We start from the raw sequence: 277,082 nt of genomic DNA, 5'->3' as shown, positions 1-277,082 counted from the left end.
TTGGGGCTACATTTGGACATTAGTTGTTAATGTTAGGGGCATGTGGGGATGTGTTGTGTCCTCACAAAGACACAATTGTAAACGTGTGTGTGGGTGTGTCCCAATGTATACCTGAACAGGTGAGACCTGATCGGCAGGTCCTGAATTCCTGTGAGTGGCACTACAGGCTTGTAGTCACGACTGACAATGCTTTTAATCTCAGATTCCAAGACTCCGGAGAAGGCACAGGATGGCTCAGCTTAAAGTAAACACAATCTACTCCTGAGTCTTGGGATCTAATGTAGTGCTGTCACTTGTCTTTAAAGCTGGAGCCTGTTTTCAGCTGTAACACTCGTCTCTGTACCTGCAGCCAGGATTTTATAAACCATATGTGTATAAAACAAGTCTAAACGTCAGTCTAATTAGAGCAGAACTCTGTCCATTTATCAATTAATCAATCCACATACGATCGATTCAGTTATCTGTAGTTTGAGCTTCTTAACTGTGAATAATTTGGGGCTTTTTAAAGATGTCAACTTGAACTATGCATTAGATGGAGTCCTCTAATCCGTCCAAATTAAAAAGGAGACTTTGCAGACTATTGACGAATCATCAATCTGATGATCTAGTTTGTGATTACATGGTAAAGTCATTGATCATGGTTCATTACTCGCCCACAAACCAATCAACTGCTGCAGTGGCTCCACCTTGTGTCAGAATTGTGTTACTGCGCTCACGCTCTGTAGAAACAGTTTGGTCAGAGACAGTAACAGTTTTTATCTTGTTGCTTAAAATAGTTTCAGTTTCAGTCTGTAAAGGATTTGAACTTTTCTGGCCTGTTGCAGAGAGAAAGACAAGGTCACCTTTGCGTGTTGTGTTTTGTCATCTTACCAGAGTCGGACTCGGCACCGGCCGAGCGGTGCTGAGTCCAGCCTAGCGTGGAGCCGTCGACTCCTGCAGGTGGTCTGGACTCCCTGTGGCTCCTCTGACTCTTCAGCAGCTCCAGCTCTGAGCTCAGCTCGTCATTTCGGTCCCGCAGCTCCTGGTGGTGTCCAGGGACAGAGAGAGGGGTCATAGAAAGATGTGGGTCTGTTAACCAGAGCCGAGTCTGAGTGTGCACATCCCTGCTCCCTTAAGTGAATGTTCCTCAGTGAGGACACAGTAAAGGGAGCTGAGATGTGCCTTAGTCAGCTCTAGGGCTTGTTTACATCAAATCACTGGTTTTTATTATTTCACAGTATTTGTTTGTTTGTTTGTCAGTCGTGTGTAAAGCACTTTAGATTTCATGAATCTGTAGAAACGTTACAGAACAAATACAGTTTGATGAGAAAAGTCCTCACACAGTGTTAATGTTGTGAAAATGTCAGCTGGTGGTTACAGTGACCTACATTTAAACCTTTAATTGTCCCTTGTATATTTGAAGTACTCTGTGCTATAAGAATACCTGTGTGTGTTCTCACCTTGATTTTCTGTTGAACCACCATGAGGCGTTCAGGCACACAAACATAAACAGACATTAGAACTCCTGTGCTGTCTTTGACACCACTGAGCATGTTTGTGCTGCTTCACGTGGTGCAGCTACAGACTGAGGGAGTGGAAATGTATTTTCCACATTTACGGCTTTAAAAGGCCAAAAACCACAATTAAACAAATTATGATATTTAGACAAATAATAATAACAATACGACAAATGTAGAAATAAAACAACGTACACCTGCAGACCCCCCCCCCCCCCCCCCCTCACCCTGCACTGCACTTCATAGTCTTTGATGATTTCGGAGAATCGCTCCTCACGACTCAGACCAGTGCCGGCCGGGTCCAAGCTGCCAAACTGTCAAGACAACACAGTGTAGTCATTCAAGTGACCCGTCAATCGACCTGTTATTAACTAAATCGATCAATGGAAACTTCTCTAAATGAAAAATAAAAAGTCACCTACAGCAGCCGGAGCATGGGGGACGAGACCAAGAATGAAATGAAGTCACAGAGGAAACCTTCATTAAAAATGTATCAGTTATCTTACACCACACTGTGTGTGTTTTGGGAACTGACACACACACATACACATACACACACACATACACACATACACACACACACACACACACACCTTAGAAAACTAATAGTGAATTCTAGCTGTGTTCACATGCACTCAGGTACCAAACACTGGTTCTATCTGGTTCACACCAACTTAAAAGGAACGTTCTGGTTAGTAAGGAACAAAACACAAAGTCCGACTTCTGTCACCTTCACACGCCACATTAAATGAAACACTGCACACACTGTACGTCGTACATTCACAGGGTAACAAACCACATCAAATGCAAATCAAGCAAATGCAAAGTCAGTGTTGCTGAGGTGAAAGGTTAGAATCAGCACAAGCCAATAAACAGTTTGTTCCACAGCCTCCAAACCTGGGTCTGACACAGGGGTTCCTAATAAACTGACTGCGTGTGACACAGGGGTTCCTAATAAGCTATAAGTATAATTTATGTCTGTCCAAAACCCAGTCGGGCTGTTGCAGAGCAGCTTGTCAGACACCACCTCAGCCTGTGGAGGCGGCTCTGATCATTCACTACATTCAATGTGGATGACAAAGAGACACTGTGTGTGTGTGTGTGTGTGTGTTACCTTGTCATGCAGCAGCTGGTCCAGGTCTCTCTGCAGCCGCTTCACTGAGCCCTCTGCTTCAGTCAGCTTCAGCTTCACAGCGCTCAGCTCCTCCTCCAGACGCCCGTTCTCCTGAACATCACACACTCGTTTTAATACTTCCAGAACCGAATGGTCACATTTTCCATCAAAACAAAAGTGAATGCTCTGTCTCTAAATCCGCAGACTGACACTCTCTTTAATAATTCCTGACATCTGAAATCTTGACCTAGTAATCAGAGTACACACCCGTGTGGTGCTGCAGAGCTCCTCCTGCACCTCGGCCTCCTGCGCTCGGAGCAGCTGCAGCTCCTCCTGCAGCGTGCCGCGCTCCCTCTCCACCTGCTGCAGCAGATCCTCGCTCTCCTGCTCCGCCTCACTGCGCAGAGCCAACAGCCTCTCACGGAAGTCCTGCTCCAGGTCCCTGCCAATCAGAGAGCAGCTCGTCATCCCCAACGTTCCACCGACTCACCTTCAGTTCTCATCTGGGGATTTCAGCACCATCATAAGGAGTCCAGGACCAGTATCTGAGCAACATGCCAGGAGTTTACTGTCAGTCAGTGGAGCTGTGGTTAGTTGTGGCAGCTAAAGTGTAAAATCCTCAGCAGTGTATGGTTTGGTGTTGTCCTGGCCTGGACTATGTGGATTAAGGTGAAGAATAATATTTAGAAAGTGGTGAGTTTAACCTGTAGGTGACTGTATTTACTCATTGTCCCTTACAGGAAACAAATCCATCAAATGCCATCAGGTAGATATCAAAACCTTCTCAGGTCTGACTCGTCTTCCACCGTCTTCACACATCAAACAGACTGAGTCTGGACTAAAATGTTAGGTCCCTTAACAAATGAACTGCCTGCAGTCTGACTTGGACTGATGATGAATTACCTGCTGCCCTGACAACACTTCAGCTGTCCTAGATAAGTGGCCTAATCTAACTGGACCGCTACAACCTGTATTTCAGTCACCCAGCGGTCCAACAGAAACCCGTAGTTCTGACCTGATCCTGCTCTGGTTGAGCGTCTCCATGCTGGAGTGGCGGTCGTCCACCTCTCTGACCAGCTGCAGGTTCCTCTGATCGGCCACATCCAGATCTGCCTTCACCTTGTCCCGCTCCCTGCAGGCCTGCTCCAGCACCCCCCTGGACACACACAGAGGGTTAGCGGACAGCTTCACACATTGTTCATGTCTCAGTAACAGCAGGAAGCTTTGGACTTTAAAGGCAACTTACAGAAAGAAAGCTCTCAGGTCGAGTAAACTCCGAAAACACCATTTAGAAACCATGAACAACAACATGGGCAGTTACTAAAGCTGGTTCAGCTGAGCTCCACCTCTTTGGGTGATTATCTTGTCTGGTTTAGTTCTTACTATACCAGCCTGGGCCTACGTGCTGTGTAGTCTGGTTTAGTTCTTACTATACCAGCCTGGGCCTACGTGCTGTGTAGTCTGGTTTAGTTCTTACTATACCAGCCTGGGCCTACGTGCTGTGTAGTCTGGTTTAGTTCTTATTATACCAGCCTGGGCCTATGTGCTGTGTAACATTCACTAATGTTCTGCAGAGAATTGAGCCGCTGCGCTGTGAAAACCTACTGCAGGTGCTGGATCTCGTTCTTGTAGGAGATGAGCGCCGCCTGGTGGATGCCGTTCCCGCTGACCAGCAGCTCATTGTCCAGTGCCAGGGTCAGGTCTGCCAGACTCAGACGCTCCTCCAGAGGGAAGTCCAGAGTCTGCAGAGAACACACCAGAAAACTGAAAATGAGCTTGAGCCATGGTTTATATTAGTGACAGGCCTAATGTCTAATCCCTCTGTTTTAGAAACTCTATATATCTGACCATAACTTAGTCAGATTCACTGTGAGCAGAGCTGATGGGGTTCAGCTCAAAGGCTCCTTTAAGGGCAGGAATGTTGCTGCAACAGAGACAAATTCCTCCTCAGTGATTACTATAATGGTTCAAATACCAGGTCCAATTTTGTCTTGGTTAATTATGGCCCATCACACACCACAGTCTCACATCTATCAATGTCCTCTCTATGTCACAGAAGAGCCTGAGTGAGACGCTCAACAGACGCTAACCGTCTTTCCTCGGCTCAGGCCTGACACCACGATACTGTGCTGTGGCGAAGCAAATCAGGGAGGCGATTCTCAGAAATCTGAGGTTCTGCTTTGAGTGTCCGGAATCAGAGGAATGAGGAGGAGCTTTCGACCTCGCAGCACGAAGCCACAGAGCTGACGAGGTGGTTTTATGGAAATCACACAGGACGTAATCAGACAGCAAGAGAACGGCTTTACAGTGATTAGAAGACAAAGCTGAAGTTACAGCGGGCGCAGCTTGAAATATAATCTTTAAGCAGCTTTATTGTTCACAGATGTCTGAGATGCTGTTCAGTTACACTGATCCCACACTGGTGAATCCTCACGTGTCTGGATTTGAACAGTTTATAAGTTTTACTGAGAAAACCTGATGCTCATTTTGAATTAATTGCAACGAGTTTCTGAAACGACTGAATCTAATTAACTTTATTTGTTATCAGCTCCAGGTCCTGCTCTGCACTGACCTGCAGGATGCCCTGGCCGTTCCTGATGCCCTCCTCGGTCCACAGGGCGATGACCTGCTCGGGGCTGGTGCATCCTGAGCCGTCGTCCAGCCGGCTGAGGACTCTCTGACCCACGGTGGCCGTCAGCAGGGAGGGTGATGTGGAGCGAGCCGGGGGCTCCTCTAACGCTGCCTGAGACTGTGTGGATCACCAGAAACCAGAGTCAGAACTTAGTCCACATTCAGACTTAACAACTGAAGGTGTGATTATGTGTGTGTGAGGAATAACTGGGTTCTGTTTAACACTCTGGGTTCACATGTTCCTAATAAACACCAGTCACTGGGGTGTTAGCCCACTTTCACTCAGACCCTCACAGGCACGAGGACAATGTGGATGTTGTTGTATCTTATTAGCACTTTGGTTTTTAATTCTTATACAAAAAACAAAAATGGAAATTGAATCTGTGTGGACTCAGAGTCAGAAAGCAGGTCTTCAGTTTACACACTTCACTTCATCAGATCCACCTGATATGGTTCTGTGGGAATCACCTGCGTGTAGCAGTAGGTGCTGGTGTAGGTCGCCGTCCTGTCTGTCCTCACCCACGTCAACAAACCACAGCCTGAGATCAGACCTGAGCTGCAGTACATGGTGATGCGGCCTGTCTGTGTGACGACTACCTGCTACCTGCAGCACCTGTCTGACCCTGATTGGACTGATGGGTGCCAGCTGTAGCTGAGCCTCCTGATTGGACAGCTCTTTGTAGGTGATCTGTTGGTGCTGCATTCAGGAGCTGCTCAGAAGCTCAGAAACTCTGACAATCTGAGTCAGTAGGAAATTCTGTAGCTGTCGGAAAACCACACTTTCAGTATTCACAAGTAGTGACTGGGTCAGATTCATCTGTTAAAAGGCTGAAGCTGATCCAGTTTTTTCACTTTGAATTGTTCTTACAGAAAAAACTTTCCCCATTTAATTAGATTTGACAATTGTTGCTTGTTGTGTGAAGGCAGGCGATCTGGATTTGGTGACCTTGTTTCTGGGTTTGGGGTGTGGGACTTATTCATTCCATGTGTGTGATGACCTATGACACAGTGCATGTAGTGTTTTGAATATGGCAGCACATGACGTGTGTGTCTGACCCTGTGTGGCGCCCTCTGCAGGTCAGCAGGTCGTATAGGGGTGGAGCATGAGACGGGGGCAGACCCACACAGAACCCTCTGGAACTCCTTGATACTGACTCTGCCATCCAGGTTGGCCTCCAAAGTTCTGAGTAACAAGTCCAGCTCCTGCAAGCCAGGATTCAGAGGTCAGAGGTCAGACATACATACAAACATACATTGGGTGCACAGAGTCAGACCTAAATCTGCCTGGTGAACTGTACTCATGTGCTGTAAGGCCTTACTACCCATGAACCTGTGTTAGTGCACGTGATGTCTATATGGATCGTACCTCTGTATTGAGCCGCTGCAGGCCCAGGTGATCACACACTGCCGTCAGGACTCCTCCCCCTCCACCTACCCCCAGCTCCTCCTCCTGCTGCTGCTGAGCCCCTACTGCACACACACACACACACACACACACACACACGCGCACGCACGCACGCACGTCATCAATTAAAAACAAAAAGAATATGTTTCAACACTACGAGGAATCCACAGAAAGGCCGTCACCTTTTTAATAAGTACAGAATCAGCATAGATTGGATCCACATTAACATTTCTCTGTGTACAGTTCAACATCCCTGTTCGTGTAACACAAGAAGAGACTTGAACCAAAGACTCACGCGGTTCTGAAAGTTCTCCTTATAAGATGAAGCTGGTACAGTGCTGATGATTAAAGCTTACAGACTCATATTATGCATATCTAAAGGGGAGCGTACCTTTACTTTGAAAGTCTGGCTGCAGGCTCCCCTTCTGACTTCCTGCCTCCTCATCAGACTTCAGGCTCTGCAGAGAAAACATGGAGTTCAGTGTGTTTTTCTGTGTTAACTGGCCCGTTACACTAGTCTGAACCAACACGGTGTCACAAGAGGATGATGGGAGAAAAGTACAGACACTTGTGTATATGTGTGTGAGTGTGTGTGCACGTGTGTGTGTGTAGCAATGCCAACAGACCAAACTGATCAGAAGGAATTCCTGAGCGGTTATTACTTCTGCTGGTCTGAGCATAAATCTGTGTGTGTTTGTGTGTGTGTGTGTGTGTGTGTGTGTGTGTGTGTGTGTTCAGTGTATGCATGCTGGTTGTCACGCTACAGAGCTTAGCATGTAAACCCCTCCTAGAGGACATCTGTGGGAAACCTTTTCATTCACACAGTACATGCAGTTTCCTTCAACACTGTTAAAGTCGGTTCACTGGAAAATAAAGAGCATAAAAGAGGAGACACTGATTTTTCCTCTTGTCGTGTGTTTTATTTGTTTTATGCTGAGGTTAAATCACAGGAGGAAAAGTTTTCTCCCCAGCTTACGGTGTAAAACCTTGAGAAGACTTGTGACTTGGTGCTAAATGATAAATAAATACCAAAATAATTCAAGGGAACTGAATAAACTATTAAACTCTTCGGTGTCTGGAGCCGGTGTGGCTTCGTAGACAAGACGCCGTGCAACAACCTGAGTCTCTGCAGACACACGTCCACCCTGCACATCTGTGTTCACTGCAAAGTGCTATCAGCTATCAACGTCACAACAGGACCAGAGAGAAGTGGTTGGAGACAAACCAAGTACAGTGTGAACAAGCAGAGTAAAATACTGAACAGTGTTGTATAACTGCTCTGCACTGATGTAGAGACTGGAGCTACATGTTCATACTCCGCTCTTTAAACTTCTCCGGCTTTGTCAGTGAGGAACTCGAATCTTCATAACTCTATCTGCACAGAAATGGTTTCAACTGGATCAGTTCTGCCTGATAAACAGTGACAAGACTGGAATAATCATCTTTGGGCCACAGAAACAAAGAGAAAGTGTCAGCAGTCACCTCGAGTCTCAAAGTCGTGACAGGCTCAGTAACCCTGCGATCTCTCCTTCAGTGTCCCATTTAACTCACGTTTTTGACCACTGGTTTTTATTTGGATGATAACGCTGAGCGAGCAGTGGGACTCCACTCTGTTACAGTTTACGCAGCATCAGTTCACGCTCCACAACACGTCCTGAACCCTGTGACTCGCAGCGTTATGTAAAGGGGAGCGGTGGCCTGTAAAAGTTCTGCCTGACACGGCTGTGGCTGTGGAGTCGCTGTGTGTTCGGAGACAAAGAAAAAGAAAAGGAGGTTAAAGCTGCCGTGGAAAATCCACCAACTTTAACTGATGAATTATTAACATGTCAGTGTTGGCGCGTGAGCTGCAGCAGCGTTTAGCACAGTTAGCCTGGATCTGTCACACTGTGTTCACCACGACAACACACACACACACACACACACACACACACACACACACAAGCACACACACGCCCTAAAGAAGTTGAGTATGCTGGGTGGTGCCGTGGTGCTTTCGAAAACTCTGGGAGGAAAACTGGATGTCCCCTCTGAAATCATTACATTTGGCAGTCAGGCTGCATTTCAGCAAACTACTGTCTATCATAAAATCCCTTTTAATATGATTTCATAAGCCAAACTCCTCATGCGAATGAATAACATGGTGTTTCATAAGCAGCAACAGCATCATTCAGAGTCAGAAATAGATTTAATTAGACAGAGAGATTGAGAGCACTGCTGGCATGAACAAATGTTACCTACAACTGACAGCACCAATCAGCAGCACCATGAAGATAAGAACCATCTGACACAGAAAAGGTTCTGCTGTTGGATGACTGGTCCGGTTCTGTGGTGGAAAATGTTGGTTTGCAATATCTTCTCCGACACACGGACGTGCAGGTTTGCTCAGCTGATGTGAGTTCGACCGTCTGGGTCGGACCAGTTACTCTAACTGGACCTAGCACTGGGAACCTGTGTTGTTTTGGTGAATTAAGCATCAGCAGATTCACTATGTGTGGAAAACTTTAGATCTTCCTGAGCTAACGGTGTCAAGGTGAAGCGACAGTCCATGTTCGAGAGCCTTACTGTCATATGCATTGAAGTGCCATCACTGCACGTACAGCTGCTATGACACACACACACACGTCTGTGTTGTGCCTCTGCCAGGGACTGGTCCTGTTCTCCACTCAGAGAAAGTGGTTCCCATTATATCTAAATGTTGGTGCTGTAGCCCAGTTCTACTTTAATCTGTGCCTCAGTTCTCCATTTAAAGCTTTAAGTGGATGTTTAGTGCTGATGCAGATGGATTTTAAAGCAAAGGATAAAACAGCCAGTGAGGACGGTGAAGAGGGAGGAAGGCCAGACTGTTCTGATCATAAAAAATCAAAACCAGGCAGAGGGTGTCATGTTGTGTACAGACTAGAAACATGTTTGAAATTACAGTCAAAATAAAAACCCAAGCTGATCTCTGCAGTGGGGTTCTTTAACATTTCTGACATTTGCTGAGGAGGAAATTTTCTAAACTGGATTTGTGTTTGAGAAAACCCACCCACCCATCAGCAGGAACAGGATCAGGAAATTAAAAGTAAGACTCTATAAACAGTGTAGGCATCAGAAAACCTTGACTGTCGCTCTCTCTACGTCCTTTATATAACTGATATGCTGCAAATGTCAAAGATTTAAAGGATTTCAGCTGCTGGAACCCACAGTGATAACTGGGCGAGAGGCTCTCACATGCACAGAGAGAGAGACAGAAAGAAAGAGAGCTGCTGTTGCAGTATTTAATCTTCACGCGTCGCTGAGCTGAGTTACATAAAAACCCTTCAATATTTCAGACCGACAGACCGGAGCGTGGTCAGTCTGATGTAACACTCTGTATACACACAGCTTCAGTTTCGTCACCGAAGAACCACGTAGAACTGACTGTCAGACACTACCAAGAATCTGCACAATAAAAATCACAAATATTCTATGCAAATTTAAATGAGCCCAAACTTTACAGAGCACACAGCTGTTCAGCACAGAAAAGCATGAACACACAGGACAGACGCCCTCGGTCGGTCACTACCTGCTGCCTGCAGACTGACGATGTTAATGTTTGCCAGTTGTTTAAAACAAAGCCTCAGCCCTTCCTGTATAGTTTTGGAGCAGAGGACTTAGGTTCTCAGGCAGCGTTTGCTCCTAGTAATCACCAAATTAACCACGAACACCCAGCGCTCTTTGATTTACTGTCTAAGGCTGAAGAATTCATGTAATTCCACATATCACACATACAGTTTATTCTTCATCACACTCTTCTTTGAAACTCTATGTTGCTTCCATCAGTCAAAACACGGACTCCATGTTGTTACGGCAGAATAATTTCATTAGACAAAAATATTCTGCTTCAGCACTTCAGACCCGTTCCCCGAAATTCAGCCGACTGACTGGGACTTTGGGAAACTTGGGAAAGAATGTAAAATCCTAATGTGTGTGGGCGTGAACAAAGTTTGGCTGCATCAACATCACAGGGAGTGTAAACTTTATATAGTCTACTGATGTCAATCATTTTAATATGCCTGCATCTTATTAGTGATGATAGGCCCATCAGGTATAAATAGACAGATCTACCCTGGGAAACAGAAGCCACATGTGACCAAGTGATAAAAGGACACAAGCTTCTTTTTTTTGACCTCCAGTCGTCATGAAGAGGCGGAGCAGCAAATAGTGGGGTGAAACAACAGAGAGGCTGCAGCGGAGAGGTTTGTGCTCAGGCTGTAGGTTTTACACAAACAACTCTGTGTGGTCCTGACACAAAAAGCAGCCGAGACCCTTCGTTTACACAAAAAACTAAAGTGAAACCTCAGAGAAACAGAGCGTTGCATCTTCATCAGCAGCCAACCAGCACACAGCGTCTGCCAGCAGCCAAATTCCTCGCAATCCCACTTCCTGAAAAACCTCCACTGCCTCCAAAAACCACCAAACCTCCCCCAGCCGGCTCCCCCCGCCCCCCAGGTATTCATGGCCTCGGCTGCAGAAACTGTAGCAGAACCACAGCATGTCTGGATATTTGAGACAGACCTCGCCCAGCCGGCACAAAAACACACAATGACCTTCATTCAGACGGACTGCGTGGAGCCTCCCACTTATCATCGTCTCTCAGAGCTGCACGGGCTCAGCACAGACAATCAGCTGGGCCACGATAGTACAGCACCGGGTCGAGATAACCATTTGTGACATGGCTGGGGAAGTTTTGTAGTTCTCAGATGACATGACATGACAGATACAGATGGCTGGTACAGTCTGATTAATACAAAAAATATGACACCAAAGAAGAAATAAACTGATGATAATGAGTGTTTGTATATTTCTTCTGTTTTTTTGTGGTTTTATCGTTGAGGGACGGCGATTAAACAGCAGCTTAGACACCGGTTCATGCTTCTGACCTGTCTCTAAAACCAGTAAATAAATGTTATAGCAGCAGGACCTAAACCAGCTGCCTCACCTCAACACTCTCCAGAGACGTCGATCGCCTCAGTTTGGCCCTGCGGACCCCGGCCGGTGACGAGTCTGTGGCCTCGGTTCTGGATGGCGGCGAGTCCTCCGAGTCACAGGTCAGCGCAGCATCGGGCTTCCTGTCAGGTCGGGAGCGACGGCCGTAACGCTTTGCTCCCTTCACGAACTTTGGCTTCACTTCATCTGGAACAACTGCAGAGATGAAGAAAGAGCTGGTGTTACTGACGGACACACAGTTTGTATGTAGGTCAGTGAGGCTGCAGAGTCACTGTGGAGACTCAGAGGCAGAACCCAGAGGCAAATTAAAGGCTGGAGCCAAAATGCAGCAACTTTTTTTAAAACATGTTGCTGCCATCAATTTATTTTCTTCTTTCTTGGGATTTGAATGTTTCATTCTGTATTCGGGAGGTGTGGGTCATAGTATATAGTTTTCTGCTTTTTGTATGTTCACACTCTGTATGTGCTGCAGTACATTCTTTTCTGGTACCAAGTTTTAGTGTGGGAAGAATTAAGTTTGTCTTTCTTGCATTGAAAATGTTTCTACTCAACAGTTGAAACTCAGACTGACACATTGGTCATTAGCCCCCCCCCCCAATGACTTACCTGGATCCAGGTAGCTGCTGTCGTCCTCTGACGTGCTGAAATCCAGAGAGCGAGACAGGACGGCCACAAAACCTTCTTTAAACTCCTCGAAGTTCACCTGAGGGTCAGAGAGCAACACACAGTTTAGTTTAATTATGTGAAAACTATTACAGTTAACTCAGTCTGCATCCACTGAGGGTCAGTGTGTAGTTATGTTGTGCAGCAGTGTGTGTATGTCAGTGTGTAGCTCTGTTGTGCAGCAGTGTGTGTATGTCAGTGTGTAGCTCTGTTGTGCAGCAGTGTGTGTGTCAGTGTGTGGCTATGTTGTGTTACCCTGCCGTAGGGCCGTTCTCCCAGCAGCGTGTCGAGCAGCAGCGGCAGATGTGCGTCCAGCTGCAGCTTCTGGCAAAGCGCCATCAGCTCCTCTCTGTCCAGGAAGCCGGTGGCCGTCGTGTCGCAGCTGTCGAACTCGGCCTTGAGCTGGGCGACGTAGCGGCTGTGCTCCACCTCCTCCATCCCAACACATCACGCTGCAGCACCGACACCTGGATCGCGTTTATTACACTTAACCTGCTGCCACAGACACTTTCTGTCTCAGCACCTGTTTCCTTTCATTGTTCTGCAGTATTTTCTGTGTATTTCCACGGTCACGATACTAAAAACTGGAACAGAACTCCAACGCTTTACTTCACAAGTCCTGTTCCAGGTACAATTAGCTGCTATTTACCTGTACAGTGCCCACACAATGTGCTGTGTGTTAGTTCCCACAATCATTAACCACTGGCTCGTCTTTAGCTGAAATGGGAACCGATGATGTATTTAAGTAAAAAACTGTTCATAAATGAATGAATGAATAAATGAAGCTCAGAGCTTCATACTGAAACAAACAAAACTGTGGATCCTTCGTGACTTTGAGCTGCCACAAATTACAGATCTGCTTTGTACATATCACAAAAATGTACAGGAAAGTTTGCAAGAAAATAATGGACCTGGGAAATAAAGTTCTTGCCCTGAGGTCTGGTGGATTTGATGAATGGACCTGAACGTTTCCTGCTATCAGACTGAGACAGTGGAGATGTGCAGCGAGCCATCCCAGCAGGGATTGTAAGGCAGGAAGCAAAGACCGGAGCACAGACCAGAGACCCAAAGACCGTCTGTCCACAGCCGACATCCAGCGACTACAGGAGGGTTTTTATTTACCGCCAGATCAACATGTCACACTCTGCCTGCCCCCCCCCCACCCGCCTGTGTTTCTCTTATATAACCACTAATCTGTGCTCGTCTTATCTTCTCGCTGCAGCCACGCACGGCTCATCTTAGAATCTTTTTCTAATCTGAAGCATTCCCACATGAACTCAGTGTTTATCTTGGAAAAAGACACATTTCTCCAAACAGCAGACGATCCATCAACAGGAAACTGACCAGTGTTCAAGGAAAACTGGCAGAAACTCACTGCCGATCAGTTCAATGTGAATATTTGCTGCAATAGCGAAATGAAAGTCTTTGGGTTTTAGGCTCAGACAAGAACAGACACTTGAAGTATTTCCTGGCCTTTTCTTTAGTAGAAAATGAATTGATTTTAAAATAATTATTAGCTACAGCCCAGCAGGCAGGAAAACAACGTGGACAATAAATAATTCTTACTTATAACTCTTTTTTTTCCTGCTCATGTCATTTTGTTTTTGTCTTCAACAACCGATTGGTGTTTCTGTGTAGTAACGCTGGCTTCTCTTTGCAGTACTTTCTGATGTTTATGGTATTACTGTAGCAGTACAGTGGTAGTATACTAGATGTACTGTAGTACAGTGGAAGTACAGTAGTTGTATACAGGTAGTACTGCAGTAAAGTGGTAGTACTGAAGTTGTAGTACTGCAGTACCGTGGTAGTACTGGAGTTGTATACTAGTAGTACTGCAGTACAGTGGTAGTACAATAGTTGTATACTAGTAGTACTGCAGTACAGTGCAGGTTCAAACTAAAACCATCAGACCCCTTGACCCTGTCGGTAACTCCGCCGCTAACGGCTAACGGCCATGCTAACCTTAGACCCACGTTAACCGGTAAGTTCCCGGGTCAGTCCCGGTGAGTCTCGCGAGCTGATGGAGCTTCACCATGGGAACGGAGCCGCGAGCCTTTTGTCCGCTGGGCTGCCGCCACATAAACACGCGCAGTGACCGCTCCGACACCGAAACTTTAACGTTTAACGTTAAAGAAAGAACAGGTCGGGGAGCCGTGACCCCTCTGTGTTACTCCCGGTCACCGGTCTGTCCGGTAACCAACTAACTAACTAAGTTAACGGCCACCGTTAGCTGTAGGTTGACTCTTACCGAGGGAAACGGCACCTCCTCCTCCTCCAGTCCGGTAAAACTTCACGTCTCCTCCATGAATGTTGTCGCTGCTGCTCGGACAGTCCTCCGTTAAACTACCGACACACAGAGTAACGGAGCAGCAGGCACCGTCCGACCGAAAACCGACCCAGCTGTTTATATACCCGGGACACTTCCGTCTGGTGTGTCAAAATAAAAGCACATAGTTAGTAGTTTCCAGGTGTAAAGTCAATTTGCACTTTTAATTGTACCTGTTTGATTCGTGTCTGGATTTAAATTGTCCGGTCAGAAACAAAGATTCTCAATAATTTCCCAGCAGGTTTTTGGAAATAAATGTGTCCTCGTTTAAATATGAAATAAATTGTTATTTAAGTGTTTTGTATCATCTTTTTAATATTGAGATAAAAAATAAGAAACTGTTTTTTTTTTGATGCAGAAACAAAACATCCCAAAACTAAAGCACATCTGCGTAACATGGAAATAAATTTAAAAAATAACCAATTATATTAATAAAAGCATTTAGGCACAAATACCAAAAATGAATATTCCGATATTTTGACCTGTGGTTCAATCTGTAGATAAGATAATTAGCCTGCTGCTGTTGTTATTCCACAGCTTCAGGTTGAATCTGCTCAGACCAGACTGACATTTAAAAAGTGTCATTATTAAAGACGACTGGATGATAATGATAAATGCATTTAAAAGGAAGTTTCTCGGCTTCACGTTTTCTCTCCTCTGTAACTTGACAGTCGACTCTGTTCTTCCTGCAGGTGCGGTGAGGAGCCGCTGGAGGGCAGCTGAAGTTCACTGTGAACGAGTAATAATATCTGTCTGTTTGCATGGGAACATGAGCCTGACATAAAATCTATGTGCCTGCACGGGGAAACAAAAAGTGAGATTTAGTTGTTGTCTCTAAATCTAAAGTTTAACATGTGTGAACACTCTGCTCCACACATCCTGCTCTGCCTATTTTGAGAGTGCGTTTCTGGCTTCATCAATATTTACTGCTGTCTGATCTGCAATGAAGGGGAGTGTTGGCCTGATCCAAGATTTCAGTGCAGGTCGGTCTTGTGGATCGTGGATCCTGGATCTATCCTTGATCCTTCAGAAATAAGACCACTGTAACATCCTCTATGCTGGACTGGAGCAGCCTTCAGATCAAGTGAGGGCCAAGGTTGTTTGAATGTATTCTGGGGTCAACCTGGACTTGCCTCACCCACATCACACTCTTTTTGTTTCGACCTGTGACTGCTGACCTTTGACCTCTGACCGTGTGGATTGTTTAACACAGAAGCAGTAGAGGTCTTTTTTCTACTTCTGTGGTTGTGAAACCAGATTATGTGATTTAAAATGTTCCAAAATCTGTAGACTAACACAGTTAACTATGACATCAGTCATAAGGATCCACAGTGACCCCAAAAACTGAGCTTTATAAATTCAGAGTTCAGGACTGTTGAACTGAAGGACAGTGGATCTATAGCTGTTAATCTGGGGCTTGAGATAAGTGGATGAAATATTAGCATAATGGCTCCACCTCCAGGCCACTAAAAAACACAGGCTCTGATCATCGGAGCAGTTGTCCTCTTGTCCTGGACAGGAGAAGCTGTTTATCTCCATCCGCCAGTCGACTCATACCCAAACAGCAGGACTGCATGGAAGCAAGGCCTCAGTCGGGCCTTTCAGACCATTTACTGGAAAGTCAAAGTCAAATGTACATTACAGGCTGACTCACATTAGGGCTGAGGGTCAGGGGTCAGTTTTTCATAACATCTTAACATGACTTGAGGGATCAGGAGGAGGAGCTTGTTGATGCCTGTTGCACCTGTTGCATGTGAGCAGGTTGAATAATCTCACGGTTGATTGTTGAAGTGCCGGTCATGTGTTTGGGCAGTGACAGTACGTAAGATGTCTCACTCTGACACTTTTATTCTGTCACGTGTTGTTTTGGTATGTTCTCGCTGCAGCACATGACATGTGAATTAAAGTGAGGGGCAGAGACGGAGGGAGGCTGACTGTTCCTGTCCAGGCCGACGGAGCCTGGGACATTTCCACCGGGACGGGGGTGGGTGGGGGTCATTTCCGAGTATTGTGTTAGAGCTGTGAGGAGGTGGGGGTAAGGGATGGAGGGGTTTGACATGTAACGGTCAGTGTAAAGTGTTTTGAGATGTTTACTGTATATTCAGCAGGGGAAAGCTGCTGCTCAACTCACCAGGCAAACTCACGTTAAGTTAATGCCAGTGTTTCTGCAGCATCTGAGGGACGTGACTACAGTTTGGTCAGTTTTGGTAGCTGTGATCAGGGGAATAGTGTTGCATATATGCATACACACCCCTGCACACAAGGATTTACCACACACTTTCCTAAAAATAGTAAAAATAAGTGTCAGTGTACGTCTCACAGAGCACACACCAGTGAACGTGTCTGTCTGTGGGGTTTTCTGCCGACTTTTTGCTCTCTGACTTTCATTTTTAAGGTCGTTCATCTGCAGCAGCATCGATTGTCACTTTTTGGCTCCAACCAGTCGTTTATCCTGATACCAACAGAAGGATGTCAGAATAGAAAAGGACAAAGAGAAGGAATGAAGCTAACTGTTGGTTACACCACAGAGGTTTCTGTTTTAAAGACAGAAGCAGATAAATTGTCCGTCCGTTCCCTGTAGAAAACAGAAGAAAGACCTGAAGCTGTAGAATCACAGAGTGAAAGGAAGGAAGCCGTTTCCTCTGCAGGTCCCTGAACTTCCCCTGTTCTTATCACTTCTGCGGGAAGAAGACAGACCGAAAGAGAAAGAAAGCACCATATGGAGTATTCTGACTGCTGGACCACACAGTTTTACTGAGCAGGAGCTCCAGCTTGATCTCAAAGGAGTTTTATTTAGGTGTTAAATGCTAGAATAGCTACACAAAGGCAGATGCAGTTTGGTATTAATTAGAAGGAAAATGGAGGAAATGTTTCTAAAGTTATTACATGAACTCAGAAAGTAAAACTGGAAGAATGATCCATAAACAGACATCAACATAACTTCCAGCTGTCAGACGTAACAGATTCTCCCAGGGAATATTAATTATTGTGTTTCAGAATAATGATGATCAACAAATGAAGCGCTCCTGCTCTAAGTGTCACCGACCCAGCAGTTGGACTGATTTTCTGTCTAAATGACAAAAAGGAAGAAGAAGAATTCACCATCTGAGGAACAGATGGTTGAACTGGTGAAGCTGCAAAGACCAAAGGGGGATCAGGCCTTTGTCAGCTGGGATAAGAAGAGAAGGGCTGCAGGTAGCAGCGTCATGGAGGGGGGTGGTGTCCTGTCCCAGTTTACCTGCAGTCTTCACTCTGCAGAGGAGTAAAGATGGTGGAGATGTGACTGTTGTGAGACAGGGGCCTCGGCCTTTTCCCTCCGCCCCCCCGCTGATGCAGAGATAAACACTGTTTAGCAGCAGAGGAAACAGGGGGAGGGTCTTCCCCTCACCTCACCTCCCTCTCTCTCCTCCAGCTGTTTAAAAGCAGCTGTGGTCGTGCGAGCCTCCACTCTGTGTGGTGGTCTGGAGCAGACATGACCGCGGTGGGAGAACTGTTGCTGGTGCTGGGCTTACTGGTGAGCGCTCACTGTGAGGTGAGAGCGCGAGACCCTGAGGTGGAGGAGGAGGAGGAGAGGGGAGGAAGAGGAGGAGGAGAGAGGTTCAGGACTGGAGCGTTCTCCCCTCACCCTGAGAGGCTATACCCAGAGGCGACTGAGACCCCACCACCATCGGGAACCAGAGGGAGGTACATAAGCAGAAATGGGTGAGTCCACACAAAATCATGCTGAACTCAAAGTTCACTGACTACGTTTGTCAGAGCTTTCAACCATGTCCCAGCTGAGCAGCTACGATTAGTCCCCCGACAGAAAACTACACATTCTTCACCAGGGAATGTGTCGCACAGCAAACTCATCACTTAGAGAGTTAGATGTTTAACAAATATTTAAGTTTCAGGACACTGTGACATTTTCCACTATTGTCTGATGTTTTATATACCAATAAATCAAGAACATATTGAGCTGATCATGTATTAAAAACTGATCATTAATCATAATATGTAAGTTTAGCTTTTTACTTCCTTTCCACATTAAGTTTTTATTATTATGGTTAATAAATAAAATAATGTTGAAAGATAAATCAGTGATTCCAACTTTAACCAAAAAAATGAGTGCGTGGTTGTGTCACGTTTGAGTGGCCTGTAAGTTGTTCCAACAAAAAGATCAGAGAAAAGTCCAAAGCTGAAAACAAGAACCCTGAAAGAACTGATGACCCTTCAGATTTATCTGGTGACCCTTTGGAGGGGCCTGACCCGCAGGTTGGGAACCTCTGGATGTGTAGCAGCAAAACAGGAAACTGCTGCTGAAGCAACAATATGCTAATGAGCTATGAAGTACATGTGGCTGTAATATTGCAGTATTATACCTTGTTGTACTGGATGTAAATACACAGCTTATCACTGGTGTTTTATTACGACACAGCTGACAGATTATTGGAGATGAAGTATAAAGTAGCAGAACATGGAAACAGTCTCGTAAAGTACAGTTATGTGAGTAAAAATACTTTCCACTGCTGCCTGGAGAGAAAAGACTGAGACCGAAACAAGAGTCAGACTGATGATTTGTCCTGGTCCTGTTTAACAATAATCACCAGACTGACCCTTTAACTATAGTTTCTCTGCTTGTGTCTGAGCTAAAAGTAAAAGACTTGTAGGTTATGTGTGTGTGTGTGTGTGTGTGTATGTGTGTGTGTGTGTGTGTGTGTGTGTGTGTGTATGTGTGTGTGTGTGTGTGTGTGTGTGTGTGTGTGTGTGTGTGTGTGTGTGTGTACTTTGACCACACCTGCACATGGTTTCCTTTAACGAGCTCCAGTCAATTAATCTTCATTGTGTTCAGGCTGCAGCTTCCTGATCTGGACAAACGCTGGACTCATCTCTGATTTTATGGTGTTTCTGACACAAACGTGTTAAAGTCATTTCGGTCGTAAATGGAATTTGGTGCGGTTGGTTTTAGGAACAGGTTTTGGTGAAACATGTCGGGACCAGGTGAAATGTGAGTCTTCTGGAGACTCAGACTAAATATGAGGATTAAATGTCTCGGGCGACATCGAGTCCCACGTCAGCTCCCAAAGCCACATCCCTACGTTAAACTGCAGGACAGGTCTGCAGATTTCCTGATAAAATGATGCCAGCGGGCTTTTAAAAAACAACCCTCCATTACATTTATACACCCCCCCCACCCACACACGCACACACACACACACACACTTTAAAGCTACTCTAATGACATCACTCACACACAGAGCTCTTGGTACTGTGTTGGTGTAATGGAGAGCAGGTTTTCTCTGTTTTAATCTGTGCAGGTTGAGGTTTTGACTGAGCAGGGGGGGGTTCAAGCTTTAGAGGTCAGAGGTCGACAGGGTAGTTACCTGTTGATGAATCGGAGGTGGAAACGTTTGTTGTTTGGCCGTGAACGACCTTAAAGGAGCATTCCTGTGTTTTAGAGTGTGAATGGAAGCAGTTTGTAGGCTGATTTCTGTCCTTTCAGACAGGTCCTCAGGATGAATTATAATAATTCTGGTAATCCTCTGACTTTGCTGAAGATAATTCAGGTTGGACTTCCAAATAACATGGTTTAGATAATGAGGAATGAGTGACAGCTTTTATTTTGAAGTATCTAGAAAGTCTTCCTGTGTCTCTTCGGACTGTAATTGTGGCCTTCTTTTGTCGTGGCCTCCACTCTTCACAACTGCTGCTGTTTTAATTAAACAAGGCCTCACTGGCGTCTTATCAAAGTAAAAGCTCAGCCTGTAGTCTGAATCACACTGACCCAGTGCTCAGATCCCTCGATGTCTCTCCTCAAGAAGAAGAAGAGGCTCATCAGATCAAAGAGAGGTGAATGTGCAGATAACGTCACCATGAAGGCATCATTTACTGCTCATTCAGCCGTTATCAGGAGGCAGAGACTCAGCTGGCTGATGAAAGGACGACTCTTGATGTTGGTCAGAGATTTAAAGATGTTGTTATCGTGATGATCATGCAGGCGAATGAGCTCAAGTGTGAACTGCAGAAAATCTGCTCCAAACCTGGAGGATTAACAAGTACATTCACATTTGGTCCTGGCCAACAGCGTGAGCAAAACAACAAAACTAACCAGGACTCCTTTGATGGGCGCAGCTTAGAAACACGTGGACCAGTGAAGATATGAGACAGGAACAATCCTCCAGGGTCTAGAGGCTTCTGGTGGAGGAGTGAGCCAGAAAAGGGAACCAGACTCTCCTGGACCAGCCTGCACGATGTAACTGGAGCTGTCGAAGGCAGAAGGATGCTTACGGAGCCGCCTCAGTAAAACGACTGGGTCCAATTCAAAGTGGGCGTGAAATCGGTGTAAGAAGAAGTGAAGAGCATTTTCTCCAGGACCAGCCCTGATGGCTCCACTTAACACTTTTTTAATATTTCATACTCTGGTACTGATTTATATTCAGCTCAACAAAACACTTCCTGGTTTCACATTAAAAGTGCTTATTAAAGGACTTCAAGACTTTTAATGTGAATGGAAAAGGTACATAATTTAGATGAGCCTGATGAGTACGTGGACTCCAGCAGGTGTCATGGAGAAAGAAAAACATATTTGTGATCTTGCATTAGAAAAATGCACAGATTGATATAATTCTTCATCTGAGAGCAGGATTTATTTATGTAAGTGCTTGAATTTGTTATTTTAGCAAACCTCTGTATCATCAAACAGAATAATAACACCTGGATTGTGTCAGTCCGTCCATCACTGCACATTCCTGCTCTCCAGGGGATGAATCCTTTTGATTGTAATGACCCCGCGACCTTTTCCCTCAGGACAGACTTTATATTTTAAGGCCCAAGGTCATGAATAGATGCTGATATGAGGATGAGAGCTGCTGTTGTTATTGTGGCACATCCGTCCAGCGTGCTCTCACCTCCTGCTGGCTCTGGCTCTTGTCCTGGGCCTGCAGCAAAAACCTCAGACCTCAGCTTGTTTTGCTTTGTCTCTCAGGATGAGTCCAGGCCTCGCTCTGCAGCACAAAGATCTCTTTCTTGAACGGTCAGTATAACGAGTCCACACCGGACAGAGCAGCTAAAAAGTGACAGTTTTATGGACCCCAGCTGTGGACAGTTTCAGACGCAGCCTCAAAATAAAAATGCCGTGTCTTCAGGTGCGGTTTGAGGATTTTTGGCCCAAAATGAGACGTACTGTTTGAACAAAGTGACGTCTCAACTTACAAAATGACTGACAGCACAAAATTAGACCCATTGACTGGATGTTTGTGTTGGAAAGGAGGGAACCAAAGAAAAATCCCCGTTCTTCTCATCTATCACGCTGCATTTCTTCAGCCAGTCTGACATGTTAAATAACATCCTGCAGTTTTGTTGTTTTGTGTTTTAGAATCGTGGGTCTGTTTTTAATTACAAAAAATGTGACGACAAAAGTGAAGTCTATGGACCTGGACACCCACAGTCTCCAAAGATTTATTTTGCTTTTGCTGAAAGAAAGAAAGAGACGATAATGTCTAAAACACATTTTCTGTCTAATAACCAGAGACTCACTTTGTCCTGCCTCAGTTTAATTAACCAGAAGATACAAAACCACCTCAAAAACACAAACCAGACACAAAGACACAAAACCACCACCACAGCTGAATGCAGCTGACGTTCGGTCTGGGGTTATCTGTCACGTAGAGTTGGGGAGTTGACGCCTTTGACGGGTCAGAGTCCACTGGTCTTTTGTTGATGATCTGTCCATGGCTGGAGGATATTTGGAGTTTAGCTATTTATCGGTGTTATTTCATAACAGGATATTTTAAAACGTCTACGTGACATTCATTCATCACCAGCCCTTTAAACATTTTTACTCATTTCTGACCTCTGGTGCTCTGCTGGACTCATAAACCAGGTCAAGCAGGTTCTAACTTCAGAAAATGACAGCTCATCACCCAAGGGACTGCTGAACGAGTTGAACAACACCACTGAGGTCCAACAAAAACAGGCCCTGAGTTAAACGTATGTGTCAGCTGGAGAGAAGAGACTCCTCATGTTAAACTAGGGGTGATGGTATCAGACCGAGGGGGACGGTCCCAGGGGAGCTTTGTCCTGTTCTCACTCCTCTGAACAAAACTCCTGATCACAGATAACCGAACCATAGAGCAAGGACACTAATCTGCTGCTAGTAAAGTGGAACTGAAGGATTTTTAGAAACGAGGCCAAGTGAGGACAGAGGAGGAAATATTCAAGGTTAATCTGCATCCCAGGCAGAACAAAGATGAACAGCAGGACAAAGCCATTAGTGGGTGTGAGGTGGTGCCCAGACGAATTAAGCTGCAGATGAGGATTAAACACTTTTTCACTGATGTTGTTCCAATGTCCTTAAATCCACAAATCTGCTCTCAGCCACTGCTGGAGTTTGCACTCACCTGTAGGAGCCCTGGGCTGCTCAGGAGGGGGAACCTCCACTCTGGACCAACGTGCTACAGCAGGCATTACTGAAAACAGTGGGAAAACTGTGGTGCTGAGGGGACCCATTGATTCATTAGGTGAAAATATCCAAAACAGAGACTTTTACCTGGATCAGGAGAAGCACAAACACAAACAGGGGGAGAGCTGTTGTTCAGGAGGTGAGTTAGAGTGAGGGATGGGGTCATCCTGACTTTTGAAGAGGATGTGATGGATTTGTAACAGAGCATGGGAGAGCTGAGAGTCCGGGGGAGCCAAAGTGAAGCTGCAGAACCGTTTCCATGAACATGGAAGCGGAGCTGCACTCAGAGCAGTTAGTGACAGGAAGTCCAACAACACACACACACCAACACAGCAGGATCAAGATCAGTGACTGATGCAGCGACAGAAACAAAGCCTGGGAGTCCTCACAGCTGCAACACCAGAGTGGCTCAGAAAAACAGGCCCGAGGCTCAGGTCTTCAGTTCGGTCTTTCCACTGTGACCCTTCAGGGTCAGCTCTTTCAAATAACTTTGGCTTCTTTGTATTAAAACAAAGGGTCACTCAAAAGTAGCACCATGTCTCCTCTTTTTCTTTCAATCTGAATTTTAATAACTGTAATAAAAGTCAGTTTGACGCTGTGTTCCGGAATAAAACCCCTTCAGTTTTAGGACTTTTGTCGACATCTTCTCTTTATTGATGACAGGTGGATGTTCAGATTCAGATCTCACGTCTGTGCACTGAAACAACAGCTCATTAGCCTAGCCTAGCCTGCTTCCACCTACCAGCACAGCACTAAATGTGAACACAGAGGTTACTGGGCATGAGAGAGGTATGGATCTTCTTATTGAACTGTTAAACTCAACTAAAATGATGAATAATGTGCCAAATGACAGACTCTTCCTTTAAGATACCTGCAGAGGAACCATGTCTGACCCCAAACCGGATGGAGGCAAGAACAAACAAGTGAATTCAGCAGCAGGTAAGGATAAGGTATCACACACATCTTGACTCTGTGTGTGTGTGTTGTGCAGGAACTGGTGTGCGTTTGTGCAGAACCGTGTGGTAACGATGGCGGTGGAGACTGGAACAGAGAAGTACATCATGAAGGCCCAGAGCCCCTGTCCGAACAGGGTTCCCGGCTGTCAGATGGACCTGTGAGTACACAACAGTACTGTACTGTGAACTTTTATTTTGAAATGTCCGCACTAGAGGGTCAGAATCCTTTAGGGGCGAGGCCATGTCCTCAGTCCAGTCCTTACTGGGTAATGAGGAGAGGCTTCCTGTGGGATGGGAACATGATATGAGTTCATCTGAATCTCAGATCAAGGACACGAGGAACTAGGAAACATGTTTTTAGACACATGAGGTGGCTTTGCCTCTGATCCTTAATGTTTCGCGTCCAATCACAAGCTGCTTTCAGAAAAGGAGGCGTGTCAACCTGTGAAGGATGCACTGGTTATAGCTCATCCAGACAGCCTCTTCGCTCTGTGCACGTTGTAGAATAAAACTGGGTTACAGAAACCCCCAAAAGACGTCGGCAGATTAATGGAGGAAGATGAAGTGTTTGGTGGATAAGGCAGTGTGTTAGTTTTCATTTGGATAAACAGCTCGAGTTTAACAGCGTCTCTGTGTCAAAGCTTGAAATTTGCCCGAACTGACAGGAACAATTAATAAAACCACCAAACTAAGAAACTGGATCTCTTCCTGAACCCGGATCCAGTCACAACATCCCGCAGCACTACTTTTAAAACCTCATTAACTGTGAATTAGATTTTCCACACTTGGTTCTGAGGGATCAGATAGATGCAGTGAGGAATTTCTACAAAGTGTTTGCACTTAATGTTTGGGGTTGCATCAACCTCTGCTGAAACCACATCTATTAACAGGTGGTCGACTGTTTGACCTCAGGTCAGGGAAGCTGGATTCCTGGAGAAACCGGGTCCTGTTTTATGGAACTGCTAAAAGTCCCAGTTTGACCAGCAATAAACATCCTTCACTTTAACTCACAAACTAAAGAAGAAAAACTTTAAATCAGACTTAAATCAGACTAGTCTTGACTTCAGAAGTCACAGTCTGTGCATGATGAGGATTAGATGAACCCACATAGTTGCCCCACGATGCTTTGCCATTTCTCAGGCTGCAAACGAATAAATCTGATGATATCTGTGTTTTGGACCTGTGCATTCATTTCCATTTTCAGGTTTGGACTTCAGCGAATGTGTTGTCATGCAGAGTTATTTTACCTCAGCTCAGCCCAGTCTGTGTGTGCAGGTACAAGATGTCCACCCGTCCGGTCTACACACAGAAGCAGAAGACCTTCACCGCTCTGTACTGGAGTTGCTGTCCAGGATACGCAGGATCCAACTGCGACGACACAGGTGGGACAGCAGCGGATCACGGTGGTTGTGATACGGTACCAACCCACGACAGCACACATGACACATGGCACAGCGTCTTCACATGACAGGTTGAGATGTAGCAGAAGCTCATTAAAGATCTTTTTCAACAGGCCCATCTATAAACAGTCTTTAAAATCAGCCAGTAAAAATGTCTTTCTATAGCACAGTTCATGAAGGTGGTAATTTGTGTTTCACAGCTTTTGATGATATTTTTTTGTTTTGATTTACATGAATAAACCAGCCCACAGTCTGAATATTATCACCTTCATGAAGGAGGATTCACTGCAGGATTATTGGATTAGACTGACTGGGTCCGACACAGGGGTTCCTAATAAACCGGCTGGCATCACGCTGCCTTCAGGTCCAGATGAAAATGTCCGACTTAGCGTAGCTCCCATGAGAACTGTCGGCCTGTGAGCTGGGAAACAAACGTGGGTGTAAAAGTCACGCTGATGTCCTGGAGTTGATCCTGGATACTGTATTTCATTGGTCCTAAATAGAAACTCAGTGCTGGATTTCCCCCTCGTTCTCTATGCTGGAGCCTATTTTTAAAAGTTCCTTTACATAAACAACTTCAGTTTAGTATCACTCAGGAACTTAATGCAGACCAGATTCTCTGTGAGCTGGAAACTGAAGGAGGACGTTTGTGCCAAATCTCAAAGTTGATCAGTCAGAGTTTAAGATATTAAGAGTTTTCCCCTGAATCTTTAAACACTGAGCCATGTGACTCAGATTATTCTGCCTCGCTCCATTTTCAAAGCCTTTTGACTGAAACAAAGCCAGAATATTTTGGTTCCAGTGTGAAAACCTTGTGTTTGTGACCATGATTTAACGAGGTTCTCTCAGTCTTAGGGCGTAGAGCCGACCTGTTTGCACTGGTTTTGTCCGGTACTGGTCAGTGTCTGCCTGAGAAGCTGACATGGAGTGTCAGTCCCGGGATGGGACCGTGGTGGACTGGTCGACCGTGGATCCAGGGTTTTGTGCAGGGCAGCTCACAGTAGCGTGAGGTGTGAGCGTGAACAGCCAAAAACCTGTGCTCTTGTTTTCTTCGTCTCTTAACTGCCTTTATTCCTGCGTCTGTCCCTGGTACCACCACCACCCTCGGGTCTCTCAGCAATAAGGGTCTGACTCATTCCTGCCTCTAACAAAGTGAGGAAGCTGTGAGGGGCAGAGTGATGCTGCGCTTCGATAAACCTTCAGCTCGGGTCAGGAGAAGTCCAGCTCCACCCTCCACCCTCAGGAAAGACACCACCAAGGTTCCCCCCCCACCCCACATTCTCAGGCTGTAAACACAGGGTGACTCACATGCTGATGATGTCATCAACGGCTATGTTAAACACCGAGGTCAGAGGTCACAGAAGCCTGACGTCACGGTGGCAGCGTCATAGCGTCGGGGCACGTCAGGACCCGAAGGAGAGTCTGCCCCTTCCGTCCACCTCTGCCCGACTGCAGCATTTTGGATGGAGGTCAGATTTTAGTTCAGTTCAAACAGAAAGACGAGCTGATGCTGAGCTGACACAGGTGAACTCACTCACATGCGGCACAGCAGGATATGTGCAGTATAAATAACACCAAATGTTTGTACCACCAGTGGCACCGAGGACTGTGAGAACCCAAACAGTCCATGTTTTTGGAAATAATTCAGACTAAAATAGACCTTTGGCCTTTGGAGGCTTGACTCAACAAAGAAACACAAATAAAGAGGCGGTTACACACACACACCCATCGACATGGTACGGTCCGATCCCACCACGCCTCTGATTGAACCCACTTCCTGCGAGCTGAGGTCCATGTAATTAAATCAGTGTTTCCACAACTGCAGGCCGGCAGGACCGGGCTGGACACAATAACAGGAACACCTTCCAGTACAACACAAGTGAGTCATTACCTGTGACACAATAAAACACAGATCTGCAGCAGACTGCACAGGTGTTTCTATTTTTATGTCCACCCCCGTACACAGAGGAAGATGTTAACAAGAAAATGTTTCTTTATTGAACCTGCTGAGACGCAAACGGCTGCATATTGAAGGAAACTTGAGGCATTTAAGGACTGTAGGAATTTGAAGTGTCAGTTGAAATTAAAGTTCTCAAAGGAGTGAAGAGTTCATTAGAAGTCGTGGAGTAAAAGCAGTTGAAATGTCACAGTGAAGATTTAATTTTTCTCGTCCCAGTAACTCCAGCTGATCCAGTTCTCTGTCTGGTAGAACGTAACATCACATCACTGTGTTTCAGATGTCCAGGCCGAGTCCCTGCAGCAGCGAGGCGACCCCAACCACGAACAGAACGACCACCAGGGATCCGGCGGAGATGTCACCTATCCGACCAACCAGCCCAGCATCACACAGCCCGCCCACACCCACAATCACTCTTCTCACCACGCCACGAACACGCACACCCGCCACCATCCTCATCCTCACCACCATGACCAGCAGCAGCAAGAGCACCACCTTCCTGGTGAGTTCTGGTCACGTGACTCTAGAACTGTGACCTCAAATACCCCAAGTTCAGGGAGGAATCACAAACCTTTAATGTCTCAAATCTGGTTTAACAGTTTTAGGAAATATATCCATATTCTAGGCCCCTCTCAGGCCCCTCGTACTGTAGGCCCCTCTCAGGCCCCTCGTACTCTAGGCCCCTCTCAGGCCCCTCTTAGGCCCCTCGTACTGTAGGCCCCTTTCAGGCCCCTCTTAGGCCCCTCTCAGGCCCCTCGTACTCTAGGCCCCTGTCAGGCCCCTCTCAGGAAAGTGAAGCATCAATAATTAGAATCCAATAATATCAGATCCATTCATGTGAAATGGGCCAATCTGCACAATGAGTACTTTTACTTTGGATACTTCAAGTACATTTGGATGATGGGACTTTTGGACACTCTGGTCTTACTATATTTCCTGACACATCATCACAGAGGTGTTCGAGGTCCCAGACCTGGTGTTAGGGTGTCACAGTTTAGGTTTGATCCTAGGACAGGATCAGTACAAAGGTGTGTGTGTATGTGTGTGTGTGTGATATTAGTGATGCCTCCCTGACATCACGACAACTGAGCCATGAGCTGAAATCACAAACACACACTGCTCTGTCTGCACAGACTCCTCTGGTCACCACACACACACACACACACACACACACACACACTTCCGCCACAGGAAATCCTCTCTTTCTTCTGTCTCCCATACGTGTGTGTGGGTGTGTGTACCATAGGATGACCTCTGACACTGCATTAAACCTCTCGTGTCACCAGAGCACCATGTGCATTTTGTCACACACTCTTCCCCCGGCCTCACTCTCTGTTTCCCACAGTTCTCTCTGTCCCTTTTGACCTTTGACCTCTGCAACCATCACACTATCCTTAAAGGAACATGCTGCTTTTTTTTTTTACACTTCCTGTTCGGCCGCTGGGGTTATCACATAGAGGGATTCGTTCATACTGTAATGGTGACAAATGCACAGTAATATCTGATCACATTTAGTTTTATTTACAGGTGTTAAACGTGCACACATCCACAGATCTGTAATTTCAATGTTGGAAATGTTTTTTTGAAATCAATTAGGGTTGAAATCAATTGTCACGTTATTATAATTAATTTCATACGTCTACCGTCTTTGGTATTAGCTCCACCTCCACCAACAGTCATCGTCTTTGTGTGTTTGCAATCAGAAAAACACAGAGCGAACAGCCATTTATCTTCTGAGCTTACGTGACAAAAACAGCAGAGTCAGTGAAGTTAGAGTCATGTGACTCCAGTGTTTAACAGCAATTACCCACCAATGACTAACACATTGTTTTGATTCATATCTGACTTCTCAAATGTGCAAATGTGGATGTGGATGGAAAGATGAACGACCAGCAATAATCACATCTGTCCAACACAGTCCGGTCGTTTCATCATCTCCGGTCCTTCCACCTGTGGATGGGAGCAGGTTTGAGTCTTTGCTGCTGCGTTTTCTCCTGCGTCTCATAAAGTGTCGCTTCATTTCTTCACTGCAACGTTTACAACAGAACGTTAGACGCAAACAGACCTGCAGCTGGACCCCAGACGTGGTTTTGTTCAAGCAGGAAATTGACTCAGTGCCACTCCGTAAATCACGCGGGGGGGGGGGTCCCCTCAGCACTGCTTCCCTTCCCCTACAGCTTCCTGTCACAGTGAGGCCTCACAGTACAGAGACCTTTGACCTCTCTGTACTCGCAGCATCTTTGGCTTATTGTAGTTAGAACAGGTTGTGATGACAGAGGCTGAGATCAGTGTGTCCATTGTCAATATCTGCAAAGGAGCCCACGTCTGCGTTTCAGCTCCTAAGTGAACCCTCACTGCAGAATCCATTCCTCATCCGCCAGCCTTAAACTGAACCCTAAAACAAAATGTGATGCCTCAAACTGCTCTGTGATGATGTGAGGACAGGAAAAACATCCATCCATTCCTTACTCCAACACCCACATTATCACAACATGTCACTTTTTAGAATCAATGAGTACTTCAGGGTAAGCTCTGTAAAGCACTGTGTTACTGGGCTCTGAAAGGTTCTCAAGTCGCAGCAGAGTTTGATGGTGTCATGGGTTCAGACATCATCAGGGTATTTTCTTCGGCTACGGGCAGGGAGCCCAGGTGCACCAGTGATACAACTGATTTAGCTGTGTTTGTTTCCCTGCTGGACTGTTTTCCAGCCACAGGGCTGTGGTTCGTTTCCAGTCCAGTTTGGAAACTACGCTGATTCCATTTCAGAGCAGAGCCTCAAGAGACCCATCATTCAGCTGGGAGTGGGTGTTTGTGCTCAGAAGTTAGATTAGCTCAGTCTTTTTGTAGTGGGCTGTGTGTGTGCCAAAAAGACTTCTGGTGATTTTAGCGAGCGGGTGATGATTTGATAAGCAGCAGATATTTCTCGTGGATATACCTGGTTGGCGATGCATGATTTTTGGTGACCACCAGTATCTTGTACAAACAAGACTGGGCGGTGGATGAAGAGACCCTTTTTGCTTCTCCTGTGTGATGCTTTTTTCTAATCAAACGTTATTTTTTCAGGTGTGGATAAGCTGGATGCCAACAGGGATACCCATCCCTATCCAGAAGCCCTTACTGTCCTTCCCATTCCATACGTGATGGCGATGCTGGTGCAGCCAGTCCTGGAGGGCTTCAACCGCTCACTGCAGCACCTGAGCCAGCAGGTAGAGGAGCTGGCCCTTGATGTAGCCCACCTGAAGAGCAGTCAGCGGGGGCCGGAGACGCAGCCAGGGCCCCTGGACAGCCCCAAGCTTGAACGGGCAGCAGGGGAGCAGCCAGATGCCAAATTTGACCTGGTGTATCAGCACATCAGGGACATCCAGAGGCAGATGGAGAACCAGCAGACAGAGATGGCAAACAGGCTGCACTCCCATCATGCAATGCTACACTACAACTTCACCAGCTTCAAGATGGACATCGACATGAAGCTGAAACGCCACCAGAAGATGCTGCAGGTGGGTGGACGACAGGGACCAGCTGAGAATGAGGACTAAAGCTCCAGCCTCAGTCTTTCAATCAATCATTTTTCTAATTAACACTTTAAAAGCCATGTTGCACAACAGGAACAGCTTTTATTTTGGTGTTAATTTATCATTCACTTTTACACTTTGATATAAAAATTTAAGAAAGTAAACACAAAGAAATTTCAACAAGGTTTTTATTCCTCAGAAAGTCTGATCAGCAGAATAAAAAAGCCCAAACTAATATCATTATGGAAAAAACAAACTGCATAAGACAGGTTTTTGGTTCTGTGCCTGCTTTTATGAAATGTTTAAAGTTCTGCGCCTGGTCTCAGGTCAGCCTGCAGATTATGAACTCCACGCTGTCTGAGCTGAAGCCGGACCAGAATCAGAGCACTGACAATCAGCTGAAGGTGCAGATCCCTCCCCCGCCCCCACAGGCGTTGGACTCCTCTGCACTCTGGGTGGCCATCGAACGGCTGGATAACATGGTGGTCAACAACACGGTGAAGGTGGGTCGAATAGATCGAAGCTGCAGGGTTCAGTACAGGTACAACATCCTGAGGGTGGCGCTAGAGGAAAGTCCACGGAGCTTTTTAATAATAATGTTAAATACTGTATAATGTTACTGACACTTTACTGTGTCTGTAGAAGTTAAAGCAGTTCAGAGGGATTTACAGACGACTGACAGGCTGGTCAGAGGCTAAATAGGCCTATCATCCTGACAAATCTGATTGTACATTTATACGTTTGGAAAATATGCAGCTGACATCTTCTGACAGAGCAACAACTAACCTGAACATGTTGCTGCAGGTGGGCGGGCTGACGAAGGATGTGGAGTTCACCTCAGGGAGCGTCCAGCAGCTCAGGAGAGACTTTCTGGAGCTGGAGAAGAATGTCACCAAAGCACGCCATAATACTCAGGTCCTGTTTATGGAGACAGGGCTGGAAGTGGAGGCCGCGAAGGAGGCAGTTATGAGTAAGATGAACCACCTCGCGGGGAACCTGACTACGCAGGGCCAGAGGCTGCAGGAGCTGGATGTGGACGTGGACTACCTGTACACCAACTTCTACAAGAACAGCTCAGCTGGAGACTGTGACTGCAAGGCACTGAAGGCCACCGTGGCTCAGCTGGAGAGTGGCCTGGCCAACGTGACGGAGCTGGCAAACGACAACAGACTGACCCTGGACGAACAGAACGAGGGGACGGTGGAGGAGTGGGACAGGACCAGCGACTGGATGCCGACAGCGGAGGCGCTTCAAGACAGCGTCCAGCAGGTGAGGAAAGAAAAATCACACCTTCATACAGTTTTCTACTGAAGACACACACACACACACACACACACAACTACTTTCTATTAAATTTCAACTTTAACATCAACCACAGTGTTCCTGCATTTAAAAACTACAAAACTAACTAAAAATCAAAAAGGCTGAAGAGATAAAAGATTCCAGTAATTACGTCAAAGTCAAACTATTCTAGTCAGAAATGCAAAAATAGAACAAACAGGTGCCATAACAATAATTTGGACTAAGGACGTCTTCATAATCTTTATAAAATAGACTTCAATGCAGGTCTGGTCATTTGGGTATTTTTACTGTAGTAGAGTCTGTGAATAGCAGCAATAACAACTTTTAAATGTTGTGAAGTGACAAACAGAAATAGTGGCTGACAAAGACTGGGTTGGTTTTGACTCAGTCCTGAACAAATGCACCGATTCCTCCTGAGAACAATGAGGAAAGAACTGAACCTTAAAAAAAAACACGGAGACATATTTGTGAGGTGTTTCACAGACGTTGGGCTTGTAGCTGGGAGCCACAGACAGGAAGTCAGACAGTGCTGAACGGCAGATTAACACACTGATGAGACGTGTGGACAATAAAAAGAAAAAACAGTAACAGTGTTTGAAGTAAAACCATGTTTTCTTTCCTCTCCCTCATACTGACCCTGCAGGTGAAGGAGTCTCTGGCCTCAGAGCAGGGCAAGACGAGGGTTCTGGCTCAGGGTCTGGCAGACCTGAGCAGCTCGGTGAGGATCGGCCTGGCCCAGGTCTCCAGCCTGAATGAAATGGACAAAATGCTGGAGTTGGAGACGCAACGTCTGTCTGGGTCCTTCAGCTCTCTGCTGCAGGACGCCATCCGACACAGCGAAGTGTTGGAGCTGCTGCTGGGGGAGGAGGTGCTGGATTTCCTAGAGATGCCTGAACGGGACCAGAAGGCACACTCCATCCCGGTCCTGAAGGAGCAGCTGAGACTCTTGCAGGAGCAGCTGAGAGGACACAACCAGAGCATCACTTCACTGCTGAGCAACAGGCCAGGTACGAGGCAGGTTCTACCTTAACGAGAAAACAGCAGCTTCATGATTTTAATAGTCACAGCCCAGTTAGTCCAAATGAGAACATTTTACTCCTGAACTGACACGTCCACATGGATCCAACCGCAGCAATAACTGGTTTTAGATTACAAAGTCCTCCCAGGTTTTCTCACTTTCTCTTCCTTCGGCTGGCAGGAGGCAGAGAGGATCTACCTGCTTCTGACCAGCCCTCCTCACACTTCCCTCCTGATGGCACCAGGAGCGGTGGGGTCCCAGCCAGGGAGCGGCAGCTCCTTCTCCACCCGGGGCACAGAGGAGACGGCAGCGACCTGTGGAACCTGGAGAAAAAGGTGGAGAAACTGGGACTGAAGGTGCACCAGCTGGACAAGAGAACCTGCCCCTGCCCCAACATCTCCACCAACGGAGGGGCGCCACCCGCTGGTGTGGATGCCAAACTGCAGGCGGAGGTGACGTGGCTGAAGAGAGGCCTTGAGGAACATCTGAGGATGTTCAAGAATGTCTTCAGCAACGCGGACGCACTGGCAGCGTCTGACGCCACGTTGGAGCTCGACAAAGTGTGGCAACTAGTGAAGAACGGCGACGGGAAGAAAGAGAAGAAGAGAGGAGGAGGGCGGGAGAAAACAGGAAGAGGAGGAGGAGGAGGAGGAAACCATCGGAGCAAGAGGGACTCAGGTGAGTCAGCTGTTCTTCTTCTACACCTCAAGGTTTGTCCTTTGAAGCTGCTTTTACCAACATCTGACTGCAACAGACTCATAACCACCACACACAGTCACAACTACTACACAGACTGCTCCACGTCCAGCAGTCAGTGTGAAACAGCTGGATTAAGCAGGTGTGTTACTCTCTCCAGGTGTTCTTCCTGTCCCGTCCAGCCTATCAGGAGCCTCGCTGCTCTTCGTGGCTGGATCTCCTCTGAGTGTGTCAAACAGCGGCATCGTGTTTCAAGAGTCTCTGACCTGGGGTCAGTTTCACCCTGACACTGGCACCTTCACAGCTCCTGTGGGAGGGGTCTACCTGTTCATCCTCACCTTGGACGTGACGCCGGGTCCTGCCCATGTGGTCCTGACGAGAGGTTCAGACAAAGCTCCAGTGTCTCTACACCGACAGGAGGTGACGGAGGGGGGGCCGGTCACAGGTGTGGGCCTCCTGCTGCTGAGGGAGGGGGATGAGGTAAGGCTGGACCTCAGGGCGGGAGGGTGGGTGGAGTCAGAGGACAATGTGCTGACCGGGCTGCTGCTCCACCGGACCACCTGAGGGCGCTGTGGACTTTAAACTGTGGTGGACTCAACATTAAACCATCAGTCCAGATCTAATGTTGCTTCCCTGTGTTTCCCCGTCAGTCAGGACGTGCTTACCTTAGCTTAGCTTAGCTTAGCTTACCTTAGCTTAGCTTAGCCTGTCAGGTAGACAGCGGCGCTGTCACATGGCAGAGGACCTATTGGAGCTGCCGAAGCTATTTCCTGACAATGTGTCCATTCGCCCAGCGGCTGTAGCTATTTGACAAAAAGTAGTTCCAGCAAACAGCCCCAACTCTGGATTTGTATGAATAAACCTGTCTGACCCGAGATCAGCTGTCACATGAAACACAGCATCTATACGTGGAGTCACCTGAGTAATGTTTGTAAAGTCCAGTATGATGATGTGAAAACACAGAACAGTATATTTATATAAACCTGTGGCATAAATACATGTTTGTCCTGTAACTTAATAAAAGTTCTACAGAAGCAGCTGTTTGATGGTAAAATGCTACAAACGTGTGACGGAGGAAGATTCACTGGTTTCTCCTCTGAATCTCAACTTGCTTCCGGTCTTTCACACTATTTCAGAAATGACTTTGCAGAGACAGGGATGTGGTCAAGCTGAACCTTTTTCAGTTTACATGCATTTATCGAACAATGTGCAGAGCCCTGAGGAAAACTGCATTCACCAGAGGAGAGAACTGAGAACCAGCAGCTAAAAATACACGAGTTCACCTCCCTGATCACGTGACAGTATTTTTACAAGATGTTTCTCCAGCTGTCGATGGTGCTGAGCTGTGGAGTTTGACTGAACATGTGTTTCTACCTGATAAAGATTATTTTAATGCTAGTGAGATAAAATTAAAACTGCTGACAGAAAAAACTCTGTTCTTCTGACAGGACAGGGCAAAAACTAAATGACCCCCCCACCATGAGTTCAGCTTGGTTTTAAGGTGTTGAAGAAAAGCTGAACAGGTGTCACACCTGTAATGTTCACTAACTGCACCTGCTTTATGTGTGTCCAGTCTTTATGCTAAGCTAAGCTAAGCAGCTGCATATTTACTGTAGAGACATGAGGGTGAACATCACATCTGACCTGCCAGAAAGAAATTCTCCCAGTTTTTCCCTCTGGGTTCCTGCAGGATCTCAGGATCCAACTGTGACTCAGGTGAAGTGGACAAATGACTCGGCACAGTCCTTCAGCTGCTCCACGTCTCCATGCTGACGACTTTATTGCAAAAATACAGAATCTGTCTGTCAGCACAGCATGAAAACACAAAGCTCCAAACAGGGAAAGACTTTTCTCACAGTTCGACAGGAACAGCACAGGCGGAACTGACGAGGTTTCGCCTGCGACTCTTCCTGCGGAGAAGTCTGTGGAATCAGCAGGAAAAGAAACAACAGAGTCTTTCTGGACCTGACAGTCCTGCTCAGCTGCTGTGTGAGAAATCAGACAAAGCAAAACTTTAAGTATTTTCAAACATTTTCTCTTTGGTTAAAATTTCTATTTCAGTTGACACATGAGGCCAGTTTGTATCTTTAAACTCAAATTATTCACATGTTGGATTCCTGAAGTATCTGGAAAACCCAACATGTACGAAATCCTGACGCTGTGGTGACACAGCAGGTGAGCAGCTGCAACAGGAAATGTGATGATTTCCTACCAAAATAATCATCTACAAAACTCTATAAACTCTTCATCCTCTGATCGTCTCTGTTACAATTAACAGTGTAGAAAAATAAGCATCAAAAATATACCAACATCAACAAAATAAAATCTGGCGAAGCAAAAAGCCAAAACAACACTAACATGATAAAAAATAACTTCTCTTCATTTGAATTCCTGACACTTTGTGTTGCATCCTCACTCATCAACTCAGGTCTGGTCTGAAACCTTATGGTCAAATTTAAACCAGCTTTTATTCTGAAAAGATGATATCCTGGAAACAAGCCACATGTTTAGATTCTGATGGAGAAAAAACAATAAATCAGGATTCACTCACATTTAGTTCATTTCAACTGTTAAAGTGATAAACTTGTTATTATAACGAAAACTATCTGGGTTAATATTAATGACTGAAGTTTTCAGACCAAACTTGGGTTTTTTTGTTTAAGCTCACCTGGACAACCAGGTGGGCGGAGTCAGAACAGTCTGTTTATAACCCGAACATGTCGACCTTGGTCTGAGCAGAAACCAGGAGAAACTCCCTGAACACAGGGACGTGGGAAGAAACAGCAACGAGCGAAAGAAAAATCTACCTGCGACACTTCTGAAGTGCACTAGAGTAAAGTTAACTGCAGTCAAGTCACTGCACTAAAGAGACCTGCATATATCACCATTACAATAAATGAACAAGGCTAGAATATATCTGGAAACACCATGCTAAATATTAGCTGCAACTCCTCAAATAAAAGCTTTAGCTCTTCGTCTAAAATCGTCTAACAGGCTGAGGAATGACAGAGTCAGCCCCGAGTACAGAGAGAGAGAGAGAGAGAGAAGGCTGCACATCCCAACAAGGCCACGACGACATCACCTCGGACACTCACTCCGCCGAGCTACAGACTAAAGGGAGGAAGAAGTCGAGTAGATTCACATCTGGAGAAACGTCTGCTCCTGCTCATGTCTTTCACGTGGCGACAATATAGAAACCTGCCTGTGTCCACTTCCAGTCAAAACATCTGTCCACATACTGCAGCTCATCTGAAAACATCTGTCCACATACTGCAGCTCATCTGAAAACATCTGTCCACGTGCTGCAGCTCATCTGAAAACATCTGTCCACGTGCTGCAGCTCATCTGAAAACATCTGTCCACGTGCTGCAGCTCATCTGAAAACATCTGTCCACGTGCTGCAGCTCATCTGAAAACATCTGTCCACGTGCTGCAGCTCATCTGAAAACATCTGTCCACGTGCTGCAGCTACATCTGAAAACATCTGTCCACGTGCTGCAGCTCCATCTGAAAACATCTGTCCACATACTGCAGCTCATCTGAAAACATCAGTCCACGTGCTGCAGCTCATCTGAAAACATCTGTCCACATACTGCAGCTCATCTGAAAACATCTGTCCACATGCTGCAGCTCCATCTGAAAACATCTGTCCACATGCTGCAGCTCATCTGAAAACATCTGTCCACATACTGCAGCTCATCTGAAAACATCTGTCCACGTGCTGCAGCTCCATCTGAAAACATCTGTCCACGTGCTGCAGCTCATCTGAAAACATCTGTCCACGTGCTACAGCTCATCTGAAAACATCTGTCCACGTGCTGCAGCTCCATCTGAAAACATCTGTCCACGTGCTGCAGCTCATCTGAAAACATCTGTCGACATACTGCAGCTCATCTGAAAACATCTGTCCACATACTGCAGCTCATCTGAAAACATCTGTCCACATACTGCAGCTCAGCTGAAAACATCTGTCCACATACTGCAGCTCAGCTGAAAACATCTGTCCACGTCCTGCAGCTCATCTGAAAACATCTGTCCACATACTGCAGCTCATCTGAAAACATCTGTCCACATACTGCAGCTCATCTGAAAACATCTGTCCACGTGCTGCAGCTCAGCTGAAAACATCTGTCCACATACTGTAGCTCAGCTGAAAACATCTGTCCACGTGCTGCAGCTCCATCTGAAAACATCTGTCCACATACTGTAGCTCAGCTGAAAACATCTGTCCACATACTGCAGCTCAGCTGAAAACATCTGTCCACATACTGTAGCTCAGCTGAAAACATCTGTCCACGTGCTGCAGCTCATCTGAAAACATCTGTCCACGTGCTGCAGCTCATCTGAAAACATCTGTCCACGTGCTGCAGCTCCATCTGAAAACATCTGTCCAGGTGCTGCAGCTCATCTGAGAAAACATCTGTCCAGGTGCTGCAGCTCTTCTGAGAAAACATCTGTCCAGGTGCTGCAGCTCTTCTGAAAACATCTGTCCATAGACGCTGCAGCTGCATGAGTCCTTTAAATCAGCAGAAAACTCGTCTGTGTGATGTTTTCATTTTCAGTCGCACTGATCAAATCAATATTGATGAATCATATCAGACAAATATCCAATAATGACAGTTATTAGTTTTACATTTTCCAGTGTAAAAAACCATAAACTGACTATAACCACAATAATTAACAGTTTGTCACCTGCAGAAACAAAATTTTACTTTCTGCTTCTTCCCAGTGACAAAGCCAAGAAAAAAAAGTTTTCAGAAACGATTAAGTTATTTAGCTACAAAATAAAAATCTTTCCCCTTCGCAACACTACACTAATATCCTTTCAAAATAAATGTCCCCAGAGTGGAAGTGGGTTCTGTGGAGATTTTACATCTTTACTAAAATTCCTTAAAGTTATTTTCAGTGAAGTTTAGATAAAAGCGACTGAGCGTCTAAATGAGCGATAATAGACGTTTGCCATTTCCACGATGTAGAGAGATCACTAGAACACTGAGGAGGAGAAAGACCTGAGGCGGTTTCACACTGGAACTGGAATGAGGGAACTAAAGCTCAGGGGTAATGACCCAGTGAATGTCAGCAGGGACCAGTTCACCTCCCAGTTACTGCAGAAATCCTCAGTGGGATTTTTAGCTCTGTTTTGAAATTGGAGGCAGAGCTGTTGCTGATGGTCTAAGGGATCATATCAACTCAGTTGGTTTAAACGGATCAGAACACGGCACAGCACGAGGGGGCGTGTCTGAATATCATGTTCAGCCCGTCTGAAACTGAGGCGTCTGGGACAGCTTCACCTCCACCTCCCTGTGCAGACACACCTGTGCTGCGTGAGTTTTCATTTTGGGGGGAGGAGCAGTAAGAAACTGTCAGATGTCTGAGGCCGGTCGCCTCCGATGAATCAGGAGCCCAAGCGCTCAGCTGACTGGGCGGAACCGAGCCATGTAAGCGCCGCAGGAGGGGCAGTAAGGGCGTGACGGCTCAACAGGAAGCTGCTGGCAGAGCGAGCAGAGGTGGGGGGACCTGGGGGGCCGGGGGTGAGAGTTGGTCCGCTGGAGGGACTGGTAGCGGTGAGTGGGGCGGGGGTCCCAGGAGGAGCTGGGTTGGACAGTCCTGTAGTTGTGGCGCCAATCGCTCTCAGGTGGAATATCCATGCGGCGGGGCTGGGCGGGGGCTTCTCCCAGCAGCCTGGGGGGGCGTGGAGCATAGTGGGTTGTCATGGTGATGTTACTGGGCAGTGACGGGTGCCGGTGGTGGCCATTAGTTACGGGGCCGATGTTAACAGAGGGGCGGGGGTGGGACAGGGTGGCATACCGACTCTGTGGACCAGGAGGCGGGGCTGGGCTGGAGCCGGCTCTGGGCCTGGGCAGGGAGGTGGTAAAGGAGGAGGGGGGTGGGGCTTGGCGAGGAGCCCGGGGCAGAGTGCCGTAACTCAGCGCGACGCTGTGGACATTTTGACCTGCGAGAGCCTGATGCCTGTCAGACACAACCAGAAACTGCTGCTGGGCACCCGGTCCAGGTCCTGGGGGCACAAGTAGAACAGATCAAATCAATGAATCAAATCAATAATCAAACAACTAAAGTTTAACGGAACTCATGATTCACAAACATTCAGGACAGAACAACACGCAAGCTTGTCTGATTTTGTTGCAGCAGTCAAGCCAAGTCCACATCCCTGAGCGTCCTGCTGTTTCCACCACATCTGTAGTTTGTTCCTTCACATCCATGTCTGTCGGGACATGTACCCGGCTCTGGACCGCTGTGTCCCACCCACTCGGTTTATTAGGAACCCCTGTGTCAGACCCAGTCGGTTAATTAGGAACCCCTTTGTCAGAGCCAGTCGGTTTATTAGGAACCCCTGTGTCAGACCCAGTCGGTTTATTAGGAACCCCTGTGTCAGACCCAGTCGGTCTAATCCAACAGTCCTGCAGTAAATCCTCCTTCATTCATGTTCATTCAGCTGATTCTAATGTTAATTTCACTCCAAGATAGAAATTTTTTTACAGCATGTAAAAAAAGTTCAGATTTAAATGGAGAAATTCTGGGAGAAAAACAAAAATGATGCTGATGGTGGAGTTTGTGGTGGAGGGTCAGCTGGTTACCTGAGTGTCCCCAGGTGGTGAGGCCCGTGCTGGGGGGCCGTGACGCCTGTGAGGAGGGGTGCTGTGGAGGAGGTGCAGGAGCTGAGGGGCCGTGGTGTCGGGGTTGGTGGTTGGAGTGATCTGCGGTGGAGGAGGTAGACGGGAGGTGCAGAGAGGAGGTGCTGGGGTGACGGAGGAGGGTGTGTCTGGGGGGGCCTCTGGACACAAAGGGGTCCTTCAGGGTGACGAGAGGAGGACAGAAGAATGAAATGAAATGAAGGTGTAAGAAATGAAAAGCGATGGAGTGAAGAAAAATAGAAAAGGATGGGGGTTAAAGAAAAAGGAGGAGGAGTAAAAATCAAAAGTTAATGTGACGGAGGGAAACCACGGAAGAATTCACACAAAACAAAGATGAAGAAAGTCGACACCTGGGGGACTTTGTATCTGTGAGATACAAGTTTGCTTTTCTAGAAACAGTCACATAAAGGAGCAGTTCAACATTTGTTACAAGCTGTTTCCCTGTGGGACTCCATCTCCTGCCTGTGCCCCACTGAACCAAAACCAGGAGCGAAAAAAGGCTGAAAAGTACAATCCACTCAAGTGTTGAACTGTTCCTTTAGTTCAGTGGAGGAGGAAGAGAGTCTTTATTTTTCAGGAGTGACACAGGTCCAAACAATCTCTGCTTCGTGTCTGTCACAGGAGCTTTGACTTATTTTTCACAACATTAAAACGTTTTGTCATAGTCATCAAATCTTTTCTGTTTAGCCTCAAATGACCATTTCCACCAGCAGCTCTGGCTCCGTGTGGGTGAACTTGTTAGTATCATCATTTCGCTTTCAACCCCCAGTTAGTTTTAAAAGGGCGGAAGGAGAAAATCCTGTGGCTGCAGTGAAACACCAGGACTCCCCTGAACAGGATGATGTGAGAGCTGGACTCAAACATGAGCTGTCGGTTCAGATGGCTCGCTCCGCATCACATCGAGCGCCCAGGTTAAAAGCTTAAAGGAAAGAACTAAGTTGGTGATTAAAAGTTTAATGCGCCGGCCTGAGGCAATTCCTGAGGCCTGAATACAAGATGGCTGAACACCAGCAACAGGCTGAGTACAGACATGCAGGCAACAGGCAATATTAACACTTCATTTTCCAGGTCCGACAACTCCTGATAATTCAATCGATTGTTGTGTAATTTTATTAATTTCATCATTTGTCACCAACTGCAAGAGGAACAGTGTTTGATTTATACACGTTTAATTATTTCATCCCACTGAGCTACCGTCCTCAAATTATTACCAGGTTCAGTTCTTTAAAATACCAACGTCAAAGCTAACGTCAAGAACATGATTTGGACTCCTGGGAACCTTTGAAATTCAGACTACAAATAACTTTTGTTGTGGTTCTACCTGTAACACAACAGGAACAGAACAGGGACCCTACATGTGAGCATTAGGGGTAGGGACGGAGCTGAACTGGGACTAGAGCGACTGAGCAGTAAAAGCAGTTTGTGCTGTTGTGGGAGGGCAGAGCAGAAACTGAAGCAGCTGCAGTTACATCATATGAACACAAGGTGGCAGCAGTGAGCGGAGCTGAAGATGATGGCGACACGATGATGTGCTTCTGCTGCCTCAGGGTAAAGGTCATTTTAGAAGGTGAACGTGTGAATGTGACTGGATCACTTACACAGCTGCGGGACGGCCCGAGGTTCTGGGGCCGCGGCCCGATAACGGTTCCACTGAGGCTGCGGGCGATGCGTCGCAGGTTTTCTGCACTGTAGCTCTCGTCTTCACTGGGTGGCGGCTGCACAGAGGACAGAGGTCAGCAACACGTGATGAAAACGTCACTAACCTCCGTCTAACAAACTGCATAGAGAGACTTTTTCACAAGTTCAAAAAGACAGTTTTTCAGAGACGTTCGTGTTGTGGACTTAAAGTCAGTGTCGGTGCCTGTCAGGGAGTGTCAGACACTGAATCAGACACGAGACCACGACAGCATGAGGCTGGTCTGATAATAATCACACTGAACATGCAAATTAAGTCTCTCAGTTTTCTCTCACACACTCTGCACCTTCTGCAAAGACGAAGCCGGCGTCCTGTAGGCGAATCTCTCTATCTCTGCCGTCGGTGTTTTGGAACGTCCAGACCCGGAAATCACCTTCCTCGCACCTACACACACACACACACACACACACACACACACACACACACACACACACACACACACACACACACACACACACACACACACACACACACACACACACACACACACGCACACGTATTAAAAGTATTCATTTTAATGTGGCTGTTGAGAGTGACACATACCAGTGGACACACATGTGATGTGGCTGAGTTCTACAGTTCTTACCTGGCTTGTTACTGGTTGGCTGAGGACTGACTCCACGGCTGCCCCTGGGCATGCTGGGAGCCAGCAGACTGGCCTGGTACAGCGAGTCCAGCTCTGAGAGCTCCTCACCAGGCAAAGCTGCTGCGCCTTCGACTCCTGTTGCACTCTGGGAACCGTAGTATCTGTTGACATTCTCTGCCCAGCGTTCCACAGGCAGGGCCGCCCTGTAGTCCGGGCCAGGTTGCGGGGAGGTCGGACCAGAGGTCCACTGAGGCCGTGGAGGTGGTAGGGGGGCTTTGAAGGGAGAGTCTGGGGGCGAGTAGATCGGTGGATCAGGAGAATTCATATTATCAGGTTGGTCCACATTTAAATATGACCAGTTCCTGGCAGAAGAGGGCGGCGTGAGTCTGGAGGCGGAACTAGGGACAGGTGGTGTGGTCTGTAGGTGTCTGGTGCTATGTGGCTCCTCAGGTGTCAAGTGACACTTGTCGTTGGCACTGACAGGCGATGGGGTTCGAGAATATGGCCTGGGTGGGGGCGTGGTCTTCGCCGGGAGAGAGACATGAGGTGTTTTAGGCAACTGGGAGGAGCCATCTGCATTTTCAGGTGGAGGGGATGGAGATTCATCTCCTGGGGGGCTCTGGTCCCAGGTGTCCACACAGAGAGCAGGGAGAGACCTGGTGTTAGAGAGGGGCTTCCTACAGGGGCCCCCACTCCTGCTGTCCTCCCTGGGTGAACCTGTAGGGGGCCCGGCGCTAGAGGCAGGATCAGACACCAAGCTTGTTTTGGGAGGGAAGGGCTTAACAAGGCTGGGAGAAAGAGGCAGGGCCTGTCGGTCCTGGCTGGCAGCTGATTGGTCATCCTGTGTGTCCGTCAGAAGTATTTGGAGCGAGAGAGGCTTTGCACTGCAGAGAGAGAGAGAGAGAGAGAGAGAGAGATCTGTTTGTCCACAGGAAGCAGAACAACTCACACTAAACACCCGTAAATACGACACGAAGCAGGTTTTTTATCCCTGTGTGTGTGTGTGTGTGTGTTTTCTTGTGTTACCACAGTGAGTGTGTACTGTGCACTCAGAGCCAGACGCTGCTGCTCTGCCAATGTGCTCACGCTACGCCTTCTATGTAGACCCAGGCCAAGGGCAGAGTTTTGTTAAGGCTAGGTATGGTGGCTCCTCTGGGACAAAAACAAATACACACGTCCCAAACCCTAATATAAAAAAAAACAACGCTGCATATGGGACTGGTTACACCTTTGCACCTTGTTTCTGTTTGCTTTTGTTGCATTTCTGGATTTGCAGCGTGTTTCCCTGAAGGTTTGTGCTCTCACTCTTGATTGTGCTTTTGTCTCTAGGGGCCCCCCCTAATAAGGACTTGGGGAGTACAATGTCATTGTGTCCTCACAGCGATAGTTGGAGCAGCGTGTGTGTGTGCTGGCTGCAGTATGTTGGGAACAGATGGTGTGATCCGAACGCTCTGGCTAAACACAGGCCTGGCTCTGTGTGTGTGTGTGTGTGTGTGTGTGTGTGCTTGTGCGAGTTTCCTGCGGAGCGTCGACAATCTCTCACCGTGGTTCATACTCTGAATGAGCCGGTCGTCATGACAACACCTCCCTCCGTAACAACGCTAAAGACTCGCTAAGGTCCCTGGAGGCTGCACTGCTCATTACAGCCACAAACCCAGTGCCGGAAAGAGCGTCCTGAGGGTTTTCTTGTCTTTTGGGGGGGGTCGGGGGTCATAATGTGAGGTAATAGGTTGCAATGCAGCAACACAGTCTAAGCATATTGTCACTGCACCTGATGCACTTCCTGAAAAATGTAGCGGCACATCAGGGGTAGCTCCAGACTGGTTTTCTGGTTCCTGCAGGTTCCCCAAGGTAAATTTAAGCCCACATAGACTGAAATTTAACACCTGTTCTTGAGCGTAACAGCCAAAATAGGACAGAACCAGCTAACTGCTAATGATATAATTCCCTGATAAAAAGGACTCGGATAAGCAGCAGGAAAACATTGGTGGATTCAGTAACAAAACTGGTTCTTTCAGTTCAGTTTGAGCTAAAATTGCCTTTATGAGTCTGGAGCATCGTATCTACTGCAGGTCTGATGGTGGTAATTTTAAATAGAGTAGGAGTGAATGTGATAATCTGAGGTATCATCTGTTGTCTTCCTGCAGGTCTGCAACATGATCAGGTGGAGCGGAGGAGTCTGAAATTTCCAGCCTGAGCTCTTACAGTTTCATCCAACTGTCTTCAGCGTTTATAGTTTCTGTACTGCAAACACTTCCCGTACTGAACTACAGAGGAGCATCATTGACACTGCAGCACTGGCATCAGCACTGCTGCTCTGACTTCTGATTGGCTGAGCAGACTACAGGTGGTACCTGGGCTGATGGTGGAGCTGCTGCCCCTCGTCCTGCTGCTGCTCTGGGTGCTGTCTGCCTGCCTCTGATCCCTGCCGCTGCTGCAGTTGCATGCGTTGCTGCAGGCTGCGGGCTCTCCTCATGCAGCGCTGCAGCCGGCTGTGACTAGTAGCTCCGCCCTCAGACGCCACCGGCTGCAGTTTGGCTGCAGCCGCGTCACGTCAACAGAAAATCCACAACAAAGAAAAACAAAGAGAGGAAAGAATAAATAAGGAAAAGGAAAAGAAAGATGCAGAAAATAACTTGTTATGATGATCTCATGCAGAAATCTCCAAAAGCAAATATACACCTGACAGAAAATGAAATATCAGACCGTGACATGATGTGGGTGTGTGTTATAACACGAGAAATGATTCTATCAACAGACTGATGACTCAGGTTTGGTTCTCAATGATGAAATGGTGAAATCACATTCAGACAGAAAATTCAAACTTAAAACTAAAAGTACAAACATCGAGTCAGAGTGGAGCATCTTTCTGGTTTCTTCCAGCCAGTAGCTTTGTGTGGTCCTGAGTTACACCTCAGACGACCACACGGGTCCGAGCTGACAGCTCCTGCTTATTACTCACAATCCAGGTGCACTCAGCTTCAGATTCACCTCTGAAGAAAGTGTGAGGTTCAAAGGCACAAGCCTAAATCTGCCAGCTGTGAGTGTGTGTGAGTGTGTGTGAGTGTGTGTGAGTGTGTGTGAGTGTGTGTGAGTGTGTGTGAGATAGGACGATGCTGAACAAACAGCCTGTAAGGTTTTTTGGTAAATAACCCAGATGTTAGAAACCTCTGCTTTAGTTAATCTGGTTCTGGATTAGTAAGGTCTCCACAGTCACAGGTGAGTCTTACTAGTGAGCTGCAGGTTGTTTCTGGAAAGTGATGCTGCTCTGATGGGGTTTTGAAAGATCTGTTCCCCCATGCGACCCCCTTTCCTTCAGTCAGTTTGTCCCCGTTCGTCCATGTGTGCTGTCAGATTTTACACAAGCTGAGTGGAATCGAGCGTCTGCTGTTGTGCTGCAGCAGGGACGACGTGTGTGTGTGTGTGTGTGTGTGTGTGTCTTCCACAGTAACACAAAAACATGTCAACATCTCTGCTGTCAATGCCGATAAGTTCCCAGCAGGCCCCTGTGCTGCCTCTGGTTGCCATTAGCAACCAAGCAGAGGGTTGGTGGGCGGGGGGGGGTTGACCTCATTTACAGTCTGTTTATCTGGTTAGCATGAGAAACTGTGTGTGTTGGTGCTTCTACTTCTATCTTTGTGAGGACCATTTTGAGCAGGATTTTATCACTCAGGACATTTTTCCTCACTTTTTCAGACTCATGTTTGAGGATTAAAACCTGATTATAGGTCCGGGTCGGGATCTATAGAATGTGTTATGTCCTCAATGAGTGTCCTCACAAAGAAGTACAAGTATGTGAGTGTGTGTGTGTGTGCAACATGTAGGGGGCGGGGCAGAGGGAGGAGCTTACAGACTGCTTCGTTGACTGCTGACAGTGCAGCAGTGACCTCGCCCGCTTGCTCCAGACGCACCGACTGGTCCAGCAGAAGCTCCGCCTCCGACACACAACGCTCAAAGCTGTCGCCTTTACCTGCAGCCACACACACACACACACACACACACACAAACACACACACACACACAATGGATGCAGTTGGGTTAGGTACTTCCATAGCGGGAACATAGCGGCGAGGTGCTGGATTGGGCAGTCACACACACATTTGTGCTGGATGACTTTGGACTATGAAGGCCACGTTCTTCACCTTGAGGCTGACAGGAGCAGACCAGGAGCAGAGTCAGACCTAGACTGGACTCTTACCTCATTGTCTCCCTGGTACATGAATGTGACTTGTCACCATGAAAGCCAGAGGCCTGTTCATTACACATGTTACAGAATGCACCTTTATCTTTCTGGCTGGATCAATAAATCTGATGTTCTGCTGTCAGACTGGGACCAGAGGCTTAAATCGCATCTGAAAGCAGAACATCAGCAAACACTGGACCGACCTAGTATCTGTTAGACAAACTGATCCCTCTGAAGAGACGCCCACACCCTCGGCTGAAGTTTGCATCCTCCTCTCTGGACAGAACCTTCTAACAGCTGAGTGACTGGGCCGCTGCCTGTTTTTGTGGTAGTTCTGTTTCACCGACCTCAGCCATGAGTGTGTGTGTGGACCTACCCTGGATCTGCAGCTGGTCCAGGTCCAGGTACTTGCTGGGCCTGGGGTTAAATCCGAGCGCCGCCTCCCTCTCCTTCTCCTGCCGTCGCTGCTGCTCCTCCTCCCTCGCTCTCTGCAGCACCTCCTCCTGCAGCTCGTCCAGCTCACTGCGGCCTGCGGGGGGCGCTGGATGACACACACAAACCGAACTGTGAACAGAAGCTGTGCGATGTATTTCAGTGTCACGGTGGAGCCGAGCAGGTCCTTAGACCTCATGGGAGCTTTAACGTCAGTCATCTTTGTAATTTATCTTCTGAACATTTGACTCTGGCTAAAGTCACACGCCCTCACGTCAATGTTTGGATAAATATTATATTAATAGTATATTAATACGGCAGAGAGGCTGATGTAATGCTAACACACACACACACTCAGAGCGGTGCATACCCAGGCTCCCCCTGCTGGAGGAGCTGAGGTCCTGCAGCAGAGCTCCACTGCTCTTTGACCTGATGTTCCTCCATGACGGCCCTGAGGAGGAGGAGGTCGACGGCCTCTTCACAGGACACTCCCTGCAGAGGAGAGAGAGCCACGTGTTAGTAACCGATTAGAATCAGACATTCTGGATACAGAGGAACCTTCAGTGCACTCACCTGTCTCCTAGGTTCAGGTCCAGGCTGACCGGGCTGCTGCTGTTCCTCTCGCTGCTCTCGTACCCGCTCTCCATCCTCTGGATCAGCCTGGGGGGAGGAGGTGGGAGGTCAGTGCCTCCTGTTCTGTCTCCATCTCTCTTGTAGCCGCTGGAGGTGCTGGGGAGAGTCCAGGAGGAGCCTGCTCTGATAGACGTCACCTCCTCTTGGCCTGGTCCCTCAGAGACCGGGGGGAAAGAGTCGTGGGGCAGGGATGCTCCGAGTGGGCTGTACCCCACCTGCCTTCTCCGGGTGAAGATGCTGTCGATGTTGAGCACCTCCCTGCGGGGCTTCCATGCCGGCCGGTACCTGCCTGACCCTGTTCCTCCTGAGGAGCTGGACTTGGACTCGCTGCTGGTGCTGTCAAGCTCCCAGTCGTGTGGTTTAGTGGAGGGCCACAGTGTGTTGGTGGGGGCAGGGTGCTGGTGGTTGGTAGAGGAGGTGACTTCAGAGGAGATCACGGCAGCAGGTAAAGAGGAGGAGGACAAGGAGGAGAGGGGTCGGCTGTGGATGATGTTGCTCATGGTCTCCTTGAAGTCTCTGAGGCGACTGGTTGAGGATGAGAAGGGGCAGGAAGCTTTGGGGAGGTGACGAGGAACCTGCTGCTCCTTTAACGTCTCTCCTGCAAGAAAAGATTTACACAGAGATGAGGAGGCGAAGAGGAACGAGGACAAAGGAGAAGAGAAAAAAAAGGAGGGAGACAAAAGGAGATTAAATGAAAGATGGTGGAAATGAACGATGACTAATGACTGATGCTAAACTGAAATCATGAAAGCATCACTCCTCCTCCTCGTCTTGGTTTTTCTCTCCTCTATTTATGTATCTTATATTTTCTTCTGCTGAACTCTGTTCCTAATCCCTGTGGGAACGCTGCATTTCACATGGAAAATAAATATTTATAGATATTCTGTTTATCTCAGCGTCAGGTCTGGATACGAGCAGTTTAACACTACAATTACAATAAAAACAGTTTAGTTTGCAGACACTTCTGGAGTCAGAAATGTTTTCAATGCAGTTTAACAAGACCCTGTGGAGTGGTTTTGGGGCGGGTTCTCATTATGCACAGGGCTCTGCAGATGCATGAGCATGTGGGCGACGCTCTGCACATTCCTTCTGCTGATCCGACTCCGATTTTCTAGTCCACAGGTGGTAGGAAAAAAACAAGGCACCAACACACAGAACTGTGCAGTTGAGTCTTCATCTGATGGTCCCAGATTGAGCCTGCAGCCTGACCCTGAGCCCAGACCTGCAGAAGAGTCCTACAGACCTGTGTTCAGAGCAGGAGCAATAGAAGTCCTGGTCAGTCTGGGATCAATGAAGAGACAGAGATGGCCTGAGGACAGAGCACCTGGACTAACTGTGTACAGGTGGACCCAGGAGAACAAAGGGGGGCAGCAGTTACTGGTCTGTTCTGGCCGTTTCTCTTTACTGCACCTCATTTTGGAAGCATCACCTGCACAGGGCTGTGTATATAGAAACGAGGAATATACTATTACAGGTAAAACACTATTTCTTAAGCTTCCACACTTTTAATGAGCCACTGAATTCAAACATGAGTCCACTGTTTTAATAAACCCTGATTTTATTACAGGCCCTTAAAATGTTGAAAGACCAGATGAACTAAAACAAAGTATCTTTATATGATGGAATCAAATATTTTGGTTATAGGGCAAAATTAAAGTCAATATATATCTGGCCTTTTTAAAAACTAAGCAGGTTTATGGTTTTATGAAACTTTTATTAATAATAAATGGTTCAATAATAATAATAGTTCCTGTTTTACTGTGATACACCTGAAAAGTTCTGCCCTGTAGCTTCCTGTGACTGCCCACACCCCGCCTACCCTCGCTGTGGTACCCCGCTGACGAGGCTTCGCTGTCAGGGTTAGATCTCCGGGGGCGGCTAGAGCTCCGCCTCCTGTCCCTGGGCCCGCCTCCCCTCCTCCGACACTGGCGCTGCTCACCGTGGCCTTAGCAACCAGAAGCATGGCAAGGGATGTTTACAGCATGGTCACCACACGATGCAGCACAACGAGAAGAAAAAGGAGCATGGCAGAGTGACTGGCTGGTCAGCAGCTGATTCAGTGTGTGTGAGACCAGATCCCATCCAGAGACCGACAGCACCAATGAATGCGGTGTACTCAGCGTAACCTGGTTCAGCTTATTGGTCTGAGCCATAGACCTCCATTGTTGTCCAAAAATTATTAAAAACACAGCAGGGAGCCACCCCACTGACCTGGCTCACATGGTTCTTCCTCACCAACAATGGGAGGCCCGTCTTTTTCCAAAAACCAGCTCCAGACTCTGAGAACAACCGTCACTGTTTATAGTTTCTGGTTCCACTGCAGCTTCTCTCTGCTCACAGCAACGACTGGAGCTGGTTTCTGGTCTCTGGATGGGATGTGGACTCAACAACAATAACAGGGCAAATCACCAGCTGCTTCTATAACAGAAGATGCTAAGTACAAAACATTAAAAAAATAAAAGCATGTAATGAATGAATGAAATGAAAGGTGTGTTCTGATGAAACCGCAGTGACTGGTTAACACCATGCAGGAAAATGTTGCTGCACTCTGAGCAATATGAAGCTGTTCACAGGTCAGTGTGAGGATTTTTCACTTCATGTATGTGTGTATGTGCAGCTCTACATGGGCTGTAATCTGGTAAAAGTCTGATCCTGATAGACAGGAGGTTTCACACCTGCTCCACTGGACTGGAACCATGATTCACCTCAGTGCTCGATAAGGTTCTGCCTGCACCCACCTATGGTATCCAGGCTGCAGAGCGAGGCGTGCAGGGGTCCGTCTGGGTGTTCGACGCAGATGACGGTTCCTTGGGAGTCAGAGGAGTAGTGACTGGCCAGGGACTCATGGTGAGAGTGGGAGGGCTGTCGGTACGAGTAGCTCTCCGTCGACGAATCGGTGCGAGTGTCGCTGGAGATTGACGGCTCGCGGCCTGGCCGAGGGCGTGGGGGGGTTAGTTGTGCTTATATTCACACACACAAAAATACATCACAGAAGACGCCTAAATTTCAGTACTACACCTACTGCTACAAGTACTACAGCCACAATGACGAATACTTCTAAAACTCTGTCCTCCAGTTGCCTCAGTCTCGTCTGTCATAGTACTACTACTACGACTATTACAAGTACTATTCATTCTGGTGTAGTTACCTGAATGTTTGCTGTTGTGCTACTACTACGACTCCTAGTTGTGTTGTAGTTACCCGAGTCTTCGCTGTCGTAACAAGCCTTGTTGAGGTGGTGGAGGTCGAAGCGTGAGGGCAGGTCCTGCACCGACACCGGCGTCCCCCGTGGGTCGGCGTACAGCAGCAGCAGCGGCTGGTAGTGACCCTTAATGCAGCGAGAAACCACGTCCTTCCACTTGGGCCCGATCTGCAGGACAGCACCGGAAACACACGAGGACAATGACCTGGTTTCTGCATATTGCAATAGTTTTCATCACTCCTGTCTTTTCCTGACGCCTTTCAGAATACACATGTATGTTTTTGAACGTTACAGGCCTGTCATTTATCTGTGGCTCTTCAGTCAACAACAATCCAATCATTTGAGCTGCAGCAACTAACTGACAGAATAGACATAAAAACCATCATGCACACTGACAACTGATTAGTGTTTTATGTTTGCTGGCTCTGTTGTCTTTGTCATATCTGATAGGAACCTGGTTTTGTTTGAGTTTTGATTAATCTTTTAAGAATTTTCTTAAATCATCTTTACTTGGAGCACTATGTTCAACCCAGAATGCATCACTCTGGCCTGTGTCACATGCGTCTGCAAGCTGCTGTGAGTCCTCAGCCAGAGCCAGAAACACAACACCCCTGTACAACTGCAACTCTCCTGTGTTTTTGTAGCTGAGTGGTGACTCTTCTCATCCGTCGAACAAACATTCACGTCTTTTGCTGCTCAGTTTCTTTTCAGGCTGAAGCTGCACATCGTCAACATCGTCCTAAAAACAGTTTCTGAACTTTGAACAAATGAGCAGCTACTGAGCTCCAGTCCCTGAGCTTGAGTTACGATGTCACAACTTTAAACAAAGCCATCAGTTAAAACTGAATTTACCAGCTGCCGCAGTGAGGACGACCTCAGAAACACCCAGCAGGTGAAACGTTGTGGGGGGGGGGGGGGCAAAAACCAAACGCTCTCTTCCTTTCTGTCTAGTTGTGCAAACTAAATCCTCCCGTTTGTCGTTTTAACCTTCCTCTGTTTTCCCAAAGTCCACGTCCACCTCTGCTCGGATCTAACGGGACCAATGGAAAATCCAAAATGCCAACCTGTCCATCAGCCGTGTTCCATAAAGTGTCTGTGTGTGTGTGCGCAAGAGAAGGAAAGCAGCAGAATGAATTGCAGTGTGAGCAAAAGTGGCAGCTGTGCTGTGTGTGTGTGTGTGTGTGTGTGTGTGTGTGTGTGTGTGTGTGTCTGTGTTCCCTGACCACGCCCTCAGCTCTGTCCAGCTGGAATGATAAACAATGGAGGGATATCCTTGTTTTTCCAAGCTGCAGAGAGAGCGAGGGAATGAGACCTGTGTCAGTTATTAGAAAACAGCAGTGGCTGAAAAGAAAACGAGGAGAAATGAGGCAAACGAGGAGACGAGGGCAAGAAAAGGAGGTAAAGAGGAGACGAGAAAGGGGACAGAGGTGTAAGGATGGACAGGAAGAGAAGAGACCACAACGTGAGGTCATTTCCCTCCATAAACCTGCACACGTGTCTGTGCTGCTACAGCTGTAACCTTAAAGGGACAGTTCAACACAAAACTACAGCCAAACGAGGCCTGGGCTTCTGAAGCACCTCACTCTGTTAGCCAGCCGTTCTCTGAAATCCCTGGTAGTCACAGAAACAGGGCACATTCTGTCTCAGGTGCTAAACTATTTGCTGGCACAGACTTTGGCTTTTGAGTGAACATGACACATCAAACACTGTGACCAAAGCGGCTTTAGGGCACAAGTGACGGCTTGTTACCTCGATTATCCACAGTAGCATCACTTTGTGGGCAGAGATGTTGGGCCGACTCTACCCCTGACTGCTGGACTCACAGTCCTACTTACAGACTCCTAACTTGGGGTTTTGGGCATTTTCAATCTTTACTCATGAGTCTACAGACGACACACTGACAGTGAGCCGAAAGCCCAGAAGTTTCAAAAGTACAGACAACTACAGTCCATCACTGATAATACCTCCTTGACGTGCGCGTCATCAAAGTACATCCATCGTCTGATCTTGGTCTGGAAGAAGAAGGTGGAGTAATGTTTCCCGTAGTAACAGACCATGCCCACCAGGTAGAGCTCCGACTGCCGAGCCTTCTCCTCCGTCACCCTGTAAAACAACTGAGAACAGAGACAGAGGAGTTTAATCCAGCAGCTGACCATGACTGACACACCACCGCCGGTCTCCTTACATCGCCCAGGTGCAGGCAGGTTCCCAGGGTGTGAATGACGTCTTCAGCCAGGTCCGAGTTCTCCGAGTCCCACACCAGGCCGATGGTGATGATCTCCGGACTGTTGAGGAGGACGCGAGCCATCCGGAGCTGCTGGCCGCACTGACTCTGGGGATGAGGGTCAAGAACAGAGCAGTGAAACTCTACACAGTCAAACAGCTGCAGCGAAGCTTCGCTAAGAATATGTGAGTAGAGTCTCACGGGACAGTTGCGCAGGTCTCCCATGCTGGCGTTTCGCAGCAGCTCCCCAAACATGCTGGGAGTCGCCTTCTCCCTCGACTCCAACATCTTCACCGCTTGGTTACTGAGGAAGAGGAGGAGAAGTTTGTCACTGCTGCATTTGTATAACTTGAAAAAGAAAGCACCAAACATCTACAACTCTCTTTCATACGAATGATTTTAAAAAGCGCTGCACGCACACACACACACACACACACACACACACAAACACGCACACACACACACACACACACACACACACAAACACGCACACACACACACACACACACACACACACACACAGACTGCTCCACTAACGGAAAGCGAGGACAGACACGACTCCCACTCTTCTCTCTGTTTCTGTGCACGAGTAACACCAGGAGCCATGATTAGACTGTTGCCTGGGTGACCACACAGCGTAACCTAGCGACCAGTCAGAGGGGTGTGGCCTGAACTTACCTTTCCAGAGACGGGAGCTATACATAGCGACACACACACACACACACACACACTTACCACAGGGAGGTGGTGGAGATGTAGTGGACCATCTGAATGAAGGGCAGAGGGTCAGAGGACGCTCCACAGCTGCTGCACACACACTGACACACACACACACACACACACACACACACACACACACACACACAAGTTAACATCACAGCTGACACGTGTGTTTACAATGAGCTCAGTGTGGCGATGGTTCTGTTAGCTGGTTCCATCTGGGGTCCAGCACCAAGTTAATACCCAGACTGGTCCCTTATAGAAGGTTCCAAGCCCATGACTCAATTAATCCATTAATTGACTAATGGATCATTTAATCTACAAAACATCATACAAGTGTGTAAAAGTTCAAACACCTTGTTCCTGGAGAACCCTGGAACCTTCTGGGGTCTATTTTCAGTCAATTTAATTCATTGTCTCAGGTCTACTTCAAACAAAAAAAGACACATGAACCTGGGCCAAAACCGTCTCCGTCTCACCTGTTCGAAGAGCGTCATGGCGAACTTCTGGTGTGGGATGCAGTGTCTGGCTGTGCAGATGTCTTCTTTGGTCTCGTCTGCGATGTGGAAGTGAATCCTCATCAGGATGTTTTCCTGCAGGAACAGAGAACAGAGCAGAGGACTGACCGACCACATCTGTTACTGCGTTTCCCCAGGACAACACAGCGAAAGTAAACCTGTCCTTAACAGTGTGTGTGTGTGTGTGTGTGTGTGGCCTTACGAAGCACTCGGCTGCGTCGTCCATGATGCCGAGCTGAAACCTCTGCTCGTCCTGGAAGGTTTTGGCGAGCGCGCTGCGAAGAGCGTCGGACGGTAAAACCTTCTCACTGCTGTACTGAAACTGAGCGAAGATGCTCTGAAGACAGGAAGTCACAAACGCACAGCCAGGTTAGAAACTGGAGGCTGGTCCAGGATCAGCCTCACTCATCACCCACACTGACTCTCACCTTTAACGCACAGAAAATGCACGAGTCCTCCATGCACTTATGAGTGGTCAGCTGACGGAAACTGCGCCGAAAGATGTCGAGGTGCCACAGAACCTGAGAGAGAACATCAGCCAATCACAGCTTTCAGCAGAAGAAAGGAGGAGGAGTCAGGACCAATAAGATCAAATTGTCTAAATAAAATTTCCATTGAAAATATCAGGACAGTCAGTTGGTGCATCCAGATAAAGCTTCCACACAAACATTCACTAAATATAAAAGTTCCAGCCCTGATAATGACGCTCCAAACACCAAAACAGAGATTCAGAGGCCAAAACCAGCAGGAAATCTACCTATGGACAGAAAGTAAGGACTTTCTGAGGGGAAACAAATTCTTAAGATACAGTAAACACCCTGTGTCCAGGCTTTCCACCCACAGCTCTGCAGTGGAATTTACAAACACGAAGAGAAAGCTGCAGCAGAAGCTCTGAGACGTCTAAAAGTCTCAGTATGACACGTTTACATCAGCACAGCTACCAGCCAATCACCAGTCAGCACGGACACATGAACGCCGCTGACCTGAGACTGCGGCCGGCCAATCGGAGGGCGAGTCTAGAGACCCGAGGACAAGCTGAAGTGTGTGGAACAGTCAAATGTGTGTCAGTGTCAAACTGTGTTCATCATTTTCTCAGCTGGCTTCAGGAAACCACCTGGCCTGTGTGACGACTGTCACATCAGTTTCAGTTTTATTTCAGCTTCACATTTACTGCTATTGATCGTTGTCAGGGCTGCAGCTGGAGATAATAATCATTTCTACTAAGACACTTAATGAAGTGACATGAGCTGGACTCAGCTGGTCCATGGATGGCTGAACAACGAGACCAGGATCAGGCCTGTCAGGGAACAGAACCAGTCTGCAGTCCCTGTTAATATAGTTCAGTCACAAAACCACCACAGACACATGTTCAGGCTCAGGCTGCTGGATCTCAGGTTGGTCCGTTCGTGTTATCGCACCAGTTTATACCATGGGACTCAAAGGATCAAGCTCTAACAGCTGGAACATCTGGATCAGGTCCAGCTCCTGTTCTGTGTCCTCCCCTGCTGCGCTGGAGGGGTTTTTTATTTTTGAGGAGGGTTTTAAAGAGGAAAACAGACAGTTGGTTTGTGATGTCATTTCTATTCAAATATTGTTTGTTTTAAATGGACTTTGTCCAGTAAATGTCCAGTTCCAGCTCCTTAACTTTCTGCTTCCTCCATTTTATACGACAATATTAAAATCAGATCGTCATGATAATCAATAATCAAAATCCTCTTCAGCTGTTAAAGAAACTGCAGCATCAAATCTGCTGCAAAATACACGAGACAAAGAAAAGTGATATTTTAGAACGGTTCCGTTCAGCCTGTGGCTTCTGAAGGGACAGTGTGCTGGAGCCCTGAGGTGGGAACCCGGTTCATCCTCGGCAAAGCACAGTGCAGCGTCAGCACTTTGGGTGCGTTTGTTTTCTCCTTCCTGTCCTCCCACCCACCCCCCACCAGCTCCAATATGTTGCTGTGTTCCTGCAGAACGAAGCAGGTAGCAAACCTGCAGGACAGAGCTGCCAACACGTGAGTCTAATCTGCAGATCCTGAATTTACCGATTAACAGTTTTGTCTGGAAAATGATGAAAAGTCTCCTGATCGATTTGCTGCTTTTTTATGTCATAGATCAACAAGTCTGGTTCTGACCCAGTTAGACTGACACACATGATTTATAAATACACATGATTGTTGTGTTTGATGTAAACTGACCAGTGAGTTGAGAAAATGTTTAACAGTAACTTCACACATAATCCACTTTGTCGTTAAATCACATGAGCGGTTGCTTTATTTTAAGATGACCACGCTGCTCTGACACGAGACACGAGGCTTACGGACGCGGGGCTGAAGGGGCAGGTGCAGGACTCAGGAGGACTTAGTGTTCATGGTACAGTTACCCCTCATGGGTTAATGCACAGTTAGAGTCCCTGTGAGAGCAGGGCGCCCTGGAAAACCCTCTAAGGACTGGCTGGAGACCTGTATTTTTTGGCCCCTGGTGTGTGTTCAGTCGGCTCTCTGCGGGTTTCATCCTGTCACATTAGACTCTGGCTCATCACCCCTGAGGACCTGCTCGTGCTACACATCAGAGGAGACTCTGGGAAGACGTGCGAGTGCTGTCCGCCCTGTGTCTGTGTGACCTCTGACCTTAGTGCTGCTGATCCAAGATGTGTTGAGTCTGTGTAAGCTTCAGGTAAACGGTGCAACCAGTGTTTCCTCTTGAGCCCAGTGTGACATTTCAGCAGCCGCCCACCCTGGTTAATGAGTCAGCCTCCATTGAAACCAACACCAGCAATAATTACTGCTCTGCCGATCCTGCCGTCATCCCCGCTCCGTCTCGGCGAACAATAGCTCTGCTTAAACTGCGCTGAGTCATGAAGTGTAATGTGCAGCCTGGGAGGTGCTGCAGCTGAGCAGGTCATCAGACCGGTTGTTAGCTATGAGCGTGTGGACCGAGTCATCTGTCTGACTGCTGTTTACAGCCTGACTCACACACACAGGCCTCAAATGCAGGTTCAAGGGCTTGATGAGGATCCAGTGCAGTGTGTCAGTGTCACACAGAACACAAAGCATGTAGGGAACACACCAAAGCAGAACTGTGGTCCTAGATGGAACATCAGGACATTAGGGCCTGGGCTGGGGACACCTGATGGACTTGACGATAAAACTGATCAATGAATTGGGAAAATATAAACTAATCACTACTCACATTTATCTGTAGCCGGAGCTTTAATTTAATACTGTCAGTGTGTGTGTGTGTGTGTGTGTGTGTGTGTGTGTGTGTGTGTGTACCTGCAGGGCGCTGTTCAGGAAGCAGCTGTTCTGTCCCGGCTCGTTGCTCAGCCCTTTACTGGGAGCGATGGACGTCATCGTACGAGGCGTCAAGATTCCCTGCATCCCATCACCTCCTCGACCCCCAGCTCCACTGGCACCGACGCCACTTCCACCGCTTCCTGACGCAAAGTAGTTCCTCTTCCACGACATCTTCCCCCTCCTCTCTCTGGCTCCTGATTGGTCTGTCAGCTTCGCTCCCTGCAGGGATCAGCTTCCTGTCGTCCGTTCTCGTATGGAAGGAGACAGAGCCATGTCGTCCGACCGAGGGGAGGATGAAAACAAAAATATGACGAAAACAACCAACGGGAAGGACAGAAGGAAGAAATGTGAGTAAGGAAATCCCTTAACTGGAACTCATTTCTGTATTTTTAAATTCCAGCAACTGTGGTCAAAGATTCTCAGAAAGTTAAAGACATCCAGGACTGTAGTGTCCCTGGTTTCAGCTCTGGCAGATCTAAAGCTTTTATGTCCTTCGTTGTAAAATCAGAAGAATTTGTGTTGACAGTTTTACATTCCACAGGTTTAATTTGACATTCCAGTGAATAACAGACTGTTTTCCCAAAGGCTCTCTGCTTTATAATCCAGGACTCGCCAGGGACTCGTCCCTCTGCAGCCGCTGCAGGTGACACAGCCTTTGCCCTCCTTTGAGACACCTCGTCCTCCTCTTCGTTTTCACCAGCGGCCTCACTGCGGCCAGAGCCGACACAGGTCAGAGGTCAGAGGTCAGGGCCCTGCAGGAGAAGGAGAAAGAGACTGAGTGGTTTCTTCTACAGAGTCACAGGAAAACTGCTCTCAGACACATTTTGTTTACCGACTTAAACCCCACAGAGCTTAACACTGTTTTCATGGTCAAAGCAAAAGAGTCAAAGAAGAAGAAAAAATGAACCATTATTAAAGAAGACCACCGGGGACTGGGGGGCTGGAGGGGCCTCAGACAGACACACTAAGACACAGGCGACTGGGACACCAGCTGGGGTGAACTGAAAAACCCAAGTAAAGCTGCAGAGTGTGTTGAGCAGACAGACTCCAGTCCTGGAAACCTGACATTACGCCGTAATAACAGGATTTAAGGCCTTTCAAATCTCCTCTAAGACCTGAGATTGAGATAATGGGAGGCCTCTGCAGACGGTGCAGCTTCTGTCTCTGCTTCGCTCACACTTTCACTGCTCTGACTGTCTGCGTGTGCCGCCAGAGGCCCCGGGGCCCTTCCTGTCGATTCTTACAAAACACACGTAAAACCACAGAAAAAAAAAACTGACAGATGACAAAAACCCAAATCTGAGAGCGATTCAGCTTTGACAAAGACAAGACAGGCATGATGTGCCAAAGCTGCAGGGCTGGACTCTTTTCTTCTTCAACAATGAGGTTCTCTTTCAGCACCTCTTCATCAGACTTTAGATTTACAGGCTGGTTTCAACATCTGCTGCTGCTGTTTATTCTAAACCTCCCAGGTTGACTCTGCCTGGTGTTTATGTTCAGCTGTAGGTCCAAAAAGCCCGAAGATCTGTAATCACACAACACTTCACCTGCAGAAAACACACATGAACCAGGAAGTCGGCTGAACTGTGAAACCAATAGTCTTAGTACAGACAGCGGCTGCAGGAAGCACAGAAACTAAACAACCGGAGGAATGAACTTGCCAGAGCTGATGTGATCTGCCAGAACTGTTTGTGTGGGACATTTAGAGTTTGGCCAGTCCCAGGTTTTTTTCTGGCCGACCTGGAAGTGGATCCATGACAGAGCCAGAGACCCCAAGACACTGACACAAACACGAGGATCCACTAAAAACACGTCTCTGAATATCTGATTTCAGAAATAAACTCCAGCTATAAAGGACGAGAATCATCTCATCAGTGTAGGGAGATAAACTCTGTGTGTGTGTGTGTGTGTGTGTGTGTGTGTGTGTGTGTGTGTTCTCTAAGATCAGCACTCATCACTCTAGGGAGCGCTTGTTTACTACACACACACACACACAGTTTATCATTAGGAGACAGTGGGAGGAGCCAGGCAGTAAACATAGACCGACATCAGTGCTCCAAATCTCAAACTGTAAACAACAACACTTTTCAGACATAGCCTGACCTTTGACCTTTATCCTGAAAACTCAGATCGCAGGAAGTCTGAAAGTGTGTGTGTGTGTTCAAGTCTTTCTATGGTTGTGTGGACACTTCTTTATGTAGAGTTTGGTCCTCACACCTTCAAAGGCCTGTCTGAGGGTTCAGATCTGGGTCAGGGTGCAAGCTAGAACCAGGTTCAGGTCGGGGTTGAGGTCGGGTCTGGTTGTTAAGTTACAGCAGAAGCGTAGAGTTTCCCGCCACAGCCAGAGGTAAAGTGCAGGTCAGAGTGGAGGGCGGGAGGAGGGATTAGCCTGATCAGACTCAAGATTAGCCTGTCTGTGTTTCTAGGCGTCAGCCTGTTTCTGACCCGGCTCTTCAGCCCAGTTCGCTGCAGTGAACATGGCTGACAGGGGAGGAGGCGCTGCTGTTCTGGATTTCGACAAACGGGTTCGCCACAGTCGTCATTTTAAAACATGAAAATCTGAGCTGATGGCGTCTTGACATCATCTGTGGAAACAAGTTATTGATTCAGGATCCAATCAGGACAGAGCTCATGCTGATCAGAACCCGAGTGCACGGGGACCACGACCCGTGTTCACTTTTCCAAATATTCAACAGCAGCGGCCCTCACCGACACGCTGGTTGCCCCTCTCACAGGAGAACGGGCTTTTTGGATCCGGGTATGAGAGGCCCTGACAGAAGCATAACGAAACCCAAAACCCCACAGAAACAGACCAGGATCCAAGGTCAGACCCACCGCCGCCAGTCGTTAATTAAACAGGGAAGAAGGGTGAAATTAAAAATCCATGACCAGCAGCTGAAGCTGACAGAGGCTGCAGGATTACAGATCAAATCCCAGCGACTTTCACGCTGAAAGAGCGTGACGCACGCCAACACGCTGGAGCCTCCATTTCCTGGTCAGGAAGCTATGACCTTCAGGAAATAAGAGGAACAGCTGCTTTTTTATTTAGACCACCCACCGTTTACTGTGATAAAGCCACCCTGGTTTCCACTATTGATTAAACACACACACATCAGGTTCATAGCTGTGCTGTTAAATAAGGTCAGGATTATTCACAGAATAACAGAGACCCAGGTGAGGAGAGTACCTGGACTGCAGACTGACCAATCACAAAGCCAGGATTTATTCAGTGCTGTTTGCTCTGCTTGCGAGTGCTGAGGCTGATGTGGTGAAAAAATGATTATGTAACAACACACACACACACACACACACACACACACACACACACACACACACACACACACACACACACACACACACACACACACACACACACACACACACACACACACACACAATAATCGCGTCTAATTCACCAGGCTGGCTCATGGCTGGCTGCAGGCTGAGATTGGATGCTGCAGGAAACACTGGGATGATGTAGAGCTGAATTTCCCAGACTTTAATCATTCTCAGGTTAATCTTCATCACGCTCCTCCTCCTCCTCATCCTTTACTCTGCTCAGAAAATAAAAATGACTCTGCAGCCATTTATCATTCAGGTCATTTCTTCAGTCCCAGGTTCCACATGTGAGAGTCCATCCCACTGGTCTCACATCCAAAGTCTAAAAACAGCCGTCACGTCTTCTGGATGGGCTTGGACTTCGAATCACTGACCCTCTAGGATGAGGACGGTCAAAGGAAGAGGCAAGGGTGAGGGTGTTTCCTAACAGGACGAGCTCATCTGTGCGTCTCTACGTCACGGGCACAGGAGCCGCAGCTCGTCGTGCTGCTGACCTGGCTGGCAGTCGGTGAAAGCACAGCTCATGAATATGCCGCCGTCCTTCAGGGCTGCACCAGCCCCAAAATAACCCAGAATCTGGGAGATGTGGAGAGCTTCAATCACTTCCCTCCACCCAGTCAAAGGAGGAATTAGCAGCCCGCCGCCACCTCTGGGACCCAGTCCACAGCTCGAGCTGGATTATTGGAGCTGTTTACACCGACAGGGTGAGACAGAAAGACAGAAAGCTTCTTCTTCTGGAGGTTCACACCAGGAAATCCCCTCAAATGAAGCCGCAACTGGCATCGATGTCAATTATCAATGACTCGATTCTTCCATTATTGATCTCTGAAATGTCTGAGAACAGCCAAAGCTCTGGCAGGTTCAGGGTTAACACACAATCACTAATCGCTTCATGGAAAAAGTGTAAATCACAGCAAGCGTCTTTAGTCTGCAGCAGGTTCTAACTTTCCTTCACTTAGAGGAGACAGATGTGACTCCACCATAGACCCAGACCCAGACCCAGACCCAGACCCAGACCCACAGACTGATGCTCCAGTTTAAAAAGTTTAACCCCACAGACTCTGTCCAGTCTAGTAACAGCTCAGAAACCTCCCGGTGTGGACACATTGTTCTGATCTCACTCCCACATTCCACAGCAGCAGCTTCCATCAGTGGGTGAACACCCAGTAAATCACGCAGACTGGGAGGTGCAGCTCCTCCACATTGTTTTCCCATGAACAATGCTGAATAATGAGCTTTCAGTTAAAGCTCAGCTGCACCCAGCGCGCTGCTAAACTCTGGGTCACTGCAGCATCTCTACCAGCAGCCCTTCCCTGAGGTGGTGCAGCGGGCCCGGAGGCCCTCACTGGGCCGGTTCCGCCGGGTCACCCACAGGTTGTGAGACTGTTTCAGTCCGAGTCTGCTGGTTATGAGCAGCTGAAACCAACAATGACTGGTCTGCACACGGGACCCGCATCAAAAAGTCGTTTAAACGACGACAAATTGGGTTTTAAGACTTTCAGACACACACGATCCGCCAGGACGTTTCTAACGGGAAAAGCGCGTCAGTCGTTCCAACATACCGAACTCCGTTCACAAATCTGAAACTTTAACGTTGTTTTGCCTACAGGGAAACGTAGACCAGCCTGAGATCGACACTCCGATACTTTTAGGCTTACACAGAAAACAGTCTTTGAATCGGCAGAAACCAGACCCCCCGGACTCCTTGTTTAAAACCACAATAAGTCACTTTTAGCTTGTTGTCTCTGTAACTTTCTTCTTCCCAAACAGCGGCGGAGGAGTTTAAATTCTACAGAAACGAAACGAGGACTGGTGTGTTAACTGTGTGTCAAACCAACAACACAAGCTGCGCACGGCCAACGTAGCGTTTTACCTGCCGACGTCGACTAAAAACGCTGTTTTTTTAAACGGAGCCCGGTGCTCCGCGCTGCACGCACCGGCTCCATTACATCACTTCCAGCAAACTTCCCGGAGAACAATGAGGACAAACCAGCATCGGTGCTCGGTTTCCCCCGAACTGCCCCGTTTAGTTCCGACACAAACAGAAAGACACCGAATCCCCGTGCGGACACTGCCCACGGCAGCGCCTCGTTCCGTCCCGGGGCCGGTCGTACCCGGTGCGGGCAGCGCAGTCTTAGCTAGCGCCGGTGAACGGGAGTAACGGCGGCTCCGTCCAGACCTCCCGGGATCGTCGCGCACATACGCAGAAGGAAAAGCGGCGACATGGCGCCCGAAAGCGGCTCACCTGTGACCTGGACACCGGAGCACGGACACAAATCCTGTCGGTCCCGGAGCCCGTCTGTGCTCGGATCCCGTAAAACGGCGCTTATTGTGTTTAAAACGGCAGACCGGAGGGGGAGGGGCTACTACCTGCAGCACTGGGGCGCGTGCAAGAGCGCGTGCGTCTGCATACGTGTGTGTGCGTGTGCATATGTGTGTGTGTGTGGATGGATGACTGCAGGGGCCCAACGGGTCAGGGGCCCCTGCAGAACAGTCTCAGCTCCAGGTTATTGATGATATTTTCTAACTGGAAAAATCAATCAAACCATAAACAGGAGACACACAAAGACCAGAAAATGGAGATAAAACGGCAACACAGGCACAGATTACTACAAACACATATAAAATAACTGTAAAGACACCACAAAATCATCATAAACACACAGAACATTTGTACAAACACACACTAAACAACTACATATGACACAACATGTCCACAGTCATATCTGAAAGCTGAGTCATCTTGTTTTAGAAAAAGACGTCCAGTTACCATGACTCAGCTTTCAGACAACTTCACCTGGACAACTGAGAATCTTCAGACAACTACAAGGATACACTAAACTACAAAGATACAATAAAATACTGCAAAGATACACTAAGAAAACTACAAAGGTGCACTAAACAGTTACAAATATACAATAAATAACTACATAGAGACAATAGAAAACTTCAAAGACACAGTAAACAACTTCAGAGACAATAGAAAACTATGAACAGACAGCAACAAACTACAAGGACTTTTTATTTCAGTGTCCACATCAATAAACAACATAGATCGTCTGTACTGGCAGGGGCTAGGCTAGCAGTTTGTATTCATTTCCAGTCTTTATGCTAAGCTAGGCTAAAGACCGTGCACGCAGACATGAGATGTGAGACATGAGGGAACATTTCAGAGACTGAAGGTTTTCCAACAGTACATCCTGTTAAAGGTATTTAAAAAGCCACAGATTCCAAAATAATGAAAGGCATCATTTCAATTGATCGTCATTAGATTATCAATATAATCCCATCAGAAAACCACTGAGTAATAACCGGACTGGTGTTGAAAATAGAGACAGATGGAGCTGACTGTGCAGTGAGCTGCACAGCTGAAGTTGTGCTTCACCAGCAGTGTGTGCGTGTCTGCATTGATCAGGCCATTGATCACAACAGAAGCAGCGGAGGACATGCCAGGACGAACGGCAGCCTGCACCAACACAGAGTCTGGGAGCTGCAGAGGACTCGTCATGTTTAATGATAATCCACATTAGAATAAACCACTGATGTCAACACTGTGCAGCAACACATAACAGTCCTTCAGCAAATCATTTCAATAACTAATTATTAATATTTTATCAGTCAGTGCTTCAGACTGACACAACATGTCAATGTAATAAAAGAAGAACCACGTGAGCCAGGTCAGCGGTGTGGCTCCCTGCTGTGTTTTTAATAGTTTTTAGACAATGGAGGTCTACGGCACAGACCCATAAGCTGAACCAGATTCTGGATCCACACACGTTACGCTGACGACACCACATTCACTGTTGCTGTCAGTCTCTGGATGGGATCTGGACACACACAGACAAATCGCTGGCTGAGACCTTTTAAGCTGCAGCTCCTGTACCACGACTACAAGGTCTTGGAAAACAAACAAAAAGAAACTCATGAAACTACCACATAATAAAAATGATTTATAGCTTTTGCGTCACCACCGAAATTAAAAGTAATCCACAAATAGAAACCAGTGCAGTCCAACAACAACCACACCCCTGCCATCCAGACACCGAGTAGGTTCTAATTTAGTAGAAGATACATTTTCGTTTATTCTGGGATGAGTTGGAGACTGATCTGACAACAGAACAGCTGAATGTGTTTTGTGCTTCAGGCCTTTGGTCGTCGGTGTTTTCTGACCTGACGCCACATCACAGCACGGTAAGAAAACACCAGACGTTTGGATGTTTTGGGATTTTCTTAATGACTGAAATGCCAGAACCAAACCACAAGTAACACCCATGTCATTCCCACTGTGCACAACAGCAACTGACGTCTGATGTTCCTCCATCAACTCAGTTTAGATGAGCTCCAGGAACAAGTATCACTAATATCACAGCTCAGAAGCGGGGCCCGATCCCATGGTTAGTGCTGCGTGTGGAGGTCACAGAGAGACCAGGAGAACTGGGTGGCTGTTTAATGAAATAACAGAAAACATGAGAAGCTGCAGCTGAACACAGAGTCTGGGTGGAGCAGACACAAACCACAGCTCAGCCCTCAAACATTCCTCTGCTGGAAACGGTTTCTGGTAAACTGGGCTGAACTGGGCTGAACTGGGCTGAACTGGGCCAGCTCACACGACGGACCCCTCCCTATGTGCCATGCAGGACAAACTTCATGTGATTAGTCAGGTTGACGTGCTCGCTGTGCGTGTCTGTTTCAGATGAAGAAGGTTTGTGAGGCTGATTTGATTTGTAGAGGTTTGTGTGACACACTAGCTAAAAACTGTCCGGTGGATTTTGTCACAGAAACAGACGCTGTGCATCAGTAACATGTGGCTGCACCTGCACACATGACAAGTCTGTTATGTGTCTGTAATGTCACGTTAGCCCAAGTTGGACCAGGACGCAGGAAAATGTCTGGCTTGTTATTCACCCTGCTGAGAAGTTCCCTGCTGGGTGATGATGTGATGACGCTTATCACTGTGGAGCAGGTTTGGGTAAACAGAGAGCTATCTGGTAAAGTCAACAGAAACTGGTTTTCACCGCAGACGTCAGCACCTACATCTGAGAGTATCTGTGTACAGGGTGGCGCTGGGCGAAAGGTCAGGAGGTCACCAAAACCTGATCCTCTGGGGTCCAGCAACATCCACAGTACATCCAAACCCTCCCCTTTAGGCGTCTGGCTGGGGTGTAGGAGGGTCAGGGGTCTTCGACACGGGGCCGCAGACATGTAGGATAACTTGCTTCGGCTCAGTTTCGTCTGAGCTCTGTAATAACCTGATGTTGTTCGCTGCGGCTGTGATGAACAGTTTGTGTTTTCAAACACCACACTGAGTCACTCCCACGTCCTCACGCTGTCCGTCTTGGTGCTGCTGGCTGCGATTCAGTGTTTGTGGTGATGAACAAAGAGTTCAGTGAAGTGAGAGCGAGGACTCGTCTCTTTCTTTCAGCTCGTGGACAAAAAGCTGCTGTGATTTAAATACAAAGACTCTGCAGCTTCCTGCTCATTACTGGTGTTTACTGGGGAGCAGCAGGGGCCCAGTGTGAACCAGTTTACTCCTGCACACAAAGCTACCAGCAGAACCATTACACCCAGTTCAGGAAATAATCCCACAGATAGTCTCCACACTGGTGCACAATGTAAAAATACTTCACCACATTCGTAACAGTCCTGCAATCAGATTTCCCAGCAGCACTTTGCTCCTCTGCTCTGAGTTTGAATAAATAATCTCCTGACAGGTCTCCCTGACACAATCTACAGGAAGTCAATAATAACCAAAATAAGACAGAACCTACTGTGAGAAATATCAGCAAAGCAAAACACATAGAAGAAGAAAATACGAGCAGAAGGTTCAGCTGAGACTGAAGTATCCTCAACTTATAAACATAATAATGACTGGAATAATAATAGTTTGGGTAATATAATACATATATTAATACAGTGGTTTATAAAATACCACAGCTGTTACTATAAGAGTACAATATAATATTATAAAATATGATATTACACATGAAAGTTGCATATAAAGAACTCCAGATTATGTTGAATATACATTAGGACTCACAATAATGCAGTGGGACATATAGCATTTTAGTGCACATAACAATAATATAGTGCAGAACTTTAATATGCTAAATTACAGGCTGTTGGTTGAATTCTTCCTGTAATTACTTGGAAAATATCAGTTCAGAAGTAAAAGTACCAGATGATGGTGCAGTGTTTATTTTGAATCAGCAGGCAGATGTGTATGGTCTTACATCTGTAATAATACAGCTGCTGGTCCAGAGTGACTGTGTGTTTTGGATGTGGAAGTACAGTGAGTGGGAACGGACTCAGCAGCATCAGGTGGAAAAAAACAGTTTTCCTTTTTTAACCTTTATCTTTCAGGGCGGTGTCACTGAGAAGCCTGAGCACATTCACACTGGGCCTCTGAATCATGGTTTGACCTGCAGGTCCGAGGCCTGAACCAGAACCCAGTTGCACCTGAGCCTTCACTTAAAACCACGTCAGCTCAGCGCTGAACATTACAGGCTGTCAGCTGACACCACACAGTTACCTGTCAGCCACTTCCTGTATGATGTCACTGCTGCTCCCGCATACTACACCTGTCCTGTTTACTCTCCCAGTCACATGATGCCCCCCCCCACACACACACACACACACAGACACAGACACAGACACAGACACAGACACAGACACACACACCTCAGGACAGGTGTGAGTCATTTAATACAGTGTGTGTTAGTCACCTGTTTGCTCTCCGCTGTGTATCTGTCACACACTGACACATTTACCACACACACACACACACACACACACACACACACACACACACACACACAGTGACATGTACTGACCCACTGTATGATGTGACTGTAGTCAGTAAAGACATTATCTGTAGCTGCTTTAGTTCTGTGTGTGTGTGTGTGTCTGAGCGATGACAGAAACACAACAAATGTAGCTCAGCTCGTCCTAAACCAGCTCTGTGTGTGTGTGTGTGTGTGTGTGTGTCTGGACGTTTATGTTGATGTAGGTGAGGAACAACCCTGATCACGTTTTAAAAGGCTCCACTGATTATTCAGTGTGGATTTAAAGTTCCTTAGGATTTTAGTTTTGCAAACGCCGATTGGAGGAGCCACATTTCCTGCAGCAGCTGGCAGAGAGCAGCCATGTTTGCAGAGCAGCTACTTTTAGCCTCATGGTGTTTGGTAAATAGAGCGGCCGAACACACCACCATGCACCTCTGACCGGACAACAGAAGGTCAGGGGTTGTTGGAAGGTGCCGAGTTCACTGTGTCCACCTGAGTCCAGGCTGGACGCAGCTGAACATGGCCAGAATCAGAACAGAGCCATGGATTCTTGGATTACAGAGCAAAGCAAGAAAACTGATCCAAACACTTCAGTATAAACACAAAAGCACAAACAAGCACAGTGTTTGTTTATAACACAACTGATAGAGGTGATACAGAATCCAAAACCAGGACCAGAAACAGGGAGTGGAGTAGAACCAGAGCCAAACTGACCACCAAACCAGCATGCAGCTGCAGGAATGACAGACCCAGCTGTGCAGCAGCCAGCAGGCCTCCTCCTCACTCCTCACTCCTCTGCAGAGCTGCCAGCACTGATCAAACTGTGTGTTCACTTCACTCAGCTCAAAGAAATAGTTCAAGAGTTTGGGGAATCTGCTCCCTCTGTTCTGACTCCAGCTCTGTCTGAATCGCAGGCCCTGTCAGACTCCTCAGGCACTGTAACGTCGGACTAACAGAAATATGCAGAATAAAGAAGGTCTGGACTACATTCCTGTTCTTCCAAACCAACCTGGGAAAACCTTTTCTCCATGGAGCTAATTCATGTCATGTCAAAACTGGACCGGGACAAACACAAACTGTTGCTATAAAGCTGGACTCATACGGGGGCTGCCGAGATTCATTTCTAAGATTAATCAACTGATCAATGAGCTGGAAAGAAACAACACCAAACATCACAACATCAACATTTCCCACAGCTCCAGTCTCCACTTGTCTACAGCAGCAAAACATAAAATCTATTGTTTCCAATAATAGAAAACCAAGAAACGTGACAAAGCAGAGAATTTTGTCCACAACTGAAGGATCATCAGCAGCATTGAGGTTTATTCCACAGACTAACTGTTGACTACACGTAGTTTGTTACTGTCTTTGCATGCTGAAGCATTAGGATCCCCCCTCATTTGAATGAAAGACCAGACCAAAGCACAAATCAGCCACACAGGAAGAACACTAAAACATGTCCACATATTTATGGCCAAGTTGCATAAACCCTAATGTTTGGAAAACAGTCCACAGGGATGAAAAGTGTTGGTAGTTGGAACATACAAAACAAAAGAGCTCAAAGAAAAGAGTTTAGGTTCCACAGAGAACAGAGGAGATAAAATCGGCTGTTTTTTGAATAGAGTTTGGTGCAATGATTTAGAATAAATGCATGTTACTCTCTCATTTATTCCCTCCGTCTCTCTCTCACCTTGACAAGCAGCAAACGTACTCCTCCTCCTTCCTTGGGCCTCCTCCTCTGGGTCTCCTCCTGCTCCTCCTGCTCCCCTGCTCCCAGGATGAAGACAGCTCAGCGTCTCCTGCTTCACCTCTCTGCTCTCTGTCCAAGCTACGCTCTGCAGCCGTCTCCCAGGTGACTCGACTAAAGAATGACATCATCCCTGTCAGCGTACACACCTGTTTCCTTAACAAGCCCCACCCACCCACTCTCATGCATTTCCTGGATCTCTTAAAGGGGAAGCGTCAGTCCCTGCTGCTGCTGCTGCTGCTGCTACAGGGCAACAGGTGTTTCAGCAGTAAGACAATGATCACGTGACATAAAACGTCGGCTCTCACACCTGAGGTTTGCTTAGACTGACAGCTGTTCCTAATAAACTGACCACCAAGTACATGTTTCTGAACTTGAATGGTATTTGTATTGTATTTAAATTTGTGTAACTTTAAGATGAGTTACAGAAAAACTGTGTTCCTGATGTGACATTCTCTGATTCATGATTAAAATCGTTCTCGCCCTGCATGTTCAGTGTGTCAAAAACCTGGTTCAACTTTATCTGCACCACAAATCAGCTTCATGTGACGTGCGCTGGTCACGTGCACATTCCTGCCTGCTGACAGTGTATTCCTACAGTTTTGTGGTGTTTGTGGAGACGGGGGATGAAATGATTGTTGCTGTGGTTACTCCTGTCTTATGGTAACACAACACTGCTGTGTTTCTGCATCACATTTCATCAGCTCAGTGTTTTTACAGTATTTCTCCCTGCACCCAGAGCAGTTCACTTTAGAGGGACTTTTATCATTTTTGTTGCTTTACAGTTCAACTTCACTTCATTTCAGAGGCAGGTAGCATCTCAGACGTCACATATATTAATACTGCGAGTTGTTAACATGGACAGAGGCCCAGGCCCAGGGAGCCAAAAGTTCTGTTACCGTTTATGTTGTTGTCAAATGACTGCAAAAACATTGTGAAACAGTCTGAACGTAAACTGACTGGGTCTGACACAGGGGTTCCTAATAAACCGACTGGGTCTGACACAGGGGTTCCTAATAAAGGGGGTCTGCCTATGACACCATCAGAGCAGCAGCTCAGTTCAGGAACAGTCGGTTCCTGAACTGAGAAGAGAAACAAGCTGAACTTTTCTCGGGGGAAAAGCCAGAAGCAGAAACTCTTAGTAGTCTGAGTGTTTACAGGCTGAAAAAAGCAAACAGGAGATTCTCACTGGATTATCTTTATTCTCTGTCTGTTGTTTTGGTGGGTTTATGTTCTTTTTTGTTTCTGTAACAGGAACAGTTTGGGTCATGAGGAACACAAACACTTTATCTTCCAGGCCATTTTCTTAGTGAACTGTAGCTGCAGGTTTGTTCGTTTGATTCCATCTAATCTTAAACAGTCAGCCCAGAGATTCAGTGTGTGTCCCTGAGTCCAGATCCCATACAGAGACTGAAAACAACAATGAATGTGGTGTCCTCAGTGTAATGTGTGTGAATCCAGAACCTGGTTCAGCTTATTGGTATGAGCCATAGACCTCCACTGTTGTCCAAAAACTATTAAAAACACAGCAGGGAGCCACACCGCTGACCTGGCTCACATGGTTCTTCCTCACCAACAATGGGAGGCCCGTCTTTCTCCAAAGACCAGCTCCAGAACCTGAGAACAACCGTCACCGTTTACAGTCTCTGGTTCCACTGCAGCTTCTCTCTGCTCACAGCAACGACTGGAGCTGGTTTTGACGTCTGACCTCTGACAGGGTCTAATAAAAGATTCAGTTTTGTGGTAGTGTTGTGAGTCTAATGATGCAGCTGAATGTTATTTTTATAGAAACCCTGCTGGGATGGAGACACACACACACACACACACACACACGCCAACCCAAGGGCTGAAAGATGTAAATGCTGAGAGCAGATAAGGATTAAAACTCTTGTTAATTGCACATCAGAGACGAAGCATCAGCAGGAGGAAGAACAAACAGAAATGCCTGAATCTTCAGGCTCTGGTTTTCATTACAGACATGAAGAAACAACATCCTGATGAGGTACCTGTCATCGCTGCTGCAGCTAAAACTGGAAAGTCTGTCCTGAGGACCAGACCAACAATAACAGACATGATGTTGGGACAGGGGCTGAGATTACATTCACCCTCAGCCTGTTGCCTGAAGCTGCTGGGACGTGAAGTTCAGATATTCTGTTTCCAAGTCGGGCCCTTTAACCAGCCACAGAACCTCCAGCAGAACCATCAGCAGGACCCTTACTCTGACCTAAACCTGGCTCTAACCTGAAGCCTACAACCAGGTCTGAACCCTCAGATGGGACTAGACAAATGTCCTCACAGTGATGGATTTCAGCTAAATTGTGTCCACACAACCAGAGAAAGACATGGACACACACACACACACACACACACACACACACACACGTCTAATAACAGCTTATTTCTGGTTGTCTCCTATAGCAACCAGATTGCTTTTTGTCGCTACGGCAATAGACAGGCAGCTCAGAACCACAACAGATGGAAACCAGACCAGCAAAGGGCGAGCGACCACAGAGACTGGAGAGAGGAAGTCTAAAAGCTAATTATTATTATTAGGGAAGTGTCTCAGTGTTGTTATTGTTCTCTAGACTCTTCAGTGTCTTTGGGTTCTCCGACCTGAACAACCACACAGGACGTCTGTCGCAGGTGTGTCTGCCCCACATCATCATGGTCACAGGAATAAACATGACTTCCTCCTCTGCTCCGGGCCACTGGAGGTGGTCTACCAATCAGACCCAACAGTGGGTCCTAATAAACCACTTAACCAGAGGACCTGCAGACTCCATTTTTACAGGACAGTCTCAGGTTATCATGCTCTGAGTTTTAGAACTACAGCTCCCATGATGAGCCTGAGAGATGTAAACAGGAAGTGTAATGGAGCCGTGGATTCCCTGACATACTGACGGCTGCAACCTGAGCCTTGTTTTGTAACCTACACTCAGCTTACATCTTGCAAAAATGCCATAATTAAAAGCAGCAGAACTGACAGTGACCAGCTGCTGTTTGCAGTGAGCCCATGGACGCACAGACAACCATCACTGGATCACTGTGACACTGAAGGAAACCTTGAAACAGCAGGATCCTGAATGAAGTTCTGCAGCCTCTGTTTCCTCTGCTTTCTAGTGGAGCTTTATTGTGGAGGGACACCAGAGATAATGAGACCCTCAGCTAGTTTAAGTTACACTGGATCCAAAAATATGTGCGTCATGTCTGTGTGTGGGTGTTTGAGTTATCACTGAGAACAAGAACAATTTTGATGCAAATTGCAGAAAGTGGGCTCGAACATTTTTTAAATGCTTAATTGTCCTGGAGTGAAAGCATCTGAACAAGCAGCCCTGGAGCTGCACTGCTATGCTGCAGGCAGTAGCACCCAGCACCTCAAACTAACTCAACTAATGCTCCCTGCAAACCCAGAGCACCTGAAAACAGCTGGATCAACCAGGTGTCCAGGTTTGTTAACCTGCCAGCTGCTTCCTGGACACTCAGCCCCTGAACGCACCATTGAACTGGTTTATGATGATTAAAGTGCTGAGGCTGCTGCAGGGACTGAACATGTGACGCCCGCTCGCTCCGTGAACACAACACGGAGGAAATCAGGCTCTTCGTTACCTCTGTATAAAACCTGGTGTCTGTGACTGACCCGGGTCCCTGTTTGTTCCCCACACAGCAACAGGAGGCGGGAATCACACGGCATGTGAAAGAATGCTGGGAACTGAGTGTCAGTACATACCGTTTATTCATTTGCTAATTTTACACAACAATACAACAATACACACACTCATTATGGATGCACAGAGAGAGAGAGAGAGAGAGACATAGACTTAGAAAGAGACAGAGAGAGGGAGGGACCTAACACAGGTTTACACTATGAGTCAAGCTCCAAAAAATATTGAATCCTGCATTTCCCATAATGCATCTGTATCTCAATGTATGCATTGATTTTCTATTTTATATAATAAAGTGTATACAAATAAAATCTGTATGTACATTTTATTTACAGAACTTAAATAAATGAGCTTCAAAACATGTATTGAGTATAACATTAACAGTATAACATAATACTGTGTGTGTGTGTGTGTGTGTGTGTGTGTGTGTGTGTGTGTGTGTGCATAGTTTATTTTAATTCAATTATATATAAATTATATACAGGTAAAAGTCAGTGAAGCAAATTAATGTTAAATATACTAGATTATAATAAAGAATCAATAGTGTAGTAGTTTGATCTTCGATATTCCACAGATCCACCTTCTCCGGAGCATTTTAGGGACCGTCACTCAATAATTGAGAAAAAGATTTTCAAGATTCTCATAATTGAAGATTTTCGCTCAATAGCTTCCAATTATGCTTAACTTCGAGTCACCAGGTCACATGACCAGGAAACCATTGAGCAAAAATATCAATTATTAAATATAAAAATTAATAAATAAATAATTAAGTGATAAATTCGAAATTTTATTTATTCATAATTTCAGACTGTTGACCACTGACCTCTTCATATCACTTTTTATAACATGTTTGTTTGCTTGTTTGTTTGTTTTTATCTCGTCTCCTCTGTCAATTATATTGATTTGATTGATTGACGGTCCCTAAATCGGATCCGTCGAGCATCGAACTTCAAACTGTTTTTAATGACAAACTTTTCTACAACAGTTTGACAACAAGCACCGAAACGCGCTGACAACACCTGCAGCAGCTGCATGGATGTGACGTGCACTTGCACCGTCATCGTGCACGCCTGGAGCAACACGCACACTCGCGGTCACGCACATACACACGCATGCACAGACAGTGAACCCGCATCAGCTGCAGGTTAAAGCGAACCCTGAGCTAAACTGAGGCGGGACCGCGGTGAAACCTCCAGTAACCGGCCGCTTACCGTCAGCCTGGGACCTGCTGCCGCCGACACCGGGACCACCGGGAGCTTACCGTCAGCACAGCCCCGGTTTCCGCTGCCCCGTCACAATAAGAGCCCAACAATGTTTGCTCCTAGAAAAGACACCTCAACGACCACAGGCTGATTTACGTTAAATTTACCTTTTATATAAGTACCTTAGTACTTATACTCCAATTCGGAGGTACTTGTACTTTATATGAGTATTTCTATCACTGCAGGCTGGTGATGTCATGACATGTTATTCATGCTGCCTGTAATAATGAGGAAATGACTATATTTGAATTTGTAAATCATCTGTAAATATTTAAACAAAGCTACGTGAAATGTGAACCATATGTTTTAACAACAACGTTGTTCACTGTTGGATTTTTGTGTTGTACAAACTGCAATAAAAAGATAAACATCTGAGTAAATTCTCATATTTCAGACTCAGACCAAAATATTAAAGAACAGTCAATATTCTGATCAGAGCTGCAGTTCTCACTGTGACCACCTGAGGGCAGTAAACACTGATCACTGTCAATAATGTGAGAGGAGATGAACTTTATTCATCCCCAAAGGGAAATCCAGGTGGTCTTGTAGTCAGTCAGTCCAGTCAGTAGTGAGACTCGTCAGTAGTCAGTCATTGTGTGTCACCGTTGTTGTAGAGCCTGATGGCAGTGTGGATGAAGGATGCTTTATGCTGCCTCCCCAGCAGACTGCAGCATAAAGCAGCAGATCAAGTGTTTCACCTTCTGTGGTTGGACAGTTGACAAACTGAGAAAACCCAGTCAGGTGTGAGGTGAGAGTCACATGGTTAAAATCACCTGATATTATAATGAGGCCTCAGAAGGTTGAGTTTGTATCCTGGCAACAGTCTCATGATGACTTCACATGGAACATCAGCATTAGCTCTTGGCTGAATGTAAACAAGTATGACCATGACATGACTGAACTCCCTGGGAACATCATAAGGTCTGAGACCAGCTGCCAAAAGCTCAGAGTCCACAAGAACAGCAGATGTGAGTGATCAGCGCCCTCCAGTGGCCACATTGAGGATCTGCAGCACTCCCCACATTAATACATTAATACTGACACACACTGACATGGACTTGGAATATGATTCAAACTATGACTGATCCTCAGCTGTCTCCATCACTAATCAATACTGATGATTGATCCTGACTGAACCCTGTTAAATATGGAGCATGTTTGTATTGCAGACTGTACTTCATTCATTTTATTAATATTGTTTTAACTTCTGATCCTCTTCTCATTTTACATCGTGCATGTAGTTTCTGCTAAATAAACTCAGCTGACTGACTGGTTTTACTGACTGGTTTCATCAGACTTCAGTGTGTGACCTTTACTGAGAGCCAGTCTCTGTTGTTTACAGTGAACAGGTAAAGGTTGAGTCTGAGTCACTGACTGAACCTGATGAAAATGAAACTAAATGAAGCACAAATTTGACAGAGACTGTCAGATTGTTGTTATTGTGTTTCCATGTTACATGTTTCTTTAGCCACAATAAGAACCAACTGAAGTTCCTGAGTTCCTGTGACATACAGGTGCATGTTCAAGAACACGACCTGTGATCCACATGGTTGGATTACTGAACAGGCCTACTGGGCACAGGATCAGGGGCCCACTGGGTCAGGGTGCCCACTTGCCCAGAGAACCATGAAAGGGCTGTTAACCTTTCAATTGGAAAGTTACTCAAATGACTAGGAAAAAAAAAAACACAAAAGCCACAAAAAGAGAAGTCGGGGCCTTGTACATGTCTCTGCCCAGGGGCCCATTATCCTATAATCCATCCACGGTTGAAGTAAAGGCAGTAACAAACACAGTACATAAATATCTGACAGAACTGGTTCTGCTCCCTGTTCCTGTTTCCAGGTAGAGCTCTGACTAATTCCACAAACCAGCTCCCCTGTGTCAGACTGTTCTCTGCAGGCGTCGAGTGAGGAGTGTTGGACTGAACAAGCTGTGAGTTTACTTTCACTTTGTGTTTGTTGGACAATCTTTGTCTCCATGTTGTTGGATTATTGATTATTGATTTAGTGGAATCATACGGTCTGTCGATACTTAGCCGGATCATTTTATTGACGATCTGACCTGATCCTGGATCTGTTGGCCCACGACTCACAGGAGTCCAGGAAACGAAAAAAAGTAGCTGCTCAGAATTAGATTCTTTCATGGGCCCAGAATCTCTGGCAGTGTCCCAGTTTACAGGTAGAAAACGTTTGTCTCTGCCAGGGTAAAGTCAGATACATCAGTATACTGGTGTTTCCTGTTGAAAATTAAATTCAATATAAAAAAAAATATTGACAGTACAGCAGTGACGGCAGCCACAGACACTTTTTCCAAGGTTCTGTTCCATGTTTGTTCATGTAACCCATGCTCACACAGCATGTACTGTAGGGCTATACCGCCGCTGACTGCGACACAAAAGAATGGGTTCGTTACGGAGCCTATAGTGTGACTGAGAAAACAAATAGGACAGGATAAATTGATGGTGTTCCACATTGATATATTCAAAAGGTTAACTTGAAATAATAACAGGCAATGCACAAATAAATCATATATGGGAACCACACAAAACAAAAAATAAATACATTCACACAGCGCAGTTCAACTTCAGATATGTGAATCCGGCAAGTTCATAATAATAGAGTTCTTGATTTCCTTTAGTCCGATCGGTTCCGTCCTTAGTTCATTTATTTGTCCAAAGTAACTTATAATCCATAATCCAGACTGAAGAGGGGAGAAGAAAAGAATGAATCCTACCAGCTCGCCACTTGTAACCAAGTACAAGACTTCATCCCTGGAAGGGGGAAGGGGGAAACATCTAGGAGGAAAAAAAAACCTGACCTGTGGAGGCCAGTATCATCTCTTGATTAAATTCATCACCGGTGACAAAACATTAACATTCAATTAGGACAATTAGCGTAGTTACACTTAATTCAGTCTATTCATTCCATAACAATCAACAATTTTAGCTTGGCTAATCGTAGTTTACGCTCAGCTGCGCAGCCGTTATCGTTCATACAATTACACAAAGATCAGTTCAGTACTATAAATTCCTTTAGGGAGAAATTAGACTACATTAAAAGAGGTTATTAAGTAAAGTACCCCAACACACTGGTTTACATCCTATGGTATTCACTTCTTCCTCTGTCAGAAGAAAAGAAACACCGACGCTAACAATAACTAAAACCATTGAATCACACAGAACTCACCGTTGCGTTGCTGCAATTGATCGCTTATCTTAGCATCTTGACAAAAGAAGGGATTTCGTTCATTCCCTCTATGCGCTTTCTCTATAACCACAGCCACAGCGGAGCCACATGTCAGCCAACTTTCTTCCGTGTATCGCGTCTCATTTATATTACGCGGGTTACCGCGGCCAATCAGGGAAGGTCCTTGGAAATCAACTGACTTGCTCACGTGACAGGGGTTACATTCAGCCTGGACTTGTTTGATCCAGTCCAAATGTCCCCATTAAAAAGAGCTGACTGACCTGAGATCATGGCTTCATGGCTCCATCTAGTGTCCTGACAGTAGAAGTGCAGCAGCTGATGGTTTTACAGGAGAAATCATGCAAAGCAGCATCTGAATGATTTGGTCTCCTCTCCAGGTTAAAGGACAAAGTGCGTGTGAGCTGATGTGGATTCAGCAGCATGGATCAGGGTGAGGTCAGACAGGAGGGAGTCCGTCCCTCTAAACCCAGTCTATGTGGGGACCATGAAACCCAGACCGAAGCTCAGAGGTGAGATGGGGATCTAGGAGAGTCCAGGACTCTTCTCCATGTCAAAGCTCAGCACCAAACATCACTGCTCCATCATTATTCAGACTCACTGCTCTGTGTGTGTTGTGTTCCAGCTCAGAGAAGCAGCACAGACCAGGATCTCTTGGACCTGGAGTTGCATCTGGACCTGATTCTGAACCCAGCTGTGTGGCCATGAAATTCAGACAATCTGCTGATGGAAGGAAACGATTTAAAGTTGATGAAAGGTTGTTTCAGACAGACAAAATGTCAGAGCGTATGTGTTGATTAAAACATTGAACATGCACATTAATTATTTCTGTCTTTGTTTCAGGATCCAGCAGCAGAGACCAGACTCTCCTGAACCCAGTTGTGTGTCCCTCAGGAGTGACCAGTCGAAACATAATTTAATAGACTTTAAAGGAGGAGCTCCACCTGCTGATCAGATGTAAGCTGTAACTTTGTCAGAGTTAAGTTTTTCTAGAACAGATGGAGTTTGTGTGACATGTTGTCCGACCACGTCTGAGATCCAAAGTGTTTCTGTCGTAAATGTCATCAGGACAGAAATCATGTGAAGAATGAAAAAGCAGCTGAGAGAGAAGTTCCAGCTCTGTTTGTTCTGGTCTTTCATACTGGGAGCTGCCCAGTACAACCAGTCTGACACAAGCAGACACTGGCTGTAGGTGCCTTGCTCCAGGACTCTGCAGCAGTTAGGGAGGGAAAGATCTTTGTTGGAGCTGTTGGGACTGAACCAAACTGAGCTGAAAGCTCCAAACAGCTGCAGACTGAGCTGCTGATTCTCAGTGGGATCAGCAGGACTAGTAAAGCTTGACCACTACAGGGACTCATCTGATCCACTGTTCACATCCAAATCTCACTTCCTGGACCTTTACCTTGTGTTGGTCTCTGTGTGGACACACATCATGTGAGCTCATTCTTCATGATTCCTCCACAGGGTGGACCAGGAGAACTCAGAGGTTCCCAGTGCTCAGTCTGCCCAGCAGCATCCAACACACATGGACTCTGTATTTATGGTCAGTACATGTCCAACTGCTGCTTTGACATCTGTTCTGTTCACAGTAATCTCCACGCTGCACTTCTTAGACCAGGGTCCAACATGGACCTGATGTTTGGGGGCCATCGTTTTAGTTGGTATTCATACAGTTCTCTGTTCCAGCTGCTGGAGAACCACATTATCACTTTTGTGAAGAACGAGCTGAAGAAGATGCAGAAGGTTCTGACTTCAGGTTCCCCAGAAAGTCAAAGGGAGAATGAGGAGGTGTTGGACAGTCAGGATGAAGAGCAGAGGAGGAGCAGCAGAGAAGCATTTCTGAAGATCACACTGAACTTCCTGAGGGGAATGAAGCAGGAGGAGCTGGCCGACTGTCTGCAGAGCAGTAAGAGGATTTCTAGAAAGGTTGAACATGATGGATAAAGGCCATATGTGACATTTCCAAAGTGATGGAGATGTTTCTCTGTGGGGAATAAATCTGTATCTTCATTCTTTAAGGAAATGTTTCTTTGCCTGTTCTTTCAGAATCTCCTGCCACGTGTCGACCTCAACTCAAGTCCAACCTGCAGAAGAAGTTCCAGTGTGTGTTTGAGGGGGTCGCTAAAGCAGGAAGCCCAACCCTTCTGAACCAGATCTACACGGAGCTCTACATCACAGAGGGAGGGGCTGCAGAGGTCAATGAGGAACATGAGGTCAGACAGATTGATCCAGCATCCAGGAAACCAGACAGACCAGAAATAACCATCAGACATGAAGACATCTTTAAAGCCTCACCTGGAACACATGGACCAATCAGAACAGTGATGACAAAGGGAGTGGCTGGCATTGGGAAAACTTTCTTAACACAGAAGTTCACTCTGGACTGGGCTGAAGACAAAGTCAACCAGGACATCCAGTTCATGTTTCCCTTCACGTTCAGAGAGCTGAATGTGCTGAAAGAGAAAAAGTTCAGCTTGGTGGAACTGGTTCATTACTTCTTCACTGAGACCAAAGGAATCTGCAGGTTTGAAGACTTCCAGGTTGTCTTCATCTTTGACGGTCTGGATGAGTGTCGCCTTCCTCTGGACTTCCACAACACTCAGATCCTGACTGATGCTACAGAGTCCACCTCAGTGGATGTGCTGCTGACAAACCTCATCAGGGGGAAACTGCTTCCCTCTGCCCGCCTCTGGATAACCACACGACCTGCAGCGGCCAATCAGATCCCTCCTGAGTGTGTCGACATGGTGACAGAGGTCAGAGGGTTCACCGACCCACAGAAGGAGCAGTACTTCAGGAAGAAGTTCGCCGATAAGGATCAGGCCAGTACAATCATCTCCCACATCAAGACCTCACGAAGCCTCCACATCATGTGCCACATCCCAGTCTTCTGCTGGATCACTGCTACAGTTCTGGAGGATCTGTTAGAAACCAGAGAGAGAGGACAGATGCCCAAGACCCTGACTGAGATGTACATCCACTTCCTGGTGGTTCAGACCAAAGTGAAGAACATCAAGTATGAGGGAGGAGCTGGGACAGATCCACAGTGGAGTTCAGAGAACAGGAAGATGGTTGAGTCTCTAGGGAAACTGGCTTTTGAGCAGCTGCAGAAAGGCAACGTGATCTTCTATGAATCCGACCTGAGAGAGTGTGGCATCGATCTCAGAGCAGCTTCAGTGTACTCAGGAGTGTTCACACAGATCTTTAAAGAGGAGAGAGGACTGTACCAGGAGCAGGTGTTCTGCTTCATCCATCTGAGCATTCAGGAGTTTCTGGCTGCTCTTCATGTCCATCTGACCTTCATCAACTCTGGAGTCAATCTGCTGTCAGAGGAACAAACAACCTCCCAGACATCTGAAACAAGAAGAGACCAACCTGCAGGGAAACTCTTCTCCCAGAGTGCTGTGGACAAGGCCTTACACAGTCCAAATGGACACATGGACCTGTTCCTGCGCTTCCTCCTGGGCCTTTCACTCCAGACCAATCAGACTCTCCTACATGGCCTGCTGACACAGACAGGAAGTGACACTCAGACCAATCAGGAAACAGTCCAATACATCAAAACCAAGTTCACTGAGAATCTGTCTCTAGAGAGAAGCATCAACCTGTTCCACTGCCTGAATGAACTGAAGGATCGTTCTCTAGTGGAGGAGATCCAACAGTTCCTGAGTTCAGGGAAACGGTTTGAAGAAAAACTGTCTCCTGCTCAGTTGTCAGCTCTGGTCTTCATCTTACTATCATCAGAACAAGACCTGGATGTGTTTGACCTGAAGAAATACTCTGCTTCAGAGGAGGCTCTTCTGAGGCTGCTGCCAGTGGTCAGTCTCTCCAAGAAAGTTCTGTAAGTGTGTAGACAGTTGAATTCATTCATTGTCACAAAAAGACCCTGAGATGGACTCAGCTTGAGAGAAAAAGAAATAAGTCCAGATTTGCCTTTTCTCTGTTATTTCCTCTGCAGGCTGAGCGGCTGTAACCTGTCAGAGAGAAGCTGTGAAGCTCTGGCCTCGGTTCTCAGCTCCCAGTCCTCCACTCTGAGAGAGCTGGACCTGAGTAACAATGACCTGCAGGACTCAGGGGTGAAGCTGGTCTCTGATGGACTCAGGAGTCCACATTGTAAACTGAAGACTCTGAGGTCAGGATTCATCAACCAATTTTGAACTTGTATTACTTGTATTATCCAATTTGTACCAAAACAACAAAGAAAAACAGACAGCATTCAGTGAGGGTTCCTCAACCAGAGTACTGAGACAGTTTCATTTTGTATGTGACTGCACACAGCAGCATCATCCAAGGATCTTCCATGTGTTATTTTGTGTTTCACAGGCTGTCAGGCTGTCTGATCACAGAGGAAGGCTGTGCTTCTCTGGCCTCAGCTCTGAGCTCCAACCCCTCCCATCTGAGAGAGTTGGACCTGGGCTACAACAATCCAGGAGAGTCCGGAGTGAAGCTCCTGTCTGCTGGGCTGAAGGACCCACACTGGAGACTGGACATTGTCAGGTATGGAGGCATTTGCTGCTAACAATGATAAAGAATATTGTGTTTATGGATCAAATGTCCTAGTGGAAGCATGTAAACAGAAAGAAGGGCCAAGGACAGAGCCTTGGGGAACACCAAGACTGGACACTCTCAGGTATGGAGAGGTCTACCTGGAAGAGCTGAAAACATTTTCTCTGTCCTTTAGCTTCATGGTGGATTTGAGTCTTATATGAACAATAACATGTAGTAAGCACTGGTTTGTGCTGAACTGACACTTTGTCCTTTCAGGGTGGAGCCTGGTGGAGTCCAAATGTTGAGACCAGGTCTGAAGAAGTGTAAGTGTGTTTTTAATGACATTCATGATGACACAGCAGCTCATATTCATCTCCCATCATAAGCCCCTCCTTCCTGCTCTTTGCTCCTCCCATTCCACATGTTTCCTAAAGCTATGATGTGAAGTACAGATGCCTGGTTGGGACAATTTGTCTAGTTCAAAGCTACCGTTAGTTGACTAAGGAGTAAATGTGTCGGTCCAGTAGATGCTCTGGTTCCTGCTAATGTGAGTCAAAGCACTAACTGTATAGCTGAGAGACACCAGGGCCTGGCTCTGGGTACCTTCAGGTATCAGACTGGGTGGATCACCTGAGTTCATGCTCCTTTAATAACTGCAGCTGTTACTGTGTCTTGTTCTCTCCATCAGATTCCTGTGAACTCACAATCGACACAAACACAGTGAACAGAAAACTACAACTGTCTGACAACAACAGGAAGGCGACTAATGTGGAGGAGGATCAGCCGTATACTGATCATCCAGACAGATTTGAGCACTGGCCTCAGCTGCTGTGTAGAAATGGTCTGACTGGTCGTTGTTACTGGGAGGTGGAGTGGGAAGGAAATGTTTATATATCAGTGAGTTACAGAGGAATAAAAAGGAAGGGAGCCAGGGACGACTCTGAGATTGGATACAATGATCAGTCCTGGAGTCTGAAATGTTCAGATGGTGGTTACTCTGTCTGGCACAATAACAACCACAGATTTGCTTCCCCCACCTCGTCCTCTGGTAGAGTAGCAGTGTATGTGGACTGGCCTGCTGGCACTCTGTCCTTCTACAGGGTCTCCACTAACACACTGATCCACATCTACACCTTCAACACCACATTCACTGAGCCTCTGTATCCTGGGTTTAAAGCCTGGCGTGATTCCTCAGTGTCTCTGTGTCCAGAGTAGCAGACAGAGTCTCCTCCTGTTACAGAAACTTTCTCAGTTGAACAGAAAGTTCAGTCTGTCAAAGTTCACAGACATTTTCAGATTCATGGAGTCAGTTTCTTCTTTAACCTGTTTGAAATGATTCCTGGTAAATGTCCTGAGACAAACGTTCCCAATGCTTCGAGATTATTGTCCAGTGAGCACAGGTGTGTTCTGTAACTGTCCACTCACCTTTCAATCACGTTATTCATTCTGCCTGTAATCATGAGGAAATGATGACTATATTTGAATTTGTCTGTGACATACTGTTTGATTATTATCGACATATTGTTCTCCTTGATTTTTAATTAAAGGATTTACTGTATGCCGTGCATTGGCATCTTTGTCTTTACGAGCTGTCGGAGCTCAGGGACCTGTAGACCACAGCAGGAACCTTCTGTCGCTGCTCAAACACATCATCATTTCTGTGACCACGTCTCTGCACGCTGAAGTTTTCACATTGGAAAGGAAAAGCTGATGGATGATCAGGGCAAAGATCATCAGAAAAACAGAGTGTATATTCAGGTGGGACTGACTGAAACAGACAGACTGGTCCTTTAATGAACAAACATGCTCTTTACAGACACACAGACAGGATCAGGTGGAACATGGAGGACTATTAACAAAAAATAAAAGTGTGTAAAAGCTCAGAATAAAATGGCCTCTCTGTGGAGCAGATTTCAGTTTCACCAAGCAGAGCTGCTGAAAAAAATAAAATAAGCTCCGCCCCTGCTCTGCTCCAGCTTTTGCAATGTCTGTTCTAATGTGACACGGGTTTCCAGTTTAACCCAGGCCCAAACCCTGATCCAGGTCCACGTTTCCATCCTACTCGAAGCTCTCCAGCATGGGCTCGTGTCCCGTCTCTTTGAGGAAGCGCAGCAGGTCGTCCGGTCGCAGCCCCATGGTGGCGGCGTTGGTCATGGGGTGGAAGAAGACCATCTCATGGCCTCCTTCCACCAGGTTCCGGTCCAGGACGAACTTCACACTCTGGTCCTTATCGAAGAGCAGAGCGAGAGCCGTGGCACAGCCCTGACCCACCTGACAGGAGACGGGCACATGGAAAGGTTTTACTGTCCAGTTCAGTAGGACTAGAAGAACTGCACCCAAATACACAGATGTGTCAACACTGAGACTCCTCCGGCTTCTCCGCCAAAACCAAGTTGCTGATTATGCACCTGTGGGATCACTGCTACCTGTTTTACCTGGGGTTTATAGCCTAAAATATGAATCAGTCAATCAATCAATCAATCAAACTCTTTATAGTTCCCTCTGTCGGCCTGGAGGGATGACCATGTTGAAAACCCAGTGGACTGGTCTGTTCTGGTTCTGGAGGCTTCAACCACTTCTCACCTTGAGCTTTTCCAACATGGTCGCTTCATCCGCAAAGCGCAGGTTGCCGCTGCCGACGCCGAGCTTCTTGGCGAGGTCGTTGAGGTTCACCTGTGGGGGAACGGAGAGGATTATGGGAGGTGTTAAACTGAAACCTGGAGGAAGATGGTTAGAACCCACCTGCTTTATTAGAACTGGCAAATCAAGTTTGTTACATGTCGACCTGAAGTAAAGACAATTAATATGAACCATGAGGCTGAAAGACTGGAGCTCAAGGACACTAGTAAGGTCCAGCTCTATTTAGTGCAACATGTTGGATTTACTGTTAATTATTTCATAATCCGCAGCTTTTTGGGCTAAAACTGTTCAAATCTGTGACACGTCCAAACATTTTAACGCTGTAAGTTTTTCGTCAAAGTTGGTTTGATGTCAGGAGGCAACTGACCTGGCGGTCGTGGCGGGTCGACACCAACCACAGACCTTTCTTCTTCTTGTCCTTCAGGAAGAGGTTTTTAGTGACGGCTCCGCTCACGTCCTGCAGGTACGGCATCATCTCCTCCACCGTGAACACCTGCAGGGAACAGGCGAAATCTGACTTAAAGACGGGCTTGAGTTTTTTTAATAGAACATCTTGAATATTAAGGGATGAGAATTTTCTGTCTCAATTTGAGAATTCTGAAATAATACAGAAATAAATATATTTGAGGTTTTGAAACTGATTATTGAGTTTGACAAAGCTCAGACCATTCAGGAAGATATTTTATTTACATTTCTGATCAAATCTGTTATTCAGGTGCTGATTGATCCAAAGTCAATTTGCTTCCACAGACATCATGGAAAGTCCTGCTGATTCTGAACTGTAGTAATGAAGCACTTTCTAAAAGTATAACACATAACTGTCAGGTAGATGACAGGAAGTAAACACCTGCATCATCACCTGTGGAGGAACCGTCTCCACATGATTCAGCTGCAGGTGACCAGATGGTAACGTTAGCAGACACAGATCTGCTTTGCCCCACATGATGTTTTAACAACTGAAACACAGCTCAAACTAAGCTGAAACACAGCTCAAACTAAGCTGAAACACAGCTCAAACTAAGCTGAAACACAGCTCAAACTGAAACACAGCTCAAACTGAAACACAGCTCAAACTAAACTGAAACACAGCTCAAACTGAAACACAGCTCAAACTAAACTGAAACACAGCTCAAACTAAACTGAAACACAGCTCAAACTAAACTGAAACACAGCTCAAACTAAACTGAAACACAGCTCAAACTAAACTGAAACACAGCTCAAACTAAACTGAAACACAGCTCAAACTAAACTGAAACACAGCTCAAACTAAGCTGAAACACAGCTCAAACTAAGCTGAAACACAGCTCAAACTGAAACACAGCTCAAACTAAACTGAAACACAGCTCAAACTAAACTGAAACACAGCTCAAACTAAACTGAAACACAGCTCAAACTAAACTGAAACACAGCTCAAACTAAACTGAAACACAGCTCAAACTGAAACACAGCTCAAACTAAACTGAAACACAGCTCAAACTAAACTGAAACACAGCTCAAACTAAGCTGAAACACAGCTCAAACTGAAACACAGCTCAAACTGAAACACAGCTCAAACTAAGCTGAAACACAGCTCAAACTAAGCTGAAACACAGCTCAAACTAAGCTGAAACACAGCTCAAACTAAGCTGAAACACAGCTCAAACTAAACTGAAACACAGCTCAAACTAAACTGAAACACAGCTCAAACTAAACTGAAACACAGCTCAAACTAAACTGAAACACAGCTCAAACTGAAACACAGCTCAAACTAAACTGAAACACAGCTCAAACTAAACTGAAACACAGCTCAAACTAAACTGAAACACATCTCAAACTAAGCTGAAACACATCTCAAACTAAGCTGAAACACAGCTCAAACTAAACTGAAACACAGCTCAAACTAAACTGAAACACATCTCAAACTAAGCTGAAACACAGCTCAAACTAAACTGAAACACATCTCAAACTAAGCTGAAACACATCTCAAACTAAGCTGAAACACAGCTAAAAGGAGATCTCCTCGTGCCCGAACACAAATGTGAATCCTGACGCTTGAACCGGTTTATCTAAACGTGTTTCAGGAGTTTGCTGGATTCACAGGAAGGACCCTAATCCTAAACTGTGTCGTTTTCTAATGGGGTTCGGTGACTATTCGTTCTTCTGTAACGAATCGTTTCTGATGCAACAGTCCGGACTCGTCGAGCCGGTTTTCGGGTCCAGTCTTACCGGCGGGTGCTCCACGCAGCTGGTCCGGATGTTTAAGGCCTGCAGACATTCCTGCAGCTCTGCCCGCAGATCTTCAGCCATCGTCGATCACTGTGGGTTAAACCCGGAGCCCGCAACCTTCTGGGGGCTGGACGGTGCCTGGAAACAGCAGCGGAAGAAGAAGCAGGTCCAGTGAAGCACTAGCGCCCTCCTGTGGTGTCACCTGCGCTTCCACCTGTCCCCTCTGGACTAACACATGAAGGTGTGAAGATGGACCCACAGAACAGGACCGGTTCAAACACTGAACCTCCACTGTGTAAAAAAAACTCAATAAATGAAATAAATGAATAAATAAATGAAGCTGACACCACAGCAGCTTCCAGGTACAGGTGATTATCTCAAGGGCTGAAAGCCCAGAAGGTGTGAACCCATAAGATCAAGAGGTCAGAACAGCAAAGGGGGGCCAGGGGTGCTGCTGATCCTTCATAAATGGACTCATCATGGGTTTTTATCTGCAGAACCCAGTTAGCTTTAGCATTTAGCCCAGCAAGACTTTAGTAGTGTACTTTTCATACACACTTTCACAGCCTCACACAGAGGTAAATATGTGTGTGTGTGTGTGTCAACATGATCCACACACACACACACACACACACACACACACACACACACACACACACACACACACACCAGTTCACTCCCTCAGTGAAGGTTTTTGAAAGAAAACATGTTCCATGTTGTTGCTTGATTCTGTGATCACCTTCAGTCACACTCAGCAGAACCAACGGGGAGAAATGAGCGACAGGCGCAGCGGCGAGCCGTCCACCTCTGCTGGAGCACACACACCCGACGAGGATGAGAGAAAAGTAATGAAACTTGAAGAGGAGATCCAACGTCTGTGCGGGTGCAGCCACAGAGACCGAGACTACTGGCTCCTGCACATCCAACAGCTCATCCAAGCAAAGCAGGAGCTGGAGTTACAGCTCCAGGAGAAAAGGAGGAAAGATGAGGAGAACGTCAGGAAGAGCGGTGCCGTCCAGACGTTTGGGCTGAAAACGACTGACGCTGTGTGTGAAGACATCTGTGAGGCCTACAGCCAAGCACTGAGGTTAAACCAGGACCTTCAAGACCAGATCCAGGAGTTTGAGAAAGAGCTAGATGCGGAGGATGAGGAGGTACAGGCCCTAATAGAGAACAGAAACACAGACCTGGAGCAACAGATCCAGGAGATTGAGAAAGAGCTAGATGCGGAGGATGAGGAGGTACAGGCCTTAATAGAGAACAGAAACACAGACCTGGAGCAACAGGTTCAGGACTGTGAAGACAACGAGGTGGTTGAGCTGGAACAGGAGACTGCAGAGCTGAAGTTGGCAGGTGCTGCAGAGGAGAAGACGAGGATGAAGCACATAAAGTCGCTGTGGAGAAGAAAATGAAGCAGCAGAAAGACAATAAATAATTAAAACAAATCAAAATGTGTTTGTGTCTCACTGAAGTGTTTTCATTTGAATTTTAAAATTAAATAGCTCAAACAATCTGCAGCGATACAGAATCAATAAATAAGCAAAGAGTTCCAGGCCCATAATTCCACTGTAATCAAGCGCAGGGAGAACATGCGGACTCCACACAGAAAGGCCCCTGATGGGTTTCAAACCAGGAACCTTCTTGCTGTGAGGCAACAGTGCTAACCACTATACTTCTGGTTCATGTTTAAATATGACCCTCTACAGGGCTGAAGGGTTTGTATACTGCAGGAACCAGCTGCAGACAGATGTGTAACAGAGCAGGGTCAGACTCGTTTACAAATGTTTCATTGTGTTTTAGCCTATATCATTTATTTTTTTTATTTCTCATATATTGTGTTTGTTATTTCAAAATTTAAATGCTTTTTTAAATCATTCTAAAATGTTTGATGGACGAGTTTAACTTTTCCTACAGCACCTGAACGCAGCAGCAGAGCCCGCCCCGCCCCCCAAGTGGGCAGAGGTGAGCTGTGATTGGTGGAGAGCGGGCAGTTAAAGGATGGGGGGTGCTCAGCAGGAATCCAGAAGCAGAGAAACAGAAGTGTCAACACGGTCCGGAGTGAGACAGTCCAAACCTTTGTACCTGCAGTAGGTGAGTCCACCTCCGGTTCTTACTCTGTATCTGGTTCTGACTGTGGTTATGAGGAAACACCTCCTGGATCTTCTGTTTTCTAGCTGAGACTTGTCCTCGGTGCTGCCTTCACTGTGCCTTCAGCTGAGCAAAGATTTCCGGGCTGAGCTGAAACTGTGAAGTGTCTGGACCCTCATGTGTAATTATGGACCAACACATGAGCCGTAACTAGTGATCAGTCCTGGGCTGCACAGGACTGCCATTATATTATTATTATTATTATTATTATTATTATTAATAATAATAATAATAACAATAATGAAACTGGTCCTGATCAAATCCAGAATGTTAAACATGTTGGACCCAGCATCTAACAGTTAAATAAGTTTCCTTCACCAGTAAAGACCTGTAACGTTATCCACTGACCATCAGGCCAACTGGTTTTACTGGTTTTGCTGAAGATAACAAGCAGACCTGTAGATAACCTTTGCGTAGCTGCTGCACGAAAATGCACATATCGTGTGGCGGCAGGAAACCTAACCTGCACCTGTTCGTTCGTGGCACGAAGTCCATCCCTTTAACAGGAAGCAGCGCCATCTGGTGGAGCAGTTGGGAATTACAACCAGTTAAATCACCTGATTAATCCTTGGTGTAATGGTCTTCCAGAGGTGGGGGGACTTCTTAGATCCTGAACAGAGGTCTGTGTGTGTGTGTGCGTGTGCGTGTAGAGATGGGTGGTCAGGTGTCGTCGGTGGAAGGGGTCCACGTGGTCGTGGTGGGCGGGGGTTTCGGAGGAATCGCGGCCGCTCAGCAGCTCAAGTCTCAAGGCCTGAGCTTCACTCTGATCGACATGAGAGACGCTTTCCACCACAACGTGGCGTCACTCCGAGCCTCGGTCCAGCCAGGTAACGTTACTATAGCTACTACTGTACTACTGAGTACTGTACTACTACCCTATGACCTATGAACCTGTGACCTTTGACGCAGTGTCCTTTGACTCAGTGAGAACTTGTGACCCCCTAAGACCTAGTGAACTGACCCTGTGTGCTTGCTCTGCAACCTTTTACACAGTGTCCTATGAGCCAGTGACCCCAAGACCTGGTGACCCTGTGTGGTGAGACCCAGTGACCTTTGACCCAGTGACCTATAACCCAGTGATTTCTGAACCAGTGACTTTTGACTCAGTGACCTCTGACCTTGTGCCCTTTCTGCAGGCTTTGCTCAGAGGACCTTCATCCCGTACGCGGAGACGTTTGGAGACAGTTTTGTGCAGGGTCGTGTGGAGCGGGTCGACACCAGCACACAGACGGTGGTCCTGCAGGGGGGCAGGGTGAGGACGGGACCATGTTTGCACGTCAGATATGAGAGTTTGATTTGTCTGTTAAATGTAAACATCAGCAGGTAAAGGCTGATTTACTCACCTGAGGATCCTCTGCTGAGAATTTAATATTAGAAATCAATAATTCAGAATAATTAAGGTTTGAAGTGGAAGCAACTGTCTCCACATATGGTGCAAAAACCGTTAGTAACATTTAGCGTTCACAGGATGTTTTAATCCAATGACATCTTCCGTGTCTGACTTTTATGATGCCAGTGAACACATCACGGTGCATGTGGCGGAGGACATTTGGATTGGGCTGAAAATAAACTGATTCTGCTGCAGCCTAACAATCAGCCAGTCCAGTCTCCGTCACCCTCGGACCTCTGAAAATAAACCGAGTGTTCCTTTGTGCTGCAGGAAATCCAGTACTCCCACCTCATCCTGTGTACTGGGACTGACGGACCTTTCCCCGGAAAGTTCAACACCGTGGCGTCATATCAGACTGCGGTCCAGGCGTATGAGGACTTTGTTAAACAGGTACGACAACAGAAGTGCGGATGTTCCTGCTCCATGAGCACCTGTTGCCTGGGCCTCACACCCTCAAAGGCCTGGTTGACCTGGTTTTAGGGTTCAGGTTAGAACCAGGTTTAGGTCAGGGTTAGCGGCCGGGCAGGGTCCATAGTAACAACACTGTGTGTTCAGATCCAGGCGGCGAACTCTGTGCTGGTGGTCGGAGGAGGGTCGACCGGGGTGGAGATGGCAGCAGAGATCAAGACAGAGTATCCAGAGAAGAAGGTGACGATACACTGACCTCTGATCAGATCTGAGAGTCAGACCTTGTGTGCAGAGGAGCCTCACCGATCTCTTCCTTCTTTTTCTGCATTCAGGTGGTTCTGATCCACTCCAGAATCGGACTGTGTGACTCTGAGCTGCTGCCCAGCGTCCGACAGCAGGCCAAAGAGGTTCTGCTGGAGAAAGGTGTGGAGCTGCTGCTGGGTATGCACACCAGTGATACACCTGCACACAGGTGTTTGATTCTGTTCAGGTTCTAAGCACCGGCCTCTGTGTCGTAGGTCATAAAGTGTCCGACCTGTCGGAGCTGCCGCTGAACGTCACCCGGAGAAACACGGTGGTCACCACAGACAAGGGGCAGAGCCTGACCACCGACCTGATCATCTGCTGCACCGGACTCAAGGTCAACTCTGCAGCCTACACATCCGGCTTCTGTGAGCGCACACACACACACCTTAACCTAAACAGAACAGTACCCTAACCTCGAAAAAGACCCTGAAGGATTTATATATATATATGTAGGTTAAAAGAAAGAAGTGAATAGACTGAAGTGGATTTGGATGGATATGTAATAATTAAACCATTGGCTCATGTTTCAAATCAGACTGATTTCTGGGAAAGTTCCTAAAAAAAACTACAGACCTGATTTTTTGCTTCCACAAAACAGGAGGTTCAGTGATTTCATGGCCCAACATAAAACACCAGGAACAACATTAAGGTTCAGAAAAACAGGAGCAGGAACAGATTTTAGTCTCAGATGCTACAGAAAGACATTTAAACTAGACGGGTCAGAGGTCAGGGGTCACGGCAGCTCACCAAAGCATTACTTCACTGATTGTGACGTTTGTCCTGCAGCCTCCAGCATGGCCGACAACGGCGCCCTGAAGGTCAACCCTCACCTGCAGGTCCAAGGGTTCTCCAACGTCTTCGCCGTGGGCGACTGCGCCGACATTCAGGAGCCAAAGATGGCGTACCACGCCGGCCTGCACGCCGCCGTCGCCGTTAACAACATCATTAAGAGTGTGAGCGGGAAGACGCTGACGTCTTATCAGACGGGTGGGTTAGGGTTTGGCTGAGTCGTGTTTTACCTGTGGTCTCTGTGCTCTTGGTGGCCTGTGTTCTGGTGTAACTCACCTGAGGGTGTTGTTGGTTTCCCTGGTTGCTAGGTAGCGTCACCATGCTGCTGGCGATGGGCCGAGACGATGGCGTCGGGCAGTTTAACGGGGTGAGGTTGCCTCGTTTCCTCGTTACTCTGGGGAAGAGTCGGGACCTGCTGCTGTGGAAAAGCTGGAAGGAGATGCGGCAGACTCAGCCCTGACACACACACACGGACCCTCTGTACTAGTGAGGACCACACGCCATTGTTCAGCAGGACAATTTGTTCTTAGATGCTGGTTCTGCTGGGTCACTGTGTCTTATGGACATTAAACTGGGCCTGCACACGTCTCTGAAATCACCTGTGCAGACCTGCTGCTGGACTTTTCCCTGAAATGTGTTGGGATCCCTCAGGACCTAATCCTGCAGAACCCTGGGGGGGGTGGGGTTTAGATGATTAAAATTAAACTTTATATATATAAACTTTATATATATATATATATATAAATTTATATATATATATTTGGTTACTGAAATGAAATGTTTACGGTGTAATCAAACCTTTGTATTTATGTTTTATTAACATTCAAACTTTATTAAATAGAGACGAGTCTGGTGCTGTACCGGAGCTGTAGGTTCTGCAGGTTCTGCTGTTCACACTGTTTTCTGCCTGTTACTTCAGCTGCAGCTTAAAAAAAAAAAAAAAAAAACTCACCGAGAAGATCAAGTTAATATTTAACACATTTATTATTTTTTTCCAAGCAATAAATAAAATCTTTAAAAAGCATGAGGCTCTTTCATGTTTTCATTCATAAAGCTGTTCATTACTCTTTAACGGGATTATTATTAAATTCAGTGTGTTCATCCAGAAAAACGGTTCCGTCGTCATCGTTTCTCACAGAAAACGACGTTTCTTCCAAACTCGGACAGAAATGTTCAATCACACACTTCCAACAAAGAAACAGCTGCAGGTTGGAAGGAAAACACTCCTCAACCCTCTGGTGCAGAAAGAACAGGTACAAAAGTAGAAAGTCATAAATATTCTGGTGTGATTTAAATAAAAAGTGAGTCAGAAGCTGAAGGTTTGTCTTTTGTCCCTCAGCTTTAAACTCAATTAGTGCAGTGAAATGAAGCAGCTGGAGAAACATGTTCCTGCATAAAAAAAAAACTGAAATGATCAATAACTGATTACAAACTAAACTGGAGGCAATTTTGATCAATTACATATTTTAAAAGCAAACAATCTGAAATATCAGCTGCTGCTTCTCTTTTCTGTCCCTGAAGGATTCACATTTGGACATTATGGACAGTTCATCCTAAAAACCAGAACCAGTCAACAACTACTGGTCAATATTTTACTGATCAGGTGATTCATTCACTTCAGATAATCAATAAGATCCGAGAGACTCCACTGATTGGGAGTGAGACAAACCTCCTGATCAATCAGGAGAAAGAGGAGGAGGGTTGTTTCACTCTTCAGCCTCAGAACAGCAGTGAGGAGGTTTGATTATCATTTATCGATTATTAATATTGTTTAAAGTGCGTCACCCAAAGGAAGCCGTGATTTTAGGAGCTGTCGGACGATGACAGACCAACACCTGGTGATCAAAAACCTCCTGCTGCTGCAGGTGGGACCAGTTAGACCAGTACTGAGGAGGACAGTTCCATCAGCCCACATGAATGTGACGGGTGTGTGTGAGGGTGTGGACAGGAATAAAGTGAGGAATGTGAACGTGTGGAGACAAACTCAGGACTGAAGTTTGGGGTTGGGCTCAGTAACACGTCACTTCTGAAGCTGATCACAGCCTTTTGGTTGTGAGTCAGTTTTATCAAACTAAACACGTGATGGGTGGATCAATAATGAAATTAAGGTTTTGGTCCTGGGGTGAAAATATCAGGATGAAAAACAGGAACGTGATCTCATTTTTCAGATCTATGGAACTCAGTCATTAATCGTCTTCGGTCTTCAGCTGCAGCTACCAATCATTTTCATTATTGATCCATGATCAGTCCTGAGCTGAAGACGGGATTGTCCTGTTCGCTTTTTAAATCATGCGTGTGCTCCAGCTGTTCAGAGAGAAACTGAGTTCTTGAGGTTCTAGATTGAAAAAGCAGAGTCCAGCCTGGATTCGATCTACTCGGCCTTGCTGGTCTTGGCGCTGTGGGGCCTCATGTACGTCTGGTAGAAGAAGTTGGAGAAGAGCAGCAGGTAGCTGAGGTACATGAGCGCGGCCCAGGTGATGTTGTCGATGCGGGAGGGGCAGTCCCCGTGCTGCAGCCAGCGGTACACCAGCCCCGTCACCGCCAGCCCCATGAACATCTGCACGATCTGGGCGCTGGTGATGAGCACGGCGAAGGGCCGCGGCACACGCAGGCCCGCCGCACGCACCGCGTAGTAGCTGTACATGAGCGCGTGCACAACGTAGTTCATGGTCATGAACCAGCCGCCGCCGGCCACCATGTCCTTGTAGGAGTACCAGGAGTACAGCAGCACGGTGATGTGGTGGTACCAGTGCAGGAAGAGCAGCTTCTGCTTCCTGAGCACAATGAAGGCCGTGTCACCTGAAACAAGAGGTCAAAGGGTGTTCAGGGGACTCGAAGTACTTCATAAACCACACAAAGTACTCTTTAAAACAAAAGCATACTGTAAGACAATACTCTATAAGACACACAGAATACTGTATAAAACATCTGGTTTTGTGTCTCTTTAAATTCCCAGGCCCGTGTGAGTTTTACTCAAATATTTTATTCAAGTTTTACTTAAATATCTAGTTTCTAAATCCTGTGATGAGACAAACGTGTTTGATCTGATCCACTAAAATACATAGTCGACAGAAACCACATTGGAAAATTAGACTAACGAAGATCAATGGATGGATCGAGAAGCCGGAGTCAGTTGTTGATTTCTTTAGTTCCTGCCTTGTTTCCAGTCATAACCAGATTCTGTGGTTCTGGGTCAGACCCGAGCCAGATGTTGGCTTAAGAAAGACACGGCAGGACAGGAACACATGGACTGACCGAGCTCTGGAGCTTTGCTCAGGACGAAGGCGTACGCCCAGAACTTGCTGACTGGGCCGTTGTAGAAGCTCTGATCACAGATGGATCGTCTGAAGCCGCTGCTGCTCAGGATGTGGAGCATGTAGGAGCCGGTCCGGACCGCACCGATAATACTGCAACACAAACACAGGAGCTGACGTTAACTACCTTATAAACTTCTAATTTGAAGTACTTTATATACCGCTGGGTAGCTGACGTCAACTACCTTATATACTTCTAATTTGAAGTACTTTATATACCACTGGGTAGCTGACGTGAACTACCTTATAAACTTCTAATTTGAAGTACTTTATATACCGCTGGGTAGCTGACGTTAACTACCTTATATACTTCTAATTTGAAGTACTTTATATACCACTGGGTAGCTGATGTTAACTACCTTATATACTTCTAGTTTGAAGTACTTTATGTACCGCTGGGTAGCTGACGTTAACTACCTTATATACTTCTGATTTGAAGTACTTTATATACCGCTGGGTAGCTGACGTTAACTACCTTATATACTTCTAATTTGAAGTACTTTATATACCGCTGGGTAGCTGACGTTAACTACCTTATATACTTCTAATTTGAAGTACTTTATATACCGCTGGGTAGCTGACGTTAACTACCTTATATACTTCTAATTTGAAGTATTTTATATACCGCTGGGTAGCTGACGTTAACTACCTTATATACTTCTAATTTGAAGTACTTTATATACCGCTGGGTAGCTGACGTCAACTACCTTATATACTTCTAATTTGAAGTACTTTATATACCGCTGGGTAGCTGACGTCAACTACCTTATAAACTTCTAATTTGAAGTACTTTATATACCGCTGGGTAGCTGACGTCAACTACCTTATATACTTCTAATTTGAAGTACTTTATATACCGCTGGGTAGCTGACGTCAACTACCTTATATACTTCTAATTTGAAGTACTTTATATACCGCTGGGTAGCTGACGTCAACTACCTTATATACTTCTAATTTGAAGTACTTTATATACCGCTGGGTAGCTGATGTTAACTACCTTATATACTTTTAATTTGAAGTACTTTATGTACCGCTGGGTAGCTGACGTTAACTACCTTATATACTTTTAATTTGAAGTACTTTATATACCGCTGGGTAGCTGACGTTAACTACCTTATATACTTTTAATTTGAAGTACTTTATGTACCGCTGGGTAGCTGACGTTAACTACCTTATATACTTTTAATTTGAAGTACTTTATATACCGCTGGGTAGCTGACGTCAACTACCTTATAAACTTCTAATTTGAAGTACTTTATATACCGCTGGGTAGCTGACGTGAACTACCTTATAAACTTCTAATTTGAAGTACTTTATATACCGCTGGGTAGCTGATGTTAACTACCTTATATACTTTTAATTTGAAGTACTTTATGTACCGCTGGGTAGCTGACGTTAACTACCTTATATACTGTGTGTGTGTGTGTGTGTGTGTGTTTAGGGTTACCTGAAGAGCGCGAGGCTGAGCGACCAGAGCACGAGCGGCCGCCGCAGGTTCATTTTGGGCCGCGGCTTCATGTAGTGCTGACCTCCGAACACCAGGGCGGCGTACAAGGCGCTGAACACGAAGGCTTTGCTCCTGTGGACACACGCACACACACACACATCATTAACAAATCACGTTGTCGCGTGAAAACACTACAGTAAAATAAAAAGTTTCAGGAAACTTTATTGGTCGAAGTGTTTCATGTCTCAGGTGAACAGATGAACAGGTGCTTACTCCGATACCTGCTGTAAACTCTGATACTGAGCTCATCCCCATGGGAACCGGTTTTATAACGTCAGACACACGTCACATGTAAATCTGCAGCTGCGTTTCAGAGCAGCTCGAACATTTCCTGCATTTTTCCAAATGTCATCACCTGTGCGGCTCCGGGTGGGACTGGGTGGAGGCTTCGACCTGAAAAACCGGCTCTATAGTAAACACTGCAACATACCGCAAAGGCGTGACATCACTGTGCAGTGATTCACCGGAGCTACACCTGCAGCTGACCAGGTGTTCTGGCACCCCCCCCCCCCTTCGCTCCCTGTGGTCCCGACCTCACCAAATCCCATTTAGAAATTTATGGATTTAAGGTTCCTGGTTATATCAGACTCATTGTTTCTGTGAAAGTCCGGTCAGCTCCTCTTTTCCTCTTCCACAAACCAAACACCAGAAAACACTCCAGACAAAACCACTGGGTGGATCCCGAACGAAGACCTGATCAACCATCCCGAAACCGCCTTCCACACATTTCTCCAGTCAGAGGTCCATTTAAAAACAACATGACCTAACGACACAGGAGGTACTGCAGGTCCTGGGACTATTTCCACTGTGCCTGGCTGTTTGTGGGTGTTCAGGCTGTTTCTGCAGCCCCCCTCACGGTTCTATAACTCACCAGTTGGCCTGCATCCACTCTATGGCTCCTCTCTCGTCGAAGCGCCGCTCGAAGCTGTACTCGGACAGCGTCTCGTTTTCCTGCAGCATGTTGGCTCCCAGCAGCTTTTCTCTCTCGTCCTGACTGATGAAGTCAAAGCTCGACGCTGCCTCCTCCGCGTCTCCACCTGTGCACTGACCCCACACCTGTTTCTGTCACAATTAAACCTGCTCTCAGGGGGCGGAGCCTCCCGGCGTCACCTTCGGGCTGCTTGTCATTCATGTTCATACTCACGTAGCCTTTGAAACTTCTGGACAAATGACAAGAAAATAACAACAGGGACTGATCTACGTTTCCATTCTGTTTGAAAAATCAGTCCAGTCTTTTAGAGAAGAGAGCTGTCAGAGTTATTGGGGATCCTACAAACCTTGAATTTGTGCAGCTAAATTTACTTAAATTAATAGAGTACATTATTTTGAAAATGATGTATAAAGCACATCAGGAGGTTTTAAACCTGAGGTTTAATGACTATTTTCGCTAAAACGTGTGGTTTCCTCAAAGAACCTGTGTGTGTTTAAAAGCACAGCAGGTTCCTGTGTGTCACATGGTGACTTCACCTGTAACCTTCTTCTCTGACCTCATGTCATTTTGTCCAGTGCTTTGCACCTTCACCTTCTCTGTTTGCTGCTGCAAAAAGGGGTTTTCTGTTCGGAATCGACTGATAGTGCGATGGACTTCAATCTGAAGTCCTCGGTTCTTCGTTCTGAAGCTACGTCAGAGAACACTGTGACCGTGCTGACTGGTTTGTTTTGCTCAAGTCATTCATTATCTGACAGAAAACAAAGCCTGTCGTCATCACAAAGAGCCGAAACAGGATCTGTGAGTGTGAACTGGACATTTCTGTGTGAATGTAAAATAAGTCACAAATGTTTCTGCTGTTATAATAGATGGAAACATGAAAACAGCCACATGTGAATCAGAGCTCAGTGCTCTGTTGTAATGTCAGCTACAAGTTTTCTCTTTTTAAACCTGTATTTCTTCAAACTGTAAAATATTAAAAATGTCAAATTCCTCATGACCAGCTGCTGTTTGCACAGAGAACCATCACTGGATCACTGTGACACTGAAGGAAACTTAAAAACAACAGGATACCCAGTGAAGTTCGGGGTTTATTGTGAAGGGACCTGAGAGGTAGAGACCCTCAGCCGGTTTAAGTCACACTGGATCACACCAGCATGTGATGGGCTCCTGAAAACTTTACGTCTCAATGGTTGTTTTGTGTTTTTTTTTAAAAAGGGATCTACTTTTCAGATCATAAAAATTAAACAGTGTCTTCATACAGCGGCACATCTCCAGAGTGCCCTCCACCCCCTGTGATAAAACCTGTGGTCCCGAGCGTCCGTCTCCTCTGGGTGGGGTCCCGTTTCTCTGACTGAAACTGAAGCAGCAGGACGTTCAGTTTCAGCTGGAGCTCTTCAAACCTGTTTCATCCTGAGAGGCCTCATTTTTGGTAGGTTTCTGTTGCAGTGTGTCCTCCCTGAGGAGAAGACCTGTGCAGGACTCTCAGGCTTCAGTACTTCACTTTATTTCAGGGTCTTTCAGGAGAAAGGACTTTACAGCTCAGTTCAAGAGTGATGTACTTCCTTACCACTTCCTCTTCCTTCATTTGAAGTCTTTCTAAATGCTGAAAAGACTTGAGGAGGCATTTTAAGACATTTTGTTGCTGATATGTGTCCAAGTCAGAGTCAAATTAGTCCAGAGAAGGACTGAAGCTCAGTGGTTTAGTAGAGTTTAACAACAGGAATCCAACACAGGCCGGTGGGTAAAGTGGGAAAATGCTGCTGGCTGCTGGACACCAGTAGAAACTGCACACAGACATACACCGACCTGCTCCATCTGTTGTTTCCCCAAAGCCAGAACCAGCCAGAACTCATCAGCTGCAACCATCAGTGGATCCAGGGATCAGCTGATTGGCTGTTGAATATTATGAGGCAGCAACTTTGATGAATTGTTTAAATTAAGATATTAATCATTTCAATCTTCTTAAATCCACCAGCATGTGAAATATGTCACCTACAGAAACAGATTAACGCTCTGCTTGTTTTGTCTTTGTGCTCGTTTTGAGTCACCTCCAACAAAAAACACATTTAATTTTCAGAAACTGACAGAATAAAGTTTTTAGAATAAACTGATCTGTTTCCGCATCACAACGTTACGACTGAAAGTTTCACGTGTGTTTTATGCGACAGATGTTGTTTTGTTTTGTTTGTTTGTTTTTGTCAGTTGCTTTAGTGCCGTCTGATCGGTCCCGTCTCGTTACGTCACCGTTACGTCACCGAAACGATGCGGAAGTCGGAGTCGCCGTGGAGAAGGTAAACTAATGTGGAGCAGGAGCTGAGACAGAAAGACAAGATAAAGAAGAGAGAAAGCAAAAGAGAAAGGAGACACGAGGGGACCTGCGGAGGACACGTCACCTCCAGCTGCACTTTCTCCACTACCGGCATGTAACGTAACTTAGCTAGTCGTTACTGCCGCTACTCCCGTTACGTCCTGTCTGTGGCCGCCGGTCCGCTCGCTACCGAGACCGTGACCGTGAAATGGGACGATGAGGTGACTCAGAGTCCACGTCCGTGCTGCGGTGCTGTTGCATGGGTCGCCAGAAGCTGTAAACCTCGCTACATCCCATTCTTTCTCCGAGGTAAGTGGACGGCGCGCTTATCTCCGTTGAAAAAAATCAACATTTTAGATTTATTTGGATGTTAGCTAAATTACACAAATGCCTGAAGAAAAACGAAAATGTCTCCTCATTTATCGGGATCTGCTCATCAACTCGGCATACACACAATTCCTGAAAACTACACTTTCTCTTAGTAAAATTCCTACTTTTTCAGCCCTTCGCCTGCTGAAGGTTGTGTGTTGAAACTGGTCCACCCTGCTGAGCAGCAGCGCGAGTCTGTTAGAAAAGTCGACATTTCTTCAGACTTGGTGCTATTTGATCGATTATATACATGCCGAAATGTAAGTGATCTGCTGCTGATTCGGAGACATGTGCATCGGTTATAAAGCGACATGTGCAGGGGACATGAACCAAGCTCAGCGTTAAAATCACAACATTTTGAAAGGAGTTCAGTCGTTCTGGTTGTTCCCGACAAAAGCGGCTATCGGAGCTGGGAGAGCAGCAGGAGCGAGTCGTTTTGTGAACCATATCCAGAAATGAAGCTTCTCCGTCCTAAAGAAAACCTGATTTCTGTTTATGTCGTGGACTGAGGTGCAGAGATAATTAAACAGACGGTCTGAAGAGAACCGAGTCCTCCGGGTCCATCATCAGGACCAGGGATGTGGAAGGTCGAGCGACCTCACAATGACGATGCTGAGTGTTTGACAGCACAGGTGTCTGTGATGAGCCAGGTGACCCTGAAACATGGGATTTGTCAAAGCAGTGATGGTGAGGGCTGCACTGCCATGATTTTCTAACAGCCATGAAAAGATGGTTAGATCTCTCAAAGGTTAAACCAAAGGTTGTGTGAAATAATGTCCTCAGAGATGCTGTTGATGCTCATTGATGGTACAGGACCACAGGATTTATGTGTCTATTTCAGTATCATAAGAACAAACTGAAAACTCGTCTCACTGGAGAAGCAGAACCAGCATGTTGATAAATGGCTCCAACCAGTAATTGATTCGTTGTTTGATGATCCATTAATCATGTCAGGAATAAGTCATTTCATAGAAATACAGTTTGGATAGAAAGGGTGGACTGCTGAAGGACACATCCCTCCAATTTCTGCTGCTTATCTGGGTTCTGGTTCTGGTCTCAGAAGGACCAGCGGGGTATGCCCTTTTTCTCCACCAGCTGTTCCTTAAACCAGGGATTTTCTGGTCCGTTCAGTCCGATACTGTGAGCAGAGAGAAGCTGCAGTGGAACCAGAGACCATAAACAGTGACGGCTGTTCTCAGCGTCGGGAGCTGGTTTTTGGAAAAAGACGAGCCTCCCATTGTTGGTGAGGAAGAACCATGTGAGCCAGGTCAGCGGTGTGGCTCCCTGCTGTGTACTTAATAGTTTTTGGACAACAATGGAGGTCTACGGCACAGACCGATAAGCTGAACCAGGTTCTGGATCCACACACATTATGCTGACGACACCACATTCATTGTTGTTGTCAGTCTCTGGATGGGATCTGGACTCAGGGACACACAGAATCAGTGACTGTGTCCTATGAACACTTGATATTGAATCTGAGAGGGACGGGCCGTGTACTTTGTGTTGCTTTAACCTAATCTGATCTTCGTCTCTCCTTCCAGACTTCCTGTTGTCTGACTCCATCTCCAGTAACTGAGGTACTGCAGCACGCACACACACACACACACACACACACACACACACACACACACACACACACACACACACACACACACACACACACACACAGCATTCACATTGACTGATGTTTGAGTTCAGCTGTAAATATTCCTGCACGGTCCTCGGGTGAAGGCTGCATTTTCTCTTGGTGGGCCTTGCCAGGGTTTAAAGACCTGCACAGGGACCGTGTCCTTCTGGTTTGTTCTATAATCCGTCATAAAAGGAGGGAAGTTGAAATCATGTGTGTGTGCTATAGAGGATGAACTCTGCATCCTCCAACAACTTTCCCAGCAGCAGTGATTTGTACAGATGTTTATAACAGAGCGGGTTGAGCCTCTGTTTGGAAGAGTCTCAAACTGCTTCCATTAAAACCTGTCTGCAGGGTTTTCACCCTGGGCATCGCCTCTCAGTCACTTGCAGTCTGCCCAGTCTGGTGGGTGGAGGTTGTTGGGGCCTCAGAGGAAGATTACAGATAAAAATAGCTGGATGCAGCCGACCAGCACTTTCAGAGGAGCTTTGTCTGCAGACACTGAGGCCCTGACGCAGCACGAACACTGGAGCTGGAACAGTGAAATCACTTTCTAATTGTAACCCCTGAATGTGACGTCTGCGCCGGGTGAACGTCAGAGGTTACTACCTGAATGTTTGGGACGTTAATGTTTGCAAATAAAATAAAGTGGGAAAAGTAGTATCTTATGAATCAGACATGGAGGATCCTGGACAGCAGCGCGTGTTTAGGAAGATCACACGAACTGAAAGGATCCATCTGCCTGTTAGACGCCACTTGCTGAACTTCCTACTTTATCAACCAGAAAACGCAATGAGAGGAAGCTGCTCTCTAACTGGTAAGACAACATTTAGTTTATTCTGAACTTCTCATGAATCAAATGTAGTTTTACCTGTTATTTCACACTGGGTCATGTCTGTTCCTCCTCCTGTACGTCAACTTCCTACATCACGTCTGTACATTAGTCTATTAGTGTATCAGGCCCCATCAGCCTGTTTAAAGTCTGGTCTTATTCTGTTCCAGGGCAGACCGTGAGGTCACAAACACCACCTTCCTGCTGCTGGCTAACAGGCTAAAAGCTAAACGCACTGCCGACCCCGCTGTAGTATGTACGCCGTGACATCACTGTTGGGGGTGTGGTCAAGAAGGTTAAAACCTCCGCCCCACAGAGCTCAGTGTGGGATTTACTGGTTCATCAGCCCGTAACACCGCTGTAATCCTGCATGTTGTCCTGTTAAAGCAGCTCCTGATACCGGACAGGTCTGTGCAGGTCAGCTGACCCTCTGACCCCCCCGGACACCTCACCCCCTCCTCACCCAACGCTAAGCTGTGGACCGCCCTGCCATCTGTCAGAGCTGCTCACCATTGGCTGCAGGAGCTCAGGTCTGCAGGCAGCTCGAGATATGATTGGCTGGCAGGAGGAAATAGGTGGGGACACCAGCTGAGTGAGGCAGAGCTGGAGGAAGAGGAGGGGCAAGGAGGAGGAAGAGGAGGAGCCGGAGGAGGAGGAGAAGCTGAGTGGGGTCTGTAAATCCACGATGAGCCGGCTCCACTGCAGACAACAAGTGTGCATCAGAGAGAGGGAGGATAAAACGAGGTTACTCTCTGACAGAGAGAGAGAGTGACAGGACGAGAGAGGGAGCGGGAGAAGGAGGTTACCACGGCAACTCAGGGGACGTCACTGCAGTGACGAGGACACTGGCACACACAGGTGAGGTTACAGCTGATGTTTGTGTGTGTGTGTGTGTGTGTGTGTGTGCGCGTGTGTGCGCGCGCGTGTGTGTGTGTGTTGGTGGACGGAGCAGTGCATGCTGGGAGGGGGTGGGGGATCCTCTTAGCAGAGTAAGGCTGACTGTGCTTATCAGTGTCAGGTCATGTTTACTTCACGGTGACAGAACCTGAGGAATGTTGTCATCTTTTCATACCTGAGGAACTCGATACTGATTTCCTCCTGTTGTCGACTCACCTGAGCAGCGTCCGTGCGAGAGCCTTCAGGACGCTGTGATCTGGTTTCCTGGCTCTGAGCTGTAAACCGAGTGCAGAGTTCAACATCAGATAAAAGTCAGTCGACTCGAGCTGGCGGCTTTTTGTTTTTGCACCTGACTTCATTCAGTAAAAGGAGTAAAACATAGTTACTTTAACATTTGTACACCAGGATTCTTTTAATCTCATTTATTTTATCTCACCTTTGTTTGACGAGGATAAAATCCTGTTGATGTCAACAACATGTTTCTCAAGTGGACCCTGACAAAACAGCAACATAATTGTCAGACTCTACAACATAAACACACACACTGTCAACACTAAAAGCAGACATCAGTGATTCAGCAGTGACTTCACCGCTGAATTAATTTCACCTGCAACTGGTCCCAGTGTCTGTAGCAGGAAACACAAAGTTTTCTGTCCCGTCTGTGTCCGAACGCCGGGACGCAGCAGAGGTGACCTGATCTGAGATTATGATGAAGACTTGAGCACCTGCTGATCAGTCGAGCTGCAACAATTCATTGATTAATCAGTCCCAATAAATAAAATACCAAACCGGTTCCCTGGTTCCAGCTCCTCAGATGTGAGGACTGGAGGCTTTTCCTGGTTTTATATGATACATCTGAGTGTTTTCAGATGTTTCATAGGCCAAATAATTCACAGATTATTGGATAATTACTAATTACTGGCTTTTCCACCATAATAACTGGTGAGTGGAGTCACAGAAATTAAGACGGGTTTCATTTTAAAATTAAATTTCATCCAAAAATATCCAGATTTAATATCAGGTTTAAGTGAAACAAGGTCTATAAGGAATTAAAACTTCAGACAGGTTGAGTGAATCGCACATCTGCACACATCTGTTCCTTCACAAAGTGCCCTTGAGCAAAGCACTGAGCTCCACCCGTTTTCTCGTCACTTGAAACCTTCAGCGGTGACCTCGGTGTAAACAGGAAGTGCTTGTGCAGATTGAATTCAGGAATCTGATCCTCCCAGGAAGTGAGTGAAGAGTCCATCGGTCTGATCTGCTCCTCGTCTCTGTAGGTTTTCAGTCCCCTCTGCCCTGGACTCTCAGCTTTCATATTTCAGTGTGTCCTGTTGTCATGTGCAGATGTGAACTGATGTGTGCAAACAGGCAGAGAACTGGAAGAGCTGCAGCTGGGCTCATAAGCATCTTTACTTAGTTACCACCCTGATACATTAAAACAGGAGGGACACAAAAATCTGCCGGTAAGAGTTTAAAACAGGGCATCTGCAGGTTTAAGGTCTTTAAGGCCTCAGAAAGGCCCTTTCTGTTCCTCCGAAGCTTAAAGACATTCTTTCTTTAATATAACAGTCTTGAAGGTTTGCTGCTGCAGTAACGCTAGTTTTCAGTTTAGCTTTCAGAATCCAACCACATCCTAAAGACAAATTTACCCGGTTCAGTGTCTGAAATCATGTGTTGGGTCCAGATGCCTGGTCAGTGTGACCAGGTCATGGTGTTAGCAGTGGAAACAGATCGCAGACCAGTCGGATGTTCTTCTTTCTGAGAGAAGTGACGCTGTTCTCAGCTGCTGGAGCAGCTTTTTGGACTAATCTAGAGCAGCAGGTAGATGTTGGAACAATCTGCAGCCTGTGGACTCAGGAAATACAAACCTGAGGTCGTGTTACAGCAGCTAGGTTGTGTTTCTGACAGCAGCTCTCCTCTAACACTGAAGATTCAAGCTTTACTCTTTGAATATTCAGTTGTTCCATGTTCAACTGAATGCTCAGATCATAAAAATAAAAAGTGACAGCTCTGGTCTAGAAAGGCTCAGGGTTCTGGTGAGGCAGCCTTATTATTAAATCTACCCATGGGGTTGAGGGGTGGGCTTTGACTCATGGCCTCAGTATTTCCAAAGTCCTGCCTGAGGCTCTGAGCAGTCAGAGATTAGATCCTCTCAACAACATCTAGTGAATGTGTGATTGTTTAGGATTTCCTCTTGTGGTTTCATGTGATTCAGACAGTCCTCATGATCTCCAGCAGCACAGACATGAAGCCTGCAGACAGACTGGAAGAATCAAACAGACACAGATGGTGGAAACAGCAGGCAGAAGAAATACACAAAGAAGGAAAAAAGATCCACAGACAATTAGCACAAGAAAAATGGAGAACAATATGAAGAGTTTGTTATTTAAAGCACAACAAAACAGGTGGACTGTGAGGAAGGAGGTTATTGTTGGTATAAACTGCAGATCAGACAGGTCGTACGTGGCTGTAGTTTTCTCACCTGAACGCCCTCCAAGCTGCTTTTCCTCATCTATTAATAGATGAACCAAACTCACGTGTCTCTTGGTGCCTGCTGGTCCACATGCTCCTGCCGCCATGTTGGACGATGGCCAAGGACATGAACGGACTTGTGATACCGCAACATTTGACCTTATCAGAGGGAAGGGCCCAGGAGTCTTAGGGGCTGAGGACCAGAACAGCAATTTTTCACTCTTGTTCCACTAAAACTCTCTTAGAACCTTCTTATTTTCAACTAGAACCTTTGCAGGGATCCCTAGTGGGGCCTGAATCTTGTAATTAAGCAGCAGAACATTTAAAAGAACCTTAGAAACTTCTCAATACCCAATTGAACTTTTTAAAAGACCTCAATGGATCCCCTCAATAAAGATTGCAGCATCCTGCTGAGGTTCTGAGAACCTCCTAGATTCTAAAGTGACATCTAAAATGAATTTTCTTTACTTTGTAAATGCTCTTCTTTCTGCCCTTTAATTTTCCTTTTGTTTTATTATATTTTTATATTAACTTTGTCTCTGTCTCTGTTTCCTGCTGCAGGTTGAACAAATGATGAGCAGATGGAGGCTAAATCAGATACTCAAGTCCTGCCCTAACCCCCAATAAAGACTGTGAGCATTTAGTGAAGGTCCACAGCAAAGGGAGACATTTAGGTATCCAAGCTACCAGCATGTCTCAGGCAGGTAAAGTCCTCCACCTGTATGTTGAGGTGAGGCCTGTTGCTGAGGAAGAAGGGAAGGTGCTGGACCCAGATGTACCCCCTTACTCACAGAGGAGTTCAACCTTTTCCAGTCCCAGTCGCAGTCCGGATCTTTCGCCAGTCACTCAGCGTCGCACTGTTGTTGGAAACCACAGCTTATCTCCCTCAAAGTCTTCCTCCAGACATTCAGTGAGCTTTCAACTCCAAAACCCAGATGCAACAGGGTCTCCTACCCAGTTCCACCAGCAGGAAGTGTTGTATGACAGTTTTGGTCAGCTACTTCAAATTCTTGCACCTGGAACAATTAGTCCAGGCCAAGATGGCTCAGTGGGACACTCCCAGTTCTCTGACATGAATCCCTGGCAGGAAAGGGAACTTAACTCCCCATCTTTTACATCCTATGGGAGACAGAATGCACCTTCCACACCCACCTACAACCACAGGTCCTGTGATATCTCTGGGATGGGAGATGAGGAGGGGAAGATGGGAGATGAGGAGGGGAAGATGTCGGTGGTCACTTTTGGCTACATAGAGAAAGCTAATGTTAACAGCATGAGGGGCCACCGGGCCTCTGTGTCCCAAAGTGAATTGGATAATTCTCTAAACAGAATGGATGGCCAGCTGCTGCCTGCCCACACGTGGAAAAGGCTGAGTGACCCAGTGTCGTACAATGGTCAGCCAACACAGCTGGACCCTTACCCTGATCATCCCTTCCCATCTTGGAATCAGTCCTCTCGGGGATTGCCATTCCTGCAGGGGAGTACAAGGGATGCAATAGCTAGAGATGCCACTTACAGGGCCTTGGAAGAGTTTGGATCTCCAGAACTCAGGCGACGATATACCAGTCATGGTCGAGAGAATTGCAGTCCCACCCTGCCACAGCAGCACCAGCCCTCTTGTGGCCGGTCCTGGGAGGGCTCACCTGTCCTGCCTCGCATCACCCTCACTCTGCCTTCCAAAGCCCAGCTCCTGGAGATGGACAGGGGAGTCGGCTATAGTTCAGTGAATGGACTACCTAGAAGTCCTGCCTTTGACCACCTGTGTGACCACACTGGGTACTCCTCCCTCTCAGCTGCTCCAGCCTCTACAGTTCACTCCCATGGCCTGTCCCAGATCCAGCAAAGGCCATGTGTGGGGGAGGAGAGCCCCAGGTTGTCAAGCAAACTTCACCCACCTTTGCCTACAGGGAGGCCCACAGACATCCAGCATGAAATCCCAAATAGTGTATTCCTCACCAGCAAGCAGCCCAGGACTGGCTGCCAAACTAATGGGAACTGTAATACTAACATCACCAACACCAGACAGAATACTATGGACAGTTTACAGTACAACTCTGATGTGTCCAGCAAGACTCACTGCATATCGTCACGCTGCAGTAGCAGAGGGAGTGACACGCTCAGCCCTACCAATGGCAGGAGAAGCGTATCCCCAACCCCAAATGCTGAAGTGATTTCTAAGTTAGCTGTGGAGGCTGCCAAACATTCCAACATTTTTGCAGACAGACAGACCCCCTCTCCAACACCTTCTCAAAGTGAGTCAGTGCGGTCAGAGAGCCCCAAACTGGGAGGGCCACTCCTCAGAGAATCCTATCCATATGCCACTTTTCGGGGGCGAAGCTCTCTTGAACTTCCGCAGGCTGACAACCAGAACCATAGTTGGAAAACAGGTGAACCGATACCTCAGAGACGACCAGGATGTGTGTCTCCTCTCTTGTCCCAGAAAGATCTATCTTCACCAGCGTCTCCAGCCTTACCTGCTAGGCTGCTCCGATCTGCGGCCTCTCACCAACGGAATGCGTCACCTATTAAAGACCTGTCTGACCTGCACGGCAACCAGCTGCCACAGTACACCGGAGACAGCTTCAAACCACCCGCGACAGACCAGAGGCAATATGATCACCTCTTTGTTGGATCACCCAAGGGCAGCCCTGAACTCCCGAGGACAATTCTGTCCAGCCAAAATACAGAAGCACTGCCCATGAGCCGGAACCCCAGACACCAGGAGTATAGGGAGCCTAAACGAGGGCAGTCAGCTTCTAGAGTTTATGATCCATCCAAAGAGGAATATTGTGACAAGGACGGAAAAGACAAAGTGCCTGGGCAGGTGTACCAAAAGCTGGTGGTAGGCTTGTGGAAGGATCGGGGAGATGAGGGTCAGGATTACAGCAGTGCTGCTGGGGTGTCCTCTCAGACCTCCAGCGGGGTGACGGGCAGTATGGGAGACAGCTCCCAGCTGGACAGAACCAGTAGTCTGTCCCCAGAAAACTCGACCCAGTCTGGCCACAATACGACAGAGACCGGCTCAGGGATACAGGTTGGCTGGTCAGGGGGATGAGGGTTGTGTTATCAGTTGTGTGATCCTCTGACCAGGGTCAGGTTGTCTCTCTGAACAATAAGCCTTTTCTCATGTCGTGACTTAATGTCCCCAAATAAAAACATAAGAGAAAACCAAAGTGCTTCAGTGCTGTTGAGTTAGCTTCAGTCTCTCAGTGGATTTTCTTTTTCCTTCGTCAGTCCTGAAAGAAACCGCTTGGATCAAACATATTCCTCAGTCCGTCCAGTGTTTTTCTAGATTCTGCTCAGCAACATAGGAACACATCATTGTAACAGGCACAGAAAACGGGTTTTTGTTAGTATTGGACAGATTCAGCCCCAGTGAGGGTTTAAAGGCACGTTTATTTCTGAGACTTGTGGAGGGTTTTGTTAAGTGCCAACAGCAGAACAATAGAAGCATCTTGACATGTGAATCTAGCATCAGAACATTATTGCCTTTTTACTTGATCAATAACTAAACCAGTAGTTAGGAACAATAGTTTCCACTTAGGTTTTTGTAAAAATGTAAATATTCCATGTGATAAAATATAAAGTCTGAAGCAAAAAAGACAAAGATTAAAAACTTTTGATATTCTGACTTTTTAAAATCTCTTCCATCTGTTTCCTTCAGAACCAGAAGCAAATGATTTGGTCCTGTTCTTTGTCTTTCCTGCAGTCGGACGGCGGCTCGACGGCGACTCCATCCTCGCGGTCACAGAAAATCGCCCGAGCGAAGTGGGAGTTCCTGTTTGGAGGCCAGACAGAGGAGAGCTGCTGCAGTAAAGGTAGTGTACATGCTGCTGAAGACTGATTTTAACTTAATGTTTTTATTAAATACAAACATGGCACGAATGTAAGTGTTTAGATATTAAAATCCCAATATAAGGCCTGTACCTTTGAACCTTTGATGCTGGAAACACTCTGGAGCCACAGAGCTGAACCTAAAAATGGGCCTTTTTAGAAGAATAAACAGGATCCCACAGTCCCACAGCTGGAACAGCTGAAAGTGGGTTTATTGTAACACCACACACTGCACCTACTGGTTTTCACACAGTAGCAGCAGGTGGTGTTCAGGTGTTACACCGGTCAGACTCATGTTCCCTTCACACTGGCACTACAGCAGTAAGCTCTGCCTTTCAGCTGGTTAAAGGACCATTCTGTCCTGTTTCGACACTCAGTGAAGTAAACAAGCAGCTTCAGCAGCTCCTGGTCTTCTTCTAAGCCAATTAGCTGAAGCTTAACCAAAGCTTGAGCCGGACTCTCAGTAATGGACTCTGCTCACCAGTATTACGACACACCACTGTGCTTCTCTCGTTCACTGTGTTGACTGGAAATAAATTTAAATAACAGATGTTGAATATTTATTTTCTCCTCAGTATCCACTGTGGACGTTCACCTGTCGCCACCTGTCGTCACCTGTGTGACTCCTGTTTGTTACCATCAACATTAATTCCTTTCTTCACTCCTGCAGACGCTCTTTCCACAACGCCACCGACCAGTGGCTCGCCAAGCCCCACCCCTCCCTCCTCTCTCCATCTGAGGCCAGCCAGTCAGAGGAGGGGGCGGGACAGTGAAGGTCAAAGGTCATCGCATCACAACGTGCAACAGATCGAGGTGGAGCTGGTGACCCCCGGTTCTCGAGACTCTGTCACAAAGACAGGCATTGTCCGCCGCACTGTCAAATACTCTGAGACGGATCTGGACGCCGTGCCGCTGAAGTGCTACAGGGAGACCGACCTGGACGAGGTGATCTGGTTCCACCCGGTTTCATCTGATCTGGTCTTTTCCTCCTGTGTGTGTGTGTGGCATTAATATCGATTACTGTCATTAAGGTGATGCGGGCAGAGGCTGAGGTAACCGAGGAGGCAGAGGTGGACTCGGCCTTCGGGAGTAACCGCAGTGTTCTGGGAAACTCCAGCTTCAGCCCTGCTGACGCCTCCCTAAAACCCCGGATAGGGGGAAGGGAGGATGAAGATGGGAATGAGGAGGAGGAGGAGGACGAGGATGAGGAGGAAGAAGGGGTGGTGAGCTGGGCCAGCGTCCGGATGCAGGGAGACAGACAGAGACAGAGAGCCAGCAAAGAACAGGAGGAGGTGTTCAGTCTGCTGCTGAAGGGGTGAGAGCGTGAACACAGACTTCATTGTTCATGTTTAAGGCTGAAGGAGCCCAGTGCCACTTTGAAACCTGACTGGGGTCCTGCTCACTGGGTTTTCTGTTTGCCTGTGTTTCAGATCTTTATTTAATGAAACTTCTGATTAGATGGAAAGAAATTATGAATTGAAAAATGCTTGTTTATCCAGCCAGCGAGAAGAGAAACTTTCAGTTCACTATCTAACTTTGGTGTTTGTTTCTTTTTCAGGCCCTTTGAGGCGTCTTCTGACACTCACGGTGGCCTCAAGTCTCCGATCTCTGTCGGCAGTCCTCGGCGACCCTCTGACAGCAACCTGGACTCCTTTAGCCGTCATTTCGAAAGCATCATGGAGTCTCACCGAGCCAAAGGCACCTCATACAGCAGTCTGGACAGCGTAGACCTTCTGACCTCCGGATCCACGTCTGTGTTCACCTTCGACCTGCCGACGTTGACCCCAGAGATACAGGTGAGTTGGAGAGGCATAAAATAACCCGAGGAGTCGCACTGATACCTCCTGTATGACCGCAGGAGGTGAAACCGCCCTGTTTGTGTGTTCAGAGCCAGATCTGTGAGAGCGCCAAGAAGATTATTGAGCTGAGTTTTGCCCCTTTGGCCCGTCCACAACCCTGTGAGACATACCGCTCCGAAACCACTCTCTGTGCCACGGGGGCCGGCCTCCGAGGTGGTTCTAAAGACGACACAGGCCCCCCAGTCCGCTCCCGGTCAGAGAAAGACTCATGGCGTCGCTCCATCCTCAAAGATGGCTTCCGAAAGGCGAGCTCGGCCCCCTCCCTCCACAGCAGCCTCAGGTGAGTCAGGGCACAGTTGCAGCTCACAGTGAAGCACAGCTACCACAGCTGCCTGACTGAATTATCAGGTTTTCTTCAGTATCACGACAATCAGGTGTCAGGACAGGGGAGTGGATCATGAATGCTGTGTGTTTCTGTAGGAAATCCTCACTTGACTCCAGTTGAAACTTGTGTTTGTGGCTGTTTTTGTCTTCATCATCGTCACGAAGGGCGTTTCTCTAGTTTTAATACAAGATTCATGTGTTTAATGCACATGGCAAGGAGCTGTGGTCACCGCTGTCCACACTGGCTCCACCATGACTGGAAACTGCTGCTGCAGTAACACACATCGGCCACATGATGGAAGCAGAAAGACGCAGTGTGGTTTCACTTCACTCTGCCCTGTGTGTGTCTGTCTTAGTGAGGACCGCTTTTAGTTTTAGGGAACGCTTTGTTCGGCCCTCACTTCTACAAAAACAGGTGTCATGGTGTCATGGTTTACGAAGCGAGGACAATTTAGATTTTACCCAAGGAGGGCTATTTTTGGAGTGTGCTCTTCTAAATGGTAAGGTAGAGCTGGTAAGCAATGGGCTGTGTGTGTCTTTATGTATGTGTGTGTGTGTGTGTGTGTGTGTGTGTTAACTTGTATAGCCATCTTTGTGAGCCCCACTTTTAGCATATTTCTATCAAAGTGAGGACATTTTGACAAAGTGAGAACAACTCCTATTTGATGGTTAAGACTTGGTTTTGGGTTAGAATTAGGTTTAGGTTAGGGTTAGGGTCTAGGGAAAGCATTATGTCTATGAGTGTCCTCACAAAGAGACATATGCAAGAATGTGTGTGTGTGCATGAGGATTTGACTGGTCTGTACGCCCAGGCTGTGAAACAACACATGAGTTTAATTATAGTGTGTGTGACGTGTAACACACACACCATCGTGTGTAGGTGGGGGAAGAGGGCGACACTGAGCAGGCTTGTTTTTCATGTGCAGTCAGTATATTTCAGAGTATTTACTGAGATCACTTTAAACAAGCAGCAGATGTAGTTACCTTCCTTGAAATGTAATCATGCTTTGGCAGTCTGATTCTACTCTGAAAACAAATGGCCAATAATGTGTGTTGCTTTGTAGTTACCTGATTAATTCAGTTGATTGTGGTTCATGTCACTGAACCAGTCACTGAACCACTCTAATGTCTGTCATCAGGTTTTCTGGTAGAAGTTTGTCTTTGTTGTGTTGTTGTGGTTTTTATACCTGGTCGTTCCTGTCAGGCAGCCAGTCACACGTGGAGCCTGGCCAGCCCGCCTGTGGTAGCCATGGTAATGGTAGGTTAACTTCCTGAAGCATGAGATGTCAGGGATTAAAATAGCAAAGGTGAAGTGTTATGGTTCAGCACCTGGTTCTGACAGGAACAGAGGCTGCAGGTCACGTGACCAGCAGAGGTCTGGCTCTGGACCACTTTATAAACACTGTCCCCCCTGGCTGCTGATCTGACAGTTTAACAGAAACTGAGAGGTTTAGGTTGTGTCCTGCATTTTAATATTAATCTTCTACAGATCTTGTGGCTGCAGTTGTGTAAATCTTTATGCACAGTTACCATGGTTACAGCTGGATCCATCTTTGTTGTGTACAGTTACCATGGTTACAGCCAGCTCCATCATTGTTGTGTACAGTTACCATGGTTACAGCTGGATCCATCTTTGTTGTGTACAGTTACCATGGTTACAGCCAGCTCCATCATTGTTGTGTACAGTTACCGTGGTTACAGCCAGCTCCATCATTGTTGTGTACAGTTACCGTGGTTACAGCCAGCTCCATCATTGTTGTGTACAGTTACCGTGGTTACAGCCAGCTCCATCATTGTGGTGTACAGTTACCGTGGTTACAGCCAGTTCCATCTTTGTTGTGTACATTTACCGTGGTTACAGCCAGCTTCATCATTGTTGTGTACAGTTACCGTGGTTGCAGCCAGCTCCATCTTTGTTGTGTACAGTTACCATGGTTACGGCCAGTTCCGTCTTGGTTGTGTACAGTTACCGTGGTTACGGTCAGTTCCATTGTTGTGTACAGCTACCATGGTACCAACAGTACTGGGAAAATTTATTACTAATGATGGAGCCAGAAATTTGGATTTTATTTTATTCCATGTTGTTTATGTTCTTAATGTTTGTGAGCATTTGTATTATCTGTTCCACTGAATTGAACTTGCCCACTTACACCCGTGTAAAACCATAAAATCAAGCTCAGCCTGATGCACATATCTAGAAATTGTGTCCGAAATTAATTTTCGGTGAGCAAAGATGGGGTGAGTTGGTCCACGAAGGATCCAGCAGTTGAAGCCTTTGTTGCCTGGGGAATGAAGGGAACATTTTTCACATTGTTGTGGGGATTGGCCTTCAAATGCAGCCTTCGAAGGATGTGGTGCCTGAATTGAGACACACCTCATGTCTCTCTGAGGTCTTGTTGATCTGCTGCTGATCAGTTTTGGTTCCACATCCTTCAGCTCCAACCAAACCACGGCACTCACGTGTCCCAGCTCTGCTTTTCAAGCTGCACCACTGTCTTCATGTCAGGCTCCGGGCCGACAGTCGGCGTGTGTCTGATGGAGGGTTTGGTTGAGCTGAACTCTGCTACTCTGCTATTACAGACACTGTAAAGTCTGTGTTTAACAGTGAGTCAGCATCTTATTATTCACTCCATGTCTTTATGTCAGTTCACCTCAGGAAGCCTCTGTTTAAAGCCAGAGAGAGCTTCTCTGTCCCTGTCGCCTCAGACGTTCAGACAGAACAGTTATTTCAGTCAGATTAGTATCTTCACAAACATGGACTCATCGTACAGACTGTGTTTAATCTTTATTTCCATTATTTATCAAAGCTATTGAGTTTTTGTTCTGTGAAACATCATTTGAGTAAAATGAACCAGACACTGATTTTATTGAACATCATCCAGAAGTCGAGCAGCTAATCAGCAAAATGGCCTGAAGGATTACGTTTGAAATAAAAAGCAAACATTACATTAGTGTCGTTGATTCTGTTCTGCAGATCAGCACCAAAGTGATTTTGTTTATTTCAGTGTGAAGTGTGACACCAAGAAAAAAAGGTTTGTGTTAAACATGTTGTGTCATTTAGCTTTAAAGATGAATTTATTATCTATCTGATATGTTTCTATTCCAGACTCACTTTTTGCTGATCTGACTGAGATATTTCTGTAACCTCCTGTAATTGTGGGCTTTACTAGAAAACAATCTCATAAACGTTAGCTTTAGCACGGGTCTACCCTCCTCCTCGTCTGTGGCTCAGGACAGAGAAGAACTGTGGGGAATTAGATTTGTTTACAGTTTTCAGAAGAGAAATCTTGTTTTTCACGGACTAACAAAGCAGTTTCCTCTTTTCTCGTTTGTGCTCGGTGTGTTTTTAAAGTCTGTCTAGCACGTGAACACATTCAGACGTGAGGAATGAAATGAAAACATCAAAGCTGCTGCTGCTGCTGTGAGGTTTCTGTGCCTCAGTCTGGAGGACTTCACCGTTTTCCTTCTTGGCCTCGGTCCCTCCACTGGGTGTGGACACACTGCTTTCAAATTCAAACACAAACTTTATTGTTTCCAGGAGAAAACAAATCGATCTGCAGTGAAAGCAGAGCAGCGAAAAACAGGATCACACCCAAACTGCTACTTTATTTTCTTCTTCTGCACATTCACTCTAATGAGACTCCTCTGAACACACACACACGCGTGCATTAACGTTTGTTCGAGCTTTGTGAGGACACATACTCTTCAGCTCCTAACCCTATCATTTACCATCATAATGAAATGTCTAACCCCAAAACCTAATCTGGTTCTAACCTTTACCCCAAGACCAGGTGTCAACCCCTCAACAGCCCTTTGACGGTCTGAGGACCCGGCAAAATGTCCTCATGCTGCAGAAATGTCCTCACAATGACTGCACAGAACAACAGTGTGTCCACACAAGGATAGGAATACTAGACACACACACAGTTTTTTATGAGGGAAATTCCAGATGGATTCATCCAGTCGGAGTTTCAGACCCAGGATGGAAAGACAGACCTCCCACTCCCTGATCACACACTCGCAGAAATCTTTTCAGTAAACCTCCTTCTCTTTGTCATTCATGTGGATCTTTTCCATCTGCTGTCTGGTTCCTGTGACCTCTGACCTCTGACCTTCTTTCACTAAATTTCTGGTTTAGGAGTTAACGTTGAGAAGTTCCTATGGTGTCTGAATACTATTATTATTATCACCAAACCTGTTTTCATCATTAATATTATTATTATTATGATTATTTTAGCTACTGTGACTCCTCATCAGGCAGGAACACGTGTTTTTATCTGTAATTTGTAGTAGTTTACTGCAGATGTTGCCACAGATGTTTTAGTGAGCAAAAAAACAAAAACAGCAAATATTGCCATTTTAGAAACAGATTTTTTTTTTTATCCGCTTGAACATTGACTTATTAGGTGCATATGCATTAGTTATCAACGTTGTAAGTTTTTAATGATAAGAAACAGAAAAACAAACCCTGAGACAACGTTAAGCCTGATAAATCCCTGTGGATTGACTGTTGCAGCTCATCAGAAATATAACCTTATATAATAAATCCACCTTTTCTGTCTTAACCCTCATAATGAACTCCTATCGTAAAACAGAGAGAATTAAATGTTTGAACACATTTAATTTAATTCATTTAATTCATCATTTGAGTAATAAAGCAGAACTTATGCAGAGGTTTTAAATCAAAATGAGCCTCACTAAGAAAATGGATCAAAAGAACAGGAACAGAAAAACAAACTGAGTAAAGGTTTTGTTTGAAAGCGAGTTCTCATTTCTCAGATTCTCAGATAGTGTTCTCTTTTTATTATGGGAAAACACGAAGTTTAATTCTAATTGTTCTCTCTGTGTTTTCTTTCATTAAAGCTGCAGAGTAGAATTACTAGAAACATGTTTTTGTGAATGAAAGTCGTTTGCGCAGGAGTTTACTGAGCTGGAAAAGCGTCGGATACAAACTTCCAGGATGGTGAGAGGAGACAAAGAGAGGAAGAGAGGAAGGAGAGGACACGGGGAGGAGGAGGGGCGTCCCGGGTCAAACAGGGAGGAAACTGGAACCTCCTCCCCCCTCGGTGGAGGAAAATAACCAGCTGATGCACGAAAGGGGAGGAGGAGAAGCTCTGGACAAGAAAGAGAAAGTTCAGCAGTGAAGTTGTGGAGAGAAAAGCTGGAGCAGAGAATTTTCAAGTGTGGACAAAAGAAGCAGAGAGGAGTTGGAAGGAGCTGACGGAGCAGAGAGGAGGAGGAGGAGGAAAAACAAGAAATTGTCCAGATTAAGGAGGACAAACGGATGGACTAGGGAGGAGGCTCTGCTGCTGCTGCCGGAGGATTTCCAACCGAGAATGAAACCCAGCAGAAAAAAAGATGAAGTCGATAGAAGTCAGTGGAGTCGTACTATGATGTCATCAGATTTATTTTCAATGATGTCGCCCCGTTTCCCCCGGTAACGCCTCCGCCTGAACGGACCTATCTATGTGGATGTCATTTGATTGGCGGTTGCTGTTGGCCTCTGACATCACAGGCTTGGTGTGAAGAGTGGGCGGGACCGCTTCGTCATGGCGAGGTACCTGTTGTGCTGGGGGGGCGGGGCTCTGGATGACAAGTACCTGTATGCTCCACCCTACCCAGCTGTGTACAGGTGAGTCTGCAGGTTTCTCACAACTACATTAAGCTCCTTAGTCTCGGTGGTGTTCAGGAGAAGATAGTTCTTTTTGCCCCAGTCAGTGAAGGCCTCCACTAGGTCCCTGTACTCCCCCTCCTGTCCACCACGCACACATGCCACAACATCAGAATATTTCTGTACGTGGCAGGACTCTGAGTTATACCTAAAGTCCGATGTGTAGACCGTGAACAGAAAAGGTTTTAATTTTAAATCGAGTCATTCAGTGAATAGTTTCCAGTCCAGAAAGATGATTGTCATCTGTACCTTGGTGTCTGGTAGCTGCTTGAAGGAGGAGACCTGGGATAAAGCTCTGATGCGTTCAGGGGTCAGGAATCAGATCCAATTGCACTAAAACACCAGATATGACCTGCGGATCCTCCTGATGGAGGTGCTGCTGATGTGGTTCTGGATCTGGCTCAGGTTTCATGTTGAACTGCTGACACTTCGCTCTGCATCACTTCAAACAGAATTCAGGATGAACCTTCCTGTATTTTTTAGCGAGTCCAGTTGTTTCTGCTGTTTTACAACCCCTGCAGGCGGAGGAGGTTTGGCGTTTAAACTTTTCTTCTGAGTATCCATTATAGATCAAACACTAGAGTCACAGTGGAGCATGTGAGAGCTGAACTCTGTTTACCAGCTTTTCAGGAACATTACTCATAAAACATGTACTGGATATCAACGATATGTTGATGTGTCAGAGGCAGCTGCTGATTCAGTGTGTGTGTCCCTGAGTCCAAATCCCATCCAGAGACTGACAGCACCAGTGAATGTGTGTGAATCCAGAACCTGGTTCAGCTTATGGGTCTGTGCCATAGACCTCCATTGTTGTCCAAAAACTTTTAAAAACACAGCAGGGAGCCACACCGCTGACCTGGCTCACATGGTTCTTCCTCACCAACAATGGGAGGTCCATCTTTTTCCAAAAACCAGCTCCAGACCCTGAGAACGGCCGTCACCGTTTACAGGCTCTGGTTCCACTGCTCCTCCAGCTTCTCTCTGAGCAGAGATGAGCCTTTTATTGTTCGTGAAGAAGAAACCATCAATAATAATACAGTTTACAATGGCCTTGAATTCAGTCTATGATCAAACTGTTCTAAGTGTTTGAAGCAGAATAGCAGGATGAAGCTGGACTTCTAGTCCGTGTCTGAACTCTGGAACACAGCAGGTACATCCTGATCTGATTTAGGGACGTATGAGGGACGTTTATGTGGGAAAACATATGCCAGAGCCAAAGGAAGCACAGAGAGAAGGCTGGCCTGCTCATGCACAACAAGTCACCTCAATCAAAGCTGGCACCAACAGAACCAAAGCTAAGGTTTGTGTCAGAAACCTGACCAATGTGCAGCGCTCACAGGTGTCGACACAAATCCTGCTCCTGGTTAAACCCAGCGAACACGATAAAAAGACTCAGACTCCGACTGTTTCCTGGTGTGTAGTCAAGAGCGGACACAGCGAATGTGAGCGGATATTTCTGTCGGCGACTCCTTCCTCCGCCAACACAGTCCATTCATCCAGGACAGAAATAACCTGCTCACCAGCAGCCGGAATGGGACACCAGGAAATTCTTGTTTTTTTTTTTTTTGTTTGTTATTTTTCACCCAGCAGTCACTGGGGCTACTTCCACTGACTGAACAGCTGAGTTCACATTCTGTCCAGATGATGGAGAGTTTAGCAGCTGCTGCTTCTCTTAATGTGTTTAAGACACACTACACCAGTGCCCAGACATCATCAGCCAGAGAGGGAACAAGGAACAGGAGTGCAGATTAAAAGACAGAAGAAGAAAATGGAAAGGAGGAACAAACACAGAGAAAGGCAGAAGAAAGAGCAAGACACAAACTGTTATTTTCCAGGGTGTGTCCGTCAGTTTTCATCCATCCAGACCCAAAACCACAACAACCAACACAACCAGCACAACACGAACACAACTGATCACATTTACAGAACATGAAGAAGAGACGTCATTCTGCATGTCCTGTTTTAACTTCTTGGCTTCTTTGTCAACAGATCCAACATTACACATATTCATTGTTGCTGTCACTAACACACACACACGCACACCCACACACACTGAGTCAGAGGCTGCTGCCTTCAAAATCCACTTCTCCAGTTTGTAGTGTGTGGTAGTTTTTGCTTATTTAGCTGGTTTCCCAGACTGAGGACGACAAACCATGAGGCATAAACTGACCTTGATGTGAAAAATCTGTGGAATTCCCCTTTAAGATTCTCCTGTATTCTGATATGATGAAGCTCCAGTTAAAATAAAAACATCTTTCATCATATTTCTGTTTATTAGTGATCATTGCTGGATACATGGGGCTGACACAGTGGAGGGAAGCTGGACTTAATAGGGGAAGCAGATGTGGTCCACGCTGTGGTTCAGCCACTTCCCACTTTCTGACTCTCACTGACAAGTGCGACTTTGTTGCCTGGTGCCTCTCCAGGTTTTTCTGTCTTAAAAGGCCGGTTTGTTAAAGGAAAGGCTGCTATGACGGACAGCTGATGGAGAACGGACACATTGCACCAACAAACACAACAGAAAGGTGCGTCGAGGTTCTGCTTGGCTCGGGTTACCTGTGAGTAAATCCTGTACTGATCCCTGAGGGGACGCTGGTCCATGCAGAGAGAAATCGACTGCTACACATGAGGCTGTTGTTCGGTGTTGGGTAGATCCATCTACAATGTGGAAAACGTGTGGGTGAAAAAACATGTGGTATGAGTCTGAATTCTGTTTTTATTGGTTTAGTCTGTTGAGTTTTACGGTGCGGCAGCAAACGGCACCGGGTTCTAAAGGTAGAGTTGGAGCTGTACCTGGTTTTATGGATTATATTGGATGAATTCATTTTGTCGGCACTATGATCGGTCACACCGGACCAGCTGCTGGCACTTCCTGTTTGCACTGTAACCATGGAAACAGCACTAAACTGAGTTATTGCTGACGCTGAGGAAAAACTGGATTTTTATGATGCAACATCTGAAGTTATGAAGACGGTGGACGATATGTTTCCTGGTGCACACACATTCATTACTGTGTCTAGTTCTGACCGTCCCGACCTCCGACCTCCTCAGAGCTGCTTTCTGCTGATGTTCTTGGTCTGAGGTTGTTGTTGTTGTTGTTGGGAAGAAGGTTGGCGTGATCCCATCCGCCTGTTTTTATGCATATTTTCTTGGATGAGTCAGCAAACAGCTTCATCAGGTACAGGAACCAAAGGGTTAGAAATAACCACAAAGAGACATAAAATCACCACAAAATGCCATGTGGTGACGTGCATGTGGTCATTTTCCATCTGGGGTGTTTTCCTGAGGTTTGGGGTCTTTTATGTGCCTGTGTCCAGGGGCCCATTGTCTAATATTGTGTCTGTGGCTGCATTAAAAACATGTGTTTGTTGATTTTGATATTAGAAGATGTAAAGTTGTTTATTTGAAATTCATTCATTAAGCTGAGCAGGGTCTATAGCAGATGGTTCTTTCTCCGTCTGTTGTTTCAAACAACTTGTACAATCTGTGTCTGTATTAAAACCTGTGAAAACCAACTGACTGTACTTTCAGTTTAAGGAGGAACTCTGAGAACAGGAACCAAACATCCAGGTAGTTTTGTCCCTCAGCAGAACAGCAGGATCCGAAAGTCCTGCGTTAAGTCCCTGGTCGTGCTTGTGTGTTTGTGTGCAGGGAGTGTCCGGTCAACCGCCCCCCCGAGCTGCTGTACCCACAGGCTGATGTGGCGGAGCGGCTGGCGCATGGCGGCAGCGATGACGCACTGGCCAATGGCACGAAGGCCGATCTGCAGGCCGCCAAACGCCTCGCCAAACGCCTCTACAACCTGGATGGCTTCAGGAAGTCTGACGTCGCCCGACACCTCAGCAAGAAGTCAGTGTGTCAGTGTTTACCCCACATGTCCTGTTGGTGGTTCCGTTCTAACATAATGCTGTGTTTGTCTTTGGTTCTGCAGTAATGAGTTCAGTCAGATGGTCGCAGAGGAATACCTCAGCAACTTCAACTTCACTGGTCTGACCGTCGACCAGGCGCTCAGGTCAGCTCCGCCCCCTCCCTTTTCATTCTTCTCTATTTGAAACTGACGTTTTCAGTTCATCCACACAGCTCGTGTTCCTTAAAACGTTGCTTTAAAGGAACCGAAATGATTAGTTGATCTGTGGATTCTTCATTAGTCACTTCCAATTTGCTGTTTTTAATCATTTAATACAGTGAGAAACTGAGCAGGTTACCCACATGAATCACCTCTGACGAGTTACCAGGTGAACTGATGAACTAATTACCTCCACAGGATGTTTCTGAGACAGTTTGCTCTGGTGGGAGAAACTCAGGAAAGAGAGAGAGTCCTCGCTCACTTCTCCAGGAGGTTCAGGCAGTGTAACTCTGAGATTCCCACCACTGAAGGTACCTGTCTGTCTGTCTGTCTGTCTGCCTGCCTATTGGTCTACCCGTGTTTCTATTTGTTTGTCTACCTGTCTCTTTCTACCTTGATTAGCTGTCTGAAAAACTGTTTACCTGTTCATGTCTGTTCTTCCACCAAAGTTACTTATCTGTTTGTTTACCTGTCTGACTGACTGTACACCTGTTTATGATCTAAACACTGAGTTTACCTGTTTGTGCCTCTGTTACCTCTCTGCCTCACCTGTCTCTCACCTGTCTCCCTCTCAGACAGCATCCACACTCTCACCTGTGCCGTCATGCTGCTGAACACAGACCTTCATGGGCACGTGAGTCTGATTTTGTATTTAACATGTGATTCTCAGTGTTGAAGTTTCACCTGAACTCTCAGTCACACACCTGACATACCTGCAGGTGAGGAAGTCCTTATTTGGTCAAAAGAAGCAGAAGTTGTGTTTCTACATATGTACATACACAACAGTTTATAAGATCCATTTCCTGTTGAGGTGTTTTATGGGAACAGCAGTATCTACATTCATGTGACAGAAAAAACTTGTAACTGATAATGTTTGTGTGTAGAACGTGGGGAAGAGGATGTCCTGCAGTCAGTTCATCTCCAACCTGGAAGGTCTCAACGATGGAAAAGACTTTCCCAAAGATGTGCTCAAGGTACGACTTATTCACACACATTATACTTACACAAAAGACACACACTCAGGCCTGATTTGTTCAGAAACCAGCTCCAGATGTTGCTGTGAGCAGAGAGAAGCTGGTGGAGCAGTGGAAACAGAGACCAGTCAGAGACTAAACAGTGACGGCCGTTCTTAGCCTTTGATCAAATAATTTAGTCTTTGGTGATGGGACCAAAATAAATATTAGAACGTTTTTATCTTCTTGAAGTTATTTGTAGACAGTTAATGATCCTGAACGAAATTCGAGGCTCTGGTGGCTGAACTTTAAAAGTCTCTCAGCGACGAGTGAGTCCAAATATAAAGAGCACAGAAATCAAGGAGATCACGTCTTCGATTTCCTGGTGACTTGTCCCGCAGAAACAGAGGTGCTGCCTCTGCGCCGTGGGGCCTGGATGTCCTCACAACCAGGGCTTCAAACACACACACACACACACATACACACACACACACGAGGATCAGTGGTTTGTGATTATCAGAGCAGCAAAAGAAACTGAGCTGCATTAATTTCACTTCTCGTCCGCCCCGGGCTGAACCACTGTGGGTTTGTTGTCTCAGTTCTCCCACTCTTCGGTTTCCATCTCAGCCTCTCAGCGATCAACATGAATCTGCGTCACCTCTTCACCTCCATCATCATCATCATTTCTGCCACTAATGTGTTGGCCGGTGGAGCAGAGAGTGTGTGGGCAGCAGCGCCGACTGACTGGGAGGAAGAAAAACACTGAATGCAGAAGCTTTACAACAGAAAATATGAATTATACTCAGTTTCTTCATATTTTCAGACTTTCGTTCTGAAAAGATCATCCTGTGTATTTATCGAGTCAGAGTCCCATTTTATTTATACAGGCCAGTATCAGAGACCAAGCTGACGATAAACCAGCAGCAGATGTGATGGAAACAGCAGGTGGTCCAGGCCCGGGATGTGAACACTCGGCGTGTTTTCACATAGCAGGTCGACTGTTCTGCTGATTCTGATGTTTGTTTTTTGACTCTGCAGCTCGAGTCGTTTGCCCGAACACATTAAAGACATTAAAGACATTAAAGACATGGACCGAGTGTGTGAGCATCAGGAAACCTGCGTCCTCTGGGCCCCTTTAACTTACCTGATGAATCATTTCTAATTTTCCAACATGAATCAGTCTGAAAACACAATCTGCTGCAGCTTCCTCACTTTACCGTTTTCCTATTGTTTGGATGTGTCTGTGACGACATGAAACCTTATCGATCGCTGTAGGAAAATCAGGTCACTGCAGCAGAAACTCAAACAGCCCGGAAACCAAGCAGCCAATCAGGAAACAGGAAATCATTTCTGCACCTGAAGCTGCACAGAGCAGCAGCACCAGTGACATAATGAAATAAAAAAAAAAAATTAAATCTCTATAAAAATAGAAAAATCGCTTTTAAATAAAAATAAATAAATAAATGATCTGATATAAATTCTAAATCACATGAAAACAGCTATTAAACATCAAGTTGAAATAAAAAGTGTGACATGTAGAATATGTGTCAATGTGTGAAATGTGTGATAAATATTAAATATGGATCATATTAAATGCACATAAGACAAAAACGTTTCATATATAGAAGAATAAATAAATCAATTAAATGCCAAAATACATTAAATATATTTTGGATCTATAATATATATATAAAAAAGAAATGAAATACATTAAACATTAGTGTGTAAAAATGATAAAAATATTGAAAATACATTTAATTAAAATGAACATGACTAAAATATAAACAGTCTAAATAAACAGTGATGTAATGTTTAGTTTCCATATAAAGTATTAGGATGTCCAGGGACAAACTCCAGTTTAATATGAATCAGGTGACTTTTATTGCACAGCATTAATTTTTGGATAAAAACAGTGAGCTCGGTGATTGACAGCTCCACAAAGTCAGGGGGCGGGCTGTAGCTCCCATCCCTGCTCTGTGATTGGCTGCTTCAGCTGAGAGAAAATGCGCATTGAGAGAGCGAGGGAGAGAGAGAGAGCAACAGTCCTGGACAGTTCAGAGTCTCGGCAGAGAGGAGGAGGAGGAATAAGAGAAGAAGAGGAGGAGGAGTGAGCTCACCTGACGGAGGGATTCTCCTGCAGGAGGAAGACGACAACAAGCCACAGAGGAGGAGGAGAAGTTGGAGGGCGACCAGATGTGAGGAGGAGGAAGGAGGGATTCTTCTCTTTCTGTGCAACAGGAGAAACTCTCCTCTTGTCCTCCCTCCATCATCCCTCCATCATCAGTGGGAGCAGGAGGAGGCTGACGTCACTTTTGGGGTGCTCTCTCTCTCTGTGTCTGCATGTGTGGGTGTGCTTGCTCGCCCCTGCCTCCGTTTCTCTCATTCTCTGGATGGTTTTGGATGTGAGAGCGAGCTGTCGCCGCTGCTGGTGCGCTCCTCCGTCACGCAGCTTTATTTGCAGTCCAGGGATTCTCCTCTAGCACCACCACCTCCTCCTGTGCTGCTGCTGCAGGAGCTTCAGCTCAAACTGAGCCCCAGATCCTGGAAATCAGCAGGAGAGAAGGTCCCAGCCCTGCTTTGGATCGTTTGCACCATTTTTCTGCAGGAGTGTGAACCGACGAGTTGTTGACGGATCAGGCTGAGACACAAACCGACTCGACTTCAACAGAAAACTGAGAAATTCATTTTGCATCAGTTACTTTAATGGACCATCTGAGAAATCAACCTATTTTAAATCAGGCTGAAAACATTATTCAGTGACATTAATTAACAAGTCATACATTTCTCTAGGTTCCTCCAGGAAAATAGAGATTTTCGGATGAACGTTTATTTCATTTTTAATCTTGAAAGTCTTGAAATTGAATATTTGTGGAGTGTTAAATAGCAGAGAAAGCATTTTATTTTAACCTGTGCTTGAACTATATTTTCCTCTGAAATTAGAGAATTATATGTATGAAGGCATAAAGATTTTCTCAATCTAAGATTTACAGCAGAATAAATTAAACCACATTATATTGTGTATGTACTAAGTTAATTAATTCATATGAAGCTGATAAAGCTTTTCCTGGGTCACTTCACTGTATATCAAAGATGTTTTACTCTTATTTTGTATAGTGACTAAAAAATATTCGTTTTTCATCCCTAATAATATTTTACTCTGACACCACAGATTTATGTGCGTTTGTGTAAAACTGTCTATAAATGTAAGTTTCTCAGCCTGATGAAGGACCTGAAACAGTAAATCTTGCAGCAGGTTGGACCAAACCACCAAATAAGAGAGAGAAACATTAAAATTCTGGATGAGTCCTGCTCTAGAGTCAGTCCACGGTGTCCATCGGTTTGTTGGCAGCATCTTCCTGTTTTGGTCGTTTTGCCTCCAAACACCTGAGCGAGCCAGCAGGATTATGAGCTGCCAAGCTTTTATGCATAATGAATAGAGCCGGATCCATAAAGCAGGAGAGGACCCGGTCAATCCCGACTGAAACGGAGCCAGTTACCAGCAGCCGTCACTACTCTCCTGTTTCTATTTAACTCCTCCACTGCTCCTCATTCCCTGCTCGGTTCCAGGCTTTAACTGGTCTGAAAATGTTGATCAGGTCTGAATCCACGTTGTCCAAGTTTGTAAGTTCATGTGAGGAAGAGATTTTGTAGAAGTCGTTTGGACTAAACTGGTGTAAACGTGCGTCTAAGTTTTTCTGAATTATCTAGAGGTCGTCTAGAGGTCACCGTCGCTCCTAAAAAAACAGAGTTTTGTGCGGAGTTGGGCTGGAAGTGCTTGATTTCGTGTATCATTCTTTTTCTCTTGGAAACAAAAGACTTCTGGACCTGGTTTTTGTGCTGTTTAGAGCACACAGACTTCTGGGTCACTCAGAAGCTGAGCCAGACTCTTGTAAAGCTCAGTCAGACTCGGATCGAAGACTCTGGACTCTGGACTCTGAACACGATGATTGGCGTCAACAGCATCCACTCGTCAGGCCGCATGCGGTCACGATCGCTCTGCTCGGTACGAAGTGGGCGGGATTCAAGGGACGCGGACCCATTCAGGTACCCCAGAACCCCCCGTTCCCGCTCCCTCAAACCACTGGCCTTCCCTGACCTGCTTGGAAAAACCCAGGACGGACAGCAGCACCCGCAGAGCCGCAAGAAGAAGGTAGAACCTGGATCTTCACAGTCGGGGTTTCACCTTTAGACCAGACATATTTCACATGCAAAGTTTTTATTAAGACTTAGGTTATAAACCACAACACAAAACAAACCATGTAAACACAAAGCAAACACACAGGACAAGTGCTAAGTCAGTTTGTCTGACACAGCAGGGAGCCACACCGCTGACCTGGCTCACATGGTTCTTCCTCACCAACAATGGGAGGCCCGTCTTTTTCCAAAAACCAGCTCCAGAACCTGAGAACAGCCGTCACTGTTTACAGTCTCTGGTTCCACTGCAGCTTCTCTCTGCTCACAGCAACGACTGGAGCTGGTTTCTGGACAAAGACAAATTAGTTTAACAAAAATACTGTTTTTCTCCAGATATTTCACAATAAAACGTCACTGTGACACATGTTATAGCTCTAACACAAATGTGTGTCTGTTTGTGTCTGCAGACTCTCTACAGCTCCATCAAGAACGAGAAGCTTCAGTGGACCATGTGAGTTCCCAAACCAACTGGTTTCTACTGGTGTGACACACAGCACACACCATCTGAAGTGTGTGTTTAGACGCTCTGTGTGTGTGTGTGTGTGTGTGTGTGTGTGTGTGTGTGTGTGTGTGTGTTTGCATGTTCCTGCTGCCCTGACTCTTATTTAAGCCTTTGTTGCCATGGTAACCAGTCCCTGCCTCTTCTTCTCTGGCTGTAATTACAGGTCAGCATCCCAACACCCATGCTCAACTGTCAACACACACACACACACACACACACACACACACATACACACACACACACACACACACACACACACGCGCACACACACACACACACACACACACACACACACACACACACACACACACACACACACACACACACACACACACACACACACACACACACACACACACACACTGGCTGAGGCGTTTAGCATCTGTCCTCCCTCATGTTCAGCCTCTTGTTTCAGCTGCTCTGCCCTGCAGCTTGCCGGGAACGATTTCTGGTGACGCTGTAATAAAAACATGGAAAAGCTGCGAACAGCAACTTTTCCAGCACAGGGTGAAAGTTTATGTTAATTAAAAACTCAGAGTTGCTGCTGTTGCTGTGATTTTAGTTTTCTTCCAGTTTTTCTTCTTCTCGTCTGGTGTCAGTTTTTCTGCTGAGAAGCGTTTGTCCTCAGTTACAAACAGCCCGTGAGTGTTTGTGCTGGACGAGCTGAGGAAGCAACATATTTCACATCAGATCAGACGACGGTGAAATAATGAGACGATGCAGTGACGCCCATCAGAAATAGAAGCGGAACAAAATCAGATGAGAAACTAAATGATTTGACAAAATGACAACAAGAGACAATGAATTTGTTGGATACTGATGTAAAACCTGATGATATAAGACAAGAAATGTAAAATATCTGGAGCTGAGATTTGAAATAATGAACCAATGAGGCTTTTCAGGGAACTCAGACACTTTAACACAGGAAACAACAACAGTAGAAACATCAGAGCTTGGATTGACCAGATTTAGTCCCTAAAAAGCAGAAAAGGCTTCTTTACTTTTAACTGACAGCTTCTGTTTCTCGACGCCTTCTTCTTCTGAAGCGACGAGGAGGAGCTGAGGAAGTCCATGTCGGAGCTGGCTGACATCCGAACGGACTCGGCCTCTCACACCATGAAACGACTCGGCAGCGCAGGAAACCCACTGGTGGGCGTCGCCCAGCAGGCCGACGCCGAGCTCTACAAGACCGGCTTCCTGGTCCGCAAAGTCCACGCCGACCCCGACGGAAAGAGAAGTATGTCCCTCCCAGTTCTTCTTCTTCAGGTTATTCAGGGTCTGACATCTTTAATATACAACAGGTTTTATTTACAACAAAACTTTGTTCTTTTTGTTGTTTTTATGTTTTAGTATCAAACAGAAAACAACACACAAAATTTAGTCAGGAGCAATATGAATACATCTGATCCATGTGACATGAGCCTGAATTATTAAAGGAGGTTTAATTTAAAAAAAGACCTCAAACCTCATTAACCTTCATCATCGTCCTCATCATTTCTTTCACCAAACCCAGACCTCACAGTGTCAGTAGCAGAGGATCATCCTGTGGACGACACAGAGGAAAAGTTCTGCTTCCTTCCAGTGTAACAGGTGCATAATAACACCTGAGTGATGCTGCAGTGTGCGTCTCTAACAAACCTGAGCTTTAAGATCCTCCTCTTCTATTTCATCTTCTTTCTTTGTCACTTCAAAGCAGTGACGTGCCGAGAGGATGGCCAATAACCACTGTAATATTAATGTTTATGGAGATCCCAGCATGCAGTGGGTGAGAGGTGGGTCCACCTGGACTGGTCAGCAGTCTATCACAGGGCTGACACACAGGGACAGACACACCCACACAGACACAGGGACAACATGCAGACTCCACACAGAAAGGTCCAGAGTCCACTGGGGTTCAAACACACAACCTGCTGCTGGGAATAAACAGTGCGACTCCACTGCACCACTGTGTAATATACTAATTCAAACTAATGAACAGTGGTTGTAAAACTCCATTAACACAAACCTAGACCGATGTACACTACAGCAGAGATATGTAATATCCCATCATGCCTTGTTTCTTGCAGCACCGCGGGGTAAGAGGGGGTGGAAGTCTTTCTACGCCATGCTGAAGGGTCTAGTGCTCTACCTGCAGAAGGTAAAACATCTGAACTACATTTCCCAGCAGCCCTCCTGTTTCCAGGCCAATTTTTAAACCTCTGGGTCAGACTGATCAGTTTATTTAAGCCCAGCTCAGTTTTTCTACCAACTCATGCTGCTGCTGCTATGACATAATGTGTTTCCACCTCTAAATACAACAGACTTCCTGTTAGATATCAAATGATCCCATTTTAACATTTAACCTCTGACTCACTTTTTATTGATAAAGAACAAAACCAAAAGATCTCGTTAGAACGTGACGTGTTTCTCGTTACGGTGACATAATGTTTTTCTGCACCGATCGGGCAGGATGAGTACCGGGCGGAGCAGGAGCTGACGGAGGACGACGTGAAGAACGCCGTGTCCGTGCATCACTCTCTGGCATTGAGAGCGGCTGATTACAACAAGAGGCCCAACGTCTTCTACCTGCGGACCGCCGACTGGAGAGTCTTCCTGTTCCAGGCTCCGTAAGACCTCACAGCTGTTTCTTTAGTCAGTCTTTAGCTGACTGTCAGTCATAACATATGCATGATGGGAAACGCAGTGTCACGCACATACTCCTGGGTAGCTTGGGAATTTCCCACCGGGGATCAGTAAAGTTTGATGATTCCACTTTATTTTGTTGGATTCGTCCTAAAAAGATCTTTGAGCAGAATGAAAGAAACCAGTTGACAGCAGCTTCACTCCCACATGAAAGAACCAGGAGGAACTGGCAGCTCATAGATGACAGCATGAGCAGCTGTGGCCCCTCGGACACAGACGGAGATGAGTAACCGCCACCATCTTGGCTGCTCATACAGAGGCCTGTCATCTGAGGAGAGCTAGTGTCCTCCTCCACGTGCACACGCCTGTCCCGCCTCCCACGTTCACTCCGCTCTCAGAATCCCACCATGCACCACTGCCCCGAGCATCACTCTGTCCCTGTGTCCTGTGTCCTGCAGGAACGCCGAACAGATGCAGTCCTGGATCACACGCATCAACGTGGTGGCGGCAATGTTTTCAGCTCCTCCGTTCCCAGCAGCGATCGGATCCCAGAAGAGGTTCAGCCGTCCTCTGCTGCCAGGGTCCAACACCAAACTGTCCCAGGTACAGAGTCTTTCTGTGTGTGTTACTGAGCCCAAGTAATCCCACCCAGAAACTAATGTGTGTGAATCCAGACTAATCCAGAATGAATCCAATTATCTTCGTGGACCTGATCCTGTAGAGGTTTGGGGTTTTCCTGGGTGCTCCAGGATTCTTGCTGCCTTGCTGCCCCCCTGAGCTGAACTCCTCTGATACAGAATAACCAAAATCCAGTTTTCAATGTTCACGTCTTTTGACAGGAGGAGCAGGTCAAATCTCACGAGAACCGGTTCAGGGCGGTTTCCTCTGAGCTAGCTGACCTCACTGGCTTCACATCGGACAGGAAGGTCAAAGGTCGTGAGCTGGAAGAGCAGAAAGTCCGCCAGGAGTACCTGGAGTTCGAGGTGAGTGTGTCCACACAGTCAGCAGGTGAATTGGTGTGAATGTTTACCGTTTACCTTTTCCACCTGTTTGCTCAGGGCCTTTTACTGTGAAATGCTGCTACAGGAAGTAAAGGCAGAACCCTGAAGGTCTGTATTTACATCTGAAACCCAAATCCTTAAAGGAGATAAAATGGATCCTTGTAGGGTTAGTAAAGACGTGACTGCAGATTTGTCAGCAGGTGAAATAAATCAGAGACGTTCCTCTGCAGCTCCTTCTGTCTCGTTCCTGTCGTCTTCCTCTCGGAGCGTCTGGTGTCAAACAGGCTGCAGAGACACAAACACTGTCAGGAACACGCAGCTCACAGAAAAGAACATGCCGCTGTGTTTTTAACACATCCTGTTTCTAAATCATCCGCCGCTTTTCCTTCTTCTGAAACGAGCGTGACACAGAACGAAAACAGACACAGATGCAATAATCTTTTCCCAGGTTCTTGTTTAGACAGACGCCTGTTTGTTCTAATGCCGTCTTCAGTGGGCAGCGGAGAAAACTGGCCCAGAAACCGCAGGTTCAGTTATAATTAAAAATACATCACACGAAGAGATCAGATCATTTAATAACAAACAGTAAGGAAATGAATTATAATCAGAGGCGTTCCTAATATTCCGAACCCTTGGATGTAATTGGGTGTGAACTCTTTGTCTCTGTGTGCTTCAGATTTTGACCCCTAACTTTTTTTGTCTGCACCTCCTCCTGGTCTCTGTCCTCCTGTACAGAAAACCCGTTACGGTACATACGCCATGCTGCTGAGAGCCAAGCTGTCCAGCGGAGACGAGGACCTGTCGGCCTTTGAGTCTCGGCTGTTTGACAACGGCGGCCTGCAGAGGGCGCACTCCAGCCCCATCCTGCCTCAGGACGTCACCAATAAGCAGAAACCCCACGGCACCAAGACGTCAAAGAGCTTAAAAGTCACGTCCTCCTCGACCTTCAAGACGAGCGGCGGCGCCAAAGAGGCCAGCAAGAAGAAGAAGGACGACAGCAACGAGCAAGAGGAGCTGCAGACACAGAGCAGCAATCAGGAGGAGGCGTCATAAGGAGGCCAGAGTCAGAGGAGCTGGAGTCAGGCATGAAGCATTATGGGTACCAGGCCGACATCCACCCTTTAACCTTTTCCATTTAACCTCAGTCAGAGTCTGATTGACTGAGCCGAGCTGAGACGTTCGAGGTCGTTGGGAGAGGAAACGCTCGGCACGAAGGACGAGAACGAGTGAACGTTCAGAGAACACTAATCTTTCAGCAGTTTGTTTCTCCTCATGTCTCCTCCTCAGCTTCAGCCAAAACAGTTGCTGGGTTTCACAATAAAAGCTTTACGTCCTGTTCAGTCTTTGGTTTCAGGGACGTTTTGTTGACGCACACAGAGGTCAGGTGTCAACAGCAGCTCCATCCTGCATCAGCTTCTCTCCGGTACTTTGGTTTTTCCACAAACGCTGACCTCCCGCTTCTCCTAGCAACTGTCCGGGGAGCTGGTTGCCATGCTGACCATGTGACAGAGTGTGTGGGACTGTTGCCGTGGTGACCAAGCAAAAGGAGGCAGGGATGGGAGTGAAAGGAGGGAGTCAGAACTCCCCCAGACAACAAACAAGCAAACAAAAAAAACATAAAACCAGAACCTCCACCTCCACACTTCAGTGTGTGTGTGTGTGCGTGTGTGTGTGCGTGTGTGTGTGTGTGGTTCGTACACCATAATACTGCGTTGTGTGTACTCAGGAGTATAAATACTCCCTGAACATGCTGGATATGGAGGCTGATCAGTGTCGCTGCAGGTTGTTTTATTTATGTTGTTTTTTTCTCGCTAAAACAAACAAACATGGAGGATTATTAGTGACCAACCACTGAGCTGAAACCAACTCATCCTCTAGTCAGCACAAAAAAAAATCAGCAGGAAGAACTGATCAGTGCCATTTAATTTTTCCACAGTGCGTCAGTGAGGGAAACGTGAAACTCCAGATACAAATCAACATCCTGAGACTTAGCTTTCTGGTTCTAAATGAAAAATACATTAAATTCCAGATCCCTCAATAAAAAAGAAACACAAACGGTGTGTTCATAGAAAAGTTTATTAAAGGTCACACCTGGTTTTCTTCCGACGGGAGCGAGTTGTGTTGTTGGAACGTGGTGTCGGTTCTGAGCTCCTTCAGTAGTTTCGTCATTAATAATCTTCCATGTTTGAGTCCAGACACTTTATCGTCCCCAGACCAGGAAGAAATGTGTCATGTGACCTTTTTGAAATGATCATGTTTATTGTGTATTGATCTGTTTCGATGATCTGTTCAATAATGTGATAAAACAAACTGTCAGTCAGCTGATAGAACCCAAGGATTTCTGGGTAATGAAGTCCCACATGCAGCTGCAGGACAGATGCAGCTGATCCCAGTGAGTGGCAGCAGTCACACACAGTCCGAATGGAGCTGGGGTCCACTTAGACAGGAACCAGCACACAAGCCGCTGCTGTAATATCCTCAGAGACCCAAACATCTGATTGGACATCTGATTGGCGGAAAACTGTTTCGTGGTGACATCTGTTTAGTTTTATTTCTCAGGTGTTTTTCACTGTTCAATCACACCCCCCACACTCAGGTCAAATAATGAATCGGATCAGACCAGGTCCTGTAAGGTCCAATGGATTAGCCAGTTCAGGAGGAAATATGTCATGTGACCTTTCTAAAATGACCATGTTTATTGAGTATTTGTTCAATAATGTGATAAAAACAAATGGTGAGCGAGCTGGTATAACCCAGGGATTTCTGGGTAATGAAGACCCACATGCAGATTGACTGATAATCAAAATGATCCCTGTGCTCACTTTATTAAAGCTTCATCAGGTAAAATTCATACAAACATCCCAGAAAACACCCCCTGACGTACGTATTGATCAGTTTGCTTCTAGAATTTTACCTGATGAGGATCTGAGCAGCATCAACAGGTGAGAACAGGTGATTTTCAGCTGGATCCATCCCCTGAGGCTCCAGTAACAGCTGCTGTTGCCCTGCTAACACTAAAATCAGCACATTAACACACTAACACTGAGAGTGTAACTAACAGCATCTCAGCATGTTCTGCTAGCAGTACTCTTGAGTCCAGTCAGGACTCAGTCCAGGGCCACTCAAGTCATCTGTCCTGTTTTTTAAAACATCCTGTTGAAACAGATTTGAAACGGGTTCACATCTGTCCTGCAGTGCACTGAGCAGCATGTGGTTTCATTATTGTTATTGTTATTATTATTATTATTATTATTATTATTATGGTTTCTGTTGCGTTCAGGAGCCTCCACAGTGAGCTGGACAATAACCAGAGGATATGTAGGATGGAAACAACTCAGGATGTTCACTTGTCCTGATCATCTGATTATATTGATGATGATGGTGATTGTGTTATGAGTGTTATTGTTATTAGAATTAGTGGCCACCCCTGGTTTTCCATATGGACGTCTGTTCTGCAGAGACACTGCAGCGTTGGCCTCCTCAGTCCTCAGCTCCATGTTTCAACAACACATGTAGTGACGGGGACCAGACGCCAGGGGGCGGCACAGACTTGCTGAACAGACGATCCACAGTTGGGCCGTTAGAAATCAGCACCATCACTTTGCTGTGAGATCAGGAACAAGAAGCTGGAGCCTTTTCAGGTCTGAACAATAATGTGGACTCACCTGGAGGAGTAAAGGAGTAAGACCAGGCTGAGCTGTGAACAATAACGACCCCGCCAACCTCCCTGGACTGGAATCATCCTGACTTGCAAATGGGTTGGACAGACACCCAGCACTAATGGACTTTATCGGTGTCACGTGTCAAAGGTACCGATGGGATCAGAGACCAAATCAGGACCTTAAGGGGACAGGAAGTCCTGCTGAGTGCAGATGACATCAGTCTGGATTCAGGTCCAAACATTTCTGATCCACATCCCCCCAGAAGCCAGGCAGCTTTGTTTCAGGTCACAGTGTCCAGTCCCCAGACAGCATCAGACCAATACCTCCCACGTTTTCTTTGTCCTAGGACAGAAAGGGAGCTCCCTGTGCTGTTTGACCCTGCCAGTCCTGTGTCCTCCTCAGAAACCCAGTGACACTTGTGTGTTTTGGCCCCCTGTAGTGTGCAGCAGCGTGGGGTGGATTTTGCCGCTTTCTGCTCTTCGTTTGGGTCCAAACTTTGTAAATAAACATACATGTTGACCTTGAGAAGCCATATTGTTGCTGGACGCTTTGGTTTATCTGAGTTTATTTATTCTGTCCCACAAACACGGACTCTAGTTTCTGTGAAGTTTTGTTTTTCGATGCTGTACACAACGTCCGCTTCCTGCCACGTGTTGGTCCCAGTCCGCCCCAGGCTTAGAGGCAAAAATAAAAACAGCCGCAACAAAACATGAGCTCAGAGTTTTTCTTTCCCTCAGAGTCATAATCTGACTGCAGAACACACACACGGGTTCTAATGAGTTATATTGGGTTCTACCCTAGTGGGTTCTAGTATAATGGCTTCTACTGGGTTCTAACCTACTGGGTTCTATTGGGGTTTATCCTACTGGGTTATAGTATAATGGGTTCTTTTGGGTTCTAGCCTACTGGGTTTTAGTCTAAAGGGTTCTGTTGGGTTTTAGCCTACTGGGTTCTAGCCTACTGGGTTTTGCCAGGTTCTACTGGGTTCTGCTGGGTTCTACTAGGTTCTGTTAAAATGCTAATTTTCAAACCAATATTTTAATACTATGTTTCAGGAAAAACTTTTTAAACCTCCACTGCGCATGTCCACTAAAGCCCCCCCCCCCCCCCCCCATGAATAACCTGCTACGTCACGTCCCTTTGAGGAACGCCCACACAGGCTAACCTGTTTCACCGTGTGTCGCTTCGTGTCGCCTCGTGTCGCCTCGTGTCGCTTCGTGTCGCCTCGTGACGCACCGTGTCGCGTCGTGTCGCCGGGCAGCAGCCAGAGATTTGCATCTTCTGCTGGTCCAGCTACAAACCAGACCGGATACCGGGTTGTGCCGAGTGTGTCTGTGTTTATCATGATCTTATCAGATCATACACCTGTATTGATTTGTGTATAATTGATGTGTATAATGAGGTATTTGTACTTTACTGGGGTATTTCAATTGTCTACAGAGTTATACTACTACTCCACTACATCCCAGAACTTTAACTGCACTACATGTGTCCAGCAGCTGCAGGTACTTTTGATATCTTCTAGAATATGATGCACTGATGCAGATGAAGTTCTCCAGAGTTTATAAAGTACTTCAAACTGGTCTAATCGTTAACTACTGCAGTAAAGTTCAACATGTACATTAATTCAGCAGGAATACTCATCCAGAAACATCAGATACAACAGTAAATCACTGACAGGCACCAGTTTACTGCACAGAGTACTTCTACTTTGATACTTTAAGTTGCTTGAGAATGTTTTTACTAGAAAAGAAGACTTTTATACTGTTGTATTTCTGCTGTTACTGCAGTAAAGGATCTGTGTACTTCTTCCAGCACTGGTCACACTTATGGTGCACAGACACACACACACACACACTCATAAACAGAAAATATATTTTTCAATACTTTTAATGATATTTGGTGAAATTTACAAAGTCCAGATGAGACAACACGCAATAGAAATACTTACAGGCAAAGCTCCATATAAATTAATTCAAAGATGCAATGTTAAAAATTGAAAACGGAACAAGTTTTATATCTGATTTAAATTTTGAATCAAATTCAACTTCAAACTGCTCTTAGTATTTTACTGATAGCAAAACTTTAAACCCACTTTTTAAACTTAAAAATTGTATTTCATTATTATTTTGACCTAAAACTTTTTTGTGTAATTTCTGAAAACCTGCGAGTTGTTGGACACTAACACGATGGAGACAGAAATTATCAGCAAGGATTCAAGCCGCTCCTTAGCGCCTGGGTCTGGGTCCGGCTCGGTACCCTGGTTCCTGGACTCTGGTCACTGATTGGTTACAGGCGGCTCCTCTTCTTCCATTGGCTGGCTGCCAAAGCCGCTGTCAACTGTGGCGTCTAATTGGACAAACAAAATATAAACAACGTAAGTGAACTTTTTTTTTTTTATTTATAGTGACTTTATAACTGTATTTAAACATCACAGAGAGACAAGCTGATGTTTGACTTTCATTTCAGCAGAAACTGAAGTTTCAGTGAAAACAGCTGAAATGTACAAACAGGTGTGTGTATTACCTGCATGTGTGTGTTACCTGTGTGACTGTGTGTGTGTGTTACCTGTGCTGTGTTTGTCATCTTGCATGTCTCTGTTTCTCAGCAGTCGGACTCCTTCTGTCAGGCCGAGCGACTGCAGAGCTTCAATCAGACCCTCGACTGGACCTCCACCCAGCTGCACACAAAGGTCAGCAGGAACACAGGTGAGTAATCAGCAAGACAGGAACTCAGTCCAACTCTGAGGTGTTAGTACATAAAATATGACACAGTGTAGTGTTTTTCCTGATCTCACATGATGTATATGCTCTCTGCTGATTGGTTACCTTGTAGTGCTGCAGCAGGTGGTGGCAGGGCGTCGGACTATCCTGGTACACGTGAGTCAGTGTCATCATCCCCAGCTTCTCCGCTAGCCTCTTCCAGTCTTTTCCACTCAGCACCTCCACCAGCCGGGACAGAGTTTCCTCGTCCAGCCCCGAGGCCTCCACCTCTGCAGCGTGCACACAGGCCACAGGTCAGTCACACGTTACGCAACAGAACTGAAAGAACTCGGTTTCATTTCACTATTGTAAGGAGTTTCCAACTTCACCAGCAAGTCTGCTGTTTGTTATTTAGCCCAAATCCCATCCAGGGACCAGAAACCAGCTCCAGTCGTTGCTGTGAGCAGAGAGAAGCTGCAGTGGAACCAGAGACCGCCAGGTCAGCGGTGTGGCTCCCTGCTGTGTTTTTAATAGTTTTTGGACAACAATGGAGGTCTACGGCACAGACCCATAAGCTGAACCAGGGTCTGGATTCACACACATTACGCTAGGGCACCACATTCACTTGTGCTGTCAGTCTCTGGATGGGATCTGGACTCAGGGACACACACACTGAATCAGCAGCATCTTTAAACACAGACATGAAAAACAGAATCTAGTGTTTTCATTCAGTCCGAACTGTCGTCTCACTGTCTGCGTTTAAACACAGCTCTGCAGCTCGGCCTGTTGACCTCTGACCTTCTAACATCAACAATCTGTGTGTGTTTGGTGGTTGCAGGTCGAGGACACACCAACCTTCACTCCCGCTCGCCTTCATCTTCTTGCTGCTGTGACGACTCGACTTTGGACTGTGTCTGGAGTTTAACAGGTTCCTCACCTGAGGAGACAAGGAGCCGAGGATACGAGGAGATGAGGAAACTGAACCTGAACTAAAACGTCACCACATTTTGGTCACAAAACACAAACAGTTTAAACTACAGGGTTCACTTCAAAAGTGCAGGACACACTGTGCAGCTGACACATTTAGAAAGAGCACGACATAAACCAGGAATCCACTTCCTGCTTCACTCTGACTGATCAGCTTCAACTCACTGGCTGCCAAATCGTTTCCTGTTCTTTTATTTTGAAGGCAGAGCGCTTTACCTTTTGGCATTTAGCGAGGTCCAGAGGGGTGTGTCCTCCTGCACGTCTCTTGAGAGGGTTGACTTCCTGTGAGGAGGCGCCCTCTTGCTCTGCTGCCTCCTCTCTGACTGGTTCATCTCCGTCCTGCTCTTCATCTGAAGAGGAGCTGAAGAAGAGCGGCTCGTCGTTCTCCATGTTCTTATCGGCGCCTGAAGAAGAAAAAAAAACACCCTTTAGTCCTGTGGGTGCGTTTCACTGCTGCTTTGTTTCAAACGTGCAGCTTCCTCTCAGCTCTGAGAGCAGCTCTTCGCTCGGCGCTTGGTCTGACCTGCAGCGACGAGCATGGAGCAGAGCGTCGGAGAGCCCAGGCTGGCGGCCAGGTGCAGCGGGGTGTTGCCTCCGAACGTACAGGCGTTAACGTCCGCCTTCAGCTGCAGGCGACACAGAGACACAGACGTGAACACTAACGTTTCTACACATACTGTGACACATGTTTAGTAAAAACCATTGGTCTGAAAGTTGCATCTTATTATTATTATTGGTTGAGAAGTGGTTGGAACTACAATACAGAACATGTGAGCACATCACATGTTCATGAACAACCAATAATGAGCACCAACGCTCCCAGCAGGTGAAGGTGGGAATAACCTGGGACCAGGTGTGTGTGTGTGTGTGTGGGTGTTACCTCTGTGATTAGGGTGCAGGCCACCTTGAAGAGGTTTTCTCTGACGGCCAGGTGGAGGGCGGTGTATCCGCTCTTCTGCTCAGGTGCGTTGACGTTGGCTCCGCCATCCACCAGCAGGCGGAGACAACGCTCGCCGTCCCTCCTCATGGCCAGGTGGAGAGGGTGGAGGCCTGACAGAAACACACCAGAGCCTGTTGGTTTTTTCTGGCTTTAACTGCTCACGTGTCAAATCTTTCCTTTATTATTTAATAGATTATTTCTTTACTTTTATCAATTATCTGACAATAAGAACTTTTAGTTTGAGAAATTCGGTGCAGCTGAACTGGCAGGGAAGTTAAAATGTAAATGCCTTTTATTTTCTATGCTTGATCAGTTTCTGGGACTAGAATTGCAAATAACATTTATTTATTATTGATGATTGATTCTCATAAACCGATTCATAGTTTGGTGTATGAAATGTTAGTAAAGCTCATTATTGTGTCTCTCAAATGTTCAGGAATTATTAGATTATTCATTTTCTGTTGCTCAATCTATTAAATCATCTTCCAACTCTGCTGATTTGGCTGTTGAACAGTTCCACTTTCCTGTGAAGGAAGTGGTTGAGGAAGCTGCAGCAGCTGCCTGATGATACTGAGGCTCTAACATCTGCTGGGCTTTGAATGAAGTTTTGACTGTCGGGAACTTTCAGGTGTGAGCGTCACTAGTTGAGCTGTCACCAAAGCTGTGAGGTCATTTACTGAGCTTAACCAATGAGTAAATCTCACCATGAAAGTCCGGGCTGTTGACCAGGGTGTGACGTTTTCCCAGGTGAGCCAACAGAGGCCGAAGTGTGACACTGTCTCCAGCCAGCGCTGCCAGGTGGAGTGGACTGCGGCCATCTTTGTCCAACAGACTAGGGTCAGCCCCTGCCCTCAGCAATACCTCCACCACCTTCACCTGCCGGGTGATCACCGCCAGGTGGAGAGGAGTCTGCAACGACAAAGGAGGAGGTGGAATTAGTGTTGATCACCTGGATCAGGGCACCAGGTGCAGTTTTCTACCTGTCAGAGGTGGTTATCTGTGTTTAGACGGGTCAGGTAAGAGGATCTACCTGTTGCAGGTGGTTGGCAGTGTTGAGGATGTTTAGCTGCTGGCTGCTGAGCACAGTGTGGATCAGCTGCTGGATCACATCTGTCTGCTGATGGATGATGGCCAGGTGTAAAGGTCTGAGAAAACAACAGCCACAACATCAAACCACCAAACACATTCAGACTCCAACAGGTGTTTTCTGTGTTGTGGTGCAGGTTCAGCTAGATTGTTGGAGTAGAAAGAGACAACAGTTAAATCAAAAACTCACGTGTCTCCGTTGACATCCTGGACCCCACACAGGTGTCTCTGGATTGCCAGAAGGACCCGGGCATCCCCGGTGCTGCAGTACTGCAGCAGGGCAGCGGCAGCCTGTTTGGCGCTCTGTGAGGCTCTGCTGTGCAGGGCTGCAGCTGGAAATGCAGACAAAGCAACATAATCACATCATCAGCAAAGATAAAAGATAAAACAAAATGTACATGAACCATCAGTGTGTTTATGTTTGTCTGCAGCTTCTTACCGATCTGAAAAAGCTGCTGTTGTAGTGGTCCTCCAGTTGGTCCAGTCTGCCCAGTCTGCCCAGTCTGCCCAGTCTGTCTCTCCACCTGTCCTGATGTCTGTTGCTCGGTAACACCTGTCTGAGATGTGGAGTCTGACATTTGAGTCCCTCCTCCTCCAAAATTTGTGAAACTTCCGCTGTAGAAACCTCCTGTTCCTCCTCCTGCCCCATTCATCTGCTGGGTGAACTGGAATCCTGCAGGTGGAAACAAAATCCACAGTGAATTCCCAGTTTTGCCAGTATGAGAGGACTGCAGGCAGCAGGAACAACCAGTTGGTTTGGTTCTAAAGACATCTCCTTGTTTGTGCCCTTGAATAAGTTCTGGGATATGTGATATCTAAAATCACAGCCTCAGTGTACAGAGCCTGATTCAGACACCGACAGCAGATCTCCATGATAAAAAGCAGCAATTCAAACAGATACAGCAAACATGGAGAAACTAAAACAACGGCTTCATTCTACTTCCTGTCTTCTACATCAGAGGATCAATCATCCTCCAGTGGGCTCAACATCTGTTCATGACACACAGTGAAACTGGATTATCCAGAACTCAAGGTTCTTCTGTGCGACCATTCAGCTTTTACTACAACAGACACACAAACAGTGTGTGTCCTGCACAAAGCTGCTGCTGGAAATCCCCACGTTACAGCTGCTGCGTCTTTACCTCCTCCTGCTCCTGCTCCTGCTCCTGCTCCTCCTCCAAAGCTCCCAGCTCCTCCCCCTCTTCCTCCTGCACCTCCTCCTCTCCAGGGTTCATAGTGCGGCAGTGGCTTCTGCTTCTTCCTCAGCACCTCCTCTTTGTCTGAAAGTGAGCAGGAGAGGAGGTGAGGACACGAGGAGGAGAAACGAAGATGGGAAATTCAAACGAGTGGGAAGCAAGAAGCCGGTTTAGAGACTGAAAAGTTGTTCGCATAAAACTTTCTCCTTTTTGTGTTTTCATGATTCTGCTGAATACTGAACATCTGAGTGAGTAGGTGAGGACTGAAACTCATGTTTTCCACTGGGGGAAACCACAGAACCTGCAGGCCCAAAAACAAGCATGTTCCTGGGGAATTACAGGTCCACCTGCTGTTACCACTGTGTGGGGGCTGACCTTGGACCTGCGGTATGTAGGTGAACTGTTTCGGGTTGCTGCTGTCGCCGGCCTTCTTCCTCTTCAGCTGCAGGAAGACGGTGACGGGCCGCTCGATCTCTGTGCTGTGATAGGGCGGCGTTTTGAACACGATGGCGTACTGAGGAGAGAAGAGATGTTTGTTTAAAACAGGATTCAGCTCAGCCTTTAAATTCTGACTGAAAGCCAATTATTCGGAAACATGTTTGGTTTTTTCAAAATAAATTATCAAATGTAGAAAATGAAGTTGACAAAAAATGGAAGTGAACATCTAAATGTGAAAAAGTGAAAATCTACAGTTTGGTTGAGGGGGCGGGTCTCACTGATTAGACTACAAACAGTTGGTCTCATGTGTCTGAGCCGACATCACTTTAAAATCATGGACCTAAGTCGGCAGTTTGGTTGGTAAGAGAGAAAAACGTAGTGAGATTTCTGCGTCATGTGTTTGATGTGAACTGTGCAGACTGAAACGTAGCTGGCCGTGTTTTGGATTATGTTTTCTGGGAAAAGCTTCCCACGGTGTCTTGTGCACACACTGTTGTGTTTGCAGACAGTTGGAAGGAATTCCCCTGTTCAGCTGCTCTGGTTCTTCTGCCCGTTGTGGTTTCAGACCTTCAGCGTTTCCCTGATGTAACGACAGAGTCAGTGTGTGGACGAACACACACAAACACACACAAACACACACCTGTTTGTGAACGTCGGTAGGTGAGAAGTCACCAAATGCCTCCCAGCCTCCTTCGTCGTCCTCCTCATAAAAACGGATCTCAATGTCATCTGTAACGAGCAGCACAGAGGCATGATGGGATATTTAATATAACCTTACGTCCTCAACACTGTACATTTCAAAAAGTCAGCCTGCTGCATTTAAAAAAAAAAAAGCACCTTTCTGGACTTTGTCGCAGAGCAGGAAGATCTCGTCTCCTCCGAGCACCGAGCCACACGTCTTATCCATCCGAGAGATTTTCAGGTTGGAGGCGTTCGGAGACTCTGCAGGACAAACACAAAGTGAATTACGGCCTGTCATAAACCAACAGGAGATGGAATATCTTTTGTCGAGGTGCTTGGTCTGCACAGAACTCCGTGCGTCTCTCAGGGCCTGATGGCTTTGATGGGGTTTGAACTGCGCCCGGGGTTTCTTGTTCAGCACTGACTGTTTTGACCAGGATTTTTCTGGTGGCATAAGAATTAACCATCTGAACACATCACCTGGGGAAAGGGCAGGTTTCACTATCGTCTGGTATTTTATATACAAAATATCTGCAGATGAACTGATAATGAAAATCATTATCTATCACCAACTACTCGTTCAATCCTTATCTACAACAACGATCATCAGGAATCAGCAGATCAGTTCAACAAAACCTTTAAAGTCACAGCAAAAGCAGAAATTTCCCTGAACGTCTCAAAGCTGCTGTGGAAGTGACAGGTCTGGTGTGAGGACACGTGGACTCACTGCTGTCATAGATGGGGTTGGAGATGACGGGTTTCAGCGCTCTGGTGAAGCCTCCGTTGCTGTCCTGCAGGTAGGCGGTGAACTTCAACCTGACGATGTTCAGGTCCATCACCTTTCCCAGCTCCTTGGCCTCCTTCAGACAGGCACTCAGCTCTGCCTCTGCACAGATAAGGCTCACAGATAAGGCTCCACATGTCAACCGCAAAGGAGACCAAAGATATCCCCATATACATTTTTATTCTCTAGTGGCTCTGATGCTGTAGAAGGCAGGGGTGACAGTGGGTGCTGGGGGTTCAGGTGTTTTTACCTGCCAGTGTGCTGTGTGGTCCTTTCTGTCTCTTCTTCTCTTCGCTCAGCCTCTTGTACAAAATCTCGACAACACCTTTCTTGGTCACATGGAGAATCCCCAGGTTACTGAACCTGCAGGAAGTGACATCATCAGTCAACATTTTTTACTTATTAGAAATCATCTACCTACATACATTTGTATGCAGCTGCTGCTGCACATGTGCTTTGGGTTCTCACTTTGCCCTTTTTTCATTGCTTTATCATAAAAAAGGAGCATCTGCAGACACAAAGCAAACGTTCCTTCCTCCTGAGAAGTTTTATATTATTATATTACAATCAGTCGGCGTCATGACTCGTTCTTTAATACATTCCCCTTCGGAAAGTTATTGTCATATTTCTGCTGACATCTTTCTGAGACTACAGAGTGAGTTTTCTATTCTGTCATCACTGTCATGTGCTGATTCATTAAGCTAACCTTTTCATAACACTTTAGTTTTCACTGGAACAAATGACAACTACACTTATTTTCTTTGTTCACTGTTAATTTGAAAAGAAAAGCCTGACTTCCTCTTTGGAGTTTTCTGCCATTCGTCAGAAACACAACGACTGACAAGTAATAAAAACCTGAAAAGTTCCCAGCTCTCCTCCCTGACTCCCCGTCACTGCTCGTTGTGTCAGTGTCTGATGATCGTCACCGGACACTGACACAACAAACAGTGACGGGATCTTTCATTAGAACCTGGTCTCATACTGCTGGAACATTAGGATAATAACTTCCTAACCTCAAATAAACAAACACAACTTTCATTATCACTGCGTTTATCTTCACCACCTTTTGAAAATGTGTGGGCAGAGCGTCCACTAGAGGGAACTGTTGGATTTAGGTTGGCAGGGTTTGGCCAGAAGTTCAGGTTTCAGTTAAAGTGTCCAGAGAATGCAGGACTAAAAACCAGCTCCAGATGTTGCTGTGAGCAGGAGAGAAGCTGGAGACTATAAACAGTAATAAGCTAATATGCAATAAGCTGAAATAAGCTAAACCACGTTCTGGATCCACGCACGACTCTCTTATCTGATAGTTCTGCAACCTCCTTCACTCTCAGATGCAAATGAGGTTTAGCTTCCTCTGGCACAATAAACATGTTGTGCATAATCCTGTCAAGCAAACAATAAAGAAAACGAGACACTGTGATGTGATTGGATACTAACGAGGCGGTGAGGTCGTTGGGCCCGACGTCCAGCGTGCAGGTTCCTTTATCGGTGCAGTGACGTCCCACCAGACTGTGGGCGTGGACCTGAGGAGGGTCGGAGTGAGTCACCAGCTGGACCTCCACCCGGGCGTGGCCCATGTAGTTATTGATCTGACAGACAGGAAACACTGTGATTATCAGTAAATTTACAGACATCCACCAGGTTATTTTCTATTAATCATTTGTAAACACGTCTGATTGTGATCAATAAGACTCATGTATCAGGTGTGATCACTATTGATCAGAGCTATGAATCAACACTCCAGCTGCCTTATGAGTTTTTTTCTCAGGGCGATTTTATCGTGAAAGAACAAGAATTCTCATTTTTAAAAAGTTCATTTTGTTTGTGTGAAATAAAAAAATGGACGATTTTTCTGAAGCTTTTAGAAAAAAACACGTAGCTGCTCAATGACAAATCAGAATGTGAAGCAGAGGTTGTAAAAGTGTTGAAGAAACGTTGTCAGAGTGTTGTTCATGTTACCCACCTTCACGGTCGGGTAGGTTCTCCTGTTCTTCTCGCTGGAGGCCCCTGGGAGCCCGCCATGGGACGGACCTTCACACTCATAACGGAAGCGAAAGCCCCTCTGGGAACACAAAGACCGTTTTCAGTGAGCAGTGTTTTCAAAAACCATCTGCGTTTCTTTTCCTAAGGTCTGAATCACGCATCATTTTGCTCTAAGCTTTTACACTGTGGCCTCAGTTTCCCATGATGCTTTGTGTTAACTCCAGTGCAGCAAAGGTAGAAGCACCGGTTCACTAACCTGGAAATCTATTTTCGACATCCCACTTTCATATTTGTGCAGAACTCCATCTTCCTGTGTCTCTAAAGTCTCCGACAGTCGGACAGGAGCTTTAGTTCATTGTTTACACTGTTTACTTAGACTGTTTACTCTTTGTTTACTGTCTTTGCTCTGTTTACTCTTTACTTTAACACTGTTTACTCATGTTTACTCTTTGTTTACTGTTTACTCTCTTTTTAGTCTGTGTTTACAGTTTACTCTGGTTACTCTTTGTTCACTCTGAGTTTACTCTGCATTTACTCTTTGTTCACTGAGTTTACTCTTTGTTAACTCTTTGTTCACCCTGAGTTTACTCTGCATTTACTCTTTGTTCACTCTGAGTTTACTCTGCATTTACTTTGTTCACTGAGTTTACTCTTTGTTAACTCTTTGTTCACTGAGTTTACTCTTTGTTCACTGAGTTTACTCTTTGTTCATTCTGCGTTTACTCTTTGTTTACTCTGCATTTACTCTTTGTTCACTGAGTTTACTCTTTGTTCACTGAGTTTACTCTTTGTTCAGTTTACTCTTTGTTCATTCTGCGTTTACTCTTTGTTTACTCTGCATTTACTCTTTGTTCACTGAGTTTACTCTTTGTTCACTCTGAGTTTACTCTTTGTTCACTCTGCGTTTACTCTTTGTTTTACTCTTTGTTTACTCTGTGTTGTTGCTTCATTAAACAAGTCTTTGGTTTTAACACTGCAGCTCTGCACTACCAGTGATTGCATAAACCTGGTTCTTCATTTCTCCTCAGAGCAGAACTGATTTGCATATGGAGGACGTCACTACATCATGTGACCCTCAGCAGCAGAAACTCCCTGATGTCCTGCGTGTTGTTAAATGACTGTTGGGAAAACCCGGAATTAGAGGAAGTGACTGTTACAGGAACATGTGGATCAACCTGCAAAAGGGGAATCACCGAGCAGGAAACACTTATATTTCTGGAACTGTTTCCTTTTAATCCAAATTTACAACAAAACACCAGCTTTTATTTCAATATTTACATTATTAGAATAATTCTACCTCTATTACTAATAATATGTAATATTATATTCTTATAAACTATGTGTATCATAGTATTGGCTCTGTCTTGTACTTTATACACTTTGAAGTACTGTAGTGGTACTGTTAAAGCGCGTAATACAAATACTGTACTAACTATATTTGCAATTTATTAGAGCTCCAAACATTTCACAGCAGAAAATCAAACATTTGGTTCCAGGTTCAGTCTGAGAATCTGCTGCTTTTCTTGGTCTGAGGTGAAACGTTTGGACAAAAAGTCTTTGGTGGCATCAGCTTGTCCTTTAGGAAGTGACGATGACCCCTAACCCTAACCCTGCCCCGAACCCCAACCCTCTGTTTTACTCATCGATCAACGGCTGCAGCTCTGCTTCATACCCTAATCCACACCTGTACCTGCATCATCTCATCCATTCTGTGTGTATTTACATGTAATGGCTGCTGGACCTGCACAAATATTTGCAGATCACATCTGCACACAAACACATTATAATGTATAAACTGTATATTTCCTTAATGATTTCACAAGTCGGTCTGAAAAGTGATCACACTGAGCCTGGTGTTCAAAGGAAATGATTTTTCTAATCACTTTATATTTTAGATGAAATAAAACCAAAATGAAATGGGTTATAAGAGAAGCTCACCTGCTTGGGCTCCTCGATGATTTGAATGTACGGACCATGAGCTGAAACACAAGCACAGATTTACTTTATTAGCTTCACCTGCACAGAAACATCACAGGTCACAGTGAATTTCACTCAGTCTCTGAGTGAAAAGGTGTTTTCCCAGTGAGTGAGAGGACAGAGGACAGCTAGTGTCACTGATGGTCTGGTTTGGCTCCTTCTGGTAAAGGGTCTGAGATGTCTCAGTGCAGGTTTCCAGGTATGAATACTGTTGATTGTTGAGAAGTGACAACATGCAGGTATCAGGGCGCCCCCGTCTTTCGGGGGCTAGAACATGGAACATGAGCAGCACCGCAGATTAAATCTGCCTGGAGACTTTTGCTGCACCAATAACGTCTCTACTGTCCCTGAAGGGAGCAAGACATTACAAAGTAATATGTTTCAGTAATATATTACTTTTACTATAACGCAGTATTACCACGCATTACTAAGAAAACGTCTGTAGTATTCTACCCGTTAAGAGTAACGCAGGTCGATTTGACCAACAGTACAAGACGTTATGTCAGTTTGCTGTTGCTGCAGAGACGGAGGTGGACACAGACCATAGAATCTGCAGAATCACAGAACCATCATTTTTACATTAATCATCAGTAACGCAGTATAACGCAGAACAATTCAGACACAATAATATTCTAATGTAATGGAACTACTAATATGTACTGTACTACATTTTGCACTACACTTGTCCCTGGCACATAAACTGTCCTGGGAACATTATTGAAAAGGTTCTAGCTCTCAAGACAAAGTTGTAGAAAGACTTAAGGACTGGATGAAGGTCTACAAAAAGTTCTACAGAACGGCATAAGAACAGGTTTCTATGTTCTTTCCATGTTTTCAGAGGTTTTGCGTGTCTCAGTGCTTGTTCACAGGTACAAACCAAATGTGCTTTACAGAAATATGTCTTAGGTTCTCAGGGTTCATCAGGTTCTACTTCTACAAAAACTCCAACCAGTCACCAAGTACCAGCAGGATTGTACTGTGACCCAGAACTGAAAACACTGAGCTCATGCCATAATTTAGGAGATAAGGTTCCTAAGAACACATCATTTCTTCCAGAAACTTTTTCTTATGTTTGAAACAGTTCTTATGTTTGAGCTGGATGTTTTGATGCCAAAGCAAAGGTTCCAATAAAAGGTTCTGAAATGGTTCAGTTCCTGTTCCAGGTCTCAGGTGCTAAGAAGATCCACAAAGGGTAGGAATAGGAGGGGCTGTCTTTAGACACTCACAGGAAGTTCTACCTCTAAAAAAAAGTCAAACCAGCAATTTACACCAAATGCAGATTTAGAGTCTTTTGCAAGAACTGAATCTGAAAACATGTTTGGATCCTTTAATCAACCCACTGGTTCCAGGACGTTTTGATGATGAACCTTCTCAGGATATCGGAGCAGGGTGTTATGTTCCTGCAAGTGGATGTTCTCCAACACAGATAACGTCTTCATTTCATAATGAATGAAAACCGTGTCGTTTGTGACGACCTGTCAGTTTAATAAAAATTCCTGTCTGCCTACCTGTCTCAGGTATATGGGGCTCAGTCTTTATGTCCACTGGAGGAATGTAGTCATACGGCATCAAATTCAGCTGCAGCTGCAGAAGAAAAGATGGATTTAATATTTCGCCATGGAGCAGAACGTCTGTCAGTTCTATCAACCAACCCATCAGTCAGTCACAGTTTCTGTGTCAGAGATGAACTGATCGATCAGTCAGATGATCGTATGAATCATTTCTTCAGCAAAATCCCCAGATGCTGTTTTTGAATCTTAATGCGGAGAAACTAGAAGAAAAGCTTCAGCCTTTTTCACCGTCTTAGTCAAATAAATACGTTGTTCTTTATCGACGTGTCGTTCAATGTGCGACTGTATTTATCAGCGGAAGGAAGCAGATTGAAGATCTCTCAATCTGAATTGCCTCCTTCGATAAGTGTTAGTTTATTTGAGCCTGATCACTTTGGTCGGCTGATTTTTTTGGTCTGTTTAACTAGTCAGACTGATTAAACAGCCGCTGACGGTATCAGACTGCAGAAACCTGCACCAACCATTAGACAAGATCCAGATCAACAGCGAAGTTACACAAAGAGCAAATATCTGATTTCAGTTCAGGTCACACAGGATGAAACATGCTGATGCTGAGCTCAAACATGCAAATCATTTCGACTCCACATCATTAAAACACAGACCTCTGCATAAACTGAAACTTCCCTTCAGACTCAGAATTTATGGTGAAGATGCAAAAAAACATGGAAATTCAGTGAGACTGACACATCGTTAAGTTCCATTAGCTCATTTGTTTTCTGGTTTATCAACTTTAATTGACCCCAAACCAACAGAAAATGCTGTAAACCTATTAAAGCATTAACCCACTGAACAGGCTGACCGCCATCATCATCATCATCATCATCCTGAACCTTCAATAAGCTTCACTAAAAACTCAGAATCAGTTCAAACCTGTCACAGGATAAACGTTACTCTCATATTTACTAACTTCCAGTTAATTGTTTAGTAAACAAACCTTTTATCTCCTTTACATTTATTAAATAAACTCAGTAAATACTGAAGGATACCTGTGATGGATCTATAAATCATCTGCAATCAGCTGATCAATCAGACGACATTGGTGATCAATAGAAAAACTGACTAAGTGTTAATAAGGTTGAGAGGACTCACGTCATTGTCGTAGACGTTCATGAACTGAGCTTCAGTCATCCTGCAAACAAACAGACACGGTCAGAGGCAGTGGACTGGTTTAAACACACAGCTCACAAGAAGTGTGTGTGTGTGTGTGTGTGTGTGTGTGTGTGTGTGAGTCATGTTAACCCCCCCACCCTGTCTGTCAACGCTGAAAGTCCCAAGACCACGAGCAAAGACATCAGCAAACAACAAATAAACAAAAATCTGCAGCACTTTCACGCTCTTCTTCTTCTTCTGGTGTTTTTCTTTAACCCCCTCTCTCTCTCTGACTCTGTCTATGAGTCGCTTTACCACCACCCCCCACCCCTCGCTCTGTTTTCAGTCACTTCCTGGAAGTGGCTGAGCAGAGGAAAACCCCCAGAATCCCGAGCAGCCCTGAGAGGGGGTGGGGCTTCACACCCTGACGTCAGTGCTGCTGCAGAGACTAGAAAGGGGAGGGGCCATGAGGAGAGACAGGCAGCCGGAGCCATTTCTATGAAGCAGCAAGGGCCCAACATGAAACACAATAGGAAACATATGAGAGACACAGAAAATAAATGAAGAGGAACAGAATGAGACTGATCCAAGAGGAGATTATGAAGTGCAGCTGCTAAGAGACCTGCTCACGTCACCTCTACAGCAGGTCCTCAAGTCCTGAGGGCCATCATCCTGCCCCACCCACTGCAGATTACCTGCCTCAGGTGTGTTCAGCCAATCAAAAGCTGAAAGGACAGGGACAGCTCGAAAGCAAGAGGCCCCTGAGGACTGTAGTTTATGCCCCTATTCTGGAGGGTCTGATGACCCAAACAAACTCCAACCATAAGCCCCTCCTACCCGCTCTTTGACCCATCCCACCTGTTTCCTGACGCTACGACGTGAACTACGGATGCCTGGTTGGGACAAAGTGTCCAGTCCAAGGCTAGCGTTAGCTGACTAAGGAATAAATGTGTCAGTCCAGTAGACGCTCTGGTTCCTGCTAATGTGACCCAAAGCACTAACGTTACCCAAAGCTCCAATTCCTCCCAAACTCAAATCAGATTCATTCAATCCAAAAGTCCAATCAGGACCATGCTAGGTGGCTAATGCTACCAAGACCAACAGGTTAGCTTTAGATGCTAACACATCCAGAATGAAGATGGCCCCATGTGGATCCAATGTGAGTCCTTTGGCTGCTTTGAACGCTCTCCATGTGAAAAAGCCAAACCCATGTTAACCCTGGTTGTTGGTCTTTCATTGTCCCACTCTCTCTGGGCTAAAGAACGCTGCCTCTTGGCTCTGGCAGCCACTGTTCCCCACTTTGAGCTGCACAGACTCCTCCAAGGCTGCTGTTGGAAACCACTACTGGCTGTTGGAAAAACGGTGGATTACACTTGATCCCGCTGTAAGAATGAGCTCGATATCACTGAACTACTGAAGCAAACTTGATGATTCTCCAGGAGCTTCTGCAGCACCTGTACATTGTCTCTTAATACTAAGCCAGCAGGTCAAAATGAAAATAGTCATCTGATGAATTAAACTAAAAATACTGGTCAATAAAACCCAGTTAGAACAAAAACACATGAACCAGCAGGAAAACAAGGCCGCAGCAGAAAGAAAGGACAAACCTGTCGAGCTGACGAACACAGACTCAAACTGACCTGATGGTTCATGCTCAGACCTTCAGCTTCTCTTTGCTTCCTCTTCTCACTTTTCTGTCTTTTTGGTGGTTTCTGGTTCGTCACACTGGCTTCCTGTCACTTCTCAGCACTAAGACTTCAGAGATCAGACAACTCTCCTTACAGCAGAGTCTGACTCAAATCTGATCAGAGTCGTCTCGTTCTCTACATTTCATCCACGTCCCCAGGCGGTGGGACAGCCCCCCCACTGAAGACAGCCAATCGAATCGCAGCAGAGAAGGTGTTAATTAACATAACCTACAGCAGGTAAAGCCAGCTCCACAGTCAGAGGTGATTAACAGCAGGGGAAGTTTGGCTTTGGGGTATTTCTGTGAGGCCTCTGAACTCCGCAGGAATCCACTGAGGTAAATTTCCTCTAAAAGAAATCAGCCACATTTCTGTTCACCTGTTCTGTCCCAAATGATGACATTATGATGAATCACTACATCAGCTACTTCAAGTTCCTCCAAAACAAAACCTGCTCCTGGTGGAAACACGTTTGACCCTTCAGACAGGATTTCTACGGCACGATAAGCTGAACTGACTGGATCCAGGTTCTGGATCCACACACATTACGCTGAGCACACCACATTCACTGTTGCTGTCAGTCTCTGGATGGGATCTGGACTCAGGAACACACACTGAATCAGCAGCTGCTGCTTTGAATAAACTCAGACTAACATGTTATCAGGTCTGTTTATTCTCACACAATAATCCTGAACTCACACTAAAAACAAAACTAGCAAAGAGAAGAAACCACGATCACGCTGCCTGTCTTCCCTGGACTCACTTCATTTTCATGTGTTCGCAGATGACTCCACAGAAACATGCAGACCCACAGTAATGCTCTAGTCTCCCGCTTTTAACTCTCACCGTCATGTTGAAAGAGAAACACTTCTGCCTAAAATCCAGCTGTTTACTGCAGCAGTGAGTGAGTGTGTTGGTTTACATTTCTGCCTCCTCCTACACACTGACAGACTGGCTGTCGACAGACTGATGGTCTACAGATTGTTTACACTGACAGTCTACAGACCGACTGTCCACAGACTGTCTATTGACTGACTACAGACCAACTGTTTACAGACGGACTTCCTAAAGACTGACTGTCTACAGACCGACTTTCTACAGACTGACTGTCTACAGACCGACGGTCTACTGACTTGACTGTTTACAGACCGACTTACTACAGACTGACGGTCTACTGACTGACTGCCTAAAGACTGTCTACAGACCGACTGTCCACAGACTGTCTACAGACCGACTGTCCACAGACCGACTGTCCACAGACTGTCTACAGACCGACTGTCCACAGACCGACTGTCCACAGACTGTCTACAGACCGACTTTCTACAGACTTGACTGTTTACAGACCGACTTTCTACAGACCGACTGTCTACTGACTGACTGCCTGAAGACTGTCTACAGACCGACTGTCTACAGACTGACTTTCTACAGTCTAACTGTTTACAGACCGACTGTCTACTGACTGACAGTCTAAAGACTGTCTACAGAATGACTGTACCTCAGAGCTCCAGCCATGATCCAAACAGTGAAGGTGATGAAGGCCGAGCTCCTGCAGCAGGACGACAATCAGCAGGTCCTGTCCTTCAGTAATTTTCCTGCAGACACCAAACAGCCCAGAGTTAATCACCGCAAAGTGTGTGTGATGGAGTCATATCTAAAAACATCAGTGGGAATTTCCACTCCTCCTCCTCCTCCTCTTCTTCCTCCTCCTGCTGCTGCTGCTCTGATTATTCAGGGACAATGCTCTGTTTTCAGCCTGACTCGACAACAAACTGCTGCTTCTGTCAAAGGAACAGCCCAACATGTCTCTGGCTGTTCCACAGTCAGGACCTGCTTAACATAACGACTAGAAGCAGAGGGAAACTGCCAGCCTGGATAACCCCTGTTGGTTTGTGCCACAGTCTGTACCCTTCAGCAGCACAAATCTGCTCATGCACTCGGGAAGTTGCTGGAAGATCAGCTGGCAGCTTAACGTTTAAATGCATTTCTCACAGATACAGAAACATGTCCTTATAGACCTCACTGCTCCCCATCTAGACTCCCGTGTGTTCTGAGTTCAGTGGAACTCCAACCTGGACACCATGAGGACGGAAACCTTCCTCAATGAACAGCAGAAAATCAAATGCTCGTCCATTACAGCTCATCTCTTGTCAAGTGAAAGTTGGCATTAAACGAACTACAATGGACGGGACATTGGGATGCACTGGGTACAATGCATCCTGGGTGTTGTAGGAGTTTTCACTTTGTAAGCAAGACATTATTTTTCACAGTTTTCTCCATCCACCAGGTGAAGCAGCCAGGTGAGGCTCCAAACGCCTGAGGTTTACTCCACACCGATGACATAATGTGATGAAGCCCACATTTGCACCACTGAAGTCAACAAAAACCACCAGGGCCTGCAAGACCTGAACTGTTTGACTTGATTGGAACTAATTTGCTGAAAGTTGCGTTCAATCAAATTTCATATAACATGTCAAACGCTGGAGGTCAGTTTGACACAACTCCTCCTGGGTGTGAATCTGTCAAACTTCTAAACAGGACCGGTTTTCTTCCTGGGTCTGAGGTTTTGGACTGTTGGATGACCGACACAAAACGTGAATTGATCCTTTGGGTCTTTCACCTCTTTATGGTAGTGATGGAGGACTGATTATTGATCAGCAATGACTAAAGTGCTTCCTCAGATTAACACCCAGAGTTTCATATGAAGACAAACCAACAGAAGTGCCTGTTAAACTGGTTTAATGCCAGATCACCAAACCAGCCTGTGCTGCTCTTTACTTTCTCTGATCTGTTGGTTAAATATGAACCAAAATAAACCAAAATGAACTAAATTAAAACAAAATGAACTAAAATGATCCTCCTGTCTGAAGAAACCATCAACTCAAACGTTACTATCTGAACTTTGGCAGGTGTGAACAGTTTCCGTTACAGAATATTTGATCCGGATCGATCGAGTTATCGATGTTTTCCTGTGACAGTGACTCAGCTGTAGTTTGTCTTCAGCCTGCGATAAAACACGAAGAAATAAACAAATTAAATGGTGAGTTTTACCTGATGCAGCTAATCCGCGTCTGTTCCCCAAAAAACCCAAAATCCAAACTGGAGAAAACAACAAAACATCTGAAAAACAGCTGGGCTACCTTCCTGTTTGGGCTTTTCACAATAAAATAAAGGCTTGAAGCCTGATTGGCTCTGGAGGTTTTTGTTTTCTTATAACACGTCGTGAAAAGAAAACAAAAACATTATTCTAACCGAAAAGTATAGTAAAACCACTGTAAAGACAATTTGTCCTAACATATTTTGTTTATAGTTTTTAAAATTAGGCTCAAGAGTAACTGGCTCAAGAGTAAGTGTTTAAGAAACTAATGATATATTTGTTTAATTTTCATTTTCCATGATTTTAATAATTCAACAAATCCCATATACCGTATCTATAGTGCATGTGTTAATATGGAAAAGGAAAAAAAAGATCAACAAAAGGTTTTAACAGAACATGAACTACAATTAAAAGAAGTGAAAAGTGAAAGAACATTAAAAAATGAAACTTTATAACTTTTAGCTTTTATTTCGAAGGTAACGTCACTTCACCGGAAGTCACGTGTCTGCTGTCCTCCTCGAGCCTGACAACCTATTGCGGTTGTTATAGTAACCGGAGCCTGTCAATCAGAGCGGAAAGCCCCGGAGCTGGAGGGGAATTCCGGCACCACGTGGCAAATTCGGCCCGCTGATTGGTGGAGAGCGGAGGCGTCCGCAACTCCGTAAAGAAAAAAATATTACTAACTGCTAGAAATAATAACAACAACAATAATAATAATAATCATAATAATAATAATTATAATAGTAATATTTGTTGAACTATATCTCAGAATATAAACACTCAACCTCTGGCTCTCGTTGGATGCCAAAGCTGAGACGGAATTTGATTGGACACAATTGAAGCGTGACTTCCTGGAAATGTTCCTGGGACACAGCTGCACGTTGTCGTGACGTGATGTTGTCATAAGGGGGACCAATTGTCCAGAGGTTGGTTTTACTGCTCAGCGCCATCTAGTGGGAATCCTATGACATAACACAGTTTGACAAGCAGCCCATGGAAACATGCAGTGATTATCATTAACATCATAATAATATAATATTATGTTATTCTGTGATGACACCTTTAATGATTTGCTTTGAACTGTTCTTCATTTATCTGGCTGTGTTTTCAACATTAAGGTCTAGAGTTACTTAGAAAGTGGTTCAGTTAGTCCTGAGCTGTCAAACATCTAAAACACAGAAACACATTAGAAAATAAAACCAGAACATCTTCCTTCAAGAATCAGGACAAACAAATATCTTCATCGTGTTTTCGCTTGACTGAGCAGCTCCTCGCATCTCTGCTTCCTCTTTCACTCTCAGTGTGATTAAATCGCTGCTCGTCATTGAGGAAGGTTTCGGTCCTCGTGGTCTCCAGGTTGGAGTCTTTTCCCAAAGAGCTCAGCTCCCAGGTCACACAGAGGAAAGATCACTGTTGTTCACTGAGACCAACAGGAGGCTGGATAGAGAACAGTAAACTCTGTTTCTAATAAAAAATGTGTAGAATCATGTTTTCACAGAGTTGCACAATAAAATGTGCAAACAGTAAAGGGAAATGAGAAGTGATGTGTTTTCTCAGAAACCAAAAGTGACGTTTGGTGGACTAGTTGCTGGGTTTATAGAAACATTCATGTCACTGTTGTCATGAAAACCAAATGAATGCACAGACATGCATGTGGGAAAAGACCTAACCCCCAGCACATCAACACCCCGACCTCATTAGACCACTACAACTACCAATTAGCCGGCCGGTGTCAGATTCCTCACAGAGGTGATTTAGAGCCACTCATACAGACCTGAGATCATCAGGGGTCTGGTGGCTCCACGAGTCCACCATGGGACACGACTGTTTATGCACGGACTTCCAGCTGATGAGTCCAGTAACAGAATCTCAAAAATACTGAAACACTGATGAAGACATTTGCTCTGTCCTGATGTTTTTATGGTGTGAGGTGTTGGGATGCTGACTCAGCAGTAAGAACATGATTTCCTCTACACAAACGCTCAGTGAAGGAAACTAAAGCGAGTCCCTGTTTGCTGCCGAAGTTCTAACTTCTGCTTCGTCTGGGGGAAGACTCCACTGTCTGCTGACATAGCCCAGCTGTTCCTGTAGAGGGTCTGAAGGCGAACGGCAGCGAGGCTACAAGACACGAAAAAGGATAAATTGATAATAACATCTGAAATGTGTTGTTTACATCATTTTAGACTGAACTTTCAGAAGCTGCACCAGATCAAACCCTGCAAAGCTACAGCCCTAAAGTGTAAACGAATATAAGTGGATTTTTCTTATGGTTCAGTTGGACTACTCTGGAACAGCACATAGGCCTGTGTACTTACGTAGTGAAGGGGCTTATGGGTGCCAAAGGTCACAAACGCACCCAGGTCACGTCTTTGATCTAACAACAGCACATACATGACACAAACATCTGGCTCCGAGGGACCTACTGTACTGCACATATTCAACATGTGACGGTTCCCTTTTAAGATCAAGATGTTACATCAAAAACAGAATCATCTAAAAGTCTAGTTTGACCTGGGCCTGGGGGCCGACCAGGAGCATCCTCCATCGTCTGTGAATCTGAGCTTTGTTCTTCTGTCCTTTCCCAATAATCCCTGAGGTTCCTTTTGCATGCAGAGTTTTTATTAGTGAGTTTTGTAAACAGCTCTTTCAGTCCGACTCTCAAATGTCAGAGCCGATACTTTTCATTACATTTTTATTAGATTTCCTCACCGTCCATCAGCCGTGTGTGTTCGAGCTGCTGAGCCTGTCCCAGATGGAAATCGATCGGTCTACATTACGGCACCAGGCAGAATGTGTGTGTGATGATGGTCAGTATTGACTGTGCTCTCGTCGCCACGGTAACCCACGGCAGCCCATAATGTTGCTGCTGATCCTCCACCCACCCATCCTGGAAAAAGATGGAGGTAAAATGGGTCTAAAAATAGCCCGGCGCCGGCTGTCGTCCAATCAGAGAAGGGGTGAGGAAGCTGAGGGTGTTGTGCTGACTCACGTTCAGGTTCCTGTCAGGACAGAGAGGGAGGGGGGTAACGCCACAGCTCTCTCACTTCTCTGTGATACCCTTCCTGTCGGCAGCCATGCTATCACCGACCAATGAGCTGAGGGGGAACCAGAACCTCCAGGTGTCTGGTTCCCCAGGCACAGCATCTGGTCCACCTTCTGCATTCATCACGTGACGCACAGGGGCCCAAAAGAATTTTTCCAAGAGAGAGAATCGAATTGTCGTGTCTCTGACTCTTTTAATGTCAGATTTGGTTTCTTAAGGGCCTGCGTCATTTCTAAAGCAAAGAGTTCTGCTATATTTGTGTTGCAGTACCACAAGTGGATACTGGGGAATACTGGCCTAGTGGTCCGGTTCAGATAATACATCATTTTCATTCAAGTGTTCTGGGTCACCACAGTCCAAACTTTCAGGGCGCTGTAGGAAACAGTGCCAATGTTGCTAACAGCAGTTAGGGAGGAACCATCTCAGCTGCACTTACTGATGAAGCTGTCTGGTGTGGATCAATACAGGCAGAGGTCAAAGTTCAACAAACATGAACAAAAGTGTTTATCCACACACAGAATCTGCTTTTCCACAATAATGAGACAGGCCTTAGACTCTGAAACATTGATTTAGCTGTTTCACAAGAACAGAAAACTGGACTCCTCGCCCTGTTTCCCCTTTAATCCCATTATTTCTTTTTATCTCTTCCTCTGCCCCACTTCTCTGTTTGTTTGCTCCAGCACAACAAGCTGCTTCCACATATTTCTCTCTCTCTCTCTCTCTCTCTCTATTTCAGTCGCCTCCCTCCCTCTCTCCACCCTCTCTCACTTTCATCCATTAGCAGGAACAACAGATCGCTGGCAGACGAGAAGAGACGAGACGGCCGAGGCAGACAGAGCAGAAGAAGAAGAGACACGAGCAGAAAGAAACAGGCTGAAGAAGAAGAAGCAGGGAGAAGAAGCAAGGCATCATGGATGTTTTTAAGAAGGGATTCTCCATGGCGAAGGATGGAGTGGTGGCCGCAGCCGAGAAGACAAAGGCCGGCGTGGAAGAGGCCGCCGCCAAGACCAAGGAGGGAGTCATCTATGTAGGTGAGAGGGCGATGAATGGATGGATGATGAAAAGTGAAATGCACTAAGAAGTTTTTGGGATGAGAAGGTAAAAAGTGGAGGAGAAGAATCAGAGAAAAGAAAAAGGGTGATGGAGAGATGAAAGGAATGAAAGAGAAAGTTGAATCTGACCTGAAATGATTAGATCTGTGAGCTGAGTTGTGACAGAAACTGAAGGAGGGATGGGCGGAGGACGAGAAAAATCCAACCACAACCTGGGACAGACGGGGGGAGGGAGAGAAGGATGGAGGGATGGAGGGAGTGGTAGGTGGAGGACTAGAGGCTGAAGCTTAAATATTCAATTTGAAAAAAGGGGACAGAACAGAAAAGAAAATGCTGATTTATATTCATAGATGTGGAAGAAGAGAAAGGAAAGAAAGGATGGAGAAATAGAGGGACGGATAGAAGAAGAGGTGGATGAGTAAAGGAGAGAAAAAGTTCATTTTCACATCAAACTGCAGATGAAAAGATCAGAGGTGAGAACTGGGTTTGGATGGAAACTGAAGGAGGGATGGATGGAGGACAGATCAAAGGAAAACAGGTGAGAGGCAGGAAATGCAATTCATCATGACACTGCACTAAATTTGAAGATGTGGAGGATGTTTGTAAGGGAAATAGACGGGTGGATGGAGGGATGAACAGAGGAGAAGACGTCACAGAAAAAAGACAAACGACATTTGAGTCGAAGTTTAAAATTAAAATCAGAAATTAGAATTTTGTAGTGGACAGTGAACGAGGGATGGGCGGAGGAGGAGTGGAATTCAGTGAGAGGGATGGAAGGAGGGATGGGTGGGGGAATCTTAAAATATTCACATTGACAGAGAAAGTGCAGCTCATCATGACACTGAATCAAATCTGAAGATGCAGAGGTTTGAACCAGAAGATGGAGGAAGAGTTGGCCTGAAGGTCAGTAGACAGCTCAGTGTTGTCCCCTCAAAAACTCAATACTTGGCACATTAACAAAACCACAGTGTGGTCAGATGGCAGAGGGCGTTTCTTCGTCGTGTCCTTCAGTTATGAAGCAACACTGATCTTTAACCTGAACCCAGTTTCTGCATCAGATCGTTTGCATCACTTTTCCCAAACACAACAACATCCTGGGGGACTTGCTCCTCAAAAACAGATTGACAGCATCAGTCTCCACAAAGCCTTTATCTGTGTACACACGCTATAAATAAAAGCTGCTGTAGCTCTGTCAGTACTTTGACTGCAGCTGTAAAACTAAACGTGTCCGTTTTTTAAACTGTGAAAAACGCTGCTGCAGACCTGCTCCACTCAAACTGCTGAGCTGCTGAGCAGCACTGACTGATGCCGCTGCCCAGACATTTTAGTTGATGTTGGGCTTGTTCCTAAACGTTTGCAGTACCAGTGTTCCCTCAGTTTGAGCTCTGGGTTTGGTCTCCACCACCTCCTGAGGGAAATCTGTGGCTCTTCAGCTGCTAAATGCTACAGCTTCAGATGGTCAGTCACTGACACACACCTGGACTTTAGACGTTCATTGTTAAACTATGGATTAGATCTGCTTTAAAACCTGACCTGCACTGATGACCTTTAAAGTCCCTGAAGCTGAAATCCAATCTAGTCTGTGGGCAAACATGTTTTCCACTGGTGAAACTGTGCAGTTTGTGCTGAGGCCTGTTACAGAAACGTTTATATTATCTACACCTAAAGGCTTTAATCTGCAACTTCAGACTCAGTTTGCACGAACACGATGATGAGGACGTTTATCGATTCTGCTCTAGCTGCACTGATCCCGTGTTGCTTGGAAAAGTCAAATAATCCATTAGAGAAGATAAAACCTGCAGCTTCATCAAATATGCATCATATCCGTTCTAAGTTTCTTCCTGTAAATGATTTTCTAATGTGCAGCCTCGATCCAGCGTCAGTTGACTCTGAAAGCAGTTTCCACACATTTTCTCTGGGGAGAGAAGTTTGTTGTGGGAGCAACAGACAGTTAGTCACAGACTCTTCACTCAGACAAAGACTGTTCAGTCTGAGCGTCACATGTCGACCAGCTTGACGCCCCCTGGTGAACTATCGCCGAGTCTGGACCTGGACCAGAGAACAACAGCAACGAGGCTGAGGAGAAGCCAGCTGCACTTTCTGTGCTGTCCACTGGACGCTGCTGCTCAAAACCACACGAGCTCTGACCGTGGTGTGTGTGCACATTTTAAATAACGAATAAAAGCAGCAGAATATAAAACACCAGCTGGGCTTCGTGCAGCCGACTGCTGCTAGTCTGGGTGTAAACTGGGCGACATGAATAAATAACCAGTTTGTCTCTGCAGAGGAATCCAGGTCAGACAAGAGTCTCAGAGTCTCTCGCTGCACTGAGCCCTGTAGGAGAGGTGACCTGATTTAATCTCCCTCAGGTCTGCACAGCAAAACAATAATCATCAATCTGACATATTTACATCAGGTCTGGGACTGTTCGTATTGCAGAAGTGACGGATATAGATGAGTGGAACTGTCTAAAGTTCAGCAGAATGAATCAATAGTTTGGATCAACAGCATGAAAAGGGATCAATCAATCAATCAATCACTCAATCAAAGTCTCAGGTTTCTGTGTGAGCTGCAGGGACTTATGTTGTTTCATCTGTTTTCCAGGAAACAAGACGATGGAGGGCATGGTCACCGGTGTAAACACAGGTAACTAACCCTCCTTCCTCTATGACCCGTTTTCCAACCACCAGTGTTGGGTCAGTTCCCTTAAACCTGTTTTCTGTGGCCCAGTTGCCCAGAAGACGACCGAACAGGCCAACATTGTTGCTGAAACTGCGGTTTCCGGGGCCAATGAGGTTGCCCAGGCAACGGTGGAGGGGGTGGAGAACGCGGCGTTGGCAACCGGATTCGTCAGCACGGTGAGTGATGTGACGTCACATGACCCCAGTGTTTTGGAGGTGTTGGATTTTAATGTGACAAAATAAAACAACCCGTTATATTTCGGTAGTAGTCTTGGTATTTGCATTATTTATCTTGAATCTGCCAAATGTTTCTGAACTTACTGTCAATTAAAATGCAGTTTAGGTGATTTTAAAACAAATGAACTTAACATTGTTCTGTTAATCCTTTTTTTTTTTCGCTCCTACATGGAAACAAAAGTTTAAACCATTTCGACTTTGATTTTCCATTTTTAAAATAAAAAGATTATTTAAACTATATTTCCTGTTCAGTTTTAATTATTGTTAATATTTCCTACAATAATTAATATTCTGAGTTGTGTTGATAACTTTTTATCTTTTTCATTCACAAATCTCTGGTGATTGGCTGGGAACAGGAGGAGGCGGGACCAGTGGCTGAGGAGGTGCCTGATTGGTCGGGGGGTTTGAGTGACTGACTGCATGGCATGATGCTTGCAGCCTGATTTTCTGACTGTAAACGTGTTTCACAGCACAAATCAGAGTGAAAACACCTTCTGACCCTCAGACTAACACGTTTCTTTCAGCTTCACTCATCTCTGGCTTCACGTGGCGTCTCTGCTGAAAACCAGCCACGGTCCTGACCCTCCGCTCTGCACGAGCAAAGGCTTTCTCAACTCACACTAAAGACCAATATGGTCAATATCACACCATCTGCTGCTTTTCATTAGCTACTGCAACGTGTTGAATGCTGGTTTGTCCCATCACAGATTTTCTGATGATAACCTCAGTCTAATAAACACGAGATGTGCAGGTTGTCTCCTCAGGGAGGTTAAAACTTAAAAAACAAATATTTACATCCTCAAATATCTGGAATTTTTTAAAAACAGAAACTAGTTTGAGTTTTTTGTGAAAAACCCAACTTGATTCTTCAGAGCAGCGATTTTAAACGTCTTTATGATGACTGGACCTGTAGGACTAAAGTCTTTAACAACCCAGTGTAGGATTTTTACCTGTGACTGCTGCTGCAGCCATGTGACCTGTGCTGTGTCTCCCACAGGGAAACGTCCCTGAAAAAACAGAGGCTGCAGGTGAACAGACTGAACAGGATGCACAGTAGGTGAGTGCTGCAGAAAAATACTTTCCACCTGTTTCATGCCTCACTCAGCAGGAGACTTTGTGTTTGTTGGGTCTGTTTTCAGCAGCGGATGGATCCACACCTTCAGGTCTAGTGAGTTGCCACTGCAAGAGTTTTATTTAGGAAGCAGCCTCAGAGTCTCGGCTCTTCTGAAACGTATCCTCAGGGCTGTGAACTGAGGCTGGCAGAGGACTTTAAAACTTCTTGTTTACACTCCAGGACACACTGAACACGGCACTGTGAATGAGCCCAAACAGAGAAACCTGGTGTCTGGAGTCATGTCCAGGCTCCATGCTCCACTGAACTGGGCCTTCTTGTCCATGTGTCGAACAATGTGCAGAAATGAAGAAATGTTGGCACCGCAGTGACAGTTTCTGTTTCCTCTGGGCACGTGCTCAGACAAATGTCCAACTACAAATTGAAACAAACTGATTGTTGTTCCTTTGATTCTCTTTTCCCTCAGACCGTCAGTGACCGGCTGTCACTTCCTGTTCCTACCTGTACAATCATGGAGAGGAGAAAACTTCAGCTGACCTCTGACCCCGCTCACCCTTGACAGAGGCCTATTTCCTGTATGTGATTTAACCTCATTAACCAATAGAAACCCTCGTCTTCGTGCCCCCTACTGTTGCCATGGTTACACTGCACATCATACTCACTGACGTCAGGTCAGTGCTTCCACGCTCTCAGCTGATTGGTGGGTGTGGGGTGACATCACCCAGGCTGAGCATCATATAACCCCCCCCCCCGTTCCTGTCAATCACCTGGGATCACCTGATCCCGCCCCCTTACAGACAGGTATCTGAAGCCAATCAAATGCATGTTGCTTTTCTGATACACACTAATGATGAATCCTGTCGTTTCCCCACACACTCACCTGCGTCTGTCGCTGATGTTACCTGAGCTTCAGAGCTGATTTCCTCTTTTCTAAAACAACCAATGAAATAAAGAGAATGAGTTCACCTCCACCTCTCCGCTCTTCCTTTCTTCACTGTTACATAATCACTTACTGACTGATCTACGAGTGTACCGCGATTTATAACTGACCCACAGTGATCACAACCCATTAAAATGAAACAGCAATACATTGTACTGGACTGGACTGTGGTAAAAGTAGGATAATACGTGTAGTACTGGACTGGACTGCAGACATCTGGATATATCCTGCTAACATGTTAATAAAGTTGGTTCTTCAGTCCATCAGGTCCACAGCTGTAAATGTGAATGGTCAGTTTAGAAATGGTCCGTATTTCAAACATCTGGATGAGACATAAAATCAGTTTCTACCACGAGGAGGAGCCAACGCCTGGATGGAGACAGGAAGGAGCGGCAGCCGCTTCAGGGCGAAGTTCCAAGCCCTGATCCAGGCCTGCAGGTGTCAGGTTTCCACCTGATCAACATTTCAGCCAAATCTACAGAAAATGCTCCAAAGGAAATGAGAATCAAAGGCAGCAGCAGTTGATTCGGACCCATAACGTGCCACCATGAACCTACGCTGCAATACAAGAGTAGTAAGAGTGAAAAGACAGTGTGGACAGTGAGGAATTTAAAGGGGGGGATCTGAAACATTAGCAACTGCACAAAAACAGCAAATTCAACCTTCAACCACGTGTTTTATCAGAAGTTTCTCAAATAAAACTTTGTCCAGAAAAGTAGCTACAGCTATCACATAAGTACAAAGGAACATAAAGTACAAGTACTTCAGTGAAAGTACACAGGCTGAGGATGACTAATCCGTCAATGTCAGCACATCTTTTTTTAGCCAAACACAGCTCCACCTGTGTCCATCACCTCAGTCCCACAAAACAGAAACCGGTCTAGTCAGATGTAATTAAACCTGAGGTGACCCGCCTCAGCCCGACTTCACCCTCACACAGAAAAGCTCCTGAAAATGCACATTTTACTCCCTTATTACCACGACTGATGTTGATGAGTGTTTGCATGATGCAGGATTCACCGGGTCTGTTCACATGTTCCACCAGAACCATACAAACCAGTTTCTGAGAGCGGCTCAACTATTTACTGCTTTGTTGTTGATGTTGTTGATGTTCAGCTCTTTGGGTGTTTAGTCGGATTTCTTTAAAACAACTCCCTGCATCGAGCTGTGCATCATCATCATCATCATCATCATACACTGTACTCCTGCACTCTACAACCAACCAGTGAGCATAAACGTGTGGTGATGAAGTAGGTTTGACTGCACAACACGTCGACATCATCACATCTGTGTTTATATCAAAACAGAAAGAAAGGCAGAGCATAGAAACGCGCCCCATAGAATGGGCTGTGACGCAAAGTGATGAATCGGGAAATTAACTGTTGATTTCTAACTGTACGAAATGTGGCTTGAAATTTTGACTTGACTGAAGAAAATCTTTGCTCCACTTTCTAAACTTTAAACTGGCCTCGGTTTTCTACGGAGCCCCGTGACTCATCCAGGCCAGCGTCTTCCTATGAGCAGGAACCAAGTGTTGTGGTGAGTCATGCAGCCTTTTTCAGATTCCTCTAGAGGGAGGAGGTTGGCCTGCAGTCACTGCTCAGGGCTTGGTGCTCACTAACCTGGACAATGTCACATAAACAAAAGCTGGTATATTCACCTGCTGATACCTGACAGACCGGTTGATGCTGTGTAGCTCAGACACACCTGATTCTTCTTCAGGGCGTCACCTGCAGGACAGCTACATCTATAAGACCCAACCTGTCCATCCACACACACTCGTCAGAGCTGCAGCCATGGAAAACCTGGGAAACATGCTGGGGAACGAGGGGATTGCAAAAGTAGCTGGTCAAAAAGCAGGTGAGTATCATCTGGAAAATACGACCAACATCAGACGATGTCGGGCCTTTAAAACTGCAGACGTGTTTTTGTCTCCAGGCTTGAATGGCATGTTTGGATCTTTTGCTTTAAACCAGCAGGAGTTTGTTTAAACTGCAGCAGAAAGTTTTTCAGGCACCAAATCAGAGTAAAATGTGTTTAAATGATGGAAAACGTTTCTCTGCTGTTTGGTTGTTGTCTGTTGACTGTAAACAAACTGGAGCTGATACACAATATTTACGGACTATTTTTAGACAAATCCATTTTCAGGCAAATCCAGTTTGTCAGATTTTAGTCTGATAGTTTTACCTCAGGAATGTGTGAAGAGGAGCACTCTGGTTGTTTTTACCATCAGTCCAATGAAAATACTGTCAATTTAATTAAACGGAATTAAATTTAAATGATTTCCACAAAATTCAATTATTCTTTGTAAACCCTGTGCAGACATTAACTATGAAATCCTTTTTGGAAATACCTGAACTGAGCCTGCACCTGGAACAGTACGAGGTTTCACTACATTTTCCCCAAAAATGCTGCTCCATGTTCTGCAGGTCAGGTGGTAGAGACCGCGGTGAAGAACGTCATGGGGAAAAAGCAGGAGCAGAAGCAAGGAGGTGCAGGTGGAGGTGGGGGTGCAGGTGGTTTCGGAGTCGGTGACGCCCTGTCGCTGGTTGGAGGGAAGAAAAGCGACAAAGGTGGATTCGGAGTCGGAGATGCCCTCTCCCTCGTCGGTGGGAAGAAAGATGAAAGCAAAGGAGGAGGATTTGACATCGGAGACGTCCTCTCATTCGAAGACGGAAAGAAGGAGTGAGGACGAGGAGGTGAGTCCAGACTCCAGGTAGTGCTGGAGGCCTTAGTTTTTCAGGTTGGTGGGCTCAGGCTGGTTTATTTTAGCTTAACACTGAAAAATACTGATCACAATTTCATACAAAGCAAGCTGAAGAGTAATAATACTGCAGTGTAAAAGTACTCTGTATTAAATCTGCTGCATTTTGTGCAAAAGTATCTTGTGTGTGAAGTGAAACCTGGTTGTCCTGTGTGATATATGTGAACAATAATGTATAATAATGTGAATATGTCCTTTTCTCTCTCCTGACCTCAGAGAAAACCTGATTCGTCACCTCCAGCATCCTCACCTCCACCCTGGGAGGAGCAACTTCATCTGAAATGAAAATTATAATTTACTAATCATCTGTTTTTGTTTTTGTTTTTTTCTTGAGTTAGAAAAACTCAGGATCATTTGGATTGAGGAAAATTCTGAACATCGTCCACAGAGACACTGTTAAACTGTATAGTCTATGAAATGAAATTCAAATATCATTCATTATGATTTTTCATAACCTGTCACCTACACACAACAAGCATTTGGCTTCATTAATTAAATGTTTTTAATACGGTCAAAAGTTTTAAAACACAAGTGCAAATTGTTTCTTGTCTCTTGGTGAAAAGTGTTGATGCTTTTTAAATAAATTCTACTCAGAATTCATCTTTGTTTCTCTGCATATTCATCACAAACATCAATGAATAAAGGAAGATAATCAACTTTATTATTTCATATATATTTATATAAAATCAATTTTTAGTGAATGTCAGTCCTTCATCAATCAATATTCTAATCAATATTAATTGCTAATTACTGATGTATTAAGCAGCATTGTTATTCTTAAGACTGCAGCAAATATTTCTCATAAATAATCAGCAGATTGAAAACAAACACTTAAAGTTTCCAAACAATTAAATGTAAATTCAATTTACTGAAATGTGAATCTTTATGTGTGAGAAGCTGAAACATGAAACACTTGATGATGATCAAAGTGTCAATCTATTGATGGATTAATCGACGGTTTCAGTTCTATTTATACTGTAAATATGGTTTGGTATTTTCATTAACACCACACTGAGGAGGAGTGGTGCAGTAAGGGAATACTAAACACGAATATTAACGTGTACATATCCTGCTGTTGTTTTAGCAGCAGTTAGCCCCGGAGCGAAATCATAAAGGTGTGAGGTTTAGTGTCACCTGACAGGCCTCAGCAGTAAAAGCTGCAGTGAGATCCAGATCCAGATCCAGCAGCCACAGACTGGAGTGTGTCTCCACCAGGTGGTCAATGTTTTTATCAGAGCATACCTTATATTTTTAACCTCTTTTTTCATGAGATGTTTTCTTGTGCCACTTTTTACTTGTAATCAGATTTTTCTCATGTTTATTTCCTCAAAATTATATATTTTTTCTCCCCAATTTGCATAAAGTACATGCAAATATAAAAAACAATAATAAATGGAAAGTAGAATTATCACCTTTCTCATGCTGCCAATAAAAAACTGAAAACATAAAACACAACACAGAAGTTGACTGTGGGCTCTGTTAGTCTGGGCAGGTGTGCCAGGTGTGACTCACTTCACTTCTGTTGTTGTGATGGATTTATGGAAGCTGATGAGTTTTTCACCGTGAGTCATTTTTTGACCTGCACCTCACATCACATCAACACAGAGAGAAGGCAAAGCTGCCAGAAAGCTTCACGAACATCCAGCTGCTGCTACCAAACGCTGCACGGGTCTAAGTGAAGTATCACTGATCAGCCGAAAGAGCAGCATCAGAGCACCGGAGCATCCGAGCAGGTGGAACAGGTCGGGCCTGTCTGCAGACACACCTGACTCCTTGACAGGCGTTGGCAGAAACTTGTGAGCACAGTCTCAGACTCTCCTCCACCTGCCAGAAAACATACTCCGAAACCCGTCTTTAAACTCGTCAGGCGGACAGAAACACCAGCAGAGACATAGAGATGGATAGATTTGCACATATGGTCGGGGAGAAAGTGGGTGAGTAAAGAACATCGGCAGGCACAGATTCGTGTTTTCATGCTCCAGGTTCTGGGGAAACTATGACAAATATTCAAAAGGAGCCAGATCAGCAAGAGGCTTCGTGAGTCTGAGAAGTTGGGAATGAAAATTCACCAGGACTAATGAGAATCTGACAAGTGTTTAAACTGGGTCTGAAGGTTTTGATGTTTTGACTTGTTGGGTATTACATCCCCCACCCAGACACCAGGCTCCAAAACAAAAACTGTTCCTGTCCTTCAGAACCCACCATAGTCCTGGTCTGTGCTGAGAGATGATTTTACAACCAAAAGTCCAAATGAGCAGCAGAGAAACTGAATCAGGGTCCTAGAGACACAAACACAGATGGAAGTTTGGTTGTTTTGGACAGAGCAGAGAGAAAGTCAGGCCTGTAGGAGAAGCTTTGGTCTGTAAACACTTTGGAGTCTGAACCAGTGCTGGGTCATAGTGGTTCATGATGGCTCTAACAACGAGCTTTGAGCTTTGGGTAGAGAACCAAGAGCCTGACAGTCCAGCACAGACTGAAACACACCTGAAGCTGAGCTGCCAGGGACATGGGGTCCCACTGTGGTGAGCTGGTACAGCATGGTGGCCCAGGAGCTGCCACCATGCTGTACCCACAGCGACATCAGGCTTAACATCCTGAGTAGTTTGCATGTATTTTACTGGTTGCAGCCATCCCAGCACAGCGGTGCTAAAAGCTAACAGGTTGACAATCAGCAGGTGTCATTTCTTTAGCAGGCTAACATTAGCTAATTATCACTAACAAAGTCCAACAGAGCAATGCCATTAGTTTCATTTAATTATTGGACACGAGTTAATTCATGAGGGGATGAACCACAGTCCATCCCACAGTTGCTGAGACGTGAGTCGTGACCACAGCTGCAGAAAGAGGCTAAAAACACAGACATATGGGATTTTACTGAGCTGCAGGCAAAGCTGTCACTCATAGTCATTACCTCAAGAATCAACAAATAATATAGAGCCTCTGCTGACGGGTGAGGAGCTTCAGGTGAACTCCAAATACTTTTTTTACTCTTTGCCCTCTGAGGTAAAACCCACCCTGAGGTGCTCCAGGCAGGTGAAGTCAAACCAATGAGGTTTTCGTGTGAAACAGTGCATGCTGTCTGCTCTGCAGGAGACATGGTGGAGGGCGCAGTGAAGAGCGCGCTGGGTGTCAAGGACAAGGACAAGAAAGACAAGAAAGCAGGAGGAGGAGGAATCCTCTCAGTGTTCGGAGGCGACAAGAAGAAAGACAACAGCAATAAAGACGAGGGAAAAGGAGGATTCTTCTCCAATGTGTTCGACAAAGAGGACAACAATAAGGGGACTCCGAAGAAATCGGGGTTCTCAGGCCTGTTCAGTGAACAGGAGGGAGCGGGTGCTGCCTCAGGGGGTGACGGAGACTTTGTAGGAATGGCAGAAGAGAGTGAAGTACCTAAAGGACCAAGTGTGGAAGGAGGTGGTGAAGGTATGTATGAGGTGCTGTCAAAGCCTTTACACAAAGCACTGAGCTTCTTCAAATCAAATACACCTGCAGAACATACAGAAAACTGTAGACACATCACAGCAGCAGCTGTTTGGTGGCTCCAGTCGTTTCCAGTTGGGTTTGGTGGTTTGCTGAGGGTCTGGGGCAGCTCAGGGGGATACGGGACACTGGACATAAGTGAACCAGAGAAAATGCTCTTGACTTTCAGACTTTCAGATGTTGAATAACACATAAAAACAGTTTGCAGTATGGTGGGACATTTTTAGGACCTCCTCATTCACTATGGAAACAAAATAGACCTAGTTTGTAAGGAGAACATGTCCACATACGCAGGGACCAAAAGCTGATGCAGAGAACCACAGGGGGTACTGGGAAAACATATCAAACCCAGATCAGAGATCTGCTCAGTCCACACCGACCCAAACACTGAACCCCACAAACACAGTTGATGTGACAACGTATTTCTGGTAGAATTGCACTTCTTCATGCACTAACTGCCTAACTCGCTTTTGGTTTTTCTAAGATTTGTATGACGACCTGCTCAATGTCGCCAATGAAATATCCACAGGGAAGTAAAGACTCCAGGGACCTTCAAACCACATCCCGAAACCCCAGACACTGCTGAACCAGCCTCACGTGCGCCCTCCTTCTGCCCTTTCAGCCTGACCTCAGCTTTCAACTCAGACTGTGTTTTCCTCACAGTCGCTGCTGTTTATTTACATGTGCTAGTTAGCGCTAACTAGTATTAGCCAGTGTTAAGCTAACCCGCTGTGCTAATTAATTACTTGACTTCTGCAGGTTTTCACATATGAACCAACCATCCATCCTTTATCTTTACCCACACATGAAGTAGCTGCTTAAACTATGATTATTGGTATGTTCTTCCATTTTCTGCACATGTGGCTCACTTTGCATGATGTCGTTATGTTTTCTATGTGTTTTTAGTCAATAACACGTTCAGCAACAGATCAGGAGTGGGGGACACGATGAAACTATTTATTAGGTCAACGAGTGATGAAATAAATAAATGACAGAATAAAGAGTTTATGCCAAAACCCACTTAAAGCTGAGTCGTTTGTTATTGATCAAATATTGATAACATGGATTTTGGTGTCAGTAATAACGTGATATACAGTAGTTATATTATTATTTCCAAACATAAACAATGAAATACGTGTGTTTGCAGATGATGATTATTAAATGTCTGCGTCAGGCAGAATCAAATCTCATGTTAATATCCTGTGAAACCACAGATCGTCACGTTCTGAAGAAGATCTGGTTTACTGACAGCTGCTTGTCCCAGTCCATGTCCAGGTTTCCTCTTCTCATCTGGGTTTTTATTAGAACTGTGGCAGATTTAACAATAAACGCACAGTAATGTCTGCAACATGTCCTCGATTTTAGGTAAAGTAGAAAAACCAGCATCAGATTTCCACCTGTGGACTGTGATGAAGTGAGAGCTGAATGTTGTGATAATGTGATGCTACGTGATACATGTCGACTGTAGCTACTGGGCTAAGGCTGATGTCAAACTGTGTTCAGTGAGACTGACTCTTCAACCCCACAGACTAAACCAGTCAGCCACTGAGCTGCCTCCTGGCCTTGGATGTGTGAACTGCAGCGTTTAAAGCTGCTTAACATCAGCAGCTCACATTAGAGCAGAAAACCCCACTGCTCCTTACACCCCTGACCCCTAACCTTGACCCCTTGTTTTTCTTGGTTGGTAAAACTAAAGAGAAGCAGACCAACCTCTGAACTCCACGTAGATGAATGAAAAGCTTCCCTGTGATTGGACAATCTGTGTTCAGGTGAGAGGGTTTAGTCTGCTGGGGAGCTGAAGGTCCAGCAGTGTGAGGTCCTGATCGATGGGGACGCTGTTCTCGTCGCACAGGAAGTGGCTACGGATGGTGATGATCACGGTTTTTCTTGGCAGGGAGAGGAGGCTGTGGATCCTGTCTGCTGCTACCTGGATGTGTTTCACCTCCGAACCTGGAGCTGAAACATGACGAAAACACTGGTAAACTCTGAACAGTTTTGTCACCGTTGGAGCATCCTGACCTGCAGGTGTGATCTCAGAGGAACTCTTGAGTACGAATCCATCTGGAACCACAAGCATCTTCTGCTTGTCAGACAGGCGACAGCAGCAAACGAGGGACAAAGATTTACCAAAGATCCGAGGCCAAAAGAACCGAGTTCTTTAGCTCACCTGAGCTCCTGTGGAGTTTATCGGGCGGAGCGTCGAGGATCTTCTGTAGAGGAACAGGAGGAACCTGAACATACACCTGACGGCTGCCCCGCCCACTTACTGTCAACACACCTGGCCTGAAACAGACATATGCACACACACGCACAAATCAGTCAGTCATTTTATTGATCAGTCATCTGAGAGAAAATATTTTAATTGATGCAAAATTTGATGCATTTTTAGAACAAAAATGTAACTTTTGAACTGTGTGATGTCTTTCTTTGCATTTTATGCACAAAATGATTATGTTCTTAATGAACATCTGTAGCTGCTGCCTCTTTACACTGACATGTTAATAACAATCACTGTACTGACACCAGTACCTGTAGTAGCGGCGTACGGCGGTGTGGGGAAGGCAGGGGTAACAGGGGCAGTAGATTCCGTTGGAATCGGTTTCTAGCTCGGCGGCACAGCGACCGCAGCCGGTGTAGGTGACGTCCCCGTTCAACGTCTCAACGATCCCTGCCAGTGGCGTGGAGCTGTCCAGGACTGGCTGAGGTGCACTCTGGGAATGTGGAACATCCTGGAAGTGGAAGGCAGTGACCTCGACTCTGAGCTCCACGTTCCCTGATGGAGAACGGAACAGAAGATAAAACCACTCTGTGCATTTACAGCACGTCAGTGAGATTTAATGTGGAAATCAAACTCAAACTTGCAATTTGAGAAGCAAAGATCTTTAAAAAGTTACACTTCAAATGATATTTACCTGTAAAACGATCGTATTAAATGATTTATTTATGATGTATCACATACAACAGAAACTGTGAATCGTCACAATGAAAGACATTTAGCGAATCCAGAAACATCCTGATTTTACTTTTAAAAACAGACAAATATAATGTGACTTCATGAACCTCTCTCAGGTGTGAGTGTCGTGACTGCAGGCTGTTCTCAGTGAAACTGTACTGGAGCTTTTATTATGAAGCAGCTGCACACAGGAAACAGACACAGACAGGAAGCATCAACCCTAAAACTACAGCTTCATCATAAAAATTGTATTTTTGGTGCAGTATAAACCGAGGGATCCGTCTGTCCCACATCATACCGACGCTGCTCTCACACTCACCGCTGTATTTCTGGGACAGCAGCGTGTCCAGGTCCAGCTCCACGGTGCTGGCCTCTCCTGAGCGGACGGACCGTGGCCGGTGGAAGACCTGTGCCCGGCGGTCGGTGGGGTCCAGGGGCCGGACGGAGCTCCAGGGGGTGGAGTGCAGCTCCAGGAGGTCAGATGTCAAACCCTCCCTCACCAGGAGGATGTGGAAGTCCCAGACAGCAGCTGGAGGAGACAGAGGAGGTATTTTTCTGTTATTTGAGTGAACTAACCCTTTACAATTAGAGTGAGGCTTCAGGAAATGAAATGTAAAGTGAACCTCTGTTGGCACTGAAGCGAGGCAGCCAGTCCACTGCTGTGCCCCACAGCAGCAGCACCCCCTGCTGGCCGTCCGCCTGCTGCACCGTCACAACCGCCTTCAGCTGGACCGCTGACCTGCAGCGAGACTGCGCCTCACTCCGCCACTCTGAACACACACACACACACACACACACACACACACACACACACACACACACAATGTTTTGTTGTGTGTTGACTACTGTTTATTATGGACCACTAAGATTCATCATGAAACACTTTAAATCACTGCGTCGTGTACAGCTGATGCTCTGCACCTGAGACACACTCACCTGTGCTGATGTGAGTGTGTACGACGCGTAGCAGGGCATGAACCAGTGTGTTGACCCTCAGTGACCTCAGGCTGGCATAGGGGAGGCGGTTCAGGTCCTGTAGGGGGCAGCTGGGCAAAGATGCCAGCAAGGGACGCCGCTCCCGAAGAAAGCCGCACAGAGAGCTGAGTGAGCGAGCATTAACATGCTGAGGAGCTAAAGACAGAGAGAGAGAGAGAGAGAGAGAGAGAGAGAGAGACAGAGAGAGAGAGAGAGCGAGAGAGGGAGAGAGACAGAGAGAGAGAGTTCACAGCCCTGGACAAGAGCCTGAATAATTTACTGTGCTGCTGCTGCAGGTACATGACAGGTGTGAAAATCAGTCTGGTGTCTGCTTAGACAGGTACAGGACCTGGGTGGTTCCCAGTCGTACCTGGTGCTGAGGTACAGGTGCTGATCTGGCCCAGGTTGAGCAGCTTGCTGCTGAAGGTGGACTGTAGCAGCGTCTCTCCTCTCCACCTGTCTTCACTCACCTGCAGCCCTGATCAAACGCAACAACACAGAAACTGAAACACGAAGAAACCACAAACCCACGTCCACCATTCGGCTTCTATGTTGAAGACATGTACGATACCAGGTGTGTTTCTGTACCTGTGATGAGCAGGACATCTCCAGGACTCACAGTCAGCGCCCAGAACGCCGCTCGCCGCCACAGCACCACCTTCATCTCTACAGCTGACTGGTCAGTCACCACAACTGAGGCCAGTGGAACAAAAGTCCCCGCTGACGGCCCGGACTTTACCTTTCAGTTAGAAGTAACAACAAAAGCTGGATTTCAAGGATTTCTGAAAACATCTTTTAGTTGTTTGTTTTTCATACACTTCCTCTCCAGATTTCAGGAGAACAAACTGACATCTGCTGCTTCATATACACGTAGACTGGCCAGTGCAGTGGAAGGCAGATTTTTATATAAGGTAACATAAATGAAAAAACCCATTTAAATGAAAGGGGGGTCTTTAAATACTACATCATTTATCTATCAGTCTCATATTTTTTCCAGAATTATAAGAAAAAGTTTGAGATGAAGACTCCTCTTCTTTACATATTTCAGATTTTATGACATAGACTAACATCTCACCTTGACCTCCTTCAGGTGACAGGGGTGAATCACTGCCACCAGAACCGAATACCGCAGCCCTCGTTTGTCACAGCGGGTCAGAAGTGTAGTGACAGTGCTGCTCGAGCCCTGCTCAGCCACTTCAGTCCTGGACTCCTTGCATTTCTTGAGACTGGGGGGTTTGGTGGGGGAGTCTGCCGTGGGCATGGACTCCTGGGAGCAGAGGACCCCATCATTGGTGGCCTGGAGAATGACGCCCCCTTTCTTGGCCTGTGGGGTCGGGCTGGATTGGCTGAAGAGCTCGATGGACGCTTCAATGGACACAGTTTCTGGGCTAAAGAGCTCCGGGGAGCAGGAAGGTGGTGTTTGGACATGTGTGGGTGGGATCTGAGGAGATGGGGTCTTCTCTGAGCTGGTTGCTGACTGGACGACACGTCTGCGTGTCAGGACTAAGGCCTGACTCAGAGTCCAGGTGGCAAGATACTGAGTGTTGGCAGACAGAGGAGGGATGGCTGGACATGGCTCAGAGCAATGTGGAGCATCTGGTTTATGGTGTGATTCAGGGTGTGGTTCAAGGTTTAGTTCTAGGTTTGGTTCAGGATTTAGTTCTGGTTTTCCTGGTGAAGCTGCAGGGAAACAACTTTCCAGATACTCTTGAATGGAAGATGAACACGGATCTTCCTTTTCAGGACCTGGTTCATCTGTTGGACTGTGGTCATCTGAGCAGACCAGTACTCCTGGTCCTTCCTGTTCTTGAGATGAACAAAAATACATAAGAAATAATAAATATCTGTTGTAAAACAGCCTGGAATCAGACTAATTAAAATGCTGTTATGCAACTGTATTTCTGATCTGTGTTTATAACTTGATTTAACTTTAATGCCCCAAAAAATGGTTAAAAACTTAACCATTAAACTCAGATGACAAAACAGACAGAATGAAATCAAACAGCAGCTCAAATGCCACCTTTAGACTGTGCCTGAGCGCCTCACCTCTTGTAGGCCTCAGATATCCATCCGTCCAGGTGAGCTCCAGGTGTCTCCACCCAGCAGGGGGACGGTCCTCACCATCCAGCCTAGGTCCAGTCACTGAGGGTGGGCAGGAGGATGGAGGAGGAGCCCCCAGGAAAACATGGATCTTCGGTCGGTCACACATGCCATGGACTGAGGACGATAAACCTGGACGTTAAAGGTGCAAGCCTCTGGACTCTAAACACTGAGCTGAAACTCAGAGAGAAGCTGTATAACACCAAGAGGAGATGCAAATTCAGCTGATCTGTGACTGTGGGTTCATCACTACCCCCCTGTTTCACATCAGCATTTTGTACATGTGGTTACACTGAGACATGAGTACACACAATACGTTCTGAGATAAGCCAGCACTTACAGAGACACCAGGACTCCGCTGAAAATTAGCGTCTCTGCTGGTGAATGTGGAATTCATAGTTGGATGTTTTTACCCACATTCACAGTGAAAAAATGTCCCCTCTGAGTGTTTTGCACTTTTATATCAAACTGAACAACATGTCAGATATTACACAACCATGAGTGAGCAGGATCAGACCACAGAACATGGATCTGCCCTGTAAATAAATGCAGGCAGCATGTGTTTCACAGCTGGGAATAATAACCAGGCTGTAAATGCTTCAGAATAGCTGTTAACTCATCACAGCTCCACCAATCAGAGGACAGCGAACTAGGGGAGGTGGCGGTTTGTTGACTGAGACCGTGAGGCTCAGGTCAGGTAGAGTAGATCTGATTTACACCTTATTGTTTCATTCACTTTTATCCAGAATCCAACACTAGTTTCCCAAATGCGTCATTATCATCACCATCACTACCATACTCATAATCACCATCATCAGTAAGCTAAACCAGGTTCTGCATCCACACACATTATGCTGAGTACACTACATTCATTGGGGCTGTCAGTCTCTGGTTGGGATTTGGACTCAGGAACTAAAATGTAGAAAATCATGGCCTGATCCTGAAACACAGCCCTCATCTGCCTCCCTAAGCATCAGTCAATGAAACTCTGCAGTTATTTATCTGCTCAGTTTCCTCCACCTGCTGTGGTCTGTCACCAGGAACGCCTGAGATGGGACAAAAACTGCTCCCACGCCATGTTCCCGTCTCCACACTCACATACAGCACGTTACCTAACCCTGAGTTTACAGTACAACTGCACCTCCAGACTGTGTGGTGATGTTTAGTGCAAAATCTTCCACTATCAGCTTTTATAATGTTGATACCTGCACTTATATGACACATTCTCAGCAGCAATAAGACTCACAATGAAGACACAGCTGACTTCTCTTCATTGGTCACTGCTCATGTTGCAAATCTTTAACCAATAACATAAAAAATGATGAGCATCTTATCACTTTGACATCATTAGCAGATTATACTACATGACTTTTCTTTTGTTTTCTTTTATTGGAAAGAAAATACTTTTATTTCTGTCTGACAGCTGGAACTTAGAATTTTTTATTACATGACCACTAAAAATTACACTATTTTTAGATTAAATAAATTAATTTGTGCTGCCTAGGATCATTTTCTCTAATCTGGCTATTTCTTTTAATTGATTAATCTTGTAAAATATCAAAAATTGGTGAAAAATCTATCAGATAAAGTCGCTCCGCAAATGTCTTTATTTATCCAACCATATGTCCACCACTATTCAAAACTAGCAAATTCTCAAATTAAAGATCCTTGAACCAGAATTGCTGCATTTTTTTTTTTACCTTATTAGTTTATCAGACGGAAATAAACAAAAACAACCGTTCTTGGCCTTGGAAACATTAGTTTGAAAAACAAATCTTAACTACTAACCTTTTCAAAGCTTTCAGTGACACCTCATGGTCTCCATCATTCCGGAAAACGCCTCAAACTGTCAAATTATGAGTTTAATAAAAAGTTGTTTTATCACTTTGAGCTTTTATTTTGAAAGTCTTGTATGGAAGTCCGCCTTCCCCGTGTTGTAGCTAGCTGCCTTCAAGCTAGTTATAACTCACGAAATTACAGAAAATACGTCAAATAATGTAAAAGGTCAAAATGTCAGAGCTGTAGTTTCCCTTTTGATGATATTTCTGTCCATTCGACGTGGGTTTAATGTTTTATAAAAGTGTTTGGTTATTAACGGCTTTAAAGTGCTAACCATTAGCTAGCCTCCCGAGCTAACGCTGCGGTGAGCAGGAAGGTGCGGCGGGAAGGCGGAGTCGGGCGGCGGGAAGGCGGAGCCGGGGCGGCGGAGCAGCTTCATGCTTCCCCCGCTGCATTTCCTCACCTTCCTCAGTCGCTCAGCCGCAGTAGGGCCAGCTGCAATAAAGCACAAAATGTACCGGTACTTCGGAGAGCTGCTAACCCGCGGAGCAGGAAGCGTCCTGGGATGCTCCGCCGCGGACTCCGCTCTCCCGGCGTCCGCGTACCTGCAGCGGTACCGCGGCTACAGCCAGGCCGTGGACCGGGACGACGACCCCAACTTCTTCACCATGGTGGAGGGCTTTTTCGAACGGGGCGCCGCTATCGTGGAGAACAAGCTGGTGGAGGACCTGAAGACCCGGGAGAGCCCCGAGCAGAAGCGGAAGAGAGTCCGCGGCATCCTGCGCATCATCAAACCGTGTAACCACGTCCTGAGCCTCAGCTTCCCCATCAAGAGAGACAGTGGCGAGTGGGAGGTGGTGGAGGCTTACCGGGCACAGCACAGCCAGCACCGGACACCCTGCAAGGGAGGTGAGAGCTGGGGCAGGACTTTTGAGAGCTCAGACCAAACTACATGCTCACTTTGTGTTATTTGTTTTTATAATGTTTGTTTTATTACACACGCACTGAAACTAGTGTACTACGAAGGTGGAGCTGGTAAATACCTTATATACTTCTAATTTGAAGTACTTTATATACCGCTGGGTAGCTGACGTTAACTACCTTATATACTTCTAATTTGAAGTACTTTATATACCGCTGGGTAGCTGACGTTAACTACCTTATATACTTCTAATTTGTAGTACTTTATATACTGCTGGCTATCTTGGCAATTTCCCATCAGGGATCAATAAAGTTTGGAAATACTCAGGTAAAGTACAAGTACTTCATTAATTGTATTAAAGTACAATGAGTGTACTTTTTCTTTAGGGGATTGCAGTTTGTACTGAGAGATATTTGTTTTAGCCTTACACTAAGAGCCAGTCCAGTATTCAGTAACAGAGTCCAGTTCAAAACTGCAGCCTGAACACAAACTGAACTATAACCTTCATGAAGGAGGATTCACTGCAGGACTTACTCAGTCAGTCAGAAAGCCGTCACGTCGGTGTCATGTTCTCATTATGGAAATCTGTTTGGAAAGGAGCGTCTGACAGGTTTGATGAAGGTGGCTGAGTTTCCTGCCCTGACAGGACTGCTGACGCTCGGCCGGTTGTGTGCTGACACTTCTCTGTACGTTCACCTCTAATCTCACAATAACATCTTTATCTGTGGCAACGGGTCTGTTTGCTCTGGGACATGTGGCTGCAGATGGGCCTGCGTATTCAAACTGGTAATTCTGCTGCAGAACCCGACTTTAACCTGACAAATTCGACTTTAACCTGACAAATAAAAACCTGTTTCTCTCACTGAAGACGCCAGTGCACAACATCAGTTATTTGAACACAACCACCTGAACGGTGTCTTAAAGAGCTTTAGTCCAGACCTGAGATTTAAAGGTGGATTGTGAGCCACTGTTCTGACTGGTTTTCTTCTGATGGTGCCTATGGGAACATGAAGCAGGTAACCCGTGCAGGTTGTGGGAGGAGCTCGGAGCCTCCACCCATCAGCAGATGTTAGTTGGTTGACAGGTTGGAAACACGTGATGCGTTCACTAACGTTTGACCCTGTTTTAAACAACAGCCACAGGCTGATTCTGACAAGCACAAAAGGAAAACAAGTGGAATCACTTGGTTCTGTGCTTTTTCTAGTGCGTGTGACACTAATGCACGAGACGTTTTTATGGACTGGAAAGTTAGGATTCCTACAAAAGCAGTTTTCGGTGTTTCCTGACATTTCATAGACTAAATAATTCAACAGTTTCAACACTGATGAGAGAATTATTGATAGAGTCTCACTCAGTGCAGCTCTGCATGTTTCAGCACAACTGTGCACCAACAAATCGTTTAGTAAAGGAATGAATCTCATGGACTGCCACGCTTCAGGTGTGTGTGTGAGACGTTTTCTGTCTGACTTGTTTATTTAACTTGGCTTTTCGTGTCTAAACATGTAGTAGTTGCTTCCTCAATGATGGGCTGTTTCCAGGAAACCCTCAGAGTGCTGCTCGGGACTCAAGATTTACAGCAATTTGTCAGCAGAAACATGAGACGAGTTGATCCCAACGGACGCTGACGTCCTGCACCGGAAAATCTCATTTAGGAAGAAATGTGGCTCCAGTTCAAACACAGGTTGCTGATCTGTGCTGAGAGGGAAACCTCACACCCGCTGCAGTAGTTGTAGACATGAATGCAAAAGTAGGTAATGTGTGAATCCAGAACCTGGTTCAGCTTATTGGTCTGTGCCGTAGACCTTCATTGTTAAAACACAGCAGGGAGCCACACTGCTGCACTGGCTCACATGGTTCTTCCTCACCAACAATGGGAGGCCCATCTTTTTCCAAAAACCAGCTCCAGAACCTGAGAACGGGTTCTCACTGTTTAGTCTCTGTTTCCGTTGCTCCTCCAGCTTGTCTGTTTCTCTGGAGCTGATTTCTGAACTGGTGATGTAGCCGATGATGGTGGATTTTGATCGTTATGATCCGAGTGTGTTCACGAGTGAACGCTGTAGCTCTAGTTCTCTGCGGTTTTATCTCCTCAGTGAAGGCGTGTGTGGCTGCTGGGATCAATGCAGTAGTAATAACTAACTGTGTTTGCTCTGCTGTCAGTGTTTCCAGCTGTGGAGGTGACTGCCCGTCAGGTAGCTGCTCCCATGAACCCTGAGGATGATAATGATGATGATGTGGTCGCTGCAGTCGTGCGGTAGTTTCACAGCTGGTTTCAAGTTGTTGGGGACTGTTTTCAGCAGCAGATGAATCCACGTTTGGTCTGTGATGTTCGGAGAGTGTCAGTAGAGATGGCAATGTCAGAAACAGAAGTGAGAACCTGGACATTTCATTCAAGAAGTTTCCTTCAGCTCATCCTTTCTGCTCATTTGATTAGTTTTTTTGTGGTGGAACAAAAATGCAGCAGGCAGACCCTGAAAGTGTCTTTGTAAATGAAGTAACAGTGACAACAGGAGTGTGTGAAGTGCATTTGGACACACTGATGACACAACGTTTACTCTGGTAAAACGGTTTCACTGCAGCTCGTTTGTTAGTTTTAAGGCTTAAACACTGGTTTTCACACCAAACTCTGCAGTGGAAATTCAGTTTTTAAGTTCGTCATCACACAGAAATGGACACACACACACACACACACTGCACACACTGCTGCTGTGAAATCAAACACACATGAGTTAGTAGAGTTGTGTTGTCGTGTCTGTGTCTCTGTTTGTATCTGAAGTCTGGTTTGGCCCCGTTTCAGAAAACATCCCAGTACACAGCAGTACAGACTTTATACTGTGTTTAGTATCTGATTCTCAAAGGAACTAAAGTTATAAGATAAAGGTAGTGTAGGCAAAAGTACAAGGTTTGGCTCTGACATGTAGTGAAGTCCAAGGATGAAGTAGCACAAATGGAAATACTCAGATTGCACTAAAGTACAGTGTAAATGTACTTTCCACCACTAAGGCGATGTCAAAGTGTTGCTGCTCCTTTAACTGAGCCTGCAGCGTCAGAAACTAAGGCCAGGTTTTTCTGGTTCCTCAGACTCTTCCTCAGTTCCTGTTTACTTCTGTGTTTTCCTCCTGCTACTGTCATGAGGAAGGATCGTTCTGTGATCTGATCCATTTCTCTCCAAGAACGTAAATGTGGTTTGTGTCTCCGCCTGTTTTTCAGTTGGTGACGGAGCTGTACACACGTGTTTAAAGCGCGAGAGCAGGCCTGCACATGTTGGCTCAAGTTCCCACTGTTTTTATTTTCCAGACAAGCACAGGCAGCTCCCGTCAGAGCCAACAGGTGTCAGTGTTCACATCAGTAAAACCAACAATGCAGCATCTGGCTTTGCTGAGCTGTCAGCATTTGAAACATCTGCCTCCAGCAGAATGGCACCTTTCACTCTGTGTCTTCTTTACTGTGCACGTGAAAACAGAAATGAAAACATTTTTACTCAACGTTGATCCAGTCAGGACAAATATTTGAAAATGGTGAACCTGTCCTTTAAAATCTCAGATGTCCTGTTTAAATGGGGATTTGGACCTGGGGCTGCTGTGTTCTGACAAAATGGACTGATCAGACGATGAACAGGCGACAGAGATCTGCTTCACCTTTACGTCTGCTCCTTCTGGAGACGCCGGACTGAAGAGTCTTTAATGACCCGTACTGCTGATGTGTTGCAGGCATCCGTTACAGTACAGATGTGTCTATAGACGAGGTGAAAGCTCTGGCCTCACTGATGACGTACAAATGTGCCGTGGTCGGTGAGTAAACACACACACACACACACATAAATGAGTTGCCGTGCTGCTGTTTTCTCCTCCTGCTATTAAAATAAAGTGAATGTGTTCCAGATGTGCCGTTTGGTGGAGCTAAAGCCGGAGTGAAGATCAACCCAAAGAATTACTCAGTAAGTACTCTAATAACGTAAAACCACCAAATCAATTAAGACAGATATTAAACTCACAATATATCCAGCAGTATATAAAGTACTTCAAATTAGAAGTATAAAAGGTAGTTAACATCAGCTACCCAGCAGTATATAAAGTACTTCAAATTAGAAGTATAAAAGGTAGTTAACGTCAGCTACCCAGCGGTATATAAAGTACTTCAAATTAGAAGTATATAAGGTAGTTAACGTCAGCTACCCAGCGGTATATAAAGTACTTCAAATTAGAAGTATATAAGGTAGTTAACATCAGCTACCCAGCAGTATATAAAGTACTTCAAATCAGAAGTATATAAGGTAGTTAACGTCGGCTACCCAGCAGTATATAAAGTACTTCAAATCAGAAGTATATAAGGTAGTTAACGTCAGCTACCCAGCGGTACATAAAGTACTTCAAATTAGAAGTATATAAGGTAGTTAACGTCAGCTACCCAGCAGTATATAAAGTACTTCAAATCAGAAGTATATAAGGTAGTTAACGTCAGCTACCCAGCGGTATATAAAGTACTTCAAATTAGAAGTATATAAGGTAGTTAACGTCAGCTACCCAGCAGTATATAAAGTACTTCAAATTAGAAGTATATAAGGTAGTTAACATCAGCTACCCAGCGGTATATAAAGTACTTCAAATTAGAAGTATATAAGGTAGTTAACATCAGCTCCAACATTAAAGTGATCAACACAATAATCATCAATAATTATAATCCAATAATATCAGATCCATTCATGTGAAATGGGCCATTCTGCACAATGAGTACTTTTACTTTGGATACTTCAAGTACATGAAAGTGAAAAGTGAAAGTGACTTGTGTAGCCAAGTATGGTGACCCATACCCTGAATTTGTGCTCTGCATTTAACCCATCCCAAAGTACACACACACAGCAGTGAACACCTCAGTCGTGGTATTGAAGGTGGACAGAGCGCTGGTTACTGCAGTAAGATTTGGAGTGCAGGACTTTTACACTGTGGTATTTATACTGTTACTGCAGTAAAGGATCTCAGTACTTGTTTAGTACTTCTTCCTCCACAGTCGTATGGTATTTCCCTTTAAATGGTGATAACACTGTTGTCAGTGACCGAGAGACACTGGGATTCTCTCTCTCTCTCTCTCTCTCTGACCTGGTCGGTCTGAGCTGAATGTTCTGCAGCACAGTGACCCAAACTACCAAGGTCCAGTCAGACGGTCCCTGTGATCCAAAATGTTCATCCTGTTTATAAAAAAGTGTAGCTGCCTACAGGCCTGACACTGAGGAGCACCTGTCCTGTGTCTGACCTGCAGGTGAACTAAACCTCCAACCTGTGACCTGAGGTCTCTCTGTTTCAGGACAATGAGCTGGAGAAAATCACCAGGAGGTTCACCATCGAGCTCGCCAAAAAAGGCTTCATTGGTGAGTGAACAGCCTCAGCAGAACAAGGAAGGAAGTTCATTTGCTCTACTTTCTCAAAACCACAGACACAGGTTGAAACAGTAAACTCTCACACAGCCTGACATCATAACAACAACAAAAACATGAGTGTAGCGTTTCCCGCAGTCAGTCTTTGTGTGGTTGTTTGGTATTTATGTATTTCATTGTTTGTGCAAAAGATGCAATGGGACTAACATTTATTATTATATGATGAAAAACGGCGTTCAGAGACTTAACTTGGACAGACGCTGATTTCTGAAGGAACAACAGCCTTAGTGCTTTCAAACCCATCACAGTCCATGTTGGTCCTGCAGGTCCTGGTATCGATGTTCCTGCTCCGGACATGAGCACCGGGGAGAGAGAGATGTCCTGGATCGCTGACACCTTCGCCACCATCATGGGACACAATGTGAGTCAGAGGACGGGGAAGTGGACGGAGCTGTAGTTGATTGTTTGGCCCGGCTCAGGCCTGCTGAGAGAGGAGCCATGTTTCCTGGAGATAAATCACCAATCGGGTCTGATCGGGACTGTTGGGTGTTAATCGCTCACGTCCTCTTTGTTGGACCTCTAGAGATCTGATGCTTGTGTAGTTCATGAAGCCTGTTGATCGAGACGTTTTCTGTCCTAAAATTCCCACTGATGGAGGTGAAGCCTGAGAAGCGACTCCTGTGGTTCTGTTGGTGTCACTGTGTTTCCGTCAGCTTTAAACCTTTACACCGTTGTAAAAACCTTCTGCGACGTTTCTTCATCTTTTTTTTCTATCTTCAGGACATCAACGCTCACGCCTGCGTCACCGGGAAGCCCATCAGTCAGGGAGGAATCCACGGTCGCATCTCCGCCACTGGCCGAGGGGTTTTCCACGGCATCGAGAACTTCATCAACGAGGCGGCCTACATGACCCAGCTGGGGATGTGTCCCGGCTTCCAGGACAAGACCTTTGTCGTCCAGGTATGCCCCGCCCTCTTCATCACCTGTAGCAGGGAGAGACCTGGATGGCAGATTCTGAACTATCTTCATCAGAGTTGCCGCCATATTGGTGCATGCTAAACAATTAATCAATAATCAGTAATCAGATTGGTAGTTGCAGCCCCTAAACTCTCTGCTCCGTCTGCAGGGTTTCGGTAATGTGGGTCTACATTCCATGCGGTACCTTCATCGGTTTGGGGCAAAGTGCGTCGGTGTCGGAGAAATAGACGGAAGCATCTGGAACCCGAACGGCATCGACCCCAAAGAGCTGGAGGACTACAAACTGGTCAGTACTGGGCATAACAGACAAACCGGTCAGTACTGGGCATAACAAGCTGAATGCAATAAAAACCAATGAATACAACCAAGCAGTGCGCCCCCTGCTGGAAGACCAGAGTTAAAGTTGTACTGTCTGTTTTCAGTTCCTGTTTGATTGAATCTGTTTCAGTTACTGGACATAAATTGACTTTTTAGCTGTACCAGTTTCTCAGCTGCCTCGTGTTGGGCTTTCAGGGGAAGTATCTGGTGTATTTCTCCCCTTGTATCCGGGAAGAGGTTTTATCTGAATGTTCTGTCTCTCCGTCTCAGGCCAACGGAACCATTGCGGGTTTCCCGAATGCGACGCCGTACGAGGGAAGCATCCTGGAGGCCGACTGTGACATCCTGATCCCGGCCGCCAGCGAGAAACAGCTGACCAAGAGCAACGCACACAAGATCAAAGCCAAGGTGACGCACATCATTAGATCAGAACCGCCTGTTTGGGAACAATAGATGTTTAGTTGCTGCTTTTTATTTATTCACGTCAGTAAATTGTCACAAACGTAACAAATGCAATAAAGTGACAAACCAAAGTGTGTGAAGGAAGCAGCCGGTGGTGATGTGTATTTGTAATTTAGCACAAATGAAGGAGAGAACAAGCAGACAGAAATGTGTTTGACCAGTTTTGTATTGGACCAATTAAATGACTTAGGGCTGAGACCAGCCTTTTGACACTACTGTCAGTAAACTGACCTGGAGTCTGTGACTTCAGATCATTGCAGAGGGAGCCAACGGTCCGACCACGCCTGAAGCCGATCGCATCTTCCTGGAGAGAAACATCATGGTGATCCCGGTCAGTGTCCTTCAACTCTCCATCCGCAAAAACACACAAAATGTCAATGAAGCTTTTGTGTTACTGTGTTTGGGATTCCACGTGTAGACCTGTTGGTTTAGTGACAGTTCTCTCCTCGTCTCCTTTCCTTGTCTCCCCTCCTCGTCCTTGTTTCCTGTCTCCTCTGTCAGGACATGTATCTGAACGCCGGTGGTGTGACCGTTTCGTACTTCGAGTGGTTGAAGAATCTGAATCATGTCAGTTACGGTCGACTCACCTTCAAATACGAGCGAGACTCAAACTACCACCTGCTGAGTGAGTCACCTGTCGTCCCTCCTCGTCTTATGTCACTTCCTCCTTTCTGCTCCTTCCCTCCTCCTTCACCTTCTCTCTCTCTCTCGCCACAGTGTCGGTGCAGGAGAGTTTAGAGAGGAAGTTTGGGAAACATGGCGGTGCCATTCCCGTCGTCCCCACCTCTGAGTTCCAGGCCAGGATCGCTGTGAGTACACACATACACACACACACAAACACACACTACTTCTTCTTCTGTGGTGTTGTAACAGTGTGTTTCGCTTGCAGGGAGCATCTGAGAAGGACATTGTTCACTCAGGTCTGGCCTTCACCATGGAGCGCTCTGCCAGGGTAACACACACACACACACACACACACACACACACACACACACACACACACATGGCCTGGAAACATTCAGAGTTTGGTTGGGGCCTGTTAAACACAACCAACTGGAAGCTGCTGCACCATGTGCAGTAAAACACTGACACGAGGAGCTTTGGGTATAAAGACACTGAAGTCGGCCGTTAAAGGCTCCAGCAAACGGCTCCATCCAACTCTGTTGTTGTGTGTTAACATGGGGAGCTGCACCAAGCACCTCCCACTGGGCAGCAGCTCCTGCAGCAGAGAAACATTTCAGGTCCTTCACACTTTCCCCCAGTGTGGATGTGAAACAGGCCGTAACGTTCGGAGCAGTCTGAAAACAGGTTTTATCAGGTTTAACCTGATAAAACCTGCAGAAATCCTGTTAAGAGGATCAGTTTTTTTGGCTCCTCCTCCATCTTCTCTTTTAACTCCTCCTTTCCTCCTCCTCTCTCCTCGTCATGCAGCAAATCATGCGAACAGCCAACCGGTACAACCTGGGTCTGGACCTGCGGACAGCAGCGTACGTTAACGCCATCGAGAAGGTCTTTAAGGTTTACAGTGAGGCCGGCCTCATCTTCACATAGACCCGCCTCCATCCATGTCTCTGTGTCACCCGTCTGTCTCCCCTCACCCGTCCGTCCTCCCTGTTTAGCGGAATGCAGCGTTTACAGCTTTTGCACAGCAGCAGGTGTGAATGGAAACTGGTTCACTCTTCCCCCTGCTGCTTTTTTCACATATCAATCCAAAAATATTGAGACCTGATCTATTATGTGTATGCCTTAATTCAGCACAGAGGCCTGTCACCGTCTGCCTGCAACACTCCCTGGACAAAAGTATGTGGACGCATTCAGGTCATTGATTAAACCAGTTTATTGTGGGTTAAAAACATACAGTACGTCTGCTCCACATATTCTGATTATTTTTGTCTTTTCCACAAATGTTTGCTTATTTTTTCTTACATTTTTGGGACGTTATTCAAACTGTACAGTCTTAGGATGAGCTGGTTACTGGGCGCTGTTTTTTTTTTCTAGTAAAAAAAAACGAACAAACTTTCGGACCTTATTGACTGTTGTGATATTGGGGTAAAGGTTTGGCACTTTTACAAATAAAATGGATGAATATTTTTTGTTTTTCATGTTTTTAGCAGCTGGAAAATTTTAAACTGCTGGTTTGACGAGACTTTTGAAAATGATGGGCTGTAATTCAATTAATCAGCTAATAATATTAAGTCACTCTACACTGGAATCGTGCATTTCTTTCATTTCAGACTGAAAGAGTAGATGCATTTGGTTGTTCTGCAACTGATTTTAGTTAATCTATTTATTATTGTCACGATTTATCATTTGATTTATGAATAGTAAGAAAAAAGTCTCACTATGTTCCAAGATGACACTTCAAACTCCTGTAAATACTCACGTGAGGGGCTGGAACCAGAGTTTTGATTTAAAGTTCAACGATTATAAAAACTCTTGATTTATTTTTATAATCAGTTTTTGGGGTTTAAAGCAACAAAGGTTTTTGTTTTATTTGAATGTTTTTGAAAAGATCTAAAATTAGCCAGATATTGATTCACAGTAAAACATTTTCAAAATGACTGGTGGCAGCAGATGGTGTCCACATACTTTTGTCCGTGAATGCAGTGTCTGCTTGTTTGTCTCCAGGTATATTTATGTTCTTTTTATAAACTGCAGTGCACATGTTCTCAGGACTGTAGCTTTCATATTTTCTGTCTTATTAAAGGATCATTCCTGTGTTTCTGCTCCTGTTGTCTCATTTTCTTCGTGTCTGTTTATGTTCGTCCTTCAGGCAGCTGCTGGTTTCAGGTCATTCCAGTCACAGTCAATGTTTGAACTTCACTGCACATGATAGTACTGTGAGCTAATGTTAACTACCTCATATACTTCTAATTTGAAGTACTTTATATACTGATGGGCAGCTGTTGTACTTCTTACTGCACTCCGTGTGTCCAGAGGCAGATGTTCTACTTTTTACTGCGCTCCATGACAGGTGCAGTTACTTTTCCAGTTTTCTGTCCAGGTAAAACCTCAAACATGTGAGATCTCGTAGAAAATGATGCACTGGTGCAGATGAAGTTCTCCCAAGTTTATAAAGTACTTCAAACTGGTCCAATAACTACTTCAGTAAAGTTCAGCATGTACATTAATGCAGCAGGAATATTCATGCGTGTTAGTTCACACTAACAGACGGAAAAACCTTTAGCAGATTTTATTTTTGCATTATAACGTGTAGAAAACTGGGTCTGCGTCTTCATGAGGACGAAGCTGTAGGTGATGATGTTTCGGCTGCTCCTCTTCTCGCTCTCCTGCGTCAGGACACGACGTGCTCCAAGACGCCCTGACGAATCAGCTGCTCGCATTTCCATCGTGGCAGGAAGTGCTGAGGACAGAGAGACGCCGTGAGCAGAGGGACTTCCTGTGAGACTGAATCCACACCTGCGGCCTTTGGCATGGTGCTGTTTCTTCACTGGGATTCTTATTCATATGTTTTTCTTCTTCTACTTATTCCTGGGGCTAAATACTGTCCCTGCACACACGGACTTTACAGCTTTTCTGCTGCTCAGGATGAACTTGAGCTTTTACCAGTAACAGAAAACAAACCTACAGTTTGTATTTATTGACACTGAGCATTTCCAGCTGTGGAAAATAGTTCCTATCAATCTAATTTCTTTAATCAACAACAGCTGGACATGATGTCAGTGAAGCCTTTCGTGCATTTGTTGTGTGTTGCGTTTGAGGACTTGGCCTGGACATGTGGATAAAACAGTTTCCTGCTCTGACCTGACTGTTCTTCTTCAGCAGGATCACCGTCCCATCGTCGATTTCGAACTCGCCATGGTCCTTTAAACACCTCACCTGGAAAACAGAAATGTTAAGGTCAGAGGTCAAAGGTCATCTGGAGGCCAGAGGTCATCTGGAGGCCAGAGCATCTCACCTCAATGTAAAGACTCTTTGGAGGCTTCATGTCCTGAGTGATATCCAGACCGCCGTCCCTCAGCGACCGCATGAAGGAGGCCAGAGACTTTCTGTACTGACTGAACCACTGCAGCTGAGACACAAACCACAGTCCAATTTGAAGTACTTTATATACTTCTGGGTAGCTGACGTTAACTACCTTATATACTTCTAATTTGAAGTACTTTATATACTTCTGGGTAGCTGACGTTAACTACCTTATATACTTCTAATTTGAAGTACTTTATATACTTCTGGGTAGCTGACGTTAACTACCTTATATACCTCTAATTTGAAGTACATTATGTACCGCTGGGTAGCTGACGTTAACTACCTTATATACTTCTAATTTGAAGTACTTTATATACTACTGGGTAGCTGACGTTAACTACCTTATATACTTTTAATTTGAAGTACTTTATATACTGCTGGGTAGCTGATGTTAACTACCTTATAGACTTCTAATTTGAAGTACTTTATATACTGCTGGGTATCTTGGGAATTTCCCACCAGGGATCAATAAAGTTTGATGATCAGTCTGTATTTTGTTGGATCCATATGATTCTGAAAAGGAACTAAAGTTATTAGATAAATGTAGAGCAGGAAAAAGTCCAAGGTTTGACTCTGACATGTAGTGAAGTCCAAGGATGAAGTAGCACAGCATGGAAATACTCAGGTAAAGTACAAATACCTCAGAACTTGGACCTGAGCTGCAGACTCACCTCCTCCGCACACATGTGGAACTGGACGCTGCCAGGCAGGACGCTACCATACGCCCACCGCAGAGCTCTGATCCTCAGCACACGGTCATACCTGCCGGGGCAGAGACATCGTTAAAGAGAGAGTTAACCGTGGGGTCACATGATGCACAGGTGTGAAGGTGAGTCTGGCAGGTACAGGTAAGCGGTGAGGCAGCGCTGGTTCCTCAGCAGGCAGCAGTGACGCAGTTTGATAGAGGGAATCAAGTCAGCCCGACCTTCAGACTTCACCTCGTTTCTGAAACACAGAAATGGGATGAGAGGAAGCCTGAGAGGTTTCTCCTAAGAAACTAACTAAAATAAACCAGAAGTGAAAAAACTCAAACTAAAACAAAACACAGGGCTTCACTGGACTGAAACGAGCACATGGTCAGACTAAGACAATCAGATGATATAAAGTGTAGAAGTGTTTTAAATCCTCAGGACTCACACATCCCGCTGGTTCTGTTCATACAGAGTCTGCATCTCCTGCAGAACCTGCCTCAGTCCGTCCTCCTGGAAACAGAGATTTCAACTGAACCACATTCTGCTAGAGTCCAAATCCTGCTCCTGTTTTAAAATCCTGACTTATCTGTGCAAATTTGACTCAATCCTACCAAACTCCATTGAAAAACTCTCCGATTTAACTTTTACTTTTTCCCAGTAGTGACTTAGAAGATAATTTCACACATTCATCAAAACATTAGCACCACCTGTGTAATTCGGCCAATGTCCAACCACCAACCAGAGCTGCAGCCTAACATTAGTCAGGCGTTAAGGTGTGTGTGCTGCTGGATTGTTTAAGTGAACCTGGGCAGTTTCAACGCTCCCTTGGTGTATTAGCTCAAAGCCGAAATGTAATGAGGAGATCAAGTTGTGTAAAAATGTCCTTGACATGTTTTATTATGTTTGTATTTCTGTCGATTAGTAACTAAACTTTAAAATATCACGTTTGTGAATGAAACACCGTCACTGCACCGCCGGTTACTCACGTTAAAGGCGGGCAGCTGTCCGTCGCTCATCCGGTGCAGTTCTCTGACCAGCTCGACGGCTTTTTCACAAAACATCCCGGAGCCCCAAAACGCAAACACGCACAGCAGAAATCAGTCTGTATTTGGGACAAAACCCCGCACTATCTGCGGGACAGCGGCTCAATTTTCGCGGCAAAACCCGGAGTGATGTTGCGATCACGTGACAGGATGACGGGTGCCGCTTTGGGTCAAACGTCGAAGAGAAAAACGAATCGCCGCTGCTGAAGTTTTCACGCAACGATGCGGTGAAACGGCTCCACTCAGGGCGGACTGAGAGGTGAGGGCGTGGATTTCATTTCTGCTGTTTCACCGTCTTCAGGCCCGAATCCCGTTTCGCTAAAAACAACCCGAGAATCACTTCGCATGACGGTGTTGCGCCGAAAAGTGACCGCCTGCCAGAACGTGCCCACCGTCCGCGGGAGCGTGCACAGCCTATTAGCGTGACTGGCCCGTTTTGAAGCACAGGCCTGAATTTTTCCGGATCAAACTGTAATAAGGTAAAAAAACAAAACAAAACAAAAAAAAAAAACAAACAAATTGTGTGTGTCCCCGTGGCAGGACGGAAGTGCGATGTTTTGAGGACACAGAGTCAGGCAGTGAGTTTAGATTAATTTAATACGCTGCTGATATATTTTTATTGAGTTTTTAAAACTTTATTATGGTTTGATTGGGACAAAATCATGTGCACGAGAAGAAATTCGCGACGTCGTGACGTTTAACAGGGTGGGCGCGCTCCCGCGGACCGTAATGCCTTTCTATGACCGCCGTCACTTTCCGCCATAACACCTGCAGATCCACCAGAGGTGGGTCCGAGCAGGAAAACCAGAGTTTATGTCGCATGTTCATTAACCGGGTTAGTTTCGAGGCTAATTCGTGTTGCGTTCTTGTTCCACTGGGAAAAACAGCTTCGTACAAGAGAATATTTCTCCAATAAGATCTGAAATTTCCACTTCCTGGGTTTTGGTTTAGCAGCAAAACTGTCACCAAAACGAACCACAGTCATTCATAATCGATTAATAACTTCAGTCACTTTCCTTTAAAACTGGTAAAACGGTGCAAAAAATGCAGCGTCTCAAATGGCACGGCTTCTTGCTTTTCTTTGTGATGTAGCTTTAAAACATAAATGTTCTGGTTTGTACTTTGGGCCGAACCATGTTTGCTCTGATCAGTCACGATGGACATTTTTCATGATCTCGTTGATTAATCGAAAAAAGAATCGTCAGACAAGTTAATACAGAAAACAATCTTAGCCCTGCTTTAAATACAAAAATACTTTATTATATAACATTTCTGCTTCACTGTCCGCTTCATATTTTCTCTTTATAAAATCATCTTGCGAGGTGCATTTAAAGGCCAAGTGCATTTTCACCCACAAAACCGGTTTTGTTTTGATTTCCGTTGCTCCGACGCTCCCTAGAGGCCATACACGCAGCACAGAGACCACGTGGTTGTGCTCCTGTTCTGTGATTGGCTGCGGCGGCTCGGTGCGGGTCAGCTGTTCTCTGCGGATCAGTTCGGAGCGAGTCCGAGCAGGAGGCGCAGCGGGGACTCAGCTCGTCCTCTCCGGCAGGATCACGGCCTCCTCCCCGCTGACAGGCCCCCAGCAGCGGCTCCTCCTCAGCCTTTTTTCCGCTTAACATTCATTGGTTTTAACGTTTCCAGCGATGCGAAAGAGGAATAGTTCGCTGACTGCGGAGAATGACAGCGGGACCACCGGCACTCTGCTGGACAGCGACCCGGACCTGAAGACGCGTCCCGGCAGGGGGGCAGAAAGGCCCGCATCCGGCAGCCAGCACCCCCCGGGTGAAGAGCGCAGCATGGGGAAACCTTTCAGGAGGTAAGACCGGGCACCGGTACAGGTGTGTCAACACCTACATCTGTTAGTCCGCCTAAAGAGATTAATTACCGTAGTTTATTTAAAGATTTATTTATAAAAACGTCCTGATAGAAGAGCTGCAGGTGAGTGAAGTTTCAGAATCTGGATTGTAAGTGAACGTCTCCAGAATTTATCATTAAAACTTAACATTCAGCCGCATCAGGCAGCATTTGGTCCAGTTTTTTAGACTCTGAGCTGGTGATACTCCATACTGGTCTAACTGGCTTCACAGAGATTGGTGAGCTGGTTGGACTGGAAGCTGAAAGGGAGTCTGAGAGGGTGTACCGTGAAAATGGATTAAAGGGAACAATTTTCTCATCCAATGGGTGTAAACAGTAACATAATGTAGGCTTGTTTGGGAACATCTGTCCTGATTGAAAATGGAAATAATGAGGAAATCAAGGAAAATAATCTCAGTTAAAATATGCAGAATTCATTATTATCAGCTGCTGTTTGCAGTGAACCCATGACCACAGACAACCATCGCTGGATCACTGTTACACTGAAGGAAACTTCAAAACAGCAGGACCCTGTACAGTGGCCTCTGTTTGCTCTGGTTTCTAATGGAGATTTATTGTGGAGGGACACCAGAAGTAATGAGACCCTCGGGGAGTGGAAGTCACACTGGATCCAAAAATATGTGTCTGTGTGTGGGCTTGACTGAGTTAGGACCAGTTTTCACTCAGGTCTGCCTGGTTCAGTATCTCCTCCCCCTGCAGCTTTTGATGGAACTGCTAGTCCTGTGTTTAGACCTACATGACACTGGTAGAATTACATGTTAGCACTGAGCTGATTGTGTATTGTGGAAATCAGTGACGTGTTTGGCCTGGAGCTTATTTTTATGTGATTTACATGGAAAACTATCTTCAGTAACAAAGTTTATTTCTGGATACGTCTGTTTTGAGCAGACACTCCTTTAAGCTTGTGCCTCTTTTGAGTTTCCAGATACAGGACAGCATGGAGCTGTACAGTAGCGGCAGAGCTAAAAATAGCGAGAAACTGGGACTTTATGATTTGAGAACATTTGTTGTCTGGTTTTATTAAATCTTCAGAAGAAGCTGCTCAGCTAAGATTATCAATACTAGACGGTAACCCTAAACCTGACACATAGAGACATCCATCCATCCATCATCTAGACCCCCTTAGTCCTAAAACCAGGGTCCCAGGGATCTTCTGGAGCCTATCCCAGCTCTCTTTGGGTGAAAGGCAGGGGTCCACCCTGGACAGGTCCCCAGTCCATCACAGGGCCACATAGAGACAAACAACCTCACACACTCACACTCACTCCTATGGGCAATTTAGAGTCACCAATCAACCTGACATACATGTTTTTGGACTGTGGGAGGAAACCAGAGTACCTGGAGAAAACCCACACAAGCACAGGGAGAACATGCAGACTCCACACAGAAAGGCCCCTGATGGGTTTCAAACCAGCTGTGAGGCAACAGTGCTAACCACTAACCCATCGTGCTGCCCCCTGCTAAAATGTTTTTCTGGAAAACATTTATCTTTGAGAAGTTGCTGCCTGTTTTGTAATGTTGTCCAGGCTTACAGAGCATTTTATCAAACCAATCGATCACAATTATCGATCCTACACCCTTTGAATCAATGATAGTTCAGCCTTAAACATTTACACGTTCAGTCTAATGAGGGGGGCAGTAGATCTGAAATGTGAAAAACAAACCCTGGAGCTGCTGACTGACAGCCATGGAGCTTCAGTTATTGATTGGGAGATTCTGATCAGTCTGACCATGGTTGTTCTAAAACTGGCTCCACCCACAACAGTAAAACTCATATAGATATCAATAGATACCTAATGATATAATTTACTGTCTAGTTAGTGTCACAGGAGACATTTTACTGCATTCACTTCATTCCTTTTTTTATTTGAGGTATATTTTGCTGATTATACTCACATACTTTTTAGTGTCTGTGTTTACTGCTGTTCTACATCAAACAGAATTTTTAAATAATTTTGTTCATTTGTTCAAACTTCACTTTGGCCTTTAAGATTTTTTTTTTTTTTTTTACTAGTCTTCTGACGTGTTAAAAATTGTTAACCATCTGAAGTTAAACAGTTTGACCTGCTCTGCTGAGCCACATCACACTCTGACCACATAAGTCCGCGCACTAGAACACATCGTGGACACTTCAGGTGCTTTCGCTTTAAGTAAGCCACTCATTGTGGAGCTACTGAAAACCTTCCCACACACCTGCTGTGACAGCGCTGCAGGATGGTTTTTTTAAGTGGGAGCATGGCAGACAGGTTGTCTGTGATGGTTTTTGTCTTTATTGTTATTGTTTGAGCTGCTGCACGTCACAGCTGCCGTACTGTGTGTTTTCTGGGAGTGTCTATACGTGCACAGGCAGCTACAGTAGCTGAGATTGTTTACTGAGTGAAACTTTAATGGACACACGTTTAGATATGTGGCCTGTCAGGTTCACTCTTGTTCTGTCTAATCCTCATTAGAGCCTCTGCAGATTAAACTCCACCAGGAGGTCGAGCCAGACGCCGCCCCAGGACACTGCAGTGCACATGATGGTCATTATTTGGATTCAAACAAAACAGCAGTAGAATATCAAGAAGATCAGGACATGATTGCACAAGTGTTTTATTTTCCATAGCAGTTGGAAACAAACAGAAATTCAAGCTCCTTGATTTTCTGTAAATTTCCACAGAACATCGTCATTTAGCTGCGTCCTTCAAAAGACTAAATGAAAATCAGGTGCTGCCATTAACCTGCTCCTGAAGGTTGCTGAGGGCAAAAAGTCTCATTTCTGCTTCCACATTAAACGTTTCCAAAAGTCTGAACAGAGTTTAGTGAATAAACTCCTGCAGCAAACAGTCATCATGGGAAAGTAGAGAATAACAGCAGAATGCTCCTTTAAAGTGCTGCAGTCAGTTTGTGCAGACTGAAGGAGCCGTGACCTCCTTTAAATAGAGGTACACTCTGAAATTAGATCTTTGTCGTGTGAAGAAGAAGTGAGTCTGTCTTTTTAAAATCTGTGACAAGAGTCCAGCTCTTGGTTGTTTGCTCAGACCCTCGGCTTCTGTGAGCGGCAGGTCACGGGTTTGAGCTCTAGGCTGCTGAACCCCAAAAGCAGAAGTGGAGGGCTGAGTCAGCGTCTCACACATCACATGACGTTCAGTGACCCTCGTTCTGTTTAATTCAGCCACAAGAAGCAAACTTTGGTGTCCAGTAAAGAAAATAAATGGGCATGGTCCCTGTGGCTTTAGCTCTGCACCTTCAGGACCACCCGGGCATGTCCTGCAGTTCCACCCCCACCTCTTTGCGGCGGCTTCACCTCTGCGTGACCTTGAGGCTGCAGCGAGGCATCAGCTGATAATCCTGCAGGCGGAAACCTGAGAGTGCGCTGCTGCAGATCTGTGCTCATGCTGCAGGGAGTTTGTCTCCATGAGAGTCCAAACCCCTTCAATGCGTCCACTTAGAGCCTGGACCGGTTTCTGTTTACATCGGCAGGCCAGTGACAAACAGTAATAAGATAATAACAGACTAATCATTGCAGCGGATTAGAATATATAACTGACACTCCGGACTGGTCTGACTGGTTTCACTGGGTTGTGTAAAAAGTGAGTCTGCTGTCGGACATGATGAGGATTCAGGACATGTCAGCAAAGGTTTTTCATTGGGATTAAAGGTGTGAAAAACAGGAATAGTCCTTTGGTTGTACCTCCTGCTCAGGAAGGTAGAAGGGTTTCTGGCAGATGCAGCAGACTCTCTGGCTGGATGAATAATTTAAAGTGGATCCTGTAACGTGAACACACATAACAGACCTTATATCTGAACCTGCTGCAAATGGACCCACAAGAAAGTGAGAAGTCAAACCTGAAGAGGAGACTGTAGCTGCAGCTGCTTCTCTCTGCAGGTTTCATTTCTTCTCATCCTTCTTCTGTTGGTGAAGAAGTCCAGGTCCAGTTATTAGAATTAAAACAAACTGTGGGATTCAGTCAGAACATTTGACGTTTTCATGCACATGACGGGCCCCTGGTTTTCACACCTCCTCCTGCTGCTTTTCTGGTTTTGTGCCTCTAGAAACTGGTTTTCTGGTTCTACATTGTGTTGTGGGATATTTTTGCGGGTCGGACCCCAGACTGTCACAGCGCTGTTTACATTCAGCCTGAAAAAGAAGCAGGTTGGGCTGTGACTCTCAGGAACGTCTCTGTTCACTGCAGAGCTGTGGGCTCAGTAAAACACTGCAGAGGAAGGATGACGTCATGGGGAGCCTCGGAGCAGAGCTGCGTTCACAGGGAGCAGTGTTGCTTTGCTGTGTTCCTGCGAACGGGAGTAACGAGTGCAGTGCTGGCAGTGATGTGGCCTAACGTGTCTCCTCAGGTTGGGTCTGCTGGGGAAACTGAAGAGGATCATGTTGTGGCTGTTCCTCGTCTACGTGTCTGTTCCCGTCATCATCAAACTGTGTCCATCCATTCAGGCCAAACTGGTCTTCCTCAACTTCAGTGAGTCCCGTTTATTCTTGTTATTGTTGTCGAGTTCATCAGTGTTTTATTACACGTTGACTTAGACCAAGACAAATGTGACTGACATTATAGGTGTTTGCATCATTTTAAAGATTGTTTCACACTAAATGTTTGAGTGTGTGAGTCATGTGACTGGTCAGCAACCTCTGACCTCTACTGCACCCCCCCCCCCAGTGAGGATGCCATACTTTATTGACCTGAAGCGACCCCTAGACCAGGGATTGAACCACACACACAACTTCTACCTGGAGCCTGAACCTGGACTGAAGATCGGAGTCTGGTAACACACACACACACACACACACACACACACACACACACACACACACAGTTCAACATTAAACACAGTGGACAGATAAATTAAAATTTCTGCTCCTTAGCTCAGTAATAAAAATCCAAAAATAAGCTCAGGGCGTTTCCTGCACAGTGACCTCCTTTGGGAACGACTCTTAAAAAGTCAGGAACAGTTTTAATGAACTCAAGAACATCTTTAGGAGCAAGTGTCCTCCATCGAAGAAAATGTCCAGTGTGAACTGGACAGTTACAGTAGCAAAGACCTGATTCACTCTGGACTCCTCCAGACACTGACCCTGGTCTTTAGGTACATTTTCCTGATAACGAGTGTGTGTGTGTGTGTGTGTGTGTGTTTCAGGCACACAGTTCCTGCTCAGATGTGGAGAGAAGCTCAGGGGAAAGGCGGCGACTGGTATGACTCCACGTTAAGCTCCACACATCCCGTCATCCTCTATCTTCATGGAAACGCAGGGACCAGGTGAGCCCACATCCAAACACACCCACACCCAGATACAAACCAGCAGATTCATTATGAGCTGATGTTCCGCCATGTTGGTTCAGGGAAGCCTCTTGATGTGAATTTTCTTTGCCGCAGATGTTAGAAACGTGTTTATGAGCCAGGAGGTTTGTTCACAATAAAAAAGGGGATTTACAAACAGACACTTTGTCTTTTGTATGTAGTCAGTGAGATTTTTGTTTGTTGAAGATGAACATTGTTGTTAGAGATTTATTCGTTCGTCTTTCTACGACGTAACGTGACGGCTGTGAAATCTTACTTGTTGCTTGGTTTTGTAGTTTATTTTGTTAAAAACTTCCAGTAGCAGCAGAAACTGTTGTTTTGAGCTGAACCCTGCACCAACATGGCGACTGCAGAGACTTCTGTGTGACCTTTGACCTCACGTTGGTTTGACTGTTTGCTGATGAAGTTGTTTTTCTCTACAGAGGAGGAGATCACAGAGTTCAGCTGTACAAGGTAAAAACCTACACGTCTTATTGATTGATTGATCGATTGATTGGTTGGTTTTGGGTCATTCTGGGAAACGTCTTTTCTGTTGTGACTCGACTGATTTAGTCGAAAATGTCTTTTAGTCCAAAGAGAAGACTGTTTAGTTTTAGTCTCCGGTTCATCCATATTCATCTTCTCACTGTTGGGAGGTTACATCCACGTCCATCCATGTTGTGTACCGTTACCGTGGTTACAGCCACGTCCATCCATGTTGTGTACCGTTACCGTGGTTACAGCCACGTCCATCCATGTTGTGTACCGTTACCGTGATTACAGCCGCCTCCATGTTTGTAGTTGCCGTGGTCACAGCGTCTTCTGAGGAGCAAGCGAAATCTTTTGGATATATGTCACAAGATTAGTCGTTTGTTGCGTTTAAGTGGTCATGTGACTGACTCCCAACTCTCGTATGTGCCTGTCTTCCTTCAGGTCCTCAGTTCATTAGGCTACCATGTAGTCACCTTTGATTACAGAGGTGAGCGTAACTGCTTCATCAACACATTGACATCCTGCTGTTTTTACTCTGACAGCACAGCTGGATGACCCGTGTGTGTGTGTGTGTGTGTGTGTGTGTGTGTGTGTGTGTGTGTGTGTGTGTGCAGGCTGGGGGGATTCAGAGGGGTCTCCATCAGAGGGGGCAATGACCACAGACGCTCTTTTTATCTACGATCGGTTGAAGCGGCAGCTGGACCAAACGCCGCTGTACATCTGGGGACACTCTCTGGGGACGGGGTAAAACACACACACACACACACACACACACACACTTCCATGTGGGCACATTGACCTCTACCCTCACCTGGACTTAACTCAAACCGTACTGTAACAGTGATGTTGTGACTAAACCAGATGTTCTGTGTTGCAGAGTTGCCACCAACCTGGTGAGACGTCTGTGTGACAGAGGTCAGACACACAACTGTCATTTGTACATTTACACTGAGACACAGCACCAACATGTTGGCACGTAATTCACTTACACTGTCAAATGTCCCAGACACGAACTGGGCCACTGTTTAACAACCACATCCAGCAGGGCTGGAAAGTATCTCAAGTCCAGATCTGAGATATTTGTATTTTACCTGAGTATTTCCATTTTGTGTAGTAGTTCCTTTTCAAAACCACATGGATCCAACAAAATACAGTCTGATCATCAAACCTTATTGATCTTTATTATGAACTTTACTGAGGGAGCTTTAATATTTGCTGTTATTTGCAGGAAGTCCTCCTGACTCCCTGATCTTAGAGTCTCCGTTCACCAACATCAGAGAGGAGGCCAGGAGCCACCCCTTCTCCATGGTGACACACAACACACGCCCTCTCACATTCACTCTAACCTCTCACACACCTGCAGCCAGGTGTACATTCAGCTCTTGTGTTTGTTTTTCCTCAGGTCTACAGATACCTGCCCGGCTTTGATTGGTTCTTCCTGGACACTATCACAGTCAACAACATCCGCTTCGCCAGCGACGAGAAGTACGTAACACTCAGCCTAGTTCGGCTGACAGCAGCCGTGACCTTTGACCTCTGAGCTGCAGCTTAGGGTTTCACATCCAAAAAAAAAATCCCCAGAAACATGACAGAGCAACTGGAGCTGGACCAAAGGCCTTTTTGTAAGAACTCAGGGTGTTTCCAGAACCTTTTCAGAGAGCACACCAACACGAGCTGCTCCGGGGCCGAGCTCTCAGGGACAGTCTAAGATACATTTCTAAACTTTTTCCTGTAGCATTTTAAATATCAGGGCATCTTGCCAAGTTTCAGAAATATTCTCAGTCAATAACTTTCAGAAACGTCAATACTCAGAATGCTTTTGGTGTAGGTATAGTTTTAGAAACTCCAGGCCTTTTCCACGAACAGGCAGGTGTTTTCAGTGGTTGCTCTGACTACAGGCTGCTGCATTTTGATTTGCTAGAGCCCACTGAACCAGTTCCTGGACCGGTTTGTTGGGTCTGATTGCTGGAGCATCATCTTGTGGCTGTTAGAGGAACTACAGCTGATCCTTCTGTTGATGTGTGCCGTTACCTGAGCAAGCAGTAATGGAAAATATCAAACGTTGTGTCTGTTTTCAGTGTGAATCACATCTCCTGCCCGGTGCTGATCCTCCACGCCGAGGACGACAGCGTGGTTCCTTTCTACCTGGGCAAAAAGGTACGACATCGGTCCTTTTTTATTATTTTTTTATTTATACAGATAAATCAAGGACATGCTCTCTTTAGTTAATTTTAAATAAGAAAACAGGAACACGAACCCAACACTGACGCTGATTCACTGCAGCAGACTGTTAAGACTGTAATTACACTCAAACACACATAACGTTCTCACTGCTACAGCAGCAGCAACAATAATGATGATGTAACAGGAAGGTGGGTCGGTCCCTGTCAGCCTGGTGCTGAAGCTGCTGCTCGGAGCAGTCAGGGTGTCCTGTAGGGGGCGCCAGGTGTCATGATGACTAGCAGTTTGAACCTCATTCTCTCCCAGACTGACACCATGATGCTGAGACCAGGACTCTGCTTGCAGGTCTCCTGCTTCTCCTGCTCTGAACCCAGGTCTGTAGGACTTTGCTGCAAGTCTGGGCTCAGGGTCAGGGTGTACGCTCAGTCTGGGACCATCAGACCCCTCCTGCTGATGTAGGGGAAAAATTAAAGCTGGTTAAAACTTTGCTGACCATTGATCCACACAGCTGTGACTGTGCAGGTCTGGGTCAGGTCTAAGGGGGCAGAGTGCACCCAGGAGTTTTAGTGTCACGGAAGAGGAAACTTAAATGTTGTTGTTGCTGTTGCACTGACACTAAACCTCCCTCTCTGTGCAGCTCTACCACCTGGCCTCCCAGTCCAAGAGTCTCAGTGGCCACAAGGTCCAGTTCGTCCCCTTCCCCTCATCTCTGGCCTACAAGCACAAGTTCATCTACAGGAGCCCTGAGCTGCCAAACATCCTCAGGTACGGCAGTGATGAGTCCAGTCTGACCTCCATCCCTGGCTCCTACCTCCTCCCTTTGTCTCTCCCTCCTTCATGCTGACGATAACGTTTCTGCATTTCACTTTTGACCCTCTCCTGTTTCTCTGTGCGTTTCTGTGTTTGTGTTGCAGCGATTTCCTCGGCACAGCTCATCCCATTGCTCAGTGAGGAGAAACAGGAATAGCCAGCACGAAAACTGTGACTGTGCACCGCGAACACGTCTGTTTCCAGTGTGACTGGTGGGACTGAACGTTTGCGCACGAACTGGACACGAACCCACATCATTCCCTTTTTTCCGCTAGCATTCCTCCGACACCAGCTTCAGCTTTCCTGCACCTCCATCACGTTGCCATGGAGATGTTTCTGCTTCCTGTGGAACGAGGAGGACGTTTTTGTCTTTTAATATTTCGTTATCGCAGCCTGTAGTTTGATTCTGCCTGTCAGGTTTTACTTTCCTGGGTCCATGTGATCTTTTCTGTCTCGCGGTTTCAGGGTTTGTTTTTGAAAATCTCTTCAGTTTTAAACCTGTTACGACTTGAATTATGAATTAAATATTTCTGGTTTAATGTATCTGTGCATTTGGTTTGTGTCTGTACATCAAATATTTTTCCTTCTACAGTCATTAAATCACTACAACCAGTCGCTGCCTGGATGAGACTTTCTGCTGAAGGTTTGTCTGAAATCAGTTTCATTGATTATCTGTGATCCAAACCAACAGACGTTTGCTCTTCATTCTACAATCGATCAAAATGTTACGACTATTTAAATATCAGGGGTTTTTATTAAATATTTACACATTGTTTGATTCCAAAAACAAAACTATTTTTAAAAAACACGACACAAACTAGAAAAATCTTCACTTATATCAAGTTCACCTTCAAATGAGTCTACTCTGGAAATAAAACACCAATAATCACACACAGACACACACAGGTGTGTTGTTACCTGGTCGGCGGCTTCTCTTTAAGGCCCAGGTTGATCCTGGGTCTGCGGCACTCGGCCCATGGGGAAGTCCAGACTGTACAGAGAAAAAACCCACATCAGATCCACGACACTTCACACCACCAATCACCTGCTTAGTTCTACATGTGTTCGTTAAACACAGGACCCCTGACCTGGAGGGACCGGACTTTATGGTTCTGGTTTACAGTCCTGAATATAGATATATATAAATAATGACTCCTGAGAAATGTTTGGACACATCACACTAACTGAGAGGAAACAAAGTTTGTCATTAACTTTCATTCATCCCCTTGGATGTTTGACCCTTTTAGTTTTATAAATCAATCCTGGTCAATATCATTTGGGATTTTGACCAAAACAAACCTTTAATGTCAAAGTGAAAGCAGGTTTCTACACAGTAATCTCAATTAAATAAAACTATGGCTGTCAAATAAGTGATGGCATCAACATTCAGCCCCTTCAAGTCGGTCCTGGACTTCGAGTCTTTGTGGACTGGTCTCAGTTTTACTCATTTCTTCTTAGCAAATCTGCTCAAGCTCCGTCAGGTTGATCAGGCGTGAACAGTCCTTTTCAGGTCCAGCCACAAGTTTTCTATTGCACTGAGGTCTGCGCTTCGACTCAACCACTCAGGAACATTCACCTTGTAGTCTTTAAACCATTTCTGTTGTTTTTCCCTGCAAAAATCTGAATCCGTGCTTCTCCTCCGCTATTTCTCCAGTGCCTACATTTCCCAGACTCCTTGCGAACCTCTGACGGTTTTTCTGCTTATTTACTCAGACACGGTCAAAGTTACAGGTAAGTGAACAGACTTTGGTCTCAGCTCTTCCCAGACAAGAACAGAGACTTAAGGTCGGAAGGAAAAGCTCAAACAAGACTCAGAAACATCGTGTTGATTAGTTAATCACAGAAACCAGTTAATAATAAAACCAACCAGCGCACTGACCGTGTCAAACGTTATTCACGTCTTTATATATTATTATATTCCTCCGATAACGACAGTAAAAATAATGTTTCCAAACCTGAAACTGAGCGACGCTTGGACGTTAACTGTCCGCCGAGCAACGGACCATGTTTTCCCGCCAGTGATACACCTGCTGACACCTGGAGAAACTTCAAACCGGAACCAGGCTGTTTGCGGGTTCCTGTTGCTCCTACCTCGGGGTCTTTCTCGGAGCAGTACGGCTAGTTCGGACCCACCGACCCTGCAGGTGGTTCTGACCGGTGTGGGCTGAACTTGCGGGGAACGAATCACACCTGCTGACGTAGTGACGTCCCAGAAGGGGCGGGGGCAGCAGTGGAGCACAGAGCTGAAGAGCAAAGGTAGACGTCTCACTCTGATGCTGTTTCTGACGCACAGGTCCTCAGAGCCTAATTTGGTCCCACGTGGGAACGATCTTTAAAAACTGCCACTGGCCTAGGGGGGTCAGGAAGGTCCTCATTAATTAACAGTTCTTAATGCAGAGTCAGTCTAATAACTGGACTCAGGGACCTTAAACCAGCACAGACACTCAGCTCGACCGGATCATACTTTGACCGAGTGACTCACCAATGAACAAAACATCTTTGACTGTCTACGTCCTGACGTCAGGGATAGTACGTCTGGTGCTTCCGGGTTTCAGAATAAAAGCCCTCCAGCCAAAAACACTACTAACTCGTGGAGTTTCAGGTGTGTCCTGAGCTCAGGTGGGTCACGGCGTTCTCCTCAGGTAACTCTGACACGTTATGTTTTTTGTGAGCACTGGAAACTGGTTTCAGTTGGACGGATCTTTAGCGTTTAGCTTGAGTTTAAACTGTGTGTGTGTGTGTCTGCAGACAGAACCAGATCCTCCATCGCGTGAATCCAGATCCACATCAGCAGGTAATAAGTCTATCTGGATCTGTACATCTCTGAACCATCAGAGTCCGGCAGGAGACTGCATGGTTGTAGTCTGTCACCATCAGCAGCTGGTATCACTGATTGTAACTGGTTTAACTGGTAGACTCCAGCAACTTAGTTCTCATTTATAAATCTCATTTATTAACATTCAGGTTATTTTCACACAAAAAATAAGAGAGAAAAAACTGAAGTTGAGCTGAGGACTGGGGCCATTCTATTACAAAATAAAAGCCCTGTTTATTTAATTAGTATGTGAACGGGATGTAGAGTCAAAGTTCAAAGGTCTGGATGTGTCCATCAGTTCTTGTGATGTAAAACTTGGAAAAATAACCAGATGTTTGACTCTAACATTTCATTTTTAAAATCAGTTTTCTGTGATTTGGTTAAATGTTTTTCCAACCTTCCCCCGGATGAATCCTCTCTCTAAGTGGTCACTAAATCAAAAAAAGTCTGAAGCAAACAGAAAGAGATTATTTCCTCACAAGCCTCAATATTTGACTGGAGAAATGAATTGGGGTCTTTCTGTCATCTGGTTTCCAGCAGGGATGTCGACCACGTCTCAGAAGCACCGGGACTTTGTGGCGGAGCCGATGGGGGACAAGTCGGTGACGGCTCTGTCTGGGATCGGAGAGACGCTGGGGAGGAAGCTGGAGGACCAGGGCTTCGACAAGGTGCGGAAAAACACCCAAAACGCACTTTAGTTCAGGTCCTTTCTACGGTTTTTACATAAACGGCACAAAAAATGTAAAATAAAGTGATAATTGTCAAAGTTTTTACTCCGCAAACGTAAATGTAGGATTAGTGATTGACTTTAATACTTTGAATGAATCTGAACAAACCCTAAAAACCTTATTTTGTTTTTTTCATTACTGCTCTTTTATCAGTTTCCATCTTGTTTCCCTGCATTTGAAAATACTTTTCTTGTATGTGTGTATTTGTGCTGCCATCTGGCGGGTCCAGGCGTACACGGTTCTGGGCCAGTTCCTCCTCTTGAGGAAAGACACTGAGTTGTTCGTGGAATGGCTCAAAGACGCCACCGGGGCCAACACCCGCCAGGCCACTTCCTGCGCCCAGTGCATGAAGGAGTGGTGTGACGCCTTCCTCTGAAGCCCCGCCCCTCCGCGAGACCACGCCCCTTGTCGTTATCCGCCTTGGCTGCTAATGGGGGATGCATGTGACGTCACAGTGACCTGCCAGGTGTTTCACAGGAATAAAAGCTTTGTTTGTTTTTGTGGGTTTAATGTTGTGTTTTCCAGCTCACACACTTTGCAAACACTGCGACGCTGTAAGTTAAACGTCAGAACTGGACTGTCCTTTAATTCTAACTTGTATTTTACAACCACATGTGGTTTTTGTGTACATTTTTAATCTGCAAAATAACAGCTTTACCAAATAAAAGTGCAGTAAGAAATATAACTAACTAAACACAGGCCTTGAGTGAAAGTCTGAAGTTACTTCCTGATGCTGATGCTAATTCTGGAACGTGTTTAGCTTCGCTGCCTTAGTGAAACCGTCTTCCAGTCGGTGTGGAATCAGGTGGTTTGAGGTTCAGTTGACAAATAAAATACATATATTTTACCTTTAATACAGAGTTCTTGATAATACTAATGTACTGAAGCAGGACTTGGAGTATTACTGCAGTACTGTCTGGTAGTCAGTATTTCTTTCATCTCAGTCAATTATCATTTTTCAGTATCAAACAGGAGGTTTGGGCTAAAACCCTCTTTTGTTGTCCACCTCGTCCCCTGATCTTTCCCTTCTAGTGACAACAACCGAGCCACTGCAGACACAAAATGTTTGGACATGAATCTTTCCAGAGCTTTCAACCACCTTCACTGGCCTTCATCACAAACCCTCACAGGTCTACTGGGCCTGGGTGACAAAGGCCACGACGTGCTGCTGAAAGCTCCAGGACATCTCCATGGTAACGGTTTATCTTTTGCTGAGTCTGAAGCGTTTTGATGCTGAAAAATTGAATAACATTCATGTGTCTTTAAAAGTTTTGGGGTTTAAACTTAAGAAAAAGATTCATCCTGGTGAAGAGATGGACAAAAACATACAGGTTCAATTGAAAATAACAGACCAAATGGAAATGATTTGACTGAAAGTTCACAGTTGTAAATGTTTCTGTCAAGGTTTCAGAACAGTTGAACACACTTGACATTTTTTGGCACAAACACCAGTTATAAACATTCAAGATCAATTATAACAAACATGGTACAAAATCCTGCTATAATCGACGCCCAATGACTCACTGGTTAAATCCAAACACGTTAAACATGTGAAAGGAAACTGAGTTAGGGTTTCAAACGTCGAAGGACACGAAAGTATAAAGTAAAAGCCGCTGATGTTTGGTAGCTCTGTGACTGTGGAGTGTTTGCATGAGGTCACTTTGTTTCTCTGAAGACCCTGAACTGGACTCCTCCGCCAAAGCTTCAGTTTGGACCAAAGAGCAGAGGAGAAACCGATCCAGGTTCAGGACAGACCAATGTGAAGCCTGAGTCAGTTTTCTCTTATTCAGTTTTGGACTCATTAAGTCCTTGATGGTCACGTCACCTGGTAACATAGAGGACTCCACATGGATTTGGGGTCAGTTCGGGTTATGGATGAGGTCACTGTGAATATGAGGATCCTTAGGAGGTCCAGAATTTTTAGGAGCTTTAGACTCTCTGGGATCTCAGGAAGGTCCTGAGAGTCCTGTCAGGTTTGAGACATTCAGGATGTTTTCAAAATAAAAGCTGCAAGAGGTTTGAGTTCAGTATCTTTTCAGGGACTCGATATAATGGAAAGTTGCTCCCAGAGCCCAGCTGGTTTCCACCTGGTTGATCGTCCTCGCCAGCTGCAACACACACACACGCATACAGATGGTTTTTATACCTCATGGGAACATTACATTGACTTATTTCCTGGAATCTTTACCCTGACCTTAACCAACACATGTCAATAGATACATGTATTTCAACACATGAAATACATGGCAGCGACCTGGATTTAGTCCCCACAAGGATATCGAGTCCCAACAGTGTGACTCTGTAAACAAATTTCAGTCCCCACAATGTGGAAAATAAAAGTGTGTGCGCATGCGCACACACACACACACAGCTCTCTATTCAGACACACCGTGATCTGTCTGGTCTGGATTCTGGTCCAGGCTCTAGTGTTCCTCACCTTGAACTGTTTGTGTGGGGGGAATCCGAGCTCCTGCAGCAGGACTGAGATGTAGACCAGGTCCAGACAGAGGAACGGACTCTGGAGAGGACTGACGGACAGTTCGCTGCAAACTGCATCAAACACAAGACTCAGGTCACATGACCACCACTGCCAGGCTCACAAATACAGGTGAACAAATATCACACTGCAGGAATTCTAGGTTCTCAACATTATCTGACTGATCCCAGGTTCCCTGTGCAGGACAATAAGCCCATAAAGAACCCACTGGAGTTCATGAACTATTTTCAGATGCAAGAAGACCCACGGGTGCCCCACAGGGCCCTTATCTGGGCAGTGTGGACTCAATCTGGGACCACATGAGACAGAAGACTCTGGGCCAGTCTGGATCTACAGAAGAACTGCAGCAGCTCCTCCAATCTCAAACGGAGATCATATTGATACTGGTAGTGATAGAATAAAATTAATCTTTTTAAATTTAATTAGAGTTGAATATCAGCGGAGCATCGTTACCTTTGATGGCAGAGTGATAATTAATATTAAAATATGTGTCAGTAATACTGACTTCCTGCACAGCCCTGGCACCAACTATGAAAACTGTTGTATAAATATGCAGAAACCTCAGTTTTCAGTACAAAGTACAGTTCAGAGGTTTCACCGCTGGATGGCGCCACCTCACCTCTTTTTGCTGCATCGATGTAATCCGCCACTTTGATGGTTCCTCCGGCTTGTTCCCCTGACACAGAAAACAGAACCAAACAGATCAGTGAGGAAACAGATTTGGATTCAGCAGCACTACTTTAGGTGGTTTCTGGTCTGTACTGGACTCAGTCTTTACACAACTACACAACAACTATGCTCTGCATGAATCAGTGTTTGCGATCATCACGACTGTAGCCGCTGGCTTTTATTCTGAGCAGGTTTCAAAAAGTCCAAAAACATAAGTACTGTTGTGATCCAGAGGGCTGGAGAAGAGGAACCTTTTTATTTTGGGTTCATTCATTTCCACCAGTGACAGCGTCTGTTAACAGGTGAAAGTAACAGAAACCAGCTCCAGATGTTGCTGTGAGCAGAGAGAAGCTGCAGTGGAAACAGAGGCTGTAAAAAGTGACGGCTGTTCTCAGCGTCTGGAGCTGGTTTTTGGAAAAAGACGGGCCTCTGTGTTGCAGTGTCGCTCTAACTTCAGTTTAGCTGAGATTTCTGAGGGACACTCAGTGTGATCTTGATGTGTGGCTGTCTGCACCTGCAGGCTTCATGGTGAGCGTTAGCATCAGTGTTGGCGTGAGCAGCAGTTTCCTACCGATGACTCCGAGGTCGACGGCTCGGTCGTAATAGTAGGAGAAGGCGTAAAAGTCTATATCCGCTGCCTCAGACACCTTCGTCACCTTCCTGTACAGAACCTTCTCCACCTTGGTGACACACGCCTCGTAAACCGGCTCCCCTGAAACAGATACACAGCTACAAGGTTCCTACCTGCTCCAGCTGCATGATGGGTAACCAACCAACCAATCAATCAAATCACAGTAAGGGCTTTACCTGCCTTCTGTCCCTTCACAGTGTAGACGACGTCAGCGTGGTCCCACCTGCCCAAGTACTCTGGAGCCAGGCAGGGGCTGACCAGCTCAGTGCTGCCCCCTACTGCTCACACAGCAAATCAAGACATTGGACTTTTAGAAGATGTTTCTCTCGTTTTTTGACAAATTAAAAGCATGTGGTGCCACAGCAGGACCAGAACAAACTTGTCATTTTACCACATTTTATCAGATCATTGACTTTTCTTCTCATGTTGTTGAGAAGAACACTTACTACACCTACCTCAAAATGTTGTAGATTTATCCACCTGGACGTGATGCTGAGTTTAAACATTTACATTTTCACCTCAAGTTTTTTTAATTTCTAGCAGATTATTTTTTGCTCTAACGTTGTTTCTGAATTATCTGGATCTTTGTAGAAAAGCATGAAGAATAAAATACAGTGAGCTTCATTGCACTGGGGCTGCCAGAAGCCTGAACTCTGTGGTGTTTCTGTTTTTTGGTCCCTGTGCAGAAACTGCAGAGCGAATCTGTGCTGCAGCTTCTTACAGCAGCTAAATCGCAGCAACAGCTGGCAGGCAAGGAATTAATCTTGCTGTGTGTTATTAAAAGATTAGATAATGGCTTATTTATCTGAGCAGGGAGGGAGGGAGAGTATAAAAGGCAGAGATGGAAGATGCAAATTGAAAAACAAGAAAAAAAAAAGAATAAAATGAAGGTTAAGTACGTACAAGGTGAAGCGTCGACGCCTCCTAAGACAGCGAGTCGAGCCGACATCAGACCCAGACCCAGATAACTGCAGACAGAAGAGGCAGAAAACTCAGGGACAACAATCTGATGTTTCTGATTCAAATCATGCCATGCGTTCGTTTTCAGTATGTTGAAATGAACATTAACGTCCATGAGGTCATTTGTGGTGTTCCACATGGATCAACCTTAGATAATATTTCTTTATATATGGAAATTATATAACGTCTGAAGATAATTTCCCTTGTACTTGCTACACAAAAAAAAAAACTAACATTTAATTTGTGGTAAGAACTTTAAATGTGTATATAGATTTAAACTGTATCTGTGCGTCTGTGGATTCTCACTCATTGAACAAAAGCCTAAAGTCTTTGGATTGTTAAAAAAGTGTGTGTCAGTGTGTTACCTGTGTGTGTAGACAGTGTGTGTGTTGTTGAACATCTGGAAGGATCTGATGTAGTCGATGGGTGAGGTCTGGATGGTTTTCTACACAGAAAAACACAAAATTATCAGATTACACCAAAACTGAACCTTCCAGGCCAAGATCAGCAAAAACCGATCAAATCTCTCCAAAGTCATGTCCAGGTCACTGAAGCCCGCAGTCCGAGTCCACATCACTGACTAGAGGTTTGTCACTGATGCAGCAAAAAACATACAGTATAGAAAAATAGTGACACTAAAGCATCTCATCCTTTCAAGGCTTCAGTCGGTTCAGAGGGACCACGATCTGGACGGGTATTTCAGTCGGACAAGGTCCAAATTCTGCTCAGAGTAACGAGATCAAGTCTCTGCGTCGGTGGGTGTGAATGGACAACTTGACGGTTCATTTCATAGTTTTTAAACATGATTTCTGTTTTTTAACTTTTGTAGATCTGTGAACCGTGTAAACAAAACATTTTCATTTAGATGAATTCACCTCATTCTGGGGACATTGTTCTTTTTATTATCATCATTTTGATTCAGGTGCTGCTCTTTTCCATTGTGGCTGCTTGTTAATTGGCTGGATTAACTGATCAATCATCACATTGCTGCTGGGTCAGGTCTGGGTGTTCTTGGTCCAGCTATGACAAGGTCTAATGATCCTCGGGCTTACTCGGGTCAGGTTCAGGCAGGTTTCCCTGTTTCGAAGAACTCTAGTCTGGATTGAAAAGGCCTCGTCAGTCTTTGTAATCAGTTCCTGGGTTACATCTGACAGCCACCCCCCATTTAACCCCCCCCTCATGATTACAGGCTAAAGAGGATCCACATCACAGCAGCAGAAGACGACGAGGATCTTTGTGGCGATCCAGTGATGACTCCTCTCCAATCTCTCGTGTACGAAGCCTGACCCAGATAAGAGACTAGACCCCCATCCTCCTGATGTGAGGGTGGTTATTTGGGATTAGCATGGCATTTGCAGATTAAAGCCTCTAAGATGGAGACACACTGGTAGTTTAACTGGGGAGAGAGAGAATGAGACCTTCCTCTGTGAGTCTACCTCGCTCTACCAATCCTTACTCCACTTCTCTCTCTGTTAGTGCTGTGTCTGTCGTTCGTCCTTACCTCGTCCTGAGGGCTGAAGGTGATCTGAGTCGATCCACCACCCAGATCCAGCATCCCGACTGTGGGCGAGTCAGCACCATGAAGACCACCTGAGGGAGGGAGAGAGAGAGGGTACCCCAGTGTTTTTCATCAAACACCAAACTGACCAATACATGAAAACACAGACATGCATCCACGTTACTGGTTCAGATAAATATCAGATAAAAACCTAATGAATAAAGTTACTGTGCTGGGCTCTCACCAGTGAGGAAGTTGACGGTGATCCACGCAGAGATGCCTGAAACATATATCAACATAAAATAACATTATTATTAAAAAACAAAATCTGCCTCCTGTAAAAGTCACAATCCACCTGCTTCAATCATCTAATTGTTCTATGTTGAACTGAAATAATCAAATATTTAAAGCGCAGAAGCATCAAAAGCTGCAAGTGACCACAGACTTGAATTAGACGTTAGTGTTATTTTTGTTTGTTTAGCTGAAATCACTAAAGGCAATAATGAGGCAGCAATTAATCAGGTCAAACTGTGTCTAGAGCTGCTGCTAAACAAACCTGGTGGGAAGATGTTTTCTCAAAATTCATTCAGTATTTCAAAACAAAAAAACTGATAAAAACTTTTTTAATTAGAATAAATTACGAAGAAAAATTACAAAGCACAGGCTTGGACATGATACATCATCAACTGACTCATTAATTAATTGGATAAATTTTGAGAGTCAGATTGTAGGTTGAGAGCTTTAGACAGAGGACAAATAAAGACACTCAGACGTCCTTTGTCAAGCCCAGACATGAAGAGCGATATGTTCAGACTACACCAAGAAATCTCCTTATTCAGGCCAACTCAAAGACGACATTAGTGTCTGTGGCAGCTGCGTGCATTAGTGCCTTTTACCAGCGACCTCTGACCTTGTCACCATCCAGAAGTGGATGATTAAAGGGGTCAACAGAAACTGGTCGAGGCGCTAAACACCGGCACTTAGCATCTCGCTGCACCCCAGTAACCACTCAAACATCTGCATTAACAATAAGTCGCTTCCACTCAGGACGGGTGGGGGTAATCTCAGCAAGGGATAAGCATCCAGGCCAAGAACGACAAAATATCAGAGCGATAATAAGGCTGATGGCATCTGGTCAGACTTCTGAAAGGACAGTTTAGGGTTTGGGCAACAGCCACGAAGGAGGAATCTGTCCATTAGTGGCTCACTGGTGGAGGAAACGTTAATTCAGTATCATTAAAGGACATTTATGGTGGAGCAGAGTCACCAGTTGATCCCACTCAGAGAGAAGGAGAAAACATTTCAGCCTCAGAAATACACGGTGGTGGGGGGGGGATAATCGGCCTCCCTCCCTCTCCAAGATTAAATGGGACATTATCCCACATGACCATAATTGCTTGTATGAACTACTTTAAAAGGATTGGATTATAAGCAGGCGAGCTTCGTGTCCATACAGAGCGAGCATTTAGACCACAGGGCCTACATGTGATTCTTATCTATACATACGACAACAGTGGTTTTAAAGCTGCAGACATCTGGAGCTGAGTGGTTCACATCTGGATCCAGGGAGGATCCGGTCTTGCCAGGAGATACAACGATCAATAGAGAGTTCCCTGAGAAAACTATGACACAAGCTGATTCTGGGATGGTAAAATGCAATAAGACGTTAAAAGACCTTAAAGCTGACCGAACCCTCCCATTTCAGCCACCTATCAAATCCCGTTGTCCACTTCCTTTAAAATAGCAGGAAGATTTTAATCTGAAGAGTCTGCTAAGTGTTGAGCTGCTCTCATGGCAAGTGATCACTAACCAGGAACAACTGAAGAGCAAATGGACTGGATTTACCTGCTGATTGAAAAGAGCACTTTTCTCAAACTCACCTGACCACTGTTTTAAACTCAACTGAAGTAACTTCAGACTGACCTGACGTAGCTTTGAACTCAGCTGACGTAGCTTTCGGCTCACCTGACATAGCTTTAAGCTCACCTGACGTAGCTTTAAGATCACCTGACGTAGCTTTAGGCTCACCTGACGTAGCTTTAAGATCACCTGACGTAGCTTTAGGCTCACCTGACGTAGCCTTCGGCTCACCTGACGTAGCTTTAAGATCACCTGACGTAGCTTTAGGCTCACCTGACGTAGCTTTAGGCTCACCTGACGTAGCTTTAAGATCACCTGACGTAGCTTTAGGCTCACCTGACGTAGCTTTAAGATCACCTGACGTAGCTTTAGGCTCACCTGACGTAGCTTTCGGCTCACCTGACATAGCTTTAAGCTCACCTGACGTAGCTTTAAGATCACCTGACGTAGCTTTAAGCTCACCTGACGTAGCTTTAAGATCACCTGACGTAGCTTTAGGCTCACCTGACGTAGCTTTAAGATCACCTGACGTAGCTTTAGGCTCACCTGACGTAGCCTTCGGCTCACCTGACGTAGCTTTTGGCTCACCTGACGTAGCTTTCGGCTCACCTGACGTAGCTTTAAGATAACCTGACGTAGCTTTAAGATCACCTGATGTCTCTGACTACATATTCCAAGGATACAAAAAAGTGCAGATGACAAACTGATGTCATTGTTTCTGGTTAATGTCTTTCTAAAACCGAACTATCAGTTTGTCTCCTGAGCCACACGAGGATGCCGGCCTCCCTTCTGATCTAATTTTTAATCCTCCATATTGTTTAATCCTCCATATTGGCGGTTTTCGTTGGGGAAATCAGAGCAGGACCTCTGAGGTTTACGTGCACCGAAAAACAAGGAGGAGAAACTGCTCATCATCCGACCTGCTTGACAGATTACACATCAGGAGATGCACAGACCAACAAATTCTCTGTAATCTAATAAACTCATGAAGATGAGGATTGTGTTCAGTGTTAGACCTTATGAGAGGTCACCAGCCCTCCAGAAACTCTGTGCACATAAAACTGGTAAAGGACCATTCTGAATTTTTTAGGCTGCATCCACATCCCAGGGCTTAAGGTATTCCAGTATCATTCAGTTCTGCTGTTTGTGTGTCTGTTCCTTCCCATCCATGTCTATCAGGGACATGTATCAGGCTCCGGTGTGAACAGCCTGAGATCCTAAACTGCCACCATGCACAGACTGAACTGAAACGTGAAGAAGTTTCCTCCACAGTTTCCTCCAAAGCTGCTGGGTTACCATATGCTCCTTCCAGTTTGGCTCCATCAGAAGCTTCTAGGACCACATACGCAAGTAGCCCAGATCTGATCTGAGAACATCTGGTTTGGTCTGTTCACACTGTGGGAACCATCAGGACTGAGGAACAGCAGCTGGTATGTGGAGGTTTAATCTAAAACATTTCTGCTGGGTTGGGGTTTTAAGTTTTTATTTCTGTATTTCATCCCAGACATTCCAGGGAACAGAAATAACTGGGTTCTTAATGTCACGGTAGAAACACGTTACCTTCATCGGTGCCATCCATGATAGACACGCTGTCTTCTCTGGACAGGAAGGGAGACTCCAGAAACACCGCCCTCACCTGCAGAAGTCACAGGTAACAATTAGCAACAGCTCATTCATTCACCAAACATCTGCTCTGAAAACTGTAAAGACTAATGAAGGGAGAAAATATTCACAGTTGAGACAAAGGACTGTGAACGGTTGTTTTTTCTTTTTTTACTTGAAAATGAATTAAGCCTCTACAGAAACAGAGCTGACTGATCTCTGCTCTGTTACTGGTTTGTGAATCCATTGTCATTTCCTGCGTTGTTGTGAGCAACAGAGCAGAGACCAGTCGGCTCTTTCTTCCTTCATAGCCTGTAAACAGTGACGGGCATTCTCAGCTTCTGAAGCTGGTTTTTGGAAACAGACAGGCCTCCCATTGTTGGTGAGGAAGAACCATGTGAGCCAGGTCAGTGGTGTGGCTCCCTGCTGTGTTTTTAATAGTTTTTGGACAACAATGGAGGTCTACGGCACAGACCCATAAGCTGAACCAGGTTCTGGATTCACACACGTTACACTGAGGACACCACATTCATTGGTGCTGTCGGTCTCTGGATGGGATCTGGACTCAGGGACACACACACAAAATCATCAGCTGGTTCCTTTAAATCAGTTTCACTCCTGAACTGATCAAATATTCAAACTCGTGATCAAACCGGTTGGTTCAATAATCTCTTGGTGTCCTGCCTTCCTCACATTATGTAAGTGAATTACTTCAGCTAATATCCTCACGGCAAGCTAATGCCTCTTCATCCTCCTCCTCCTCCTCCTCCTCCTCCTCACCAGGACGTTGGGGCCAGAAGAGAAAAAGTCTATTAAAGCTTTTAAGTAATCAGTAATAACAGGACTAGAGCAGCAGCCAAAATGTGATTTAATCTGAGGCTTTGCTGCTCCTGATTCAGCCAAACACAGAGCTGATGATTACAACCAAATATCACAACACAAAGACAAGTAATGCAGCACACCCCTTCATGACTGTGTCAGACACTGAACATCCCGAGGTTTTGGAAAATAATCATCTCAGTAATAATCGTTATTGTCAGCTCTGAGAACAGCAATAATTTTAATTCTGTGACAGAAAAATAAAAACTTCTTCCACTTCAGAGTAATGAAACTCATAACACATAAATATTGACTAGAAAAACCTCCTAACAAGCAAGTGAAAGCCAAACCCCGTAAATCCTGGTGGAAAGAAGCTATTTGCTGTTACAGCTTATTAGATTTCTGTTTGTTTGTGTTAAGCTGAAGTTGGAGACTATCTTTTTTTAAAATACACTTCCTACTTTTGTTTGAGGATCCAGGCGATGGAAATCTAAGTTTGGGTGAAAACGCTAGGAAGTCACTCAGTAACCTGGACCCGGTTCCAGCTCAGAACAGGTTCCAATTGAAAGTTTCCTTGGTTATCAGTGCCCTTTATGGAAGACTGCATGTTTTTCTGACAGATGTTTGTGTCATGACCTTAAACTCTGCAGCTCTGCTGTTGGAAACTTGAAACAAGAAGGACCCATGACTACTTACTGCAAAATCTCGAGACATCTTTCGATGCAGCACGGGCACAAATGCCACCACTTCCAAACAAAACAGCACGTCGGTTTCTCAGGGTAAATCTGACAATATCAGCCCCACACGGGCAGGCCCAATAGAACTTTATCTGACTAAGTCCAATACGTCACAAATATTCTCTCTTTTCACCCACTTAGAAGATGACTCTTGTGTTGATGTTGAAAACCACTGTAGACCCACACAGAAAAAACTGATCAGGAATCAATAAGGGAGTCAATAAAGGTGTGGACCTATAAGCAGAACTTATAATGGTATTTGTAGAAATAAAATCTTATTAATTCCCATCACTAGATGAGTCTCACCTGATCCAGCAGGTGTTTGGCCTTCTCTCCAGGCAGCAGGCGCAGGCCGGCCGTGGCCTTCAGCACCACAGGGGTGATGTTCCACATGGAGGGAGGGATGCTGGACTTCGCCACCTGCAGCAGCTCCATGATCCCTGCTGTACACTGGACGCGAGGAGGACAATAGGGCCAGGTGTCAATCATACTAAACTAAGAGAAGCTGGAGGAGCAGTGCAAACACAGCAGACACCAGTCGACGCTTTTTTCCTTCAGACACTGTAAAAAGTGACGGCTGTTCTCAGCCGCTGGAGCTGGTTATTGGAAAACAGACAGGAAAATGTTCTGTGGACATGAAGAATATGAAGAACTACATCTGTGGTCAGATGAAGATCAGATCACATTTATGACCATTTCCTGCAGAAAAAGCTGCACTGTTTGGTGTCACGGTAGTGAAGGGGTGAGGGACAAATATGAAAACATAACCTGCACTTTTATCCAGCTACAGGTGATATCAATCTAAAGTTTATTTATTTCGGTGTCAGTCCAACATTTTCATGAAGCTGTTTATTCTACGTGTTAAAATCTACATCTGCATGGACCCTTTAGCGGCTGCAGCACTAACTAATAAAGGATTTACTTCAGTAGAGAAACTGCTGCTGTACCTTCTCTGGATCATCAGCGTACGCAGACAGTCCAGGTTTGATGGCTCGGAACGTCTCGTGGACCAGTTTGGGAGCCTCTGCAGGACACAAAGCACAAAAGCTAAGGTTTTAGTTTTTAAACAGTGAGTAAACAGATAAAAGAATCGTTACTGATTTTCATTTCAAACTGCCCAGGTCTGGATCTGTGCCTCCATTTGAGCTGTCACTAAGCTCTTAATGACAATCCCGGTCTGTATAACTAACAGGTGCTGCCATTAGTCTGGTTAGCTCTGATGCTAACAAAGGAGCCAAAACAGCACTCAGCCTGTGTGATTTAGCTTAGCGGTGAAATGCGATAACGAAGGCATTTGGCCGAGCTCTGCAGGAAACTTCCCCTAAGCCTAATAAACCAAAACCCTCTGAAACACTCTAATGAGTTTGTGTCCAGCAGCTCCAGGACTTAGAGGCTGAAAGCTCCTCTTGTCTGCAGGATTCACAGCTGGTAATTAATGTTCTGGGCCAACATGTGGATTTTAAATACACTAAAAGCAATTCAGAGAGGTTTGCTTTATAAACCTTTACATGTTAATCTGAACGGATCCATAGGTTTAACATCCAAACATCCTGGCTCATGTCTGGAGTAAACATATCAGTGTCTGCTCCAAATATGTGTTTATGTTCCAGTTTACCCTTTTCTACTGCGCTACACCCAAATACTACGTTCGTTATTGATGAAGTAGTAGTCAGGGCCTTTACTGTGGTAAAATACCACACAGTCTGAGTACTCACTACGAGTGAAAGTATGAAAATACAATCAGGACAATGAAAGGTCAAAGTACTGCGTGCAGACAAACATGATACTATTAGACCTTTGTCTAACTGGTAAAATATGCTCCTGTAAAATACAAGCAGCTCATATTTATACTTAAACACAGTACTTGAGAAAATACATTTAGTTACTTTTTACCACTGTTATCAATTGATAGCCATCCTCTGATGTACCTCTGCTCTCCATCTGGAACTTGAAGATGTGGACTCTGGTCCCAGTGCTCCCAGCATCGAACATGATGCCGTGCTGGCAGCTCAATGCAACAGCAGAGGTGTCTCCCCGCAAGCCACATTCCCTGCTGTGCTCGGAACCGGGTCTGGGGTGAGGAGGTCTGGACACTTCCGGCTTTGAGACAGCGTAGTGGCGCTTCACCAACATCAAGTAAGTGAGCAGGCAGCACACGAAGATGAAAACTCCGGCGACCTTTGGCCTCTTCATCACGACTCATTGTGTGTCCACAGCTGCAGCCTAAGACCCAAAGACAATGTTCACTTTAAACTGCTGAGGAAATATTTCAGTATACTTTAATACACATTCGTGTATTATTATACTTCTATCAATAACCTGTAATATATCACTGCTCATCGACACACAAACTTATATTAAATTAGATGTTATGATTCTTCAAGACTCGTTAGAGCTTTTGTTAATAAGCGACCCGACCTTAAATTGACTGATATTTGAATGGAGTTTGGTGTGGAGTTATATCTAACGGACTTGTTGAGTACTCGAAGAACAAACATCAGAATTTTACAACTTTGCTGAAAATATATATATTTATATAAACAAAAGATATTTTCACCAAGCGATACGACTTTATTTAGCATTAAACACAGCATTAAATTCAGAAATATATGGAGGGAATTTGGTGTTAATGTTACTACCGAAGCTGAATGTATATGAAACGTTACATATTAATTTCCTGAACTCTTTAAATTCAGTGACAGAAGGAACAAACTTCAAAACGGTACGTACGAAGTTTACATGTACAACAGATTTTAGATGCTAACCGTTAACCTAGCTTAGCTGACACCTGGACCACAGCCGGTTAGCACGAAGCTAAGCTAGCAGCGGGCTAGCAGCGGGCTAACAGTAGGCTAGCAGCGTCCCATCCGTAAGGTTCTTGCCAGACAACACGGAACCAAATGTGTGTTCACATACCGAGAGAAAACAGGGATCAGCTGTCCCATTAATTCGTCATTTTTCTCCTCATTCTGCTTTGTGAACCGTTTTCCGTACGGCGCATGTGTGATGACGATGTGTCGCCGTCTGATGAGTCAGGTTTCCCATACAGGCAGGACACCTGAACTAGAAAACCTGCTGATAAACTCGTTTTCTCATTATGATTATTTTAATTAAGAACAAACCTCTTAAGTAAAAAACTTCTAAAACATTTATTTTATTGAATAAAACAATTTAACAGTAAACAAGTGTAACAAATCAGAGAAAGAAGATAAAAAAGTATATCTGAATCAATGTTCCTATGACACACCAGAAATAAGAAAAATGGACCCAGCTAATCTGCTTTAGAGACTCCTTAAAGGTGTTTAGTAGAGTTAGACCTTTTAACCTAATTTATTATGTACTAATCTTTAATAAGTTTTGCAATGGATTTCTGTTCTGTTTGTTTCTTTGACTGAACTCAACGTGTCATAAACTTCACTCTGCCTGGTGCATTATGGGATACACTAAGCAGTGATCAAACACAGGTTCAGTGTGTCGGTCTGTTTATGTCACTACCTGAAGTGGGACAGTGAGCTGTGCAGCCTGCAGGTGGCGCTAACACTGCTGCAGCCTGACTGATCAATAACAGGAACAATCATGTTCCCGTCCTCTCTGTCTGTCTGCAGCAGCTGGTCTGAGGCCGCGGCTCCATTCATTACCTCATTAACGGGCAGCAGCCAATCAGACGCTGCAACTGAGGGAACTTGATGGTGGATGCCATATGGTTGGAGTACGGAGGCCTTTCTCTGTTGCATCCATCAGCAGGTGGAGGGAGGGAGGGGGACGAACTGTTGGCTCCTGTAATGACTCCTGTGTTTAAAGGACTAGTCTGTGTTTTTCTTATAATTCTGTGTAGTTCCTAACATATGAAACACATCACTTCATTAAGTTAAGTAATATCATCATTTAATGTACTTCATGAAGTAAAGATCAATCAGACACATACTCTCTTTTGTTCTTTGCACCCCCACTTTCTAAAATGTGACTTTAAGTGAAAACATCATCAGCACAATGTTGATCCTTTTGGACTTTTACTGCAGTAACATTTGGAACTCAGGACTTCTACCTGGAACATAGGAGTTTTATTCTGTGGGATCTTTACTGCAGTAAAGAAGTACTGCAGGACTTCTTCTACTGCTGATATGAAAAAATAGAGAAAGTTTGTTGAGGAGGGAGAGGTCAGAGGTCAGAGTATTGGAGGTGTAGGGTGGAGCAGGCGGGAAACAAAACAAACAATAGAGCTGGTGGAGTGTGTGCAGCAGCTTTTATCAGTCGCATGAATTGTAAAGAACATGTTGGTCTCAGATTTGACCTCCATGGTTGTCAAAAAACTAGAAAAACACAGCGGTGAGCCACACTGCCCCACTGGCGCACATGGTTTTTCCCCACTGAGCTCAAACTTGTGGTCTTTTTGTTACCTCCACCCTCCTCCCCCTCTCACTGAGCCTTCACCATCGCTCTGCTCCATATAATTTCATCCATAAGCCCCTAATAGCTTTTTATCAGTTAATGGGCGGCGGGGACGTTAATGGTTCTGTAATCTTTCTCCTGCCTTTTTATTTTCATCACCCTGATGATCCGAACAAAGGCAGAGCATCGCCCTGCAGATTTACATCCACACCACATTTACAGACAATTACATCACTTTCAGACACTAATCCAACTACGTTTGTTCATCAACACAAAACACAGAAAGCATAGTGAAGAAAAATAATCTTATAGAGTTGCCAAAATATGTTTTGGTATCAGTTTTCCCAAATTTCCAGCCTTCCCTTTCCCTCAGCTGTGATGTGCTGACAGGCAAAAGGCCAGAGAAGACCCTCTCCGTGGGTGTCTGTGGTGTAAACAGCAGGGAATGAGCAGCAGGTGAGCAGGTGAGTGGGGAAAAAAATGGAAGGAAGGTATGATGACACCTGGTGGCAGGAGAAATAAACCCTCATCACAATATTATTAATATTTCCCACATATCAAATATTAACTCCAGGACTGGTATACGCCTTTTCTGTAGGAACTTCTCTTCAAACAGTTGCTGTAAAATTGTTCCTGCACATCCTTTAAAAGCAGAAATGCAGCTGAGGTTTGTGTTTCCTGCTGATCATCAGTTTCTCTGCTGAAAGTCACAAAAATGCTGAGAACAGGAAGAGCCTGAGCCGGGCCTGCTCTATCTGGGTCGTGTGATCCCATCAGGAGGATTATTAGGGGATAATTTGAAGGATTTCTGGGGATATAATTCAGTATGTTTGGATAATAATTGATAGAAGATTCCACTTTCATCTTGTAAGATGCAGCTTCAGTGTGGATTAGAAGATGCAGCTGGAACATCTGGACTGAGCTGCCTTATTTTCTGAGCCTTATTAGGCTGCATCTTATTTGTCTGTCCTGGTCTAATGGTCAGGCTGACTAGCTGCAGAGCATCACTGTCTACCTGTTCACATCGTCACCAAGAGTTTCTGCTGGAAACTTTCACATGAGAAAAGTCACGTTCATTGTCCTGAAACTGTCGCTATGTGAACGTGTTTGTCCTGCGATTAACTGAAAATCTTCAGTGAATGAAGATCTGGACGAAGGAAATAAAAGACATAAAAATATCACATTACATGAAAGCTGATGTTGGGTCATAATTAGGAGATAACGAGCCAGCAGTTTGACTTTCCCTCCCCAGGCAAGTTAATACTCAATGACACCTGGAATCACGTGACCCGAACAACCCACAGTGGTTTCATACCTGAACTTCGCCAGCTGACACCGTCCCCATTTCTCTGTGTTGACCTCTTCTTGTCTGAAACCTGTTCAGGGGCCACGTCGTCCCTGTTGGATCAACAGTTGGTGTGAGCAGGGAAGCAGTTTCAGGTCAAACTGTGAAAATCGTACAAAGGTCACACAGTCCAATCAATCAAGTATTTACTTTGAACTGGTTTAAACTGTGAAGTATGAGCACAGATATTTCCTGTCTTTTAACTTGGCTGAGTGTTAATCAGCTCATGGAGTCTGATGAAGGTACTTATAGACTGGTTACGTTTATTTGACCTCTAACTGGTGCCCACTTCATAATGTGGTTATTTAGCTTCTGAAAGCTGCTGGTGAAGCTGATCTGGGATCAAACCACTGATGTTTCTCAGATTAACAGAAGAAATGTTGAGTAACTGGGGTCATGAAGACATTTTATAAAACCATCGGAGCTTCTAAAAACCAATAATGCAGAGTGAACGGCAGCGTCTCCTCCGTCCAATCCTCCTGCCTCTGGACTATTTTTGGAGGAAAACAACACAAGTTAAAAAAAGGAAACAAATGATGATTAATGTTATTGGATTATTTACATTGCCCTCAACATGATTGAGCCGCAGAAATGAAATTAAAATGTGTGTTGAATGGGATTTTCCAGGAAAGTCCCGTAAAAACCACGACGGTAATAAGGAATGACTAATTCTCCCAAAGTCGATTAAACAGCATCTCATCACTGCAGGCCGCAGAACAAACAAGATGTGGATTAGGAAACTGTGGCTGCATTAAGAGGCAGATTAAAGTGTTTTTGTCTATTATTATGATGATTATTCAGTGTGTTCTTGTTCTGAAGGATTAACTCTGCTGGTTAGGCCACAAAACAAGCCATTAGACACAGGAAGGACCAGGCCTGAGGCCGTGACTGAAGCAGGACTCATCTTCTGAAACGGTTTAGAAACGTTTTGTGAGAACATTTAGCAGCAGCTGTTTTATTCTTTGTGTTAGTGACATTGTAGGAAACACTCTGCACATGGACGGATTACAACACATGGGCCTCTAAAGGTCCAAACCCTTCTCCACTGAGCAGGACCCTGGTTTCATGTCTTTATGTTTTCTGTGTGTGTAGTGGCTTTGCATCTCTTTGCAATTGTCCAGCATCTCTTGGCAGATGTTGTGTGTCTCTGAGGACATTTTCTGTCTCTTTGTAGCCGTTTTCCATCTCTGGGGTTGTTTTGTTTCTCATTTAGCTGTTTTTTTTTTTTTTTTTGTCTCTTCCTGGGATATTTAGCAGGGGCCTGTTGGCCTGTGCCCGACAATAATCGCTCTACATCTCTGTATTCAGATGGTGTTTGTGGATTCATGTTGTAAATATTGTAAACACTAATGAGATTTAGTGACTCAGATTGGGGTTCACACCTGGACTGTGGACAGTGTTGGGGTACAGTTAAAGCAGACTAATGTATTACACAGTACTGCTCATTCAGAGTAGTAAGTTACAGGATTACTTTCTCAGGTCAAAAGTTATTTTCTTGTTGCTGTCACATAAATGAAGATTCGGTCTAAAATAAAGTCACATTATGAAACTGCAGAGACTTTGAACTCATGTCACATCTCTGGGGCGTTTCTAACAATGCAACCAGAATATTCCTGCACATACACGTCCTGTGTTAGTCCTGAGTGTGTGTGTGTGTGTGTGTGTGTGTGTGTGTGTGTGTGTGTGTGTGTGTGTGTGTGTGTGTGTGTGTGTGTGTGTGTGTGTGTGTGTGTGTGTGTGTGTGTGTGTGTGAACTCAGAGCAGGATTAGCTGTTTGGACTTCTTTCATTTTCCAATCAATTTTAAACAACCTTCAGATTAGCCGTGAGAGTCAGAGTGCATCAAATAAAGAAAATTGTATTAAATTATCCCATTAATATTATTATATTTGCTCCGCTTCAACATTATATAATGAAACAAAGTGGTTTCACTCACTCATCCGCTCAGGCCTCCCCTAAAAAGGAGCTATGCTAGTAAATGAAAATTGGATTGTTCTAATGAAAAAGTGCAGGGAGGACGAGGACACAGGGAGCTACAGGAAATCTAGGTTTGGTCCTGAACCCTCCTGCTGTTCGCAGTTCCTACCTGAGTCACAGGCAATGTCAACACATGCGCTTTCTCTCTCCAAGAAGCCTCTGTGTCGATTGAACCTAAACCCTCCGATGTCAGAAAAATAATCCACACGTTTAAATTGTTCTTATAAGAATAAACAGGAACATTTATTTTGTCAGGTGTTAAAAACTTTTCTCTGCTCTGACATTACAGTAAAATCAGCTGGTATAACTTTTTTTAGTCTGTTTATTTATTTTAGTCAAATATTTTAAAGATTTGATTTAATCCATTTATTTTATGTGATTTTAATAATTTGTTCGTTGTTTTACTTTCTCAGGTCGACAGTTATTTTCTTGTTGCTGTCACATGAACGAAGATTTAATCTAAAACAAAGTCACATTATGAAACTGCAGTGACTAAAATCACATCACATCTATGAGATGTTTGGACACTGAGGATGTTTGGACACAGAAAGTTTGGACACTGAGGATGTTTGGACACAGAAAGTTTGGACACTGACAATGTTTGGACGCTGACGATGTTTGGACACTGACGATGTTTGGACGCTGACGATGTTTGGACACAGAAAGTTTGGACACTGACGATGTTTGGACACAAAGTTTGGACACTGACGATGTTTGGACACTGACGATGTTTGGACACAGAAAGTTTGGACACAGAAAGTTTGGACACTGACGATGTTTGGACGCTGACAATGTTTGGACATAGAAAGTTTGGACACTGACAATGTTTGGACACAGAAAGTTTGGACACTGACAATGTTTGGACATTGAGAAAGTTTGGACACTGAGAAAGTTTGGACACTGACGATGTTTGGATGCTGACGATGTTTGGACACAGAAAGTTTGGACACTGACGATGTTTGGACGCTGACGATGTTTGGACATAGAAAGTTTGGACACTGATAATGTTTGGACACTGAGAAAGTTTGGACACTGAGAAAGTTTGGACACTGACGATGTTTGGACACTGACGACGTTTGGACACAGAAGGTTTGGACACTGACGATTTTTGGACACAGAAAGTTTGGACACTGAGAAAGTTTGGACACTGACGATGTTTGGACATTGACGATGTTTGGACACAGAAAGTTTGGACACTGAGAAAGTTTGGACAGTGACGATGTTTGGACACTGAGAAAGTTTGGACACTGACGATGTTTGGACACTGACGATATTTGGACGCTGACGATGTTTGGACACTGATTATGTTTGGACACTGACGATGTTTGGACACTGAGAAAGTTTGGACACTGACGATGTTTGGACACTGACGATATTTGGACGCTGACGATGTTTGGACACTGATTATGTTTGGACACTGACGATGTTTGGACACTGACGATTTTTGGAAACAGATTATGTTTGGACACTGACGATGTTTGGACACTGAGAAAGTTTGGACACTGACGATGTTTATACACTGATGATGTTTGGACACTGGTGGGCTGTGGACATTGTTAGACGACACACTGTCTTGCAGCCTGTAAAACCCTGCAGACAATCTGCTGCACGGTGATTGAAGTTGCTGCAAAGCTGATTTCACACAAATTTAATCAAATCAAAGCTAAACTTTCATGTCAGTCCGAGGTCAAAGGTCACGAAACACAAAGCACTCTGGGAAAAGACTTCAGTGGTGACTCGGCTCAGTTCAGAGCCTCCTTTGTTTTAATGCAAAATCAATGCACAATCAGCTGTAGCTGCAGAAAGCAGGGGGGCGTTTATCAGAGCACAACGTAAAGAAAACGTAGAGGGAACTAAATTTAACAGCGTTGGGTTGAAATAAGAAATGTTCATTTATCTGAGTCTTTTAACATGGACTCAAAATTGTCACTTTTAAACTCATGATTTAGGATTTTTAACTTTCTAAATTTGAATTTTCATCTCATCATGTTGACTCATTAAGTCGTTATTTGGACTGTCTGTCTTATATTTTGGATTTACCATAAATACAGTTTCCATCACCATCATCATCATCATCGTGTGTCCACGGTTTTGACGTTTAAACTCTTGAATTACTAAGTGACAGAAATCCGGTTTTTATCCTCACAGAAACTCTCCCCCTTCGTCTTAATTTCCTGATAACCTGTTAATTTTATTGTTTTTCTTTCACATTACATGATTACTGCAATGACCCAGCGACTCAAATCACTTAATGCATTATTATTGAGGCCAGGCCTCGCCGGGCTCCTTTAGCCAAATGACTGTTGATATTTGCTTTTAATTTAAAATCCACGACAAGACTCATTAACATGCTGCGAGATTAACTGCTTCCAAGCTGAGGTTATCCGCCTCCTAATGCCCTTTCCATGGTGGATAATCCCTGCTAACTTGGATTGGAGGTTACAATGAGATCAGCAGCGAATATGAAGAGATGAAGGAGGAGCCGTCCAACAATCGGTTTCTGCTGCAATTTGCTTCATTTGGGTGCGAGTGACAGGCAGCGAGTGTGTTGAAGATCCCTGAAGGCAGCACTGATCCTGCCCACACGCGCGACTGATTGATTATTGATTACTGAAGCACCACAGGAGACACTGAGATGTTTTTTACTCACTCACAGCAGAAAACCAACCAGTACTGTTTTTCTGACTAGTCCAGTGTTTTGACTTCACCAGTAAAAAATAATAATAAAAAAACCCAAACATTTTCTGGCTTGTCTGACACAGACCTAACCAAAAACATCCAACAGGGACACAGGGAGGCATTTTTACGTTTAAGCTAAATCTTACTGTGGTTTACAAAGACATAAAAGAGGAAACGTGTTCATCTGGACTAAAGTTATTTGGAGGAAAAAAACCTGTTGGAGTCTGAATGAAATCTGCTGATCCTTGTCCTCTGGTGAAGGACTGATTTGCTGTCCAGGTGTCACAGACCGCTGGACTGAAAGAGACTCAGACTGCCTTCAGTTTTTTTCCCTCTCAGCCATTTCTGGTTTTCTGTGTCTCTGTGATGGTTTTGAATTTCTTAGGGTTTTGTCTCTGGTGGTTTTGAGTGTCTTAGGGTTTTGTCCATGGTGGGTTTGTGTCTCTGTGGTGGTTTTGTGTATCTCTTGTGGTTTTGAGTCTCTTAGTGTTTTGTGTCTCTGGTGGTTTTGAATTTCTTAAGGTTTTCGGTCTCTGTGGTGGTTTTGAGTCTCTTAGGGTTTTGTCTGGTGGTTTTCTGTCTCCGGTTGTTTGTTGTGGTCTGTAGATGAATCCTGCTGCTGTGTACCACAAAGTAAAATAACCTTTTGATAACAGGTGATTTAAGCCCCCAGGGCCACCGTAGATCAGTTTTTTGAACTTCATTGACCTGCCACAGAAATGTCTGAACCAGCTGAATAGAGACAGTGAAAGTGACGATCAAACCACATCAGACCCTGAAACGATGGATTATTACATTACAGGCTGAAAATAAACCTGCTGGGTCACATGGTCCAGGAGTCCGAACGGAAAAGTGCAATTCTGCAGCTAAAGCTTGGTTTGTGGATTATCTGATATTGTACACACTGCGTTTGTACTGAAGCAGGCAACACGCAGCCATATGGTTTTGTCTTAACATCAGTAATCAACAAAATGACCCCCCACGCCCCGCTGTCTCTTGTCGGGTGCTGCTGGGTCGAGGATTTGCTGCACCTACACACTGTTCAGCAGATTAGGAGCCGTGGGATTACAGGACGAGCCTCGAGGAAACAGAAAGTCCAGCGGGGGGGGGGGGCTTTGTCAGGAGTTTCCTTTAATCTAACGCCTTTTCATTTATTTAATAAAACATTAATTAAGTTAATGTTATGTTCGGCCCTTGGAGGCCCCAGGCCCCCAGCAGCTCAGCAAACATTTTATGATTTTATGAGTAAATGTGTTTAAAGTAAATCTGGTTAATGATACTAGTCTGGAATTGAGTCTCTGTTGTGGTTTTGAGTCTTTGTGATGATTTTGAGACTCTGTGATGATTTTGAGACTCTGTGGTGGTTTTGAGTCTCTGTGGTGGTTTGGTTTTGAGCCTCTGTGGTGGTTTTGAGCCTCTGTGGTGGTTTGGTTTTGAGACTCTGTGGTGGTTTTGAGTCTCTGTGGTGGTTTGGTTTTGAGCCTCTGTGGTGGTTTTGAGACTCCGTGGTGGTTTTGAGCCTCTGTGGTGGTTTTGAGCCTCTGTGGTGGTTTTGAGTCTCTGTGATGGTTTTGAGACTCTGTGGTGGTTTTGAGTCTCTATGGTGGTTTTGATGGAGGAGATGTGGTGGGCTGTGGCTGGTCACTGATGATGAGCCCCACAGTTCCAGCAGGCAGTGCTGACGCTGGGCTCTCTGGACGTTCTGACTGGGAGGACCAGAACCTCTGCTGTGAGCTCCCTCACAGGTCGGCCTCTGATCCGTCGCCTTATAACCTCCATTATGTTTAACCCTGCACCGCCTCTCGCTTTGTCTTTAATTGTATTTTAATATTTTTTAAACCGATTTTCTTCTTCATTCTCTCCTGGATTCTCCTCTTGTCTCCTCCAATCTGTTCTTAGCCTCATTTGTCCTAATCCTCACACAAACACACACTTTCCTCTTATTAAACACACACACACACACACACACTCCTGCTGTTCATGTGTGTGATGTACCAACGATCAGTGCTCATTACTGCTTCGTTCAAGCACTTTACTTCAGTAAAAGTACTTATACCACATAATGTTCTTAAAGTAAAAGGTCCCAGTGCAGAATTGATCCCTGAGTCTGTTATAGATTTGATTAGTGCCCATTATTGATGATGTGTTCATGTAAAATCTGAATTTTTTATTCACTTACTGTGGAATTAGTTTTATAGTTTCTTTGTTCTGACTGGTTTCTCAGTTAATAACGTGGTTTTTGAAACACTAGAAGTGACATTTCCCTCGTTTGTCCAGTTAAAAACCAGTTAAACTGACTGGTGGTTCTCACATTCATCCACAGGGAAAAACAATCTCCCCATATGTTGCTTAAGGTTCTGCAGAGGAACATTTTCCTCAGAATCCTGGAGGAGTTTGTGTTTACTGGAAACAAGGAGACAGAAACCTGTTGGACTGGAAACACGGTGCATCCCAAACCTACCCGTCGATAACCGATGACCTGCAGTGACCTCTGATCTGTCCCTGTTACAGTTTCATTGTGTTCTCACTGCGTAACCTGGTGTGGCTGTTTCTGCCCCGATCAGGAGCCTGGTTCTGGCGTTTTAACTAACATGGCCGACCACATAAAGTCCATCAGGTTTTTCTGAAGTGGTGGGACACAATGAGCAGGACAGACTCTAGGCCTCGCTCTCTCTCTGTCTTTGTTTCTCCCCGCTAAAGGTTCCTGTCGGTGATTGTCCCTGTTCCAGTCGTCGCTATGAGCAGACCGAAGTTGCAGAGCTGGTTTTTGGAAAAAAGACGGGCCTCCCATTGTTGGTGAGGAAGAACCATGTGAGCCAGGTCAGTGGTGTGGCTCCCCTATAGTTTTTGGACAACAATGGAGGTCTACGGCACAGACCGATAAGCTGAACCAGGTTCTGGATCCACACACGTTGTGGGATCTGGACTCAGTAACACACACACAGACTCAGCAGCTGCTTCCTTTAAATCAACTTCACTCCTGAACTGATCAAATAATCAAACTGATGCTCAAACAGGTTGGTTCAATAATCACGTTACGTGAACTCGTTGACCTCTTCATTTGGGTCGAGCTGTTAAATTAGCATAGTGCATGTAGCTTAGGCAGCGGCACGCGTCGGCATCATGTGTCGGAGGTGACGTGGCGCCTGATGGTGGCCTTCAGCTCCCAGACACACTCAGTCTCTGTACAGTATTAAATTTGTTAATCATTAGCCATTAGCGCTAACAGCAGCAGGCAGACTGTAGCTTTCTCTGGATGCTGTTGTTTGTCTGGCTTGGCCTCATGCACTTTAAGGCTGAGATTACAAAATGTAAATGAGGGCGGGGTGTGTGTGTATGTGTGTGTGTGGGGGGGGGGGGGGGTACAGACCTCATATAAGAGTATATGGTCCAGACTTCCAGACACAGTCTAATTTAAAAACTTTAATCCTGGCCCAGGAGTTGTTTACATCACCGAATTAGGTTAATCTATTTGCATAAATGTGCATTTATGAATAATTAGTGGGCCACAGGGGGCAGGAGGTGGTGGCCCGGGAGGAGGTGCAGGGGGTGTGGACGCGTGGCCAGACTATTGTTGCCGTTGATGGCGGTGAACAATAGAGCAGCGAAAACAATGCACAACAAAAACCCTGGGGAGCTGCAGCGTCTGCCGGGCTGAATTACTGCTATCGCTTACGGCACGCACCAGCAGCACGTCGCTAATGACATTACTGCTGCTTTAATTGGTCTCATTAACACTCTGCCCCGCTTCAGCTCAGTCTGAAACACTTTCTGCAACAGGCCTCAGTACAGAAAAGTTTCTCAACGCCAAGTAAATGTTCCTGACAATGATTATGCCAAATGTAATCAAGTTAATTAGTGGATGAAAACCACCACTAGGTTTAGTTTTCAGTCTCTGGATCCAACAGTCGGATGTTAAAACGCATCAGTTTCCTGTGATTTAAGGAAATCCTCACTTATTAAAATAAAACCCTTCTCATTTCCTGTTGATCGGCTAATTCATTAATCACCTAATTATTTCAGTTGTATCTAATATCAGGAAGTTTCCTACATGTTTTTATCTGTATGACTGGCAGCAAACAACCTGTTTCTCCTCCAGGCAGTGACACCTGCTGGGAAACTATTGGTTTCTATGTCAAACCTGTTTAATTCCCTGAGGAGTCTTTCCAGGGTCTCAGGGGGAACCCGCCTCCTCTTTTCAGGCCAACGGCTCCATGCCAAATTAATCAATGAACCCATCCAGGATCTCAACACAGCGCTGGTTTCAACCAGTGGCCCTTTCATGTGTCCACAGAACAGAAGCTGTTTAATGTTGGAGTTTTCCCTCCACTGACTCAGTCCTGATGTTCCCACAGTGTGAACAGAACAAACCAGATGTTCTCATATCAGAGAACTTACATATGTGGTCCTAGTCTGATTCCTATCCGAGTGTCCGAGCACTGTCAGAACGGTCAGATCAGAATCGATGTGGTTGTTTTAACGTCAGCAAACAATAACTTGTGTGCACAGGATACAGCTGGTCTGTAGGACCCCTGGTCTGAAGGGCCCTTGGTCTGAAGGGCCCCTGAGAGCAAAATATTAGCTCCTGCTCTGATGCAGGCCTGACCAGATCTGTGTCCTGCTCTCTGAAGTCCTTCTTGTTTTTGGACCAGATTTCTTCAGAACACAACATAAACTGCAAATCGAATCAGGTGTTTCTAAAACATTAGACTCAACTCAACAGAAAAAAATAATTTCCTTTTTTACCAAAACCCTAAAAAATGATCATTGAATGGTCATAAGTTTTTTCCTTTAACACTCGTCATGTTCCAAACGTGTTTTCGTTTGTTACTCTGCTTTCGCCTCCTCTGACTCCAGGACATGTTAGAGATGAACGTGTGGACCGGGGTTAGTAAAAATCGGTGTAAGCTGCAGAGAAGGTGCTGAGGTTGGATTAAACCACAGACGTATGTTCACTTTTGAAACAGTGTGGATTACCATGATATGAAGGGGGAGATTGATTGATTATGGGTTTGAATAATCTTCAGATTAAGTTCTTTTATTCTTTCATCCTCGGCCAGAGCTGATCTCCAGCCTTCGTGTCTTCATTATTTCTGCCTTCTGTAATGAATTTGTTTGTGTGCAGGCGGGCGGTGTGTGGTGCTGTAATCACCAGGTCTGCAGCTCAGGTGGAGATCACTGAAAACAGCAGCATTCTGTCACATGAGGAACCACAGTCGGACTGTGGGGGGCCCTGTGAGGAGCCCTGTGGAACATCCTCAGCTCCATTAACAGGTTTTGTTTCTGTTGTTCGAGTCATTGGGTCCAATTTTCCTTCAGTTTTCACTGGGAGCACCTCTGCGTTCTGACAAATGCTGGTTTCATCCACGATTCACCTCCTGATCACAAAATAAAAGGCCATTTGCTCAAGTACAGCTCTGAGGTATTTGTAGTATTTCCATTTTCAGCTACTTCAAACTAAGTCTTCACTACAAGCAAATGTTGACACGTCCCCGTGGTTTGTTGGGGACAGTCTGAGTCTCTTTGTTGATGTTTTGAGTCTCTTCACGTTTTGAATCTCACCTGAGATCTGTGCTTTTCAAACAGGGAACATTAACAGTCAAATTATGCAGACGCTTAGGCCCACGGGCCCCTGATCTGCTGGGCCCCTGGTGTGTCGGACCCCTGATCTGCTGGGACCCTGGTCTACTGGGCCCGTGGTGTGATGGACTCCTGGTCTACTGGACCCCTGGTGTGATGGACCCCAGTCTACTGGGATCCTGGTCTACTAGACCCCTGGTGTGCTTTGACCCCTGATCTGCTGGGCCACTGGTCTACTGGGCCCCTGGTGTGACGGACCCCTGATCTGCTGGGCCCCTGGTCTACTGGGCCTGTGGTGTGATGGACTCCTGGTCTACTGGACCCTTGGTGTGATGGACCCCAGTCTACTGGGCCCCTGGTGTGATGGTGCCCTGGTCTACTAGATCCCTGGTCTGCTGAGCGCCTGACCTGCAAACTAGAAAATGAAGCTCCTCCTGATGAAAGTCTGTTTGGAAATTAGGGCCAAGTTAGTGTTAATCCCCCTGGATTGACTGCAGGCAGCAGTGTGTGTGTGTGTGTGTGTGAAGGTAAAAATGGTCAACTGGTTTTAAAAAGCAATTAGAGGAATCTGCTTATCAGAGATAATTAAAGCAAATTTAAAATCGCTCTTTAATCTGTCTGTGTTTTCCTTTTTGTTACGTCAGTTTCTCTGAGTCAAATGAAACAGATTAAAGATTAAAGACAGAAATCATGAAAATGCAGCAGACACAATATTGTTATTGCTGCTGCTGATTCTGTTTGGATGTTAAATAAGCTCTGAAACAACACGTGAGTCTAAACTGGAGCCCAAGTGAGAAAAACAAAGATGAAACAATATCTTCATTATTATTTTATCTTTTTTTATTATTTCACACATCATCCCTGATTTCCTTATTATATTATTAGAATATATAGAATATATTATTATATTGTTAGAATATATAGAATATATTATTAGAATATATAGAATATATTATTATATTATTAGAATATATAGAATATATTATTATATTGTTAGAATATATAGAATATATTATTATATTATTAGAATATATAGAATATATTATTATATTGTTAGAATATATAGAATATATTATTATATTATTAGAATATATAGAATATATTATTATATTGTTAGAATATATAGAATATATTATTATATTATTAGAATATATAGAATATATTATTATATTGTTAGAATATATAGAATATATTATTAGAATATATAGAATATATTATTATATTGTTAGAATATATAGAATATATTATTAGAATATATAGAATATATTATTATATTATTAGAATATATTATTATATTATTAGAATGTATATATAGAATTTATTATTACAATCAGCTCCTTTAAGGTGCGTTTTCATCAGTATCTGTTATTTCTATTGTTTGGTGACTTCAAATATTGATTGATTTATTTTCCTATAAAATAATTCATCATATACAGAAGCAGCATCATGAACTGAACTATTCTTCGGCCTTGTCCCGTTTGTTTACATCAAACTTCACCATCACATCAAGTGAAGGTTCTGACCAGGCTCCTCCGTCTCTGATCAAACTTCCTCCGCCGAAAATCCTCATCGGATTGGCGGGAAATTGGTGGCAATTAATCCTCCGGGATTGAGCGGAGAATAGAGACCCCCCCCTCCCCAACACACATCACCTCTGATTGGATGCTGCTGTGATCCCGGAGCAGGATAAATGGAGCCCGCCACCCGGTCTGTCCCGGTCTGTCCATCCTCATCCTCGCCTCCGAAGGGCCTGTTTGTTCCCCGGTTTGTTCCCCGACCAGCAGCATGACGGGCCGGGAGGAGATCAGCGAAGAGAAGCCCAAAGTCAAGATGTCACCCCCGGGGTTGGGGCTGGAGAAGTCCCGGCTGCACGGTCCCGGGTTCCGCTCCAAAGGCTTCGCCATCACCGACCTACTGGGCCTGGAGACGGACCTGCAAGCGCGGCAGCAGCCCGGCTCCGCCCCGGGTACGGGATTGTCTACGGCGGGCCCCGGGCCCGGAGCGGAGCCGCAGGGAGCCGGCGGGGGCCTCGGCGGTTTCTCGTTCCCGGGAGGGTCGTTGCCCCTCGGCCTCGGCTTCCTGTGCAGCCTGGCGGCGCAGCAGCCCGCCGGGGCGCCCTGCTTCCTGCCGGGACACCTGCCGCTGCTGCAGGCCCGGGCCGAGAGCCACTACCTGCAGAACCTGGAGGCCCAGAGGGACGCCTACTCCGGTACGGCTCGGCCCGGCTCGGGTTCACCACACTTTTTATTTCATTTTTACTGTTTGGTTTTAAAGTGAAGCAGAAACCGGATCCGGACTAAAACTTTTAGCCGATTTTCGTTTTGGATTTTTGATTTTAAGTCTGACTCCAAACATCTTCTTCCTTCTGAACTTTGGTTTTATTCAAATCTACTTTTGTTTTTAAGATGAAATTCGCAGCAGCTCGTTTTTTCGTTTTTGTCTGAATCTGTCTGGTTTGCGGGATCCTGGTTTCTGAAATACCCGCTAGGAACTTTGGATTTTTTAAACAAGCCGTTTTATTTTTCTGTCTTTTATTAACTTGATCTTTGCTTTTGGTTCGGCTCAGTTCGTCTCGGCTCGGTTTTAGTTGCTTCTTCACTTCAAATGTAAAAACTGAAAATATTTTAATTATAAATGTTGCCGGTGTTTTTGTTTGTGTCAGTTTTACATCAGTTTTATTAAAAACTCATCAGGAGGAAACAACAGACCAACTTCCGTTTGATCAATTTCCACAATCAATAATTGACAATAACAAATAATGAAAGAAGAATAAACTGCGCTTGTTTGGTTTGAACATATATTCAACTGGAATAAATCATCTTTATTCTGACGTTTGATTATAAAAACACATTTGTTTTTAAAACGGAACATGTTTCTCTGCAGATGAGGAAAGTCTGTCAGACCGAACCGACTCCAAAAGCTCCGGAAACTCTCAGAAGAGGAAGAAGCGCAGACACAGGTCAGAGAAAACCCGCATTTCTTTAAATTTAATTTCATTTAATTTCATTTTTATTAAAACCTTCGGTCTGAGAAACATCTGGGCGATAATAAAAATTAAATTAAAATAACAGGAATCTGTTTTTTAAATGAAGACAACGCATTAAGATTATTTTAGTCTCATTAATAACAAACGAATATTCACGTTATTGTTTAACAGTTTAAAAATAAAAAACATTTAACATCGGACCATGTTACAATGAGACTTTAGCTTCTTTTTGATTTTTAACATAAACTTTTATCTGAAAATCAAATGTTTATTATGAATATTATATTTGTCAAAACATACTATGATGAATAAGAAAAAAGTAAAGAGAAGAATATTCATTTAAAAATATATAACAAACAATAATGTTTAAAATTAGAAATATTCAAATGTTTTACACAGTTAATAAACGTTCATAAAGTTATTAAAGATAATAAAGACAAAGTCAGATATGAAAACAGTAAAATATATAAATGCACATAAAACATTAAAAACATAAATATGCATCAGAGTGTAAACAGAAAACGTGTATTCACAGGATGTTTCTGGTTCTGTTGACAAACTGGACTCAAAGGGTTTCAGGTGAAACGTGCAGCTCAGTGTCTGTGTCTGTGCAGGACGGTGTTCACCTCCCACCAGCTGGAGGAGCTGGAGAAAGCATTTCACGAAGCCCATTACCCTGACGTCTACGCCCGAGAGATGCTTGCCATGAAGACGGAGCTGCCCGAGGACCGGATACAGGTGAGGAAGTACCTGTACTCAGGTCAGAGTACTTATACTGCTACAGGCTGAAGCTACTCAAGTACTGTATTTCAGTCCTAATTTGAGATATTGGGTTCCAGACCCAGACTGGGTTCCACAGGAGAGGAGCTTGATAGCTAAAGGCTCTTTTGGAAACTTTGGGAACCAGAATTAGACCTGCACTCTGAGAGCGAAGTTCTCTGTTGGATGATATCACTCAGTGGTGATTTTACTGAGTTTGATCTGTTTTTTGCTTTTGAACCTGTTTTCCAGGTCTGGTTTCAGAACCGTCGGGCCAAGTGGCGTAAGCGTGAGAAGTGCTGGGGCCGCAGCAGTGTCATGGCGGAGTACGGCCTGTATGGGGCCATGGTGCGACACTCCATCCCGCTCCCTGAGTCCATCCTCAACTCGGCCAAGAACGGCATGATGGGATCCTGCGCCCCCTGGCTGCTCGGTGAGCCGCAAGCACGTCAGTGCCACACACGCACCACACCTGCATCAGCACACAGGTTTCTACACACTGAGCTGCAGCGCAGCGGAGGTCCGGTCTTATTATACACAGCAGCTTTACTCATTAGGGCACATTAAAACACATGCTAATGTTTGTTAATGCTCCCAGAATATCTCTGCCATGCTTTCACATCACCTGTTCACATAAAAACCTGAGCTGTGTCACATCAGGTCAATCACATAACTTACAGATCTCTTCTTTTTACATTCTGATAGAAATATTTAAAGGTTAAACATCCTCACATGGTCTCTCCAAGAAACACTCAGTATTGAAAAATCTCCAGCAGGGCCAGATTAACTTGCTGCCATGGGGCAAACATTTGTTGTTGGGCCCCTGATGGAGTTGATATTCAACTTCAAATGATTAATCATGTGACTCACGTCCCCCAGTCTGGGGCTTTGTTGCCCCTGGACGCCTGAGGTAGTAGATACAGCAGGGGTCTCCAACCCTGGTCCTCGAGCGCTAGTGCCCTGCTTGTTTTCCAGATATCCCTGCCCTACCCACCGCTGATTACCTGGATCAGGTGTGTTCAGCCAATCAGAAACTGGAAAGGCAGGGATAATTGAAAAACCTGCAGGATAGTAGTGCTCGAGGACCAGGGTTGGACATCTCTGAGCCCCAGGCTTGTTTGAGCACATCAAATTAGAAATGTACCCTGTGCAAATGTGAAGTACGTATGTGGTTTTATCTGGTGTGATAGTTTTGTTTGTATCACACAGACTGAGCTGAATCTCTGTCTCCGTCCTCACAGGAATGCACAAGAAGTCTCTAGAAATGGCCAAAAAGTGCTCCAGCACCCCAGAGTTGGACTCCAACCACTCAGACTCGTTTTGCGATGCCTCTACGCGACGATGTGGTGGCAGCAATGAGGCCCGGGAGGTGGATCGTGAGCGGAGAGAGGACGAAGAGCTGCTGGAGGAGGAAGAGGAGGAGACGGAGGAAGAGGTGGCCATTGACCTGTCCAGCTCCTCCAAACAGCAGCCGCAGCATCAGGAAGAGGGTAGAGGCTCAGTGAGGTCCGCCCTCTCACCACGGCGGCACAGCGGCGGCGAGTCGGACGAACACAGCTGAAGATCGAGGACGTAGTGATGGGTCGTTTCTGGGAAGACAGAGATTTGATTGTCTTTTCTCTTGGGGCCAGCCAATGAGTGAACAGAATGTGTCACTATGCAAAGGTTTTATTGCTAGCATGCTAAAATATTAGCCTTTGGATTACATTTTCATATGCTAACCACTTCAGGTAATTCAGAATGAAACTGATGTATTAAGTTAGTCTTCTGTCATGCTAATGTTAGCATGCTAAATTAGCAGCCTTTACATAAGATTTTATTGTGCTAGCAAAACTTACCTGTAATATAAAGTCCAACATAAAATCGTTATATGCTAACAAGCTAAAATATCAGCGATTTTTATTGGAATATTTTATGCTAACCTTATGCTAACAAAGCTTGCCCACAATAGGCTCCAACCCAATATATGGTTGTAACATGTTAGCATCCAAAATATTAACCTGTGTGAACTTAGCATGTTAGCAATCTAAAAATGTCAAAATATCACTATATTTACTGCAGGTGTGAAATGCAGCATTAGAGCATGATAATAAATCTTACTGCTAAGTCATATGGTGTTAATGACTGATGCAATTAGTGAAGTCAGGGACAATAGGACCTTAATGACTTTCTACACCTTTTATTCAGCTCTTCCCAGTAATGAAACCACTGACTGGTAGAATTCAGCTGAAGCTGGAAACACAGCTGGCCCTATTAGCTCATCTAACACAACAAGGAACTGACACTGCGACTTTTCTACAAGATGTATGAACTGTTTGAAGAGGATTTTGACGGAGAGGATTTTGTCTCTATCTGTGTGTTTATTATTGTATTGTAATAAGAGTATGTTTTATATCTGTGTTTGATGGAAAACAAGAAGCTATTTAATGTTTTATTTCTGTTGGTTTCTCTGTGCTTTAGCCTGACTGACCTCTGTGAATGAATGTAATTGAAATGTAATATTTCAGACAATTCTGTTTATTATTATCATATCTCTGTGCAGCAGCAGGTTCAGTGGGGTGAATAAAAACTAGTATTTTTGGTATCAATGGGACTACTATTGTTGTTTAGATTATGAATATGTGATTAATCAGAATAAATAAGCACTTGCTGGACTATTGTTTTACATGTTTCAGCTCCACATATCAAAAAAGTGTATTTTTGGATATGTGGATATAAATCTTACAAAGAAGTCTGACTGCCAATATTAAAATAAAGCTACTTATAATAATTACATTGGGCCTAAGTCAAATTAATTAATTTTGCATATTTTTTTAAATTTTATGTTGGAAACTGTTAAAATAGATTAAAGTTATAATAAAGTAATTTTTTCCCATAGTAATGTGATGCAAACGTTTCATTTTAAAAATTGGTTGTTAGCTTTTAATTGACTTTAAAGATTAAACTGGTGGTTTTATTAATCAGTATTTCAGTATATCTTTTGTTTTGTATATTGGGAAGCTGTGCTTTATGACATGTTTTCCTATCTATATTAGCAGCGTGTCACATCAAATTAAACTAACGAATCTAAAATAGTATTGTGATTGAATCTTGTAAAACAATATTTAGTATGTTTTCTTATTTCACTCCTCTATACATAAAATCAGTGCTTTTATTTTGGAAACCAGACAAGCCGACCACGTCACATCCTCTCCCGCGTTAGCCGTTTCACCTGTTTGTTTGCTACGCTAAGCTAAGCTAACCTCTGCTTAGTGCAGAAATTCTTCGACATGGTCGATTTAGTGGCTTTTAGAAGTGAAGTCACGTTCATCGTGAATAATCTGGCCAAGGCGGTGATGACGGAGGTTTTTACTGCGGCGGAGAAAGTTTCTTTAACGAAACAAAGTCTTGAGACTGAGGTAAAGAACTAAAGACAGCTAACGGCTAACGCAGCTTTAACTCTTTCGGTTCCAGTGGTTTCTGCTGCTTGACAGATGTTTATGGTGGAGGCAGATTTTTAAATTCTCTTAAATGTAAAGTGGTGACGGTCTACACTGCACCGCAGCCTAAAAGTTACCGTGTAGGCACACACACATCAAACTCTGTTCAAAAATCTTCTGATTTCAGCTGTTTCAGGAAGGAAAGTCTTTACTAATTTAAGTTCCTCATTAAACACAATGCAGTCTAATCATTTATAGTTTAAGGCTTGAAAATGTATTAAATCTTTAGACTTTATAGCTAATCAAGTGATAATAAATTGTACTAGTTAGGATCCTCCCAGTATTGATTAGACCTGTAACTACAAATTACTTTTATTATTGATTTATCTCAGTGAATATATGAATATATTATATATCTGCTGCGTTTGGTATATTTGCTCCTGTTCCTTCAGGAGAAACTTGGAGCTGTGGTGGACGGTTTGTGTGTTGACGCAGTGGAGAAGATCCTGAAGATGGTGGATCTGGCTGCGGCGAAGCAAGAGGACACTGGTCGTCCTCAGTGTGAAGACAGCAGTGATGTGGTGAAGACACAAACCACAGCAGGTGAGCAGGACGTTCCACAGCTGGACAGCTGCTGCTCCACTGGCTAACACCACAGCTGGTGCAGCAAAACAACCCAACTTAAGCTAATGTCTATACAAAGCTAAAAATAAAGTATAAATATAAAAGAAATAGTATAAATATAGCTTGAAAATAGAATAGAAAAGAATAATAAACTAATAAAAGGTAGATAAAGTGCAAATCAGGTTGATATCTACCAATGTTTCCATTATGGCACATGAGTATTAAAAAACTGAAATATATGTTGAACATATTTATAGTGTATATATTGCCACAGAAAAGACAATGCACATGCTGATGATGGGAAAGACTTTCAATGTTCACACAAATCTGTTCTCTGATGACTTTACTTTTAGTCTAATTTGTTATTGGTGCTGTAACGTCACAAAAATCCTCAGTTCTAACTTGATATATTGATATACAGTATATATGTTGATGTTATGTATGGAACCTGGAATAAACATGCTAAACCTGCCTGATTTATTCATGGAGCTGTCGATCAGCTGTGTCCATGTTTTCTGCAGGAGAGGATGGTGGAGGTCAGTGCCCCCCCACAGAACAGACCTACGTCCTGGTTTATGGGGTCAGTAAGCGAATCCACAGGAACAGAAGTAGAGTGATGATGGTGCACAAACTGAAGACTGTTTATTGGTTTCTGTCTTTCAGAGCACTGCAGTTGACTCCAAATGTCTGCTGGTCTCACTGCAGAGCACTGCTCATGCTAATGGTGAGTTAATCTGACTGAGAACATAAGCATCATGATTTTTCTCTGATTATAATGAAGCTACACCTGTACCTGGTGTTTCTGAGCAGAAATTAAGGTGCAGTTTGGTTCCAGCTCAGTGATCAAACAGCATCTGGAACAGTTTCAGTATCTGTAAGACGTTATTTGGACGCTGACAGTAGGTTTAGTTTGTAACAGGTACAATCAACACTCGATAAAACCTAATGACAAAGTGAAAACGTTAATTTTATTAAAAATCAAGTAGTATCCAGACTCCAGTATATCCACAGCACTGCTGCCCTTTAAAGGATAATCCCAGTGATTCTTAGTGTGTCACTGAGTCCAGATCCCATCCAGAGGCTGACAGCCACAATGAATGTGGTGTCCTCAGTGTAATGTTTGTGAATCCAGAACCTGGTTTAGCTTATGGGTCTGTGCCGTAGACCTCCATTGTTGTCCAAAAACTATTAAAAACACAGCAGGGAGCCACACCGCTGACCTGGCTCACATGGTTCTTCCTCACCAACAATGGGAGGCCCGTCTGTTTCCAAATACCAGCTCCAGATGATGTTGTGAGCAGAGAGAAGCTGGCAGAGCAGTAGAAAACAGCTGTGATGGCTGCTCTCAGTTACTGGAGCTGATTTTTAGAAAAAGATTAACCTCCCACAGGTGCTGGGTTTATGTTGACCTGACTAGCATCTATTTTCTCTGTAGGTGAAAATAAAACCTGTGATGCAGCAGTCGAAGTGACCCATCTGCAAAAAGAACCCACCTCCTCCTCCCCTACCGCTCAGGCTGATTTCCCCGACCACGAGTACGCTCGGTCGTCTTTGCCACCACCTGGCACTGCTACAGACAGGGTGGGCGGAGTCCCTGCAGGTCGCAGCAGGAAACAGAGTTGCAGCAGGAGGAAAAATGACACAATCACAGCAACTGCAGAGACAACAGAAACTCATCATGAGTGCTCACAATGTGGGATGCTGTTTCCAAACACAGAGCGGCTCTCAGACCACCGGAAGAAGTCTCACCCTGTGTGCTCCTTCTGTGGGGCCCTGTTCACTGGCATCCTGAAACTTCGTGAACACGAGATCAAAGAGCACGGGCTGCTGCCATATACTTGCGACTACTGCCCAAAAAGATTCAACCACAAAGCTCACCGCAACCTGCACGTTAAAGCCCGACACACCGGAGAGAAAACCTGCCACTGTGACATCTGTGGCAAAGGCTACTCCTGTATCAGCGTGCTGAAGACACACAAGATGACCCACTTCGAGAAGACATTCATATGTGATGTCTGTGGGAAGAGCTTCTACCACGCCTGCCACCTGACACGCCACAAGTTAGTGCACCAGGAGGTCCGGCCGTACCAGTGCTCCATCTGCGGGAAGGGTTTTACCCAGGCTGCCAACCTGCGCAGCCACCAGGTGATCCACACTGGAGAGAGGCAGCTCTGCTCCATCTGCGGAAGGAGCTTCCGCTGCCTTAGGAATCACGTCATCAGCAAACACTCTCACGAGCTCCCCGCCAACGAGCTGCCAGCCAGAGACACCATCATCACCTGTGAGATCTGCGGCAAGAGGTTCCCCAATCCGTCACAATTTAAAGTTCACCAGAGAAGTCACACTGGAGAGAAACCGTTCCACTGTGACATCTGTGGCAAGAGTTACCGTCTGAAAGAGCTCCTGAGGGACCACAGGTACACCCACACCGGAGAGAAACCATACCGGTGTTCCCTCTGCTCCAAGACCTTTAACCTGGCCACCAGCTTCATGAGGCACCGCAGCATCCACACTGGAGAGACGCCGTACAGCTGCCACGACTGCGGGAAACACTTTCGCCTGCTCACCTTCCTGAAGGCTCACCTGCAAACCAAAGCTCACCTGAAGCAGATGCAGCAGAGACAGACAATCTCTTCTGACCCATCATAGACATCAGACTTTATTATTCTGTGGTCAGGGTTAAACTCAGGGGTCACTGTACAGACAGTGACTATAGCAGCATCCACTCTTCTTCAGGTTGAACCTGCTGCAGGGAGTTGAGGTCCACCACTGTGGGTGGGAGTGGAAGTTACAGGCCAGTCCAGTCCTGGGAAAATCATTTCTTTGTGGATCTGGCTTTTTGAACATTATCACTGTGAAACAGGGACAGACACAGACTGCTGACAGAACACTGTTGTCTGAAACATCACTGTGAGCTGCACTGACAGTCGCTATTGTGAGCAGCAGAGCAGAAAGGTAAACAGATCTGTGTGAAGCTCAAACGTAAATTATTTAAGTTCAGCTAAATTTTGGCTCAATAAATGGCTTTGTTACTTGGACGTGTTTGGATCTTTGTCAGCTCTGTGTGGAAACTCTCTGTCATTTGAATGAAACTGTTAGTCTTGTTTTCAGTATGAACACCTGCACTAACCTCAGTGAACTAAGCTAAAATTGACCTTTGGGATTAATACTCTAATAAAGTTCTATCAGTCTGAAGCTGCTGTGCTGCAGGTTTAGGTTACACCACAGATTGGACGACCTCCTGTGGCATATCGGACATTTCTGCAGGACACAGGCTGAAGGTCTGAGCTACCGACGGCTGCTTGGTACCGGTTCCAACAGATCCAGGTTTCATGACTCCAACTGAAAAAGCCTCAACTTCTTTTTAGAAAAAGTTTTCAGGAGATGTTCCAGCCTCTGCCTCTTAATTGAGACCCTCTAATAGGTGACCTTGTGGTAACAGTTGATCTATTACTGCATCAACCAGATGTCCAAGCCTGTGGAAGCTTTGCTGACCGACAGGTGACTCGCTCTCGGACTTTCAGAGCTTTTGTTTTAGTGTAAGCCTCAGTTTTCAGACTGTGGCTGTGGTTCAGGCTTCAGACTGATCCTTAGAGCTGGCGTTACTGTGCTTTAGTCAGTTACCTTGGACGTGACACCTGGATTTTTGTCTTTTCTGCTGCAGATGAACTTGACTTTACTGTCGTCAAACACAACTGTGTGAACATTTAGCAGGCAGCTGCAGTCTGTGAACAGAACATGTGTCGTTCAGCAGGAGGGAAGTGTGGCTGCTGGTCTCACTGAGCTGGTGTTCAGTCCGAGGCTGTGGGTCCAAGACCCCCAGCTCCTTATGTGTCCGATGCTGCTCCAGGAGAAAAGACTGTAAACTGCAGCTCTGGGTAGTGTCCCAGTCCAGTAGGTTCAACACAGGTTCTGAGGATGAAACTGCAGCTTCTGAGACCACAGGGTTTTATTTCAAACAGGTTTGAACTTTAAATAACAGCACCACTAAAAACGTGAGTGAGTGAGTGGATCGGATAAAGGACTCTGTGCGATGAAATGATGCTGTTAGTTCATCAGATCTGTTGTTTGAGTTTCCTCAGATTAACAACCAGCCATCAGAGGAACAACAAGGTGATAAATCCATTGTACAGACCAAGGTGGGAGGAGCAGCTGTATGACTGATGTTGGTCTTTGTTTAGTCCCTGCACAGGTTTTATGTATGTTTCCATCCGTCTTTGAGGCAGCATTGACTTTGTGATGGGGGAGATTTTTACAGCTCAGATCATTTTTTAAAGTTTCTGAAGTAACGGCAGTTTTCACATACAGTACATGGAGTTAAAGTACCATAAAATGAAAATACTTGAAAGTACAAGTGTTTCAGAATGTACTTTAGTACAGTTCTTAGTAAATGTACATTGTCACACTGAGTGTGACAGTAAAATATGAGCTGATGGAGACTGATAGTAATAATAATATGAAATGTCCAGTATATGATATTGAAAATAATAGTCAGTGATCTGCTTTTCGCTCCAGGGTTTTAACATCATCCAGAGAAAAACAACAAAAGATCCAAACTAATCTGATCCCAGCAGGTTCAACCAGGACTAAATTAATCTACTTACAGGATTCAGTCTGAAAACAAATGGAAAACACAGCAGCAGCTCTACACTCTGTTTGTGCTCTTATTGTTTAGTCTAATAATGTAGAGTATAACTTTACAGACTGTTATTTGATCTTAACCTTGGAAACAGAAGCGTTGGACCACTTCATACCGTCTTCACCAGCAGACGATCATGAGTAAGGGAACATTACACGAAGCTTTTCTGTGCTTTAGTTGGATTTTCAATATTTCTTTGGAAATCTATCTGTCTCATCACTTACTTGATGGTTGGTTCTTATTTTTTAATATAAAACCAGTTTATTGTGAAATTTAACATGAAATCAATCTGACTGTACTTCCTGTGTGGACCTACAGGTGGCAGCAGCTGTCAGCACAGACACCTGAGACATGTACCTTTATTTCCAGTGGGCTCCCCTGAAACAAACCCTGAAATGAACAGAATTAAACCAAATCACCTGGAAAAACAAAAAAGCAATAAAAGCTGCAGTTTTACAGAGAAACTGAAGGAGGCTGATACACAAACCTGCTGATCCCAAACACAGAGAAACTCCTCAAACTGCAGGAGGTGTGTGGAGTTTCCTTTATTTTGTAACCGGTCTTCCTGGGGTTATGAGGAACTGTCGTGTTACACAATGAGCTGTGGTACCAACACACACTAACAGCTGAAATACGTTTTTACGTGTTAAAAGTTGGAAAACTGAAATGACTAATGAGGGTTGCAGCTGCCATGTTGGTACAGGGAACCTTCCTGGTGTTTATCAGTCAAACCATCTGAACTCAGACTTTCCAGCTGTTTGTTTGCTGCAGATGATACAAGAGACTTGATCACATTAAAAAACAATTGATCTGTTTTTAGTAACTGACTAATATTTTACATGAACTCTGTCATTACTTTCTGAGCTTATTCTTGGCAGTGACACATGTTTTAGTGATACAGTCGTGTGCAAAAGTTTAAGACCATCCCTGTGAAAACCCAGAATTTAGAAACAATCATTGCTTCATCCTTATATATATATATATAATCACAACACATCGTACATTAGTTTATCTGTTTAACTGGTCCTCATGATGGTTTCATTGGCTCAGAAGGAAAGTACTTTTTAATAAATGTTAAACATTTTTTCTAAAGTATTTTCAACAAGATAAAACAATAAATAAAGTTATTAAAGACTAATCAAAAGTATTAATTTTTATTAAAGCTTTTGGCGTCACAGGACTTTTCGTACCTGGGACACCTGGCCGAGAAGGGAAGGGGGTGGGGGGCGGTAGAGACAGGCTGTGTTTGTGAGGAGGTCCGCGCCACGTCTGGATTCAGAGGATTAACATGGCTGCGCACATTAAGGGGACCGGACTCTTCAAGACCCTCCTGAGCCGCTGCAGGACCCCTGTAATCGCTCAGACCAGGTCCGGACCCGGACAGCACAGGTGTCTGTCCTCCCTTCCCCCACCCCCGGGTACCTGGAGCTCCCAGGTTTCCCGCCTGTGCTACCGGGATTTGTACCGACTCTCGATCACTGATCCGGATCGGTTCTGGGGCTCCGCCGCCACCGACAGACTCCGTTGGGTGAAACCGTTCCACCGGGTCCAGGATTGCGAGCTGAGCAGCGGAAGGATCAGCTGGTTCCTCGGAGGCAAACTCAACGTGTCCGGTGAGTTTTACCAAACTAACTAACCGCTGATCACCAATAATCAATAATCTGTCGATAATCGGCTGTTCGCTGCAGGGCTGGTTCCGCCCTCCTCAGTCTGTTTTCTGGAAAAATCTTATGACTTTACTGCAGAAACTCGGCGACACTGAACTTTTACTGCGTCGTCGCATCGTTTTCAGCTGTAAAGTCTCAGTAAAACGACCCAGTCTCTGGACCAGTTCTGTAATAGTCCTGGAAAACCAGTGCAGACCGAGAGAGGGGACATGTGACCTGAGAAATGCACCGGGACTCCACTTTTCCTGCTTCATTTTGTTGTTGCAGGCGTGAGAAACATAAGAAACGTCACACGTTGTCTGTAATATTTCACGTGACAACCAGATACAAACGACTGTAGGAGCTGACCTGTGACCTGACCCCCCCCCGTAACTTCAAGTGAAGCTGCAAAGTAAAAACCACTAAAGAAAAGTAGCAGCAGTGGATTCAGAGACTGATCCAACTTTCAGTTTTACTTTAACCCCCGACCAGACACCAGGCTGCAAAATGAAAACTGTTCCTGCCCTTCAGATCCCACCATAGTCCTGGTCTGTGCTGAGGGGATATTTTACAATTAAAAGTCCAAATGAGCAGCAGAGAAACTGAACCAGGTCCCAGAGACACAAACACAGATGGACGTTTGGTTGTTTTGGACAGAACAGAGAGAAAATCAGGCCTGTAGGAGAAGCTTTGGTCTGGAAACACTTTGGAGTCTGAACCAGTTCTGGGTCAGAGTGGTTCATGATGGCTCTAACAATGAGCTTTGTGCTTTGGGTAGAAAAAGAACCAGGAGCCTGACAGTCCAGGACAGACTGAAACACACCTGAAGCTGAGCTGCCAGGGATATGGGGTCCCACTGGGGGGAGCTGGCTTTTGGAGAGTTAAAACCCCATCATTGATTTTTATCAGTTTTTTTTAAACCTGCTCAGCCTCCAAACAAGTTCAGTGTGACTTTTACACACAAGCTGGTGGCTTCATGTAGACCAGAGATCCTGCCTCCAAATCCCAGTGGTTTAAAGTAACAGGAGGTGTTGGGTTCAAATCCCTGCAGTACCTCAGAGACCAGATCTTTGTTTCTCTATGGATTCCTGCTCTCACTCTCACTGCAGGCAGCTGCACTGATGAAGGTTTCAGTCAGTTAATTTATCAGTAGATTAAACTGGATCCAAATCAGCTGCCATTAGAACAAACTGAGACAGAACCTACAAACCAAAGACACTGGAACAAGTACACTCATCCTTTATACAAGTACCAGTACTCAAACTGTCTGCATCCAGAATCTACATAAGTAACAGGACAGAAATAGTTTTAGCAAAACCACCTCAAAGTATCCAAACACGTCTAAGGTAATGGAAAGGACCTGCAGGACCTAAGTCTAAAGTTTGGTTCTGTGACCTGATTAGCACTTTACTTAAGGATCAGCTGTAATATTTTCAGAAAATGTGACATGTATCTTGCTCAATAAAAAAAACATTTTGACTAAAATCTACTCAAAATATAAAAAGTATCATTCAAGCCTCATTCTGCAGAACCTGTCAGTGAAATATTAACACGACAGATTAGATACATGCAGGATTATTTGTTCAATATTATGTTAAAATCACCACTTTGTTTTAACAGTCACGGTCTCTGCATCTCTGGTAATAATCCAATAATGTTCCAATAGTGACGTGTGGATGATTTCTGATACAGCGGGATTTGTTATATAAAGTAAACCTGCTGCGTGAGACATAAACAGGATCATCGGCCTTAAATCCATTTTAGGATTAAGGTTTAATCACAGGGTGAATGAATGAAGACGCGTGTTTCAACACGACATGTTTTAATATTAATAAGATACAGGAGATGAATCCAGCACGACAGAGGAACATTTATGAAATGAGGCTCCAACTAACAATTATTTTCATTAAGATCAGTTTCTCAAAAAACCCCAAATATTCAGCTCATAATGACGTCAGAGAAAAACAGTAAATTATCACAGTTCTCACATTATTATTTTATATCACCACAAGAGTCGTGTCTCATGTTTTTGTTAAACACTGACTTTGTTCCTGAGCAAAGTTCTGGTGTGTTGGTGGGTCAGGGTCCTGCAGGTTCTCCACTCTCTGGCCACATATAACTACATAACTTAATTCTCAGAGTATTTTTATTGTTGTTGTTATTACAACGTTAAGGCTTTGAATACTTTCTCCAGTGCTGATCAACACGCTCCCCATGTGGTGTGGCGATATAATGTTGTTTTCTAATGTTGTGTATGTACAGCTGTTCATAACTACATAAACCCACCTGGCCCTTATGATGTACATCATCTGCATCTGAGGTTCATGCCCTGCTGTGTCCGTATGTCTTTCAGTGAACTGTCTGGATGTCCATGTGGAGACACATCCGGACCGAGTGGCTCTGATCTGGGAGCGAGACGAACCCGGCACTGAGGTGAAAGTCACCTACAGGTGCGAACATCTGATCAGCTCCACTGACGGTGGTAAAGTTCAGCATATCCTCCCTCTATGCAGATGATGCTGATCTTTATCTTATCTCTGTCAGAATCACCATAAATGCACAGGAATGTCCATAAATGTAAGAGCAGTGGTGCTAAAGACGTATATTCAGCTGGTCGGGTTTAACAGTCTCACTCTGGGCAGTGACAACTGCAGTCAGGTCAGATAAGCCTGAGCTGCTTAGTAATTTACTGTATGTTGAGTAAGTGCGTGTTTTCTGTCTTTATCTCACAGGGAGCTGCTGGAGACCACTTGCCGACTCGCTAACACTCTGAAGGACCATGGGATCCAAAAGGGGGACAGGGTGGCCATTTACATGCCGGTGTCACCACTGGCAGTGGCGGCCATGTTGGCGTGCACCCGTATAGGTGCAGTGCACACCGTGGTGTTTGCCGGCTTCAGCTCAGATGCTCTGGCAGGAAGGATCCAGGATGGTGAGTCAAACTGAAACACTCCAAAGTTCATCAGTTAATCAATCAATCAATCAATCAACCAATCAGTCAATCATTAAGGAAACACAAACATGCACTGAACTAGAACTGACACTATACTCTCTGACACTGCTGCTTCGTCACTGCTCTCCTCCTCCTCTTCATCATCATCACGAGCAGCAGCTGTTTAAAGAAGCTGATTATTTTTCCAGCAAGAGCTTTTCTCTGCTCTTACAGCTGCACTGTTCAGTTTCTGAGCAGGACATGTGACAGCTGTGGGTTGACTTTCACACACACACTGTCCAATTCACAAACAATCAGAACACTTTAAACACATTTTTACAGATAATAAGGTTCAAAGATCAGTCAGATCTGTAGGTAAACGTGTAAAACCATGTGTGAGCTTCTGGTCTTTATGTGTAGATGTTAAACCTGTGACCACAGATATGGACAAGGTCATGTGTGTTCAGATTCTTCTCACTGTCTCAAACATATGCTGCGTTTAGGTGCTGGTGGAAAACTGAGACTTCCTGCTTTTTAGTTTCTTCAAATTGTTTTTCCAAAATGATGAATTGGCTCATCTCCCTTTAATTATGATGAATTTCACACAGTGTGTTGTGGTTTATTTTTCTTGGCACATTGTTCATGCATTTGTAATTATCAGTATGTGAAGTGGTGCAAGTAAAACACAGGAAACACCCATTCAGAGCCTGCAATCAGCCTCTGGTCTACGTGGCAGATCTGCAGCCTGTGAATCTGAAGTGAAGTCAGCAGAGTCTAGTCATGTGACACCAGAATATTCCAGGAAAATGGGAAAATCATAGTGAAACATTTCTTAAAGATTCTTTAGGGACTTTGTCTCTGGTTTGACCCTTGGCCTCAACTTCAGTCTGAGGTCCTCCTCCAGATTCCTCTGGAACGCCATGTAATTCCCCAGACAGGACTTAGTGTTTGTGTGGACCTGCTTTGAGTCCAAGTGGAGGAAGCTGCAGCAGTGTGGCCTGTGGGAGGAGGAGCCGTTTACTTTCCTTTGTTCAGAGTTGCTGATGCCCTGCTGCCTGCTGCTGTTTGGCCGCCGATAAACTGAGGGGAAAGTAAAGTGCAGCCTGCACAGGTCACACGCTGCTCAAGGACTTCTGTGTTGTGGAAACAACTGGCAGGGCGGCTGAGCAGCAGGGGAAGCAGAGCATGACGGGAATGTTTACATGCAGGAGTAAGTTCCCCTTGGAGGATCAGTCAGGTCGTTACCATGAACACTCAGCAGTGTTTCCCTGAGGAGCTGACATTACAATCCTTAGAGGTCACATCTGAAACACATCAGAACCACATGTTTAATGAAACCTCAGCACTTTGTTAATGAACATGTGACTCCACAGTGTCACATTAAACATTTTTCTCTCTGTCTGATCACTCTACCTTCACATATTCATACTAATATTTGATTGTTTACTACCAAACCTCACACAGTTTCTAGTCTCTCCATCTGCCTGTTTGTCTCTGCATGTAAGTGAAATGTTTGCTGAGTTAAACCAATAGGTCAAGGCTCCATAGCTGATCGTGAACTCAGCTCTTCATGTGGTCAGACAGTACAAATGGGATTACTGGTCTGGAGAAAACAGTGAAAAGGGTGAAGAGTAAAAACGCAAATCAATTGTGTGTGAAGTCCAGTCCTGATCTTTCTGAGCTCAGGCTTTTTTCACTCCAGGAATTCGGTGCACACGCCAGTAAAATATGTTCTTCACTTCAAGTCCAGACTCATGCTGTCGGTTTTAATAACGTGTCTACAGGCACTTCCAGGCATGAAGCCCTGAACCAGTGCCACCAGCTTGTCACCTTAAGTGTTAGTTTATTTGGGAAGAAAGTCAGTAACTCTCTTTTCAGCACCAAACTGCAGTGTGGTGGTTTGCAGCAGGTTCAAAGAGCTCCTTAAAACCACACAGGGTCAGAGCAGAGACAGGCGGCGGCTCGGTGTTGACAGCAAACACCAGAGCAGCAGGACCAACATCCGTACACATACATTACCTGGACATCACACATTTTTAGTTTAATTCACCTGCAGACATGATCATTAAAGGACACCCAAAGGTACCAGAAACCCCTAAATCAGACCCCCCTCCCCCGTTTTCTGCACATGCCAGAAGATACCACGTTCAGCCCGGTGATTCTGTGTGTTTGTGTAGAAACTGAGAAACTACTGGTCCCAATGATGTTTGTTATTAATTTGTTTTAAAATGGGTTAGAATCAGGTCCCATCAAAGAATCTTGACCCCAGTGCGCTGTGGCTTTGACTCTGAACGTCTGTGACACGTGTCCTGATGTTCATGCTGCCTCCGCTCTGATCGAGTCGTGTGTTGGCAGCTCACTGTAAAGCCGTGATCACCTGCAACCAGGCCGTGAGAGGAGGCCGGGTCCTCGACCTCAAACCCACCGTGGACGCTGCACTGACGAGCTGCCCCACCGTGCGGCACGTCTTCGTCTCCCAGAGGACAGAGAAGCCTGTGGTGATGGGACCGCTGGACGTCCCCCTGGAGGAGGTGAGCCATACACCTGTCAGTGGGTAGAAGTATCAGTAGTAATAGTACCGCAGTAACACGTAGTATTTTGCAGGTGATGTCCTCTCAGTCTGCAGTGTGTCCTGCTGAGCCTCTGGACAGTGAAGATCTGCTGTTTCTCCTCTACACCTCAGGCAGTACAGGGAAACCAAAAGGCATCGTCCACACGCAGGCTGGATACCTGCTGTACTCCTCACTCACACACCAGGTACACACACACACACACACACACACACACACACTCAGTTGTGAGGACCTGCACTAACATAACCCAGAACCCTCTAATGGTCCTCACAAGGATAGAAGTACATTACCCTTTTCTTCCCTGTCTCCTAAATCTTCTTTTCCTTCTTCCTTCTTTTTGTGTTTCCTTATTTCCTTTTCTTTGCTACCACCTCCTCCACTTGTTTGCCTCCTTCTGTCCTTCCTGTCCGTCTGTTGTTGTTGTTTTCTTCCATGTCGGCTGAAACACTAATGATGGAAACGCTGATTGTTGAAGCGAGGAAACAAACAACAACAGGGCTGTTCATGGTTGGAGCGAGAGGGCGGAGGAGCAGGAGGAGAAAATTAGCTTTTTTCTGATTAACAACCACAAACGTTGTTTCTGTGCGTGTGTGTGTGTGTGTGGGCCGACAGCAGCTGATGTAGATGAATGTTACTGAATAAAAACATCTGTGCCATATATTTATCAGTGCTAATTTCCAAAGCAGCTTAGCAGCTCAAGGTTTTCTGTCTCTCCGCTCGTTTGGATGAAACAACAGAACAAAAGCTGCTTTATGTGATAAAGACCAGGAGCACTGGGTCCATGCCAGGGCGAGAGACACAGGCACACTGAGACAGAGAGAGAGAGGCGGCGCTGGCTCTGCAGCCATCTTGTTTCTGACCGTTTTCACACGGCACAGAAGTCCAGATACTTCACTTCTCTTCCAACATTCCCTTTTTTTTTAAATCAGGTGGTAAAGTCCAAATCTGTGGTACTTGTACTGCACCTGAGTTTAATCCACAGTATTTTATACCTTCTCTGTCCTGATGTTTCAGATCTGCTCTTTGTGTGTTTATTCCTTCACATCCATCAGATCCAGGACCACATTTGCACATGCCCCAGATCTGATCTGACAACATCTGGTTTGGTCTGTTCACACTGTGGATCCTGATGTGGACCCAGTCCAGGTTACAAAGCCAAGCTAATTAAATATGTTTGGCTACAGAGGAAACTACGTGAAATGAGATAAAACAGGAAGATTGTAGTCTGAGCATTTGCCTTAAATTAAGTTTGAGTTACTGAATAATGCCAACACACTTTGAACTCTGGGTAATTGTGAAGCCAAACAGTTGATGGATTAATGCAGACAAAACTCTGCAGAGTGAAAACTGTGGTGGCTGCAGCTCGGTTCCAGATTTGAAAACCTACAGGACAGTAGTGCTGAAGGACCAGGGTTGGAGACCCCTGAGTTAGAATGAGCTGAGACAAATATCTGATAGCATCATAGTCATAAGGACATTTGTCTGCACGCAGTACTTTTACTTTTACTGCAGTACCATTTCAATTTTTGTTTCAGTTCGTCTTCGATCACCAGGACGGTGACGTGTTTGGCTGCGTGGCGGACGTCGGCTGGATAACAGGACACAGTTATGTGGTGTACGGTCCTCTGTGTAACGGCGCCACCACCGTCCTGTTTGAGAGCACACCTGTGTACCCAAACCCAGGTAAGGCCCACCCCTGAACACTCTGGGTGTATCCTGGTTCCTTATTTGTTTGTCCTGGCTTGGTCAGGTTTAATGAGTAACATAAGGCCTCATTCAGCTGAGTGTAAAGGCTTCTCAGGGAACAGAAATAACATCCAGGAGAATAAAGACAGACAGTGAATGTGGTGTCATCAGCGTGATGTATATGTGAATCCAGAACCTGGTCCAGCTTATGGGTCTGTGCCGTATAAACTATTAAAAACACAGCAGGGAGCTCACCCGCCTTTTCCAGAAACAGAGCTGACACAAACCTGCTGTTACAAACTAGGTTCCAGAGACCAAACGTACGCAGGGCGAGCTGTGCTGCTGGGCTGGGCGTTACTAACGAACACAGTCAGTGCAACAAAGATAAAAGCAGAGATGAAACAGACTGTCAGGGCTAAAAACAGCATCATCTGTCTGTTGTGGGTGGTAGTGATAGGAGAACTGATGACCACACCTACAGCATATAACCTGCAGCCATAGTGTCTGTTACTGTCAGTCTGTGGTTAGAACAGGGAATCAGCAGGTCAGTGAAAGTCCAACAAACTCCCCAAAAGGCCTTAAAAAGTCTAAAATGCTTCATTCATTCAATTGATTCTATCATGAGAAATAATTTTGCCTTCAAAAATCCTGAATGAAAATGAAAAATATAAATCTTAAAATCAGTAAAAGCTGCAGGTGAGTTAGGAATATGAGCTGTGGCACATCTCATACACATTAACATTAGCCTTTAGCATTAGCGTCGGCTGTGCAGCTTCTTCCTCTCACAGTCTGGACAGGACGGACTGAGGAGGCAGTTTCTCATTAACACGGGTTTATTACCTGCAGTCGTACCCCGGCCTCACCTTATCTGCCTTCTGTTGTTTCATCATCAACCCACTTCTCATTGGTGTGTTTTATCATCTGGTGCACAAAGAAACACTGAAGGTCCCAGAAGTGAAGGGAGGGAAACTGTTGAAGTTAATCTACAGGAGCCAGGGGGGGCGTGGATGGATGCTACTGCAGGGCCCCCACAGGAAGCAACTGGTCTTATTTCTTTTTGGGAAATCAACAAAACAATGCAACTAGACAACAACCACAAAGAAAATCAGAATGATCACCAAGAGGCACAAAGACAGTAAAAGTACATGTAAAACACTATTATATATTGTATTTTACTGCAGTACATCTGTCTGACAGCTGTAGTTTTCAGATAAGAGAGAAGTCCATGTCCCCCCCAGGCTTTTTCTGACAAACTGACTGAACTATTTTAAAGGAAAAACTTGATGGAAAACAGTTTTCTTTAATGATCCATGTGTCTCAGTCCAGAGGCTCTGCAGGCGGATCTTACAGAAAACCATGTGCTGCTGCAGATAAACCTCAGCTCAGCACCTTCTGCTGATACTTTTACCAACGTCAGGTTTGGAATGCAGGATTTGACCTGTAGGGAAGTATCATACACTGTGGTATTTCTATTTTTTACTGCAGTAAAGCATTGTAGTGCTGTGTTATCACTCAGGCAGGTACTGGGAGACGGTGCAGCGCCTGGGGATCACCCAGTTTTACGGCGCGCCCACGGCTCTGAGGCTGCTGCAGAAATACGACGACCACTGGGTGAAGACGTACGACCGCTCGACCCTGAGGACGCTCGGGTCAGGTGAGGCAGTGGTGCCTACATGTACCAGCACTTTGTAGAACTGTGGCTAATAGACCATCAGAGACAGTCAACTCAGTGTTTGTGCAACAATAAGACAATGGCTGCTTTCACTATGCATGAATTAATAGGATCAGTTTTATCTGCTCACTCCTTTCTTCTTCCCTTGGACACCACCTGGAGTGTTCAGATATTAAACCTGTCAGGTTGTTCTCGGATTAAGGATCAATACTCAGTCTGCTCACGCACACAGTGCAAAGATACACAGATATGGGCTGTGAGGTGCTCAGGCTGCAAACTGGTTTGGAATCAGTTAAAACACAAACACAAACCTGAACTTTATCACGAGCTTGATCATTGAAACAATAAAATATGTCAGACATTTCTGGACCCTGTAATAAAACCATATAAACTGTGTGTGTGTGTGTGTGTGTGTGTGTGTGTGTGTGTGTGTGTGTGTGTGTGTGTGTGTGTGTGTGTGTGTGTGTGTGTGCGCGCGCAGTGGGAGAGCCCATTAACCACGAGGCCTGGCACTGGTTCCACACTGTGGTTGGAGACGGACGGTGTCCTTTAGTGGACACTTGGTGGCAAACAGGTGAGACACTTTCCACAGGAGTTTGTTGATGATGTGTTTCTGTGATTAATAATCAATCATCAATCAGGTGATGATTGATCAGTCATCCTGGTCATACTGGACTTTCATTAACTCATCACATGTCTGATTTAAACATCATGTTTCGTTAGACCTGTAACTTGTGTGGTTTCACTGAATGAAAACATTGTTTTTCTCTGCAATGTAGTAAAGTATAAGCATGAAAACATAATATTCACATAAATATTCACATAAAGTACTTCATATTTGTTCTTGAGTACTTTCCTGTCGCCCACTGGTCTGGGAGCGTTTGTTGTCGGTCCATTTGTGACTCCGTCTGTCCGGTTCTCCCTTTAACTCTAATTGGAACGATTAGCAGCAGAACATCTGCAGCTCTGCTCCAAATGAGTCAAGATCAAATCCTCAACACCCCTGACCCCCAGCACAAGCCCCCAGGACAGGACTGTCGAGGATCAGCGCCCTAATTCCTCCACAATCACTGCCCTCAGTGTGTGTTGTTTTGAAATCAGACTTTAAACTCTGCGCCAGCTGCTTCTTTTTCTGAAAAGGAGAAAAATCCCCAATAAATTAAGAAATTACAGGAAATTGAAGCCGCACTTGAAGGCAACATCTGCCCTCTAGTGGCTGAGAGGGTGAACTGTCATGACCGCTCTGTGGTTTCAGTTTGGAAACTGCTGGAGATCTCTATTAGAAATGCTAATGCTAATGCTAACAGGCCTGGGATTCCAGCCTGCGGGGTCAGAGGACTCGGCTGAGCTGTCTAGGTCAGCGTCATATGGTTGAGTTTACAGCACAACTCATCCTAACAGGTGGTTTTGATTATGTACCAGCAGCCCCTTCAGGATTCACCCTAAAGTCTCTTCCTAGACCCTTGAAGTTAGTTCTTATGCAGTGAACTGAACCCAGCTCTGGTTCAGAATCTGGGTTAGATGTTTATCAATCTGAAATGAGACATTTAGCACAAAGTTGAACTGAATTTGCAGAAATGGCCCAAAGGAAAATGTGCCTGGACAAAAGGTTTTTAAATGCCACCTGTGGCTCTTAGGTTATCGTGACATGATCTTCTTGCACTGCAGAGGTTGAACCCTCTGCCTCTGAGGTTCCTGCATGTTTCGCTCTGTTCTCTAACCGATCCCAGTGCCTGCAGGTGTGTTAATGCCTGGTTAAATATTTATCATCAAATAGCAAACTAACTAAACACACTGTGGAGAGTTTCTTTTCCCAGCTTGAGTCCACAGATGTGAATTTGTTCCTCGTCTGTCCTTAGAGACCGGAGGGATCTGCATCGCCCCCCGCCCTGCGGACGAAGGTTCTCCGATCCTCCCTGCCATGGCCATGAGGCCGTTCTTTGGCATCCAGCCGGTTCTCATGGGAGAGAAGGTGACGTGAAGCACAGAGCTGCACCAACACTAACACCACTTCACCAGGCAAGGAGCAGTTCAGTCTCTGACCCAGGGTTTTCTGATGGAAGCTGAAAAGGTTCTCCCAGAATCCACACTTTTGTTGCGTCACTTCACTGAAGTGGTCCCAGCGGTGAACGGACCTTTGAGTGACAGCTCTCCCTCTCAGTTCAATCTTTGCAGTAAAGCAGGAGCAGCAGCATCTGTTTGACGGGATGATTGCTGCTCCCAAATTAATTATCCGCTAGTTTCCCCGTTTCCCTCGCTCTGCTAAAGAGCCGTAATCTTTCTCATCACGCCTGGTTACTGAGAGTAGATCAGATTAGATTAGGATCAGGTCGAGGTCACTGTTCCTAAACTGTTCACGGTTTGTTTAAACAAACAGGCTTCGTGACTCATTAGATCATGTTCTGGTCTGACAGGTTTTGAAAAAGGATCAGAGAAAACCTGAAAAGACTTGTTGGTTTTCAGAGTAGTTTCTGTGTTTTGTGTAGAGTCAGCACCACACAGAGTCACAAGTGAGTCCAATTACCTCAAAATGAACTTTCAGTTTTATGTCAAATACAAAGTATGTCATCAACATGCAGGACATTCGCCTGATATTATTGTAATGATTCTATTGTTTATTCATTATTACTTGTGCATTCATGTGTAAATGGCATTTTGATGTTTTAGCTGCTGGACACAGCCTGATACGTTTTATTGGGTGGTTAATTAGAATATTTTAAAAATGCACAGATGCTTTAAATGTAAAGTTTAAATTTGCAAACTAACTTGTAGCTGCAGGAAAATCAAAGAGTAAAAAGTGACAATGCTCAGTAAGTAGCATGTCACACTCAGATCCACTGATTTAACATCCAAAGCTCAGGTTTTTATTCAAACTATGGGGAAAATAAAGGCAGGCTCTGATTTTTACTTAGAAACGTTTCACTTTTCTCAAGATGCTTTAAAAACATGAGAAACATGAAAACATGAGCTTCAGAACTTCCCAGACAGACAAAGAGTTAAAGCCGAGCTTCACTCTCCATCGCTTCATCTGCGGAATGATGTATATTCACTGTGGTGTGTGTGTGTGTGTGTGTGTGTTTGACTGTTGTGTGTCTGTCAGGGCCAACCTGTGCCTGGGAACTCGGTGGGCGGGGCCCTGTGTATCAGCCAACCGTGGCCTGGAATGGCTCGCAGTATTTACGGAGACCACCAGAGATTCGTCGACGCGTATTTCAAACCGTTTCCTGGTCAGTAGGAAAGAACCACAGTGCAGTCGTTCAGTCTGACGCCATCTGGGGCTGATGTTGTTTTTCTGTCAGGTTGTTATTTCAGTGGTGATGGGGCCTTCCGGTCGGAGGACGGGTTCTACCAGATCACCGGTCGGATGGACGATGTCATCAACGTCAGCGGGCATCGTCTGGGGACGGCAGAGATAGAGGATGCTCTGGTGAGACACTGTGCTTGTTTACTGTGGGAAGAACATATGAACAGAACTGGATTGTAGGAATTAGACTGGGTCCACATCAGGCCTGATGTTTCTACAGTGTGAACAGACCGAACCAGATGTTGTCAGTCTAGATCTGGGCCACGTGCAAATGTGGTCCTGGATGTGTGTTGGTTCCTCTGAAGGATCTAATGGAAACAGCAGGACACTCAGGCCTGGGATGTGGACTCAGAGTTACAGTTCCTCAAAGTCAAACATGTTTTTTTTGGAAAAAGTTGCTGTTTTTAGGTTTTCAGTTAAAAACTGGACTTTAACTGTTTTCACAGGACGCACATCCAGCTGTTCCAGAAGCAGCTGTGGTTGGAATTCCACATGATATAAAAGGAGAAGGTAAGAGAAAGTCAGGTAACTCCCATCATGCTCTGATGCTGCCCCAGTAAAAGAGCTGAGTACCACCTTTGCTCACAGTTTATTTTGCTAATCTGCAATCTTGTGTTTTATGTATTGTGTGTGTGTGTGTGTGTGTGTGTCAGTGCCATTCGCCTTTGTGGTTTTGAAGGATGATCTTGGTGGCGACACCCACTCCATGGTGGAGCAGCTCCGACACCTCGTCACCACCAAGATCGCCAAGTACGCCGTCCCAGAGCACTTCCTGGTGCGTCTCAGCCACTTAGTGAACAAATATTGTTGTTCTAATTCAGTTGTTTATTGATTAATATAGACTTTTATATCTTTTAAAATGTATTTAGTGTTTTATATTTTTGGTCATCCATTGTATTGAATAGAATTAGTAAGACTTTAACACAATAATTTATTTCAATACTTTTTGTATATTTCACATTAGAATGTATTTTTTCGATTTTTAGTTTTGATCTGTACTTGATCTTATACTTGTAGAGCACTTTTCTACACTCACCGCACTTTTACACTATTTGTTCACACCAGTGGAACAGCGACCAGGGTGGACTAGGATACAGGGATCGAACCACCAACTCTCTGGTTCATGGTCAACCTGCTCTACCTCCTGAGTCCTAATATTTCTAATACTTCACTTTGTTTTTTGTCTTTGTTCATGTGTTTTGTACATAAAAATCTAAAAATGTAAAAATAAAAAAAATCTAGTAAAATACAAGTACCAGGAAAAGAAAGCACTCAGAGTACAAGTACCTCACATTCATACATGAGCAGAGTACTAGCCCTAGCAGCCAATCAGAGCTCAGTATGTCCTGTTGCCATGGGTAACAGGTGGTCTTTGCCTTCAGGTGGTGAGGCGGTTACCAAAGACTCGCTCCGGGAAGATCATGAGGCGGATCCTGAGGAAAGTTGCCATGGAGACAACCGCTGACCTTGGTGATGTTTCGACCCTGGATGACCCGTCCGTTGTCATGGAGATCATTGAGGCCCACGAGCTGTACAGGAAGCAAACAAAACTGCAGGAGAAGAAGTAGTAGGAGGTGGCGGGTGTGGATGATGTCATCATTCATTACTCAGGTGCGAACGACAGCGTTGTTCCTCAGGTGAGTCATGTGACTCAGACGTGACGGTGTTGAGGAGCAGCTGGTCCTGTTTTTTAATGGAAACTGTTTCTGAATAACTTTGACACTGCTGGTTGTAACACGTCAGCCTCAGGAGTCCAGGTGGTTTTTGTAGAAAACAACAAACTACCTGACAGCAGGTACATCTCTTCTTCTTTTCTTTTACTTCTTTTCTTCTTCTTCTTCTTCTTCTTCTTCACTGTGTTTTCCTGAACAGTAACAGGAAGTATGGAGGAAGTAAGGAGCCAAGACGTTTTAGCTGCAACTTTTATTTGGCATAAAAGTCTTTGAACCACATGTCACACGATGCGTCCACGCTGCCTCTGTTTGAAATGAAAATGAACTTTGGACATGAATTTCTGTTGTGAAAATGCAAACTGCAGCTTCAACAGGCGTCACCTGTTTATCACCTGTGGCCTGGGAATGAAAATGTTTAAGTTCTGAGCTTTAGGTTTAGTTTTTTATAATGTTCACAGAAGTCGGAATAATCTGAAATGAAATGAGCATCAAACAGCGTTGGTGCAGCTGCTGTGCTTCAGTTTCACTCAGAAAGTTCTGATCTTAAATTTGTATTTTAATCCTCTTCAGATATTTAGCAGAGAAATAATGGAATAAATACATGAAGAAATTTTGTAGATTTATAAGTTGAATCATGTGTTAACTGTGCACAATAATAAATCTGTTGTTAATTGTTGATGTAATGAATTACACAGATGTAATGGACAGAAATAAAGATTTACTAATAAACCTGAACTCTGCTGTTTGCTTCTCTGCTTTAACATGAACAGGGAGACGAAGGAGCAGGAGAGATTTATTTATAGAGAAATAGAAACAGTTCAGTGCAGAAATTAAATGTAAGTTCTTGTATTAAATTATCTTTTTAGATTTTATTTTATGGTTTGTATTGAAAAAATAGAAATTGACTAATCTTATCAGAATCAGAATCAGAATGAGCTTTACTGCCAAGTGAGTGTGCACAAACACACACACAAGGAATTTGTTTTCGGTACGGGGGGGGGGGGGGGGGGGTACTCCAGTGCAAACAGACATAAATACAAATGCTCGAGACTGAAAAAAGTAATTTTTACTATTATCTAAACATATAATTTACATTTAATTAATAATAAAATATATGTGTATGTAACATTTTTAATGTCATCACATGGACGTTTATTTTTTATGTAAAGTTTTTGTTGTTGTGTGTCTGACCTCCGTCCAGCAGGGGGCGACATGCGCACTTCTCGTCTGTCGTAAAACCCGTCGTAAACCATGTGCCTTTTGGGTCTTTGCCGTAAAATGAACAGCCCCTCTCGGTGGCTGAGTCGACGGTGTCTGTTGTTTGTTTTCTTTTTATTTCCAGTTTATTTGTTGTTTTGGTGAAATGTCGTCCCTGCAGCAGCTCGTCTTTCCCGCCATGGAGGAGTTCATGTTGACGGCGGTGACGGAAATCTGTCAGAAAGTGAAGCCTGACAGCTCCGAGGTCAGTTTTTCATATTTAACCTTTAAGTCACTTTATTTATGTTTCTATTTACACACGTTTAATAAATAAACAAAACCAGCTAAGCACTGGGACATATGTTTCACAGCGAGACATGCAACGTTTCCAGTTTTGAAGTTTTCAGCTCCAGTTGGAGTCAAACCGAAGTTTGTTGTTGTAAAACCTGAAGACTGTTTAGTCTGAAACTAGACACAACGAACTTTGATTTAGCTTTTATGTAAACGACTACGTCTGTCTGTCTGTCTTTCTGTCTTGTAGGAGCAGCTGCTGACTCTGATTAGGAGAGTCTGCACGGCTCTGCTGCACGAGCTGAGGCGGCTGCTGGAGGAGAACCAGGACCTGAGCAGGAGGACACTGGAGGAGGGTAAAGACTGTGACCTTTGTGAACAACCTCAGATTTTCCTTATTTCTTTGTTTTAAGGAGCACTCTCGCTTTGCAGACCATGTGCTTCCCAGAACAGAGAGAGAGGACACAGTGGTGGAAGTGAACAGCCAATCAGATCCTGCTGCAGGTGCATCCAGCCAATCAGAGCAGACTCCTGCAGCAGGAAGCAGACGCACTTTCACCTGCAGTTTCTGCAGCAGCAGCTTCTCCAGACGGGCCAACCTGGTGGCTCACCTTAGAGTCCACAGCAGAGACCGGCCTTTCACTTGTCCCGTATGTGGGAAAGGCTTCTCCGCCCGCAGCAGCGTCCGAATCCATCAGCTCACTGTCCACAACAAGCAGCGGCCGCACAGGTGTTCTCATTGTGGGAAGGCTTTCGGGACCCGCAGCCACCTCAGGGCACACCTGACATCAAGCAACCTGCCCCTCACCTGTACGGCCTGTGGGGAGACACTGGCCGCCAGATGCAGCCTCAGACAGCACCGCTGGACCTGTTTGAGGACAGACAGGAAATTCAGGTGTGCAGAGTGTGGGAAGGACTTCTTCAAGTACAGTTACCTGTCTGCTCACCAGAGAGTCCACCTAAAGGACAAACCGTTCAAATGTCCAACCTGTGAGAAAGGCTTCACTGCGCGCCGCAGCGTCCACATCCACCAGCTGACCGTCCATGGAGGACTGAAGCCGTTCACCTGCAGCGTCTGCAGGAAGACGTTCAGCCAGCGGAGTGGCCTCCAAGCTCACCTGAGGACGCACACAGGTGAGCGTCCATACACCTGTGAGCAGTGCGGGAACAGCTTCTCCAGCAGGAGCAGCCTGTCTGTGCACCGCCGCGTGCACACTGGAGAGAGGGCCTTCAGCTGCGACATTTGTGGGAAGAGCTTCAGTGTGTCAGGCAATCTGCGGCGCCATCGACTCGTCCACCTGGGCCACCGTGCATTCAGCTGCAACGTGTGCGGCCGCAGCTTCACGCAGGCCGGGCACCTAAAGGTGCACCGCGCTCTGCACAGCGGACAGTGGGCGTTCATCTGCAATGCCTGCGGGAAGGGCTTCAGGCAGCGCAGTGCACTTCTGATTCATGAGAGGAGCCACAGCGGCATCAGGCCATACAGCTGCAGCCAGTGCGGGAAATACTTCTCCTCCTCCACAGCCCTGAAACGCCACCAGCTGGTGCACAGCGGGCAGAGAGCTCATACCTGTGAGGAGTGTGGAAAGAGCTTCACCAGCGCACAGGTCCTGAAAACTCACCTGCAGCTCCACGGCACCAACAAACCGTTCTCCTGCGATGTGTGCGGCCGCGGGTACAGCTCGCTGAGCTACCTGAGGACACATCGACGAAGCCATTCAGAGGGGAAACCGTTTAGCTGCGGCCAATGTGAGAAAACCTTCACCACTCAGGCAAGTGTGAAGTTGCACCAGCGCACACACAGCGGAGAGAAACCATTCGTCTGCGAGGTCTGTGGGAAAAACTTCAGCGTGTCGCAAAACCTCGTCAGACACAAACGCGTCCACAGTGGAGAGAAACCTTTTGAATGCAGCGTCTGTGGGAAGAGGTTCAGTCAGACCAACAACCTGAAGACTCACCAGCTGGTTCACACGGGGCAGAAACCCTTCAGTTGCTCCACCTGCAGCAGGAGCTTCGCCTCCACCAGGAGCCTCAGAGACCACAGGTGTGTCGCTGCTGAGTGAAGGAGAGACGAGTGGGACAGAAAGCTGCTGAGAAAGTGGACAGGCACAGTGTTTTCAGGGCCTCATACAGGACCTGATGAGGATGAGAGGTCATCCAAGGGAAAATAAAAAAACTTCTTAGAAATTAAAAAAAAGTTGGTTTTGAACCTGGTTCAGGTTTGAAGCCAAGATACAATTTATGACTATGTTTTGGCTCCAAACTGACTCAGATATCAGTGTTGATGATATTGCTGCTGATGTGAAGACAGAGTCCAAGAGAAAATAAGAAAATCTAATTAAAATTTATATTTCATGTTCAGTTTTAGAGAAGAGTCTCTTAAAGAAACAGAGCATGAATAAATCACTCCTCGCTTTAATGACTGCACTGAGAGGAACCAAACACACACAACACTGTGAACACTCTGCTGAGACTGAAGCCAAATACGTTTTTGTCAAACCAGACAATTATCTGCAGGTTTGTATGCATTACTACAATATTTATTTCTGAAGTTGGAGTTTTATTTTGATATTTTTTGTTTAGATTTGAAGTTTTGATGAACTCAGGGCTGAGCCAAAAACACTTTACTTCATGGAAAAGACAAAATAAACATACTGAGAGTCTTTGTTTTTGTCCATCATCCATTATCTATACCTGCTTATCCCTAATTAGGGTCACAGGGATTTGCTGGAGTCTATCCCAGCTCTCTGGGTGAAATGTAGGTCCATCGTCTTTGTTTTTGTGCTTAAGAATCTCAAGTGGCAAATAAATACTAACATAATACTAACTAAACATCAGACGTTAATGACCAGTTCCTCTAGCTGGCAGAAATCACTCACTGCACCATTTATACATATTGGTTGTTTTTTGATGAAAGCTGCTTTTATATTTATGCTAATATTTTATTTTCAGGCTGAGTGTTTATCTTTTAAATTATGTTTCTTTCTAATATTTTTTTACTTTCACGGTTTTGTTTTATTTTAGTTTACTTTTCCTTCTTATTTTATTCAGTTAGTTTTTATTTATTTATTTGTTTGGTTTTTGTAGTTTGTTTTTGTGGGGGGATTATTTTGAAGCCGACCGGAAGTTGACACTATAACATTGTCGGCGTCCTCAGAAAGGGCGTCCTCCGTCTGCGCCCGGGTTAAACGTCAACACAGCAAACCGTTCCAGCTCCAGACAGTCACCTGCACCGAACTGAAGCGGACCCAACCTCTGAGTCCAACATGAACGAGTCCGAGGGGCTCCGTTACCGGCGGCAGCACGCACCGCGGGTTATCACCGACGAGCTGCCCGAGCACCGACACAAGGGGTCCGGGTAAGGAAGGAGCGGATCCAACGACCGTTACTGCCCCGTTATCGTTTGTTTGTGTTAGATTGATTATTGACCAGCTGCTTCTGATTGGTCGACAGCATGAAGAAGGTTATTGATGTCGCAATATCTGTTTTTGAGTTAATCGATCAGAGGCCGATCGGTTTCTGATCATTAAAACGGGAGAAATTATGTCGCTGCTGATTGATCGTTTTTTTAGATGGATCAATAAGTTAATACTGAAGCATGATCCATGTTTATACAGACTTAATATCTGACTCTTTAACATTCCGCCTGGAAAAACAGTGTAATATTGTATGTGGTTATAATTTCACAGACGACGACTCTTTATTGATCCGTCTGGAGTCAAATTAGTGAAACAAAGTCCAGTGTGAAGCTCCGTGTGTTGGACACTGGACATAATAAGCAAAGATGTAGCAAGACAGTGCCCCCTGGCCCAATTTAAACGCCCCCAGAGCCCCAGGCTGAAAGGCACACAACATGACCACAAAGACTCCTTAAGACAATTACGCAACAACAGTTTTTGTTTGTTTTGTGGGGCTGTAATTGTGTGATTGTTGTTGTTTTTTTAATTTTGTGAGTCTTTCGAGTCTTTTTGAGTCTTTGTCGTCACTGTTTGTGTTTTTTGGTCATTGCCCGCCTTTTTGTGGTTTTTGCCTTTTCACAACAGCGACCGTTGTAACCCTCATTTCAGACTGAGCCCCCCCCCCCAGGGGAGCCAGATTGATGAAATGTGGTTTGAGCCTTTGTTCACTTCTGTGCTGAAACAATCTCCTTGTTTGCTGATTAGATGATGAACAGAAAATTAATTAATCATGTCATGTAACAAGAAGCTGGCAGGTATTTTTATTTGTAAACATGTAAACTAAATATCTGACTCTTTAACAGTTGTTAGAAACACACTTGGTAGAGTGTGCACTGTACATCAAAAGCTATATATATATATATATATATATATATATATATATATATATATATATATATATATATATATATGTATGTATGTATGTGTGTGTGTGTGTGTGTATATAATTTATCCAGATTATAAAAGTTGTCACACACATAAGAAGAGGATCGAGTGTGGATCCCTGAGGAACGCCACAGAATTTAATGAACCATGTGCAGATTCAGCTGTTGTTAAACTAACCTTTTTTCTGTTGTTTTCCATTTTAGCACCTACAGTGGGAAGGTTTTCCAGGTCACACTGCTCTCCCTGGGTGGCTTTCTGCTTCTTCCTGTCCTTATCATCACCCTAATCCTGGAGTCTCCCATCCAGCCCGAGGTCTTCAGGCAAGTCCTCACAGAAAAGCTGTAAAAAAAACCCACAATATTTCTGGAAAATCAGTGGGAAAAAATCTTACATGAATGTTTATTAAGTGGAAATATCATGCAGTTCTACAGTCTGCCTCAGTTCACTGATCTCTACCTTCTGATCCAGTTCAAACCAGTAAAATTGTTTTAAACCAAACACACTGGTCTTCTCAGGCCTTTACAAATCAAATCATCAGAAATTAAAAAGGATTTTTGTAGAAACTAAAACTATCGATCGTGTCCACCTGAAGCTTTTAAGTTGGTTCTATAAAGTCCCATTAACTCCAGTCCTGATTTTTATTGAGAGAATAAAGTGATATATTTAATATTTTAGGGTTAGTGTTGGTGAATATGTGAACTTTGTGCAGTTTTGTCAACATCTGCCAACTTTGCTGCTTCCTGTGGTTAATAATTCATGACAAGAAGCGTTTCCAAACACCTGTGGCAGCTCTCACAGCAGGACAGCTGATCCTGATTCAAACAGTCTCTGATTGTTTTTCCATGACGTGGAAACTGAAACAGAAATGTGTTTTTTATCACTGAGCTTTGAAAATTAGTTTTCTATCACAAACTTGTATCACAAGTTTCTGGGGGACATAAACAGGAATCAAGTCACGACGCTGCTGTTAAATAAAGATGTGTGAATGTGTCAAGAGCAGCAGAAATTTAACTCCTCACAGAATATTTGTGAAATAGTAATTCTTGTGCTGTAGTCTGAAGGAGCCCCCGCTGATGAAGGGCTGCTGGGAGCCGAACCTGAAGCTCAGAGAGGCCCAGAGACTCTTTGAAGACCAGATCACTGGCCCAGAGTCCATTGCCAACATCGGAGGTTAGCCTGTTTGTTTGTTGATGCTGATTTCTGCAACTTAATGAAGCTCAACAAGTCACTGCAGCTGGATTTTAAATGAAGCTGTAATATATGAAGGAAAAATATTTCTGGAGATAAAGTTCATAATATTTAATATCATATTTCTAATTAATATTTTTTTATTATTTTTTTTCTTGAAAATACAAAATGATGAGTAGTGTATTATTCTGAGACTATAGTGGTAATATTTTTTAAATAAAGGTAGATGCAACTTTTTCTTAATCTTAAAATGAATTGAATTGAGAATGAAAATAATGGTCTTTATTAATAATAACAATAAAAATAGTCTGAAATAAAAATTCACATCACATTTGAAGCATTTCCAGGAAAATCTGGTCTGACCCTGAACATCTGAGAAAAGTGTGGAGGAACCAGTCGTTTCTCAGTGAACAACATGGAACAGACTGAGAGCTGACAGATGTTTGTCTCCTCCTGCAGATGTTATTTTTACCGGAACAGCTGATGGAAAAATCTTGAAGCTGATTGGTCGAAGGATCCACACGGTGACGAGACTCGGAAAACCGCCCTGTGGTGAGTTTAATTCGTTTAAATTAATTTAGTCAGGTTCAGTTTAGTTCGAATTAGTTGGTTGAAACGTTAAGTTTAGGGCTTAACTCAGTTTAGTTTGAATTATTTTGGTTTTGTTGTGTCAGGGTTAGGTTTTAGTTTATTTTAGTTTAGTTCAACGTGTAGTTTAAATTTACATTAACTTTATATTTACGTCTAGTTCAGATTTAAACTAAAAGTTTTTATAAACTTAAATGTTTCTAACTTGAACTTAAGAAAATAAAACCACTGGAACTAAACTGTTAAAGTGCACATTTAGTTTGAGCTCGGTTCTTCTTTTTCAACTTTAAAACAGCTTAAAGAATTTTTTCCTCACAAAACTCTAAACTAACAAATTTGTGTCTGGTCTTTGTTGCATCACTTTGGACGTTGACAGTTAAAGTCCAGGGTGACGCAACAGCAGCGCCGTGTTGAGACGTGTTTCCTGCTCGTCCTGATCCATTTCAACATGTGAACTGCACCTGGGACCACAGATCTCGCGTCCTTCGCTTCGTTTGTGATTTCAGCACTTTAAAGTTCAACCTAAACTCACACCAGTTTAGGGTTTTAGTTAAATTAGGCTTTAAACTGTTAAACACAGCCTGTTCTCTTCTTCACGGCTTTCTTAAACATTCATGGAACCAACTTAAACTATAACAAACTAAATCAACTAAATATGTATGTAATTAGAATCTGAGCTTGAAAAAACTGCCTCAGATTTTAGGTTTAGTTTTAAATTTAGTTTGTTTCATTTTTAAGGTTTTTTAAAACTTTTTAAAACTTCGACCTTAATGAAAAATGAAGAAATTAACAAACAGGAAGTCAATTTTATTGTGAAACGATGTTTTTCCTGAAGGGTCAGTTTTCAGAGAAAGGTGAAGGTGGAGAAGCTGCTGAGTCACATTATTGACTTCAAATCAAAAGATGAGTCAGGAAAATAAAAGCACCCGAGGCAGCTCAGAGATCACTCACTCATATCGTCACCTCACGCACCTGAAATGATGTAAGGTTTATTTTAGGGTTTATTCAATCAAAGACGTGTGAATTTGAACATTAAAGCATCTGAACTACACAGGGCTCATGAATTCAGTTTGAAAGGTTTTAGTTTTGGGGGTTTTCAACCATCTCAAATGGAGCATTTGTTGTCTAATTGTTTGTGTTGGTGTGTTTCAGGTTCCCGAGACGACGAGCCGAGCTGCGGGAGGCCACTGGGTATCAGAGTCGGACCCAACGGGACTCTGTTTGTAGCCGACGCCTACCTGGGTCTGTTCGAAGTCAACCCAAGCACAGGTCACTGAGCTTCTACTGTAATACAGTTTGTGTTCAGACTGTTTCACAGCTGTTTATTCACCTGGACAGTCAGTTGTAGGTGTTGTAGGTTGTTATAGTAGGAGTAGGAGTAGAGCGCCCCCTGGCTTCATCAGAGATGTGCACATTTTAATTCTTGCTCTTTCTGTGCAGGTGAGGCAACCAGGTTGGTAAAGGGTGGGCAGGTTGTTGGCAGCAGGAGGTTGGCGTTCATCAACGACGTGGCAGTGACTCAGGATGGGAAGAAGGTGTACTTCACCGACTCCAGCAGCAGGTGGCAGCGCAGAGATTACCTGAACCTCATTATGGAGGCCACCGCCGACGGACGGTACGTTGTTCTGTCCCCTCATTGGTTTTTAATCCACTTTTTATATTTTGTGACATTTGTGACACTTTTTGAAATTTTGAAATTTTTTGTTCTGGGTTGCTGGTAATGAAATTTCCTGTAACTTTTTCACATTAAAAGCTTCCATATTTTATGAATCTAACTAATAGGTGTGGATGAGATACTAAATCCTGGGGGTTTAAATATCATTTATTGCTGTGATCAGCAGCCGGCGTGCACTTCTCAAAAGATTTCTGGTGGCACACCCAGTTTTCAGTGCATAATGAGGTTTGTCATGTATTTTATTTTGTCAGTGTGCTGGAGTACGACACTGAGACCAAAGAGCTGACGGTGGTGATGGAAAACCTTCGCTTCCCAAATGGCATCCAGCTGCTGCCCGACGAGGAGTCTGTGCTGGTGGCAGAGACCACCATGGCCCGGATCCGCAGGTAACACACCTGATTCACCTGTACCTGCAGGACAGATCTGGTTTTCCTTAACTTCTTGTGTTTCAGAGTTTTGGGTTCTAAACATGGATCTAATTAATAATTCGATCAGGAATCAGGAAGGTCTGTGCAGCTTCATTAGCATAGATATAATCTGTTTTTTATTTTGTTTTTTTTGTTTCACAAATACAATAAAATGAACAAAATAAATAGAAATAGAAAGGGTCAGTTTTATTCGGCACGTACACAGATTTGTGCGGTTCTGTATTTGTTCGGCGTCTCGTGTTCACTCACACTTGTGTGTGATGTGAAGACATGACCTGACCAAGATGTGATGGGGTAAAACAGGTGACAAACCAGATCAGCTCAGATTCTTTACACCTGCTCTTGCACCAGGGTTCATGTGGCCGGTCTCAATAAAGGCGGGATGGACACGTTCATGGACAACCTGCCTGGTTTTCCCGACAACATCCGTCCGAGCTCGACCGGAGGTTACTGGGTGGTCATGTCTGCGGTGCGGCCGAACCCCGGCTTCTCCATGCTGGACTTTCTGTCCCAGAGACCCTGGCTGAAGAAACTCATCTTCAAGGTAAATGAGACAAAGAGCAGGAACATTTCAGAGGCGTCACCAGAAACCTTCACGTGCTCCCAGGTGTCCGAGCAGAGACGGTAAATTGAATTTCCTGTCTGTCATCTCTCCTTTCCTTCGCTCCTCTGCAGCTCTTCAGTCAGGAGGTGTTGATGAAGTTCGTCCCTCGCTACAGTTTGGTGGCCGAGCTCCACGACGGCGGTGTCTGCACACGGAGCTTCCATGACCCCAGCGGCCTGGTGGTGGCCTACGTCAGTGAGGCCCATGAGCATGATGGGAGTCTGTACCTAGGCTCCTTCCGCTCGCCGTACATCGCCAAACTCGACCTGCGAAAGGTGTAGAGCGGCGCCCCGGTGGACGAATGTGTAAATTCTGTGTTTTTGAAGTCTGCACGCGGTGTCAGCGGTTCGGTTCTGACGTGGTTTGGTCATGGTGACTGGACCTGCTGGCATCATTGTGTTGGTGTTTCGGGTTCTGCTGCAGACTTGAGCTCATTGCTTTTGTTTCAACGTGTCATGAACCACATTCAGCAGGCGACTGACTTTAACATGACTTGGCTGAAATGTGTCACTAACTGAAAGTTGATGTGAAGGTCGCTCAGAGCAGCGGCCGACGATTACTCTAAGTATCTGTTCTATATGAAATCTGAGAAAAATCTTTGGCAATTAGATTAAAAAAAAGCTAAATCAATGCAAACATCTGCAGAACAACTGTTGATTACCAATCAGTTCATTGATCAGTTGATACTAAGCAGCGGGAAGTTTTTCTAGCCTCATCAGAAATGAATCAGGAAACTGACCCGGTCCACTAACACTCATACTCAGCTTTGTCTGCAGTGACTGAAAGGTCAGATTCACTGGACTCACCAGGTTCAACAGGTCCCAGAACACAAACAGACTCGGCCTGATAACGGCCTGAACAGGCTTGATCCTGTTACCTAAAAACATCAGATTCCAAAATAGTTTGTGTTTGTTGTTTTGAGCTAAAAGGTTCAGACTTACACTCTAACAAGTTTTACTGTGAGCAGAATTTCAAAGATGTGTTTCCGTTAAAGCTGTGGTCTGTTCTGATTTCTGCTTCACATGAATTTCTATGCCTATTTTTGGACTTGTCCTTCTTGTACATGACAGATTCATGTGTGTTTGTTCTGCAGCTTCTTGGCTTCCTGTGAATAAAACCTGACGCTGAGATGAACCTGAGTGATGTTGCTGTCTGAGGAAGTTAAAGTTCCCCTTTATTCATTTAACTCACGGTGTCAAAACTGAGAAGAAGCAAACCAACAGATTATCAGATCATTTAACACGACAGACCCAAGCCCACCTTTAACTTTCTGCTCAATAATGAACATAATCACATTTAGTGGTGGCTTTCCTGCCCGTCACATGGGACCAGTGTTTCAGATCTGCTAGTGGTTTCAACAGTTGTTTGAAAACAGCATGAGGACACAGAAATTGGCTGGTGGACTGTTCAGGGTCAACCCCACCTGTTAGCCAACACCCTGAAGAAGTTGGCAACTTCCTGCCGGCCAGTTGTGGTCACAGTCCGCGTATCTTTGTCTGCAGCTGTCCTCGTTAACGCTGTTGAGTCATGTGACTGTCAAAACACACTGCTCTGATTTGTCACTGTCCTGTCACATGTTGAACCTGCACAGGTTAAACTGCTGCTGAGAACAGGTCGTGAGGTCATCAGCTCCACCTGAGCTGCTTCACCTGCAGACAACCTGTCAGCTGACAGAATCCAGGTGGCCACACCCCCAGAGTGTTTCAGACGGGTTTAACTCCCCCAGTTAAGGCCCGAAGACGTTAAAAATAATAGTTTGGGGGTCAAAACATTTATACATTCGTCATAATTTCAGTCAGTAACACAAAACTATATTTTTCCAAAGAAATGTGGGACAGATGTCAGTCACCCCTGAACTGGACCATTTAAAACCTTAATTATTTAATTTCATTATTATTATTGTCATATACACAATTTTACTGCAGACAGGTGGATGTGGAGGGTGGAGGCCGCCAGAGCTTTCATGCTTTACAGTGGAGGATCTGAGTCGTGTTTTCATTTTTCCAGGGAATCATCCAAAACTCAAAGTGACACTGAAACGTCTGAAACACAAATAAAGTGTTTTATTGTCCATGTTCGTGCTCGAACACTGAATGAATCCGTAACACCTGCACCTCGGACTCACCTGGTGGAGAGGCCCCTTAGGCTGGAAGTCACACTTGGACAGGTTTTTGCTGTTTCTCCTTTTATGGCACACAGTTCTGGAAATCTCTAGGTCTATGATGTACCGGACCCCCTTCACAATCTGAAAACAAAAAAACAGGTAGTTTATTTCTACCTGGGATAAGTTACGTCTACCTGTGCTTCAGACAAAAACACAGCCACTGCACATTTGACTTTCAGGTTACATTTTGGGAACATTCAAATGTTTTGTGTAATTTGTGTAATAAAACCCACGTTCGGAGAAAACACTAAGGATTTAAGGTGCTACGGGTCAGGACTCATTGAGAAATAAACTAGTCTAATGTATCTGACAGGTTCTATAACTGTGGCTGAGGTTTACACGTAGAGTCTGTGTCAGGCTGTTTAGGTTTCTTGAGATCCTGTTAGTTTCTCTTACTGTCTGGTACAAGACTGAGTTAGTCTGGCTTTTATTTTGTACTTGTTTCAATTTGTTTCTATGGGGAGGGAGCTCCTGTCACCCATGTCAATCAAGTTTCACTGAAGCTGAATTAGATCCTTAGATAATTCTTTAATCAGACCCTTTAACGTGTAAATGACGGGATGCATTTTAAAAACCTTCATGAAGGCTGTTTGAAGCGATTTAGTTTCATTTCTTCAAGGCTGGCTTTACATCAAAGTGTCCCATGACCTTTGACCTCACAGACACGAGTCTGTCCAGGTGTTTCCTGTCATACCTGTTTCTGAGCTCGGCGAATGGCAGAGGGTTTGAAGAGGTAGGCGTCATTTGATTGGTTGTTGAAGGAGTAGGCAGCATTGAGGACGACCTGCTGGAGGCCGCGGTCGTTCTGGCTGATGTTGACTGGAGCTCCAGGCATGGAGTGGCCATGGTGGCTGTCTGCCGCCAGCCCTGGAAGAGAAGAAGAAGAAGCGTGACCTCTGCTTTGTGTTTGTATGTCGCCTTGTGTTCATGTTGTGTTGTCCTGCTGCTCTGTGACAACACTCGAGCTGCACACTCTGTGGTGGCCTAACACTTCCTGGTTGCCTCATCAGTCTTCCTGCTGTGCAGCTTCAGACTCTTTAGAAGAAAAATAATCGTTTTTTGTTTCTAACCATCGATTCAGCCACTGTGTGAGAAAAATACTTTTATGAGCAGTTTGGCATCAGTGACCTGGCAGCTGAGTTCTGCTGTGAAAAGCACCAGAAGAGTCTAGGTGCTGTTTCAAGGCGTCTTCCTGAACTGTTGTGTTTTCACTTTTGAACTGTGAACTAGTGAAAACTGAGCCGAGCAGTTTTAAAACAAATAGGAGGCACTGAAGTGGAAAAGGACAGAAAGGTGGAGCCCACAAAGAGTAAACCATGAAAGGAAAGCCATCCAGGAACAGGAAGTGTTGAGGTTTATTTGTCTTACCCAGAGCAGCGAGCACAGAAACCAGCAGCAACAGCAGCAGCGTCTTCACTCCCATCCTGTTCTGCTTCTGCGGTGACTCTGATGTTCCTGTCGGGTGAACACAGGTTCTAAGAAGCTGTCATGCTGCTTCCTGGCTGTGACATCACTTCCTGGACCTGCAGAGCTGTTGCTCCTGATTGGTTGGTTCAGGCTCCACCTCCTGCTGCTGCTTCAGTCCACAGTGTAGGCAAACAGGTCTTGTTGTGGTGTGTGTGTGTGTGTGTGTGTGTTGCTGCTCTGTGACCACACAGATTCTGGACTCTTGATGTGTTTTCAATGCACACATCTTTATTTGTAACTAAAGCTGTGGTGCAGTAAATGCAAAGCTGTTATCAGACCAGTCAGCTGCTGTTCAGTAGAAAAATGAATTCAAACCATTGATCAGTGTCAAATCCTCATTAACACGTTCAGATTCCTGTCACCACAAGTGTTTATGATAATCAGCCACCTGTTAATTCATTCTGGGCAGGATGTTTGTTGTTATAGTATTTTTTTTTTTTTTTTTTTTTTTGCTTTTTGCCAAAGGACTCACATTGGATCCACATGGGGCCTTCTTCCTTCTGGATGTGTTAGCATCTGCAGCTAACCTGTTGGTTTTGGTAGCATTAGCCACCTAGCATGGTCAGGACTGGATGTTTGGATTGAATGAATCTGATTTGAACTTGGCAGGAAGTGGAGCTTTGTGTAACATTAGTGCTTTGGGTCACATTAGCAGGAACCAGAGCGTCTACTGGGCTCACAGGTAAATGTGTCTTCTGGAAAGTCTCTGTCCACCTGGTGTCCATAGTCTTTGTTGCTGTCAGGGGATAAAGCAGGAACCTTTCTTTGGAAACCAGTTCTCCTGTGCAAGTATGACTGTGACACAATCGAACATTAAAGATATTCAGATATGACCTGAGTGAAGCCGCAGTCACTGTTCAGACACAAACATGCAGGTTTCAGTGGAAATACATTGAGTTTTTATTAGCAAGCAGTATAGTCCAGAGGTTATTTAAAAAATCAAGAAAACAGCCAATCACATTACAGCACTGTTTGTCTTGCAGCTGGGCAGGAAGTATGTTTCTCTGTGTGTGTGTGTGTGTGTGTGTGTGTGTGTGTGTGTGCGTGCGTGTGCGTGCGTGCGTGTACTGTGATAGGCTAACCGTTTCTCTCTGCAGCCAGTGTTTGTGCTAAGCTAAGCTAAACACAACACATCACTTCCTGGTTTGTGACACAGGTGATTAATTGATGGGTAATATTTTTTTTTCTGTGTCTTCCTGCTCCTCCAGCGTTTCTGTTTCTGGCTGACATTTGTAACATAAACTGGAAGTTTTGTTTGTCTTTTTATAGTAATGAAGTGTCAGATGAACTGATGATGACCGGGTATGCAGGTGTAGAGACCAACATGTCTGAGGATGGTTGCAGCCCTTTAGCCCAGTGTTCATATTAAGCTGCCAAGAATGAGAAAGGCCAAGTGCGTGTTTCCCA

General features: G+C 45.2%; 23 protein-coding genes and 1 long non-coding RNA gene across 45 annotated transcripts in view; 14 read left to right on the top strand and 10 right to left on the bottom strand.

Annotated features, from left to right (window-relative positions):
* Positions 1–14,690, bottom strand: part of ninl (ninein-like) — a 22,824-nt gene extending 8,134 nt beyond the window's left edge. For 2 of the 4 annotated variants that reach the window (XM_026309322.1, XM_026309325.1), the window contains exons 1-14: positions 14,526–14,690; positions 12,533–12,744; positions 12,221–12,317; positions 11,607–11,809; positions 7,038–7,104; positions 6,608–6,711; positions 6,298–6,444; positions 5,183–5,359; positions 4,216–4,352; positions 3,626–3,766; positions 2,878–3,052; positions 2,611–2,721; positions 1,724–1,810; positions 871–1,021 (exon numbers count right to left, since the gene is read on the bottom strand). In XM_026309322.1, coding sequence (XP_026165107.1) covers positions 871–1,021; positions 1,724–1,810; positions 2,611–2,721; positions 2,878–3,052; positions 3,626–3,766; positions 4,216–4,352; positions 5,183–5,359; positions 6,298–6,444; positions 6,608–6,711; positions 7,038–7,104; positions 11,607–11,809; positions 12,221–12,317; positions 12,533–12,715 — 1,780 coding nt within the window. In that variant the 5' untranslated portion in view covers positions 12,716–12,744; positions 14,526–14,690. Of the gene's footprint in view, positions 1–870; positions 1,022–1,723; positions 1,811–2,610; positions 2,722–2,877; positions 3,053–3,625; positions 3,767–4,215; positions 4,353–5,182; positions 5,360–6,297; positions 6,445–6,607; positions 6,712–7,037; positions 7,105–11,606; positions 11,810–12,220; positions 12,318–12,532; positions 12,773–14,525 lie in introns of all 4 variants that reach the window. The other 2 variants (XM_026309323.1, XM_026309324.1) reach the window with 2 other exon arrangements.
* Positions 14,691–18,064: 3,374 nt separating this feature from the next.
* On the top strand, positions 18,065–34,921 carry mmrn2a (multimerin 2a). The gene is made up of 10 exons (XM_026309338.1): positions 18,065–18,305; positions 24,035–24,157; positions 25,275–25,381; positions 27,637–27,858; positions 30,420–30,853; positions 31,195–31,371; positions 31,673–32,137; positions 32,814–33,177; positions 33,369–33,866; positions 34,045–34,921. The coding sequence occupies exons 1-10, from the start codon at positions 18,076–18,078 to the stop codon at positions 34,446–34,448; spliced, it is 3,024 nt and encodes a 1,007-aa protein (XP_026165123.1). The 5' UTR covers positions 18,065–18,075; the 3' UTR covers positions 34,449–34,921.
* Positions 34,922–38,156: 3,235 nt separating this feature from the next.
* usp54a (ubiquitin specific peptidase 54a) lies at positions 38,157–69,988 on the bottom strand. 2 transcript variants are annotated; one of them, XM_026309326.1, is made up of 22 exons: positions 69,833–69,988; positions 58,001–58,773; positions 55,160–55,252; positions 54,934–55,068; positions 54,693–54,806; positions 54,229–54,311; positions 53,695–53,797; positions 53,455–53,601; positions 53,234–53,383; positions 51,269–51,437; positions 50,806–50,997; positions 49,887–50,012; positions 48,008–48,665; positions 47,805–47,926; positions 47,379–47,543; positions 46,670–46,789; positions 45,174–45,357; positions 42,820–43,703; positions 42,520–42,617; positions 42,136–42,252; positions 40,481–40,694; positions 38,157–39,900 (listed from the first exon to the last, which is right to left on the bottom strand). In XM_026309326.1, the coding sequence occupies exons 2-22, from the start codon at positions 58,190–58,192 to the stop codon at positions 39,296–39,298; spliced, it is 4,671 nt and encodes a 1,556-aa protein (XP_026165111.1). In that variant the 5' UTR covers positions 58,193–58,773; positions 69,833–69,988; the 3' UTR covers positions 38,157–39,295. The 2 variants fall into 2 exon arrangements, with proteins under 2 accessions (XP_026165111.1, XP_026165112.1); XM_026309327.1 differs by lacking the exon at positions 69,833–69,988 and adding an exon at positions 63,606–63,686.
* Positions 69,989–76,701: 6,713 nt separating this feature from the next.
* Positions 76,702–84,062, top strand: LOC113131735 (NLR family CARD domain-containing protein 3-like). Its single transcript, XM_026309328.2, has 11 exons — positions 76,702–76,745; positions 78,397–78,528; positions 78,642–78,773; positions 78,860–78,973; positions 79,481–79,559; positions 79,703–79,922; positions 80,063–81,857; positions 81,975–82,148; positions 82,340–82,513; positions 82,781–82,827; positions 83,193–84,062. The coding sequence occupies exons 2-11, from the start codon at positions 78,440–78,442 to the stop codon at positions 83,717–83,719; spliced, it is 3,351 nt and encodes a 1,116-aa protein (XP_026165113.1). The 5' UTR covers positions 76,702–76,745; positions 78,397–78,439; the 3' UTR covers positions 83,720–84,062.
* A 191-nt stretch (positions 84,063–84,253) lies between these two features.
* On the bottom strand, positions 84,254–87,510 carry prorsd1 (prolyl-tRNA synthetase domain containing 1). Its single transcript, XM_026309368.2, has 4 exons — positions 87,350–87,510; positions 85,512–85,637; positions 85,088–85,177; positions 84,254–84,775 (listed from the first exon to the last, which is right to left on the bottom strand). Exons 1-4 carry the CDS (start codon positions 87,428–87,430, stop codon positions 84,563–84,565), a joined length of 510 nt encoding a protein of 169 aa, XP_026165153.1. The 5' UTR covers positions 87,431–87,510; the 3' UTR covers positions 84,254–84,562.
* Positions 87,511–89,335: 1,825 nt separating this feature from the next.
* On the top strand, positions 89,336–93,337 carry aifm2 (AIF family member 2). Of its 2 annotated transcripts, none has more exons than XM_026309360.1 (9): positions 89,336–89,440; positions 90,148–90,324; positions 90,634–90,749; positions 91,158–91,277; positions 91,443–91,535; positions 91,628–91,718; positions 91,814–91,966; positions 92,388–92,588; positions 92,699–93,337. In XM_026309360.1, exons 2-9 carry the CDS (start codon positions 90,150–90,152, stop codon positions 92,848–92,850), a joined length of 1,101 nt encoding a protein of 366 aa, XP_026165145.1. In that variant the 5' UTR covers positions 89,336–89,440; positions 90,148–90,149; the 3' UTR covers positions 92,851–93,337. The 2 variants fall into 2 exon arrangements, with proteins under 2 accessions (XP_026165145.1, XP_026165144.1); XM_026309359.1 differs by having other exon boundaries at positions 91,628–91,736.
* Positions 93,338–93,355: 18 nt separating this feature from the next.
* On the bottom strand, positions 93,356–98,242 carry LOC113131747 (elongation of very long chain fatty acids protein 6-like). Its single transcript, XM_026309361.1, has 4 exons — positions 98,083–98,242; positions 97,152–97,283; positions 95,646–95,797; positions 93,356–95,189 (listed from the first exon to the last, which is right to left on the bottom strand). The coding sequence occupies exons 1-4, from the start codon at positions 98,169–98,171 to the stop codon at positions 94,762–94,764; spliced, it is 801 nt and encodes a 266-aa protein (XP_026165146.1). The 5' UTR covers positions 98,172–98,242; the 3' UTR covers positions 93,356–94,761.
* A 2,162-nt stretch (positions 98,243–100,404) lies between these two features.
* On the top strand, positions 100,405–136,046 carry psda (pleckstrin and Sec7 domain containing a). The gene is made up of 20 exons (XM_026309824.1): positions 100,405–100,433; positions 100,681–100,759; positions 102,364–102,399; positions 110,360–110,468; positions 111,155–111,429; positions 111,516–111,799; positions 112,043–112,280; positions 112,373–112,623; positions 121,990–122,187; positions 122,270–122,350; positions 122,603–122,715; positions 122,980–123,038; positions 123,289–123,378; positions 127,959–128,002; positions 129,100–129,290; positions 130,120–130,190; positions 130,502–130,659; positions 131,134–131,278; positions 131,515–131,658; positions 132,412–136,046. Exons 1-20 carry the CDS (start codon positions 100,405–100,407, stop codon positions 132,727–132,729), a joined length of 2,913 nt encoding a protein of 970 aa, XP_026165609.1. The 3' UTR covers positions 132,730–136,046.
* Positions 136,047–137,210: 1,164 nt separating this feature from the next.
* Positions 137,211–155,569, bottom strand: nfkb2 (nuclear factor of kappa light polypeptide gene enhancer in B-cells 2 (p49/p100)). 5 transcript variants are annotated; one of them, XM_026309339.1, is made up of 24 exons: positions 155,506–155,569; positions 153,953–154,049; positions 150,773–150,812; positions 149,621–149,696; positions 148,074–148,114; positions 146,116–146,214; positions 145,590–145,741; positions 144,403–144,515; positions 144,096–144,254; positions 143,525–143,629; positions 143,328–143,416; positions 142,625–142,763; positions 142,196–142,333; positions 141,493–141,726; positions 141,244–141,385; positions 140,998–141,112; positions 140,672–140,876; positions 139,908–140,077; positions 139,551–139,653; positions 139,244–139,431; positions 138,896–138,977; positions 138,167–138,330; positions 137,907–138,018; positions 137,211–137,687 (listed from the first exon to the last, which is right to left on the bottom strand). In XM_026309339.1, the coding sequence occupies exons 2-24, from the start codon at positions 153,967–153,969 to the stop codon at positions 137,617–137,619; spliced, it is 2,754 nt and encodes a 917-aa protein (XP_026165124.1). In that variant the 5' UTR covers positions 153,970–154,049; positions 155,506–155,569; the 3' UTR covers positions 137,211–137,616. The 5 variants fall into 5 exon arrangements, with proteins under 5 accessions (XP_026165124.1, XP_026165125.1, XP_026165126.1 ...); XM_026309340.1 differs by lacking the exons at positions 153,953–154,049; positions 155,506–155,569 and adding an exon at positions 152,413–152,638; XM_026309341.1 differs by lacking the exons at positions 153,953–154,049; positions 155,506–155,569 and adding an exon at positions 150,931–151,048.
* Positions 155,570–159,342: 3,773 nt separating this feature from the next.
* Positions 159,343–164,607, top strand: LOC113131753 (synuclein). 2 transcript variants are annotated; one of them, XM_026309370.2, is made up of 6 exons: positions 159,349–159,625; positions 162,251–162,292; positions 162,377–162,504; positions 162,921–162,947; positions 163,562–163,621; positions 164,103–164,607. In XM_026309370.2, the coding sequence occupies exons 1-5, from the start codon at positions 159,505–159,507 to the stop codon at positions 163,619–163,621; spliced, it is 378 nt and encodes a 125-aa protein (XP_026165155.1). In that variant the 5' UTR covers positions 159,349–159,504; the 3' UTR covers positions 164,103–164,607. The 2 variants fall into 2 exon arrangements, with proteins under 2 accessions (XP_026165157.1, XP_026165155.1); XM_026309372.2 differs by lacking the exon at positions 162,921–162,947 and having other exon boundaries at positions 159,343–159,625.
* A 4,361-nt stretch (positions 164,608–168,968) lies between these two features.
* Positions 168,969–171,840, top strand: LOC113131749 (uncharacterized). Of its 2 annotated transcripts, XM_026309365.2 has the most exons (3): positions 168,982–169,274; positions 170,431–170,763; positions 171,305–171,840. In XM_026309365.2, exons 1-3 carry the CDS (start codon positions 169,238–169,240, stop codon positions 171,355–171,357), a joined length of 423 nt encoding a protein of 140 aa, XP_026165150.1. In that variant the 5' UTR covers positions 168,982–169,237; the 3' UTR covers positions 171,358–171,840. The 2 variants fall into 2 exon arrangements, with proteins under 2 accessions (XP_026165148.1, XP_026165150.1); XM_026309363.2 differs by having other exon boundaries at positions 168,969–169,274; positions 170,431–171,840.
* shld2 (shieldin complex subunit 2) lies at positions 171,785–178,996 on the bottom strand. Of its 3 annotated transcripts, none has more exons than XM_026309346.2 (11): positions 178,637–178,996; positions 176,795–177,040; positions 175,824–176,554; positions 175,337–175,487; positions 175,119–175,226; positions 174,710–174,904; positions 174,397–174,543; positions 174,093–174,302; positions 173,350–173,593; positions 172,988–173,103; positions 171,785–172,776 (listed from the first exon to the last, which is right to left on the bottom strand). In XM_026309346.2, the coding sequence occupies exons 2-11, from the start codon at positions 176,955–176,957 to the stop codon at positions 172,586–172,588; spliced, it is 2,256 nt and encodes a 751-aa protein (XP_026165131.1). In that variant the 5' UTR covers positions 176,958–177,040; positions 178,637–178,996; the 3' UTR covers positions 171,785–172,585. The 3 variants fall into 3 exon arrangements, with proteins under 3 accessions (XP_026165131.1, XP_026165130.1, XP_026165129.1); XM_026309345.2 differs by having other exon boundaries at positions 176,795–176,965; positions 178,637–178,994; XM_026309344.2 differs by lacking the exon at positions 178,637–178,996 and adding an exon at positions 178,095–178,621 and having other exon boundaries at positions 176,795–176,965.
* Positions 178,997–179,038: 42 nt separating this feature from the next.
* Positions 179,039–189,395, top strand: LOC113131742 (glutamate dehydrogenase, mitochondrial-like). The gene is made up of 13 exons (XM_026309353.2): positions 179,039–179,536; positions 183,257–183,337; positions 183,428–183,483; positions 184,848–184,911; positions 185,244–185,338; positions 185,698–185,877; positions 186,044–186,181; positions 186,484–186,621; positions 186,926–187,006; positions 187,177–187,300; positions 187,393–187,484; positions 187,565–187,627; positions 188,107–189,395. Exons 1-13 carry the CDS (start codon positions 179,065–179,067, stop codon positions 188,224–188,226), a joined length of 1,704 nt encoding a protein of 567 aa, XP_026165138.1. The 5' UTR covers positions 179,039–179,064; the 3' UTR covers positions 188,227–189,395.
* Positions 189,396–189,853: 458 nt separating this feature from the next.
* gins1 (GINS complex subunit 1 (Psf1 homolog)) lies at positions 189,854–205,226 on the bottom strand. 2 transcript variants are annotated; one of them, XM_026309367.2, is made up of 8 exons: positions 204,988–205,226; positions 203,951–204,023; positions 191,803–191,867; positions 191,512–191,610; positions 191,337–191,427; positions 190,595–190,708; positions 190,441–190,515; positions 189,854–190,039 (listed from the first exon to the last, which is right to left on the bottom strand). In XM_026309367.2, the coding sequence occupies exons 3-8, from the start codon at positions 191,835–191,837 to the stop codon at positions 189,971–189,973; spliced, it is 483 nt and encodes a 160-aa protein (XP_026165152.1). In that variant the 5' UTR covers positions 191,838–191,867; positions 203,951–204,023; positions 204,988–205,226; the 3' UTR covers positions 189,854–189,970. The 2 variants fall into 2 exon arrangements, with proteins under 2 accessions (XP_026165152.1, XP_026165151.1); XM_026309366.2 differs by lacking the exons at positions 203,951–204,023; positions 204,988–205,226 and adding an exon at positions 192,344–192,879.
* abhd12 (abhydrolase domain containing 12, lysophospholipase) lies at positions 192,553–203,646 on the top strand. Its single transcript, XM_026309358.1, has 14 exons — positions 192,553–192,659; positions 194,045–194,219; positions 198,614–198,735; positions 198,931–199,036; positions 199,409–199,528; positions 199,993–200,023; positions 200,483–200,528; positions 200,656–200,785; positions 200,919–200,956; positions 201,270–201,349; positions 201,444–201,526; positions 202,120–202,198; positions 202,860–202,987; positions 203,137–203,646. Exons 2-14 carry the CDS (start codon positions 194,047–194,049, stop codon positions 203,171–203,173), a joined length of 1,173 nt encoding a protein of 390 aa, XP_026165143.1. The 5' UTR covers positions 192,553–192,659; positions 194,045–194,046; the 3' UTR covers positions 203,174–203,646.
* Positions 205,227–205,549: 323 nt separating the features above from the next.
* On the top strand, positions 205,550–207,273 carry LOC113131754 (barrier-to-autointegration factor B-like). Of its 4 annotated transcripts, none has more exons than XM_026309374.1 (4): positions 205,550–205,674; positions 205,781–205,826; positions 206,388–206,515; positions 206,805–207,273. In XM_026309374.1, exons 3-4 carry the CDS (start codon positions 206,390–206,392, stop codon positions 206,949–206,951), a joined length of 273 nt encoding a protein of 90 aa, XP_026165159.1. In that variant the 5' UTR covers positions 205,550–205,674; positions 205,781–205,826; positions 206,388–206,389; the 3' UTR covers positions 206,952–207,273. The 4 variants fall into 4 exon arrangements, with proteins under 4 accessions (XP_026165159.1, XP_026165158.1, XP_026165160.1 ...); XM_026309373.1 differs by having other exon boundaries at positions 206,385–206,515; XM_026309375.1 differs by having other exon boundaries at positions 205,581–205,651; positions 206,385–206,515.
* On the bottom strand, positions 207,135–220,891 carry entpd6 (ectonucleoside triphosphate diphosphohydrolase 6). Its single transcript, XM_026309357.1, has 14 exons — positions 220,765–220,891; positions 219,777–220,071; positions 218,796–218,872; positions 218,155–218,298; positions 216,251–216,326; positions 213,075–213,110; positions 212,834–212,922; positions 211,698–211,777; positions 211,276–211,340; positions 210,549–210,650; positions 210,313–210,453; positions 209,692–209,748; positions 209,013–209,125; positions 207,135–208,683 (listed from the first exon to the last, which is right to left on the bottom strand). The coding sequence occupies exons 2-14, from the start codon at positions 220,039–220,041 to the stop codon at positions 208,600–208,602; spliced, it is 1,329 nt and encodes a 442-aa protein (XP_026165142.1). The 5' UTR covers positions 220,042–220,071; positions 220,765–220,891; the 3' UTR covers positions 207,135–208,599.
* A 14,711-nt stretch (positions 220,892–235,602) lies between these two features.
* Positions 235,603–239,123, top strand: vsx1 (visual system homeobox 1 homolog, chx10-like). The gene is made up of 5 exons (XM_026309823.1): positions 235,603–236,026; positions 236,701–236,776; positions 237,418–237,541; positions 237,815–238,010; positions 238,804–239,123. The coding sequence occupies exons 1-5, from the start codon at positions 235,603–235,605 to the stop codon at positions 239,121–239,123; spliced, it is 1,140 nt and encodes a 379-aa protein (XP_026165608.1).
* Positions 239,124–240,768: 1,645 nt separating this feature from the next.
* Positions 240,769–244,817, top strand: LOC113132242 (zinc finger protein 664-like). Of its 2 annotated transcripts, XM_026310219.1 has the most exons (5): positions 240,769–240,960; positions 241,434–241,584; positions 242,127–242,185; positions 242,269–242,329; positions 243,041–244,817. In XM_026310219.1, exons 1-5 carry the CDS (start codon positions 240,832–240,834, stop codon positions 244,252–244,254), a joined length of 1,614 nt encoding a protein of 537 aa, XP_026166004.1. In that variant the 5' UTR covers positions 240,769–240,831; the 3' UTR covers positions 244,255–244,817. The 2 variants fall into 2 exon arrangements, with proteins under 2 accessions (XP_026166004.1, XP_026166005.1); XM_026310220.1 differs by lacking the exon at positions 240,769–240,960 and having other exon boundaries at positions 241,475–241,584; positions 242,095–242,185.
* Positions 244,818–247,415: 2,598 nt separating this feature from the next.
* Positions 247,416–262,465, top strand: acss1 (acyl-CoA synthetase short chain family member 1). 2 transcript variants are annotated; one of them, XM_026308804.2, is made up of 14 exons: positions 247,416–247,857; positions 250,244–250,340; positions 250,623–250,822; positions 253,178–253,353; positions 253,427–253,579; positions 254,931–255,078; positions 256,598–256,735; positions 257,235–257,327; positions 258,613–258,725; positions 259,854–259,980; positions 260,053–260,180; positions 260,504–260,567; positions 260,711–260,832; positions 261,440–262,465. In XM_026308804.2, exons 1-14 carry the CDS (start codon positions 247,533–247,535, stop codon positions 261,623–261,625), a joined length of 2,070 nt encoding a protein of 689 aa, XP_026164589.1. In that variant the 5' UTR covers positions 247,416–247,532; the 3' UTR covers positions 261,626–262,465. The 2 variants fall into 2 exon arrangements, with proteins under 2 accessions (XP_026164589.1, XP_026164590.1); XM_026308805.2 differs by lacking the exons at positions 247,416–247,857; positions 250,244–250,340 and adding an exon at positions 250,391–250,467.
* On the bottom strand, positions 251,426–256,026 carry LOC113131498 (uncharacterized). Of its 3 annotated transcripts, XR_003295811.2 has the most exons (3): positions 255,945–256,022; positions 253,248–253,893; positions 251,426–252,126 (listed from the first exon to the last, which is right to left on the bottom strand). It is a non-coding gene; the product is annotated as an uncharacterized LOC113131498 (long non-coding RNA). The 3 variants fall into 3 exon arrangements; XR_004463221.1 differs by lacking the exon at positions 251,426–252,126 and having other exon boundaries at positions 252,795–253,842; positions 255,945–256,026; XR_004463220.1 differs by lacking the exon at positions 251,426–252,126 and having other exon boundaries at positions 252,795–253,893.
* A 543-nt stretch (positions 262,466–263,008) lies between the features above and the next one.
* Positions 263,009–265,912, top strand: LOC113131497 (gastrula zinc finger protein XlCGF57.1-like). Its single transcript, XM_026308807.1, has 3 exons — positions 263,009–263,192; positions 263,469–263,574; positions 263,651–265,912. The coding sequence occupies exons 1-3, from the start codon at positions 263,094–263,096 to the stop codon at positions 265,279–265,281; spliced, it is 1,836 nt and encodes a 611-aa protein (XP_026164592.1). The 5' UTR covers positions 263,009–263,093; the 3' UTR covers positions 265,282–265,912.
* A 443-nt stretch (positions 265,913–266,355) lies between these two features.
* apmap (adipocyte plasma membrane associated protein) lies at positions 266,356–273,178 on the top strand. The gene is made up of 9 exons (XM_026309862.2): positions 266,356–266,576; positions 267,765–267,881; positions 268,616–268,731; positions 269,209–269,301; positions 270,490–270,606; positions 270,778–270,952; positions 271,264–271,398; positions 271,792–271,984; positions 272,116–273,178. The coding sequence occupies exons 1-9, from the start codon at positions 266,485–266,487 to the stop codon at positions 272,323–272,325; spliced, it is 1,248 nt and encodes a 415-aa protein (XP_026165647.1). The 5' UTR covers positions 266,356–266,484; the 3' UTR covers positions 272,326–273,178.
* Positions 273,179–273,799: 621 nt separating this feature from the next.
* On the bottom strand, positions 273,800–275,713 carry cst7 (cystatin f). Its single transcript, XM_026309863.1, has 4 exons — positions 275,577–275,713; positions 274,903–275,075; positions 274,170–274,289; positions 273,800–274,086 (listed from the first exon to the last, which is right to left on the bottom strand). The coding sequence occupies exons 1-4, from the start codon at positions 275,629–275,631 to the stop codon at positions 274,006–274,008; spliced, it is 429 nt and encodes a 142-aa protein (XP_026165648.1). The 5' UTR covers positions 275,632–275,713; the 3' UTR covers positions 273,800–274,005.
* Positions 275,714–277,082: the final 1,369 nt, after the last annotated feature.

This window comes from Mastacembelus armatus, chromosome 15, assembly GCF_900324485.2.
Source record: "Mastacembelus armatus chromosome 15, fMasArm1.2, whole genome shotgun sequence".
In the NCBI taxonomy this organism is placed as follows: Eukaryota; Metazoa; Chordata; class Actinopteri; order Synbranchiformes; family Mastacembelidae; genus Mastacembelus; species Mastacembelus armatus.
The sequence above is the reverse complement of the archived record's forward strand: the minus strand, read 5'-3'. Positions and strand labels throughout refer to the sequence as shown.

Coding starts and splice junctions, on each gene's coding strand:
- nfkb2 (XM_026309339.1), bottom strand. Junction 149,697..150,772: donor TGAACGTCTACGACAATGAC/GTGAGTCCTCTC, acceptor TTTCTTCTGCAG/CTGCAGCTGAATTTGATGCC. Junction 140,877..140,997: donor CTGCCAACCACCTGCAACAG/GTAGATCCTCTT, acceptor TTGTCGTTGCAG/ACTCCTCTCCACCTGGCGGT.
- psda (XM_026309824.1), top strand. CDS start 100,405: ATGCGGAAGTCGGAGTCGCCGTGGAGAAG. Junction 111,800..112,042: donor TTCAGTCTGCTGCTGAAGGG/GTGAGAGCGTGA, acceptor TTTCTTTTTCAG/GCCCTTTGAGGCGTCTTCTG. Junction 129,291..130,119: donor CGACCCCGACGGAAAGAGAA/GTATGTCCCTCC, acceptor TGTTTCTTGCAG/CACCGCGGGGTAAGAGGGGG.
- LOC113131754 (XM_026309374.1), top strand. CDS start 206,390: ATGTCGACCACGTCTCAGAAGCACCGGGACTTTGTGGCGGAGCCGATG. Junction 206,516..206,804: donor AGGACCAGGGCTTCGACAAG/GTGCGGAAAAAC, acceptor TGGCGGGTCCAG/GCGTACACGGTTCTGGGCCA.
- abhd12 (XM_026309358.1), top strand. CDS start 194,047: ATGCGAAAGAGGAATAGTTCGCTGACTGCGGAGAATGACAGCGGGACC. Junction 194,220..198,613: donor ATGGGGAAACCTTTCAGGAG/GTAAGACCGGGC, acceptor GTGTCTCCTCAG/GTTGGGTCTGCTGGGGAAAC. Junction 201,350..201,443: donor GGAGCCACCCCTTCTCCATG/GTGACACACAAC, acceptor GTTTTTCCTCAG/GTCTACAGATACCTGCCCGG.
- LOC113131497 (XM_026308807.1), top strand. CDS start 263,094: ATGTCGTCCCTGCAGCAGCTCGTCTTTCCCGCCATGGAGGAGTTCATG. Junction 263,193..263,468: donor TGAAGCCTGACAGCTCCGAG/GTCAGTTTTTCA, acceptor TCTGTCTTGTAG/GAGCAGCTGCTGACTCTGAT. Junction 263,575..263,650: donor CAGGAGGACACTGGAGGAGG/GTAAAGACTGTG, acceptor CTCGCTTTGCAG/ACCATGTGCTTCCCAGAACA.
- shld2 (XM_026309344.2), bottom strand. CDS start 178,122: ATGAAGAGAAGTCAGCTGTGTCTTCATT. Junction 174,905..175,118: donor CACCTGTACCTCAGCACCAG/GTACGACTGGGA, acceptor CTCTGTCTTTAG/CTCCTCAGCATGTTAATGCT. Junction 172,777..172,987: donor TAAACTCCACAGGAGCTCAG/GTGAGCTAAAGA, acceptor GTCATGTTTCAG/CTCCAGGTTCGGAGGTGAAA.
- LOC113131742 (XM_026309353.2), top strand. CDS start 179,065: ATGCTTCCCCCGCTGCATTTCCTCACCTTCCTCAGTCGCTCAGCCGCA. Junction 183,338..183,427: donor GTACAAATGTGCCGTGGTCG/GTGAGTAAACAC, acceptor AATGTGTTCCAG/ATGTGCCGTTTGGTGGAGCT. Junction 185,878..186,043: donor ACAAGACCTTTGTCGTCCAG/GTATGCCCCGCC, acceptor CTCCGTCTGCAG/GGTTTCGGTAATGTGGGTCT.
- entpd6 (XM_026309357.1), bottom strand. CDS start 220,041: ATGAAGAGGCCAAAGGTCGCCGGAGTTTTCATCTTCGTGTGCTGCCTG. Junction 216,327..218,154: donor CCAAACACCTGCTGGATCAG/GTGAGACTCATC, acceptor TGACTTCTGCAG/GTGAGGGCGGTGTTTCTGGA. Junction 209,126..209,691: donor CATCGATGCAGCAAAAAGAG/GTGAGGTGGCGC, acceptor TGTTTGATGCAG/TTTGCAGCGAACTGTCCGTC.
- cst7 (XM_026309863.1), bottom strand. CDS start 275,631: ATGGGAGTGAAGACGCTGCTGCTGTTGCTGCTGGTTTCTGTGCTCGCT. Junction 274,290..274,902: donor TTCGCCGAGCTCAGAAACAG/GTATGACAGGAA, acceptor TTTTGTTTTCAG/ATTGTGAAGGGGGTCCGGTA. Junction 274,087..274,169: donor CTAAGGGGCCTCTCCACCAG/GTGAGTCCGAGG, acceptor TTTGTGTTTCAG/ACGTTTCAGTGTCACTTTGA.
- vsx1 (XM_026309823.1), top strand. CDS start 235,603: ATGACGGGCCGGGAGGAGATCAGCGAAGAGAAGCCCAAAGTCAAGATG. Junction 236,777..237,417: donor AGGAAGAAGCGCAGACACAG/GTCAGAGAAAAC, acceptor GTGTCTGTGCAG/GACGGTGTTCACCTCCCACC. Junction 237,542..237,814: donor TGCCCGAGGACCGGATACAG/GTGAGGAAGTAC, acceptor CCTGTTTTCCAG/GTCTGGTTTCAGAACCGTCG.
- gins1 (XM_026309366.2), bottom strand. CDS start 192,418: ATGTTTTGTGAAAAAGCCGTCGAGCTGGTCAGAGAACTGCACCGGATG. Junction 191,428..191,511: donor CGCTGCCTCACCGCTTACCT/GTACCTGCCAGA, acceptor CTGCCCCGGCAG/GTATGACCGTGTGCTGAGGA. Junction 190,516..190,594: donor CAAAGAGTCTTTACATTGAG/GTGAGATGCTCT, acceptor TCTGTTTTCCAG/GTGAGGTGTTTAAAGGACCA.
- LOC113131747 (XM_026309361.1), bottom strand. CDS start 98,171: ATGCTGCAGGAAAACGAGACGCTGTCCGAGTACAGCTTCGAGCGGCGC. Junction 95,798..97,151: donor CTCAGCCTCGCGCTCTTCAG/GTAACCCTAAAC, acceptor TTTGTGTTGCAG/TATTATCGGTGCGGTCCGGA. Junction 95,190..95,645: donor GAGCAAAGCTCCAGAGCTCG/GTCAGTCCATGT, acceptor CTCTTGTTTCAG/GTGACACGGCCTTCATTGTG.
- usp54a (XM_026309326.1), bottom strand. CDS start 58,192: ATGTCGTGGAAGAGGAACTACTTTGCGTCAGGAAGCGGTGGAAGTGGC. Junction 50,998..51,268: donor TTACGACAGCGAAGACTCGG/GTAACTACAACA, acceptor GCCCTCGGCCAG/GCCGCGAGCCGTCAATCTCC. Junction 46,790..47,378: donor GGACCAGCTGCAGATCCAGG/GTAGGTCCACAC, acceptor GTGTGGCTGCAG/GTAAAGGCGACAGCTTTGAG.
- LOC113131749 (XM_026309363.2), top strand. CDS start 169,238: ATGGATAGATTTGCACATATGGTCGGGGAGAAAGTGG. Junction 169,275..170,430: donor TATGGTCGGGGAGAAAGTGG/GTGAGTAAAGAA, acceptor TCTGCTCTGCAG/GAGACATGGTGGAGGGCGCA.
- LOC113132242 (XM_026310219.1), top strand. CDS start 240,832: ATGGTCGATTTAGTGGCTTTTAGAAGTGAAGTCACGTTCATCGTGAAT. Junction 240,961..241,433: donor AACAAAGTCTTGAGACTGAG/GTAAAGAACTAA, acceptor CTGTTCCTTCAG/GAGAAACTTGGAGCTGTGGT. Junction 241,585..242,126: donor GAAGACACAAACCACAGCAG/GTGAGCAGGACG, acceptor TGTTTTCTGCAG/GAGAGGATGGTGGAGGTCAG.
- apmap (XM_026309862.2), top strand. CDS start 266,485: ATGAACGAGTCCGAGGGGCTCCGTTACCGGCGGCAGCACGCACCGCGG. Junction 266,577..267,764: donor CACCGACACAAGGGGTCCGG/GTAAGGAAGGAG, acceptor TTTCCATTTTAG/CACCTACAGTGGGAAGGTTT. Junction 268,732..269,208: donor GTCCATTGCCAACATCGGAG/GTTAGCCTGTTT, acceptor CTCCTCCTGCAG/ATGTTATTTTTACCGGAACA.
- aifm2 (XM_026309359.1), top strand. CDS start 90,150: ATGGGTGGTCAGGTGTCGTCGGTGGAAGGGGTCCACGTGGTCGTGGTG. Junction 90,325..90,633: donor CCGAGCCTCGGTCCAGCCAG/GTAACGTTACTA, acceptor CCCTTTCTGCAG/GCTTTGCTCAGAGGACCTTC. Junction 91,737..91,813: donor AGGTGTGGAGCTGCTGCTGG/GTATGCACACCA, acceptor TCTGTGTCGTAG/GTCATAAAGTGTCCGACCTG.
- LOC113131735 (XM_026309328.2), top strand. CDS start 78,440: ATGGATCAGGGTGAGGTCAGACAGGAGGGAGTCCGTCCCTCTAAACCC. Junction 78,529..78,641: donor ACCCAGACCGAAGCTCAGAG/GTGAGATGGGGA, acceptor GTTGTGTTCCAG/CTCAGAGAAGCAGCACAGAC. Junction 79,560..79,702: donor ACATGGACTCTGTATTTATG/GTCAGTACATGT, acceptor TCTCTGTTCCAG/CTGCTGGAGAACCACATTAT.
- LOC113131753 (XM_026309370.2), top strand. CDS start 159,505: ATGGATGTTTTTAAGAAGGGATTCTCCATGGCGAAGGATGGAGTGGTG. Junction 159,626..162,250: donor GGAGGGAGTCATCTATGTAG/GTGAGAGGGCGA, acceptor TCTGTTTTCCAG/GAAACAAGACGATGGAGGGC. Junction 162,948..163,561: donor CGGGACCAGTGGCTGAGGAG/GTGCCTGATTGG, acceptor TGTCTCCCACAG/GGAAACGTCCCTGAAAAAAC.
- acss1 (XM_026308804.2), top strand. CDS start 247,533: ATGGCTGCGCACATTAAGGGGACCGGACTCTTCAAGACCCTCCTGAGC. Junction 250,823..253,177: donor GGCAGGAAGGATCCAGGATG/GTGAGTCAAACT, acceptor GTGTGTTGGCAG/CTCACTGTAAAGCCGTGATC. Junction 257,328..258,612: donor GGACACTTGGTGGCAAACAG/GTGAGACACTTT, acceptor GTCTGTCCTTAG/AGACCGGAGGGATCTGCATC.
- prorsd1 (XM_026309368.2), bottom strand. CDS start 87,430: ATGGCTGAAGATCTGCGGGCAGAGCTGCAGGAATGTCTGCAGGCCTTA. Junction 85,638..87,349: donor GCTGCGTGGAGCACCCGCCG/GTAAGACTGGAC, acceptor TGTTCCCTGCAG/GTGTTCACGGTGGAGGAGAT. Junction 84,776..85,087: donor CCATGTTGGAAAAGCTCAAG/GTGAGAAGTGGT, acceptor GTCTCCTGTCAG/GTGGGTCAGGGCTGTGCCAC.
- mmrn2a (XM_026309338.1), top strand. CDS start 18,076: ATGACCGCGGTGGGAGAACTGTTGCTGGTGCTGGGCTTACTGGTGAGC. Junction 27,859..30,419: donor GCAAGAGCACCACCTTCCTG/GTGAGTTCTGGT, acceptor TTATTTTTTCAG/GTGTGGATAAGCTGGATGCC. Junction 33,178..33,368: donor ACTGCTGAGCAACAGGCCAG/GTACGAGGCAGG, acceptor TTCGGCTGGCAG/GAGGCAGAGAGGATCTACCT.